This window comes from Chrysemys picta, chromosome 2 (assembly GCF_011386835.1).
Source record: "Chrysemys picta bellii isolate R12L10 chromosome 2, ASM1138683v2, whole genome shotgun sequence".
NCBI classification, from domain to species: Eukaryota; Metazoa; Chordata; order Testudines; family Emydidae; genus Chrysemys; species Chrysemys picta.
The window spans coordinates 21,916,613-22,123,324 of NC_088792.1; the positions used below are offsets into that span (position 1 = coordinate 21,916,613).

At 40.7% G+C, this 206,712-nt stretch overlaps 1 protein-coding gene across 2 annotated transcripts; it reads left to right on the forward strand.

Annotated features, from left to right (window-relative positions):
* Window positions 1-12,399: 12,399 nt before the first annotated feature.
* On the forward strand, window positions 12,400-191,868 carry UBE3C (ubiquitin protein ligase E3C). 2 transcript variants are annotated; one of them, XM_008162984.4, is made up of 23 exons: window positions 12,400-12,873; window positions 26,242-26,295; window positions 30,291-30,365; window positions 31,131-31,277; window positions 35,954-36,069; window positions 44,027-44,184; window positions 48,119-48,272; window positions 48,759-48,976; window positions 49,325-49,479; window positions 63,076-63,263; window positions 80,430-80,516; window positions 89,774-89,931; window positions 91,563-91,789; window positions 105,198-105,302; window positions 107,012-107,099; window positions 120,350-120,447; window positions 127,072-127,204; window positions 132,166-132,413; window positions 155,198-155,410; window positions 173,688-173,876; window positions 173,989-174,055; window positions 175,542-175,672; window positions 189,869-191,868. In XM_008162984.4, the coding sequence occupies exons 1-23, from the start codon at window positions 12,808-12,810 to the stop codon at window positions 190,037-190,039; spliced, it is 3,246 nt and encodes a 1,081-aa protein (XP_008161206.1). In that variant the 5' UTR covers window positions 12,400-12,807; the 3' UTR covers window positions 190,040-191,868. The 2 variants fall into 2 exon arrangements, with proteins under 2 accessions (XP_008161206.1, XP_065438827.1); XM_065582755.1 differs by lacking the exon at window positions 35,954-36,069 and having other exon boundaries at window positions 12,430-12,873.
* The last annotated feature ends 14,844 nt before the right edge of the window (window positions 191,869-206,712 follow it).

The following is a 206,712-nucleotide window of genomic DNA, read 5'->3' on the forward strand; positions in this document are numbered from 1 at the left end:
TTTGAATATTTTCGGATAAAATTGTTGGCAGATGTTTAACCACAAACTTGCTTGAGCAATAGTTGACATATATGGTAATGAGCTAAAAGGCATTAATATGTTAACCTATAGGATAAAGGCACCTCAATATTATGAGGGTGAAGAAGTTAGATATGGACATGGGAGGCTGGGCATCTGAATGAATATTCATGATAGTCCCCAGACCCTATACTAGCCCGGCCGCTATATAAGTCGCGGCGAGCTTTCCATCATTGACCCTTCAGCTCTTCATTGTCATCATCTACAACCGACCTTCAGGCACTGGGGTCTGGACCATTGGACTCATTTGGCATGCCAGGGACAGGGCTGGTCCTTTGTCTCTTACCACCAGATCCCCAAAGAAGGATGTGAGTATATAAGTATATGAGCATATGTAAGGAATGATACCCAAAATATCCCCAATACTATATTACTGGTATTTGTTTATGTGGTTTGGAGCTTTCTTGTCTATACTGATTGTGTTAATAAGAGTGGCTAAGGTTTTGCTTTGCCCTCAGTGTGAGTGTCTTTCCCAATAGATATTGAAATTGTTAGTTTTAATTGACTTGTATCTGATTCAGGGACTAGAACCCTATTACCTCCAACTCATTAAATTAGTATTAATTGGTGACCAATACAATTTTAACCATTAAAGAATCAGTCTACACCCCTCTGAAGGTCTCCACTCCTATGCAGACCCCTGCCCTTGTGAACAGTTCAACCAGTAGCAGTGGTGCCAAGTTCTCACTAAACATGGAAGGAAGGGAAAGGAGAACACGTGAGCCAGGAGACATGAAACAGTAAGGAGTTTATTGTTTGGAACTGGCCGTACTGTTTGCACTGTCCATGAACTTGTTTTTGTTAAAGGTTTTGGTGTTGGATTATTACTGGTGTTTTGGTGTGTTAATGACAGCTAGCCTGCTATGCAATTATTTAATGTTGTGTTTTTCTAATGTATCAGCAAAAAACAAGGTTTTTATTTTATTAAGAAATTTTATTGCCGTCACTGCATCACATCATATGATGTATATTTCAAATAATAAAGGTAAACACATGATAAGGAACAACTGGGAAGTTGTATGCAAACACTATTTCTCAATACATTACTCTACATGAAGCTATACTGTAAATCCACAATACTCACCACTTCACAAGCGGTCATGTCATTCATAACTACAATGCATTGCAATCAATCCCCTGCCCCCGGTTCATAAGTGGTCATGTCATTCATAACTACAATGCATAGCAATCAATTCCTCTCCCCATTTCATAAGTGGTCATGTCATTCAGAACTACAGTGCATGGTAATCCACTTCCCTGCTCCCAAGTTCCATTTCATTGCATGATGTGATAATACCTCATTTACGGTAAAAGATTGTAAAAGCACATTCATAAACATACTATGTTCCCTCTTCCATTGGCCCATGCAAGTCTATAATGTGGGAGCACAGAGTATCCCTGATTGGGTTGCTTAGGTGCATTCTGCCCCAGCTGTGGTAGGTGCACTTTATAGTTGATTGTACAAGTTCCACAATCCATTACTGTCATAACTCCATTTAGGGGCAAATGGCTCACCTTTGACTTCTCAAAGATTATGAAGAGCACAGCAAGCCACAGTAATGTACCCAGCACCGGTAACATAGGCATCCAAACGTATCTGTAAACAGTGCCAGAGGGATTTCAGTCTGCCAAACACTAACACACAATCAACCACCATTTTGAACCTGCAGAGAGTGTAATTGAATCTTCTTTTGCGAGGCCTTCTGAGATCAGGATATGGTTGCAAAAGTGAAGGCAAAAGAAGGTATGTTGGGCCATTAACTTCATTGACGACAATGTCATTTGGTAGGAATAGTGTCCCAGCCAGCCACCCCATGAATGTAGAATCCTGATTGTCATGAAACCCTAGCATCATGAACTTTTCCAGTGCACCGCAGCTCGTGACCATAAATCAGCCTCTGTGGTCCACCAGGGCCTACATAATAATGAACTAGTACCCTCTGCAGTTTATGTACTCACATGCTCCTTACAGAGGACAAACTCTGGGCACATGAGTCCCATCAATGGCCCCAGCACAGTTTGGAAACCCCATTCTCTCAGCAATCACTTAAGGGATATTGTTTATGCCCACCACCTTTTGGAAAATCACATGCCTGATATACTCCAAAAACTCCACGACCACTTTACCCATGGTTGACTTTCCAACACTGAACTGGTTAGCAGTGGACCTGTAGCAGCCTGGGGTAGCCAGCTTCCAGTTAGTAATAGCAACCTGTTTCTGGACCGATGTGGCTACCCTCGTATGTCTTGTGATGGTGAAGGATGGGGTAGGCTACTCACAAAACTCTAGAAATTCAGCTTTCCTAGTGTAAAAGTTCTGGACCCACTGCTGGTCATCCCAGGTCTATATGATGATGTGATCCTACCAGTCTGAATTTGTGGCCCTGCTCCAGAAGCTCCTTTCTATGCAGGGGGCATCAGAGGCTATGCTGAAAGTTGTAAGCAGCATCAGCCAATTCCATTTTTCCACGTCTGTAACGTAGAATCATAGAACTGGAAGGGACCTCAAGAGTGCATCATCTAGTGCAGTCCCCTGCACTCATGGCAGGACTAACTATCTAGACCATTCCTGACAGGTGTTTGTCTAACCTGCTCTTAAAAATCTCCAGTGATGGAGATTCCACAACCTCCCTAGGCAATTTATTCCAGTGCTTAACCACCCTGAGAGTTAGGAAGTTTTTCCTAATGTCCAACCTAAGCCACTCTTGCTGCAAATTAAACCCATTGCTTCTTGTCCTATCGTGAGAGGTTAAGAAAAAAAAATTTCTTCCTCCTCCTTGTAACAACCTTTTACATGTTGAAGACTGTTATCATGTCCCCTCTCAGTCTTCTCTTTTCCAGACTAAACTGCTCTTCTCTGGACTCTCTCCAGGCTCCATGCATGTATAGATATCTAAGATGTTAAGCTGATTCCCCCGCTGTTTTCCCTCTTGTTGCTTCTATGATCTTATTGCTATTTTCCACTCCTCCCTCCAGTTCTTGACTTAGGCAAACAGGGGACGTTGGTGGGGACCTGAACACTGTACTGTCCAAGGTGGCCAGCAGCCAGTCTCCTCCCTGAAGAGCAGCCGGCTCTCCTTCCTCCTCAGGTGCCACTGTAATCTTCTCTGGCTGGCTTGTATCCTCCATCCCAGATGTATGCATTTTTGTGTGTATGCATTATGATAATGATGATAATTATATGACTACAATACATACTATTTTTCTACATGACCTCTACCAAGCGGCGCAATTGAAGGGAAAATCCTGCTGAGTCCCTGTGGCCCAGGTTTGGTGCATCCCTAGTTGCTTTGTGGGGATGGCGCACGTGCACTCCACTCAGCACATAGGACCTGTGAGGAGACGGAGCATCCTCAATGCAGGTGAACTGTTCAGAGAATTTAAGCTGCCAAATTCTAACAAACTTCTACTGAGCGCATATAAACAGAGATTATTCAGGGGTTTATGACTTGGTCAAATTTGGGTGGATTTTCAGAGGGATGGCAAAAATCACATCTCTAGCACCCTGACAAAGTTCTAGGTCTTGATCCAAAGCATAGAGATTCTACTGCTTCTCAATGATTTTTTTTAACATAGGCAAAACAGTGTATTTTCCCCAGATCTCATTCTTGGACATTCTTGGATTCCCAGATCTCATTCTCTGAACCATTTAGCTGAAACTTTCAGAAAAAAATTCAGCTGGAGGCAAACATTTGATCTGGAAAACTTCAGCCTGAACGATTAAAGGTTGGCAAAGTTATAAGCAACTGAAAACAGGGTCTTATAATGTAGGCTCGAGCAGCCTTAACTTCAGGCAACAAAAAAATATGAATAACTGTATTTATGTTTTTTCACTAGTAACTGTGATTATTTTTCAGCACTGATAGTGAAAATAGACTAGTAAATTTCACTTTCATTATACTCACTATCACTTTCTAGCTTTGATGCATTGTACAATACAAGGGACTATTTAAGTCCAAAGGACAATGGTATTCATTAAATTGTTTTTAATTCTGTGAAAACATTTCTACTGATTTTGTCAAAACCTTGTTTTTATAGAACCTACCTTTTAAGTGTACAATACATTGGTCTGATAGTATCCCTCTTATTTTTTGCAACAACATGTATTAGAATAGTTAGGCAGTTCTTTATATCTGTTATAGAGATATCTTCCCATCCTTAGTACAGAAAAATATTGTGGATTTGACAAAGTATTTCTCTGCTCTGAATCAGTTGTATTGTGCTTTAAAAATGTAATGTGCTATAAAGGTATTCATCATCATCATCATGTTCCTATTACGCCTCTGGTATTTAGGGCAGTGACAAGGCTCCTCCACTCCTGTCTGTTTCTGGCAAGTCTTTCAATGGTTCCCCAGCTGTGCCCCAGGTTTTTCAGCTCAGCTTCCACAGCTCTTCGCCATGTTGTTTTCGGGAGGCTTCATTTTCACTTGCCTTCAGGTGTCCATCTTATTGCTACTCTGTTGATGGAATCAGTTTCCATCCAAAGCAAATGACCGATCCATCTCCAACGCCTCCTGGAAATGATGGTGCTCAGTTCCTCTTGGCTGCACTGTGTCAATAGATCTTGGTTTGAGATTGTTCTGGGCCAAAAGATACAGAGGATTTTTCTGAGGCAGGTTGTATGGAATGAAGACAGTTTGGACATGTCGTACTTTCTCATTCCCCAGCATTCTGCACTATAAAGTAGTGTTGAAAGTACACAGCTCTGATAAATCTTAAGTTTTGGTTTGGTGTTGTATTTTAATGATTTCCAGACTGTATTTAAGCTTCTGAAGGTGTTCTTGGCTTTATTGATTTCGTTTCGGATGTCCTGGCTTGTTCCACCGTCCTGGCTGCCCAAGCATGTGAACATTTCTACATTGGTGAGAACATAATCCTCTATCCATGCTGGTGATGGTGAAGCAATATTAAAGGTCATGATATCTGTCTTATTGCATTTGATTTTCAGTCCAATTTCCTGGCTGAATGTGTTGAGTCGTGTTGTTTTTTCTTGTATTTGTTGTTGGGTATGTGAGAGGAGAGCGACATCATCTGCGAAGTCCAGGTCTTCAAGGGATGAGAAGAGTGTCCATTTAATGCTCTTGGCATGTCTTCTGTTGTACACCGCATTACCCAGTCGATGGCAATGTTGAAGAGGATTGCAGATCAGACACACCCCGTCGTACTCCTGTTTTGACTTCAAAACTGAGCTCACTGTGATCAACACTGCATGTAAAGTTGAAATAGAAGCTTTTGATTACTTTGATTATACGGAAAGGAATTCCATATGCCCACACAATGCACCAGAGGCTGGTCCTGTGAATGCTATCAAAAGCTATATAAAAGTGTTAGGTATTATTAAATATTACTATTGTTTTATTTTATTCTCATAATTGGCTGTAATATCAGAAAATTCCTAGGGAACACTTAAGATTGACCTCAACCTGTGTCTGAATTCTATCACGTGACCATGATAAAGGATCACAGAAAGAATCCTGTTTTCCCTTCCTTGCTAGCTGTCCTACCCTCTTTCAGGGCCCAGTCTTAGGGCTGATGCTGACCTCAGTTTCAGAGGTGTAAATCTGGAGAAACTCCACTCATTTCAGTGCAGTTACTGTAATTTTAAACAAGTACAACTGAGAACAGACTCTAACCCTTACTCTTTAAAACTGCTGTGAAGACTGTTACTCTTGGATTTTAGACAATTATAAACCCCACTGAAAAGTGGGACTTCAAATGTACTGTTCCAGTTGGTTGACTAGTGTGTAAATCTCTGGGGTCACACATATGGTGGTACTCCCAAATCTCCTGACCATTGAAGAAAGCAGCAAGACTATGACTTTTGTAGCAGTAGCTGAACAGCCTGTCTTGCTTGACTCTCTCGTCTCTAGACTCTGAACACTGGCTTTTCCCTGCTCCTACAGCAATTGATCCAACAATAGGAATACAGGTGTGGGACAAGTAGCTCCACTCCTGTTTCAAGCCAGTAAGGATTGGTATTGTTTTATGTGCCCTTGGCTTCAACCTTGAGCACCGATCCCTTATTCATTTGTTAAAGGACTGATATTTTAGGCCTTAACAATATTTTGACACTGTTTTCATCCCAAATTGGGACAAAAAGTCAAACTGTCATATATTTTTTGGGGATGAAAAGTTCTGAAAACAATTGATTTTGGAATGCCAAGAAGCAGTATTTTGACATTTTTGATTTACACAAAATATTAATTGGAACGGATATATTTAGTTTTGAATTGGCATTTCAACTTAAAATGACATTTTAAAGTGAAACGTTTCTGTTCAAATCTACATTTTTAAATGAAATGTTTCCGTTCAAATGGACAGGAAACAAAACTTTTCAATCTTAAATATCACCTTGGGGGAAAAAAATAAAAATTAACATTTTCCTGTGGAAAATGTCAATGTTGATAAAACCACATTTTCATATAAAAAATTTTATTGGAAAGTTTTTGCCTAACTTCATAAGCAATCATGTAAGAATAAATAACAATAGCGTAAAGACAGATGTAATGGATGTCACTGTGCTGTAGTGAAAAATTCTAAGGGTAAAATTTCTGATTGTTTTTTACTAATGTAAAGAATTCTAGACTGACAATTTAAAGAAAAGCTTGACATCAAAGACAGAAGTGCTCCCCTTTTAGCACAATGTATCTGAGTTACAACATTTATTGCTGAAAAGAGATATTGGTGTTCTTAGGAACAAAGAAATCACAAGCAGTAACATCTTTTCTAAAGAGTAAGAATAAGTTCATGAAGGACAGGTTGGCTTCTATTCATGAAACCAGACCTGTAAGCAACCCTTTATAGTCCCAGTTCCTGCAAAATGATGGGAGAAGATGAAGGGGTTGTTGTGTGGCTTGGAAAGAGAGAAAAGGCTCAAAGAATGTACAAAAAGAAAGAAGATCAGAGAGTTAAGGAACAACTATATGATGTGGACAGGTTTCAGAGGGGTAGCCGTGCCTGTCACCATGCGAGGCACTGAATTTAACTATATTATGTGTTATACAGAAGACAAGGAGCTGAAATATGATATAGAAGGCAAGGGGAAGCCAGTGAATTCATATTAGTGATACTCAAAGGGGACTAGCTAGCAGATGTATATTCCTGAACTCTTACGTTTATGTGTAAAATACGAGCCATTCTTTGTCTTCCAGATTAACTGTAAAGTTGAGTTTTCTGACTTTTGTGCATTTAAATTCTCAGATATAACATCAACATATTTTTGTGCATCTTTTCTGTTTTTTTTGTAAAGAAACTAAACAGAGAAACCTCATGTATGCTTAGCTAGTTTCAATAAGTGCAATTTATTCAATATATGGAGTTACAGGCAGACAAATATTTATTATGTTAGTTTCCTTCATTTTATAAAAACACATCTAAAGTGGCCTCTAGGGCATGTGCAAAAATCATTAATATTTGCAAACATACATTCATCAACTGGACTCGTCAATTAATAATAATGGGAAATATCTCAAACTACCTCTTCAGGAATAACCTGGGCCAAAAGATGAGCCTTGTATTATCATGATGTGTCAGTGAACAAAGTTGGGCTTTGTCAAAAGCGTACCTCTCAAAGACATGCTACACATAAAGCCCTGTGTAGGGCCTGATCCAAATCTCATTAGAATCAATGAACTGACTCCAATTGCCTTTAGTGGGCTTTGGGTCAGGCTCTTAAGCTTTGTATGTGGAACTAAAGTGGTTTGCTTTGGTTGAAATTCACCAGAAATTAAATTTCTTCAAACATCCAAAGGCTTGCACTACCAGCCTTCGGTGTTGGTTCACAGGAATAAAGTTGTGCTTCTCAATGTGGGGATACTGCCTCCCTGTAATGTAATGTGATGAATCTGTGACCCAGCATTATGACATGGTATTTCATAAGCTTCCATAATATAGCTGCATCTACAAGCTATGTTTGTAGGATGCAGCATCACCTCCTTGAAATTGTGGCAATCCCCAAAAACACAGGGCTAGTGGTCAACCTTATCAAGCTCTAGTTTCCCTCAAGGACTAAGCCCATGACAAGTCTGAAGTTTTAAAATTCAAACTCTTGAGTCACCCAAATCCAAAAAAATCCCACACTTAGAGACATTTGAATGACATTTTACTAAACTGTTCCAACATTTATCCCCGAATGTCACCTTCTCATGTGGAGTCCCAATTTTGTCTGTTGTGATGGAGGGTTGTGATGTTTGGGGACTACATTCTATGGAAAAGTTTACTAAAATGTCATTCAAATGTTTCTAAGGTGAGGAATTAGACTATTAATATTTATACAACATCTTGCAGGTACTAAGTCAATGTAAATGCTTTATATTATGATTATTGTTGACTCATTTCCTGGGTATAATATGTGTCTGAAACAATATACTTAAAAACTCAAAAAGGGAACAACAAGCACATGAAATAATAGGACAAACAAGCCACATGCTCAGCTTCACAATTCAATCATGCTGCTTTTTCATTGATGCCCTTTCCACAATCCTCTGTGGATTGTCTATTTAGGTCTTAATCTGCATTGAGTCTGATTGTACAGACCCTCTTCTGTCCTAAGGTGTCTGGTGAAGTCAGTGGGATTCCATACATCCACAGGAGTCTGTGCTAGATGATCTAATGCAGGATCCAGACCTTAAACCGTAAACTCTTTGAAGCAGCAGCAATCTTCAAATTGCTTTCCAATGCTTTTTGTGCTGCAGAATATAAACAGATTTATAATAATAATAATAATTAGTAGGGCTGTCAAGTGATTAAAATATTAATTGTGATTAATTACGCAATTAAAAAAAATAATTGTGATTAATCGCACTTTAAAAAAATAATAGAATACCATTTATTTAAATATTTTGGATGTTTTCTACATTTTCAAATATATTCAATTACAACACATAATACAAAGTGTACAGTTTTCAGAGTGGTAGCCATGTTAGTCTGTATCAGCAAAAAGAACGAGGAGTACTTGTGGCACCTTAGAGACTCACACATTTATTTGGGCATAAGCTTTTGTGGGCTAAACCCACTTCATCAGATGCATGGAGTGGAAAATACAGTAGGAAGATATATATATATACAGAGAACATGAAAAGATGGGGGTTGCCATATCAACTCTAATGAAACAAATCAGTTAAAGTGGGCTATTATCAGCAGGAGGAAAACAAACTTTTGTAGTGATAATCAGGATGGCCCATTTCAAACAGTTGACAAGAAGGTGTGAGTAACAGTAGGGGGAAAAATTAGCATGGGGAAATAGCTTTTAGTTTGTGTAATGACCCATCCACTCCCAGTCTTTATTCAGGCCTAATTTGATGGTGTCCACATTGCAAATTAATTCCATCTCTGCAGTTTCTCATTGGAGTCTGTTTTTGAAGTTTTTTTGTTGAAGAATTGCCACTTTTAGGTCTGTAATTGAGTGTCCAGGGAGGTTGAAGTGTTCTTCGACTAGTTTTTGAATGTTATAATTCTTGACGTCTGATTTGTGTCCATTTATTCTTTTGCGTAGAGATTGTCCAGTTTGGCCAATGTACATGGCAGACGGGCATTGCTAGCAGATGATGGCATATATCACATTGGTAGATGTGCAGGTGAACGAGCCCCTGATGGTGTGGCTGATGTGATTAGGTCCTATGATGGTGTCCCTTGAATAGATATGTGGACAGAAGTTGGCAACAGGGTTTGTTGCAAGGATAGGTTCCTGGGTTAGTGTTTTTGTTGTGTGGTTGCTGGTGAGTATTTACTTCAGGTTGGGGGGCTGTCTGTAAGTGAGGACTGGCCTATCTTCCAAGGTCTGTGAGAGTGAGGGATCGTCCTTCAGGATAGGTTGTAGATGCTTGATTATGTGCTTGGGAGGTTTTAGTTGGGGGCTGAAGGTGACGACTAGTGGCATTCTTTATATTTATATTTATTACAAGTGTCTGCACTGTAAAAAGACAAAAGAAATAGTATTTTTCAATTCACCTAATACAAGCACTGTAATGCAATCTCTTTATCATGAAAGTTGAACTTACAAATATAGAATTATGTACAAAAATACTGCATTCAAAAATAAAATAATGTAAAATTTTAGAGCTTGCAGGTCCACTCAGTCCTACTTCTTGTTCAGCCAATCGCTCAAACAAGTTTGTTTACATTTGCAGGAGATAATGCTGCCAGCTTCTTGTTTACAATGTCACCTGAAAGTGAGAACAGGTGTTCTCATGGCACTGTTGTAGCCAGCATCGCAAGATATTTATGTGCCAGAAGCACATTTTTCAACCACCATTCCAGGGGACATACATCCATGTTGATGACGGGTTCTGCTCGAAAACCATCCAAAGCAGTGCGGACCGATGCATGTTCCTTTTCATTATCTGAGTCAGATGCCACAAACAGAAGGTTAATTTTCTTTTTTGGTGGTTTGGGTTCTGTAGTTTCCGCATCAGAATGTTGTTCTTTTAAGATTTCTGAAAGCATGCTCCCTACCTTGTCCCTCTCAGATTTTGGAAGGCACTTCAGATTCTTAAATCTTGGGTTGAGTGCTCCAACTATCTTTAGAAATCTCACATTGGTACCTTCTTTGCGTTTTGTGAAATTTTCAGTGAAAGTGTTCTTAAAATGAACAAAATGTGCTGGGTCATCATCCAAGACTGCTATAACATGTGGTTTGAGCATTGGCCTGCTAAATCCAGGGTTGTGAGTTCAATCCTTGAGGAAGGGATTTGGGGATTTAGTTGGGGATTGGTCCTGCTTTGAGCAGGGGATTGGACTAGATGACCTCCTGAGGTCCCTTCCAACGCTGATATTCTATGATTCTATAACATGAAATATATACAGAATGTGGGTCAAACAGACCAGGGGACATACAATTCTCCCCCAAGGAGTTCAATCACAAATTTAATTAACACATTATTTGTTTAATGAGTGTCATCAGCATGGAAGCATGTCCTCTCAAATGGTGGCCGAAGCATGAAGCGGCATATGAATGTTTAGCATCTCTGGCATGTAAATACCTTGCATTGCTGGCTGCAAAAATGCCATGCAAATACCTGTTCTCACTTTCTGGTGATAATGCTGCCCTCTTCTTATTTACAATATCTCCTGTAAATGTAAACAAACTTGTTTGTCTTAGCAATTGGCTGAACAAGAAGTAGGACTGAGTGGACTTGTAGCCTGTAAAATTTTAGTTTTGTTTTTGAGTGCAGCTATGTAACAAAATATTTTGTACATCTGTAAGTTGCACTTTCAGGACAAAGAGATTGCACTACAGTACTTGTATGAGGTGAATTGAAAAAATACTATTTCTTCTGTTTATCATTTTTACAGTGCAAATATTTGTAATCAAAATATACACTTTGATTTCAATTACAACACAGAATTGCAATTGGTAGTCTCTTGTTTAACTGTGCGATTAAAACTGCGATTAATTTTTTTGAATTAATCGCGTGTTAACTGTGATTAATTGACAGCCCTAAGAATTAGACAATGTGACTTTGCGAAGTTCAGATCAAATCTGTGCTTTGGCCTGTTATGGTGATAGGTCAGAGCTGAATTTGGATCTGGAGCTGAACTTCCCCACTACAGTTCAGAGGGGTCTGGATTCAGTGTTCTGGTTTGGGGTAGACTTCCGTTATATACATATAACTCACATTTATCTGTCAAGGGAAAAGCATCTAAATCCTTCAGCTAGTGGGAGCTTTGGATATAAATATTTTTCCTAGACACATTCTATGTTGGGCGAAACCACCGCATTTTGGAGGAACCGAAACGTGGCTAACAGGGGTTCAGATCAGGGGCACTTGGATGCAACATTTAGGTTCAGATAAGAAGGGTTTGGCTAAGCTGACATTCAGGGTAGCGACGGGGGGGTCTGGGCACGGTGACACTGGGGTGCTGGATGAGGTGCCCTGTGTTCGGATAACAGGGATTCTGATTCAGGCCCGGGATAGCTGGAAAACTGAGACGTGCCCGGGGGTTCGGCCAACTGCCCCTGGGGACAGTCAGGGCCAGGACCTGCCCGTGCGGAGGGCGGTGGGGGGGGTGGCGACCTGTCGCTGTCGCGCTGCTGAGGGGCTCTGCGGAGATGGCTTTGAGGGCACGGAGGGCCCTGACTGAGGCAGCGAGGAGCCGGCCCAGGCTCCTTCTATTTGGTCAGGACCCACGGCCCAGCCCTCCTCGGCCATGCCTGTGCCCGGGCTGTGAGAACGGCCGGCAGGCGGGCTGCCGCGGGGCTGCGCCACTGGCGAGGGGCAGCGCGGACCCGAGTCCTGCCCGCGGCTGGGCCGGGCTCTGACACCGACGAGTTCCAACGGGAGGCCGGGCGCGCGCTGGAGGCAGGCAGCGCGCGTTCCTGCCGGCTGCGGCGGGGCCGCGCGCCGACTGGCTGGCCGGCGGGAGCGCGCAGAGGGAGCTGGGCGGCGGCCATTTTCTCTCCGGAGCCGGCTGAGCCCTAGTGCAAGTGAAGCAGCCGAGCCAGCCCCCCTCCCCCGCACGGAGCAGTAGCTGGTGGTCAGAGAGGAGGGGGCTTGGGGAGGCGGGGGAGCGAGTGGGGGTTGTGTGGGAGGGGGAGCAGCCCCTCCTGGCTGGGGGCAGCCCGGCGGCAGCAGTGGGAGGGAGGCAGCGAAGGTGGCACGGGGGTGGCTGGGTTTGTGCCTCCCCTGGACGGGCAGCGGCTGCCCCTTCCCCAGCCCCGGTCATTGCCCCGGTGCAGCGTCAGCCTGGGAGGCAGCAAGGACGCCGCTCTAGATGGGATAAGCTGTAAACATGTTCAGCTTTGAAGGGGATTTCAAAACCAGGCCCAAGGTGTCTCTTGGAGGAGCAAGTAGGAAGGTAAGAAACGCGGTGGGTCTGTCTGAATTATTGATCGTGTCTGATTTTCCTAGCCTGCCTGTTTTGCCTTTTGCACCCAGCTGCTGGGCCTTCCAAATGGGAGCAGGTGTGACTAAGGGGCAGAAGAAGAAATAGCTCTCCACCCCCATGGATGATGTCTTTGCTCACTTGTTTTGATTTGTTTGTGCTTTAAATCAGGCCACGCACCCCTCAAAGCTCCAGGTGCATTCAAAAGTGAGAGAAATTAGTCCTCCTTGACTCCCCCCCCCTCCAAGTGATCTGATTTGTTGTGGGAACCATGCTTGGAGCAGTTAGTTTCTGGGGCTCTTTGAGTGAAGGGAGATAGTTGGGAACCTCTGTCGTTTCTTTTAAAGTCTTCTTTGAAACACACAACAAAAATCACGCGTCACTGGGATGGGGGAGGGATATACTTGTAGAACTTAAAATTAATGCAAATTCATGGGGCCTCCATCCCAAATGGCTCAGGGTTGTCAGGGCACAGCTTTACCCCTTCCTCGCCGAATTTGCATTCAAACGGCAAACTGAAATCAATGTGTCATGTGGAAAGTTTTTACTCACGAAAGCTTATGCCCAAATAAATCTGTTAGTCTTTAAGGTGCCACCAGACTCCTTGTTGTTTTTGTAGATACAGACTAACACGGCTACCCCCGATACATGTGGAAAGTGAGTAGCAGTCAGTAGGTGCTGTTGCTGTACTAGACTACTGTATCCCACCCACCCCCAGTTTATTGCTTAAAAGGAAGTGAAATGGTTTGGTTAGGGTTAGCTGATTGGGAAGGGTTATAAATAATTTAATTTTGTGAGCCACAGGGTACCCTCAGATCTATAGAGCAAATTCCAAAACAAAGTTTTTGAAGCAATCTGATTGAAAAGGTGTGCCTCCCTTTGGGTCATCAGTTAGATTTGGGTTGCGCTTGTCATGATCGCTGTCATGGGGGGGAGCTGTTTGAGCTCTGATGTAGTGTATTTGTTTTATTGTTCAGTAACATAAATGAAAATATAGATTTGGGGCTGTGCATTATAATCATGTTTCTTGTTGTTCTGGGACTTTTTAGGTTAGGTAGTAAACTTAGAAGTCTGGGCTAATAGAAAATTGTGTTACCCGATATTAAATTCACAGTGAACTTTGCTATCACAGTATTATCTGCTACATATTTTCATAAAGAGAATGTACATCAGAACTGTATTAAGTGTGTGTAACTATTCATCTGAATTATGGAGGAACTATCTTCCTCTGACACTTCTGATGACTAAAAGCCATTTATGGTCATTAGAGCACATACATGGCATTACATTTTTGTATGCCAAAAGTAGAATAAATCTTAATAGTTAAAAGTGGCAATTGGCAGAGCATGCCCTGCTCTTCAGGAATGTATTTTAGGTATTTTACATCCTTTGGCATCAAGTTATGATCGCTAATAGTATCACTTACATAATACGTTTCCTCTTCCAGAAAGGACAAAAAGTATCATAATATCTTCTGATACTATTATTAATTTCTCTAGTTTGTGCAAATTGCAGTTGGATTCCCAATCATGGTGGGAATAATATTTTATAATATGGAATAATATTTTGTAATATGGAATACAGTTTACTAATGTATTCTGAATTAGCACACACAAAAGTTAAATTCCTATAAGGGTAAAGTTGCAAGGGTAAATTTTCAGAAGTAAGGAAATGTGAAAGCCGAAATTGAGTATACAACTCTGTCCCATACAATTTACTTCTGCAATCTGATCTAGATGGGTGGGCCCCGTTGACTTCAGTAGCTGTGCCCTGATGCATGCATCTGCCCACCTAGATCTATTTAGTGTTTGTGTTATCAGTGGGACTACTTACTTGAGTAAAGTTACTCATGGTTTTTAGTATTAATATGGGCACCATAGGAAGCTCTAATATAGATATGTGTTTTGAAGAAAGTACTTACAGCATTTGGTGAAGGTAATAATAGAACTTTATTTGTCATGTCACATGAAAAATACAGATTATCACAATTTCTGCATAACAGGACATGCTATAGTAGACATATTAGTGTGGCAAATATTTGTATAGAGTTAAGGAATTGTGCATCTCACTATTTTTGCTGATACCACATGATAGACTTTTGTGGGGAATTTCCCCATACTAATGGGTTACAAAATCCAAAACCTGTTTCTTGTGTCAACTTTTTCTGAAAGTTTCAACTGTTCTTTGGCATAAACTCTCCTTTCCTCAAGTTGTTTGTACCTTTTTAAAAAAGATACAGTTCAAACCTCTAATCCTGCAAAAGAATCCACCCAGGCAGATCCTGGTACCAGTGCAGAGCTCCATTGAAGTCCAGCCAAGTCCTGTATGGGGCATGGTTCTGCCTAAATTGATACAATTTCAGGATTAGGGTTCAAGTAAATGGTACTGTTTAAGTGTGTAGATAGACTGTCTGCTTCTAAAATTAAGGCCTTGTCTGCTCTAGGAATGTTTTGCTGGTATGGTTATACTGGTATAGCTAAACTGGCAAAACACTTCTAGTGTGGGTTCATAAACTATACTGGCATAAATATAGATATACTGGAGTAAATGTTTCCCACACTAGGCATTATATTGGCATAACTATGTCAATAAAAAAAATCTCTCTCCCTGGCTAACATCTATACTGGTACAACTTTTAACTGTAGACCAGGCTTAAGGGACATTTTAATAGGTCAAGTATCAGAGGGGTAGCCGTGTTAGTCTGAATCTGTAAAAAGTAACAGAAGGTCCTGTGGCACCTTTAAGACTAACAGAAGTATTGGGAGCATAAGCTTTCGTGGGTAAGAACCTCACTTCTTCAGATGCAGGACCCTCTGTTACTTTTTAATAGGTCAATTTATTTGGAAAGGACACTTAGGTATTTGGGCCTAAAAGCTGATTCTTCCTGATAATAGGCCCACACTGTGCTGTACAATGGCAGGTCTTTCTTAAAGGGACACTAAGTTAAAAATCATATTTTAAAAGAAGATTTATTTACTGGGGTTACTAACAGCTTTCTTGACCCAAGATGCTGAATGTAATGTAATTTATCACTATAGTTGTGTAGAGTTGGCTTGGGCACTGAAAATAGACTAGTTCAGTTTTGCTGTAGATCATTTTACTTTTTGGTTCATTTGCATTAATATAATCTGGAATGTAATTTTTTAAGGGAAATGTTTAAATCCAGCTAAAGTCTTTTAACTGACCTAAAAAATCTTTAATTTTTGTTTTAGGTTTCATTAAACCTCTTGATTGCTAGAAAAAAAATTGTTCCTAATATTACAGTACCTGAGAGAGTTCCTTTGAAGATTTCAATTGTAATATTTTTGTAATTTTTTAAATGTTTCATAGTAAATAAACCTGTGCATGCATGGTATCTTCTATCAAAGGGCCTGCAAACACCACTGGTAGTGTTTACTTCCATGCTTAGTCCCATTTACTTCAGTAGGACTAGTCATACTAGTTGTGTATTTGTTTGCAGGATCAGCTATTATCCATGCGGATTTATTTAGAATTAGATGACCAGTTGGTTTATTTTCATTTTTTGTAGTGTCTTCCTACAAAGCGCACTGGTACCCTGGCTTTTGAGACCCTTTGAATATCACTGTTAGTTTCAGTTTTCATTTAACTATTACAATAAGTTTCTAGGCCTCTTCATTTGAAAGGTAGTCTTCAAACTGAAAATTGATTGTCAGGGTTGAGAGTTGAAGAAAAATCCTCATAACATTATGAGTTACTTGTGGATAACCTTCTCCACTTACTCCAGAGCTTGTTTTTGAGGTCTAAAAGGCTTGCAGCTACAGAACCTCTGATTTGGGGGAGAAAGAGTTGGTTTGGGAAGTGATGGGCCAAAGAATCACTTTGCTGACCTGCTGCAAAAATCTTTAGGCTGTCCTTGATTTCAATTAAAAACTGCTTTAAATACTTCGGATTAATTAAGGTCAGACCTACAGTACTGGCCAATTGTCAAGGTTGGTCAACTTTTACCCTCAACAGAAACTTGGGTCCTAAACCTGCAACTGCATCCATGTTGTCCCTGTATGGAATCCCATTGAAGGTAAGGGACTTTGCATGGGAGTAGGGATCTGCCTATGAGAGCTCTTTGCAGGGTAATGACATTTTGTAATACTTGGCAGGACAAACTGTTAAAAGGGACACTGTCAATACAAGCTTATCCCAAAATGTAGAATTTGTAAAACAGACTTTTATAAAACTTAAGCCCATTAAATATTATCATAATTTAAAAAACAACAAATAATCCAACACCTGTTTTAAAATAAATATTCCCCTGCAGTGTTTGTAACTCAGATATTTCAGTACCACAAAACTGAAAGTGAAACTGACTTCATTGATATTTTATTTATTAAATTGATGCTTGGAGAAATGAGAAAAGTTAACAAAGCTTAAATAGTGTCAAGTAAATTTGACTTTTAAAATTCTTTCAATTTCAATAATCTGAGGTTTTTAATAATGAACTAAGAAATTTGTTCACATAATATTGGTATGACTTTTTACATTGACAACATCACTTTAAGAATGAGGATTCTTGTATTTTTTTAATAGGAGGTACACTGTTAGGATCTAGAGAAGGTCCTTAGCTTGCATAATATAGTCTGCACGTGGAATGACTCACTAGGAAATAAACAGAAATTGGTGAGCTAAACAGTAGGATTTAGGGCCCCAGTACTGCAATGTGATCTGAACAGGCACAGGGATCTGCTGGTATAGATTTTATTGTGGGATCTGGATTTACAATTATATATATCTGTAAGAATTATAGAATTGTGGGATCTGTTTGAATGAAAAAAAAAAAGTGATATGTGACACAACTGGTTTATTGATTGAAAACTTTTCATCCTTTCAGAAAGGAAGTCAATCTATTTTTTTCTTTAGAAATGCATTTTACAAGAAAGAAAATGTTTTATATTGCAGTTATAACTGTGCGCCAGATCACTATTAAATGACCAGATCCTAGGGCTTTAGATTATGTGATTAAAATGTGTGTTATGGGTGTTGGTACCCTGGGAAAGGATTACACTGCTTTATTATATCTGCAAATGGTACAGCATTGGCAGACCCTTATGCAAAGGTGGAGTCCAGACTCCAACTGGTATAAGGTTCTGCCCATACCAATACTTCTGAAATATTGAGGCCTAAGTTTTGCAGCAGACTACACTGTTTCCACTGTATAGATTTGGAGTTCAGAGGTAATGCTGTTTAAGTATTCTTATCTCACCAGGGAAACCTTAGAAACAATTTATTAATACATATATTTTCTGGGGGGTTTCTTCCTTCTACTTCATGGGGAATTTTCCTCATCCTTAAATTGAAGCTACAAATTATGAAGTGATAGTTAAGGTTGCAGAAGATATTTCATTCTAACCTGTTATTCTCAATCCTTTGGTACTTTTTCAAAATTTGGGCTGAAATTTCTAATCTTAAAGATGAACTTTTTTTCTGTAAGTTTCAGAAAAATTGGACAAGACACTTAGTTATCAGGCTGTGGAAAACATACATCTTTCCAGTTTTGATATAATAAATCAAATAACATGCTGCTAAAAACTATAACCTGTTGTTTACTTATAATACAGTAGAGCCTGAGGCTCCAGTCAGGTCAGGGCCCCATTGCTATACAGACATATAGTAAAGACAGTCCCAGCCCCAAAGAGTTTACAAACTTAAGTTCAGATTGGTAAACAGGTCCATGTGGATCGATCATCATGTCCTTGTGGAGTCTCAGTGAAGTCAGTGGAGCTTTACAAGACATCAAAGTTGTATGGGTTGATGAACTTGTAGGAAAGTTACTTGCATAAACGAAGGATTGAGGTTTAAGTTTGTAAGCAACTGGGAAATACATATTACTCTCTGAAGAGTTGGTAATAGTGCTAATATCCTAGGGTAAAATCCTGGCCTCACTGAAGTCAATGACAAAACCCCCACTGACTTTAGTAGGACCAGGATCTCATTCCTGATAGACCATCTCTTTGACCTTTTTAGATCCATGAACCCATAAAGTTAAGTCTTCGGATTGGTGAAATCATTTTTTACATTACAGTGGAGCATATTTTCTACAGTACAGAGGAGCAAAATGAGGAGAAGGAAACATTTCTAATTTTGAATTTTCTTGTTTATTGTGTATTGGTGTTTCTGATGGCCACTCAATAACATACTTACTTCTGTTTTCTAAAGCACATATTATCAATTGGTATCTTATTGGGTGGATTTGATTTAAATCAAATTGATATAAATCATGATTTAAATCACTAGTCAGGAAGACTCGATTTAATCGTGGATTTCTATATAAAAGTGCATTCTGGAATATGCTGCTCAAACAGTTTCACTTTTGTTTCTACTGCCTGTCTCTCCCTTCTCACATTTATCTCCAGACTTCTTCTCCTTGTCCAGATCTATTCCGCCCTCACCAATCTTGTATTCATTGAACTTTTTGAAACTTTGCACTTTTAGAGAGAGGCAAGGGATTGACTGTGCACAAATTTGCAGAGGGACAGTAGGGTTGAGGTCTGTTATTTCTCACCTCTATATATTATTTATTTAAAAACATTTTTGCTGTTAACAAGCATGTTATCTCTGGAGACACAAATCCACAGTTTGAGAACTGCAAAACTAAGCATCTCTGATGGTAACTTCTACACTGAGCACTTAGACCCATTGGGTAGATAGAAAGATTAACCTAAATAATCTATACAGAAGCCCCTGGAACTCCATAAGATTGAGTCCATAATCAATGAACTATTGGAACTCATTTACAAATTTTTTCTTAAACATTACATGAATATATTATCTCGTACTATAGAATTAGAATTTATAATCCCTATTCCATGCTGAGATATCTTTGAGCTATAATGTTAATATAATTAAAACTATCTTATCTTTAGATAGGTTTTTTCTCAAAAAGCATTTTATAAAAAAATCCAATTTAAATAAAAAAAATCTGATTTTTTTTTATTTTATTTTTTTAAAAATCATTGATTTTTATCCACCCTGGTATCTTACTTAATACACCAATGAAACTGCAAGCTTTCTCTTGGTGTATAATGCAATGCAGCCAGTTTTTTTAAATTATCAGCTTGCCATTTCTAGGTTTTAAAATGTAATTGGTGAACCTTGTGAAGGCCTTACACTCAACTTCATGGCTGTATGTAATGCAATAACTTTTGAATGCCACATCTAATCAATTCCAAAATTTTAGGGAATGTTCTCAGCACCAGCGGACAGAACCTTATTGATTTTAGGGAAAATTGAAACTGAAGGAGGAAAAATGGAGGACAGATGGCGCCCCTGCCATCTGAGTAGCACAGCCACATCTTTAGGCACCTCTGCAATTGTCTATAGATCAAACTGGTTGATGGCACCAGTAATGCTTCCCAGCATAACAACCCCCCCCCATTTCATCTCGGCTTATCCTCCCAGTAGAGTTTAACATGTCGACACCCTGAATGTCTTATCTCCCAGACAGAAAGAAGAAGAATGACAGTAGAATCTGTGGGGATTTAGGGCATGCACACAACTCCTAGCTGGGGGGCGACTGGGGGACCCTGGTATAGGAAGGGGGGGGATAGGGGCATACAGACCTTCTAGCATGGGTGAAAGTATGATTGGGGGGCAGACAGAGCCTTGGGCTTGGGGAGGAATAGGGGCGCACAGAACTTCTGTCCCAGGAGACTGGAGGGACTTGCAGGGAGTTTTTGAAACGGAGGGGGAAGGGACAGTGGCAGACAGAGTTTTGAGGGAGTGGTGGTTGTGTACATGTAAGCGGGGGGGGGGGGGGGGGGGGGGAATGGTCCCGCCATTGTGGGGAAATTCCCTGGCTTCTGCACTGCTCCGGTGAAGTGGACTAGCGATAGGATCTGAGTTCTCGCTCCCACTTCCTTTACCCAGAGGCCTCCCTGCCCTTGAGGACTCCCCTTCCACTCTCCTGTCTGGCAGAGTCCTCGTAAACCCCGACAAGGCTGGACCCAGGATTCCTGGGGGTCTCGACCCCCAACCCTGCTGTGGTCACCCAGAACAGGGGCTAGGGTGTCCCCACTTCGGGGTACTCTCTTTGCACTGGGCACCTCCCTGACCCACAGATCATTTCATACAATTTAAAGCAAATACAAGTTGTTTAACAATTAATTTAAAAAAAGAATAAGGAAAAATGGGAAAAGTTAAAGGAAAACACATCACCCTGCTCTGTGGCAGGGAACATCACAACCAGTGTCTCTGGAACGTCAGGGCAGTTCACAGTCTGTTCCTTGTAGGTCCCAGCCTCCTTCTCAGGCCCTGGCTGTGCTGCAGAGACACTGCGGGTTGGACACTTGCTCTGGCGGTGGCCACACGCTCTCAGGCTCTAGGTGGCAGGACCCTTTTTCCCAGCGTTGCCCCCGCCCTGACAGGGTTACGATCGCCCTCCAAGTCTGGCCTGCAGAGCCTCTTGGCTGAGGTGTCTCCCTGCGCTGGGCCTGCTGCCCAGGGTCCCCCTCCCCTCCCCAGCTGCTCCCCGCACCCAGCTCCGGACTGCTCCAGCCCCAGCTCCAGCTCCACACTGCCTCAGCACGGCTGCTGCTGCTGCTCTGCCTTCAGCTCCCTGGGCTACTTCTCTGGCCTCTCTGGCTCTGGTTGCTACAGCTCTGCTCTGCAGGCTGCTTCTGTGACTCTGCTCCCAGCTCTGACCTGCTTCCTGGCTGCTTGTCTGGCCCCTCTGGCTCCGCTTGCTGCAGCTCTGCTCTCTCTGGGCTGTGCTCTGGCTTTGGGGCTGCAGCTCTGCTTCCAGCAACTTAGCTCAGGCCCCTGCTCTCTCCTTAGCTCGGCCCCACTCTGTCTGACTCAGGCCATTCCAGTTCACACGGAGGACGGGACCCCCCTCGCCTCCTGACTCCCTGATTAGCCTGCCCGCCCTGTCAATCAGGCTGATCTGGAGCATTGGCCTCTCCCCATTGTTCCCTGGGACTGTTAGTCTCAGGCTCCTGATTTCCCATCGACCCTTCCCCTTTTAGTGCTGGGAGCTAGCCAACCAAAACACCCCCACTGAACGTTAGTAAGGGGGCAACAGTCCTCTTACATATAGTAAGCATGGCCTACAGAAGCTACAAACTATGTTATCCCCTGGTATTTTAAATGTTACTTTAAAAAAGTGTCTCTTCCGCTGTCATCACTGATTTTCTTGCCATGAGCCTTTCTTTTTATAATATGCTCTGTGTCCTCTGCCTGCTTCCTTCACTTCTCTGTTTCTCTGCTCTCTCCTTCAACTTTCTTGCCTGTGTCATTGTCTTCATCTGCTCTTCTGTTTTGTCTGTCCCATTTTGTCTTTGCATATCTATTTTTTGTCGTCTTGCTTCTGTCTGTCCTTGTGCATTGTCTACCTTTCTTCTGCTTAGCTCTGCTCCGCTTATCTGCTTCCTGTGCTTGATAAGTGAAATGTACAGGATTCCAGATGTCTGAAGCTACTGTCTACTTTCACTTCAAAATGTGGGACTCTTTCATGCTGTACTTACCTGCCTCTAGGACTGCATCATATCAGGTTTTTGATTTTTCTTGGCTGGTACAACAGCCACTTGTGTGGTCATAAAGGGCTTCTGAAACTCAACTTTCCCAGGCTCAGTATACTACATCTGGGGAGCCTGCAAAAATGGCTACTGGCAACCTTTGCTGCAGGGGAGAGTGGCCTCAGCTCTGATTCTCCATTGGAAGAAAGAATGGGTGGAACAGAGATTATTATTTATTAAGTGCTGACATTGTGCTCCATGCTGCATGAAACACACAGACACAGTCCATGCCTTAAGTGTGAAGAAGAACTGCCAGCTGGCCTGTCTCTCCACTTACCTTTTTTAGGGTGCAGTGGTAAATCCGTCTCTCTGCATAACTTCCCTCAGTAACGATATGCAGTGTATGATAAATATGTAAGGACAGTCCCTCTAAAGATAGCAGTGCAAATCAGTGACATGCAGGAGAGGACAGGAATGCTGTTTTCCAGATTTTGTTTTTCATTCAATTGTTGCAATGATGGAGATTTAAACTACACATATTTGATCTGCATATTTGATAATGGTGAAGGGTTCAAGGGTTTCTTTTATTCATAAGTCACAGAGATCTTTAAGGTTGCCAGCCTCTTTTTCTGGCTTCCTTACACTCTTCTCTCCCCAGGTTTATTCTTCCTCTTTCCTCCACTGCATCTGCACCTCTCCTTGTCTTCTTGCTTGGGCCACACCCAGCCTAAAGACTCTTTGATTTAGACCTGTTGGAGAAAAACTTCCACACCCCTAAGGGGCCAAGGCAGGAACTGCTGCTACACGCTCCCTGCATCTGTGCCCTCCAAATGTGGAGCAAACATGAGAATGCAATTGAGAAGTGGCTGGCTGACTGTCCAGCAAGGAAGTGAGGTGGAGCAGCAGCATCTGATAGATGCTCAGAAACAGCAGCAATGAGGCAGAAAAGCAGGGAGGTAGCATGAGAGGGAGATGATTTTGGAGCCCACTGCAGAGTTAAAACCTAGGTGACTGTCCATTGTGCCAGTAGCTCAGGCCAGTGCTGTATGCCAGGGGAGGGAGTTAAAAACATCATCTAATATCTATCAGCAAACTAGTTGACACCCTAGATGAAAGAAGCCAAATATGACTCAGCACTAGTAATGAGACTGCAGAAATCCACAGTTATATTAGTTTCTGACTGACTGATTCTGTTGACTACTGTGATAGATTTTGTAACTGCTATTGGAACTTCCTCTACTCTGTTCTTCCCCCGGTGTGCTAATTCTAAATGCAAAAGCAAAGAAATATAACTAGATAGATAAAGATGCACTTGAAATACGAATAATTACTGAGATTTTCCCAAAAAATTGTTAGTCATAGAGCATGCATGTTAGAATTGGAGTAGCTGACTTACCAGGTCTTTGTTTACTGCTTCTTTATGGAATCACATTTTTAAAAATGTCTTAAGTGATGAGTCTTCCACCACTTGCCTTGGGGGGTTATTTCACAGCTAAACAGATCTCACAGTGAAAAAGGTTTTTCTGATTTTCATTATAAATGTACCCTTTAATCTTAGTTTTAACTCCATTATACTGATGTTTAAAACTCAAATAATTGGAGATTTATTGTCTCCCTTCCCCTTTGGTCATTGGTTAGCCAGGCTGTACGCATCTAATTGTTCTGTTTGTTCTCTGAAAGTTAGTTCGTCCATGATATCTAGTTTATACTCTCAAAATTAAAGAATATTTGAATACTGTAACTTTAAGTATTTATACAATATTGGATCAAGAGCATTAATTTTATTTTTTATTTTTGTAAGTATATTAGTTTAGACAAGTGTTCACTCAAGTGTGAGGAAATGGACTATTAACATGGCAGTCCATTAATCATTAGTTTACTGAAACTGAAAGGGCCATAAAGGGAGGAGTGGGGGGAAGCAGACTAAGGAGAATATGGTTTTGGACCTCCACTCCCTCTTGCCATTTTTTCCTGTCCGTGTATCTCTTTTCAACCCATTTTTCATGTACTGTGGCTGTGTCTTTCCCATTTCCCTCTCTTCATCCCTCACCCACTCACATTCATCTTTAGCCAGGTATGTCTTCCTTTTTCTGTTTGTCCTGTTTTTCCCTCCAGCCCTGAAATATGAGAAATTACAAGTGTACATGTTTCAGAGCAGGACCGTTTGCTTATTGGTTCTGTCTGCAGAGTGAAACAGATGGACAGGTAGGTGGTGTCACTGGGATTGAGTTTCTGTGCAGGAGTTTGATACTAAGAATGTTTCATCAAGCGCCAAAGCTAGTAGTCCACTGGATATCAATTGCTAGAAAAGAGGTAACCTGTAAGGGTATATCCTGAACACTCAAGTTATCAGTTAATTCATACTTGGTTCATGCTATCAAAATTACCCTTTTATATACTTAATTCATGACTTATTATTAATTTCAGGGTTTTTTTACATGATGTAATCAGAAACTTTTACTGTGCCAGTGTGAGAGGCCTCCTTTCCAGTTGAATGGCTTTTTTTTTTAAATCTATCTAAGATCTTTTTATTATCTTTTTTTATTGTGTTTAAAATATGTGGAAACAGTTCTCTTTGGAGACCAGTGACTGTAATGGTGTCTTTGGAAAATAAAACACTGTCTTTAGAGGAATAGGTGGTCAGACTGGCAGAGACCCTGAGGGTATTTTGCCTTCCTCTGCAGTGTGGGGCCTGGGTCACTTGCTGGTTTGAACTAGAGTAAATGGTGGAATCTCTCTAACTTGAAGTTTTAAAATCAGGATTTGAGGACCTCTGTAACTCAGCCAGAGGTTATGGGCCTATTACAGGATTGAGTGGGTGAGGTTTTGTGGCCTGCGATGTGCAGGAAGTCAGACCAGATAATCCTGATGGTCGTTTCTGGCTTTGAAGTCTGAGTCTAGAGCAGGGGAGGGCAAACTACGGCCCGTGGGCTGGATACAGTCCGTCAGGGCTTTCAATCCGGCCCACGGGATTTCTAGCCCCGTGGCGCAGCGAGGCTAAGGCAGGCTCCCTGCCTGTACTGACCCCGCACTGCTCCCAGAAGTGCCAGCACCATGTCCCTGCATTCCCTGGGGGAGGGAGGGTGCAGAGGGCTCCGTGCGCTGCCCTTGCCTGCAGGCACCATCGCCCGCAGCTCCCATTGGCTGAGAACAGGGAACTGCGGCTTTCAACTCCCATTGTCTGCCATGGGAGTTGAGTGCTCTGCACATCATAGGTTCAGATAGTTAAGTCTTTTGAACCAGTAATAGATACATCTATACTGTGGGGGGAAAAAGTGATTTTTTTTATATAAGAATGTCAAAATATTCTTCTTGAAGACAATATGTTAAGACCATTTGTTGACATCTCACACCATGTTTTGTGGGGATAGAGGAAGCCTAATGATTTTGTGATTAAGGCAGAAAGGACTGGGACTCGGGTCTCCTGGTTTTGCCACAGACCTTGGAAAAGTCACTTGTTCCCAAACAAGTACTAAGCATATGCATAACATGCTTAAAGTTACACACCTTTTTAAGTGCTTTGCAGGACTGGGTAATTAATCTTTCTCTCTTTGCCTCAGGATTCCATCCGTAAAATAGGGATAGTATTTCCCTAACTTACAGGGAGGTGTTCCGAATATAAATTTGTTAATGTTTGTGAACCTTCAGATGGATGGTGATGGGGGCCATATAAATGGGTAGGCAGAAGTAGATAGTTAATATCAAATGTAATTGCATCAGATCTGGGCCCATAACGGTGAAAATGCTAATAGGTCACTTTTCTTGAACATGGAATATATTCTGTACTGTGAACCATTTAAAAGTATGTATTGCTTTATACAAATACCTGAACTTTTGAGTGAAAACACTACAGCGATTTTTTTTTTGTCCCCTCTAGGAAGAAAAGGCTTCTCTTCTGCATCGTACCCAGGAAGAAAGGCGAAAACGAGAGGTAAAATAGAGATAGTATCATGGAAAACAGCTTCCATGTTCGCTGTAATTTTGTTCAGCTTGATGATAGTTACACTTTGAAATCTTGTACTTCAGTAGAGTTTTACTTGAAATTATTCTATAGGTTTTTTTTCCCAGTTTGTGAACTTTCTATGTACATTTTGTTCTTCCATATATCAGAATCAACAGAAGCATTTAAACTTTTCCCCCCAGATTTCCCTGATATGAATATTCTTCTATAAGAACTACTTAAAAAAAAAAAAAAAAAGAGGATGTAGTGTCTGATGCAATGCCCATGGAAATCAATGGGAGTTTTGCCAATGACTTCAATGAGCATTGAATCAGGCCCTTAATGGAAAAAGGAATTTATATGGCTAGGAATTTTCTCCTTATGCCTCCCTCATCCCCGATGCTTCCGGACTGGGACTCAGGAGACCTAGGTTCTATACCAGACTCTGCCACTGGCCTCTTCCCTTTCTCTGCCACTGTGCCTCAGTTTCCCCATCTGTTAAAAGAGAATGATGCTGACCTCCTTTGTAAAGTACTTTGAAATCTACTGATGAAAAATGCTCTGTAAGGACTAGGGATGATGATGATGATGATGATGATGCTTGAGCCTGCAATTAAATCATTATCCTGTGTTGGTGACATTAGTCTGCAGCCATAATTAATTACTCCAAAATCACCTATGAAAAGAATGTAAAGGGAACAGTGAAAATACCATTTTCCAAACATAGTTGTCTTTAATGAACAAACTTGGCAATAAAATGATACCAAGTAAGTGGAAAATGAAAGGATTCATTTTTGTTTGATCTTCCCCCTATTTTAAAAGGGGGTGAAAATACCCCTTTAAGTTTAGATAATTGGTCTCAGACAACAATGTGTACCTGAATAGTTTTCATGCTGATAAAGAACATAAACAAGAACATTTACATAAACAAGAACATTTGACTCATAAACCTGTGCTTTGTTTTTTTTGAGAGACTGCTAACAAGTTCTATTGTAATTCACTATTTTTTATATTAGCTACTGGGTTTTGAGATCTAAAAGGATCTGATTTTTAAGTTGGATATACAATTATGTACTGAATTTACACATGCAATTTGATATCTTGTATCTTAAATTACTACTCACATTTATGATCTGCCAATCCTTACCAACATGCAAAAGTACTATTATGTGTTTCAGAAATTTTTTGCTGAGTGACAAGTGGCTAACACACTCATTCAGCTGCTAATACTTGCACCAGAAACAAAGTACCGTGTATGGGTATATTATAGGCATATACTTTGTGTATGTATTGCACAAATGTGTGTATAATGTGTATATCCACTAGGGCTGCCGATTAATGGCAGTTAACTCACACGATTAACTCAAAAAAATTAATTATGATTAATCGCACTGTTAAACAATAGAATGCCAATTGAAAATTATTAAATATTCGTGGATGTTTTTCTACATTTTCAAATATATTCCCACAGCTCCCATTGGCTGGGAACGGCGAACTGCAGCCACTGGGAGCTGCGGGCTGCGGTGCAAATGTAAACAAACAGTCTGGTGGCTCTCCAACAGATTACCCGGACGGGATCCAAGTAGCCCACCACTGCTCTAAAGTTTTACATTGTTTTATTTTTTAATTCAGATTTTTTTTGTACATAATTCTGTATTTGAATGTTCAACTTTCATGATAAAGAGATTGCATTACAGTACTTGTATGAGGTGAATTAAAAAAACAGTTCTTTTGTTTTTTACAGTACAAATATTTTAATCAAAAATAAATATAAAGCAAGCAGTGTACACTTTCTATTTTGTGTTGTAATTGAAATCAATACATTTTCAAATGTAGAAAACATCCAAAATATTTAAATAAATGGTATTGTATTATTGTTTAACAGTGTGATTAATCGCATGATTAATTGTGATTAATTTTGTTAATCGCTTGACAGCCCTAATCTCCACATATATTAGTTTTACAGTATGAAAGAAAAGTCCCTTTTTAGAAGTTTTTTTTATAAAGAATGAGTCCTTTGAGAATAAAATCAGTTACAGCTTTGAAAAAATGCATGCAATGAAATCTCAGTTGTGGCCTCAGACTTCAAACACTCGTAATTATGGGTCACTAATTGACAATTATGTATTCAAGGATGAAATCCATACCTGCAGAGAGGGAAAATATATCTGCCTTGCTTCATAATTTCACCGGACAAAAGACATATATATATATATATAGACACACACTAAAAGTTTTAAACAAACAATTTAATACTGGTACACAGTGATGATGATTGTGAAGCTTGGTTGAAGTGGAGGAGTCAGAGGGTGGGATATTTCCCAGGGAATGCCTTATTGCTAAATGAACTAGCAATTGACTGAGCCCTCAAGGGTTAACTCTCACACTCTACAAGGCAGCAGGAAAGGTGGGAGGGCAGACAGAGACACATACCCTGTGTGTGAGAGAAAAAATGCGCATTTCTCCTTTAAGTAGCTGACCCCAGGCTTAAGTACACTGCCTTGTTAATTAAATCAGCTTGCTGAGACTGCAGCTACTGCCTAGAAGCTCTCTCCATTGTGTGTCCCCCCTGCTCTATGGAAGATGGGGTAAGCAGGGTGCAGGGGGAGGGAGAGACACCCTGACAGCCCCCCTAGTCCCCTTTCCCCCCCCCCGTACAGCAAGCAGGAGTCTCTGGGAGCAGCTCCAAGTCAGAGGGCAGGAGCAGCACATGGCAGTGGGGGAAGAGACAGCTGCTGCACAGGAACTTAGGGGAGGGGGGAGCTGATGAGCGGCTACTGGTCCACCCTTGTTCCAACCACCCACCAGCTAGCTGCAACGGGCTGCTCTTCCTGCGAGCAGTGGACAAAACAGGCAACGTTAGAAGGGAGCATTTCACAACTTTAAACGAGCATGTTCCCTAGTTGATCAGCAACTTAACATCTTTCAGAGTAGCAGCCGTGCATCGAAACAATGTTAACCGGGATGACTTTAAGTGAGGAGTTCCTGTACTGAAGTCAGGCTTACAGGCCTGTAATTGCCGGGATCACGTCTGGAGCTCTTTTAAAAAATTGGTGTCACATTAGCTATCCTCTAGTTATCTGGTACAGAAGCTGATTTAAATGATGGGTTACAGACTACAGTTAGTAGTTCTTCAATTTCACATTTGAGTTCCTTCAGAACTCTTGGGTCAATACCATCTGGTCCTGGTGACTTATTGCTGTTTAATTTATCAATTTGTTCCAAAACCTCCTCTAATGATACCTCAATTTGGGACAGTTCCTCAGATCTGTCACCTAAAATGAATGGTTCAGGTTTGGGAATCTCCCTCACATCCTCAGCTGTGAAGACCGATGCAAAGAATTTATTTCATTTCTCTGTGGTTGGCCTTATTGTCCAAGGTGCTAACAGAGCACTCAAGATCTTCCAGTGGTCCCACTGGTTGTTTAGCAGGCTTCCTGCTTCTGCTGTACTTAAACAAAAATTTGCTATTACTTTTTGAGTCTTTGGCTAGCTGTTCCTCAAATTCTTTTTTGGCCTTCCTAATTGTATTTTTACACTTTATTTGCCAGTAAACAGTATTATCAGATTTGAATCAGTCATTGAAAAGTGTGGTCTTCACACTATGTTTAATGAGATGTGAAAACTCCTGTTCTGTTCTTGAAATCATGACATTTTTTCATATAATTCTTATTGATTATTAAAAATTGCTTATCCTGCTATAAATTTACATTACCTTTACAAACAAAAGGAACCTCTTCCTGGACAGGACTAAATTATGTATATATGTTTGTCACTGATGTTTAAGTCACAGGCACCTTTCTCTTATTTTGATAAAGGTATATTTAATTTTCATAAATATGCAAACATACAGAAAAAGCAAATTGGATAGAGTATACAAAAAAAAACAAAAATCTTTTAATACAAATATATATGATAAAATTATAGAAACAAGATTCGGTTCTGCATCTTGTATTTTTGACTGCCTTTTTTCTTTCATTTTATAGGAAGAAAGACGAAGGCTGAAAAATGCAATAATCATCCAGTCCTTTGTACGGGGGTACAGGGCCAGAAAGTACCAAGTAGGTATTTTTCTCATCAATTGAGAGAGATAAAATTGTGATAAAATAAATATGTAAAACAAATTAATTTAAACTGGGGTTTCTTAATACTATAGTCCTAGCCATTTCTGTTGAGAAACTTTGATATTGCTAACTTCCTTTGGTAAGCATGGTGCAAACCCATATAAGAATAGTGAAAAGCAAGAGTTTTTTATTCTCAGTTTGGCTTTATTTTTAAAGGGCATTGTTGAGCATTGACTTCAATGGGAATATTCATGTTTTCAAAGTTAAGCACATGCATAAGGGCATTGCTGGACCATGTTCTTGCCGATCCCATTTACATGAAGAGAAGCTGAGGTTGCTTAGCACCTCTGACAATTGGGCCAAATCTGTTTCAGGTGATTGAAATGGCATTTCTAGTGTGTGATACACAAACATGATTCTTCGTATAATTTAGGTGATAGGTTGATTTGGAAGGGGCTTCTTTAAGACAGCACTGGGTCAGTTATTCTGCAAAAGGGTTGTTTATGTTTATGAACTGGCTAACAGAGTGGGCTGGCTCAAAACAAGTTTATTAAATAGTATTATTTCTTAAGCTGGGTCTTCAGGATTATGCTGGTGAGGGGATTTGTATAACTTGGACTCTTAACAAATATGTAAGATCAGAATACTACCTTCACTTTACCTGTCAGTTAAGATAGAAACTCAAAACAATAGCTTAAAATCCTGCATTTATATTTTAATGTGTTGTCAGAACATAATTTTAATTTATTTTTAACTTTTAAGTACTCCATCCAAAGAAGTGAATTTGATCGCTGTGCTAATCTGGCACAATCTGGAGGAACTGTCTCCATTACCAGTGGAGCTAATCTGACCCTTTTAGTACGTCAACTTCTGTTTTTTTATAGACAGAAAGAGGATTCTAAGCGTTTGGTGAGTGCTGGTACATATTTTACTCTACTGTAGTTAGTTTTATTTCTTGCATGTTTTTTAGTCACTTTATTACTGCAGAACAGGCTTAGTTATCCTTTTGATCCATTTGTTAGAAATGTTGCAGTTCTGTAGCCCTCTTTTTTTAATCCAGTTTCAAAGAGAGCCAGAGTTGGTGGATTTTGGTGGCTAGCTTTCTTCTTTGCACTTCCTATTGAACCCCAATTCAGATGTAATAGCACAAATCCACTTTTCATGTATATAATTACATATTAAAAATCAGTGGAAAGTTTGAGAAACCGTTGTGAATAGCAGCATAAACAATATACATAACTCATAAGAAAAAAAAATTACTCTCAAAATAAACCATCACTGTTTGAAAATATTGTAGCTGTTAGCATTGTTGTTTTTTTTTTTTTTTTTCTTCAGTTTTCTGTAGCTTCTTCTCTTTCCACAAGCTTTATGTGAAGTCGTTGAGTTTTCTGCAGTGACTGATAGGGATAGCTTGTCTCTGCAGAGGTCTAAATCCTGAAAGGAAGAAAGATTTAAATATAAAAGTAGATGAATATGAAACTATTGTGACAGTTTGAAAATTTAAAATATGTGAAGAATATGCTTTTTCCTTGTTGGAAGTCTAAAGCTTTTTCAGTTTCAACTTGTAAAGATCGGATGAACATTTCTCACATCTTAAAACTTTTCAAATGAGGAACCTCCTTCTTTCTCAGTGAAGAATATGCTACTACGTCTTAGTCTGTGTTTTGTAAAGTGCCTTGTGCATTTAGTGTGCCTGCATATGTACAAGATAATATATTAAAATGGTTCATTTATATAACAGTCTATATCGCATGTTACAAAACATAGACTAAGACAAGACATGGCTGCTTAGTCTGTTAGCCCAGCTCTGAGAATTTTAAAGGACTAATATAGATATTATTTTTATGCAACATTGAAAAGCAAGCTTCCCTTGCTACCAAGGAGTTAATCATGCTTTTCCCAGAGCACATTCTGCTGGCATTGATGATGCAGGTGCATATAATGAAGTAAGCGAAAGGTGGTTGTTTGCATGTGCTCCATTAAAACATAGGGTTTGAAAAATTCCCAGTTTTATCAAAGGAGAAAATCGATAGGAAAAGAGGTGTAATAGTCATGCAGATTGGGCAGTTGGGGGGGGGGGGTTAAAAACTAGCTGACGCTGTAATTGTACAAATTTACACAACTCTTCTGAGAGCCAAAATGTTCAGTAACAGGACCTTTTAACCAGTTCATACATTCTAGATTACAATATATTCCCTTTTATCTTGCATCACCCTACACACTGCTTTGTTTATATTCTTAGCTAAGAGGGATAGCCATTCCTGTTTTCCCAGTGGTTCACTAGTTATCCAATGTCTAACCTAATTGCATATGATGAAAGTGGTTAGCCCCAGGTCCAACAGGCAGCTGTCGCATTTCCTCAGCAATTTCTTTAACCCTGTCATTTCTAAATTAGTAAGTCCTAGTGTAGAGTTCATGACTGAATATTTGCCTAAAAGCTGACCACCTTAAAACTATACCTGAAAATCATTGCTTTTTCTACAGTCCTAGCTCACATGCTTTATCACCTTCTGCCTATGTTTTTCCCTACATTTATTACCTGAAAATTTTGCCTGTATAGGGGATCAGATAATACTTATTTTAAAAACTTGCTGCTAGACTATTTTTGATGTTAATAAGTGGTATTTCCACAAAATTTGTCAGTGTGTTCAAGGCATTCTCTTCTTATCCCAACAAATCGCTTAAGCAGACATAATATCATTCATACCTCTTTCCTGTTGCAGCAGTCTCACTGCCATCTCATTCTATTCTACAGCTGTAGAACCTGAACTGTGAACCACATTTACTAATATATATAAATAATTAAAAATAGTCTATTTTAGGGAACTGGTAATTAACCCTGACCTTTTCAGATGACATCAAGGTGTTTCCTAGATTCAGAGAGGTTTAAGGCTAGAGGGATCATTAGATCATATAGTCTAACTTCCTGTATATCACAGGCCCTTAAATTTCACTCAGGTACCCTGTATTGAGCCCAATAATTCATGTTTGGCTAAAGCATGTCTTCTAGAAAGACATCCAGTCTTGATTTGAAGATATCAAAAGATGGAGAATCCACTACTTCCTTTGTTAGTTTGTGCCATTGGTTAATTCCCCTCACTGTTAAAAATCTCTGCCTTATTTCTCATTTGACTTTGTCTAGCCTCAGTTTTCAGCCACTGGTTCTTGTTATGCCTTTTTTGCTCAAATAAAGAGCCCTTTATTACCCAGTATTTTCTCCCTGTGAGGGTACTAATGCAGTGTAATCAAGTCTTGGAGATATTTCCCATTGAAAGAATAACCTAATTACATTAACTTCAGAGGAAATGAGTAATTAATAAAGACATCAAAGAAAATGCCTAAAACATTAAAAGAATCATAAAACTTTATCAGTAAATCCAGGCCAAGGAAAGAAAACAAGAAGAGAATTTCTAATTGTTGAGCACACTATTTGCCCTTGATATGTACTCTTTTGTAGTCAGTTTTTTTGGAGGGGGGGCATATTATGATGTTTCACACAAAATACTTTACATTTGAGGAGTTAGGGAAGAATAGTAAAATATTTTAGGCATATTTTTAAATGTTCTGTTAAATATTTGAAAAAAATTAAGCATTTTTAAATACTATACTTAAGATACTAGAGCAGTAAAGTGCTATAAACATGCATAACCAACGTAGGAGTGTGGAACAAAATTCCCCCCTCTCCCCCAAACTAGGAATTGGGATTGCCACATATGAGGTTCATAAAATAAACTTTTAAATGTAGTTTATCTCATTGTAGATACTGGGTCAAATTAAGGCAACTTGGGGCATACCAAGCAAACAGCAATAAGGGCCCTGCCATTGTCCTGTCTCTACTTGGAGTGGTGATGGCAGGGCATCTCCCTCCCCTCTGAGAGGTGGGGTAGCATTATGGCGTCCTCTTCTCCTCCTCCTCTCCCAGCAGCAGGAGTGGCAGCAGGGTTGGTGGGGGGGGAAGTACCTATCTCAGCAGTTGAGAGGTGTCTGCTTGGATGGATGAGTCAGATTTGCTGCTGTCACAGATCCTAGCAAGCGCCTCTCATGGCTGATCACTAGGACTGCAGAGTAGCGTATTATTACGGAGCAGTGGCCAGGCCAAATTTGAGTGAGTGGCATTGTGACGTGCACCATGTCACAACATTAGGAGTGGGGAGCCAGGCCCAGCCTTGTGCAACAGGAAGCACTGCTGCTGTTTGAGTTCAGGGCGGGCTCACTCGTCAGCCCTGTATGAAAATTCGTGTCATACACGTACTTTTGTCAGTTGCATAATATGCTTGAAAAGGTGTCACATGTACATCAGTTAGTTCTGCCACTGCATTTGGGTCCAGGAAGGCAGGCAGGGAGTCCGCAGACTCACAAGGTGTTGCATGCTTAGTTGCTTCTCCGTCATGGACTGGAGAAAATGGCCCATGAGCACAACAGCTTCAATTCTTTTTAGAACCTTCAGTAATCTGTGTCAGGTGACACTCTTGCCAGGTTCCCCATTTTGAGCACAAAACCCTGCCAGGTGACTTTGTTGTCAAGGTGACTTGCCTCCTGCTAATCCAGTTCTTCAGGGCAGGGACCAGTCTTTTGTCTAGAATGTATAGATTTCCACTGTATGAATGTATAGATTGGGTACTTAGAATCAGCTACTCTCTGTATGTTTGTTTTTTCCACCAACCTTTGGAATCTCAACCCACCATGGAGAAACAGACCATAGAGAAGTCAAAAGGCTGCACGTTCAGAGTGGAGTTTGCAGACATATAGGGATCATAATCTCACACAGAATTCATAAATTGTACAGACATATTCCCAAATTGTCACAGCTGCGCTTTTCTCACAGAGTCAGTCTTCTGCAGCCATGGTGGCGGGACCTCCTTGAGTAGTGGGTCTCGGATGTATAGGGAAGCTTATAGAGTTATTGCTTCAGGCTGTCTGCAGACTCAGGCAGACACCACTAATTATAATCAATTCTCATATTCAAGCTTTTCTTTGCAACATGAGGGCTAGAAACTACTTTTTAAATGAAAGAGTAGCAGCCGTGTTAGTCTGTATCCGCAAAAAGAACAGGAGTACTTGTGGCACCTTAGAGACTAACAAATTTATTTGAGCATAAGCTTTCGTGGGCTACAGCCCAGTTCATGAAGTCATGTAGCCCACGAAAGCTTATGCTCAAATAAATTTGTTAGTCTCTAAGGTGCCACAAGTACTTCTGTTCTTTTTAAATGAAAGTTACCTTTTGACATGACTCCAGTAGCTGGAGACCCAGGCTTGGGTTTATTGTGCCAGTGGCTTAATCGAATCCTGATTAGAGAAATTTGTTATTGATTAATGACTTGTCACATTCTCATTAGATAATTCACAGTGCTAAACTACATCTCATTTTATAACTTACTGTAAAATGGTATGCCAAATGTAAAATGGTAGGCCAAAATATGATATACTCACTCATACCTTTCTCCATGAATTGGCTTTAATGGGACTTATGGTAGAGTAAGGTGCTTTTTCAAAATGAATGGGGAAATCATGAGCGGCCCATAATGAATAACAGCATTCATTTTTACAGAGTTTTTGATCAAATCTGTGCGTTTTGCTTTTCCCAGATATGGATGTGTCAGAACTTAATTAAACAAAGTTCTCAGTTCGTTAAGCAGCTGGATGGTCCTGACAGACTTACTTGCTTATTCCAAATAAAAAGACTGTTGGGCCTATGTTGCAGGTAAATCTTTTTCTTTCTCCAACTAATATCTAAATGATGTTCAGAAAACATGTATTTATATCACAAGATAAAATATAGGAATTAAATGTGATTCTGTTTGTTTAGTAGAGAAGGTTTTTCATTTTTTTTTTTAAATTCATGTTAGATATACAGGCTCCAATAAAGGAAAAACTTTCCTATTCAGGACAGTAATTACACATGTGCTTATTTTCCATTGACTTCAAAATTAAGCATGTGCTTGAGGGCTGTCCACAATAGTGATGGATTTAAGCATGTGCTGAAGTATTTTCCTAAATTGGGGCCATTAGCAATAATTTCCAAATCAGAACATTTCCTCAGAACTAATGACTGTTTGGGAAGAGCTGTATGAATCCTACCAGTATCCCCACTTGGTCACGAAATGCCTTATACTAACATGTTTATTGCTGTTTTATGGCTAATATGGTTGTTTAAAATACTGTTTGCTCCCACTTTTATTTTGAATTTGGGGCACGACCTGCATGCATGTCATTGAGTTCAGCAATGTGATAATTGCAGATAGTGATGCTGAGAGTGCCTTCATAGGGCCACAGGAAGCAAAGTCTACTGGGACAGAGATAAGTAGCTGACCTGGATCTGGTAGAAGTAGCCCACTCTCTTCTTTGGAACCAAAAAGGTTATTCTTCACATTGATGTGATAACGGTAGCCAGCTCCCTTCTCCAGAGCTAAAAGGTCTTGTGAAGAGGATACTGTTTCCTGTTACCTTGGAGTGCAGAGCCAACAGTGGAACTAGACATGTAGATGTGTTTTGTCCTGTGGTCTCAATTCAGTTAATATTAAGGGCATTTCTAGACAATGAATGCCTAGTGCATTTGGATTTGATTAATTTTTCCATTCTTCTGATAACTGTATACATACCATATACATAGTGGATTATGACATCAAAACTCTGTAAACGAAAATACAAGGTATATTGGAACCCGGTTGTAGTTAAGACCTTTTCATTTCATGATATCACTGCACTAGAAGTGAAGTTTCACTGTAATTGGAATTGCAATTTACAGTTTTAAAATTTGAAATAATTTGGGATATTCTTTCTACTTTAGAAATTAAGTTTCACTATATCAGAGTTCACTGTATATTTTACTCTATAAAATATTTGTATTAAAGACAGCTAAAATGTTGTTGCAATATGGAACCAAAAAGGTTTTTGATACTAATGTATATTTTCAGATAACATCTATATTTACATATCAGATGTTTCAGTTCTATCAATTTTCATGGATTCAATATTTGTGTATATTTCTCGTACTTCTTAATGTGTCCCTTTATAATGTAAAGTCTACCATGGAAATAGAATTTAAAGTATACGTTGTACTTCAGATTAGAAAGTAATGGGCTTATTTAAAACTGTTTATTTCCGTGTGAGAAAATTGCTCAGTGTAAATAGTTATGTATCAGTTTCTAATATTGACTCAGTAGGAAGGTTAGCTTAAACAAAAACAAAACCAGAAAATAAATTCATGTGACTTGATGCACCAAGATATTTAATTATAAAGAAAAAATAAAAGCTGATGTTGTCTGCATACATTTTCCCACTGTATTTCATAGAACAGGGGTGGGCAAACTTTGGCCCGAGGACCACATCTGGGAATAGAAATTGTATGGCGGGCCATGAATACTCACAAAATTGGGGTTGGGGTGTGGGAGGGGCTGAGGGCTCTGGTTGGAGGTGTGGGATCCAGGGTGTGGCCAGAAATGAGGAGTTCAGGGTGTGGGAGGGGGTTCCAGGCTGGCAGGGAGGTCGGGTGAGGTGAGGGCTCCAGCTGGGGTGCGGGCTCTGGGATGGGGCTGGGGATGAGGAGTTTAGGGTGTAGGAGGGTGCTCCAGTCTGGGACCGAGGGGTTTGGAGGGTGGGAGGGGGATCAGGGCTAGGGCAGAGAGTTGGGGCACAGGGGGAGGCTCAGGGATGCGGGCTCCAGACGGCAATTACCTCAAGCGGCTCCCAGAAGCAGCGGCATGTCCCTTCTCTGGCTCCTACGTGGAGGCGCAGCCAGGTGGCTCTGCGCGCTGTCTTGTCCACAGGCACCGCCCCTGCAGCTCCCATTGGCCACGGTTCAGAGCAGACCCCACTGGCCGCCCCTATGCATAGGAGCCAGAGAAGGGACATATTTGCTGGGATGATTTAGTTGGGGATTGGTCCTGCTTTAACCAGGGGGGTTGACTAGATGATCTCCTGAGGTCCCTTCCAACCCTGATATTCTATGACATACTGCTGCTTCTGGGAGCCACGTGGAGTGGCCCCCCCACCCTGCTTCCTGGCTGGAGTGCCAGAGAAGGGCCATGCTACTGCTTCTGGGACCCGCGTGAAGTGGCCCCTGACCCTGCTTCCCGGCTGGAGCGCCGGAGCTGGGCAAGCCCCAGTCTCCATTCCCCAGGCATCTCGAGGGCCGGATTAAAATGGCTGGTGGGCCGTATCCAGTCTGCGGGCTGTAGTTTGCCCACCCAGGCATAGAATTGTAGGACTGGAAGGGACCTCAAGAGATCTTCTAGTCCAGTCCCTGCACTCAAAGCAGGACCAAGTATTATCTAGACCATTCCCTGACAGTTGTTTGTCTAACCTGTTCTTAAAAGCCTCCAATGACTGAGATTCCACAACATCCCTAGATAATTTGTTCCAGTGCCTAACTACTCTTAGACATTAGGAAAAACTTCCTAACTGTAACCTTAATCTCCTTGTGGAAATTTAAGCCCATTACTTCCCCTCCTTAGCCACTAAGAACAGGACAACAATTTATCACCCTCTTCTTTATAACAACTTTTTACATACTTGAAGACTGTTATGTTCCCCCTCAGTTTTCTCTTCTCCAGAAAAAACAAACCCAATTTTTTCAGTCTTCCCTCATAGGTCATGTTTTCTAGACCTGTAATCCATTTTTGTTGCTCTCCTCTGAACTTTCTCCAATTTTGTTCACATCTTTCCTGAAATGTGGTGCCCAGCACTGGACACAATACTCCAGTTGAGGCCTAATCAGCACAGAGTAGAGCGGCAGAATTACTTTACAACATTCCTGCTAATACATCCCAGAATGATGTTAGCTTTTTTGAAACAGTGTTAAATTGTTAATTTTAGTTGGTGATCCACTACAACCCCCAGATCCCTTTCCACAGTACTCCTTTGTAGGCAGTCATTTCTCGTTTTGTATATGTGCAACTGATTGTTCCTTCCTAAGTGGAGTACTTTGCATTTGTCCTTATTGAATTTCATCCTATTTACTTCAGACCATTTCTCCAGTTTGTTCAGATCATTTTGAATTTTAATCCTATCCTCCAAAGTACTTACAACCCCTCCTACCTTGGTATTGTCCGTAAACTTCATAAGTGTATCCTCTATGCCATAATCTAAGGGCTGGTCCACACTAACCCCCCAGTTCGAACTAAGATATGCAACTTCAGCTACGTGAATAACGTAGCTGAAGTCGAAGTACCTTAGTTCGAACTACAAGGTACTTACCGCAGGTCCACACGTGGCAGGCAGGCTCCCCTGTTGACTCCGTGTACTCCTCTCGCGGAGCAGGAGTACCGGCGTCGACGGCGAGCACTTCTGGGATCGATTTATCGCGTCTAGACAAGACGCGATAAATCGATCCCAGAAGAGCGATTGCTTACCGCCGACGCCGGAGGTAAGTATAGACGTACCCTAAGTCATTGATCAAGATTTTGAACAGAACTGGACCTAGAACTGATCCCTGTGGGACCTCACTTGATATGCCCTACCCGGTTTGACTGTGAACCATTGATAACACTGGTCTACAATTTTTGAGAAGTCGTCTGCTTCAGAGATAAAATATGCTATTTATTATGTATTTTGTGTGCTGAATTCAAATATGACAATTAAAACAACTGAGTGGCTACTGTTTTTAAGATATTTAAGTTTTTACATTTTATGTCTATGTATATTGTGTAGATAGTAGAGTTTTAATCATAAATTGTAAACCTAGGTCTTTTCATGTGTTTATGGTTGCTTTACATGATAATATTTCACCTGTCCTGTTTATGTAACACTTTAAAAATCAGCAAAAGGGTTATATAAATAAAATTTATTTGAAACAAAAGGCAAAAAACTATTACGTACATAGTTTAGTCCTATTCAGTGTCTACTCGGCACTTCTTGGCTTGTCTCTTGTATTCATTAAATGGAGCTTCTCTTGTCACTGTCCAGCAATAGTCTGCAAGCATTCATGGGCTCCATTTGCCCTGATAGCGTTTCTCCATTGTTGCAATGTCCTGGTGAAATCGCTCGTCGCTCACTGCTCCGCAGTTCGGTGGAAATTAATCTAGATGAGAGTGCAAAAAATGTATCTTTAGTGACATGTTGCAACCAAGGCTTTTGTATGCCTTGAGGAGGTTTTCTACCAACAACCTGTAGTTGTCTGCCTCGTTGTTTCCGAGAAAATTTATTGCCACTAACTGGAAGGCTTTCCATGCCGTCTTTTCCTTGCCACGCAGTGCATGGTCAAATGCATCATCTCGAAGAAGTTCACGAATCTGAGGACCAACAAAGACATCTTCCTTTATCTTAGCTTCACTTAACCTTGGAAATTTTCCATGGAGGTTCTTGAAAGCTGCTTGTGTTTTGTCAATGGCCTTGACAGAGTTCTTCATCAGACCCAGCTTGATGTGTAAGCGTGGTAACAAAATCTTCCTTGATTCAACAAGTGGTGGATGCTGTACACTTTTCCTCCAAGGCTCCAATGACTGTTGGAGTAGCCAAACTTTCTTGATGTAGTGGAAATCTCTTGCACGACTATCCCATTCGCAGAGAAAACAGCAGACCTTTGTGTATCCAGTCTGCAGACCAAGCAAGAGAGCAACAACCTTCAAATCGCCACAAAGCTGCCACTGATGTTGGGCATAGTTTATGCACCTCAAAAGTTGTTTCATGTTGTCATAGGTTTCCTTCATATGGATGCATGACCAACTGGAATTGATGGCAAAACATTGCCATTATGCAGTAAAACAGCTTTAAGACTCGTCTTCGATGAATCAATGAACAGTCTCCACTCATCTGGATCATAAACGATGTTGAGGGCTGCCATCACACCATGGATGTTGTTGCAGGCTACAAGATCACCTTCCATGAAGAAGAATGAGACAAGATCCTTTTGACGGTCACAGAACATGGAAACCCTAACATCACCTGCCAGGAGATTCCACTGCCATAATCTGGAACCCAACAGCTCTGCCTTACTCTTGGGTAGTTCCAAATCCCTGACAAGGTCATTCAGTTCACCTTGTGTTATGAGGTGTGGTTCAGAGGAGGAGGATGGGAGAAAATGTGGGTCCTGTGACATTGATGGTTCAGGACCAGAAGTTTCATCCTCTTCCTCTTCCTCGTCTGACTCAAGCGAGAATGATTCTGTTGCATCAGGAACCGGCAGTCCTTCTCCGTGGGGTACTGGACGTATGGCTGATGGAATGTTTGGATAATGCACAGTCCACTTTTTCTTCTTTGACACACCTTTCCCAACTGGAGGCACCATGCAGAAGTAACAATTGCTGGTATGATCTGTTGGTTCTCTCCAAATCATTGGCACTGCAAAAGGCATAGATTTCCTTTTCCTGTTCAACCACTGGCGAAGATTTGTTGCACAAGTGTTGCAGCATATGTGTGGGGCCCACCTCTTGTCCTGATCTCCAATTTTGCAGCCAAAATAAAAGTGATAGGCTTTCTTAACCATAGTGGCTATACTGCACTTTTGTGATGCAAAAGTCACTTCACCACAAACATAGCAGAAGTTATCTGCACTGTTCACACAAGTACGAGGCATCTCTGCTCACTTTGGCTAAACAGAAATGTGTCCCTTTGCAAAATCAAACGCTGACAAATAAGAGAGCACGACACTGTATGATTTCTAGAGCTGATATAGGGCAATTTGTTCAGCAGAGTGATGTAAGCTTCGTTACGATTGCATCATCCATGACTTCTAGGAATAACATGATGCAATTCATATCATGTATGACGCAACAGCAGCTTCAGATTGCATCATTCATTGTTTTGCCTAAAAAGCAAGTACTGTCCAAACCCAGTCATAGATTTATTCATAGAGCCAGTCAAAGATGTATTTTAGTCATTTCTGGTTGAAATTGAGATCCCTTCCCTTTATAACTCACTTATCCTCCGCCATTCCCAAGTCAAGGGTCGTATATACTGACCCAATAGCATATTTAGAAAACTAGAGCCAATCAACAATTTTAAGCATCATTTTCGTTCTCAGTGACCCAGAATTAATAATGTTTCACTACATTTATTTCAGAAGCATTTTGGCTGTAGAGCAGTGTAACTACTCTCTGGGAAAGGTTTTCCAACCAGTTATGCATCATTGGTATAGTAGTTCCATCTAGGTTGCATTTCCCCAGTTTGTTTATGGGAAGGTGATGGGAGACAGTATCAAAAGTCAGATCTACTGCTCCCCCCCCCCCCCCCCCATCCATAAGGCTTGTTACCCTGTCAGAGCTTTTAGGTTGGTTTGAGATGTTTTGTTCTTGATTCAAAGTGACAGTCAATTAAAATCATCCTTTTTTTTTTTCTGGACATTTTTTTAACTAGTGTGTTTACAAATGACACCTAAAATTACTATAAATTAAAGAGATTAGTGGAAATGTTTTTCTCTGATTTTTAGTTTATTTACTTTGTGCATTTCTCAGTATTTTGTGTATTCTTAGTGTCATTGATTCTTTGTATAGCCTATCATTTTCTCTCTGTTTGAATTGGCTTTTTACATCGCAAAAGAGGGATAGGAAAAGTAGAATTATAAAAATTAGCAGGGGACCTCTGGAGCAGGGATAGTAACAGAAATTACTTTTAATGCCTTTTTAATGGCTAGATTTCAAGTTGGCAGTGGCCCTATAAATTGTTGATTTTTTTCACTATAATATAGGTGTGTGTATATAATATAATAATCTATATAATACAAACTAGATTATATGGACCATAGGCTTCATTATTGTTCTGCGGAGTGAAACTCCATTTTTCCCATGGTAGAACTCAAAAGCTGATCCAACCCAGGTTTCTAAGGCTCTATTTCCTTCATTTTGGGGCTGTCCTTTTAACCTTTCCCTTCCTAATTTTCCTTGCCCGTATGCACCCCCACCCCATCATGGTGCCATATATTTATTCTCCACCATTTTTGTAGTTGCAGGTATTTGATGAATAGTTTAGCAAAGAAGTATAGAGACTAGAATGTCTGGCACTTTGTTCTGTAGCTGCGGACAGAGCTTTTGTCCGACATCTGACTGTCTTCAGCTGCCTCTTCAGAATCCCACACAGCTTAGTCCTGGCAGACCTGGCTTCATTTTCTGTGTTCATGTCATAACTGTTGGCAAATAGATACTCTGGACTTCTCTTCTGAGGAGTCTCATAATGATTGTGTCTGTCTAGTGAATGCAGCAGGCCACTAAACTTTGCAAGTCATTGAGGCCAAGAATTTAGCAAAGAGGAACTGGATGTTTGTATGGAAAAGAAAAATATCGAGATTTGTTATAGTTAATACTGAAAAAAAGACTTCAGGAAAGAATAGAAAACCTTATGCTTCAGGGTTTAAACCAAGCTGTATTTGGAATTAGAATTACATGTTTGTGTGGGACAAGTTTATCCTACATCTTCTTGTTGCAGGGTTTCTTGTGCCTTCCCCTGAAGCATCTGGTGCTGTCCACTGCCAAAGACAGGATATTAAACTAGATGGACCAGGAGTTTGATCTGGTTTGGCAATTCCGATGTTCCAGAGTTGTTGAAGCACTTGTCTTGTAAAGATAGTTGAAGTTCTGAGAATGTTTAGAATCCATTATGAATAAGATTATTTTTAAGGAAGATGTGAAAATTTTTGTAGTTCAATTTTTAAAAAGTATGTATGAATCTTAACTTAAATGGGAAAAACCTCTCATGTTAATTAATTGTGAATTTTATTTTATTTACAGGTTACTGCAAAACTGCAACGATGACAGTCTGAATGTTGCACTTCCTATGAGAATGCTTGAGGTATTTTCATCTGAGAATACGTATTTACCTGTTTTACAAGATGCCAACTATGTGGCATCAGTATTTGAACAAATTTTGCACTACATGGTTCAAAAAGGTCAGTAGCAGGAATATTAGAAGTTGTGGTAAAAACACAAACTTTAAACAAATGTGTAACTGCTGAAGGCCATGTTACTGAAACACATTGTATTTTGACAACAGACATTATGGTTAACATTAAGTAGTGCAGACACTGACCCATAGTTTTAATGAACATGTTTGTGAACAAAAAGTTACAGCTCAGTACTTGATTTCTTTGGAATCGTGTTTCTAAACTGTATATTTTACTAGGTTGCTAGTGCAATGTGTTTTACTATATGCTAATATTATATAGTGAATATGCTTCATTCCTCTAACTGCTGTTTTACATATGCGCAAATAACCTCCCCCCAAAACCCAAACTGCAGTTCTACTCTGAAAAATGACTTTGTAAAAATGTTACCTTATTGTGCAACAGATAATCTCCCTTTATCTGCTAAATGGTGTTAAAGTGTTTGTTAATTTTTAACCCTGTTAGCACCATAGCACCAGCACAGCAAAGAGATAGTGAGCTAGGTTCTGTTTCCTTTGTTCCATCATCAATAGAGCTGTTTGCTAAGTTCCAGGCAGTTACACCTGTGCAAACCTGTTGAAAGCAAACGGATTGCATAGGTGTCACTGAGGGTGTAATTTGGCTTGTGGAACTTTTATTACTTGTGGGATGTGCAAGAAGGAAAGAATGCAGTTTGGCTTTCTGATCCTGGGTTGAGTTTGCCAGATTCATATCAAAGGGAAAGGAAAAACTTTTTCTTCCTACTGATCATATTTGACCTGACAGCCATTTATAGGAAAAAACCACAGAACTCCAGGATGTCATTTCTACAGTCACTTCTTGGAATAGATCCATATTTTAAAGGTTTAAAACATACATAGTGGACTAAATCCTGCTCTTATTCTGGTACTGTTGATTTAGATGGAACTGCTACAGTCAGAAATTACTTTTTACCAGAGCATAATACAGTGTGAGTGAGATTGCAATACGTTAATTGGCTTGCCTAGAAGCTATTACAAATTTTCATAGTATGCTATTAAGAACACCATAATTTGTATCTTTGTTTAGCTCTTGTATAAAGTATTTTGGAAGGTGTCACCTCCATATAGTGGTGTTAGCTTGTTGTTACTACATAACATCCAGTTTTCAAAATTGATGTATGGGAATTTAAGTCTGGATAGGTTAAAAATCTAAGTCCATAAAATCTAGCTGTCTGTCTGATCATGGTACAAAAAGCAAAAATAGTAAGACTGCATGATAACTGCAGTTGTGCTGTCCTTTTAATCATACATGATACCCAAGTAATTGTACAAAACACTTTTGTGATCTTTGTTTATATCATTTTAAACTGTGTTTTGCACACAGTCCATCTAGCCTGTGCTTCTGAAAACTATTACCTTAGCTCCTGCATCCCCTGTACTTTCCATTTGTTATTTCCACCTCTTGTTACATCTTATCATATGGCCCCTACCCCAAAGAGCTTAACAGTTATTTATGATATGTTGTCCTAGCACAAAGGGCCTCTGATTTTTCATTGAAACCTCTAGGCACTACTGTAATACAAAATTGTTAATAATAACTCGAGTGAGCTAAGGCAAGTGGGATTTGGTCCAGGGGACACAAGAGCTGCTTAATGAAAAGAAATTGCACCATAAAAAGGGGAACAAAACAGTTTTCAGGGTTTGGCAAGTGATAAACAATATATTCACATTTAAAAATGAAGTTCAAAGGGTTGAAAACACACGGAAATCATTTTTAAATATTTATTTTTAATTATTCATAGCGTCTGGAAAGGCCTGTAAAGGACACGGTGGTTATCTGTGAATGTGCTTATGTATTGAAATGCATGTGTGTATTGATTTAAATACTGGCTTTGGAGTAGAGTACAAATGAAACTTTTTATGCATTGTTCCTCTGGAGGAGAGGTAGGTAAAGTATATCAGCCTTTTAGGCCTTGTCTTCACTAGGAAAAAGATGTATTTTTAACTCATGTTAACGCATATTAGCTAATGTGTTAAAATCCTAATATAGACTAGGCAAGTTGTAGTTCTTCAAGTTCTTGTCCATATATATTCTTCTGTTGGTGTGCATATGCCTTGTGCACTTGAGTTTGGATTCCTTTGGCCAACAGTCTTCCTTGGGGCCATGCCTGTGCCCTGACTGTCCTTGTGCCGCTCGCCTGAGAGGAAAAAGGACAGGGGACCCTCCATTCCTTTGCCAATATGAAATCCATGAGTTATGGGACTTCATAATAACAGGGAAAGATGGTAGATCATGGAATATATATATGGACAACATATTTCTAAGAGCAACAGTAACTGTAAGATAAAGTAACCATTAATTTTAACATGTAAGTTGGTAAGGGTAAAATTTAGAGGGCCCTAGGTTTTACCTCACTCAAGTCATAGATGTTAGAGCTGCAGCTGCCTTGTCAGTACTAGAATCTCAATACGTGTTAATATGCATTAGCTACTGTGTTTAAAAATGCACCTTTTTCCTAGTGTACACATGGCCTTATAGTAAGAAAAAGTGTGTATGGCAATATAAAGGATTGTAACTTATAAAAATAAGAAACTGATTTCTGGAACTTCCAAACTCAAATAATTTTTACTGCTGAAATTGCCCCTTCATTAGCCCTAGTATTAATAAATTGTAGGTATGTATGAAATCTAGATAACCTAGGGGCCATTTATCAAACTAAGGCAATTTAGAAGTAGTAATATCAATTTAACTGAAATGTCAGCTGCAGGGCAAGTTCAGTGCACATCCATATTTACAAGTGTACACTTGAGAAGAAGTGCTTCATTTGAGAAATACAATTAAAAGACACACTATTTTAACCATACCCTCTTACTTAAAGTTGAACAAATGTTTTATAGTCTCCAGCGAGTGAGCTTCAAATATACATTTCCAGTTTTGACAACAGTGAATGTTCTTTTCAGGAAATGGGTGCAACAAAGGATTCTTCATAAGAGTACTATGTTTACTGCACTTCACTTTCAGCTATTATGATGTGATGCTGTGCTGGCAGAGCAAGTTTAAACTCTCTCAGGTGTGGTTTTAAGAGGCAGTGCAAAGGATGGAAAAGTTAGTTCAACTTTTCAATGCCTTAGAAACCTTCCAAATATGCTTTTGTGATGTCTCTTGTTGTCATGGACTGATTTTCACTGACTAGAGCAGGTAATTTGAATAGGATGGTTTTTATTATTGATGATAAAAGCATATGAGAACTGTAATATCTTTAGAAAATGTTTGAATCTACGTGAGTTTCCAGATGCTCTACACTTCTAAGTTCATTAAGCAAGAAGGTGAATTAAGGATAGGATGGAATCATGAAATAGTCTTTGCATCTTATTGACATGGATGCTGTTCAGGTTACCTCCCATCCACATCTTTGTGGCATAGTCAATGGAACATCATGTTGTTATGCAAGAAATCCACAATTTAGGAACAATTTTCAATCCAGACTGGTGGAAGTCAGAAGTGTTTGTAGAATTGTGACACTCCTCCAACAGCAGGTATGTGTGTAGGATGTCATATGATACTCTGGAAGGCTTTGGATCTAGTGGGAGCCATTGATGGTGTCCAAAAGGCCAAAAAAACCAGAAATGTGACAGGCAGATGAGTTCAGAGAAATAGGAGATTTAGTATACTGTGTCTAGGTGGCAACTGCTTTAAAGAACCAGTTCAGCGGGAGCAGGTTGTTTTTGAAAGTCAGGCTAATTCTGTGTACATTTATTTGTCTCTGCAATTTATAAAATAAACTGCATTTCCAAACAACTGGTGATGACCTGGCCATTTTCTTTTATGAGTATAGCTTTTTGCTGCATTTTTACAGTTTATCTCTTAATTGTTTAAATCAGACTTTAAGCTATGAATTGTAAAGAGCTCCTAATTATAAATTGCAGTTTTCTTTACAACTCAAGAGATAAATGGTTGCATATATTTTTATTTGTTTCAGGATTCTACAGGTCGCTTTATTTGTTAATTAATAACAAGCTTCCATCGAGTATTGAATATTCTGATGTCTCTCGAGTTCCTATTGCAAAAATACTGCTAGAGAATGTTCTGAAACCATTGCACTTTACATATAGCTCCTGTCCAGAGGGTGCAAGGTAAACAAAGGAGATCTTTCAATATTTGTATATCAACTCATTATTATCTGAGATACATAGGGTACATGCAGTTTTTAGTTAAGATTTTATATGTGCTGTTGAGTGCATAGTATTACAGAAAAAAGTTTTATGTGATAGTGCAATAATGTACTGAAGTAGGTTTTCTGAAATTCTTTACAGCACTTATTCAGTTAAATATAATTTTTCATAATCTTGGAATAGTCTCAGACTAGTTTTATGTGGGTGCATTAGGCGTTAAAGAAAAATACAAATAGAATAATATTGAGAAGGGCTGATTAATTTTTGAGTAATCTGACAAGCTTAGTATAGTGGCATAGAATTAAGGAATGAAGCTATACATAGTTTCCTTGATGGATAAAATAATGTGTTCAGACTCGCAAGTTGATGATCAATCACTTCATGGATGTGCTGGTGAAAAATTATGTTTACATTTTCTGTAAAGAACCTTTTTTCTCCCCCTTTCAGGCAACAGATTTTTGCTGCCTTCACAGAGGAGTTTCTGGCAGCACCTTTTACAGATCAGATATTCCATTTCATCATTCCAGCGCTTGCAGATGTGCAAACACTTTTCCCTTATGAACTCTTCCTGAATGCACTATTAACAGAAAGCAGGCGTTCAAGAAAAAGTGATAGAGCTCCATGGCTGTTTTACTTTGTTTTAACAGTTGGTGAAACATATTTGGGTATGAAAAATATATAATCTATTCAGTTAAAATTAATTTTTGTGTATTGTATAATATAGGTCTTTGAATTGGCATGTTACATATCACTATAGTATATTTTAGTATATTTCATGGTCTGAAAAAGAAATCAAAAGTGATAGACAGTTTAAAATATGAAGATCATTAGATGTATTCTTCTTACAGCCCACTCCAAGATTCATATAATTCTTTGCAATATAGGGCATACTTTAATTGTAAGCTTTTGGGCATGTTGTTTATTGATATGGGATTCCTGTTGAACACAGTTCTATTCAGCGATAGTACAGTATGATCTGCTTACTTTCTTTTATTTCTGTTTATTTGCTGTAGGATCCCTGTCAGAGGAAGGGCTACTTGTGTACTTAAGGGTACTCCAAACATTTCTTTCTCAGTTACCTGTGTCTGCTACTGGTGCAAATTGTCAAGATGCAGCCAGTGATTCTGAAGATGAGGATGAAGAAATTAGTAAGATGATGACCATACCTGTAAGCGTTAGAGTTACTCTGAATAAAACCTTCTTATAGCAACACCATAGTTAAAATTGAGGAAGGCACTTTCATTGTATTCCCCTCATTTCATTTACCGCTGATGCAGTGAAACATGCATCAGTGGTAAAGAGACTGCTTATTTTGGTTGTTAGAACCAAATAATACAAATTTTACTGTATTGTTTTTAAAAAAATATATTCCTTGTTTATTTAATGTGAAGTGCACAAAAACATTGAAGAGGAATTTTTTATTTAGGACCTTCGTGGTCAGTTGGGACCAGATTTTTAAAGGTATTTAGGTGCCTGGAGATAATAAAGGTTCCGTAGTGTCCTTTAATATGATGCTAATTCAAATAGTATTACATTAAAGCATACTAGGAAACCTTTTGTGTGCACCAGCAGGGTCTACACAGATTAATCAATGTGTAACAAGTTAGTGTGCTTTAGAAATCATACCCCCGTAGTGCACATTGCTGTTCTGTATAGACAAGCCGTAAGTATAAACTTTTCATTCCCAGGTGTACTGTAGTTTGCTTACAATGCACTTTATGTGGCTAGGCAAATTAGTTGTTTGGTAGCACGTTATGCAGTTGGCTGCATAATGCAGTGTGATTTACAGTGGAAAAGAATGGAACTCGGAGGGAGGCATAGACCTTGATCATTGTAAAGAAAGGTGACTCTGATTAGTAAGTGTTTGTTACGTACAAGCATTTCTGTATTGCATATATCTATCTATCTATCTATAGATAGATAGATATACATATATATATATATATGCACATACATACAAATGGAACTCTGAATGTAAATTTCTGAGGTAGACAGTTTTTAGTCATTATTTTTTTTAATGGAATCCTAAATATAATTCTGTATTTGTACAGCGCATAGTACAGTGAGGTCCTAGTCCATGACTGGGGCTGCTAGGCACTACAAAAATACAAATAATAACCAAGAATTCTTAAAAGTACAGGAGCCGCAACACAATCCTAAAACACAAATTTATATTAACAAAATTTGTTGCTACATAAAACATTATCTGATTAAAGGCTTCCTTTATTTTTAATCTCTTTCTTAGAGGAGAAAGGATGGGAGGTGAATGTTGGATTCTACAGAGAAATATTTATAGAAACTGCTTATGAAAGGGTCTCAAAATAGCTTTCTACATTAAACTTTGCTAAGATCAAGACACTTTTTTTTAAACTCAATATATTTTCAGATTTTGCCATTTTCAAGCAAAATAAAATTATTGAAAAAAGTAACCTGTTAAAATTAATATAGGCAGGAAGACAATATAAGAATGATTTACTTTGATAGAAAAAGAATGACAGTTTACTTTCCTAGTTTAATTTTGTATTTTAAAGGGGACTTTATAGGGCTTGTATCTGATAACACTGAGTTGTCAAGGAACACAGCCATCAAATCTTGCCACTTGAAAATATTATATTCTCCCCTTGGACAAATTATATATTCTTCTTTGAGTGCTTGCTCATGTCGATTCCATTTTAGGTGTGTGCGCGCCCACGTGCACAGTTGTCAGAGTTTTCTGCCTTAGCGGTATCCGTAGGGCTGACTGTGGTGCCCCCCTGGAGTGGCGCTCCCATGCAGTGGTATATCAGGCACCGCCGGCCCTGTGCCCTCTGTTTCTTATTACCATCTGTGACGGTTGGTTGGAGCGCTTTGTTTTGTTTCACAAGAGCAGCAGCAGTTATCCATTGACTGGTTTAGTTGTTGTTGTTCATAGTTTCATAGATAGTTGATAGTGTTAGGTACTCAATAGAGTCCCAGTTGGAACTTTGCCCCAAGTGGGACATGTCCCGCTCCCCCGGTTTCAAGCTGTGTATGTCATGCAGCAGGCCGATGCCAATCAGCGATCCGCATGATAACGCTCTTAAGCATCTGGGAGAAGGCCATAGAAAAGACAGGTGCCGCATCTGTAAGAACTTTCGCCTGAGGACCCTGAAGGAGTGGGAAATCTGCTTGAGGACATTATTGTTGGAGGCTGCTCTTCGCCCAGTGTTGGAATCCTCCACTGTGGCACCTACACCCAGCACTTCGGCCTTGGCACTCAGCGTATTGCCGGCACCGGGCTTGGCCTGTGCCGAAGAAGAGGCTGAAGAAAAGAAGCCCCTTGGCACCAAAGGGGAGAGAGGCCTCGGTTAAAGGACCTGTGTCAGGCCATGCGCCCGCAATGGGGCTTCATGGGGGTATCGTGGAGGTTGGACCCACCAGGCATGCACCCCCCACCCCAGGCAGTGGCAGGGGTTCCCAGCCAGTGATGGGGCCTTCGGTGCCTGAAGCGGTCCCAGCGGCTAAGGAGCAAGGCCGACTGGCTCCGGAGTTGCACGCCAGGTGACCAATACGGCTCCGCTTGCGGCACCGAAGGGGAAAGCCACTGGGGTGCTGCAGCATAGACTGGAGAAATACCGCAGGTCACCGGATCGCAGGCGCAATTCCCTATCACTGCACCCTTAGGACCCGGCAACGCAGTCTAGCTTACTGGCCAGACAACCTAGATCTCCATCGAGATCCCCTCCTACTAGGTGAGGGACTCCAGACTTGTGGCACCACTCCCCGTACTGCCAGTACTGACGACCGTCTGGCCATAGGTCGCCTACACGCTGAACACCCTCTCGCAGAAGGTTTCATCATCCTTGGTCTCTGTCCTGGAGGGCTTGTTCGGGATCTCGGCGTCTTTCCCGTTCATCCTGGTACCGTTCCTCTGGCCGGCAGTTCATCCTGGTCCCCTGTCAATCGCCTACCAGGGTCAGTAGGCAGACCCAGGCCTCAATGGCCCTGCTGTGGTCACCAGAGGGATAGTGATCAAGGTCAGACCACGATTTTAGCCCGTCACCGAGATGAGGCAGCTCTCCTCCAATGTGGGAGACCGACGCAGCAGGAGCCGTGGCCCCCCCATTGACCATACTGGAATCCGTGGAGGGTGCTGGTGTTGCCGGTCCAGTACTCCCAGCCCTCCCCTGGCTCCATCGGACAAACCAGCTGAGGTACTGCTGGTGCTGCAGTCGGAACACGGCACTGAAGCAGAAGCAGAGCCTGCGCACCATACCCCGACACCGAGGGAGCCCTACCCCGACAAGGGAGTGAATGACACCATCCCTCAGGCGATACAATCGTAACTCGTCGTCCCTGGATGAGGCAGTGGCCAGACCCTCCCAAACCAGCAGTGCCCTGGACGATTTTAAAGAGCACCAGGCCCTCCTTAAACAGGTGGCTGAAAATTTTGGCCTACAGATTGAGGAGGCCACTACACCGGCAAAAATTGCATTGTCTGCCCACCCAGGGATGCTCAATATAGCCAAATTGGTGTGGCAAGCCCCCTCATCTATTCTGCTGACAGAATAAAGAAAGCGGAAAAGAAATACTATGTCCCTGCAAAGGGCTTCGAGTATCTGTATACTCGTCCCCCGCGGCATTATTAGTCTTGTCTGCAGTGAACGAAAGGGACAAGCAGGGCTACCCCAGCGGAACGCTGAAAAATAAGGAGGCCAAAAGACGACTTATACGGCAGGAAAGTTTATTTGACGGCCAGCTTACAGTTTTGGGCCTCGAATCACTAGGCCCTGCTGGGACCTTATAAATGGGACCTGTGGGACTTCCTGAATAAGTTCATGGAGGGCCTCCCACAGGAACATGTCCAAGAGTTGGCTGCGTTAGTGAGCAAAGGCACGGCGGTGGCCCGGGGAGTCCTTCACATGTGGGACATGATGGACTCAGCTGCCAGGGTGGTCGCATCGGCAGTGGCCATGAGACGCAGCTCCTGGTTGCAGGCTTATGGGCTGTCCCAAGAGATGCAGACCACAATCCAGGACCTGCCATTCAAGGGTTCAGGGCTCTCTTCTGAGCTAACTGACTCTAGGCTCCATGGGCTCAATGACTCATGAGCCACCCTCCGATCCCTGGGCTTGCACACCCCTCAGCAGTCCAGGAAGCCATTCTGTGCTCTGCCACCTCATCCGATGCAGTCTAGGTCTTGGGGGGTTCCCAGGTCTGGCTCCTATAGAAGAAAGGAGATGGACAAAGGGCCTAAGAGATGCTACCCGTCCTCTTCCCACCCAGCTGCCCAACCTGACCCTTCCAGAAGTCAGGGAGGCCAGAAGCAGTCATTTTAAGGGTGAGCTCGAGGACGGCTCCCCAGCCAATGTACTGGATCCAACCCTCCCTTTCGTCAATCGCCTCCACCCCTTCCGGTTGGCCTGGTCCCGCGTCACCTTGGAACGCTGGGTACTAGGTACAGTTTCTTTGGGCTACCCCCTGCAGTTTATAGCTGACAACCCCTCCAACCCTCCTTCCCCGTCCCTCTTCAGGGACCCTTCTCAACTCCTGCTATCCATACCTCGACGACTGGTTGATAAGGGGCTGGTCTCTGGCTCAGCTGTGGAGACATCTCAACCTCATATGTTCCACCTGTTGCGATCCAGGGTTGATCATAAACGAGAAAAAGTCAACCTTAACACCAGTACAACACATAGAATTAATTGGAATGGTCCTCGACTCCACTCGGGCCAGGGCCTTCCTCCCTGAGACTTGGTTCCAGGCCATGGCGGATCTCATCACGGGCCTGTGGGCCCACCCACTCACCACCGCCCACACGTGCCTGAGGCTGTTGGGCCCCATAGTAGCATGTACTTATGTGGTCGGTTTGCACAACTCTGCTTCAGACCTCTTCAGGAGTGGCTGACATTGGTCTATATTCCCAACTGGCACAGCATGGACTGGGTGGTCTGGATCCCGGACAGCATACTGTCATCCCTCATCTGATGGCAGGATCCCGTTTGCGGCCCCAGTCTCCTTGGTGACCCTTGGCTCTGACTCCTCGGACCTGGGCTGGGGAGCCCACCTGGGCGCTCTCAATACTCAAGGTCGTTGGTCCAATCGCTATCGTTCCCTGCATATCAATATCAATGGTTCAACTAGCCTGCCAAGCCTTTCTACCTCATGTACAAAACAGGGTGATCCAGGTCCTGACTGACAACATGCCTACAGTCTTCTATGTCAACAGGCAGGGTGGAGCCAGGTCATAGAATCATAGAAGATTAGGGTTGGAAGAGACTTCAGGAGGTCATCTAATCCAACTCCCTGCTCAAAGCAGGACCAACACCAACTAAATCATCCCAGCCAGGGCTTTGTCAAGCCAGGCCTTAAAAACCTCTAAGGATGGAGATTCCACCATCTCTGTAGGTAACCCATTCCAGTGCTTCACCACCCTCCTAGTGAAATAGTGTTTCCTGATATCCAACCTAGACCTCCCCCACTGCAACTTAAGACCATTACTCCTTGTTCTGTCATCTGCCACCACGGAAAACAGCCGAGCTCCATCCTCTTTGGAACGAACCCCCTTCACGTAGTTGAAGGCTGCTATCAAATCCCCCCCCCCCAGTCTTCTCTTCTGCAGCCTAAATAAGCCCAGTTCCCTCAGCCTCTCCTTATAAGTCATGTGCCCCAGCCCCCTGATCATGTTGGTTGCCCTCCGTTGGACTCTCTCCAATTTGTCCACATCATTTCCATAGTGGGGGGCCCAAAACTGGATGCAGTACTCCAGATGCAGCCTCACCAGTGCTGAATAGAGGGGAATAGTCACTTCCCTCGATCTGCTGGCAATGTTCCTACTAATGCAGCCCAATATGCCATTAGCCTTCTTGGCAACAAGGGCACACTGCTGACTCATATCCAGCTTCTCATCCACTGTAATCCCCAGGTTCTTTTCTGCAGAATTGCTGCTTAGCCAGTCGGTCCCCAGCCTGTAGCACTGCATGGGATTCTTCCTTCTAAGTGCAGGACTCTGCACTTAGGGTGACCAGATATAAAGTGTGAAAAATCGGGACGGGGGTGGGGGGTAATAGGTGCCTATATATGAAAAATTCCCAAATATCGGGACTGTCCCTATCAAATCGGGACATCTGGTCACCCTATCTGCACTTGTCCTTGTTGAACCTCATCAGATTTCTTTTGGCCCAGTCCTCCAATTTGTCTAGGACACTCTGGACCCTATCTCTACCCTCCAGCGTATCTACCTCTCCCCCCAGATTAGTGTCATCTGCAAACTTGCTGAGGGTGCAATCTATCCCATCATCCAGATCATTAATAAAGATGTTGAACAAAACTGGCCCCAGGACTGACTCCATGGGCACACTGCTTGATACTAGCTGCCAACTAGACATCTTCCCTCTGCCAGGAAGCTCTCCGGCTCTGGGATTTCTGTCTGCAGCACGACATCCATCCTGTAGCTGCTCACCTTCCAGGGATCAAGAACGCTTTGGGAGATCGCCTCATCTGGACGTTCTCGTCTCTCCATGAGTGGTCCCTTCATCCGAAGGTGGTCAGTTCCATCTTCCGCAAGTGGGGAACTCCCCTGGTGGACCTGTTTGCGTCCTGGCAGAACAGGAAATGCCATGTCTTCTGCTTGATTGGGGGCATGGACAGAGGAGCCCTGTCAGATGACTTTCTGCTCCTGTGGTTGGGGGTGCTGATGTATGCCTTCCCTCCGGTGCTGTTGCTACCCAGGATCCTCACCAAGATTAAACAGGACAGGGCAAAGGTCATCCTCATAGCGCTGGCATGGCTGCGCTAACACTGGTTCAGCACTCAGTGGTGACCCTGTTCCAGCTAGTGCTCAGGTTGAACCTGTTGTCCCAGGAACCATGGCAGTCTTCTGCACCCCAACCTGAGGGTGTTACATCTGATGGCTTGGCTGCTGCATGGCTAAACACGCAGGAGCAGCAGTGCTTGGCTGAGCTTCAGCGCGTTCTGTTGGGAAGAAGGAAGCCCTCCGTCAGAGCAACCTACCTGGCCAAGTGGAAATGGTTCACCTGTTGGATTGCAGACAAGGGTGTTCATCCTGAGTGGGTTTCGTTGCAGCTTATTCTGGACTACCTTCTGCACCTCAAGCTCCAGGGCTTGTCCCTCTCATCGATCAAGGGCCATCTAGCGGCCATCTCAGCCTTCCACCCGCTGTTCGAAGGCAGGTTGGTTTTTGCTCAGGATATCACAGCTAGATTCCTTAAGGGCCTGGCGTGCCTCTACCTGCATGTCAGGGACCCCATCCCTCCATGGGACTTGAATCTGGTACTGTCACAGCTTGCGGGTCCTCTCTTCGAGCTGCTGGCTTCGAGCTGCTCCCTCCGTCTCCTCTCCTGGAAGGTCGCATGTTTGGTTGTGGTGAGGTCAGCCTGCTGGGTTTCTGAGATTCGGGCGCTCACCTCAGAGCCGCCAAATGCTGTCTTCTACAAGGATAAGGTCCTGAATTTTCTTCCCAAGGGTAGTCTCTCTGTTTCATTCAAGCCAGGACATTTACCTACTGGTCTTTCTGAAGCCGCATAGGTTGGAGGAGGAGCGCAGGCTACATGTCCTGGACGTCAGAAGGGCTCTGGCCTTCTACATTGACAGGACCAAGCCGTTCCGTAAGTCGACGCAATTATTCGTTGTTGTGGCCGACAGAAGGAAAGGTCGCCCTGTACCCACTCAAATAATTTCTTCTTGGATCACTGCCTGCATTCGCTTCTGCTATGACCAAGTGAAGGTGCCACCCCAGGCGATTGTCACCACCCAATCTACTAGGGCGCAGGCCTCTTCGGCAGCCTTTCTGGCCCATGTACCTATACAGGACATCTGTAGAACGACCACCTGGTCATCTGTCCACACTTTTATGTCCCACTATGCACTGACCCAGCAGACCTGGGATGATGCTGGCTTTGGTAGGGCAGTACTGCAAGCCGCTAAGATGTGAATTCTGAGCCCACCTCCGTGGGCACTGTTTGTGAGTCACCTAAAATGAAATTGACATGAGCAAGCACTTGAAGAAGAAAAAATGGTTACCTATATTTTCGTATCTCTTGTTCTTTGAGTTGTATTGCTCATGTCCATTTCATTTCCCGCCCTCCTACCCCTCTGTTGGAGTTGCTGGCAAGAAGGAACTGAGAGGGCACAGGGCCGGTGGCACCTGATATACTGCTGCATAGGAGCGCCACTCTAGATGGCGCCACAGCTGGCCCTATGGATACCGCTAAGGCAGAAATCTCTGACAACTGAGCACGTGGCCGCACACACACCTAAAATGGAATGGATGTGAGCAGTAACATCTCGAAGAACAACAGTTACGAAAAGGTAGGTAACTGTTTTTTCTGCCACAAATGTCTACCGCACGTATTTAAATAGGGTTATCAAGCGATTAAAAACATTAATCGTGATTAATTGTACAATTAATCACGCCATTAAACAATAATAAAATACCATTTAGTTAAATATTTTTGGATGTTTTCTACATTTTCAAATATATTAATTTCTTTTACAACACAATAAAAAGTGTACAGAGCTCACTTTATATTTATTTATTACAAATATTTGCACTGTAAAAACAAAAAAATAGTATTTTTCAGTTCACCTACTACAAGTTTTGTAATGCAATCTCTTTATCATGAAAGTTGAACTTACAAATGTAGAATTATGTACAAAAATAACTGCATTCAAAAACCAAACTTTAGAGCCTACAAGTCTACTGAGTCCTACTACTTGTTCAGCCAATCGTTCAGACAAACAAGTTTGGTTACATTTGCAGGAGATAATCTGCCCTTTCCTTGTTTACAATGTCACCTGAAAATGAGAACAGGTGTTCGCATGTCACTGTTTGTAGCCAGTGTTGCAAGATATATCTATATGTGCCAGATGTGCTAAAGATTATAGTCCCTTTATGCTTCAACCACCATTCCAGAGGACATGCATCCATGGTGATGATGTGTTCTGCTCAATAACAATCCAAAGCAGTGTGGACCGACACATGTTCATTTTTATCATCTGAGTCAGATGCCACCAGCAGAAGGTTGATTTTCTTTTTTGGGTGGTTCGGGTTCTGTAGTTTCTGCATTGCTGTGTTCCTCTTTTAAGACTTCTGAAAGCATGCTTCACACCTTGTCCTTCTCAGATTTTGGAAGGCACTTTAGATTCCTAAACCTTGGGTCGAGTGCTGCAGCTATCTTTTTAGAAATCTCACATCGGTACCTTCTTTGTGTTTTGTCAAATCTGCTGTGAAAGTTCTCTTACAACGAACAACGTGCTCGTTCATCATCCGAGACTGCTATAACATGAAATATATGGCAGAATGTGGGTAAAACAGAGCAGGAGACATACCATTTTCCCCCCAAAAGCGACAAAGAGTTCTGTGGCATCTTATAGACTAACAGACGTATTGGAACATAAGCTTTCGTAGGTGAATACCCACTTTGTCAGACGCATGTCTGTAAGGTGCCACAGAACTCTTTGTCGCTTTTTACAGATCCAGACTAACACGGCTACCCCTCCTTACTATTCTCCCCCAAGGAGTTCAGTCACAAATTTAAATAATGCATTGTTTTTTTTAAAGAGCGTCATTAACATGGAAGCATGTCCTCTGGAATGGTGGCCAAAGCATGAAGGGGCATACGAACGTTTAGCATATCTGGTATGTAAATACCTTGCAATACTGGCTACAAAAGTGCCATGCAAACGCCTGCTCTCAGTTTCTGGTGACATAAATAGGAAGCGGGCAGCATTATCTCCCGTAAAAGTAAGCAAACTTGTTTGTCTTAGCGATTGGCTGAACAAGAAGTAGGACTGAGAGGGGTTAGAAGGTTCTAAAGTTTTGCATTGTTTTGTTTTTGAATCCAGTTACAAAAACTACAAAAAATGTAATAAAAAATCTACATATGTAAGTTGCACGTTCATGATAAAGAGACTGCATTACAGTACTGGTATGAGGTGAAAAAAATATTTAATAAATTTCAATTGGTATTCTGTTTAACCGTGCGATTAAAACTGCGATTAATCGTGATTAATTCTTTTATCGCAATTAATATTTTTGTTAATCATGTGAGTTAACTGCGATTAGTCGACAGCCCTAATTTATTATATTATATGAATATTGCTATGAGCTATCAACATTTTAAAGTATACGCTGCTCCTCCCTCCAATTGATTTTCCCCCTAATTTTAATCCATTATTTTCCGGGGAAGTTGTGCTTGTGTGAAGACAAAATAGCTTTTTGAGGTTTCACTAGATTTAAATAACTTCACAATAATTATGGCCATCTTTGTTGTTTAAAATAAATCATTACACAGTTATAACTTTGAAATTGATAATTTTTGTAGGACAAGAATACATGAAGAAACTTGACACACTGAGAGAAGTGGAGACAGTTTACTCTTGGGGACAAATCCTGCCCCCTACTCGTGGCTGTGGACAGCTCTCTGAGAACTAGTGTAGTTTCATTGTGTGGAGTTTGATACAGGATTTGTGGATCCTGTGCAATAGAGACACATTCCACTTGTGTGCCAAAGAGTCCAGCCATGTGTGACTCTTTGCAGGCCTGTATCCCTTTGCAGCAGAGAGATGGGTGCAGGGTCACATACCTGTTTACTGCACTGCCATACACCATTCCACTTATCTTCATTTTTCTTTGTGGTTCACAACTCAGTTAATCTAGTTGTCATTCACAATTTTGTTGTAATGCTTTTCCTCCAACCTCCTCTTCATCCCACCCAATCCAGGTTGTCACCAGATCGTGGTGGTACTTCTTGTTCAATATCGCCGCGGTCAGTCTCAGCCTATAATCATCTCTTGCCTTGACTGCTTCAGTCTTCTTCCTTCACATGATTTACCCCCTTGCTCCTTTTCAGTCTGTCCACAACACACGTGAAAAAAATCTTCCTCTCCAGGTGTTATGACTTTGTCACTTTTTTTCCCCTCAGTCTCTGCACAGGCTCTCTAGCTCCTCTGCCAGATCAGAGTTCTTGTCCTCCCTTAAGAGGTCTTCTTAACTCTACCCTTGCGTGTATTTGCACTCTCACAGCTTCCTTTCTTCCCTCCCCTGCATACTGTGCTAGCTCTATTTTTTCTCCTCTTATTAGCCTTTTCCATGCCCCTTCAATGCTACTTTGCTTTGCCTGAAACAGACTTTTTTTCTCCTGGCCAGCCATAGGTCTCCTTTACATTCCTCCTCAGTATTCATTTCTGTTGGCTAGCATTCTGCTGCTAACCGTCAGTTGTGCTCTGGTTTCTAGTCCTTCACCTTATCATAAATAAAAGTAATAATAATTAACACAACGTAACTCCTATTATCACATCCTAAAGTTCCTGTGAGTGCGGCATGCAGAATAAAAACAATATGCATCCTATGCACTGTGCTTCCCAGCTTTCTTTGTTTTGTCAGTCTGCTAATCATCATCCCTTGCTAATGTTGAATTGACTCATTTTGTTATCTGTATTATTAGATTGCAAATTCCTCATATTATTTCACATTGCAAAGCACCTTGCACACCTATTGCTCTATATCAGGGGATTGCAAGGTTATTACATGGGGGGTTGGGAGCTGTCAGCCTCCACCCTAACCCCTGCTTTGCATCCAACATTTATAATGGTATTAAATATATTAAAAAGTGCTTTTAATTTATAAGGTCACACTCAGAGGTTTGCTATGTGAAAGAGGTCACCAGTACAAAAGTTTGAGAACTACTGCTCTATATAGTTAATAAATGATAGTCAATAGAGATTGCAGTGTAAACAGCACCTTTCTCTATAATGTTAAGAGAACCTATCAAGAAAATAAATCTTCAAGATTTATATTAATATTCACTATCTGATGCTCAAATCAAGAAGTTATTCACTAGTAAAAGTTGGAGTAATATGACCAAGAGCCTCAGACTCAAACTCGTTTGATGTTATCCTTTCTGCTTTCTCTTGAAAGACAATTAGCACTCAGAACACGCAGACAGTTGAGATCTGTTCTTATACAATATGTGAAATTTCACAGGGTGTGGGTTTGGTACAAGTAGCTTAATCACCAGCTTTTTTTTCTCTGCTGGGTTGTGAGAACTGAGTAAGGATTTTGTTGTTGTTATTGTTCTCTTTCCTGCAGTATTTTTGTTTCTGTCATTTCCTGTAGTAACTGGAATACTTTCTTTAATGCCATGTTCCAGTAATATGGCAAAGTATTGAAATTAGTACCTTGGCTTCCATCTCTCCAAACTCAGATATTATTCTAACTGTCTATTTATATGATATGTCATGCTGACTATGAATACAAACCGGTCTTGAGAACAACCTCTCAGCAAAGGCTGCTTGTCAGATTTTTGTCAGTTTTGCATATGTACACTATGACTTTTTTTTTTTTTTAACATGCAATGTGTTAGCATCACCCAAGAACCTTCTTCTAAGAAGCTGTAAATAAACTATTTTATGGGTGAATAATAAAGTAATATATGTCCCCAGAATCTTGTTTTTCTTTGTGCAAAACTATGCAAAATAAGACTTCAGAATCTTTATTTAAAAAAATCGTTAAAGATAAGTTTATAGTAGCTTTGAAAGCACCCTAAAGAAATGAAGCTGACCTAGAAAGTCAATATATTATATATATTTTGCTAGGGAGCTAAAGTTGCACTAACCTTTGAATCATTTATATACCATTCCTTAGTAGGTTTACCATTGCTGTTATCAGCTGTTGTAGAATGAGTAGTGAGTGTATATAATCAAAACCCAAATGAAATGCCTTTTAAGAAAATCTTTAGTAGCCATTTTGTTAATGTTTAATAAATTCTCTATTTAAATATTTTTTATCAAAATAAAAAAAGCGATTAGGCTATAGACTATTTGCATGTCAAATGTACTGTCAGTCAGTGTCTTTAAATGAATCAAGTGCATTTAAAAACATAAAAATAAACTGGTCATCTTGTCAATTAAAAAAAAAAAATATAATGTTGGTTTGGGTTTACACACTGTGTGCCAACTTACTGCATAGAGTACATTTTCATGACTTAACAATTTTTAGGTTTTGATAATGTAAATGCTGGCAGGTCTTTAACTAAATGCTCCATGGAAATTTGTGGTACCTGAATGCTGATTTGGTAAAAATGGAATCTAAAGGTCTGTTCAGAGACAATTTACAATAATTGATAAATACTCCACTGTACCTGACTTAAAACAGAGTAGGCAAAACTTGCCCTGAGGAGACTTTACTGCTTAATAGCACTCTGCCACATCTCCCTTTCTCCCCCTGCCCTCGCCGGAGCACTCTACGTGTGTGTGTGTGTGTGTGTGTGTGTGTGTGTGTATATATATATATGCACATGCATTAGGTATCCAGATACATTTGAGCAAGCCCTGATTGATGTATGCACCTGGCTAGAGAGGCAATGGAAGATTTGAGTGCTCCCATCCATGGGCTAAATCATCATAGCTCAGTGATATTTGTGGAGCTGTAATATTTGACACCAGATAAGGATCTGGCAATATGCATGGACATGGAAAGTAGGCATATGCAGGTCTGCTCCAAAGCCCATTGAAGTCAAAGGTGGTCTTTCTAGTGCCTTCAGCAGGCGTTGGATCTGGTGCATATTGTACTGACACAAGTACCTGCCTGCCTTGGGGGTTTAAACCACCGCCAAAATCTTTTGCTGTAGCCTGTGAAATGATTTTTAATACATTTATTTTGTGGGAGAGTGAATTGTGTTGTTTATAGTAAAATTCTGAAGTTTTTGTTTAAAGAAACTGTAGGCTCCATAGTGTTAAAAGCTTAGAAGTCTTCAAAACAGATTGTTTTTTGGTATATTTACAGGGTGATGGGAGAATATCAGTACAGTATATAACTGAGGAGTGTCTAAAGAAACTGGATACAAAACAGCAGACAAACACTCTACTGAATATGGTCTGGAGAGATTCAGCTAGTGAAGAAGTCTTCACGCTGATGGCATCAATCTGCCACACACTAATGGTGCAACACCGAATGATGGTGCCAAAAGTCAGGCAAGTACCAGTAATATAAATCTATAACTGTAGTAGGCCTAAAACTAGTTTGGCTCTGGGTTGTAGTGTCATGCATGCCTGTAATGAGGTTCTTCTGCTTGTCTGTCGACTTTTAGTGTTGTGCTCAATCATGATATTGAAATGTATAAGAATCCTGCTTTTCGTGCACTTTAGGGAGAAAACTTCTTTTGTACTGCGCCTGTTGTGTGCTTTCTGCTCATTCTGGAAAGGACCACTGCATACATAAGTTTGTTAATGTGTTATTGTTAATGCGTTGCCCAGTGAAGTTAGTATTTCACCTGTTCAGTCGTAGGTGTCTGAAATGGATAGAGTACCCATGATCAGGTGTGTGTGTGTGTTGGAGGGGTGTGTGGATTGAAATTTTAAATGTAGGTGAAAATTTGGACTTATTAATTTTGTAGTGTCCCTTTAAAAAGATTGAAAAATACAGGTGGCTATGATGATACTTAGTTTCCTGTATTCAAAATAAAGATCCTGATTATATTTTTATCAGATTATTTAATTTAAATGACACATCAGTAATAAATATTAAATAGGACTGTCAAGCGATTAAAAAAGTTAATCACAATTAATCGCGCAATTAATAGCACTGTTAAACAATAATAGAATACCATTTATTTATATTATTTTTGGATGTTTTCTACATTTTCAAATATATTGATTTCAATTACAAGACAATACAAAGTGTACAGTGCTCACTTTATATTTATTTTTGATTATAAGTATTTGCAGTATAAAAAAACAAAAGAAATAGTATTTTTCAGTTCACCTACTACAAGTACTATAGTGCAGTCTCTTTATCATGAAAGTTGAACTTACAAATGTAGAATTATTCACAAAAAAAACTGCATTCAAAAATAAAACAATGTAAAATTTTAGAGCCTTTAAGTCCACTCAGTCCTACTTCTTGTTCAGCCAACCGCTCAGACAAACAAGTTTGGTTACAATTTGCAGGAGATAATGCTGCCAGCTTCCTGTTTGCAATGTCACCTGAAAGTGAGAACAGGCATTCACATGGCACTGTTGTAGCCAGCGCCGCAAGATATTTATGTGCCAGATGCGCTAAAGATTCATATGTCCCTTCATACTGCAACCACCATTCCAGAGGACGTGCATCTATGCTGATGATGGGTTCTGCTCGATAACGCTCCAAAGAAGAGCGGACCGACGCATGTTCAATTTAATCATCTGAGTCAGATGCCACCAGCAGAAGGTTGATTTTCTTTTTTGGTGGATCAGGTTCTGTAGTTTACATATATGAGTGTTGCTCTTTTAAGTCTTCTGAAAGCATGCTCCACACCTCGTCCCTCTCAGATTTTGGATGGCACTTCAGATTCTTAAACCTTGGGTCGAGTGCTGTAGCTATTTTTAGAAATCTCAGATTGGTACCTTCTTTGCATTTTGTCAAATCTGCTGTGAAAGTGTTCTTAAAACAAACGTGCTGAGTCATCATCTGAGACTGCTATGTCATGAAATATATCGCAGAATGCATGTAAAACAGAACAGGAGAGATACAATTCTCCCGCCAAGGAGTTCAGTCAGAAATATAATTAACGTATTAGTTTTTTTAACGAGCATCATCAGCATGTCCTCTGGAATGGTGGCCGAAGAATGAAGGAGCATATGAATGTTTAGCATACCGGACACATAAATACCTTGCAACTCTGGCTACAAAAGTCCCCTGCGAATGCTTGTTCTCAAAAATAAATATAAAGTGAGCACTGTACACTTTGTATTCTGTGTTGTAATTGAAATCAATATGTTTGAAAATGTAGAAAACATCCAAAAATATTTAATACATTTCAATTGGTATTCTGTTGTTTAACAGTGCAAATAATTGCGATTCATTTTTTTTTAGTTAATTGTGTGAATTAATTGATAGCCCTAATATTAAACTATTCTGGAGTAAATAGTTTTGTTTAAAAACGTATACAGTAACTGGTAGTAAAATGAAAAGCTCTTAGTATTTTTGGTATGTAGTAAACCTAATCAATTCAAACTGCATTGTAAACAAAGATACACCAAACTAATTAGGTTCTATCTTAGCCCACTGGTGTTTATAGCTGTTAGAGGAAGTAAGATGTCAGTGAAACTGTGATTGCTCGATTAGGGTAATTAGCTCTTTGTAGACTAATTGCATTAGGACAGGATGTGAGATCTGAAGATCATAGCAGCAGCTGAATTAGTACGCTTGTTTTATTGTTACAGCTAGTCCATTGCCTTGGATAATTATTACTGGATTTAAATGCATCACTGCTCTGGCTTGAGGTTTACTGGTAAACTGTGTGGAAAAGGTGCTTAATGAATAAAGAAGTCTTACATAGCCTTAATTGTATGAGTAAGGCATCTGTTTCCTCTGAGGAACCATAGTTAGAAGTTTGTAATTATTTGTGGTAATGTGTTAGGTGTTATGCATTAATATATATGTCACAGGTTATGTAAGATGGTTCAACAACTTAGAAATATGCAAACCTGTGTTAAATCAGTTAGAGCAACAAACAGTTGTTCCACATTGTAATTATTTTGGAATAGTTACTGAAAAGATGAGTTTGTCTTCTACAGAATTAAATATTAGAAACATTGATTTTTCTGTTTTCTCAGGTTATTTATTAGAATGGTAGGTATATTTTAAAGGAATATTGTCAGTTAAACAACTAGCTGTGAAAGACTAACTTCTTATCTGTTTATAATATCTTTCATTATTAAAACTTGGTTGAAGTTGAAAATCAGAGGTTCTGATGCTGGACCCATTGAAGTTAATGATAAAGCTCACTTTGTCTTCAGTAGGTATGGGATCAGGACCTATATTACTTTTCTCCATTTATAATGTTAGTTTACTTTTACATAATCCTCAATATTGAAACTAGGTTAATCAGTGTAAATGTTGAGCCTGTTGCACTTTAGGTTTCTCATGTACTATCACAATTCTGCTGTATTTCCAAGAGCATCAGACAAGCCAAACAATAAAAACTGTCATTGATATTTTTCTCAAACATTTTCATAACATTCTTTTCATTATGTTTTAAAGCTGTCAGTTCTATAAACACTAACATATGTATTCAGCTTTAAGCATGAGTAGGCCCATTGGCTTCAATGCAGTTATTCAGAGAATTAAAGTTAAGCTCACCCATAGAGGTATTTTCAGGATTGAATCCTATATTTTTATATCTCCAGAAGATAAATACAACCTTGGTGTGCTTTTTTTTATTACAATTTTAAATGTTGTCTATAGGTTATGATCCAAAGATCACTAAAGTCAGTTCTTCCATTTATGTTTAATGGGTTTTGGATCAAACCTGTGCTATCTGGCTACTATTACAAATATTTGTGTGTGTATATTGTAAGGAGATTTTGCCTATTGTTTTGAAGTATTGCATTTTGTATATTTTTCACAAGTAGTTAAAAACTTACAGGTCATTTTGTTTCAACTTACATACTATTGCTTTTTTATAGCCTATGGAGAAAAATGCTCTTCCTTGTTTCAGCTTGTGTGTTACAAGTTCAGGAGTGCTGATAACTGTAGCTTTTAAGTCCAGTTACAGATTTAGTTCCCATCAAACTTTAAACTGTAAACAAAGATCACAATATTATAAAAGTGATTGTATGGCAGATTTAATGTTGCTGTTAAAGCTACTCCAAAGTTTGTCTTTTTGAGTCTGGTTTACTTAAAATACCAATTATTTTGAGTAAATATTTACATAATAAATGATGCGTTATTTGCAGAAGCCATGTTAAAATGGGAACGTTGTAGGTAAACAAGAAAAATGTATTCAAAATAACCTTTCATTCACAATGCATTAGATGTTCTAGGGAAAAAATTACCATTAAATTTGAAGTCTTATTGGTAAAATTAATCTGGGATCAGCATGAAAATTTTATATACTGAACAAGAGAACTCTCAAATATAAAAGTAAATCATGTCAATTAAGACAACTAGTAATGCAGGGCATTGCAAGGTGAGACAGTAAATGAAAATAATTAAATACCTTTTAAAACTGAAAATATTGTTAGAACAAAAATTTAGCAGAAGATTAACTCAGATGAGCAGTAGGGAAAGAATGAATGTCTTAAGACTGGGTTTTTAAAAAAAGCTTTCTAAAAATGTACGGTTTATTTCTTTTATAACTTACAATGTGTACATACTACATAACTCACTGGAAAGGTAGTTCCTTTGCTTTCTATGGATCTTCAGTGCAGCAGGAGAGATGCATTGATTGCAAAGTATTCTAGAAAATTAAGGATTGTCATGCTGGATCAGACCATGGTTAAATCTAGTCAGATATTCTGTCCAACTGTGGCCCATACCAGGTACCTCAGGGGAAAGATACAAGAATCTGTGTACTAGATAGCTATGCCTGTTGGGGATGTTTCTTCCTAACCTCAAAGAGTCAGTGGTTGTCTTCTGCCCTGAACCATGAGGGTATATGTCACTATTTTTTATTCAGTCTTAACATAACTTTAGATATTCTCATTATCCACTCATTCTTTGACTCTTGCTAAACTCTTGATCTCATTGATACTTTGCTACCATGAGTTCAATTTAATTGTTACATGTTAAAAAATATTTCCTGTTATAAGTTTTACATTTTGGCTTGTCAGAATCACTGATTATTCCCTTTGTTCTGTAGCATGAGAGATGTTAAATAGGAATTTATCCATGTCCCTTTTATTCCTCTCTTCTTTAGACAATCCTAAACTTTTCAATCTCTTCTTATGCAGAAGCCTTCCCATGTATCATTATCTAATCATCTTAATAATTTTAATTGCCTATTTCTGGGCCCCATTTATTTCTGCTTGGTCTCTTTTTAAGATGAGCATGATCAGAACGTCACTTCACTTCACTTCACATTGCAGCAACTCAGAAGTAAAATATGACTTACTGCTTTCATTCTCCTTAATCAGATACATATATGAGCGAGAACTAAAGCTTTTGAAGGTTAAGAAGTCACTTATACTTTACCCAATATACATTACCTTTATGGTAGTTGCTTTTGTATAGTACATCTATTTAGGTGCCAATTAATTTATTTTTTCTATTTTACCTAGTATTAGAAGCTGGTAAAATGTACTTAAATACAACATAACTTAATCTAAAGTAATTAATTAGTATGTTAATATTTTCATATATGATGCATTAACATAGGTGCTTTTTCAGGTGCATTACAGAATCATATAGTTTAACAGGTCCTTCTGAAGAATTTACTATCTAAATTGGACAGATGTGAACAAGCCTAATTAAAGGAAGAAGCATAAATGTTGGAAGACATGGTCATAGTCAATCAATGTTGGGAAACCAAATGAGATTCAGGGTGAAATCCTGACTCTATCAGAGTCAGAGAGAGGTATGCCATTGAGTTCAATGGGACCAGGATTTCATCTGTTGAGTGTAAAGTTTATATGTAACTTGATAATTTCCTTTATTGGATATTATAAAAAGACCTGACAAGATAACTGAGTCATAGCACACACCTGTAACTGCTGATCTAGGAGGGATTTTGAAGGCTCTTTGTTGGAAATGCTATATGTTCAATGACTTATTTAGGCCATTTATGTAGGTACTTTACTTTTAAACATCTGAATAGTGTCACTGATTTCAAAAGTAGTCTGGGGTGGGGGCTACACAATATGCTTAAAATTAAGCACTTGTGTAATATTTTCAGGATCCGGGCCTTATTGATTAGCAGCCTTCTGGTTAGTTTGTGTAGGGCAATTGCTAATTTCACTAAAACTCCTTCATAATGACAATACATTACTACTGTTTGACTTTCAAAACACTGCTAATCTTCTCACATGGGCAGATGATGAGTTGGAAAACTGACATTGTGGTGTAATGTTAGCAGTCTGCTTTCACATGTAAAGGGAAGTTATTTAGTATTTCCACATGGCTACTTTTGTATTTCTTTCTGGGAGCTTTCTCATTTTAACAGGCACATTTTGGATTTGTTTCTTGTATTTGCTCTTATGTTTTTTCTAAGAGCTAGCACTACAACATTTAATTTTTTTAAAACCTTTTTACCTTATCAGCGTTATGCAATCTTGTTGTGATATATGTTCAGAAAAAAAGATAGAAACACAAAGCAGCTTTCATTTGCAGTTTTATGCCAGAGGAGTTGTATGGCTCATTTAATGGTAGTCACATATGCTATTTTCTACCTGTGACACCTGGCAGTTCGAAGGAAGTGTCAAAATACACTGCTCCTGCAATAGTGACCTTTACTAGACTGTATGAGCTTGTCTCATTCTATTGTATTCTCTTCATTAACTTAAATGGTCTCAGTGGGAAACTGTGCTCAATTTATGACCTAGACTGAAAATCTTGCCTTTAACTAATTAACTTATAGTGGTGCTTCAGCTAAATAAAGCTTAATGGGTCATTTAATCTATCCGATTGTGCAGAAGGAATTTGACACTTTTTTTAAAACCAAGGGTGCCCAAAAATACCTTTTTAACAAATACATATAAATCATGTGCCCTTTGTGAACAATTAGACACCCGCAGAGAGAAACTGCAGGGTTCGCTGTAAATGGTCATTATGTACTTAGATATAGCAGTAGAGATAATTTGATTTAACATGTTGAAAAGAGATATAACAAAAGTCATTGCACTAAATTTAACTCGTAAGTGCTAAATTATGAGAACATTAGTTGTACCTAAGGTTGAGTTGGTTGATTTTTTGCACTTAAAGTAGGGAGTCAACCTCTTTATTATATGGAAAATACAGCATCTCCTCCCAAAAATTACAGCACTCACTTTGAATATAAAATGAATTTTCTGAAAGTATACCAATGAATCTGTAAGTCAGTCTGTTAATTATCCCTTTTAGAAAAAAAATTAATAGATTTAGCACACCTTCCCTGTCTCTCCCCCCCTCACCTCCGCGCCTCCCCCCTTTCCCCCCGCACACACATGCACAATAATCTCAGCAATGGAACGGATAACAGAGAGAGGGATTTTGAAGAATAGATCAGGAGGCAGGGGAAGACTTGGGTGTAAACCCCTGGTTGCTTTGCACTGTTACAGAGTGGCATAAATCAGCCAGAGGGTACCAGTGAATCTGACCATAAAAGTTAAAATAAAAGATTTAATATTGTTGTATTATACTATTAGAATTAGTGGTAATCTCTTCGAGTTTATTGTTTTAGTGTTCATGTACATTTTTAATTTAAAAAAAATGATGGGGGCAGAGTTAAGGTTGTTTAAATTCCCTAACTGTTCATTTTCATATCTGAACTACTTGGATTTCTTTTAAGTTTACCTGTAACTCTGAATTTACTGGATTTGTAGTGCTTGGTTTGGAGGATAATTACAACATCGCTGTAATGTATTTTACCCAAATGATATTTATTTTCAACCTTAACTCAATTGTGATGTAGTTTTGTCTAGGAATAGTGACTTTAAGATTATATTAAACACAGACTGTTGTTCTAAACAAGAACAACTAGAGTGTGTTTTGTGTCTCTTTAGCTCTTAAATTTTTCCATGACCGATAATGTATGCCAGGAAAGACCAGAAGAATTTAAAAGAACAGCTATTTTTCCAAACCTTTACAAAGAACAGAATTCTTGTAAAGCCTCATTTGCATTATTTGTTTACATTAACTAAAATTATTAGTTTGAGAGCAAGTTTCAGCACTAGATTACATACGTTTTATGGTGGCTCCTTTGATTACAATGGATGACACTTCACTGGAGTCACACAAATGTAAAACTGTTGTAACATGGTGAATTAAGCCTGGCACTTCGTTTTAATTCCTTGTTTATTGGGCTAACGGCTGTTTTGTGGTAATGGCTAAGAATCCAAAGCATAGAATATCAACATTTTACAAGTGCGGGACATAGCTGTAAAACATAATGAGTGATACAGTAAAATCTTCAGTCCTATCTATGCTAAGTATAAGATATAAGGGATGGATTTCAGAGGTTCTCATCATCTGCAGTTCTCTGGTGACCAGTTGGAACTGTGGTTGCTTATCACTTTAGAATTCAGGCCATAATATTTAGCAGTTGTTCCAGTTGAACCTCTGAACCACTTGGGTGAAGTTTTCAGAGTTCTGAAAGATGGATAAAACTGAGGCTACTGTTGTTATTCTAAGCTCTTAAAGTTTTCCTATTTTTTAGAAATACTACTGAACATTGCCAGAACAAATGAAAAAGTGAATTACATTATGATAGGAGGTCCAGTATCCATGATATTTGTTCATTTCAACTAAAACTAGTATATAATTTCTTGGGATGATTGTAAAATTAACAGGTTTTTACTTGGATGTCCTGAGAGACGTAAAGGCACTCTGCCAAATAGCTTTTCTTTTTGAAGCTGAGGCCAAGAACTGAAGGTCATTGCACAAATTCCTCTACTTAGAAACCAAGGCATTCAAATTAATGTCATTTTAGATATTTCAATGTTAAAAGAGAAAATACCTGTTCTTTATTTAAATAATTTAATAAGCCTCTAGTAATTAATAATGCATAATTTCCACCCAAATATCAGAATAATAGGAATCTGGAAGAAAGTAAAATTGAGTCTCAGGTGAATAAAAATAGATGATTTAAAAAAATTAAAAATCTGATTTTAAAAAAAAATTAGATGTTTAAAATTTAAATATATATTTTTAATACATATGTTTAAAATTAAATTTGAGATTGACAACCTATGTTAAAACTAGGGTTAATCATGATTAATCATGCTGTTAATAATAGAATACCATTTATTTAAATATTTTTGGATGTTTTCTACATTTTCAAATATATAGATTTCAGTTACAACACAGAATACAAAGTGCAAATATTTGCACTGTAAAATTGCTTGCGCAGTGAGTGGTGGAGGTAACCACTCCCACGATAGAACAGTCTCGAACACTCTCGCGAGCGAGCTAGGAAGTTTTAAAAAGTTCCATCACTTTCTATATCGTTCTTCGGCCTCCCCACCGACCAAAATGGCACTCCTACACATCGAAAGGCAAAAAAAAAAAATATTTGCATTTCATGGTATGAAATTTGAAACCATTGCAGTTATATACTTTTATTTATAGTTGTTTTTTTATTATTATTGTACTTTTATACCTTTATTCTTGTCTACTTATATTCATAATCAAAAACGAGAAGATTGTTAATACTTTATTGTAGTTAAATAATATAGGCCTGTAATTGGACAGTCTGGGAACCGATGCTGTACTGGGACATCAGCCACAAGGAGGCGTCAGGAATTAGTTGGTGTTGAAAAAGCAGAAAAGCTTATTTTCCTATTCCAATCTATGAATAAAAGAAGAGATGGGAAAGAATCAGAACTATTAATTCTAAAAACTTGAAGGACATGGGGCCAGATTTCAAATATATTTAAGCACCTAAAGAGGCAGACAGGTCCCTAGTAGAATTTTTCAGAAGCACCTAAGCAGATTTGGCTCCTAACTCCCGTTCATTTCAATGGAACGTAGATACCTAAGCTGCTTAGACGCTTTTGAAAATCCCACTAGGCACCTCTCTGCATCTTTAGGTACCGAAATAGCTGTGAAAAGCTGGCCCCTGGTGACCAAAAACAAGGTGTCAATTTATTAACTACAGATAATACTTCCTTTGTTTAATAAATCAGTTAATTTTAAATGTAAAACTTGTTTAGATTAATTTATGTTCCCTTATGTATCTAGTGCAGGTAAGGTAGTTTTATTTAATTAACAAATAGCCATATTAAAATAGCAGTATTGTACATTTTTATTGAATTCCAGTGTCCACATAAATGCATCTTCATACAAATCATGAGTACAAAACTATCATGTAGTAAATAAAAAATGTCATTCACCAGTTTCTAACATAACAAAAAAAATATGTAAAAAGTATGTTAAGCTATGTGATTCTTAAATCAAAAAGAAGTACCAAATTGAATAGTTATATTTAAATATAGCATAATAAACTTCAACAAGGCAGACTTTAGCAAACTCAATCCCATGGGAAACAAGTCTAACAGAAAAAAAGTTCAGGAGAGTTGGTAATTTTTTTAGAGAGACATTATTAAGGCCACAAGAGCAAAGTGTCTAAGTGCATAGGAAAGATGGGTAAGAGGGAAGGTAGATAAAAGACAACCCTGGCTTAACCAGGACATATTCCATGACCTGAAACTCAGAAAAGAGTCATACAAAAAGTGGAAATTAGGTCAAATTATGAAGGATAAATATGAAAAAACAACACTAGCATGTAGGAACAAAATTTAGAAAGGCTAAGACCAGATTAAACTAGTTAGGGACATAAGGGATACAAGAAAACATTTTACAAATACGCTAGACAAAAGAGGAAGACCAAGGACAGGGTAGGCCCTTTACTCAGTGAGGTGGGAGAGACAATATAAGAAAACACAGTAATGGCTGAAATGTTAAATGCCTTTTTTTCCCTTCCAGTTTTCACCAAAACTTTTTTAGCAGTGATTGGATGACTAACATAGTGAACATCAGTGTAAATGGGATAGCATCTGCAGATAAAATAGGAAAAGAACAAGTTAAGAATTACTTAGGTAAGATGTCCTCAAGTCAGCCAGGCCTGATGAAATACATCCTAGAATAGTTAAGGAACTGGCTGAAGAGATTTCTGATCCGCTAGTGATTATCTTTGAGAAATCATGGATGATGGGAGAGATCCCAGAAAACTGGCAAAGGGCAATATAGTACCTATCTATAAAAATGAGAATAAGAACAACCCAGGGAATTATAGGCTAGCTAGCTTATATTTGGTACTCAGAAAGATAATAGAGCAAATAATCAATCAGTTTGTAAGTCCCTAGAAGAAAATATGGCAATAAATAATAGTCAACATGAATTTGTCAAGAACAAATAATGTCAAACCAACTTAATATCCTTTGAGAGGATAACAAGCCTTGTGGCTGCGGGAAGCAATAGATGTGATATATCTCGACTTTAGAAAGGCTTTTGATAGTGTCTCCCGTGACGTTTCATCAACAAACTAGAGAACTGTAACATAGATGAATCTACTGTAGGGTTGGATACACAACTGGTTGGAAAAGCATACTCAAAAAGTAGTTATCCATGGTTCACAATTAAGCTGGAGGAGCATATCGAGTGGGGTCCAAAGGGATCATTCCTGTGACCTATTCTATTCAGTGTTTTCATAAATGATTTGGATAATGGCAGAGAGACTACACTTATAAAGTTTGCAGATGCTCCCAAGCTGGGATGGGTTACAAGTGCTTTGGAGGACAGGATTAGAATTCAAAATGATCTTGACAAACTGGACAAATGGTCTGAAGTAAATAAGATGAAATTCAATAAGGAGAAAGGCAAAGCAGTACACTTAAGAAGGAATGATCAATTGCACAAATACAAAAAAGAAATGACTGCCTAGCAAAGGAGTACTACAGAAAAGGATCTGGGGATTACAGTGGATCACAATTTAAATATGAGTCAACAAAGTAGTACTGTTGCAAAAAAAAGAGAACTTCATTCTGGGATGTATTAGCAGGAATGTTATAAGCAAGACAAGACAAGTAATTCTTCCACTCTACTCAGCACTTATAAGGTCTCAATGGGAGTATTTTGTCCAGTTCTGGGCACCAAGTTTCAGGAAAGATGTGGACAAATTGGAGAAGGTCCAGAGGAGAGCAACAAAAATGATTAAAGGTCTAGAAAACAAGACCTATGAGAAGATTGAAAAAATTGGGTTTGTTTCTTCTGGAGAAGAGAAGACTGCGGAGGGGCATAACAGTCTTCAAGTATGTAAAAGGTGGTTATAAAGAGGAGGATGATAAATTGTTGTCCTATCCTCATTTGCTAACGAGAAGTATTAATGGGCTTAAATTGCAGCAAGGGAGATTTAGGTTAGACATTAGGAAAAATTTCTTAACTGTAAGAGTAGTTAGGCATTGGAACAAATTACCTTGGGATGTTGTGGAATCTCAGTCATTGGAGGATTTTAAGAATAGATTAGACCAGCGGTTCTCAAACTGTGGGTTGGGACCCCTAAGTGGGTCAGGATCCCATTTTTAGGGGTTGCCAGGGCTGGCTTAGATTTGCTGGGGCCCATGGCTGAAAGCTGAAGCCCGAGCCCCACCACCCGAGGCCAAAGCCTGAGGGTTTCAGCCCTCTGTATTGGGACTCTGGTTATAGGCCCCCTGCCTGGGTCTGAAGCCCTTAGGCTTCAGCTTAGCCACCGCCTCCCGGGGAGGTCAGGGGGGCTCGGGCGGGCTCAGGCTTTGGTCCCTGCTCCTGGGTCGTGTAGTAATTTTTATTGTCAGAAGGGGGTTGCAGTGCAATGAAGTTTGAGAACCCCTGGGTTAGACAAACACCTGTGAGGAAATAGTCTAGATAATACTTAGTCCTGCCCCAATGCAGGGGACTGGACTAAATGAGCTATTGAAGTCCCTTCCAGTCTTACATTTCTATGATTCTATGTTTGATTGCAGATCAGCATGTTTAATGGTTATACCAACCAACGAGACTGAATCTATGAAAGTAACTACAAAGTACAAATGCAAAACAAGATTTAAAAATTAACTATTTAAATCAAGGTTTCCTGCTTGCTGATTTAACTCATGATCAAAATCTGTATTTGAACACAAGGGGCTCCTTGCATTCCTCCATCCCCCACCAAGCTCCTTGTGTTCCACCTTCCCATTTTATTTCAGGGACTCCCTGCAACCCCCTTCTTTTAGTTTTTTGTATTTTCACCAAAATCAATAGGATTTTGCTCATTGATGCCTAAAACATTCCCTGAAATTTTGGGATTGATCAGATATGGCATTTCACAGTTCTCATAGTACAGGTAGACAGAAATGCCATTGAGGTTGAGTCAACATTGCAGACATTGCATTAACTGGGGCTCTTACCTGGGTTTTAACCATAACCCCCCTTACTGTCCACACAGAAAATTCTCACACCTGGATTTGGAGGTGCTTTAAATCAGGCTAGCTGGCTATGGATGGCGGTGGGTGGGTTAGAACCTGCACTCCATTTTAACTGGGACTCGACCCTGCCCATTTTTCAATAAGGATGCAGGCAAAATCAGTCAAGTACAGTAAAAGCTTTTTAATCTGGAATGTTGGGGCCGGTAAGTGAAAAATTCTGTTTTACTAAGAAGAAGAGAGTTCGGGTGTGGGGCTGGGGGTTGGAGCACAAGGAGGGGTTTCGGGGTGCTGGATCCAGGGGGCGCTCACCTTGGGGGCTTCCTGCAAGCGGTAGACCTGTCCATGCTGTTCCCAGGCGGTGGCATGGCTAGGTGGCTCTGTGCACTGCCCCCCTCTCTGCCCTGCCCTGAGCACTCACTCCACAGCTCCAATTAGCTGGGAACTGATGCCAATGGGAGCTACAGGGGCAGCACACAGAGCTGCATAGCTGTGCCTCCACCTAGGAACAGCAGGGACAGGTCATTGTTTGCGGGGAGCCGCCCAAGGTGAGCGCCCCCCAGATCTGGCGCCCCAAATCCCCTCCCGTACCCAAAATCTCTCCCAGACTCTGTGCCATACATACCCTCCTGCACTCTGAACCCCTTGTGGCCTTTCCTCCGTCTAGGAACAGCCAGGGACATGTCGCCAGGTAGAGAGCCTGCCGGCCCCGCGGATCTAGACTATAACTGGACTTTCTCTGAAGTTTAGGAATGCCGGTTTATAGATCATTTCCAGATCTACCGATGCAATACAATGATGTAACCAGGCGCCACAATGCAGGACTTCTACAACTCAAGGCTTGATATTTGGATGGGTTTTGAATGTGGAGTACTCATGTTAGGTAGTGGTCCACTCCATCCTCAGACAAGACAGGAAGGATTCTATCAGGAGATGCTATTTGGCCAAATAGAAATGTTTCTCCTCTGGGTCACAACAGCACCAGTTTTCTCCAGAGTCTACTGGGATTCCTGTTGTTCTAGATTACCTACTCACTCTTAAGAACTTGGGCGCCTCTGTCAGTTCTTTACAGGTCCACCTCACAGCAATCCGTGCCTTTCATCCTCCAGTTGAGGATCATATCATCAGTACCTATGCAACGATAAGTAGATTCCTGAAGGGATTTATTGGAACTTCCCCACCAGTGTTGAGACCAACATTACAATGGGACCTCACTCTCATCCTTTCAGGTCTCAACAGACTTCCTTTCAAACTAATAGTCACCTGTTCTTTGTCCCATTTCTTGATGACAGTTGCCTTCTGAGTCACCATCACATCAGCCAAAAGGGTGAGCAAGCTGGGAGCACTTACAGCAGATCAGTCAAATACCATTTTTCATAATAAGGTCTCTTTGCCTCCAACCAATATTCATCCCTAAAGTAATTTCGAATCAAACCATCCACTTACCGGTATCTTTTCTAAAACCGTATTGTTCTGATGAAGAAAGAAGACTTAACGTAAGAATGGTCATACTGGGTCAGACCAAAGGTCCATCTTGCCCAGTATCGTGTCTTCTGACAGTGGTCAATGCCAGGTGCCCCAGAAGGAAAGAACAGGTAATCAAATGATCCATTCCCTGTGGCTCATTCCCAGCTTCTGGCAAACAGAGGCTAGGAACACCATTCCTGTCCATCCTGGCTAATAGCCATTAATGGACCTATCCTCCATGAATTTACCTCGTTCTTTTTTGAACTCTGTTATAGTCTTGACCTTCACATCCTCTGGCAGAGTTTCACAGGTGGACTGTGCGTTGTGTGAAGAAATACTTCCTTTGGTTTGTTTTAAACTTGCTGCTATTAATTTCATTTGGTGACCCCTAGTTCTTGTGTTATGAAAAGGAGTAAATAACACTTCCTTCTTTAGTTTCTCCACACCAGTCATGATTTTATAGACCTCTCTCATATCCCTCCTTAGTCCTCTATTTTCCAAGCTGAAAAGTCCCAGTCTTATTAGTCTCTCCTTATATGGCAGCTATTCCATGCCCCTAATCATTTTTGTTTCCCTTTTCTGAACCTTTTCCAATTCCAATATATCTTTTTTTTGAGATTGGGTGATGACATCTGCACTCAGTATTCAAGATGTGGGCATACCATGGATTTATATAGAGGCAATATGATGTTTTCTGTCTTCTTATCTATCCCTTTCTTAATGATTCCCAACATTCTGTTCACTTTTTTGCCTGCCGCTGCACATTGAGTGACTATTTTCAGAGAACTATTCACAATGATTCCAAGCTCTCTTTCTTGAGTGGTAACAGCTAATTTAGACCCCATCATTTTATATGTATAGTTGGGATTATGTTTTCCAACATTACTTTGCATTTATCAACATTGAATTTCATCTGTCGTTTTTTGTTGCCCAGTCACCCAGTTTTGTGAGATCCTTTTGTAGCTCTTCGCAGTCTGCCTGGGACTTAACTATCTTGAGTAGTTTTGTATCATCTGAAAATTTTGCCACCTCACTGTTTACCCTCTTTTCCAGATCATTTATGAATATGGCTGATCCCAGTACAGACCCATGGGTGACACCACTATTTACCTCTCTCCATTCTGAAAACTGACCATTTATTCCTACCTTTTTGTTTCCTATCTTTTAACCAGTTTCCAGTCCATGAGAGGACCTTCCCTCCTATCCCATGACAGCTTACTTTGCTTAAGAGTCTTTGGTGAGGAAACTTGTCAAAGGCTTTCTGAAAATCTAAGTACACTATATCCACTGGATCCCCCTTGTCCACATGCTTGTTGACCCCCTCAAAGAATTCTAGCAGATTGGCATGGCATGATTTACAAACAACCATGTTGACTGTTCCCCAACAAATTGCTCCCTATAGATGTCTCTACAGAGAATGAATGCAATTAGAAAGATACCTAGACAAGTGGTTTTCAATCTTTTTTTCATTTGTGGACCCCTAAAAAATTTTGAATGGCGGTACAGACCCATTTGGAAATATTTGACATAGTCTGTGTACCCCCGGGATCCGCAGACCACTGGTTGTAAACTACTGACTTAGACTATTTGTTGTCCTGGCAGAGCAATCAATGGGTCATCCACTATCTGCACAGACTCTTTCTAAGTGGATGTCGGGCTGCATCATTCTTCTCTACCACCTAGCACGTATCTTTCCTCCTCTCTCCCTCCCTCCCTCCCCCCCCCCCCCCCCCCCCCGATGGAGGTGAAAGCCCATTCCACCAGAGTGTAAGCAATCTCTGCGGAATCTCTGCAAGATGAACCCTACTAGATATATGTAGGGAGACTACCAGGATTTCCATCCATACCTTTACAAAACATCGTGAATTGGTGCAGACTTCTTTTACAGATACGGCTGTGGGAGCGGTAGTATTACAGACTTCCATACCATCTGCATCCTCGCACCCCCTCCTGATTGACTGCTGCTAACTAATCTCCCACATGTAGAATTCACATAGGGATTATCACTTGAAGAAGAAATGGCGATTATTTACCTGTGGCTGGAGATTCTTTGAAGAATGATACATTTAATCTGTTAAAGTGCACGCCAGGTTTTAAATACATGTGTAAAATACTTGAGGGCCATTTTCTGCCTTCAAATGGGTATGTGTGTACACTGGGGGATGCAACTCCTGTTAAACTAAAAGGAAAATACCTATATATCTGAGAACAAACATTGTCCCTTGGATTTAATTGTTATGCTAGATTCTAAAAAAGGAATGTATTTGATATCATAACTTGTACCCGAACACACATAGAAATAAGTGTATTAGATTTTTTAAACTAATAATTATTTTTGTGGAGATTAGCTATTCATAAGACATTTTAATCTATTTTCAGATAAAAATGTTGTACTTTAAAACTATCTATATCAATTTGCTTTGCTAATTAAAATAAATTAAGCCACACAGAGTGACCTGTCAGTTTCCCACCTCAGCATTATAATGTTACTCATAAAATAACTCAGAGGTTTGAAGCATGTAAGGTTTGTTTAATGTGTGCCTCATTCCTTTGTACAAATTTGGGCCTCAGTACTGCAGTGCGATGCAGGTTTTAATGCAGGGTCTGCCTGTGCACTTCTCATTGCAGAATTGCTGGATTTTACCTTATGGCATTATTACTCCCTTTCTTTAACAGTTCAAAATCTTTTTAATGTTTATATATATTAAAGCTACCTTAATTTATATTTTTGTACATCAGTTTGGGGAATGCTTGATTTGAAAGGCATGATAGAAATATTGTGGTTTTCTTGCGTGACAACCTTCATTTGCTTCAGTAATATATTTGTTTTTTCTCTTTTAGGCTTCTTTACAGTTTAGCATTTAATGCCAGGTTCCTGAGGCATCTTTGGTATCTAATCTCTTCAATGACTACACGAATGATTACAGGGTATGTATTATATCATTTCTATAATTGAACTCTTTTCATAATATAGCATGTCCTTATGAAAAGGAAAAGTGAATTAGTGGTACAGTGGACAAATATGATGGTAGGAAAAACCAACCAAAAAACAAACAAAACCCTAAACTTCAATTGACTTCAGTGGGAGTTTGACTTAGTCTTTATTTAGAATAAAAATGGCTTTATTATTTTAAAAATATTGATGATGACATTTGAAGTTTTCTAATTATTATGCCAGTTCCCGTGAGCAAACATTGAAAGTACTTTCTGAACAAATTGAAGCAGGAATCTAAGAAGAGCTCTGCCCCATATGTAGGTTCTTCTCAACCTGAAGAATGTCAGACTAGTCTAGAGGCCAGATACGCAGGATAGAGATAGTGAACAGTGGAGGTGAGGAAGACAGTATGTCCCTGGATCCACATCCTAACTCCCTTTGTAGATGTACTCCTGTGGCTGTAGGTAAAATGGCAGATGGCTCATAAGCAGCCTTCCTGCTCTTCCCCCACAATGTTCCTTGATGCCACCAGATTTTAGGAGCACTTTGTATGTGTGCAGGGTGTTAACACTGGTTATATTTAAAAAGTTGTTTAAACACCCATAACAGTGTTATAAGTTTATGTTCTAATTTTGTGCAATAGAATATTTTTCATAATGGCAATGCAAGTATTCTAAAAGAAACAATTTTAAATAAATTGGAAAAATATAACTGCACTGTTGCACTTCAGGGTTTACATTATTATGTATGATAACTGAAGAGGAGTCTAAGCCAAACAGAATGCAGCAAATCTGTGCAGTTATTAATGCATAAGTGTGTAATTTGTGCCCTAGTTACATAATTCTCTGTTAAGGGGCATCTGGCTTGTTTTTCAAAACTGCTACAGTATTTATAATCCCATAATCTGGTTGACAGCTATTTTCCAGAGTGCAGAGACTTGTAGCATCATTGCACAAATGTTTATCAGTACCTGTACTTTCTTCTTGTAGTGATTGCACGTGTGCATTCTGCTTTTTGCATGCACAGGTGCTGGAAATTTTTTCCCTCAGTAGTACCCATCAGGATGGCTCAAGTGTCCTCTTCTGCCACGTGCTGCTTGTGCTGGTATAAAGGGCCAACTGACCCCAAGTTCCCTCAGTTCCGTCTTACTGTCCATGGTGGCCTCTGGATCTGCTCTTCTTGCATTTACAAATTCTGTCAGTGAACTGTGTTCTCTTGTACTGTAAACAGTTAGTGTGATTAAGATTATTAGTATTTTAGTTAGATTTTTTTTTAAACCATCTCAGGGCATTGGTCGACTCCCAATGCTGAAGGATGTCTCTGTCACCGGCTTCAAGCCCTGCATTTTCTGCAGTAAGGCTATGCCTGTCAGTGACCCACACTTTAGTTGCTTGAAGTGCCTTGGGGAAGCTCATATTGGAGAGCATTGCCAAATTTACAGGGACTTTAAGCCTCTCGCAAAGAAAGATCGTGGAGCTAGGGTAAAGTTTAGATTCAGGGAGGTGGCCTTGAGACCTCCTTCTGAGCCAGGTAGGTCAGACTTGGTGCCAAGTGCCTTGACATTGGTAAGGAGTGCACCTCCTACCATACCTGAGTCCCAACACTGCTCACCATCCCCAGTACCTAAGAGGAGGCAAAAGAAGCAGAGTGCTGAAATGGGGAGATCCCTGGCACCGAAGTCTGCTAGGAATGGGGATAAGAGTAGTGTGTGGTCTAAGCCCAAGCACTTATTTGCTTCGGTTCCTCAAAAGATGGCAGTGTTTACTAGGGTGCCTAGGCGTGTTCTGTCAAGGCCAGAGCTACATCTGTGGCACTGAACCGTACTGACCATGCCGCAGGCATTTGCTGCTGCCAGGGACCTTCTGACCCTGTCGGTGCCAGTACAAGAGATGACGCTACTGGTGCCGGTGGACAAGGGAGAACCGGCAGGTTTGCTACAATGCTGGGTACCGTGCCAGCTTCATGTACTCCGATGGTGCGCGCTTTGGTACAATCCAAGGGGAAACCCGTGGTGCTTGCTTCTTTTGTGGGCTTCTCCAACTTGGTACAGGTCACCGACACCGTCTGGAACTGCATCTCCATGGTCAGTGGAAGGAGACACATCTTCTGAATTGGAGGTTGGGTCCTACATTTCCCATCCTCGGAGCAACTCCTCCTTAAGACCTTTCCACCCTTCCAATGGATCCTGTCACAGGAGTACTGTGTAGTGGTTTGCCAGGAGGTCTCTGGGGGCCCAAGCCTGTCCAGTGGCCTCTTTGGAATCTGTGGGGCTTTTCCCCAGTTTCCTGATCGTATTCCAGGCACTCCTATTTGGTAACCTCGGAAAGGTATGTGGCACCTACCCACCAGACATCACCTGTTCTTGACTCTGATACCGAGCCTGGGACCAGACTTCAAGTGCCAGCTCAACAGGACCCTGCAGATCAAAAAAAGGAGGAAGAGCATCTGCAGCCAGTACTTGCCTCCTTTTCCTCCTCCCCTGATGAGGCAATCTCAGGGTGGGGAAAGGGGGGGAGAGGGCATGTCACCTCCCCCAGATGACTATAAGGGCACCAGGAATTGTTATAGGGTTGCCTTAAGTCTGGGCATACAGGTGGAGGAAGTAAAAGAACTCTCTCACCACCTGGTTGATATTTTAGCCATTGCAGGTGCTTCCAGAGTGGCCCTGCCTCTCAATGACACCATTATGGACCCAGTTAAGGGACTGTGGCAGATATCTGCATCTCTTCCCCCAACTTGAAAGACAGCCGAGCACAATACCCACCCAGCATTATGAGTTTCTTTACTTGCATCCCCTCCTGGGGTCCCTGGTGATATCTGCTGCCAATGAGAGAGAAAGGCAGAGAAATCAGGGTGCAGCCCCAAAATCAAAAGACTGAAAATAGTTAGACTTGATTGGAAGGAAAGTTCATTCTACTGAAGTGTTGCAGCTCGAGATTGCATACCGCTATGCACTTTTGGGCAGATACGACTTTAATGTATGGGACTCCATACTGAAATTTAAAGACATTCTGCTCCCAGAAGAGGCTAGGCAGGAGTTCTTCTCACTAATGGATGAGGGAAAATAGGTGGCGAGGACCGCAGTGCAACTGGATTCAGCTGATTTGGCCGCCAGGTCCATGGTTTTTGCAGTGGCCATGCGTAGGAGCTCCTGGTTGCAGTTCTCTGGGCTCCCGCAGGTGGTCTAATGGACTGTGTTGGACCTACCTTTTGAAGGATCCTCACTCTTTTCAGAGCAGACTGACGCTAAGCTCCATGGGTTAAAGTACTTGAGGGAGACGTTAAAGTCCCTTGGGTTGTACACCTCAACCCCTTCCAGGAAATGCTTTGGGCCTTGGCAACCCTTTCCATACTTTGCTTCAGCTGTCCAACAGGATCTGCAGAGAAGGAAGAGTAGAGGTTATAATTGTAGACTACCACCTCCTTCTACCGCTGCTTCAGTGCCTGCTCCACCTAAACATCTAGTGCATTATAAGCAGGTATTTTGATGAGACCCTCAAGGATGCTAGACCCCATTTTTCCTTTGTTTGCAAACGGCCTTTCCCATTTCCTCAGTACTTGGTCCTGTACCACCACAGACCATTGGTGTGGAAGTGGCGTAGAAATGGGATACATTGAGTGCCGTAGAAGTGGGATACACCCTCCAATTTATTTCTACCCCTCCTTTCCACCCTCCCTTTTCGTTCCTTTTCAGGAACTCCTCTCACAAAGAACTTATGGTCCAAGAGGTTCAATCTCTTCTTCAGATGGGAAAAGGTTCTGCAGAATTTAAGAGGGAAGGGTTTCTACTCCCGTTATTTCCTAATCCCGAAAGCCAAATGTAGCCTATAGCTAGCTTTAGCATTTATTTTATTCAGCACTAATGCAAGTGAACTACAGGCCTGTATCCTGTAAGACATTGCTTCAGCAGTTAGCATAAGGCTTGAGGCTGTGAACTTTGGCACAGATAAATGGTCACCCCTAAGTTTTGGGGAACTGGCAGTAGAGTATTTAAGTGGTAGTTTGTCCATAATGACTCCAGACAATCACAGGAACATGAGCTAACCCCAGCTCTTGGGTATTTTAGGAACATATGCAGATGTGTGATCACAAGTCTATCCTTTGCTTAGTGCAGAAGATAGAGTTTATAGGGGCTGTGTTGGACTCTACTCTGGGAGTGCTCCTCCCAGAGTCAAGGTTCCATTATATTCAATCTTTTGTGACAAACCTCAAGATTCATCCAATCACAACAGCCTGAAACTATATGAGACTCCTAGGGCATGTGGCCTCGTGCACATATGTAGTACAACATGCAAGGCTGCACCTCAGACCTCCTTCAGATGTGGCTGGCCTCAGTGTACTTGCCAGGCTGTCTGCATCTAGACACTGTACTCATGGTACCTTTGCAGGTTCTAAATTTGCTGAATTGGTGGTTGAAACCTCTGTGTTTGTGCAGGCATTCCTTCCTCTGCCCTCAACTGTCACTGACTCTAGTCTCAGACACGTTGACGCTAGGATGGGGAGCTCAGCTGAAGCCCCTCTGAACTCAGGGTCTTTGGTCCTTGATGAAGCTCACTCTTCATATCCGTGTCAGAGAGCTCAGGGTGATTTGTCTTGCCTGTCAGGCTTTTCCTACCTCATATTGGGGGATAACCTGTTTGTCCTTATGGACAACATGTTTTGTAGGCTGGGAGGAGCTTGGTCATTCCTCCGGTGTCAGGAAGCAGTTCACCTATGGGAATTTAGCAGAGCCCATTCAATCAACCTCAAGGCCTCTTACCTTCCAGTGGTGCCGAACAAGCTAACAAATCACCTGAGCAGATCCTTCTCCAGTCACCCCGGGTGGTTTCTTTGCCTGGATATAGCCAGATGCATTTTTCAGCAGTGGGGGACTCCCCAAATAGACTTATTTGCAAAAAAAAATACAACAGAAAATGTCACCAGTACAAGGCCACTGTCTGGGTTCTATCACTGATGTCTTTCTGCTACCCTGTACAGGAAAGCTTTATTATGCTTTTCCCACAATCTCACCACTACATAGAGTGCTAATAAAGGTTAAGCGGGACCACTCCTGCGTTGTATTAATATTCCCAGCATGACATGCCAACACTGGTTCTCTACTCTACTGGACTTCTCAGTGGCAATTCCAACTCTGTTGCACCTAGATTTGATCTTTCAGGACCATGATGGGCTGCTCCACCTGAACCCGTGAACCCTTCATTTAATGGCCTGGAAGTTCCATGGTTAAATTCCAAAGGGTAGGCTTGCTCGGAGCAAGTTCACCAGATCTTACTAGGTAGCAGACAGGCGTCCACCAGGGCCACTTACCTGTCAAAATGGAAGCAGTTCTCTATCTGGACTTGTCAAACTGGAGTCTCACCGATGCATTCATCCATCCAATAAATTCTCTACTATTTGCTGCATCTGAAACAGCAAAGCTTAAGTGATTTCCTCTGTCATGGTTCACCTGGCAGCAATATCAGCTTTCCGCCCTCACATGCATAACTGTCCTGTTTTTTCTAATAAATGACAATTAAATTCCTTGAAGGTCTGAAAAGATTGTACCGTCAACTTAGGGAGCCCATTTCCCCTTGGGACTTGAATTTAGTTTTGTTTAAACTTATGGGACCACCATTTGAGCCTCTAACAACATTCTCCTTATTACACCTTTCTTGGAAGGTGGTCTTCCTAATTGCTATCATCTCTGCTAAAAGGGTCTCCAAACTGCATGCCCTCACATCCGAACCATCATACACAGACTTCTTTCAAGATAAGGTGTACTTATGCCCTTATCTGAGGTTTCTCTCTAAGGTAATTTCAGATGTTCATGTCAGTCAATCAGTTTACTTACCTGTATTTTACCCCAAACCACACACAAATAGGGACAAGCAATGGCTACACACATTGGATGTTAGATGAACAGTGGCATTCTACATAGACTGGACCAAACTATTTCAGCAGTCCACCTAAGTGTTCATGGTCATAGCATACAGAATTAAAGGTTTTCCAATTTATTATCCAAGAGAATTTCATCTTGGATAGCTTCTTGTATCCCACGTGTGTTATGATCTGGCAGGCAACTCACCTCCAGAGAAGCTGACTGCCTACTCCACAAGATCACAAGCATCCTCAATGGCATTCCTAAGGCAGATCCCTATCCTGGACATTTGCAAAGCAGCAGCCTAGTCAACAGTGCACACTTTCTCCTCCTATTGTGCCATCACTCAGTATTCAAGAGATGATGCCAAGTTCGGTCGAGCTGTACTGCAGTGTGTGTGTACATGAACTCCGATCCAAGAGTAGAATGTACATGTGCAAAACTCAAAAGAAAAAAATGGACTGACCTTTCATAACTGTTGTTCTTCAAGATGTGTTGCACATTCCATTCCATGACCTGCCCTCCTGCCCCTCTATATCATAGTTTCCAGAAAGAAGGAATTGAGGGGACTCAGAGGGTATGTCTGCACTGGAAACTTCAAAGCACTGCCGTGGGAATGCTCCCGTGGCAGCGCTTTGAAGTGTGAGTGTGGTCGAGCGCTGGGAGAGAGCTCTCCCTGCACTCCTGGTAATCCACCTCCACGAGCCTGTCTACATTAGTGCTTTAAAGCACTCAGACTTGCTTTGCTCAGGGGGGTGATTTTTCACACCCCCGAGCCAGCAAGTTAGAGCGCTATAAAATGTAAGTGTAGACAAGCCCAGAGTCATCTGGGCCCCATATACTGATGCCAGCAGCATGCAGCAGCAAAAGGTGTTTGATCCTCCCCATTGGGTACTGCTGAGGGGAAAATTTCTGGTAACTATGGGTGGGGCGCACACACACCAAGAGTGGAATAGACATGTGCAACACATCTCAAAGAACAACAGTTATGAAAGGTTAGTAACCATTTTTTAAAAATTAAAATTACTACTCAGACTGGCTTTAAAATGTTCCTTCTCTGATTTTACTCACTCTCTCTAGCTACAGCAGAAAAAAATCCTAAATTTCACATAAAGGAAATTAAAGAAAGCAAAGAGAATAAGGCTTTTAAACATTTGTGAGGGAGTGTTTTACTCTTTCCCCCCCAGTCCAAAAATACCGTTCTTCCTATCCTTCTATCTCACTCCCTAAATCATTCCTTAAAGATCTGTTGGGCTTTTGTTCCCAGAATAACTGTCTTATGTTTGTGTCTACATTGAGTTTCTAGTCCTGCATCTCAATTCCTCTGTGAAACAAAATGTAAATCAAATATATTGCAGTTATTTTAGGGACCAGAGCCTTGGGGAGCTGTCAGTATGGAAGGGCAGAAGGGAGAAGAAAATGATGACAGAGAGAAGGAGAATGAGAACTGTGTGAAAGGCAGGAACCAGACGTGTTAAACTTAAAAATTTTTTTTTGCCTTTCAGCAGTTTGACTTGCTTGGTTTCTTTATTTCATTTAATTTAATATTTGAATAGCTAGTTACATTTCTTCTTGATAAATTTAAGTTGCTTTCTGTTTTAGAAGTAAAGTGATAATCATATTCTGGGCTAATAAAATTTGGCCTTTGACCTCAGAGGTTATTTGCTAGAAACACATTTGTCTTTGGGCTCTGAGTTTCTTCAGCCTAAGGTGCAGTGATTGTTTTGTAAGCAAGAAGCACCCTCAAGTTATTTAAATGACATGTAGAGATGCCAAATGGCACTTTCTCTTAGACCTCAATATGCATCCATGTGTATTTGATAATTACACAGTTATAGTCCTTGTTGCAACTTTTTGCTTAAAAATTAAATATGAAAATATGTTTTCTAAGCATGTAATTGCTTTATTTCAGTTTGTATCAGTTTCCAATTGCAGTGTAGTACTTGTATTCAAAATATTTCATTATTCTGAGCTACCAGTCCTTTCTCCAGTGTCATCCTGCATGCTGATGTATCTTCTATGCCTATTCTTAAGATGCATTTAATTACCATAAAACATAAGGGGACTCTTCATATAGGGTCGTAGTAGTTAGAGGTGGAAAAAGACCTTTTAGACTATCAGGTTTATCTTATGGATGAAGGATGGTCTTGTGGCTAAGGCCCAAGACTGGGGTGTAAAAGATCTGAGTTCTGTTCCCAGCTCTGACAGTCTTTTTGTGCGGTAACGTGCAAGTCACTTCATCTCTTTTTGCCTCTGTTCTCCAGTTCTAAACCAGAAATAAGACACGATTCTAAAATAGAGATAACACAGAGGTGTGGTAATTGTATTTGTTAAGCACTCAGATACAAAACAGTGACAACCTATAAATAATCATTCCATCTTGCTTAAGCAGGATATAGTTCCCAACAGAGGGCATATAAGATGTTAAACTAAGACTATGCTTTATTAGCTCGTGTACCTCATCCAGTGCACTAAATGCCCCACTACCAATTTTGTGGGTGAATCACTATGCTCTCGAATGAACTCACGCAAAATGATTTAAAAAACAAAACAAAAACACCATATTACTTGTGGGCAAACTCTTCACAAAATTATCATTCCATATCTGACCTCTCAGTCCTCGTCCTCAAAAGAAGCCTTCACAACACCTGCAAAAGGTAAGCCTGGAATCTTAAGTTCATAACCTTGTCAGACAATAAAAATCATGGACTCAGTCAAGACACTGGATTTATGGCTCATTACAACAGTCTGTTAACCACTATCCCTCTTTTGTTTTAGAACTACAGAGGTGTTAACTGCCCACTTCACCTTGAATAGTCCCTGACATGTTAACTCCTTATGCTAAACAATCTTTTCCACCATGTATATAGAGGCCAGGTCTACACTACAAACCCACATTGGTATAACTATGTCTCTCCCTGAATGATGCAGTTAGACCAACCTAACACCTAGTGTAGACAGCATTATGTCGACAGAAGTACTTCTCCCATTGACGTAGCTATTGCCTCTTGCTGAGGTGGATTTAAAGATGCCAACAGGAGAAGCTCTCCCGTTGGCGTAGTAGTGTCTTCACTGAAGCGCTACAACGGCTGTGACGCTGCAACGTTTTAAGTGTAGACCTGCCCTTAGCTGTGACACTGAGTACCTTTCCCATACCTGAAGAAGAGATCTTTGTAAGCTCAAAAGCTTGTCTTTGTCACCAACAGAAGTTGGTCCAATAAAAGATATTACTTCACCATCCTTGTCTTATGAGTATCCTGGGACCAACATTGCTAGAACATTGCAAATTTTATAGTACTAGTCAATAATATTTTGACTATGTTGATGAAGCTTAAAGCATTTTTTAAAAGGAAACATTTAATTGATTTTGTATTTTGATTTTTATATTTTAAGGTCTATGGTCCCACTGCTTCAAGTAATATCACGGGGATCGCCAATGTCTTTAGAAGATTCCAGTCGGATCATTCCACTCTTTTACCTTTTTAGTTCTTTGTTTAGTCATTCACTTATTTCTATACATGATAATGAATTCTTTGGTGACCCTATAGAAGGTAAGAGCTTCAAGCATTCTCTAGGATCTAATCTGACAGAACTTACTCTCTTGAAATTCCTGTTGATTTCAGTAGGAGTTTTACATGAGTTACTCCTGGGGGAATTCTGCGCTACTACACATGTGCATGTTTTTAATTTTTTGAGCAGAAAAAAGCTTCTGCTAAAATGTTGCTGCAGTTCCATCTTTTGCCCACCAGAGGGTACAGTTGTGCAAGAACAGCAGCAGCTCCCATCAGAAAATAACTCCTGCAATTATGCCTTTTTCCCACCAGAGGGCTCTGTGGCGATAGAACACAGCAGCAGCTCCCAGCCAGCTAGGGTAGAGAAAAAGCCTGCCTTCTTTGCAGTGCCTGTCAGGTGACAGGCTATGGGGAGACAGACAGCGTGGGACTGCTGGGGGAGGGGTCAGACAGGGGCTCATAAGGGCTCCTGGGGAAGGACAGACTGGGGCAGGGCTGAATGGGAGAGCAGGCACAGGGCCACAGCGGGTAGGGAGGTTCAGGGCCACATGGTGATGGGGGAAGGGTGCAGAGCTACATATAGCGACAGGGTGGCTGAGTGGGGGCACAAAGGCACAGGTGGAGGGGGTATAGACACACAGGACAGGGGAGAGGCTGGGTGGGGGCACAGACACAAATGGGGAGGGGGGAGAGGGTACAGATCCACAGGAGGTACAGGGCCACATTGGGATAGGGGGAGTGGGTGTCTGAGTGGGGGTGGAGGGACATGTGGACGGGGGGTTCAAGGACACATGGGGGTGCAGGAACACACGGGGACAGGGGCAAATGTGCCTGACCTGAATGGGAGAGGCTAGGGGTTAGCCAGCATCTGCATGGGGGAAGTTCCCTAACAATCCCTACCCACCTCTGAAAAAAACCTGTTCCATGCTTTTCTCACCCATACCCGCAACCCTCCAAGTTCACACCCAGGCTCCTTCCCAGCAACTTACTTCTCTCTCCCTCAGCTTCTCCGTTACCCCTGACTCTCCCAAGCCTTTGCACTACTTTTGAGGGGTGCGGGAAATATGGTTTTGTAGTTTAAGTGAATTATTACTCAGAGTTCTGTACTATGTACAGATTCCTAGTAAGGAATCTATTTATCAAAAAACATTTCCTGAAACTTTTTTGTTGTCTGTATTGTTACAGACATACTTGCCGACAGTTATTTTGAAATAAAATAACCAAAAATTATTGAAACTGGTGTGATTATATTGTGTTATTTTGATAAATAAAATATGCAGAATTTTGCAGCATTTGAAAAATATTGTGTGCAGAATTTTTAAGTTTTTTGGTGCAGAATTCTTCCAGGAGTAAAGTAAGGACCATGAAGATTGGGTCTGCAGGCTGTTAGCTGAACATTAAGTATATAGTACAAAAATTAAGTGCGCATGTTAATATCCATTTCATTGTAATTTTAAGCCAGTACTATTGTAATAATAAAATGACTGATAGATTCATTAATTTTTGCCAACTTATGTTTTGTAGCTTTTGTTTCCTTTGTGCGTCTCCTTTCTCTATTGTGTGACTGTTGTTTTTGCACAACAGAGTAAAAGAATAATTATATAAATATAGAAAAAATTGATTAGAAATGTTATTTTAGAAATGTAACCTTGTAGTTTTTGTAATTGTAGGTCAAAGACAATCATCAATGATGCCTTTTACACTAGAAGAGCTGGTAATATTATCACACTGCCTTCGAGATGCATGTTTAGGAATCATCAAGTTGGCTTACCCAGAAACAAAGCCAGAAGTTCGTGAGGAATATATTGCAGCATTTAGAAGTGTTGGAGTTACAACAAATACAGAAATGCAGCAATGTATACAAACAGAACAAAAACGATGGATTCAACTGTTTAAGGTACAGGATGTCATTTTTCAGTTACAGATTAAACAAGACTTTTAGACCTTCTTCTACTGACATTTACCATAACAATATTTGACTGCAGTTTGTTTCACAATTATACTTCTAAAGATAACCTCTGAGATAGGAAATGTGGAATTTGGAAATAACATTTGCTTTAATGTGAATTCTGCATTTAAGACTATACAGAATAACAATGTCATTTTGGTGACTGTAAATTAAATAATTGTAGCTTTTTTTTTTAGATGACTTGAGTTTGTTTCATATTTTAATTGACTTATGCAGGAGTTGGTATAGAATATGAGTATTAATTGAGGCCTGATATGGCCTCAGCAAGATGTGACTAATTTTAAGCATGTGAGAAGTTCCATTAACATCAGTGGATCTGCTCACATGTTTAATGTTAAGAGTTAGGAAGGAACAATAAGAACATAAGAACGACCATACTGGGTCAGACCAAAGGTCCATCCAGCCCAATACATTGTATACCGACAGTGGCCAATGCCAGGTGCCCCAGAGGGAGTGAACCTAACAGGTAATGATCAAGTGATTGCTCTCCTGCCATCCATCTCCACCCTCAGTTTGCACACATACAAAATGGGAAATGACTGCCTAGGAAGGAGTACTGTGGAAAGGGATCTAGGGGTCATAGTGGATCATAAGCTAAATATGAGTCAAGAATGTAATGTTGCAAAAAAGCACACATCATTCTGGGATATATTAACAGGAGTGTTGTAAGCAAGACAAAAGAAGTAATTCTTCTGCTCTACTCTGTGCTGATTAGGCTTCAGCTAGAATTTGCACACACATAAAATGGGAAATGACTGCATGAGGGAAGATAGAAAAAATTGGGTTTGTTTAGACTGGAGAAGAGAAGACTGAGAGGGGACATAACAATTTTCAAGTACATAAAAGGTTGTTACAAGGAAGAGGGAGAAAAATTGTTCTCCAGAGCCACTGTGGATAGGACAAGAAGCGATGATCTTAAATTGCAGCAAGAGCAGTTTAGGTTAGACATTAGGAAAAACTTTGCGACTGTCAGGGTGGTTGAGCACTGGAATAAACTGCCTAGGGAGGTTATGGAATCTCCATCATTGGAGATTTTTAAGAGCACGTTAGACACACACCTGTCAGGAAATGGTCTAGATAATAATTAGTCCAGCTATGAATGCAGGGGACTGGAATAGAAGACCTCTCGAGGTCCCTTCCAGTTCTATGCCTCTATGAGTAAGTGCCTTGCTGACCTGCAGGCTCGTGAGATTGATATTCACTGCTGTTACACCAATTTCACAACTGCATCGAGACTAGTGGTGGAAAACTGCTGTAATGCAGTGGTGAATCAGTCCAATGCAGTATACTTAAAGTACGTCTGTACTGCAATAAAAAACCCGTAGCACAGAATCTCAGAGCCCAGGTCAATTTACTGGGGTTTGTGGGGCTCATGCTACGCGGCTAAAAATGATAATGTAGGTATTCACACTTGGATTGGACCCTCCCGATGGGGAGGGTCTCAGAGCCCAGGCTCCATCCTGAGCCTGAATGTCTTCACTACAGTTTTTAGCCGCAGAGCCCCAATTCCCACAAGCCCAAGTCAGTAGACCTGAGCCATCTGCGGCTGTGCTGCAGGTGTTTTATTGCACGATAGACATACCCAAAATGTATGTTATTCTTAAATAACTACCAATATGTTCCTACCCAGTTTTACCCAGGGAAACCGAAGGTATGAATTAAGGAAAGCTGAGAATGTTGGCAGGAAAAAACCTAAGAATATAACTGTTGCGGGGGGGACGGGGGAAGCGTACTTGACTTGCCATGAAATTTCTGCAGCAAACACATCTAGTCAGCTAAAATTGCTCATTAAAGGAGTGGGAGCAGAAGAAATGCATTTTCCAAATTGAATGCTAGATTTACAGTCCGTTTAATACTGGTGACCTCTCGCACACTAATGTTCAGTTCGAGTCATCAGCTGTCCCTTCAGGTCTTTTATCACTGCTTTTGTCAAGCTATCTATTTAATTGAAAGAAGTTAATTGAATGAAAATGATCAACTAAGCTTGTATTAATATTGCTAATGGAACTTTCTTCTTGGCCATGTTTGGAGAAAGATGTCATGCTAGACTTTAGGAAAGGCCCATTAATGCTTGCACTTAACCTGATGGGCTAATTAAGGAATGCTTATTCATTCTACAAGTCTATGATAGCCTCTATCCAGCCCATTCTGCCTGATTTTACAACACATTTCACTTATGAGCATGAGCATTATGAGCATTAGTAGCAGTGAGAGTAACTGATAATGTTTTGATAGCATTGAATACAGTCCTAATGCATCACTGAATTTGTAACTTGTGCAGATTGATCTAATATATGTTTGCACAATTTAATTTAATTACTTGTCTTTAAATTACCAAATAAGCTTTCAATTTAAAGATCACAAATTGAGACGCCAGTATTTCTATTTTACTGGGAATGACAGCATGTTTTATGTATGTGGTTTATATCATGTCTTTCTCTATTTGTGCCTTTTAGTTTATCCTATTTTATCATTCTCCTTCACTTGCGGTTATGATAAAATTGTCTTAACATTTTGTTTTCTTTCAAGCAACTATTGAATTCGTGTCTTCTGATACAAGATGATAGTTGTGTATACAGTACACAAAAAATTACTCTTTTCTAGACAGCTACTAGACTACAGAAAAATTATCTGAACTTATTTACTTTTCAGTTTACCCATACTATTCTCAGTAGTTTGTGTTTTGTCTATTAAGCCAATTATAAATGTAAATCTTAAAGATATCTTAGTGTCTAGTTCTGATCAGAAATGTGGTTAATAACAAAACAGCACTTGTTGACTTTTCAAACACATAACTAATTTATTGATAAAATTTAACAGTCAAGGCTGAAATTCACCTTGTTTTGGCAAGATTTCAATGTAAGTCACTAGGTCTTTTCCAAAGGAGACCATCCAGACTTGACACTTGCTTTGCACTGATTTACAGTAAAGAAAAGTGAGCAGTACGTTTCTCAAAAAAAAAAAAAAAAAAAAGGTAAAATACTTTGCTGAAGTTAGAAATTGGAATAGCTTATCAAATAATAGACTGTTGCGTAGATGAGTGTAAATACATCTTAAAATACTCAAGGAACTGACTGAGGAGATATCTGAGCCATTAGTAATTATCTTCAGAAAGTAGTGGAAGACAGGAGAGATTCCAGACCGTTGGAAAAGGGCAAATAGAGTACCAATCCATAAAAAGGGAAATAAGGACAACCCTGGGAATTAGACCACTCAGCTTAACTTCAGTACGCAGAAAGATAATGGAGCAAATAATTAAGCAATCAATTTGCAAACACCTAGAAGATAAGGTGATAAGTAACAGTCAGCATGGATTTGTCAAGAATAAATCCTGTCAAACCAACCTAATAGCTTTATTTGACAAGGTAACAAGCCTTGTGGATAGGGGGGAAGCGGTAGATGTGGTGTATCTTGACTTTAGTAAGGCTTTTGATACTGTCTTGCAGGACCTTCTAATAAAAAAACTACAAAATACAACCTAGATGGAGCTATTATCCTGTGGGTTCATAACTGGTTGGAAAACTGTTCCAACCAGTTATTAACCCACAGGATAATAGCTCAGTGTAATCATCAGTGGTTCACAGTCAAGCTGGAAGGACATATCAGGAGGGGGGGGGCGTCCCTCAGGGATCAGTTCTGGGTCAAGTTCTGTTCAATATCTTCATCAATTATGTAGATAATGGCACAGAGTACACTAATAAAGTTTGTGGATAATACCAAAATGGGAGGGGCTGCAAGTGCTTTGGAGAATAGGATAAAAATTCAAAATGAGACCATTTCTCCAGTTTGTCCAGATCAAGTAAATAGAATGAAATTCAACAAGTACAAATGCAAAAGGAACAATCATTTCCACACATAAATGGGAAATGAGTGGGAAGGAGTACTGCAGAAAGGAATCTGGGGGTCATAGTGGATCACAAGCTAAATATGAGTCAACAGTGTAACACTGTTGCCAAAAAGCAAACCTCATTCTGGGATGTATTAGGAGGAGTGTTGTAAACAACATATGAGAAATAATTCTTCCACTTTACTCTGTGCTGCTTAGGCCTCAACTGGAGTATTGTGTCCAGTCTGGGCACCAAATTTCAGGAAAGATGTGAGCGAATTGGAGAGAGTCCAGAGAGGAATGATGATGATTAAAGGTCTAGAAAACATGACCTGTGAGGGAAGATAGAAAAAATTGGGTTTGTTTAGTCTGGAGAAGAGACGACTGAGGGGGGACATAAGTTTTCAAGCAAGGGCAATTTAGGTTAAGTATTAGGAAAACTTGCTAACTGTCAGGGTAGATAAGCCCTGGAATAAATTACCTAGGGGGGTTGTGGAATCTCCATCATTGAAGATTTTTAAGAGCAGGTTAGACAAACACCTGTCAGGGATGGTCTAGATCAGTGGTTCTCAACCAGGCGTACGTGCATCCCTGCGTGTACGAAGAGATCTTCCAGGGGGTACATTAACTCATCTAGATATTTGTCTAGTTTTACAACAGGCTACATAAAAAGCACTAGCGAAGTCAGAACAAACTAAAATTTCTTACGACTACTCTATATACTATACACTGAAATGAAAGTGTATAGTGTGTGTGTGTGTGTGTGTGTGTGTGTATATATATATATATATATATATATATATATATATATATATATATATATATATATATATATATATATATATATTCCAATTGATATATTTTATAATTATATGGCAAAAATGAGAAAGGAAGCAATTTTTCGGTAATGTGTTGTGACACTTGTGTTTTTATGTCTGATTTTATAAAGCAAAGTTTTATAAAGCAAGTTTTTAAGTAAGGTGAAACTTGGGGGTACGCAAGACAAATCAAAGTCCTGAAAGGGTACATAGTCCGGAAAGGTTGAGAGCCACTGCTCTAGATAATACTTAGTTCCGCCTTCAGTGGAGGAGACTGGACTAGAAGACATCTCAAGGTCCCTTCCAGTCCTATAATTCTATGATTCTGTGATTATTGAGAAAATATTTATTTCCTTTTCCTTTCATTTTTCTGAACTCTATAAAAATGGGGAAAGATTACTGGTTTCTAATGCCATAGCTACATAGCTAAGAAAATAGGGTATAGTCTTCTCTATGAGCTATGCTCTGGATTTCTCTTACTTGTTTTGCATGTATTCCACGCTCCACCTCCATTAATGTTTATGGAAAGAACATGTATGCAATATTTAATACTGACATACACTTAAGTCCTGATTCTGTGAATGCAGATGTGCTTAACGATAAGTATGTGAGTAGTTTCAATTTAAATGAATGGGATTATTCACAGTAAAGTTAAGCATGAGCATAACTGGGGCATGAGAAGTGACACAATTTGACATATGGAACCATCTGACCTCTTTCCTTTCAGTAGAATACCTCTCTTCTTATGATACAAATATTGAAATAGAAATATCTGTCAAAATATGATTTGATGCATTTAGAATTCTAAGCCTTTCTGTGGAATCAATAACAGGAGTTTTTCAAACACTTAAGTAGTTGATTATATTGTACTAAGTTCTGAGTTGATCATTCTAAAACAGTAGAGTCAAAAACTAGGTTTCCTGAAGTTTAACTTACACTGATGCTTGCGTCTGGTACATTATTAGAAGGAAACTCCCATTTGTATGTAGTTTTTTAAAAATATAAACAAATTTAAAGGACTCATTTTTGTTTATTGTGCTTTTCATTTTTAAGAACCCAATACATTTTGTTGGGGTAACTCCAGTCCCAGCTAATTTAATGTAGTCTTCTTTTAAACTATTTTTAATTTTCTTTAACAACACATCCTTTTAATTCACATGGAAAAAATTTTTCTAGATTTTGTATCTGGGGGAAAAAGAACAGGAGTACTTGTGGCACCTTAGAGACTAACAAATTTATTAGAGCATAAGCTTTCGTGGACTACAGCCCACTTCTTCGGATGAATATAGAGTGGAATAAATATTGAGGAGATATATATACACACATAAAGAGAACATAAACAGGTGGGAGTTGTCTTACCAACTCTGAGAGGCCAATTAAGTAAGAGAAAAAAAACTTTGGAAGTGATAATCAAGATAGCCCAGTACAGACAGTTTGATAAGAAGTGTGAGAATACTTACAAGGGGAGAGTGGGGGGCAGCTAATGGAATCTCAAAACTTTAATGGCTCATCTAGGCTGCATTGAATTTTACAAGGGCAAGGTGACGAAAGAATTCCTGTGTAATCAAACAATTCTCCTAATAGCGTTTTCTTTCAGTCTTATTCCAACTTGCGGGACCTTCCTTTACAAACTGGATATTAAAAGGTCCTTTGTTTAGTGAGCTCTGGTCAAGTGAAAAATTCTCTAAGTTATATCTGTTCTTATCAGTTTAATATCTAGTGACAAATCTCTTTGGAAGGTCCATTAAGTTCTTTGTTGCTTTTGACACCTGCCCATTAAGACTGTGTTTAAGCAAGAAATACCTTGAAAGCACTGTCTGTGCATTTCTTCTACTTGTTTTTCAAGTGCTATAATTTTAAGTGGCAAAGTGGATTCCTACTTGTGGTAGCTTTGGTAACTTGCTTTAGGCTAGTTCTCCTGTAAAAATATAATACATCCTTCCATTTGTTTATTAAATATATTTGGGTAGGGTTACTGTCGGGGACTTTTTAACCCAGACGGCAAGGTTCGTTGTCTGACCGCAGAGTGAGAGACAGGCAACACCAGCAAGGTCCAATACAAGCTCTTTATTGAAGAGTGCACACAACAATAGAGAGCGGCCCGTCTCCAGAGAGAACCAGCCACGATTACAACACCTAGTGAGATTATATAGACAGTTCCATCGCGTCATAGTTAAGCAACTTAAAACCCCCAAAACCCCCTTTACTAGTTAAAAGCTTCTAATATTCATGCATATCTATGTTCTTTGACAGTACAAACAGTTCATGATTCCTCAGCAGCTTCTTATCAGCTTTTTCGTCATGCACTAGAAAGTAGGGAGTTAAGAACAGAAACAGGGAGTGAAGACTGCAAGTCTCCATATGTCCAAACAAACTGTTCCTAGTACATTTGGTACAAGAATACGGTCCCCCCCTTTATCTCATTCTTTGAAGCCCAAGCAAGCATGTCCTCATGTTTCACAGAGAGACAGGAATGGCCCAGCAACTACAGTTAGCCTAACTTTGGCTAAGATGGCCAAACAACCTGTTCTATACTCCATTTTCCTTGGACCTAACAGTCCCCCCTTTGTCCCTGGAGTACCTCGAAGGGACTCCTGGGACAACTAACTACTGTGAGTGGTAAACTTGGGAGTTTGTTACCTTTGGACAGAACACACCTTGGCGCCCATCCAACGTCCAACTTTTATCATAACATACAAGACCAGTAAGCCGCATATAATTACAACGGCGCTTCGGAGTACATTATGGAGCCAACCACTTATATTTGGAATCCAATTGAACAGGTTACTTCACTAGGATTCAATTCGCTTCCCTCCGTGGTCCTTTGCTACCTCCATAAGGTGGTTTGCTCTTTTCTAAGTGGCATTATAAACATCTGGAACATACACACAGCATTTTTGTCCAATTAATGCACATGTTTCTCTCTGAGAGGCCAGTAAAATATTTAGAGCCAAGTGGTTTTGGAGAACCACCTGCCTTAGTTTTTTTTGTGCTGTTGCCAAGTCCACCAGGGCATTGGCGTTAGTCTAATTTCTCAGATGTCTCGGTGAATTACCCAATCCCACATGCATTCTCCCCATGGACTCGGCAGGATTCGGTATGTGGGAGCCCACACCTCCCTAACCGGTCCATATGCTTGGAAGGAGCATTGAGAATGTCCGCACTTTCACCAGGAAGTCTCCAAGTATTTTTTTATGGCCACAGATCAGATGGTACTCCTGATGTGTCTGTAAGGGCAGTGGGCCAAGCCTGAACATGCTAGATCCCACTGCAATGCCTTCCCAGCCTCAGTGATATTCAATACCATCTCTGTCAGCAACTTCTGGGTCGTAGAACTAAGGACGGAGATAACATGTAACTCACCAATTCTAGCCTGTACCTGGGTTAGCTGTGCTCCACAAATAAGGCTTGTGGCCTTCTTTAGTTGCCCTAATTTCTTATTATGTTTTTGGTTCTTAAAAATATTTTAAACTGCTGCTGTACTATTGGCCTTATCCCATAGGGATCCGGTCAAGTCTCTCTTCTTTTTAGAGGAAATAACCTAAGCCCTCTGTTGTGCTAATCTAATACAGCCCTTTTTGCATTTAAAATCCAATTAGGGAGGGCAATACATGCTGAAGGACTTATTCAAAACACAGGGCACAGCCTGTAGAATAAACCCTAAAATTCAATCAAAACCACATTCTCAAGCATGGGTCCCACAAGTTTCTTCCTGCCAGTGTATAATTCTTTGTTTCTTCACCAGGGTCAGTTTTTAATGTTTTTTTTTTTGTAGTCAGGAATTCCTGGACTTTGGTGGTTTCAATGGAGCGAGTGTTTTTTTTTCTTTTTTTTTGAAACAGTGTGGTTCAGCATCATACAGGGGAGAGGTTACTAGCACATCACTCTGTAATGGGTTTTGCTTCTTTTAGGAAAAAATCCAAAGGCACAGTAGGTCTGTCAGTGGACAAGGGAGAGGTTACTAGCACTTCACCTTGTCTTTTTTTTTTTTCTTTTCCCTGCTGTCCAGAAGGCACAGCAGAGTTAGAAGGAGGAATAGGCTGATCATCAGTCGGAGAGTCCTCCCGACGTGAGGGGTCTTTTTGCAGTGAGAAGCATGAGTCCAGGTAGGCAGTCCTTGGCACTTTACAGCAGAGTTGGTGGTTAACAGGACTTGGAAAGGGCCTTTCTAGCATGGAGTCAAAGCAGTCTTTCATTAATGGACTTTACGTAGACTCAGTCTCCTGGTTTCAATGAATGGCAGGACTGCTACCGTCTTTAGGTAGTGCTTCTTTACCTGTGAAAAAACCTAACACATTTTATTAGTGCCTGGCAGTGTTTTGCAGATTTTACAGCTGCTTGGGCACATTCAGGCCCCCCTTTTCTTGGCTGTCAGCCAAGTCTTAGCTGTGGGCAGTGCCCTTGGATGGGCCAGCATCTTATCTTTGGACTGAGCTTGCTAGCTATTTTTTTTTTTAACAGTTAACTCGTTCTGTTCCGTTCTTTTTTTCTTTTTTTTTTTTCTTTCTTGGCTTCTTTTAACCTACAAAGGAAACTTCCACTCTTTACTCATACACTTTTTCTTAACAATGAACACATACACATTGCCATTATACAGTACATTAGTCTTATTATTCAATGTATGCCATATACACCCTTCCAGTAAAATAACTTTATTACAGAGCTTTGGAGCAACAAACCAGGACAAGCACACCCACCTTTGAGGAGTCCACTCGGTACAACCTCTTGTGTCCAATAGCTTTCCTCCCTCCCCAGCCCTCTGGCTAGAAATCTGAGGTAGCCAGAAGGATTCCATGGGCAATATGGGGAATGGGTTAACTTTCCATGTCTTTGCTTCCAAAGACTGTTGATATGCAAATTTTAACAACATTTTTTTTTTAATTAAAAGATTTGACCAATGAAGCCTTTTTTTTTTACTTAAGCAAATGTATTAGACTTAGTATATTACATTTTTTTTGATTTATTTAAACACTTTGTATTCTAAGTTGAATAAAACAAGTATCTGCTTTTTATTTCAACCCATTTATTTAATTTTGAACTAGACTGTCTTATGAAAATATTAAACACAACAATTCTGGCCACAAGACAAACACCACAAGACAGGCCAAAGAACACAAAAATAATTTCTATTGTACCAGTAAATGCATGGTACATCGAATGCTGTTCAGCTGGCATCCGTTTTCTCTAATGATCTGAAAGACAAAAGAACAGAGGTCTACCCCTTCTGGGTAGTCAGTCATTGCTTAAAATATTTCCTTTATATACACACATACTCTTGTTGATTTTAGACAAAACAGAGGAATTACCCCATATTTCCTTGTATTTGTTTTATAGGCAGCCCAGGTTTCAGTGGCTTCTACCTTATTAATAAAATAATTTGCATTAATACAGATGCTTTCTGGCTTGCTTCCAGATTCAAAGCTATCCACAGCTTAAAGATTCTTACTTTAAAAAAGGACACAATTAACTTTTTCAGACTTTTGATTGCCTTTTACTTGTAACTCTTGCTTTTAAACACACAGTGATCTGAAAAAGACAACACAACTTATATTGGCAGGTTTGCATTTCTTTTACCTCTGCTACAATATACACTGCACATGTTCTGGGGAAAATGCACATCCTCTCCACAATTCAATTTCCACAACGCTAGCCACATCAATTTCTACTCAAGGTGTAACCGTTTCTTTTATGCTTACAAAATCTCCATGCACCCACAGCAAAGTGTCAGCTCGACCACACAGAGCCAGGGGCACTGTCCTTCTTTCTCTTTACCAGATCTTTTATCTGCTATTTTGTTACCCAAAAACAAATTTAAATCTTATATTTTTCTGGCTTTGACTACCCTGCTGCAGCCACAACTTTTGGTCTTTATTTAAAATATTTTAAATCTTGTAGCATTAAGTCACTTTAAGGATTAAATGCTAAATACCTTAAACAACACTAGTTTCCTGTGCCTGGCAAAAGTATTCTCGGTTTTGCAACTTTAAACAATACCAATTCATCTTAAACTTATAAAATACAGATTGTACACAGCAGGAGTGTTCTTCAGCAAATTAGACTAACGTATTCATAGTCGAATAATTCCACTTAAATAACTTCTTGCCTGGATTACTTACAGAAATTCTTACTAAGTTTCACTGCTTAATTCTCTCTAGCAACTATAGAGTTAACTTCTCGCTCTTGGGAGGGCTGTTCTTTTACACCTTGGGGTCTCCTGTGTCGTCTCTTTCAGAGATTCTAGTCCAGGCCGGCTGCCTGGGGCTTCTTCAGCGTCCCCAAACCACACCAGCTCCAGGGTCTCAAAGGCAGACTGTTGGATCTCACTGGACAGTTAAGCTTTGCAAATGTAATCTCAGCACTGTAACTTGTACTGCCTTTGGTTTGCCTCTGTCTATATTTTTTCACAGCCAGCTGGGGCCGAAAGCAGTTTTTCTTTTGGTTTATAGTTATACCATACAAATAAATAATCCATTTCTCCCGGTCTAAGATCAACCAGGATATTCCTGAGGGAATCCACCCTGTCAACAGAAAAGGTTCTGCACCTTGGCCAGTCTTTAGTCGGGGACAAATGGGTAGTAAAGGAAGGCCATTGAATTTGGCATAAGTTTCTCATTTAGATTTAGTCAAACCGGTTGTTCCAGAGATTTCCTTCCAATTTCTAAGTACCAGAGACAACGGGGCGTCCCCCGGGCACTTGCTGCCAAACTGTCCCATTTAGCCTGTAGGGACTCTAACCCTACTCTGGGGACTCTAACCCCTTTCCCGGGGACTCTAACCCCTTTCCCGGGGACTCTAACCCCTTTATGGCGATCGCTTACCTTATTCAGGGACTCGAACCCCAAAGACCTGACCTCCCCAGGGACTCGAACCCCGAAGACCTGGATCCTACTCAACGGGTAGGTGGACATTGCTGGGTTTCTACGGGCTTCAGCTGGTTCACAGAACTCGCCTTATCGCCGATGCAGGGATCAGGTTACCGGGCAAGGCTCCTCGAAGCCAGAGGATGCGCGCTGCGTTGCTTCGGAGTCTGATCCCGCACCGGAGAGTCAGACGAGTCCCGGCGGAGTCGCCAAATTTGTCGGGGACTTTTTAACCCAGACGGCAAGGTTCGTTGTCTGACCGCAGAGTGAGAGACAGGCAACACCAGCAAGGTCCAATACAAGCTCTTTATTGAAGAGTGCACACAACAATAGAGAGCGGCCCGTCTCCAGAGAGAACCAGCCACGATTACAACAACTAGTGAGATTATATAGACAGTTCCATCGCGTCATAGTTAAGCAACTTAAAACCCCCAAACCCCCCTTTACTAGTTAAAAGCTTCTAATATTCATGCATATCTATGTTCTTTGACAGTACAAACAGTTCATGATTCCTCAGCAGCTTCTTATCAGCTTTTTCGTCATGCACTAGAAAGTAGGGAGTTAAGAACAGAAACAGGGAGTGAAGACTGCAAGTCTCCATATGTCCAAACAAACTGTTCCTAGTACATTTGGTACAAGAATACGGTCCCCCCCTTTATCTCATTCTTTGAAGCCCAAGCAGGCATGTCCTCATGTTTCACAGAGAGACAGGAATGGCCCAGCAACTACAGTTAGCCTAACTTTGGCTAAGATGGCCAAACAACCTGTTCTATACTCCATTTTCCTTGGACCTAACATTACTAAGTCATTTCAAATATTTGTACCTAGATTTGGGAGCAGGAGGGTTGTGATCAGGGGTGATATTTGTGGGTGAAAAAGGTATTGTAAAGGTACTGTTTGATTTGATATTTCTGAGTGGTTATTTTCTGGTTTTGGGGGGCTGCTGATGTGTCCTTTGTATTTTTTAAATTGTCAGAGGTGCCTAGTGCCCAGGATAAGTGTTTTCCCCAGCTTCCTCATTTTGTTATATAAATATATAAAAATGTCAGATTTTTGGGTTTACCTGTACTCTCATCCTCTTGGACCATCTGATATTGAAATGGCCTTACCGCTTTCTTGCTTAATTTTTGTCAAATATGTATGAATATATAAAATAATATTTTGGTGAGAAGATTGGAGTTATACAATTTCAAGACTAAATATAATTGATTTTATTTTTTTATATTAGGTCAGTATCTGGTATCTGTGAAAAATGTGTTTGGTGCTGGGGAGAGAAGAAGAAGTGGGGAATGTTCTTAAAAAACACTTTTTCTAATCTAAAATTGGAGCTGGCAGCCTGAGATGTATACTCAGTCTTAGGATATGGGACTGAGGTGATATGATATGCTTAATATAAAAATGTTTAAAAATCTTACACAAGGCTCAGGTACCTTGATAAGCACAGTATAAATACTTAGCATTAGGTCTTATTTTTAATAAATGATCTTACAGAAGGAAATTATTTTGTGCTGATGTGATTACTTTTAGCTTTCCTGACTTAGCATATAACTTTTTTATACGTTAGAGATACTCCTGTGATCTGCAGAAGGGGAAGCACTTTTCAGTAAACTAATTCTGGTGGTGATTTATGGCCAGATTTCAATTGCTTAATCCCGTCTTCTAAAGTATTTAGCAATGCTAATAATGTAGTGTTATTTAAGAGGGAAAATAACTTAACCTGACACACTATTACATGATTTCTTTAGATATTTGCTTTGAAGAATTGCCTTTCCTTTGCATGGCTTCATTTAGTGAACTAGTTTATATTTAATGGAACTGTTTCTGTCATCTAGGTCATCACTAATTTAGTGAAAATGTTGAAATCTAGAGACACAAGGAGAAATTTCTGTCCACCAAATCACTGGCTGTCAGAACAAGAAAACATTAAAGCAGATAAGGTAACAATAATGTTTCTTCACACAACATTTTAGATATTTAGCTTGAGTTTCCCCTTCTAGCCTGTATTTTATGAAATATATTTAAACTCCCAAATACAGGGAATCAGGTTTTCTTGGGAAAAAGAAATGACCTGCAGTGTATGCACTAGTAACAGCTAGTGCAAGACTAAATTATATGATGTTTTAATACATAGTCAGATATTTGCTGTGAGGTATGAGAAATACTTGAGTGTGGCATCGATATTGCACAGGAATTAACTTAGTTTAAAATCTAGACATATGTTGCTGTTCTCTGAAACATCTCTAGTTAGTCTTGCAACTAATCAGAAGAGGTTACATGTAGTCATATTATTAATTTGTAAAGTGGAACCTACTTACAGTGATCCTGGATGTAGTAATGTTCTATTTATAGTGAAAGGAGAATGCAAGTCCCAAATTGTCTCGATACATTACAGTGGGCAAATTACAATTTGGGTTATAGCGAGCCTCTTCTCACTATACGGAATATACATTATGGCAAGTATTACTTCATTGAAAGAAGATTTCTCTGAATTGTAGTGGAAGCAGTCAAGCTTTGCTTTTGAAATAAAAATGTTTATGCTTGATCTCACCCTAGAAGAGAACATAAGAACAGCCATACTGGGTCAGACTAAAGGTCCATTTAGCCCAGTATCCTGTCTTCCAACAGTGGACAATGTCACGTGCCCCAGAGGGAACGAACAGAACAGGCAATCATCAAGTGATCCATCCCCTGTTGCCCATTCCCAGCTTCTGGTAAACAGAGGCTAGGGACACCATCCCTGCCCATCCTGGCTAATAGCCATTGATGGACCTATTCTCCATGAACTTATCTTGTTCTTTTTTGAACCCTGTTATAGTGTTGCTCTGTACAACATCCTCTGGCAAGGAGTTCCACAGGTTCACTGTTCATTGTGTGGGGGAAAAAGAGACTTTATTTCCTTTAAAGTTTGAGCAAAATCATGTCTGTTGTCTCTGTTCTGTGTGTGTGTGTGTGTGTGTTAGAGATGGAATACTAATATGCCTGTGAGAAAATTTGCACAAGCATAACTGGAACAGTTGAAGGTTTGGATCTAAGAAACAAGCCAACTTTGAAGTAAACTGGTCTAGCAGTTTTAACTGTATAGCTCTTAGCAGCTGGTAGTATTGCTTGTGCACAATAAAAAAAATCTGTTTATTTTATGTGATCTACACACTTGAGACTTCCCAAAGTTTGAGATAATCTAAATTTCTGGTATGGTCCAGTTCTTCATGCTTGTTAAGATCTTGTGCCTGGATCTCTCTCAGAAATGCTGAAAGGAATGAGTTTTCATTTGACACTTAAAAAAACAAACTATATCTGAAGAATGTGTGTTAAGTACTGTAACTTACTTTATGTAATATACAGTAATCGGTAGTGTGAATTATACTGTATATTGTATTTCACCAGTGTTTTACGACCATATTTTACATCATAACCACAAGGAGGCAGAGTTAAGGCTTACCTTTCACCCTGTCACATCCTGATTTTCGAGTTCTTGATTTCTCTATCTTAACATTGCATTCACTCTAGTTTTAGTTGAATATTATTTTAATAACAATTTAGATTTTCAAACACAACTGTTTGGACTCATCAGCGTACTATTTAAAGCATGTATTTAGTTACATCTTTAATAGGAAATGCTTAACTACAAGGTTTATTAACTTATTAGGTTACACAGCTTTATGTGCCATCAGCCAGACATGTTTGGAGAGTCAGAAGAATGGGAAGAATAGGACCACTGCAGTCTACTTTGGATGGTAAGATACTGTGTCCACATCACTTTTGCCTTAGGAAGTAGAGCAATCTCACTTTGTCTCTCATAGATGGTGGTTACACTAAGGAAATATAGGTTTTTAAAATTCAGTTGAATAGTTCATGCTAACCATAGTGGTTCCTAATAGCAATGTAGTGTTTACGTTGTAATTTGCTCTCAGTTCCCTCACTTATTTAAAATGTGACTGACTGTGATGTAGAGTTAGACTAGTTTTATATTTTTTTAAATGCATAGAATTTTAACTTTTCTTCCTGAATGGAAGAAGAAGCTTCCCTTAAGCTTTCTGCTGCCATTCCTACTTATATCAATGATGATAAGGTGAAGAAATGATTAGGCTTGGTGTGTGTATACATAATCTATATATCAAAATATAAAATCAGACTATTGTATAATACATAAAAGCATCTCATTGTACTCTTATGTTCTATGATGGGAAATTCGTGTTTTAAAAAGCTACCTATTAATATATAAATATAACAGATGAGCTTTATTTGCCATAATACACCTCTACCCCGATATAACGCTGTCCTCGGGAGCCAAAAAATCTTACCATGTTATAGGTGAAACCACGTTATATCGAACTTGCTTTGATCTGCCAGAGCACACAGCCCCGCCCCCCTGGAGCGCTGCTTTACCGCGTTATATCCGAATTTGTGTTATATCGGGTCGCGTTATATTGGGGTAGAGGTGTATGTAAATATGAGGGAGAAACTTCACTGCATAATCAGCTGCTTTTCAAACCTTTGTATCTTCACTCCACTTCTTTTAGGATTTTATCCTGCTGCACTCAGGCAAAATGTTCACTAGGTCAATAATTTTGCTTAAGTGAAGATTTGAGAAAGTAATGGAGGATAGGGTCCTTAAACTTGAGGGAAGTTGGGAAGATAGGGCAGGAGAGGAGGACAGAGGAGATGCAGGGGAGGTGAAGAATGGCTGTTAGCTTCTGCCCTCTGCATCAGTCTCTTCACTTCAGCCTAACAGCACAGAAGAGAGAATATACAGAGTAAAAACTGTGGAAAGCACTCTGATGATACCATGAGTGTCCAATAGTTCCTGCTGAGGCTGCTGCTTGTGTCTGCTCCTGCCAGCTTGAATGTCTCAGACCCTTGGGATTTCTTACTTCCCCGAGTTCACATAGCTAGGGAAAGTGGGGGAAAAGGCAGCATAATACGTAATGCCCTCAGAGGGAATAAGAATCACATCTCTGCAGTTCTGGGTTTGGGAAGTTCTGTCGGAGGGAGTTATGATCTCAGCTTAACACTGGAATACAGACTGTCATTTCTGTCGAGTTGTCTGCCTCAAGAGTCATCCATGTTGTACAGGAGGTGCCAGATATGCCTCCAGGTGTTAACCTGGGTCCTGAGAAAGGAGGGGGGCACTTCCAACCCCTCGAGGGTCCCCCACCCCCAAGGAAACTCATGTAAATCCAACAGAAGGACTGTTTGAAGTGCTTCAGAGTGAGTAAACCTTTGAAGCAGAAGCTCAAGTTGGCCAAGATATCAAGTGCCAGGGCTCAGTGTTAGCCCTGCCTGAGTTGGCACAAACTCAGTTTTTCCCATGCCTTCGGCAAGCCCAGCAGGCTGCTTCACATAGAGACTACATCACCACTGAAGCCTAGGTATGCTGCTCTAGACATTTGGGTCACCAGTGCTTCCTGTTGGTGATATTGAGCTCTGGCTCATTGGACAAGGCAGAGCTTCCATGTGAGAGACCAAGGGAGGAGGTTCCAAAACAACCTCGCCTCATGCACCCCTTTCAAAGTTTCTAACTTCATATACCTCCGTATTGAGACCTTGAGATATTCCCCTCCTGAATTCATGCACTCGAAGGAGAGGAAGACTCCAGCATCAGGATATATTTGGCAATCGGCCCAGATTGCTCCTGGCCCTCTGTGGGTATGTCTACACTGTAATATAAGCCCAGGGTTAGTGGGATTCAAGTCAGCTTATCCCTGGGTTAGAGAACACAGGGCTTGAGCATCTACACTGATTGTTAACCCTAGATTAGGAATTTTCTAACTCAGGCTTGAACCTGGGGCTCTGGCATCCATACTGCAGCACACAGACCCTAGTCAAAGCAACCATATCCCAGACTCCTTAGCCCCCACCAAAATGTGGCCACCCTCTAGCCCTTTGTGGTGCACTGTAGGAAAATGTTACTCTCCATCCTGCACATTACAGGAAGTTTGAACAGCTCATCAACACAGCCTGCTGAGCAATCATTTTGATTAGTGCGTTTCCAGCTACTGGAGCCAGCAACATGAAGGAGGCACCTTCTGAAGAACTTCTGTTGCTTGTGTTTTCACTCCTGTGTCAGAAAATAGGCAGACATTCTGTAAGAAACAGGTGGACATTTTGGCAGCATTTTCTGACCCACCAAAGGCACCTGCCACAGTTTATGATGGAGGTGGAGGAGTACCCAGGAATGGCAGACTTGAATAGGCTGATTCTGCTCATTAACGCTTGGTTATAGCTGCTGATACCCCCTATGTCGACAGGTGCTTCTGGATCAGAGCCCACAAGCACAGACTGGTGGGATCATGGTCATGCAGACCTCGGATGACCAGCAGTGAGTCAGAACTTTCACATAGACAGCTATGTTTCTTGAGCTTTATGAGCAGCTAACCCCAACTCTCCAGCATAAAGACACATGCATGAGGCCACCCTTCCTGGGCCAGAAGCAGGTTGCTGTAGCCGTCTGGAAGCTGGCTACCCCACGCTGCTATAGGTCCATTGCCAACCAGTTTGGTGTTGGAAAGTCAACTGTGGGTAAAGTGGTGGCGGAGGTTTCTAAGGCAATCAGTCACATGTTTGACCCAAAGTGGAGGGCATAAAATATTCCTGAAGTAATTGCTGGCTTTCAGAGAATGGGGTTTCCAAACTGTGTTGTGTTGCCTGATTCTTTAAGTGGTTACTGATTCTATTAATATTTTCCAGTTAATACTAACTTAAAAAGCTGGGGTTGATGAGGTCTAGTCCCTGAATCAGACACAACAGAATTCAGGTTATCAAGTTCAGTATCTGGTTGGGAACCCTGAAGTGCACAGAGATGCCACTCACACTGAGGGCAAAGCTTTAAGCAGTTTTATTAGAACAATATAGAGAGAGACAAATGCTCCAAAACACACACAAATATAGCAGTAATATAATGTTAAAGGTAATCTCTTGTACCATTCTTCGCATCTACTCACACCCTTTCTTGGGGATCTGGTGGTAAAAGACAAGTGGTATCTACCCTGTCATGCCAAATGATGGTCCAGATTCTCCCCCTTACATGATGGTCTGGCCTATTATAGGGCCTGACAGTTGCCATGGATATTCATACAAATGCCCAGCCTCCTTTGTCCATATCTAACTTCCTCACCCTAGTAATGTTGCTGTGTCTTCGTTCTGTAGGTTCATATATTAATTATTTCAACTTATACAAGTCAATTTGTTGCCATGGCAAGTTCATGGTTAAGCATCTGCTAGTGTTTCTATAGTAAAATATCCAAGCCTAGTATCAGTTCAGTGTTCCTGCGGTTACCATATATCATTTTGTGCAAATTATCCCTTAAGCACAATGTTCCTAGGTCCCCAGAATTCAGGGCCACTGTTGAGCCACTAAATTATGCTACGGCTCATAGGCCTCAAAGCCTTATGCAAATTGCTTAATCTAATAGGATAGGCCCGTAGGTTTCTTGTATTTCTGCTAAATAAAATACAAAGCTAGCTCTATGGACTATAGCTGGGACTCAAGGAGCACATGAGTACATAAATTGCAAAGGATACTGCTACATTAATATGAAGATCCTTGTGGACCACAGAGGGTGATTTATGAACACCTTTGTGGGTTGCACTGGGAAAGTTCATGTTGCCAGGGTATTTTGCTGCTCAGGAGTCTAAATTCATGGACAGGCTGGGACACTATTCCCACCAAATGACATTGTCACAAACGGAGTTACTGTCCCCATCATTATTCTGGGGAGCTGCATATCTGCTTTGGCTTTGGCTTGTGAAACCACACTGATTTCAGAGGCCCTTGGCAAAAGGTGGTTTAATTACACTCTCAGCAGGTGCAGAATTGTTGTTGAAAATGCTTTTGGCAGATTGAAATCCCATTTGAAATGTTTACAGACCCATTTGGATTTCAGTGTTGTCAGTACTGCCCACATTACTATGCTCTTTGCAATCTTTGTGAAGCCAGAAGTGCACCATTTCCCCCCAAATGGAATCTATGACAGTGAGGGGCCGCTGAATTGCTACCCTCGATGCAGTTGGATGCATTCAGGCAACAGAAGTCAGGGATGCTTTGTGCTCCCACATTATGGACTTGCATGGCCCAATGGAAGAGAAGGAATAGTACCTTTATGAACATGCATGCTTGTTTGTGGCAGTGGTATGGAGACTCATTGATTGTGGGGAGGAGTGTGAAATTTTAGTGCCATGCAATGTACTAATGAATGACATGACCACTTATGAAATGGGAGGAGGGGAATTATTCACAGTATTACAGAATGATGTAAGAAAGTGATTGAAATCTGAATTGCTATAGATAACTGTATTGAGGGATAGTATTGTCATGCTAATTCCTAATTCATGATAATCTGTTTACCTTTATTATTTTGATTACATGATGTGAAGCAGTGATAGCAATAAACTTTCTTGATGAAATAAACTTTATTTATAAACGTGTATTAGAAAAGTACAACCGTCACCCATTTCCAGGGAGGCCAGCTGCCATTACCACACCAAAACATCAGTAACAACAGAATCTTACAGGAAAAAAATCAATAAAAACAAAGTACATGAACAAGTGTGAACAGTGAAACCACGTATGAGACGCATACCCCCTACTGTGGCATGTCCTCTGGCCACCCATTCTCCTTTCCCTTCTTTCCCCCTTTGCTGTGCATGTGGAACTGTGGGAGGGAGATGGAGACATCCACAATGGAAGGGGGTCAATATGGAGGGCTGCATGGGCAAGGTTGCCCTGCCCAGCCACTCATGGGGCCTGATTGCCTGGGCCACCCAGCCATTGAGGCTTCCGAGCTGCTTCTGGACCATAGCAAGGTAGCACACCGGGACTTAGATTGTGGTGTGGCTGATGCAGCAGGAGCTGCTGCTCTCACGGTCATTAGTGATATGAGCTTTTTCTGCTGAGCTCAATCCTATCTTAGCTACCATTCCTGTTCCAGGATCTGTGAAGCAGGTGCTTGATCCCATGCTAAAACTCTGTCCTCAAGCTGTGCAGCCAGTCTGAGCCTTGCCTCTCGGCAGGCCTTTCCTCTAACCACAAATCTCTGTCTTTGGTATGGCACCTGCTTGTTGGCCCTCTCTAGCACTTCAACCATAAGTTCATCACGAAATGTTCCTCCTTCTTTGAGTCATTGCACATGTCCATTCCTATGTAGGTATGTGCACGCCCCAAGCACAGTTGCTGGAAAATTTTCCTTCAGTGGTGTCCGTTGGCTTGGCTCTGGTGCCTTCTGGTGCGGCATGATCATAGCACTGGTATAAAGGGGTCAGCCGACCCCACATCCCCTCAGTTCCTTCTTACTGCTTGTGACTGTTGCCGGAACTTCCTCTTGTTCTTGCAAGTCCTCTGTGGACTGTATTGCCGTTCGTATATATTTTTCAGATTATTCATGTTTCCTCTGCTCCCAGTACTGAGCCAAGTCTCTTGCAACAAGGCTATGCCCCTGAGTGACCCGCACTCCAGTTGCCTGAAGTATTTGGGTGAAGCTCACAGTCGGTGCCATTGACTCTGGCCCTGACGCAGGCACTGGCAATTCCAGTCCTGGATGATGTCAGTACTTGGAGGGTCATTGTGATGGCAGCATTATTGCAATGCCATCCACACCAGAGGCTTTCACTGCAGCCAGGGACCTTTTCTTACTATTGGTGCCGCCCTCATCAGCAGTACAAGGGTTGGTGCCAGCGGACAGAAGGGAGCATGTGGCTGGCCATCAGTTACAGTTCAGTTCCAAAACCCATGCTGCTATCTAAAGGGAAGCCGGCCATGATGGCCCTGTCCTGGTCCTACTCTCCTTGGCACCTATCACCAGTACCAGTGGGATTCACTCCGGTGTGGTCGCAGGGCAGAGATTCCTCGTCATTGGAGTTGGAGGTGGAATCGTACTCCTCCTGTGCCAGAAGTCAACCTCAGCATATCTCCTGTCGGCCCTACCCAGTGGTGGATGCAAGCCACGCGATGCCTTTGAGTACTTGGCTCCCTGGCCACTGGCTGGTGCCTATGCAATGACCATTTTGGAACTCGTGGGCAGTTTTCCCTCCATGCAGAGACCCCAGTCAAGGCATTCCTTACGTGATGACAGTCCCTTATCCAGACTCTGGTACAGAGGCTGGTGCCAAGTACCAGGAGCTGGTACCGCGGGACCCATCCAGTGCAGAAGGTGAGGAGGAGTGCCTTCAGCCGATGTTGTCCCCCTCCCTTCCACACACACCCACCTGCCCATCAAGAGGCAATTTGGCTGTAGGAATTTTCCATAGCTCATTCAATTCACCTCAAGGCCTCCTTCCTGCCAAGAGCGCAGAATGGGCTGGCGGATTGCCTCAGCAGGTCTTTCTCCGATCACCACAAGTGGTCCCTTGAACCGGATCTAGTGAAGAACATTTTCCAGAAGTGGGGGACTCCCCAAGTAGACCCATTCGTGACCCAGTACAACAGGAAGTGTCATCAGCTCTGCTTCCTGCAGGGCCACAGCCTGGGATTGCTTACAGATGTCTTCCTACTTCTGTGGAAGGGTCACCTATACTCTGCATTCCCTCCTATTCCGCTCATACACAAGGTTCTGCAACAGATCAAATAATATTGAGTGCAGGTCATTCTGATAGCCTTGGCATGGCCCTCCCCCAGAATTGGTTCGTCACCCTGCTCGACCTCTCTGTGGTGACCCCCAGACCCCTTTGCACCCAGACCTAATCTCTCTGGACCACAGTCATCTGCTCCACCCAAACCTTGGCTTCCTCCACCTGATGGCCTGGAATCTCCATGGCTGAATCTGGGAGAGCCGGCCTGTTTGAAGCAAGCTTGACAGATCCTGTTAGGTAATAGGAAACCCTCTAACAGGGCCACTTACCTCACTAAGTGGAAGTGGTTCGCCCGCTGGGATGACCAGATGGAGGTCTTGCCGACAAGGTCATCGCTGCAGCTCATTCTGGACTACGTACTACACCTGAAACAGCGGAGTTTGGTTATCTTGTTGTTCAAGGTTCACCTGGCAGTGATACCAGCTTTTTCCCCTCAGGTTGATAACCGGTTCATGTTCTCTCACAAGATGTCCGTGTTTCTTTAAGGGCCACCAAGTATGAGAGCCCGTCCCTCCTTGGGATCTCAATCTGGTCTTATCAAAGCTTATGGGCTCACCATTAAAGCTGCTAGTATCATGTTCCTTGTTATACCTCTCCTGGAAAGTGGCCTTCTTAGTGGCCATCATTTCTGTTAGGAGGGTTTCAGAGATCCGTGCCCTCGCTTCGAAACTGCCATATATGGTTTTCTTTAAAGATAAGATGCAGTTGCATCCTCACCCCACATTTCTCCCAAAAGTGGTCTTCTTGCCAGTTTTCTACCCTTAGCTGCATGCAAACAGGAAAGAGCAGAAGCTTCACTCATTGGCTGTTAGATGTGCACTAGCATTCTACATAGAAAGGAACAAACCATTCCGGAAGTCCACCCAGCTATTTGTAGTGGTAGCAGGCAGGATGAAAGGAATTCCCATGTCTGCTCAGAGAATTTCCTCATGGATCATATCATGTATCCACACATGTTATGAACTAGGATAGGTGGGAGTGGAACACCCACTAACTGTTCACTCCACAAGCGCACAGGCGTTCTCAGCAGCATTTCTGGCAGAGGTTCCTATTCAGGACATTTGCAAAGCTGTAGTGCATACATTCTCTTTTCATTATGCCATCACCCAGCAGGCCAGGGATAATGTCAGATTTGGTTGAGCTGTGTTGCGGTCAGCAGGTCTGTGAACTCTGAGCCCACCACCTATTCAACTACTTGGGAGTCACTTATATTGGAATGGACATGTGCAATCACTCAAAGAAGAAAAAACGGTTACTAACCTTTAACTGTTGTTCTTTGAGACGTTGCACATGTCCATTCCAAAAACTGTCCTCCTACCCCGCCTATTGGAGTTGGCCGGAAAAAAGGAACTGAGGGGGCCTGGGGTCGGCCGGCCCCTTTAAACTGGCACTATGAGCTCATGGCACCAGAGAGCTCCAGAGCCGAAGCAATGGATACCATTGAGGGGAAAATTTCTGGCAACTGTGCTTGTGGCACGCACAAACCTACATTGGAATGCACATGTACAACACATCTTGAAGAACAACAGTTACAGAAGGTTAGTAACCAGTGTTTTTTTGTTTTTTGAACAGTATACAAATGTGGAGGTACTGCAGCCTGTAAAGGTCAAGGGGCCTGGAACAGGACAAGAAACAGAGGGTTGTTATCTCAAATAGCTCACTTGCAGGAGCACAGGAAAAATCCTTGTGGAATTTCAAGGACATAAACTGAACTTCAGTATATTGTGAGAAGGATGCTTCAGACCACAGAAGCTCCCTGGACGCAGCTTGGTTAATGGCAGCAAAAGAATTTCAGGCACGATGATAAGTTAAAAATGCAAAGCTGCTTTTTTGATTTTAGAAAATTGAAAAACTACTTGGATTAGGGAGGGAATGCTGCCATCAGTGGCTGTGCTACAAAAGCTTTTTCTATCATTTCAGGCCTTTTGCATTTTGGAGGACATAAGTTACTGTGGTGCCCAACTGGCAAAGGGAGATGTTACTCCAAACTGCTAGTGCGAAACTTGCAGTTTATGTAACAGAAGTGTTCAAATGTATAGTGACTGAACAGCACATCTGTGAGTGGAGTGGGCTGGTCAGCTACTGAGGTGGCCTTGGAAAATGCACCATTCCGCAAAATGTGACTACCTATCTGGAGTTCCTGCTACAGGAGAAGTTTGCAGCCATCAGTACCCAGGATTGGCTCAGAATTCATGAGGGAATCAACAGGATGCTGTGTTAGCTTCCACGCGGCTTAGCCTGCTGTGACTGCATGCAGACAGGCAGAACTCCACAGCCTTCCTCCATCCTGCCACCTCAGCACATTTCTGGACAAAATTTCAAACCACAGTTGTATTTGGGACAAATGATTTTTGTCCCTATGGACTGCATGGACTACCTCTAATTGAAATGGACTAGATTTGGAAATGGAACGCATTTCCACGCTCCCCCACCCCCATACAGTTCATTGTTTCAAGGCAGCTTGTTAGACTGCTGAACGTTTACAGAGTGACATACTTATACCCATGGCAATGTAAAGTAATTTTTAAGAAACAGGAATAACCTTAGCAAAAATCTGTGTCTTTCCAGTAAAAGTTCACTTTAAAGGTGTTTACTGTTTGCATTTCCTGGTCGCCATTTTGAACTTCATGTGGGAGGGAGGTGGGGGGGACGCCAAGGTACCAGTATAAAATCTGCCATTAGCAGATACATGCTGCTAGCTGGGGCTTCTCATAACTTATTGGTTCATAGAGCAGAAATCCCTCCCATTACTGTAGTAATAAACATTAAAATGGAGTCAGAAACTTATCGGGCTCAGGGGTGACTTCTGTCCATTCTGAGTCTGTTGCAGGCTCAGCAGCAGGTTGTTCCTCAAGGGTTGCATCAAACTGCTCCTCCAAGTGTGGACCCAGAATGTGCTGCTGCTGCTCATGTTCCAAAGCCTGCTCTGGGACCAGTTTCAGCAACACAGTGACTTCATAGTCCCCAATTGGTGCCTGCTGCTTGCTCCCATCAGTCTCCATGTTGGATTTAGAGGCCAGCAGGGTACCATCCCAGTCATCATGCACCACGGTTGGCTCTGTGCTTGGTGCAGTGTCCAGTACCAGGTCAAACGCCTCATTAAATGGGCATGGTTTTAGCAAGTTGCCTGAGGTGCAGTTCTGGTCCCTGGTTTTCTGGTAATTGTTCTAGAGCTGCTTAATCTGCTCCCTGCACTAGGCAGCTGCCAGTTTTTTTATGTGCTAGTATGCGTGGTCATTCCTGGTACTCTTTCTAAAGTCCACAGCTTTGCTGGCTTTGCACCAGAGATTTACCAAAATCAGGCTGTGTTCCCATGACCACTTTGCAAAAGGCTTGTTATGGTCGGTCTCCATTACAAACACAGAAGGCTCTCTGATGTGTGTTTGCAGCTTGGTAATCAGAAGACAATGGAAGTGTTAAGTGCTGACTCACTGAGCTGCAGCAGTACACCAAGGAGGGTGGTTGTTTGTTTTCAGTAGAGTAGATTCAAGATGCTTGGGATAGAGAGGACAAAAAAAGGTGGCCTATGGGATTTTGGGATGCTTTTTGGAAGACTCCCAGGACCTGAGTCCTGAGGGGCTCTTGTCTACACTGCAAAACAATAATGCTGAAACCCTGGGTCAAGGCTTGACCCGGGCTCAGGCCCTGCAGCCCTACAGGGTCCTGGGACCCTGGGTTAGTGTTATGTGTGTGTAGACGGAAGGAGTAAGTCTGACATTAAAGCCCACAGTATTGCATTAGAAGCATTGCTCTCATTCTCCGCCAGAAGGTAGTGGTGCTTTCGGCACAGTTGGAGCGCTTTTTGTGCCAAAGCAAGCACTGTGTCCTGGGAGTCAACTCTCAGTACAGGAAGCTCAGGTCTGTAAACTGGCACATCCTGTTACAGAAGCTCCACCTTGGTCTGAGTCAGTGTTTTTCCAAAGCACTTGTGACCAGAAGCATCAATACTGCTTTCAGCAAAAACAGAGTTTCAAGACACAATTATCCTTTTGCATCTTAACTCCACTAAATAACTATAGAAAATACAAAATGCAAAACTTAGGCCAAACTCTGATAGAAATGACCAAGACAATATTGTACCATGAGTCGTCGTTGTTAGCTTTATACAATGTTTGCTATGCCATTGGTAACTTTGCTTGTGACCCTCCATCCACCACCACGTCCATCCATATTGCCTAGAGAATTTATAGCTGCTTGTATGGGACAGACTGAATATCAGGGTGATGTGGACTACCCCTCCCCTTTGCAAGTGACCTGTCAAGGTCCAGGATAAGGCACGTGTGTGAGGAAACTCATGCTGCAGTTGCCTGTGCTGTCCTCCTCCTTTAGCTAGATAAAGTGCTTCAGCCTCCAGGGTTGTCAGTCTGGCACCCTTCATGACCACAAAATTCACTGACAAGAAGAAAGGTGTGATCAACGTGATTGTGTGAAAACAAGCATATAACAATATACGTATGATCTGTTTAATCCCACTTGACTCCATATGGGATAAAGTCAATTAATTTGAAAGTACTGCTGAATCACATATGGTAGTGTTTATTTGTGCTTTTTCATTTACTTAAATGGCAGACTCTTGAGTTATAAATGCACTGTGTATTGATGACTCCATCCAATATTTCTTTTTAAAGATGGAAACCTTGATGGAGAAATGCAGATAAAATTGACTAATTGACCAGAATAATTGAACTGTCGAAGTTGGATAGTGGTTTACCTTTGCTGTACATGCACTTTCTGTTTAAAATGCTTTTAACCCTTAGCTTAAGAGGCAGCATACATTGACTTTAATTAAAAATGTTTACTAAGAAACTAAGTAACCTCAAGGAAGCACTTTGTCAAAAATTCCAGGGGCTTGCAATGCTTAGATTTGCCAAAAGTGAATATTCATCAAGTATACTAATATGTGGGGTCATGTCACACTAAATCAGTACCTAAAATAACTCTACTTAAAAATGATTTGGGAAATTTAAAATACAGCACCCTTTGATAATGATCATTGATGTGGTGCCTAGCTGCAGAAGGGCAGCCAGGCATCACCACCCCATAAACAGATGCCAAAGGCAGGATTGCAAATGCCAGTGTAATCTCCTTGGCCCCATTAGTTACATGTACTATTTACTTCAGCTTTTTTTTTTTCCCCTACCTTGTCTGCAGACAGCCTGGCCTTGCCTCTGAGGCAGCTTTTTTTCTGGCTCTGATGATAAGCAAGAAAGTGAAAATGTCTGGGGCTTTATTATCTGGTATTCGGTCTGTAGCTAGATGAATCTCCATCGACACAATCAAGGAGGTTAATAAAGCCTATAGCATCTTGTGCTGGTTTCATGTCTTGCACTTGAATTCGTTTGCTGTAATATGAGGCATGTGCCTAGCTGACTTAATTTTCTTGCTATTAAATTAGGTTAAGATGATATACTTCAAGTATCCAAAACCCAAATGGGAACTATTTCTTAAATACCTCCTTATGGGATACACCTAGAAAGTTCCAAAAGAGTTGCATCATGGTTTGAGACTATCTTGGAGTGGAAGCCTTTTCCTTTAACTCCTTATGCTCTTTGGCTATTTTCTCCTTGCTGTTCACTCAAGCAGCTAATGTAGCTTTTTGATGTTCCCTTCACCTTTCCATGGGGACTGAAATTTAATTTGATCACAGGACAAATGTCTTTTTTTTGCACTTCCCAAGCCTATCGAAATAAATCAGTTGACTTAATTGCGTTTTGGCTGAGGCACTAGAGTGTCATGCCAAAATTGGTGTGCTGGTAGGGTGACCAGACGTCGTGTGCCCCGCGTCCTGACCGATCTTGTCCCGATATCCGCCGGCAGCGCTTTTTTTTTTTTTTTTTTTTGCCCTCAGTCCCCACCCCCACCCCTCCAATGTGTCTCGATTTTTTCTTTCCCCCATCTGGTCACCCTATGTGCTGGACAAAAACAGATTCTATGGTTGAAAGCGAAGTACACCAAATTACTGTGGGAAATGGAGCCCTTTGGTCAGTGTGATAGGGCCTTTGGCTGCAGCCTTAATGCAAATAATAATTACAACCTTCCCTTAATTAGCTGATAAGTTTCTAATATTTAAAATTTTATTTTTCTGTTGTATTAAACAACATTTAGAAAAGCAGAAAATAACATGATTTTTCTAAAGGAGATTAAAAAGCACAATAGCATATCATTTCTATATACATCTTGTCTGCAGTAAGTTTTAATTGCTCGATTTTCACTTTACCAGTAGAAACTGCAATATTTTAGGAAGGTAAGGCTCATAAGAAGCCAACTTACAGTTGGCTACTTCGCTTCCACTAAATCAATTGTCTTCATGTATGTCGTTTTTTGATTAAATGCAAATTACGAATTTATTTTTACAAGGTAAACACTATTAGAAAAGCAGCTTTTTACCAAAATTGATAAACTCTTTGTTCATATTTTTAAGTGGGTTTGGAGCCAGCACCTCTTTCTGTGTCTGAAGAACGACAACTTGCAATTCTGACGGAGCTACCTTTTGTAGTTCCTTTTGAGGAAAGAGTAAAGGTATTTAATTTTTTTAATTTTTGTGTATTTTGAGGATTTTACAGTAAATGTAATACAGTGAGTTCAACTATGTGGGGAATCAGGCCTCAGATCATCCCATCCCTCTATCCAGTGGAGAATCAGGCCACGCTGCTCCTGTTTGTCCCCAATATTTGCATGGCCACTACAATGCAGAAGATGCTGGGCAAGATTTACTGTTATGTCTTTCGATTTATTTTCCCTTTTTACAATGTTTTAGAATAGTTTTTCCTTACTTAGAAGGACAGACTATGCTAACCTCACTTGAGAAATGGTAACGCTGTATAATAAGCAAGCATAGGCCCAGATTCTGCAATTGGATCTATGTGGGTGGAGCTCTGCACCAATACTAAACCCCATTGCAGTTAGTGGAGCTCCAAGTAGATGCACAGTGCATGTACCTGGATCTTATTGCAGGATCCAAGATTCTCATATACAGTGTACTCATTAACCCAGTACAATATGAGTGAGAGTCATTTTGTGGAAATAATGCCCAGAAGTTAAGTTTCTGCATTCAATGGTAGTTGGACTTAAAGGAACACTTAATTACTGTATAGGCAAAATGTGACTTTCAATTCCATATATTGTTTATAATTGTTTATAATTTGATTATGAATGCATTCTGGATCTTAAGTGTATAATTTTGAGGGCCATGTTTTTTCAAATCCCACAAGATTTTTTTTTAATGCTACCATTGTGATGGTACCCCTAGAAACAATTTCTGAGCTGCTTCTGTTGGCTCTACAGCATCAGTTAATTAACAGACTATTCCCAGAATTGTGTTGGAATCATTGTGTACCAGCGCCATCAAGGAAATGAAAAATAGTTTCATGGGGGAAATAAATCAACGTTTACTGAAAGGACAGTGATAAATTTGGTAGAAAAAGAATGTGTATTTTTAGGCTTGTATCAGAGATTGGAAACAGTAGAGAATAAAAATTTATTTAAAACATATTCATATAGTATGGCAATATGATAATGCAAGTTCTGATAGGTATTTTTTTCAAACCATTCAACATCCTATTCTGATTAGATCACTTGAGATTATTGTTCATTGGCTTTCAGTATACATTCTGTACAGCTAGGACTTGAGTAACCCAGTCTGTTTGTTTGTGCATTTCCACTTACAGGATTAGCTCCTTTAGTGTTGAGCTGTGGAACTGTGTAACAAAGCCATGCCTCCTAAGGGTGCCAGAATGCTCTCACATTATGATGATCAGCTCTGTCCATATAAGGGAGTATTATCCCTACCCCCATGACCACTCCAGTTTCTTCTCTGCCACTGCTAAAAGCTAAATGGAACTACTCCTTGTGTCTGTGAGCTAATTAGCCTAATCTATCTTCTATAATTAGTTAGTTATTACACATGGTATAGTTAAGAGTAGTTGACCCTACTTGCCTTCATTTATCCTGCGGTTATGTTGGGTCCAAAAGTTGTGCATCTTGCTCAGCAATCTTTCTAGAGACAGATGCACATGTTGGGTGCCTAGTGTTCCTGAAAGGCTCACCGAGTGTGCCAGTGCCCAATTTGCCATGCCTTTACTCCTTGGTTGAGGAAGGGATAGCTCAGTGATTTGAGCATTGGCCTGCTAAACCTGGGGTTGTGAGTTCAGTCCTTAAGGGGGACATTTAGGGATCTGGGGCAAAATCAGTACTTGGTTCTGCTAGTGAAGGCAAGGGACTGGACTCGATGACCTTTCAAGGTCCCTTCCAGTTCTATGAGATACGTATATCTCCAGATATTATTATTATTGACAGACAGCTAAGACTGCTGGCTCACTAGGCTTCTTTGAGCCGTTAGCCAGACCATCCTAGTGCTCCCTCAGGAGTTTCAAGGTGTGCCTGTTTGCTGAGGCCTACTGTAAAGGGACCTTTGTGCAGCCCTCTTTGTTGGGGCTGAGGCAAACACTTACTGGAACTGACCCTCTGGCCCAGCACTATCCAGGACTGCAGGCTCTTGTCAAAACAGACTGCTCCATCACCTCAGTCTGCGATGACACTAAAGACTCCCTCACTGCCCTTGGAGTTGGCAAAGTTTGACATCACGAGAGAGAGTCACGCTTACAGATACCTTAGTGCCCCTGTTTTGGGGAAGAGAAAGGAAAAGAGGAAGTATTCTGATCTGCAGAAGGGGTCCAAGGAGGAGAACAAGGGAGGAAGCATTGTTTTCATTCTCCTCTGATTCATATAATTTTTGGAGACGCTTTACCAGTCTCAACACTGCCTCTAATACACACTCCTCCTCAGCTTGACGCCTCAATGCTGAGTGACTTAGACACCTCACTGGCATGCATGTCTCTAGCACCATTGACTTTCCTCTCTCATGGCTGAGGTTTGTTTATCAAAGCTTTTGGCTACACCTCTGCATTTTGACTCTGCACTTCAATATTCATTGCCATTATTGATCCAGAACATCATTCAGGAGCATGGGATTCCCTTGGAATTGAATATGCTAACTTCTCCAATTTGCTCCAGAAAGCCCAGCTGACTTCCCTCTCCAAAAACTCCATATGTTTGAAAGATCTTATGAAGGGACCTCTTCAATTATTAATGTGGCCCCACATTCAGGAGCCAGTGAAAGTTTTGCTCAATGCTGCCAAAACTAGCATGGCGCTAACTTCAGCACTAATGAGAATGTAGACACCAATGCCCCTTCCGGCACTGAAGCAGCTCAATCACGGCTTGAGAGTTTTCCTGACAGCTGACTCACCTCAGGCACCGCTACCTTCAAGAACACACTCATGTTTCATTTGGCACAGATACGACCAGCACTTATTGCCTCCTCAAGAAGATTGACAATGGGGAGGAGATGCCCAGAGGAAATGGAGCAATTTCCCATAGAGGAATTGAAGATGTACTATATTACTTGAAGATGAAATGGAGACTTTGTCCATCTCCCCTCCTGATGACCAGATATTATTTCAGGCGTTGATGGGGAGAATGGCTAATATCCTTCAGTTACAGAATGGAATTTCAGACAGTCTGATCCCCTTTTCAGCATCATGCAAGCACAGAAAAAAGACATTTGCTTTTCCTATTCTCCTGGGTTTACTCAATCCAGCAAAGGACGTTTGGCCTTATCCTCTGTCTTCACCATCAACACTAGATAGTGTCTCATCACACATCCAGTGCATGGCCATCCAAAATCTTGACAGATGAAAGAAGATGTGACAAAGCTGGTCTGTCGATGCTTAGCAGTGGTATGGGAAAAGAGCCCAATGCACAGGCGGCAAAGCTTCCCATGTGACTACAGGTCCAAACACCAGATGGAAGTTGAAGCATACTCTGCTTCCTGGCTCACCGGAGGGCCTCAGCCTGGGCTCTCTGATGGTTCGTTGAAGTGACTGCACCAGTCTTAACACAGCTTCTCCAAACAGAAAAATTATTGGCAGGATTTTCCCAATTGTCAGTGGGAATGCTGAATTTCTTGAGGACTTGCTTGACCTTATCGCTATATCAGAGGTTTGACCTTCCTCTGCATTGCAGGCAGTTCTTAGGTTGACCATAAAGCACAGCTTTCAGCAGATGATCTTGAGGCATGCACTCCACGTGTCCTAACTAGCAAAGCCTGTGAACGTTCAGCATAGACTGTAGTCCAGTTCTCTCAAGGGTCTTGTTATCGGTAATCCATCGGTACCATGTAACTCTAAGGATTTTTCTGAAACAGCGGAAGTGGAAACTGTTCAGTCTCCACTCCTGCTTGGAGTAGGTAAGCCTGTTTTCACAGACATAAAAGAGGGTACTAAGGACACAAGCCTGATAAACAGACACATTTGTATTCAGGTTAGCAACTTATTGTTCCAAATACATGACGTTAAGTTTGCCAAAGGTAACAGAAGCTTTGCTGATTCTATGTCAAGTTCCCTATCAAGTTAGGTGAGCTGGGAAGAATTGAGAATGGGAAGAATTGAGCCAAGATAGCAGAAGTGATCCACATTATTGACATAGATTTTAGGTGTAATGTTGGTACCTTGTGACATGACAACTGTTTTTTTTTTTATACTGATTACTGTGCCAAATGTGGTGCATGCATCAGAAAACGTTTTCACCATGGCCTGCAGTTCATCAGGTGAATTAGAGATGAATGCAGTGTCACCTGAGAGAGGCAGATCCTGAATAGTAAGCTGGATGACATGCTTTCTGCTCTGGAATTGTCTGATGTTAACCAAGCTGTCTTCCATCCTTGATTCAACTAGTACGCCAGGTGGATCATTTCCAAAGATGTACTTAAGAAGAATAGAGAAGAAAATGCCAAAGCCATTGGACGCTAAGACACAGCCTTGCTTCATACCAGTATTAATAGTAAACTTGGATGATCCAATGTACACAGTCTGAAAAGGAAGCTGATCTTGTTCCTGCAGGTGCTTCAACAACTTCATTGATGGTAGAGCAGAGAAAATTCACTCCTCCATCCCCTACTGTTACAGTCACCACAGATGCCTGCATTCTGGGTTGTGATGCATGTGGCCACTGGAACACCTGGGAATCCAGATTCTACATCAATGTATTGAAGAACCGGTCTGTAAGATGGGTTCTAAAGGCCTTGTGGCTGTCCATACATCGCATAGTCCAGGTGCTCACAGACAATACCGTGGCCATGTAGTGGATCAACAAATGGTGAGCACATTCTCAACTTCATCTATGGAGGCAAGGAAGCTATGGCTCTGATGTATTCATCATCACATTCACCCACTAGCAGCACACCTAGCAGAAGAGGAATGTAATATGCAGATGCACTCAGCATGAACTCTTATAACAAACACAAATGGTCCCTAAACTGGTCAGGAGTGTCTTCACTCTTACTCAGGTGGGGTCAACCTCTAATCAAAGTATTCATGTCTAGTCAGAATGCCAAATGGCATCTGTTCTGCACCAGGACTTAAAGTGAGAAGAAATCTTTATTGGATGCATTCCTTCTGTATTGAAGCAGTCATCTATGTCTTCCATCCCATTCCCGTGATACCCAGAATCATAAGGAAATCAGAGAGGACAGAACCAGTATCCTACTGATAGCACTAATGTGGCTTAGGCAACATTGATACACAGATCTTCTCCAGCTAATCAGAGAATCATCCGTTCATCTTCCTCTGCGCCCACCACCTCCTCTCTAAACAATAAAGGAGGATTTTTCACCAGAAGAGCCAAAGATAGTGAACACACAAGATCCATGGAAGTTATTAGTGTTCAAGCACTACTGTTAGTCATGAAAGAACTAAAATGGAACATGGTTTATGTGTTGGGTGAAAAGTAGTGGGTTAACCCCATCATGCGAAGGAGCCCCAGCAGTTTGAGTATCTCTTATATTTCAAATCACAAGGTTTAGCAATAGTTTCCATGAAGGTTTATTAAGCTGCTGTTTCTGCCTCTTACTGTTTTGTTAGACAAGTCTTTATTCTTTCATCCCACAGTCTCCAGGTTTCTTAAGAGATGGTTAATGCCTTTCCTAGCACACAAGGACCTTTCTGGCCAGGGATTTGACAAGGGTTTTAACTGTTGGTAGTTCTACTCTGTGAGCCCCTGTCTCAAGCTTCCATAGGTACCTGTCTATCAAAGCTGCATTTTTAATCGATATTACTTCTGCTAGGAGGGTTAACAAGCTCAGTGGCTTGCTGGCCTTTCTAACATTTACAGTAGTACATAAAGACAGTCATTTTGAGATCTCACCCAGCTTTATGCTGAAGGTGGTATCAACTTCCATCTGTTGCAGTATGTCTCCCTCCCTGTTTCCTTCTCCAGAAACCATGCTTACCCAGGGAGTCCAGTGTACATTGCTTAGATATGAAAAGGGCCCTGTGCTATGATCTGGACCGGACTAAGCCCTTAAAATACTCTAACATTGATTGTTGCCATAGGGAGAGGTGTAAGGCAGAACCATTTAGTAAACAATCCACCCCCCAACACCCCCCGGATTAAGAGGTGTATTGAGTATTCTTATACTTTAGCCAGAAAACCAGTACCACTTGTCTTAAAAACACACTCCATTAGGGCTATGGCGGACTCTCTAGCTTGTTTGAGACAGGTTCCTATTGTAGAGATTTGCCAAGCAGCAACACTGAGTTCTGGTCACATTTTCACTAAGTGTTATGAATTGGACTTGGCAAAGTAGTGCTACAGTCTATTTTTGCCTCTAAGTCCTTGCCTACCATCCTCTGTTGGGGGCACTGCTTGCTAATCTCCTATAAGTGAGGCAGCACAGAGGTCCTTGAACAAGGAAGGGTTACTTACTAGTAACTCTTGTTTTTTGAGAGTTGCCTCTGTACATTCAGAATACTCATCACATTCCCCCTCTGCCTTGAAGTTCTTTGTATGTCAGAATTTTGCCGGCTAGGCAGAAGCAACTGAGATGGTCAGGGTGTGCGGGGTGCACTCCATTAGGCAGATGGAATTCATTATGTTGTCTTAGCTCAAGAGTGCTCTCCCCCCCCCAAGCGGGTATGGCTTTGTTATGCAGTTCCATAAATGGCCACTAGAGGCACAAATCTCATACATGTGAATGCACAGATACAACTGTCGCAGAACAATAGTAACTAATAAGGTAACCCCTCTTTACTGAAAATGCAGATTTCAGTATGATTATTTGATTTCTTTTTCTATTCTTTTTACCAGATCTTTCAAAGACTGATCTATGCAGATAAACAGGAAGTTCAAGGAGATGGTCCATTTCTGGATGGAATTAATGTCACTATCCGAAGAAATTATATTTATGAAGATGCTTATGACAAACTTTCCCCTGAAAATGGTATGTTTGCATTGAAGTTCTACAGTATACTAAAAATAACATTGATTGAGTGTATAAATCTCACCATATAATTATATATTTGCCTTTACTCGGCTGGAAGGTTTAAAAAAAAAAAAAAAAGAAGCAGCAGTATCCCGAACTCTGAGATCCCTGGCACCTACAAGTGAGAGAGACGCAAAACTGAAGTGCTTCACAGCCCCATAATGTTTTAAACTCCACTAAATTTGAAGTAATCTTGGGCGGGGAGATCTGCCTTGCTAGATTTAAACTTTTATAACTTCAAAGCTACTAAATTAATCATCTTAAACACTGACTTTGGTAGATCTTTTTCATGCTTAAAAGGAAAGGAAAATGTACTGTATTTTATTGATTCTTTTCCGTCGGTTGCCTTAATATAGTCCTAATATTACTCTTTCTTGTAACTAGATAATTATAGTTGCTTCAGGGAAAATGTGGTACTGAAGGTTGGGTCTGTGGTGTATCCATGATAGCCTCTGTTTTAAGAAGAGGTACACAATATGGCAACATACGACAAGCACTCCTATATTATCTGATGTGTGATCCAATTGTTGATTATATTTGCTGTAGGAACAAAAGGTGAATTAACTTGTATATTTTTTGTGTGCATTTATTAACCGTTGGTGTGGTGGTGGTGGTTAAAAATGGATAAGTCACAGAACTGGTAGTTGAGACCTGAATTCTGTCCATGGCTGTCATATACTCAAGATGCATGTGCCCTTCGGCAAGTCACATAACTTCAGTGTGCCTTTGCAAAAATGGAGATACTAGAGTTCTGGGAGTATATGGTTAAAAAATTATTGAACTTTACAAACAGGAAAAGAAAGGAAGCAAAATATGAATTTTTCAAATGTTTTTTTTATTCAAAATTGTATTTTTTTTCAGCAAATAAATCTTGGGCCTGGGCTACACTAGCGGGGGGGATCGAACTAAGATACGCAACTTCAGCCACGCTATTCACGTAGCTGAAGTCGAAGTATCTTAGTTCAATTTACCTGGCCGTCCTCACGGCGGCGAGTCGACTGCCGCGGCTCCCCCGTCGACTCCGCTTACTCCTCCTGCCGAGGTAGAGTACAGGCGTCGAATCGCGGATAGATTTATTGTGTCCAGACGAGACGCGATAAATTGATCCCCGAATACTTGATCTGTAAATTGTTCAGACAGGCTGTTATGAATGTTCATAGTTCACACTGGGTTGATTATTACATAAGTCACAATTTTTTTTCTGACTAGGTAGCTTATGTAACTAATCAACATAGCATGAATTGTGAATTTTTACAAACATTTACAAACATAATTTAAAATTTGCTTTCAGCACGTGCTTGTTTATTCAAGCTTCAAGTGAGCTTTTTGCAAGTATTCACTCTGTTAAAGCTTCAGTTCTCATATGGTCACAGAATGCAAACAGGAAGGTTCAAGAACAGAGTCAAATCAAACTTTATTTTTGAATCTGAACTAATATTTACAGACTTTTTTCCCCACTCTTTGCTCCGCTCTATTACTTTATGCTCTTTTTTTAAAAGTGTTTTGAGTTCTGTGGATAAAAGGGCTAAGTAAGTCTACATATTATTGTTGCTTTCCCTTCCATACATGTATAACCTCTTTTCATTTTAAAGGTCATTGTGTATGTGTCAAACAAGACTAAAAGCCATTTACACTAAAGGGGTTCTAGTAATGGTATGAAGTTTTTCACTTCTAATTTACAAGCTCAGATTACTACATCAGAAGTGACCAAATGCTGTTACTGATGATGGCTGTTTGACCTATATGAAATGACTCAGTGGTCTTCATCCATTTCCAGATGGACAAGAGTCTCTATCCCCAAACTATCGTCACATGTATTATCAACTAACACACTTGTTGGTAATCTCGTTGAAGACACAGAATGAGCATGGAGTTTGAACTATCCTTTGACCCTTAGAGATGACCCCTCCATGCCAGATATAGATACATTCCAAACACAGAATAATTGTTTACATGCTGCTTATAGACTATTTTCCACATCCCACCTCACATTCCCTTCCCCCTTCTCTCTCTCTCTTTATATATATATACACACACACACATATTTAAATACTGTTCAGTTTCAGTCCAAACCCTGTACATGTGGAATCTGGTTTAATCAACAGCAGCTATAGTGGGTGATAAACATACATTATTTATTTATTTATTTCATTGTTTATTTTTGAGTCAGTATAGTTGTATGGAATAGTTCTAGTTAGATCCGGGGTGGTTCAGATACAGTGAGTAGTATAGAAAAGAAGAAATTCCTAGAAACTGTAACAGGGATAGTTTCAGGATCATAGACTGAATTGATTAAAATGGACCTGGAAGATTGAGTGAACATAGATGAGGTCTTAGAAGTGATCAATAGGAAAAGAGATCACAAAAGAGCAATGGGCATTGATTTTTGGAAAAAGGCAGCCGGTTTTTCCATATGCACTCAAGTAAAAGAGAATCATTATAAACTAATGCTTCAGTGGTACCTTACTCAGTCTAGATCATTTTAAAAAATAGGAGTGGAGTGGAATGGAATTGAGATTTTGGAGACAAAGACCCCTTTATATGTATTAGTAGGACTGCCTCAAGATCATGAGTGGCAAAGTCATGAATTATGCAGGCCACATCAAACAAGTGTTGATAAAATCCTTACCCCATACCACACCTACATGTATACTGTAGATGTCATCACATATATTGTGGAAAAACTATTTTAGAATTGTTTCAGTTTCTAAAAATTTTACTGGGACCACCTTTTTCCTCCACCTGTAAGCCAGATACATACTTACTGTCAGTCCAACTGTATAGGACTCACAGGAAGAGAGAAATTATAACTAATAATTTAAAAAAGCTCTGACTCAAAACATTTGCATATATAAAATGTAATACTTAATATCTTAATGAACTTCCTGACAAGTAATGTATGTCACTGAACCTGAGAAGTTCCTCTTCTCAGTGGTATAACGCTCCCTTTTCTATTGCTGAATAATCATAAGGTATTGGACTTTACAGCTGTCATTGGTACCGAGCTGAACCTTGCCGATTCTGTGTCTCAGGCCAGTATGATTTTTGTGGAAGAGGGCATTCTGTAGTGGGAGAAAGCAGAAAACATTTTTCTGACTAGTGGATTTTTTTTAAAGTAGCTGAGTGAAGTTGCTCAGAGAATAGGAATATTAGCAGTGGTTCTGGTGAGATGGACTATTGGGCAGAATGCATGTAAAGCTGGCATTTATTACAAGATACTTCAATTTAATCCCATGAATTTTACCTACAAATATGATGTGCTATATACAGTACGTATTGCAATGGAATAAAGTTTATCAGCATTTGTTTGGTATTGGTCACATTGATCAACAACAGAGTGACAGGAGTTGGCCCAAACAAATACTGATAAAAAAGTTTATATCCTCCTTCCCACTTGATTGTGCTTCATATATACGCTATATGTTTCATAGAAAAATGTTGTCTGAAATCTTCTAGAGGGGAAAAAATAAATGGGTACTATATTTTGTACCCTCCCTTGTAAAGCCCGGCTCCCTAAATACCCTGAGCCCAACTTTCCACAGTTCTGAGGGACAGAGGAATTACAGCTAATGAAATGTAAGAAATCCCTGTGACAATTATCTAGTTAATCCTGTACTTTTAAGGTCTATAATCTAGACAGGCCTAGGAGCAAGTGTTATGTATCCTGTTAGAACTCTACCTGGTGAAATGGAATAAATCTCCTGTTTCCAGCCATTATATGTTATGAAATGTCAAACCTTATACCTGTGTTGGTCCTGGACTGAATAATGCCCATCCTCTGCTTTGGGCAGGAATAATTTTGGAGGAAAGAAAACTTTCAGGCAGACTTTTAAAAAAGAAAAGAAAAAAAATGTAGGTGTTTGCAATCAGCTTTCAAGTGTGAAGACTTCACTGGGGCTGTATATGGGTGCAGCAATCTATCCACCTGCAACAAATAGCAGGATCAGGAACTTAATTTGAAGAGTACAGATAAGGAGGTTTGAACGGGCATGATCAGTGAGTATTGCCCTCATACCACACCTGTTAGGTGTATATGTGTGTGTACAGTATGTGATATTTTTTCATGTCCTTTGTCAACTGGACTTGGTCCTATAAATCATTTCCCTGAGATGACTGCTGATATTCCTAATCTCTGATCAGCTTTCAAACAGCAGCCTTCCATTTTATTTAAAAAAAAAAAAAAGACAGAAAATGTTTTCTTCTTTGCCTCCCTAATGAGGAATTTCCACACCTCATCCCTGAAATTACAGTGAGATCTAAGGTGCAGGATGGATAATATTCAGTCCTGGACTAGTGACAGATTTAAGATCCAGTATTTCGTGAACCAGAACATGCATCTGGACTAAAAATGTTTTATCTAGTGGAGGAGCTGGATAACCCTCTTTTCTAGTGAGATACATAGCGTTTGTTTCTAAACCTGCTAAATTGGAAGATATTGGGTCTTAAACTCCCAACATTATTATGTAAAGAGTAGCTATTTCAAAAAATTCATGGAGGTTGCTATAATTTCTCTCTGCCTTTGAGGCTGGTATAGTTGAACTTACTACGCGAAGAGAGACTCGGTTTACAGGTGGAGAGACAGCCGAAATGGTGCCACTGTTACACTCCATAAAACCCGTGTACAATAGTTTTTCTGTAAAATAAGTTTTATAAACAGCATATGTGTCCAGGTGGTTTGGTATGAAGTCTTTGTAGCATTCATTTGGGATGAGCTGTATTATTTACAAGTTACTGCTCTGCTTTTGAGTAATGCAACCATCTCAAACTCAAGCCAATAATAGATTTCTGCAACAGCACATTACACTGTTCTATATATCTGTACTGATATCTAAATGTAGTGTGCTTGTGTTTTTTTTCCCTGAAACAAACTTTGTATAGGTTCTTGTATGTGACTTTTCTTCTCAACTTTTTTCCCCCAGAACCTGATCTGAAAAAGCGAATTCGTGTTCATTTACTTAACGCACATGGCCTGGATGAAGCTGGTATTGATGGTGGTGGAATTTTTAGAGAATTTCTGAATGAACTGCTTAAATCAGGATTTAACCCTAACCAGGGATTTTTTAAGACCACTAATGAAGGACTTCTTTATCCCAACCCTGCTGCACAGATGCTCGTTGGAGATTCTTATGCCAGACACTATTACTTCCTAGGAAGGATGCTTGGAAAGGTGAAAACTTTTTTTAAAAAAATTATTGTTGTACAAGTCATAACATTAGGAGTAAAAAGATCATTTACAGTGGAAGCTTTTTAAAAAAGTAAATTTAAGAAAGGAGGAATAAGTTGGGGAAGTTTAATGTTTTTCTTTGTCAGTTTGGAGAGAAGGGAATATTTTTATTTACTGGTAATGTAAATAATATTGCCACTTTATTTACTCACTGGCTGTATAGCTATATTATTGATGCACCTGCATAATTCTCATTAGTGTTAATGGTTGTTACACAGTTGAAGTGAGCAGAGAATTAGCGGTATTAAATCCCAGTCCAGCAAAGCTTTGAATTACATATATTTAGCTTTAACCATGAGGTTAGTCTCATTGAAGCCAATGGAAGTACTCACATGCACAAGTCATCGTGCATTAGGGTTTTAGAAACTATTCTCAAGAGTTTGGCTGCAAATATTTTTTCATCATGCCGGTTATGTGAAATGAATATTTGCAGGAATTAACAGGTTTTTGGTTATACAAGGCACATTGCTAAATTTCAGAACTGTTGCTCTGATTATTTCTAACCAATGTGACCTAATGATACCATATAGAAAAGGTGCATAATGTAATACTGAGTTAAGTTCTCATTCTCAGTTTCTTTTCCTACTCATTACTGGATTCTAACATGGGCATCATCTTTGACTTGGACCTCTCTCTAGGTCCTCACATCAGACTAAATCTTACAGACACTTTCTGCATAAAATCTCTTAAGATACCACCTCCCTATCAGTCCAAGCTAAAACCCTCATTCAGGCTCTCCTCATCTCATATCTCAATTACTGCAACATCATTTTCTCCCTGACAAATGGAATCCTGTCCCACTCATATCCACTCAGAATGCTGTTGGAACCAGGCTTTTTTGCCGCCCCAAGCATGGCAATCAGGCCGCCTTCAGCGCCGTGCCTGCGGAAGGTCCGCCGGTCCTGAGGATTTGGCGGCATGCCTGTGGGAGGTCTGCCGGTCCCGCGCCTTCAGCTTACCCGCCTCCAAATTGCCACCGAAGCCGCGGGACCGGCGGACCTCCCGCAGGCATGCTGCCAAAGGCAGCCTAACTGCTGCCCTCGGAGCGAACAGCAGGCCGCCCCCCCGCGGCTTGCCGCCCCAGGCACGCACTTGCTGCGCTGGTGCCTGGAGCTGCCGCTGGTTGGAATGATCTTCACTTAAAGGCCCTTAGCAACCTGTCCCCACCCTGAAATACCATTTCTCATTTGCTGTTGAGATGTTGACACCTGCCTCCGATTGGCTGATGATGCCAGTCTTCATTTTCCACTTGTTAAATTTTCAAGCAAGCACCTTTGTGGTTTTTCCTATGCTGCTTCTTTCTTGGGGGGAGCTCACTGTAAACAATGACAAAGCTACCTTAGTCTCCTCCTTTAAATCCCTTCTCTAAACTCTCTTTTTCTGTTATGCCTTTAAAAAACTTGACAACAATTAGGCTGCTGGTGTTCTGAGACCACTGACTATCATGCTGACCAATTTTGTCCCATTGTTTCCTTGTGCTCCCCCATCTGTCCGTATCCATTTATTTTATCTTGTCTTACATTGTAAGCTTTTGGGGGCAGGGACTGTCCTTATGTTCTTGGTTTGTACAGCTCTGAGCACACTGGGATCCTGGTCCCTGACTGGGGGTTCAGTACTACCAATAATAAATAATGTGTTAGATTTTGGTGCCACGTACTATAGAGGAAATAATATTTGAATTCTCTGTCTTTTGGCCCACACTTTAAGTAACTGAAGTAGATAGATACCCAATTGCGTGTGTAGGTATTGACTCTGTTGATAGTTCACAGGGTGGGGAGGAAAGGAAATGTTTCCTTTACAATAGATTGGGAAATGTAGAGAGCCGTTTTTCAGGAATTTAGCTGTACATTTTACACTGGCAGTAGTATTCCATAGTTAATTCTCAACACACAGCTCTGAAAAACCTTTCTTCACTTTTACTTTTAAAAGGGGAACTTTTTGGGTGACAGAGTTTTGGTTGTAATGAGGATGTTCATGAAGAATTTTAGCATAGAAGGGAGCTGATAAAGAGTTTTTTATTTATATAGTACTTTCACGATGTTTGAGTTTATCATTTAATATGCACCTGTAAAAAGAACAGGAGTACTTGTGGCACCTTAGAGACTAACAAATTTATTTGAGCATAAGCTTTCGTGGGCTACAGCCCACTTCTTCGGATGCATCTTTTCATGAAGTTGATGGATTTCGATGCATCCGAAGAAGTGGGCTGTAGCCCACAAAAGCTTATGCTCAAATAAATTTGTTAGTCTCTAAGGTGCCACAAGTACTCCTGTTCTTTTTACAGGTGCATATTAAATGCATATTAAATTCTTTAAAGCCAGGGACTTCTAACCAGTAATTTTGAGCATTTGTATTTCAACCATAAACATAGCAATGATTGTTATTGTTTTAATTGATAAAAACGGTAGGTAAATTTTCAAAGGCATGTAGTATCCCATTTTCAAAATTAATTTTGGCACTGGTGTGAAACTCCCATAGACTTTCAATGAGATTAAGGCTCTGAAATCTCAGATTTTGAAAATTTTACTCTCCATATTTAAGTTTAAAGGAAAACTTTTGTCTTGGATTCTGTATTTTTAGTCCTTCTCTACTTCATGAGATTATCCAGATGCTGGAAAAATGTGTGCACAGGAGTGAGTGTGCACAAAACCACAGGTATACAAGGGGTGGTGAGTTGAGCCCCCACTTGCAATGTATGTGAGCAGAGTAGGGAAGTTACACCACAGCCAGGTCAATTGGTCCAAAATTTAGGACTGAAAAAACGAAGTTTTATACCGGTGATTATCTCACAGAAATGTGGGGGGGGGGTTTTTTTGTTTTGTTTTTTAAGTTCTGTAGAAGCAGGTTTGTTGGAAGAAAAAAAAATCAGTGCACGAGAATAATAAAAAAAAGATTATGTGGACTAAACACTGCTTAGAAAAATGTAAAAATTCTGTGAAAAGTAAACGTTTGGAACAATGTTTCACTTTTAATAAACTACGTCATTAATGCAAGTAAGAACATTTTTTTTTAAATTTGTTTTTAACCTGACACACTGCCCTCTTAAAAATAGCAAAAGAATGGAATTCTGGTCTAAAAATTAATTTGGGCAACCCTCCACCTTTAGATCTATCCAAATGATCACTACATGAAGACTTGTGAAACAGGGAAAAATCCGAATCAGCCACTTACATTAAAGCAATGTATCCATTTTGAAGGACATGCTATAATTAGGAGTGGGACAAAGCCAAACCTCACATCCAAATAGCCCTGAACTATGGAAAATGTTGTAGGTCTGACCTGCCTATAGATTCACGACTTCGTTCTCTCGCTGGTCTGCAGGGCCCAGCAGCTATAAATCTGTTGGGGGCTGGGGTGGGGGTGGGGATCACAATTGTTTAAAAACTGCCTGCAGAGTCTTCTCTTTTGAGGGCTCAGAAGGTGCCTCTCAGAGCTCCAAAAGAAGTTGGAGTTGATCTGGGAGCAGACAGTGCTGGGAGATGCTTATATTTATTGGAACTATTTTTCCACAACTGATTGCAATATTGGACCCTTAATTTTATTTATTATCAGTTCAACAGCACTTCTGTGATTGCATCTTAAATATTAATATAAGGGCATGAGAAGTCACAAAGAAAAAGTGATGCTGTCCATTGTTTAGAAAGAGCTCTCTCAGAACAAACGTTTTGTTTTTGCCCTTTGAAATCAGAGAATATATCATTTAACATTTTGAAGGCATAGATTATTGTTGTATTTGCAGTATGTTTGTATAAGGTATGAAGTGACAGTGTTATTTAATAATTAGCTCTATCCAGGTGCAGAGACACCTTTTTACTGGCATGTTTAGAGAACTGATTCATTAAACAGAAAGATAAGGCACGGCCTTACTATTCAGTAACTGCCAGTATTGTGGTCTAAGTTAGACATTATTGAATAGTCATTCATCCGTTTCCAGAAATGCTTCATTTTATGCATTTGCACAGAATTATTTAAAAGCAGTAGTACATTATTAAAAGCTTTTTTGTAAATAAAATAGGAATACTGCAAAGGAAGCAGTCAGGCATCCACAGCAATTTCTTATTTGCATAAACCAAAAGACAGAGTGTTGCCACTGAAAACTCTCACTTAAAAAGTTTCAGTGTTATCAGAAAACAAATACATTAAAATTTAATAATTTACATAAATTCTATGTATCGCAGTAACCATTCAGTGCTATCAGCCAAATGCGTTTGACTTTCAGTAATGTGTAGATTCATAACCAGATTTACTTTTTTCTGTTTCCTGTCCAGAGGTTTTTTAATAACTTAATATGTATCCGTAATGCTATTTGATTCATTAATAAAATTAGCTAAGGATTAATAAAATGTCTTCTAAATCTTATATTTTCAGGCTCTTTAAATCTAGATGATAATTACAAAATTGCTACCAAAAAGCTGTTAATTATTTAGGTTGCAAAGTCAAGCAGTTGAAAGTTTTGGAAATGTAAGATTTACAGTTGCCCATGCAAATTTATTTCTGACCCTTTGTGCATTTAATCTGTACACTGAATGAGTCAGGGCAGCGGTCCTGTGGAAAATAATAGTTGTCAATCATAAGTAATTGCCTAGTTTTTTAAAAAATAATTCTTCTGTGTACAACTGCAAAAACTGTGCATTATTAGCAGGGTTTGAATCTTGACCCTTTAGCACTGCAGCACAGATTTCTACCACTTGAGCTACAGGACTAACTACATTAGCTGGCAGTAGGAGAAGGCTATTATCTCTCAGGGTTATGGACTGCTGGTGATATGGACTATTCAAGGGTAAGGGGGAACCTGCTCAGCCCAGTTCTCTCTTGGTCTTCCTCTCTGGGAGGTGAGAAGCTCCTGTTTCTTGTGGTGCCTCCAGAGCTGTGAATGGGATGCTGTTATCATGTGCTCTGGGGATAGGAGGGAAGAGGGAGGGGAAGTATATGGCTTGCTTTAGCTTCCTTTCCCTCCCCTTCCACAACTGCTGTTCTGCCAGCTCCTAGATTTCCCAGTGCAGTTTCTGCTACTTTGGCAGCAGTGTGGCTCTTTAGAATGTTAGAGTTCAGTTGTTTTGTTAGGCTGCCAACATTTTCCTGAGGAACACAAGTAAGAGAAGGAAAATTGTGATTTCTAACAGTTTCTAATCAGCTAAATGTGAATAGAATTTCATGGGACAGTGAAAAGGCACTTCTGTGGTCGAAGAACTTTCTATCTGTTGCAAACATGGAAGTGTTAAAGCTTCAGAAAGGTTACAATTTTTTTTATAATGGAAAGTGTTAGGCAACCTAAATATACACCCCGTATAAAAATACTTAGCACTTGTGTAGTGCTGTGAAAACATAAATCAATCTTACAACATCCTTATAACTGTAACTGCCCCCATTTTACAGAAGTGGAATTTGAGGCAGAAAAGTGAAGTGGTTCACAGTCAGTGCCCAAAGAAGGATTAGAAATCAGAATCGTCAGGGATAAATAGTCAAAATATATAATTTGGAACCTTGACATTATACATTAGATTATAAAAGGTGGTTTTTTTGACAGTTTTAGTTATATTCTTATGCAGAATCAGCGGCTAGTTTAGAGATGTGTCTGAAAGATTGTTGAACAGAAATGAACTTGTTAGTCCTCTCATGTTTGGAACTAGAACTTTTATGGTTTCTTACTACCTCCATTTTGGAGCAGGCCTGATAGTTCTGAAAATATGACTGTTTTGTCGTGTCATGACTTCTAATGTCTTTGACAGGATTTTTGATTGCTTCAGACACTACTATTCCATTACACTTAGACTCAACTGGTTCCCAAGACCGAATGAGCTATCTCCTCTATTTGTGCTCTTTGACTCTAGACCATTGATGAGGAGTAGTGAGCCATGGATCGGTGTTCCTGATTCATTTGTATGATCTATCAATGTGAAGCTTCTTTGCAGAAGTCAATCAAAAGTCCTCTAAAGACACTGAAGATTTGTGAAAAAGAAATTGGAGTTTGCTTTGTCATGGTGTTTCCTGTTTCTTAGAAAGGTGGCAGGACACAGAATGAAGGGTTTGTTCTTTGCTTGCTTTGAATTATGAAAGCCCATCCACTTGGGAACCAATTTACTGGTCAAGTAGCATTTTGGAGACATGTTAGGTAGAGAGGCAAAGATGTTTAACTTTTTAAAAATTGGTAGTAGTATTTTGATGATAGTATGCAGGGACATTGTTAATAATCTGTGCTAAAGATCAATCACAGCAATTAATATTAACATAGGACTGAAATAATTGATTTATGGCCTTGTGCGCATTATATTGATGCATATTAAAGAAAGTATTTTCTAAATTGCCTAGATTGCACAACATATATATATGTTTGTGCAATATTTTAATATATGTGGTGATCTGATTATGGTGGACTATGTGCAGTGAGATCTAAGAGTGTTATATTAAGCTTAGGTATTTGACAAATTAGGTTTTAAAGCTGTATCTTTCAGTAAGATTAGATAACTACTGAATGAAAAGGTATTGGATCAAATTCTAAATGGCTTATTATGACTAAATCAAATTGAAATAGGGAACAATTTAATTATTGATTCTAATGAAATTTAATGGGTTACATTTCTGAAATATGAAGAGTTTGCGTTGTGATTTTAATTGACAAATCTAATGGGATAAATAGTGCACAAGGCTTCATATACAGTGTGCAGAATTCCTGTATGTATAGCTAATCCAAAACTTGAAATATTGTAGACTAGTTCATTTTGTTATTGTGCAAGATATCCAGAGGTCCAATTTTAATCTTATTGGCCTTTACACTATTCCTTTAAAGATGAACTAAAATCCTTTTTAATTGTCTTAGAGACTGATATAAAGCCCATTGAAATCAAGCAGAACCTTTCCATTGGCTACGGTGCATATTGGGTTAAACTCCTAAATCATGAACAGAATACATGTGAAAGCTTTGAGTATGAGAGTTTTAAACAACACACACATACATACATCCCTGCACTAAAAAGATGAATAGGTAAAACAAAGAAAGAGTAGGAAAAGACTATAGAGATAGCAGTTAAACTTATTCATTTTAATAACTAAAATCATGGTGCCTCAACCACCACACTTGGGCCTAGTCCACACATAAAAGTTAGGTTGACATAGCTATGGAGCTCAGAGGCCGTGAAAAATTCACTCCCCTGAGTGGTGTAGTTATGCTGATTTAACTCCTGGTGTAGACATAACTAAGTTGATAGAAGAATGCTTCCATTGACCTAGCTACCATCACTTGGGGAAGTGGAGTTCCTATAGCGATGGAAAAACCCCTTCCTTTGCTGTAGAAAGTGTCTAAGTTATGGCACACTAGCTGTGCTGCTGTAGCACCCATAGTGTTAGACGTTATCGTGGTAGTCTCCTTCTGCCTAGTTTCTCTAACTGTCAAGAATTTTTTCCTAATTTGTAGGCTATACTTTTTTCCCTTTAGTTTTGTCCATATAGGAAAGATCTATTCTGGTTTGGCTTAAATCAGTCAACTGTATTATTCATTTGTAGTGCAAGCTCCATTGACAAGCATTAATTCCCAAAAAGGTGGGTGTGGAATTAGTATGCTAACAAACAAATAGATTGTTTGTACAAAGTCATTATTTAAATCATTTCAAAAGTTCTATTTCCAAACAACAAAATGGAATCAAGGAGTCAAATATTGCTTAAACTCACGGTACTTTTGTGTTTGGTCAAAAATGACACAAACCTTCCTTACAATGACTTTAAAAGGAGAAGTAAGCAGTTTAAAAGATTGTTCAAAAAAGAAAAATCTCTCTTTTTAGCAGATTTAGCATTTTTTCCCTAAGTTTCCTGATCTGTTTAAAAGGGTCAAAATAGTAAATCCCCAAAATAAGAGTTTACCACTGAAAGTTGCATGTTCCATTAATTATGACATAATAATATGCAACTCTGAGATATTTTAAAGGAGCTGCTCAGCCAATTTTTGAATATTTACATACATCGGTATGAATTTATTTTCTAACACGGTTATTCAACCTGACAATTCCTTTGTGTGCTGGTTTACTTAACCAATTATCTTTTGATTACAAAGTACTCAACTTAGTACCAACATTGTAAATATATGTCCAGCACTAAAAGGCTACTAAGATGTGGTATTTTAACACTAAATCTTTAGGCGAGAAAAGAGTATATTGATTGATTGTGATATTTATTGGGTCATAATGTATTTAAATTTTCTTTAATGCTTATGTTAGTGATTGTTTACCGATAAAGTGCACAAAGGTCTCTGCAAGCAGCTCTACATGGAAAGAATTACCTCATGTCAGTGGTCACTTATCAATTAAAAGTTCCATTAGCTGATGATTCTGTTTCTGGTTTGTGTACTGATTGCATTTTATTGCCTCTAAATCAAGCTCCTGGACAAGAAATAAATAAACAGTTAAAGTATGTGGTAATGGCACCCTGATCTTTTTTCACAGTTGGAAACACCTAGGTCCATTTAAGTTAAGTTCAGAATATTTACTGAAATGAATTCATTGTATTTGAATTCTTATTAAAAATGACTGGTTTACTGATATTAATAAATGTTGATTTATCTTGATAAAGTGTGTCTAGAGGTTAGGGAAATAATAGATAACTGGACTATTTTTAAAAGATTGTAATTCAGATGATAAAAGTAAAACTTTGTTTCTAATTTACTTCCACATTCTCATTTTACTTCCCATCAAATTATGTTTAAACTTGAAGCAAGAAAATTCTGTAAAACAGATCACTGGAATTTCAGTTAGGAACACTAACAGTGTAGTAGTTTAGTAACTATCAGTTCATCCAGGGTTTTTCCAAATGTGCAGAATTTGTATGCATAACAAGAAAAGCAAATGATATAGCAGTCTAGGAGTAAAACATCAATCAAATATTGACCTCAACTTCTAAGGCCCCACCCACCTGACACTGCACCCTGGGATATTCCTTCCAGAGTCGAGATTGACACATGATCAGAAACAAGGATTGTGTGTGATCCCTCTAAGAACTCTTCCCAACACACTTTACCAATCAGAATAGGTTTCAGCCCCGTAGGATCTCCCCAAGAGTGGGTATAACCAATAAGGGCAAGTTCAGGGGCATGGAGACCTGTCCAGAAGAGGGATGTATGACCCCTCTAAGAACACCTCCCACAGCCCTCTGCCAATTGACATGAGTGTTTCACCCCCTTAAGCTCTCCTGGAAGGGAAACGTACCAGTCAGAAATAAGTATAGCACGAGAGTCTAGGCCAGAATGCTCAAACTGTGGAGCTCAGCATTTGCCCAGTCGGCAGCACCACCCCCTGAAGCCCCATCACTGTGTGGAAGAAGCCATCTTGTTTCAAGAGCGTGTTTTTCAGAAATCGTGGAAACGCTGAGGGGAAACATGGCCTCCTTCATTACCCCCATGAGAATTATGGAATTTGTTTTAGTTCCAAGGCTGCTCAGTCACCTGCAGAGAAAGCACTAGTCCAGCTGTTGATGGATATGTTGGAACCTGACCCCGAGACCCAAGCGCTTGTGAGGCAGACTGACGAGCATGATGGCCACCGAGCATTTACCCCCATGGAGGAAGGCAACCGTGGCTGATCAGAGTCAAACAAGGTGACTGTTGAAGACGTTGCTCAGGTACATAACTATAAAAAGGATGGGGTTTAATGAGTAGGAACCGATCTGGGGTTGCATAAATCTAAAAAACAGCAGACTTGCAGCTGTTTCTTTTCTGAAAATCTCTTGACAGCTCGACAAGGCCTTTGAGTACCCACATATCGGTAGCCCTGTGTGGGTAAATCTGTCATGCATCAGCTGTTTTTGCTCATGCATGAGACAGATCTCAAGAGCAGACCTTGGATAAGAACAAAACGGAAGAATGAAGCAGCTCAGACCCCTGTATAGGCAGGTGTCTTAGTGTCCATTTTTCAGTCTGCTGTAAAATGGTGTGTTAAATCAGCCGATGAATAAAATTTGTTTAAATTTGTCATTGTGACCATGTCACATTCACACCAGTTTATTACATTATATTATCAGTTCTGTCAATATCTTTTCCTTCAGTAACTGTCTGACAATGAAGTACTCGCCATAACCTTTGGAATTGTGCCCTATGAATGAGTAGTCCTGGAGCTTTTTCTGAAAAAAAGTCTTAAAAAAGGCAGAAAGACACTTGCTGCCCCTAAACTCCCAGGATTTTTCTGGCTTCAGGGACGTAGCAAAAATATACCTGGGCACATGCAACCCTGTCCCTTGCATGCATTCAAAATTGTAAAAAAAATATACTTTTTTGATAATTCAGGCTTTCTAATATCAGAGGGGTAGCTGTGTTAGTCTGAATCTGTAAAAAGCAACAGAGGGTCCTGTGGCACCTTTGAGACTAACAGAAGTATTGGGAGCATAAGCTTTCGTGGGTAAGAACCTCACTTCTTCAGATGCAAGAACACTTCTTGCATCTGAAGAAGTGAGGTTCTTACCCACGAAAGCTTATGCTCTCAATACTTCTGTTAGTCTCAAAGGTGCCACAGGACCCTCTGTTGCTTTTTACAGGCTTTCTAAGTTTATCCATAAAATACAGGTGACTGTTTACAACCCTGGAGGTGATACCTTGACTCTGATTACAGCACCTCGCTTTGCATTTGTGCCCGAATGCAACATAAGACTGACCCTTATCACATAAAGTTTTAGACAGACCTACAACTTGTTTTTTTTCATGCAGAGTCTGCGTCTTTCTGAACGCTCTTTGTACCTGCAATATAGTCTACAGCTAGGGCATCCTAGTTGAATGCCCATACTGTCTGCACACATTGTGCTTAAACAGAGACAGCACAGATACCTGCAAATGTTGGTGACTGTACTGCCTGTGGCAGAACTCTCAATAATTTCTCACGTCAAATGACTTTTTTACCTCCAGAACTCCATAATAATGCTTATTGTACAGCAGGCTTAAAAAAGTCTCGGGATACACTGTGTCCCACTTTTAAAAACAAAACCCCACCCCCCTTCCTCCACATAAAGCACACCGGTATGTTGACTTGTAAATGCTGTTCAAACAGTGCTAGATCGCTGAGCATAATCTTTTGATCTGACCACCCCAGTTTCTCATGGAGCTTTCTTGACCCATGTAACAGTTTTGCATCTGTAGGTTTACTGTTGGACATGACCGGGAAGAGGCTATGTACAACAAACAGATTAGTACTGGTGTAAGTCAAGTCTACTAAATGCAGTTTCTTTTTATGGATGATTAGATTATTGAGGATAGAATTTAAATACGGCCACCCCCATCCATGTGTGATGTTGTGTTTTTTACAATTGTCACAATGATGCATATGGTCCCATGAACAAGTATCACCCTATTACTCTTTAGCAGTTTAGCAGCCTGATTTAAGAAATCTTCAGCACCCAGGTCATTCCTAGTTCTTCTTACTGAAAACAAAGAATTGTTTACATTACAGCTGTCTAAACATAATTGAACAAAATCATCTGGGGCTAGCCTACCATTAATGTTTTCAAGAACTAACTGTATTCCCCTGTGTATGATTTCAACAACCTGCTGGCTTGAATTTTTACATTCAAGATTGACAAAATGAAATTCCTCAGAATACATCTAATTCCTAAATCTACATAGTACCCGTTGCCAGCTTCTTACTCCATATACACATCTGTTTGGGGGTCTGCACCTACATTTTCAGAGTGTTTGGAGGTTTCTCAACAGAACTATCAGGTGTGTCTTCTACATCAGACACTATGTGAGAGTCAACCTCCAAGTCTGCTTTACAAAATCCATTTCAGGCTGTAAAACAAACACCCACACACAGGTTTTGGTTTCTTTCTATCACTAGTGGTTCTCCAATACATAGACATTTTTAATACAAGCATGTTTTCCCCAGGCACCCAAAAACAAAGTTTGCAACAAAATCCCTTTTTAAAAAACCCACCCCTATCTCCTGCATATGCCCTAAATCACAAACAACAATTTAATCATTAAAACCATACTTTTGAAAGACCCATTTTAAAAACATATTTAAAAGCCAGTTACAGAAATTTACTTCCCGCCACAGGGAAAAGCGATGCTAGCTAGCGCATGGTTATTTCCCCCCCCAAAGTGTATTTGGGTCTGTGGGTTAAAAAACAAGCAAAATTTTAGTTAGTATTATTCCCCAAAAGCACCAAACTCATGTACAACCTGTTGAATACCACTTAAAAACAGTATTAAGCACAACCATAGTTAAAATGGGATTGTACTTTGCTCTGGTGAAATACAGCTTGAAGTTGCTCTTTCCATACTAAACAGATCACACTGCAATAAAGACATGTACATAGGAAGGACAGCATGTACAAAGAGTAAGATTATATAATAAATATTTTCAGAGTTAAAACAAGCAACGTCTTGCCGTCCAGCAGCAGCCATTCTGGTTTCTGTTATAAAAGACAGTCTCCAAAAAAGCTCAGGATTTTATACCAACCTAACTCTTTGTTTCAAACAAACTTCAGTGTCTGTAATTAGGACATGCTTTGATCACTACAGATCTTAATAAATAGATACATGAGGAGTTTATGCACCCCTCTCTAAACATTCCCTTTTTTGATCTATGGGTGAAAATTTTAATTGTCTTATTAAATTCTCTTAATGGTTTTGTCTAATTTTTAGTTACAATATATTTTTCTGTTTCAATCAAAAACCAAACACTATAGGTATATCGTACAGAATTAAACAGTAGATCACCATACACAACAATCCTTAGTGTTACTGTACCCTCTCCTGACTGGGGGCCTTGTAGATCTCAATGCATGTCTTAATTTTTTTCATTTTAAACACGTTTCTTTTGTGCTTGAAGTTCTGGTTGGTTTTAAATAAAAATGGATGTAGCACAACCATAGTAAACATCCTACAAATACTCATAGCTTTGAAATGTTTGATTGTTCTTACAGCATATTCTTGTTCTATAAATATAATGCAGGTTTGTGAATCCTGGCAGAATATTATTTTTTGGGTTAAACCATTGTTTATTTTTGAAAATACAGTATTTTTAAACTTGAAATGACTTTGAGATACTAGAAGGACTGACCCATCATAATCTACAAACTCCTGAGCTTTTATTTAATTTAATATTAACAGCGCTTACCTCCCCCACTTACTGTGGGTGAATACCCATCAAACCTAATTATTGATAATTTTTCCAACCTCAGCAGGGCCTAATATGCATAACATGGAACGTTAAGGAAACATGGGTGTGTGATTACGTCTGAAGTCAGTAGTTCCACACAACCCCATTTTTTCAATAGGTCATAGTTAAACCATTGTAGTTCGATGGTATTGAGTCAACTCTGTTGTACTCAAATACATGTCTCAAATATCTGTTTTATACAGAATATAGGATATTTTTTGCTTTAAACTTGTTTCCCTCCCTCACCCCCACCCCCCCGATTCTACTACACGCATTTCAGCTTTTTGCTATAAATAGGTTTCTTCTATTAAAGACACAATAGCTGGGTTTTCACAAACTATTTATATTTAAAAGACACACAACCCTTGAAAACAAACTGAGATGTCCCATCAAAACTTTCATCTTATTTAAGGGTCATGCAGTCCTTGTAACAGAAACACAGATACTCACAAAGCCCTTTTCAATAGATATTTTTATTTACAGATACCAAGTTTTATAATATTTTATATCGTCCCCTCACTATTTTCTAACTTAATCCTTTTAGATTGTTTACAGTTAGTCTTTTTCCTAATCAATGCTCTGTAACTTTTTGTGTGGATCAAGCAGTCAATATAATGCACTAAGTGGGTATCCGGTTTAGTAATTTTGTTTAAAATACTGTTAGAATCTCAAGCGCTGTGCACAGCATTTACCAAGGTCACCCCTGGTGCTAAATTTTCTTGGGTTAAGCACAGGCATTGCATAACCTATGGTGTTTAATAAGCTTTACAAACACAGGTCAGCACACAGGGTGTGGAGCATGCTGTTTCTATTCTCTGAAGTCCAATTCATACAGTTATGATGCCGCTGGTCTGGTGCAGCTATAACACAGCCCTCACAGTCTTCAAAAAGCTTCTCCCTAAGACAGTGATCAAGGACAGCATAAACAGAAATGCTTACAGTAGACTGCTTGGCTTGTTTACACTCTCAGCATGACACTGGCTGTTAGTGCCATGGCAAGGGCCTTCCTTAAATCCATCCTCTTCCTCACACTTTGTGTCATCTTCAGCAAAACCAAGTGGGATCTGATTCACCTTTGCTCTCTGATGCAGCATCTCCAGGTCTTTTAGAAAGGTTGTCATTGAGCTGTCGAGACTTTCAGAAAAGAAACAGCTGTAAGTCCGCTATTTTTTGTATTTATGTAACCCTAGGTCAGTTCCTACTCCACTACACCCCATCCTTGACTGCTACTTTCTATAGTCTATTTACTTGAGCAACATCTTCACCGTTCATCATCTTCAATCAGCCATGGTTGCCTTCCTCCATGGCTCGGTGGCCATCATGCTAGTCAGTCTGCCTCACGAGTGCTTGAGTCTCAGGGTCAGGTTCTGAGGTATCTGTCAATGGCTGGGCCAAAGGACTCCCCTTGACAGCTCCCTGCTCCTCAGAACTGTTGCTGATGTAGTGCTTTCTCCACAGACAACTGAGTGCGCTCAGAGCTAAAATGAATTCTGTAATTCTCATGGGGGTAATGAAAGAGGCCATGTTTTCCCCTCAGTGTTTCCACGATGTCTGAAAAATATGCTCTTGAAACAAAATGGCTTATTCCACACAGCGATGGGGATTCAGGGGTGGTATTGCCAACCAGCCAACTGTTGAGCTCCGGAGATTGAGGGTTCTGCCTAGATCCTCATTCTATGCCTATTCCGATTTATACATGTTTCCCTTCCAGGAGGGCATAAAGGAGTAAAACCTATGCCTATTGGAAGAAGGTGGTTGGAGGTGTTCTTAGAGGTGTCACAGGCCCCTCTTTTGAATGGATTTCCCTGTCCCTGAACTTGCCCTGATTGGTCAAACCCACTCTCGAGGAGGTCGTACAAAGCAGAAATCCACTCCAATTGATAGAGGGTGGTAGGAGGAGTTCTTAGAGGGGTCACATAATACCTCTTGTTTTTAGTCATATGTTAATCTCAACCCTGGAAGTAATTACCCAGAGAGAGGAACTTATGGTGACAGGTGGAGGGGGCCTTAGAGGTAAGTGGTGGAGTCAACTTTTGATTGACTTGTATTCCTAGCCTACTTTTAGCTATCAATTGTAGTGTAATTTAGAATGATGTTTGCCTGTCCTCATTATAACACCCCTGATAGTGAGTAGATGTGAAGTGCTGTGTATTGTTTTGGTGATTAAAAATGGCTCTCCACTGTTCTTGTAATACAAATATTCTTTGGTGTGAATCGTCATTTATGAATCAAAATGATTCAAGATCATTATAGCAGAAATTCTCAAATAGTTTAATTAGAAATGTATTCTATGATATACAATTAAGAACCACATCCCTAGATTTTTAAGATATTAATCAGTCAGTCACTAGTACATTCTCTGCTTATCACAAACTTCTAATCAATTTCAGATTTTTACATTGACTGCAGCAAATTTGACAAGCAAGCTTTCCACAACCGAAACACTCAGTTACCCAAAATGGCGGGAGCTTTTATGAACTTGTACTTGCTGACCTTCAACATTTCCAGCAGGCAAGAAATCAAAGATAATACCAATTTACAAATGACTTTGCTTTATCTGAAAACTTTACTCCTCTGAAGAGCTGAGGATTTTAGTAGTGCTGTGGTATGTTGTGGTGGTTTTGTGATGTTAATAAATAACTAGCAAGAGTTAGTTTGAGACCACCAATCTCATCTTATTTTATATCCTTTGAAAATCATATTTCAACTTAGAATTCCAGAAGTAAAATATTAGCATATTGAAGCAAAATGAACCTTTTGCATACTCAGCACTTTTGAAAATTGGGCCACTTGTTTAGGTGCCTAAACATGAATTTAAGACCTAACTTTAGGCACCAGTACTATAAAGTCTTAGCCTTATGTTTTATGAAGCAGAAGAGCTATGCAGTAGTGGCCAAATAAAAGTACAGCAATATTTAAAAGAAAAATATTTTATATAGCAGATTTTCCATTTGTAGAATGACTTGAGTGGGTCTTTCTATACTGCAATAATATAATGCATTGCATTCATTGAAATACAGACTGAGGGGCAATGGGTTACAGCAACCAAATAGTAACACACGGCTGATATTCTTGTTTTATAATTTATTTTTCCATAATTGTGTTGAAAGCAATATGTTAATCTACTTTTTCTCACTTTCAAAAATTTTATTATGCTCATGTCTACAAGAAACGATTTCGTGCTTCAAAATGAGAAAATACTAGTTTTGAAAAAAGGTAAAATGAGTAAGGAGAGGGCAGTAAGTCACGATAAAGAAAAAACACTTCTTGAATTATTTTCTATGCAGTCAGTCTTCACATTTAACTTTTGTTTAACCAGGCCACAAAGAATTAGGCTATTTTAAAGAGGAATTTGTGAACAGGATGAAATATAACTAGAATATAAATAATATAAGGTAGGAGAAAGTACTAATGATTCTCTATTTTTCTTTAATTTTTATTAGTGGTCCTATACAGCTTTGAAAATGAATTTCACTATAAAAGTACTAAGTATTATTTAATAACTGTTTACAAATGACTGAACTAGAGAAGGTTACTCTCTGGATGCCTGGGGTCTTGAAGGCTGATGAAGGAAATAACTTAGTTTTAAAAGACCAGTCTTTTCCTTTGTGACCCTTCAAGACCACACTCACTTTCTAGGTTTTTTACTTTATCATTTCAGTGCTTTTTTAAAAGTGGTGTTAGGTTATAATAAAGGGTTAATGGAGAGTAATCATAAATCATTTTTCCTCATACAGAAGGTATTGGGAATCATAAGTGAGAACTTATTTGGGCCCCAATCCTGCAAAAAAAAATTCACTGGAGGAGACCCTTTCCTGAAGTCCCATCACACTCAGTGTGGATGCATGGGTACATGCATGTATCTGCTTTGCAGGGTTGGATCCTTAATCAGCATGCTCTAACATTCATGTAAGCTCTGTTATTCCAAGCTACCAAATCCTTTATACATTCTGTATTAACTTGTTGCACACTGAAATGACTAGACCAACTCAAAGCGTGACCAATATTAGAACACAATACAAGAATTTCCTTTTTGGAAGAGCTTTTCCATCATATCTGTCTTTCTGCCTCTGACCATAATACACAAATCTAATGTGCCTGTGTAGTGCATAAGTAGTAGGGATAATGGACAATATACATAGCCTTAGGATCTGTGGAATGTGCTCAGTATTGTGCTGAATATAGAAAAGGTGCAGTCCCTGCCCTGAGAATTGTTCTGATGATACATGATAAAAACAGCATTCTCAACACATTAGTTTTTCTTCTGCTGTCTCCATGACATTGTTATCTCCTGCCCATCCACAAATGTCCCTCAGAATTTCAACTCTCAACTTTTCCACTTTGGGTGTCACTCATAAAGTAATAAATTCATCACCTGAGTTTCTAAAATGCCCTGGACTGACCACAGCAATGTCTCAGCACATTACAGTAGGAAGATGCAACATCAGGACATTGTGCTACAACTGCCAAGAGACACTTTCAGCTTTGATAACCCTGGAAAATGTCGTTTGTTCATTTTAGCCTCTTAAAACTTTTTAAACATCAGAAAAAAATGGGTATAAAAATATTCTAAAAGTTTTGTGTGTCCCTATCTTACTCTGCTCATTTCTGTCTTCAGTATCATAAGCAATAATATGTTTAAAACCTTTTTTTAGAACCTGAGTATTATGATATATCATGTGGCTTAGGCAAACAAGTTTCTACCTATGTTGGTATGCTATAAAAGGTCTAGAAGTCAAACAGATTGTCCCCTCTGCTTATCTCATATTGTAACCAGTTGCACTTCAGTCTGGCTATATATTTGTTCTGAATATATTCAGGTAACTTTTTATTTATATTTGTAAATGTAACTATTTAATATTATAAAGGGAGAAAAGATGGTCTTGAGTTTAAGACCCAGGACTATTTCACTCCACCACAGACTTTTGTGACTTGTGGCAAGTTGCTTAAATTCTCTGTGCCTCATTTTTCCATTGCTATGGAAAATAGATAACAGATAATGCCTTCTTCAGGTGGGTGTTGAGAGGATAAATTCACTAATATTTGTAAAACTACATCCTTAAATGAAAAGCATAATAGAAATGTAAATTTTTATTACTACTTTTATGGTATTTCAATAGAAGTGTGTTACATCCTAAAATGAACATAACTACACAGTTCCTATAGAATTGCTACAATATGCAATATTGTATAAAGCTGTGGTATTTGATCTCTGTGATGCAGTATGGCAACCATTATAATGACCCCAGCAAGAGTATCCAAAAATAGAGGTACACAAGATGAGGGAGAATACTGTATCCATTTAAAGCAGTAAATGAGAAAGAATGTAATCAGCCTAATGAAATTTATCCAAGACACTAGGTACAACAAACAAAAGCTTTTCCCTACAACCAGAAAATTCAGAAAAAGTGATATTCTAACAAAAAGTCATTAAAATTACAGGACAGGTACAAAATCTGTTCTGGTTTTTCATGAGATGATATTGGTATATATCTCAGAGCTATGGTATTTATTGTTTTATATAACATCTGCTTGAATGTATTTGTTACACATTTAAGATATTTGATACCTTCTATCAGAGGGGTAGCCGTGTTAGTCTGAATCTGTAAAAACCAACAGAGGGTCCTGTGTCACCTTTAAGACTAACAGAAGTATTAGTCTTAAAGGTACCACAGGACTCTCTGTTGCTTGATACCTTCTGTGTTTGAAAAAAATACCTTATCCTCTTCTACATTAAAAAAACACTTTGTATGTGTATATGTAGAATGACCATTTCTTTCTATGGTGTGTTGTTTTTTGACAACCAGGAAAGTGTTGACTTGGGCCTTTATCCTGCAATGTCTCCATGCAGGTGGATTCAGTGGGGCTTTGGATGAGTGCAAGGGTCTGCCTGCAGGGATCTGGTTGCAGGATTGAGCACTAGGATTCAAAATTTGAGGAATGATAAATGAGTGGCCTGAGCTGAGTTTTACTGGCAGTCTTCCCAATCCAAGAAAGGACCTGCTTCCACTTCTGCTCTTTTTGAAATCAGTGGGGGCAAGACTGGGCCTGATCCTGGGAGGCACTATTTAGCTTTCATTGTCTTTGAAGATGTTTGCCATCTAGTAAAACCAGGCCCATAAGCTATTCATTCTCAGGTTTTAGGCTAGATTTGCTTCTTACATGAGTTTCTGTTTGGGTTATTTCCTTTCTGTAATTATGTGCAGCTCCTAGGTCTACAAGATAATGACAGATTTGCCAATGCAAGGGAGTAAATTAAAAGGCAAATTAACATAGGAAAGTAGGGCACATGACCTCCCAAGCACTAGTGTCATCCTCCAATGGATTCTAAAAGAGCCAACCATTAAGGGCTAAAGGAAGCTTGGCTGAATGAAGGACTAGAGTTCTTGTAATAGTAGCGAGGGAGTTTGTTTGTAATTGGATCAGCCATTATGGCTCCTTGGTCTCAGGCACCAGGGTATGGACAGGAGACATCAGAATTGTGGTCAAAGAGAAGGAGTTAGAACAGATCCCATCTCAAGTGTAAGCTAATTTTTTCCTTCAGGCATTTGCTGCTCTTAATCTGTGGTTGAAAGATAAAGGTTCACAATCTAGGCAGATTCCTGCAGAGTAGGGCATATGTCCACTTCAGTGCAATGTTGGCTTTGTTATACTATACTTCACCTCTTTGAAAGGACTGAAGCTGATCGTGACTTAAGTTATCAAAGAGAAAACTTTATTAGGACATTCAATATCAAAACTTAGCTTTTACACTAATTAGAATATTAACTGTTTATTTTACCTTGTTTACAAATGTACTTTACTTTTTATGTTTAGAATCACTTGGCTAACATAAGCAGCAATTAAAGTTATCACCTACCTGCACAATCAAGGTGGCTTAAAAATGTTTTATATAGTTTTTAGATTGTTATAAATGTTCAGTTTGGAACTACCTGAAGATTGATAGTGATGCATTTGAAAAGCATTATTTTTTTTATTGATTCTTAATGTAGTAAATTACTAAAGTTATTTGGCAGCAAACAGAAATGGCCTGTGATGTTGTTCACATTTATTCTCCTGATAGCATCACGATTTGCATTAATTGCATCGCTAGTGCACTCACTTATATTAAAAGGCTTCTACTATAATTAATCCTTTTTATTTCAGATCATTTGGGCACAATTTCTGGCAATAAACACTCATAAAAGACAGACACTTGAAAAATAACATACAAGTTTCTTCCATATACCTATTGCTATTTTTTCTTGACATAGAGTTATTGATAGGCTTCTAGGAGCAAGTGTTGCAAGTGGCTAAGAATTAAGACCAATATGAAAAATGCTAAGTGGATTATTTTGCATAAAAAATAGACAGTTTTTGAATTTGTGTAATTAACCTGTGTTTAGAAAATACCTTGATTTATGCCTACATTTGTATTTCAGTTGCATATATTATGGAAATTTAATTTATAATCCATTTAGCTGATGTGATCATGGTTTTTAGTGCTATCATTTATTAGTCCTTGTATATAAAATGCTTTAAAGGTTTAAACCTGCCTTGTGTAAAAAAAAAAAAAAAAAAAAAAAAAAATTATACCTCTGCATTTACATTTTATGAGTCATAGATGGGATTCCATTTTAAATTCAGGTAGCTTTGATATATTTAAGGAATTACAATGGTTTTATTGTTACTAATGCTGGAATGGCAAACAGTGACCTTATACATTGCAAATTAATGATTTACACTTTTAGTTTACTTTTAAAGTCAGCTACACAAATGCGGGGTTCGACTTCCACACCTTGAATAAATCATATAGTTATATGTATAATACATCCTTTGGCTTTGAACTCATTATTCATGCATTCTTAATGGTAAGTCTAACAAGACAACCAAAAAATGTTCCTTCAAAAGGTTAAGCAATTGTGAGTTTTTTCTTTAACACCTTTGTTAGGCTATCACTGGGTGATTAGTGCTCTTCATTGTTTTCCTTGCTTACATATTATTTCCTTTTCTAAATACTACTGCAATCTCAGGGGAATTGAGTAACACATAAATTGCTAAACTTTCAAACAGCAGAAAGGGAAACTGTCAGTAATAGCCTCCTTATGCCCCTTTCCCGTTCTCTCTCCATTGGTGTGGTGTGAAATACTGAGGTCATGATTGTTGAATTGTGGTCTAGAGAAAAATGCTAATGTGGCTAATGAACAGTAGAAGGAGGTCTGAATGTAAGATGCACATTTTTATCTATTTTTATGTTAAAAGTGTATAACATTTGGATGCTTTCTCTTCCTCCACACATTTCCCCTTCTCCCTCTTTTTGAGGATGGCTATCATTGGATATTTTCTCTGACCGACAGGTTGGTATATGGGAGGAATATGCATGGACTTTACATAGAGTACACCTCTACCTCGATATAATGCATATAATACCTCCTCGGGAGCCAAAAAATCTTACCGCATTATAGGTGAAACTGCGTTATATTGAACTTGCTTTGATCCACCAGAGTGCTCAGCCCTTCTCCACCCGAGCACTGCTTTACCGCGTTATATCCGAATTCGTGTTATATCGGGTCGCATTATATCAAGGTAGCAGTGTATAATCACATTTCAAAGTTTGACTCAGTAAAAAATGGATTAGTGGGGTTCCATGTAGGCTTCACAATTTCTAGATCAAATACTTTCAGTTTACAGGGTATAAAAATAAAAATCCATGAATGATGTTGGGAACTGAAAATCAAGGTGGATTCTTTCATACTCTCACATCAACAATAATCAATGTTTAGCCAGGCTAACTTATGCCTTTGATTGCCCCTATGCCCCACCAGTGACTTCAGTTTGGTATATTGCACAGGTATAGCTGATAGGCATTGTAATTGGAAATTTGCAAATCATGTTGACAATGCACAATAAGGAATAGAATCCAGCCATTTCTCTTTCTTAGCTTTGTTATTTCTTCCAGTTAAACAGGAGTAAAAAGTAGTAACTTATTTTGTTCACCAAAGTGTGCAACATTGACTCTGAGTACAGAAAGAATGAAGATCTGCTATTTATTAGTAAGAAGAGGCAATTTTTACATAGTTATTTTTCAGAGTAGAATCGCACTCACCTTTTACCTTTGAAATGGCGGGCAAATTAGAGGTAAGAATGGAAACTCTGGAATCTGCTTCACAGTAGCTGTATGGGTTGACTAATGGCATAGAACAGACATCTTTCATCTGATTTGAAGACATTCTGGAGGAGGTGGTATTGGCACTGATAACCCTTGTTTTTCTTGTAAATGAATGATGGTGTCTAACAGGTTCCCAGCAACTGTTATAGTCATAGTGTCGATATATGTTAGAGTGTGAAAATGCCATGGCTTTTGCAACGGGCAGATAACTTATTTGTAAAGTTTTAAAGCATGATATTTCAATAGCAGGATGGTTAAAATTTCAGATTACAGTTGCACATGTAAATGGATACAGTACATGGATATTTTTACACCAAGAGGTTCTACTCAGACATTACATTAAGGGAAAGTTACAGAAATGTAAGAAACAGATGATAGATATTAAAAATAACTTTCGTAGTACCCATAATGAATGCTAATGTAGTTTTCTTAATTGTTTTTATTCTTAGGCACTGTATGAAAATATGCTGGTAGAGCTGCCATTTGCTAGTTTTTTCCTCTCAAAGTTGCTGGGGACAAGTGCTGATGTGGACATTCATCATCTGGCTTCATTAGATCCAGAAATGTACAAAAATTTGCTTTTTCTCAAGAGCTACGAAGGGGATGTAGAAGAACTTGGGCTAAACTTTACTGTGGTGAATAATGACCTTGGGGAGGCACAGGTAAGTGTGGCATTTTTTCCCCTTCCCAGCTTGACAAGTTAATCATTAATTTCCCTACTACATTCGTATTTGGATGTAAAAGTGATAAGGCACATGTGTAACAAGTGCTGTTTGTGCAACTTTAAGTAAAGAGGCACAGTGATTCTGACTATTTCAATATTTGGAGTAAATAATAACTGATCCTGTACTTATCAAAAACACAAAAAAGACTCATTTGTGTCAGCATTGCTTATTTGTTGATAAAAAGTCTGATAGTTCTAGTAGTAAATTGCCCCAAATATCCTAGTCAATTTCTTGAACAAAGTATTTTATAATAGTAGGAATACTTCCTAATACGCTGTGTATATTTTTCCTCACTGAGTATCTCCAATGCTGCATCTTCTGCTGTTCTGATCTTCCCCAAATAGTAAGTGTTGGAAACTGACCTGATTTTTGTCAATTTCACTGCTGCCCACAAGGTTCTGAACAGCAAAGCTATGAACAGCAGCAGAATCACAAGAGCAGTCTATCTGCATGCTTCTCATGCAGATTTTTCAATTAACACTCCAATATCAGGATATCCTTTAGTTCTCAAGCTTAAGCAAAGGAGTGATTGCTCTTCTTTGTCAAGTGCTTTGAGATCTACCCATGAAAAGCGCTATATAAGATAGATGTAAAAAGCAACAGAGGGTCCTGTGGCACCTTTGAGACTAACAGAAGTACTGGGAGCTTGGTGTTCACACCTCAACTGCTAGCAGAGCACCTACCCTCCCTGATTGAACTAACCTCATTATCTCCACACTGATATATACCTGCCTCTGGAGATTTCCATTACTTGCATCTGAAGAAGTGAGGTTCTTACCCACGAAAGCTTATGCTCCCAGTACTTCTGTTAGTCTCAAAGGTGCCACAGGACCCTCTGTTGCTTTTTACAGATTCAGACTAACACGGCTACCCCTCTGATATATAAGATAGATGGTATTTTTACATCTCCCGCATTACTTATAATCGCTCCAAAATAGCAGTCTTCACAGTTTTGTAATATATAGCAGCATCCTCTTTCAGGGCCTGATGTTAGCTTGTACCTCTTCTATAAGAAAGGAGGCCAAACAGATAACTTGGGACCCTTCTTCACACTTAGATGTAGTAAGCCTCATAGTTTTTCACTAAATAGTGACCAGGTAGATCGCTGGGTCCTCTTCATTTCTCAGCTCAGACAGGGAAAGCCTGAGTTTAGTGGCAGCCTGGCTAATGAAACGGTTAATGAGCCTCTGCAGCAGCCACTCTGGGAATTTGTAACTCTTGGTTCCAGTGCTCCTTCTTGCAGCAAGTCTGGGTTCTGGTACTTTTGGCGTACTGCTTAATCTTGCTGCTGTTGTTTCTACTGTTCCATCATCCATTTCTCTTCCTTTTGCAGGATCTTAGAACCTGACACCCTGTTACATTCTTAAAGTAATATCTTCAAATTTGGGGATCATAAATCACATTGAAAGGTGGCCAATTTTCTAACAGAAATAATAGTTCATGTAAAATGTAATCCATTAACATTTATTTCTGGATTACACATCAATATGCTGAGATTTGTGAGTTATGCATGTCTGTATAACAACATTCAAAATTGAAAGCAGTGATCCAATATACTGTTGTATGGGAAATCATTTTCTCAATTGTATCCATCTACAAATGTTCATGTCAAGTGTTTTGCAGTTGCCTTAGAACTGTCCAGTCAGTGGACTTAGTTTTATCACTTATTGATACTTGGTTGCTAAGGTCACCAGATATGCAAAGTGGTTGCCTCTACTTATAAACATGAGTGTTTGTGATAATAAGCTGCTATTTGTTTTGTTTTAAGTATTAGTCCAATAGCATGAATTACTCCTTTCAGAGCATTTAAAAATTGAGGGTTTAATAATACAACAAAAACCAATTCAACCCCCAATTCAAAAAGTTATTTCATGGAAGGATTCCAGTCTCTGATCTATTATAACACATCTGGTCCATCTGTACTCAGAAAGTCAGCCAAACATCCAGTGGAGAACGTAGAGCAACAAGCAGCTGGAGAGATTAAAAACAAAAAGCTGCCAGAAGGAGCATTGAGGAAGATTCTTCTTGATGGAGATGCTGCCAGCTCTAACTATTAATACAAAAAAATTGTACCAAGTGCATTCTTGTCAAGCAGTTTGAATTCAAATTCTCTACCAAGGGGGTGCAGTTAATAGTAACAAGGGTTTTGATTGTTAATTGTAGAATATCTTTAAAAGAAAGGTTGAACATAAAATGCACTTCTGAGTAACTAACTGAAATTCTGTCAGGTTGTTTAAAATTGAGTGTTCTTGTTTATACTTGGATAAAGAACATTTTAGCCTTGAAGAATGAGACCCCCTGGATTTTAGTGTAATTGCTGCAGGACTAATTGATTTTTTAATTATCTTCTGCATTTGAGTCTTGAGGTTTTTTCTAGTTTTACTTTAGTATGCTAATAAACCTCATATAGACAAATACATTCTGTCCTGTGTTTGATCACCAGAGCTTGCTTAAGCATTGAGTACTAATTAACTGTATTAAGGTAAGGCTAATTCACTTTGTCTGGAAAAGAGCTGAGTATTTAATTTATACTATATGTCGAGTGTACATTATCTCTAGTTTTCAGCTAAACAACCACTTTAGTTCCTAATGAATTAGTGCCTAATAAATGCACCATAAATCTACCATTGTAAATAGCTGTCTTCATAACAGTGCCCACCCAGCAGCTGTGGCACAGACATTATCTACAGTGAAAGTCACTTTCAGTAAGGATTCTATCAGCAAGAGAGGTTGGAATTCTATTACCAACATATTAGGTCCAGTCCAACAAGGTGTTAAATGCTCTCAGTTCTCATGGACTTTCAGTCAACTTGAGGTTGCACTCATTAGGATTTCTAGTTAGGAGAAGGAACACTGTACCAGGCCATTTGAAATAGCAGTAGCTCCTGATAAAGAGCTAGCTCCTGCAGTGACACTGGCCTGGTTTTTCACTGGGGGCTCAAGTGCACAAAATGGCAGCCAGTAAAAAAAGTCTCACGGGAAAAGGCTCCTCCCAAATAGCTGTGTATATTGACTCTAATTCTTTCTGTACTTTAACTCCTGGTTTGGCAGCTAAGAAACTAAAAACTCTTGTAAAATGCTCAGAACATAAGGATGAGACTAAGTTCAAACAGTCTTTTAAAAAAAAAAAATAGGAAAACTCTTTCCTCTTCCTCAGAGTCCTCTTTGTCCAATGAGGAAAGTGAACTCCGTCATTTGTTTTGCTAAGAGTTTGAGTCTTCCAGCTAAAGGAGACTTTTTCCCCTTTTAGACCACACACAGGGTAGAAGGTATGATAGATATGACAATATCTTGGACAAACCTTATTGAATTAAGTTTTGTAGGAGTTCATTGTATTAGAAATGCAAATGTTTATGTACTGTGGATGGTGTATGTATTTCCACAGGAGGGGAGACCACAGCCTTCCAGGAACTAAGCTCAGTATGGGGTGGTTAGGCAGCACCTCCAGAGAGCTGGCAGCGTCTGGAGGGAGGCTTGCATCTACTTGTTCAGACTGGGTTCTTCAGGGACCAACAGACAAAGGGAGAATGTTTGATTAAATAGCCTGAGTTAACTGACTCACGTCTTTTTTTCTGATCCAGCAGAGAAACAGCACCTCTGGTCCAAGGGGGGGTCCCAGTCCTTAGGGAAGAGTTGGAGGGTCTTTGGCCCACTGAGATCATACAAGATTTGGTGGCTAGTTTTGAATAAAAACTGTTATGAACTGGTGATCACAGGAATACCCCCTGTGTGGGGTTTGAAGGACTAATCACCAACCAGAGCCCTAGTTGGAGGTGATCTCTGGAAGCTTTGTTAATGTGTGTAGGTTCTTTGGTTGTTCGAATGTTTTCTTTGTAATGCTTTTACCTTAAGAACAAAAGTGCTTGCTTAGAAAGAACTATGTGGTAACTTGTATGTGCTGGGAATTACACTGATTACCATCACTGAGGAGAGAAGCGAAGCAAGCCTGCTTAGGCACTCAACTTTTGGGGAATAATACAGTGTAGGAATGGAACTCTTCAACCTGGAAATATCCCAGTCCCAAGGGAGAGACAGACATGTATTCACCCAAGAGAGGTGATGGCTGAGGAGCCTGCTGGACCATCAAGGGGGAATCAGGTGCTCTGAGCTGTGACAGAAGATTCTCTGAGGAAGAATTTTGAGGCCTCAGAAGTTGCTATGAAAGCTTCTGTCGCCACAGAAAAGGAACAAATTAGTGCATCAGAGTCGCTTCTTCTCGTCAATGGTCAGCTGCCTCTGGTTCAGGAGTCTGGTTTTGGGCTGGCAGTGTGGGGCATGGGCATGGTGGCAGTGCAGCCCCTCCTTTCTCCTTCAACACTCATGCAGCTGGTTATCAATCCAGATACATATGTCAGTGTACATTTCCAAGCCCATGGGAGGCTCCATGTGGGCTAATTTGTCCTTGGCTTCCTCACTCAGCTCAATTCAGAACTGGTATAGTAGGACTGCCTCACTCGATTCCATGTCTGCCAGTGGAAATGCGCTGCATAGGATCATAGTCAAGCCCTGACCCTGTCAGAGCTTCCAAGGATGGCTTTGGCCATGTGCGTAGGATGGAGATCACTGAAGATGGTGGAGAAGGCCTGGAGGAAGGATCCCCAACACTGTCAACATCGCATCATCTGGCTCCAGCAGGGGAGAGAACCAGTCCAAGACTTCTCCTGTCAGCAGGCTGATTACCTTGTTAGCCTGGTCGGGGGGTTAGGTCCAGGGTTCGGAGCATAAAGACAGGTGACTCTGCCAGCATTCCATTTTTGCCAACTACAAGTTTCATACCTAGTTCCATCCTGCACTGATGACACCCTCCCAAAACCCTCCAGCTACTGATATGGTCCAATGACTTCACCACATTCAGAAGCAGCTGAAGGGTCAACTCAACAAAACGAAGGAAGTCTATAAGAAGCATGTGGACTGTCAGAAAAAGAAAAGCACAACTGGACAAAAGGTGTTCTATCCTCCAACCACTCCATATGGGCAGGCTGTCTCACAAGGTGGATCACCAATATCATGGGCCATATCAGATCTGCTAGTGGATTAACCATGTAGCCTTTAAACTTCAGCTACCTAAGTCCCTTAAAATACATCCTGTTTTTCACATCTCGCTCCTGAAACTGCACACAGAGAACCTGTTATCTGGTCATGTATAGCCACCACCTCTGCCTCTTAAGGTCCTGGGTCATGAAGAGTATGTTGTCAATGCCATTCCGGGCTCCAAACTCAGATAAGGCAAGTTGTGGTACTTGGTGGACTGGGAGGAATACAGTCCTGAAGAGTGTTTGCCAGTCACATTCATGCCCCATAACTGTTGGAGGTCTTTCACAGGACCCATCCTGATAAGCCTGATCAGGCAACATTTGAGGGCGGGCAGTGGTATGAGGCTCTGTAGGGCTAGAACCTGGATGAGCTGGTCACTGAGTGCTGCATCCACACCACCACCCAATGGCTCTGACAGAGCACTGTTTTTATAAGACTGTGAGCCTTATGGGATCAAGCGCCATTGGATGTCCTGTCCATGGAGGTCCTGACTGGCAGAGCCTACTCTGTTCCTTGATTGGCCCAGGCACACTATTCAAGGCCTATGGGAAACACCTGTAGTCTGTCTGTGCAACTAGGTGGCTTGCTGCTGCACACAGACCTTGCTGCACACTCCTGATATCTTGCCTTGCTCCTGATTTCTGGCCCCAGCCCTGCTCCTGATACATAGCCTTACTTCTGTTTCATGGTTCCCTGCTCCAGTCCTGACACCTCTCCCTGACTCTGGTCTATTAACCCTACTATGGTTGACTCCCTTGACACTGAACTGATGCAGCTCATCAACTTTGACTTCAGCCTGACTCTATAGCATCACACTAGTACAGACTGGTGCTTCCGGCTTTGACCCTCTAGACTGAACTCAGACCATGTTCCCTTTAGCCCAAGTATTTTAGCATGCTAGCTTGACGAGAGCTACCCACCACTGAGAAGCACACTCCCAGCTGCAGGATAGACATACCCTCAGAGAGTGCTCTTTCATAGCTCTCTGGTAAGATTGGAACTGAGGTAGAAAGATCCACCTTAGGTTACCTGACCCCCTGCAAATCCAACAATGCTAACTTAAGATGACCACTTCCTCCCCTCACGACGACGTGTAGAGGGGACATTTACCTTTCTTAAAATATGTATATCCCCTCTCTGCCCCCAGAATGCCCCAAACACCCTTTCTTCCACCATCTCTGGTGGAGGGGCCAGATTTACACCAGCAGAAAGTTCCTCTGCGCAGGGGGACTTCTCCACCAGCTGCCTCCAGTTGCTTTAAGGCCTTTTTGCACCACAAATTGTCCTCAGAGAACTCGGAGAGTCTTGCTCTTGGATTTATGCACCAGAAGTCAGAGCTTTTTTTCCTTTCTGGCACTTGGAAGAAAGGCTTACTAACTTACAGTACGCAGAACAATATGAAATACAGGATCTCAGAAAGAAACCTATCAAACAAGGAACAAAGTCTCATCCAAATAAATAAAATTCATTGTTTGACCTATGGCCTCCCAGCAGGTAAGTGTTCAGAAGCTTTATGTGAAAAGCACATAAAAAGCCAGACGTTATCATTTGAGCACTTTAAGAAACACGGAGGGAAGGGGTTGTTTCAGGCAGGATGGTATCTCAGTTTTAATTGAAACTGTAGTTGACATCCCAAAGGCCTGATCTGGAATATAGAACCACATGAGGAAACTTCAGTTTAATAACCGTAGCATCCTGTTTTTAGTCCTGCCATTGGACTATTTTTATGATTTTCACTGAGCCTTCATAATTGTATTTTAAAGTAAAATCTCTTGATTATTTCAGTGCCATTCCTTAACATGTCTGGAAATCTCTTTGCAGTGGGCATACCATATTGTTATTGAATTGAATTATGCTCACTTGAGCAATTCTGTTGCCAGTTCCAGACATGAGGAAATAATTCAGAGGTCTACACCGATGGACTTAAAAAAAATTTGGGGGGCAAATCTAAAATAATTATTCACACCTTCAAAGTGTCTAGCTTCATAAAACAAATGAAAGTTTCGAATTTTGTTTTTGCTTTACCTGTAGGAATATTAATGTGAATTAAGCAAGCTGTTGTTTTTTCCCTGAACATGTTTTCTCTCTAAAAAACACATTACATGGGGTATTGAACTTTTATCGAGATAAATGTCTGAGATCAATTATCAGTTGATAGTTTTAAACTGGTGGCTTTGTTCTTTTTTTATTCCACCTAGATTTTTTGTTATCGTTTTAAAGAAGCACACAGTTTCAATACATGAAATAGAGTTCTTTTAACCTACTGAACCCACATTGTATATTATGCCTATTATCCACAGAGTAATGATTTTCTTCAGACCAATTTCTTTTGAAGTTTAAATGTATTGTTTTGGTAAAGAACCTTTTAAAGTACTTAGGAAGATTTTTGCAAGTTTTTTAACTTTGACATATTCAAAATGAAAATTAAAGCTGTTTCTGTAAGTGTGCCCTTTTTGAGATGCTTTCCACTGAGACTTCATACATAAGTACCCACACTGTTATCTTGCACCATCTAGTGGCAAAAGTTGAACAGACAGAAAAGGCAACAACATAGCCTGTCTTAAAGATCTATCAGCCTATCATGTCATTGCTAATGGAGGGTGTCTGATATACACCCAGGCGAGTAGTATAGCTTTCAAAGTTGAGTGGCAGGTCTACAGTAGTCCCATTTGAAATTCTAACGAAATAAAGGATGGGTTAAAACTAAACTACACCTATATCCACGAAAACTTTTTTGTCAGCCCAAACTTTGCCCCTTGTGCAAAATATCTTTGGGTCTTCCTGGCATCGTGTGCCTTGTATGTCTGTCAAATCAGTCCTACCAGTCACAGAGTAAGACCCCACTGTTTGAGTACAGATAATAAAATTGATCCCTTGTTGGTTGGAACACTAGGAACATGTAGTTAGCAAAATCTCCAAGGATCTTTTTTCAAGCAAATGTCTTTACTTTTGTCTGTGGTATCACAGTTGTTTGCCATGGAAATGTTACTGTGTCAGAAGCAAGATTATTTATTGCAGTTAAAGAAGAAATAGGAGCCAGGGAACTGATTAGGAAACCAGGATTCTGTTTTTTTTTTTACATTTATTTATTTAGATTTTTAAAATACATCTATAGGTGCCCATGCAGCATGCTCGGCACCTAGCTCATAGACTGAAAATTACAGTGTAAATCTAGATAAAGGGCTGTCCATAACTATATCCACTTCAAACTACATGGCCCTGAACAGAGAAGGGGAAAAGTTGGGCTTTTCAGCATGCCGGGATGGTTAACAAATCCAGGCTCTGGTGCACCAAGTGCAGGAGTGAGTTCCAAATTCAAGGAATCTTCACAGAGGATGCCCTGCCGATTGCTATTCAGGGAGCTCTAGCACAAGTGTTTTGATTGATCTCAACTATCTTGTAGTAAAGATTAGGGAAGAGGAGAGCTAATAGAAAAAGTGATACACAAATGGAATAGTAGCTAAAGATTTGTTTACGTACAGAATTTGAAAAAGTCATGAGACATCTATTGGTCTTTATTAAAACAAACAAAGCACCTTTGCAAGATGGGTGCAAACAAACACACATTTAATATGGCCAAATGCAATGTAAGCTATACTTTCAAGATTAGGAATTGTATTCTATAAAGCAGTGACTCTGAGAAGGACTCTGAAACCTAGCGAGGGGAGTGGGTCTCAGAGCTCAGGCCCCAGCCCAAGCAGGAATGGTTACACTGCTATTTTTAGTTCCATAGCACGAGCCTGAGTCAGTTGGCCCAGGCTCTGAGAGTTGTTTTCTTGCAGGGTAGATATACCCTAAAAGAGCTCAATCTACTTAGTTTATTAGACAGAAGGTTGAGACGTGACTTGATAACAGTCTGTAGGTTCCCACATAGAGAGACAGTATCTAATGAGGGCCCTCTTTAGATTAGCAGATGAAGATATAATCAAATGGCTTGTAGCTGAATTCAACAAAATTAAAATTGGAAATAAGACACCCATTGTTAACAGTGAGGGTAATTAACCTTGGCACAGATTACCAAAGTATGTGGTAAATACTTCATCAATATGTGAAGTCTTTAAATCAAGATTGTCTCTTTCTAAAAACTATGTTCTAATTCAACTACAAATGTATTGGGCTAGATGCTGGAATAACTGGATTGAATTCTGTGGCATATGTTGTTCGGGAGGTCAGACTATCAGACCATAATGATCCCTTCTGGCCTTAAAAATCTATGAATCAATAAAAATAATGCTGCTAAAGCTATACAGATTATCATATTAGCACTCTTCATTGTGTGTAGTACTAGAACATCTTATAGCATGAGATAGTATATTACATAAAGAAGCCATTTTTATTAACTCTTTGGACCTGTGTGTCCAAAGCTGTGACCACTAGCACCAGTTCAAAATGCAGTGGAGGGTAGTGTCTGGAAAATATTTGTGTACCAGAAGGGAATTTACCTATCAAATCAAACACTTTTAAAATGGTTAGGGAATGTTTACACTGCAAGTGAAGGTTCAATTATAGCACAGGTAGGCATACTTATATTAGCTTTAATCTAGCTAGCACAGGTAACAATAATACTGTACATCATGGGGTAGAACAGGCTAAAAACCATGGTACAAGTCTCGTGTGGGGACACTGGATATGTACTCTTGTTGCTAGCCTGTGCTGAAACCCATGCCACTAAGCCTTCACTGTTGTTACCTGTGTTAACTAAATTAAAGCATAGGTGTGTCTACCACTGCTGCAATCATACCTTTACTTGTAGCATAGACATAACCTTAGGCTACATCTTCTCTTAGAAGCGTAGATGGGGGGAGGGAGGTTCCCAGCTCACATTTATGTATCCACACTAGCTCTGCTTGAGCTAGAGTTCTAAAAATAGCAGGGTAGCTATGGTAGCATGGGCAGCAGCTTGGGCTAGCTACCCTAAGTACGTTCCTACATGGACCCTCAGGTATGTACTCGGCAGCTAGCCTGAGCCACTGCCCATGTTACTGCAGCTACACTGCTATTTTTAGCATGCTAACTTGAGCAGAGCTAGCGCAGGTATGTCTGTGTGAGTTGGGAATTGCACCTTCCAGCTCCAAGTGTAGATCTAGTCTTAGGGTAGGTATGTCTACACTGGAACTGCAGGTATAACTTCATGCTCAGGTAGTCATAGAATCGTAGGACTGGAAGGGACCTCGAGAGGTCATCTAGTCCAGCCCCTGCATATCCAGACTAGCTCTGATTGACTTAGCATGCTAAAAATAACAGTGTGGTTGAGTCTGCACAGGCAGCAGGACAGACTAGCCACCCGAATACATGCTTATAATCTCATATGAGATTATAAACGAGGTGGCTAGCCTGTCCTGCTGCCTGTGCCACCACAGCTACATTGCTATTTTTAGCGCACTCGATCAGAGCTAGTGTGTGTATGTGTATCCAAGCTGGAAATTACATCAGCCCCAATGTAGGAATAACCTTAGAGTCAGATAGTTTCTAAAAGCATCCCCAACCCTAACAATCACCACTGTTTGGTTGCTCGTTCAGCAAAATTATTCTCCTTTCGTGAAGGATAAAATTAAAAGATTAATGGCCTTACTTCAATCCTGCTGTATTTGGAATATTTCCGCATCCATACTGGAACCCATTTTATATCTTACTGATAATATAGTATATCCATTTGCAAATCAATAGTTTTGCATGCCAAAGTAGTTTGATAAGCTTATTTATTTGTAGGATTTTTTAGTACAGTAACAAAACCTTCAAGTACTGTCCCTGTGGGTTCTCCACTTCAGGTGTCGGTGCATCCTAGCACTGTTGATTGGAGATTTTCGGTAGCAGTATCTGGTCGGGCGTGTGCATACGCAGTAGCAGTCTCGCAGCACCGCTGTTACCTCATCGAGCACGCGAATGCCCCCGACCCCTTCAGTTCCTTCTCAACTGTCCTCAGCTTGAGACGGAGTCCATTAGCGGTGTCACTGTAAACCTTCCAATAAGATTAGATTAAGTTAGCTTAGTTTTTACCCTTGTTTATTAACAATCTGTTACTTACTTAGTATAGTTAGAGTTAATTAAATCTAGTTAGATAGCGATTAAAAAACAAACTTTCATTTCCCGTCCCCCAATTTTCACCGGGGGCGTCTCAAATATGCCTGGCTCCCCAGGCTTTAAAAAATGCACTTCATGTAAGGACACGATGCCAATCTCCAATTGTCACTCCCTTTGTGTCCGATACTTAAGTGAGTCGCACATACCGCAGAAGTGCGCTCACTGTAACAATCTTAAAGCTAGAGCAAGGAGAGATAGGGATCTTTGCCTTAAACTTATTCTAATGGAGAAAGCCTTCACTCCAACATCAGACCCCGGACAAACTGCGACAAGGGACTCCCCGGACGCATCCTCCATGGACAGACTAAATGCCAACACCTCTATAAAATCGAGGAAAAGGGCCATGTCTCCACCGAGCCGAGAACAGTTATAAAAGAAACGGTCTCTGGTGAGATCTTTGCCCGCGGTGCCGACCTCCTCCAGAGTAAGCACTTTTGACGCACTGGGCTGCTCCAGGACCTCTGCTTGCAGGATAAAAGAGTTGAGTAGCAGGCACAAAGCAGCATCCTGCTCCATGGCACCAACTACCCCTGCAAAGGGCACAGTACCACAACCTTAACCACCTGTGATGGCGTCCCCTCTGGCACTGAGCTCATTGGCACCAACTGCAAAACCTCCGAGACCTGCATCCGCAGCACCTAAGAAGGCTACACACACAAAGTCTGCATCAGTTTCGTTTCCACCTAAAGAGGTGGCACAGAAGGATACAGCATTGTATACGTCGGCACCGATTCCCCTTATGCACTCATCAAACATGCAAGTGTCCTCTGCACCCGGATCTCCACTGCTTGGCATTGCCTGCTCTCTGGTACTGATGGCATCTGAATTTCCTATTGTTCAACCTTTTTTTCGAGGAGGATGATACACAGGAGGCAGTTTTCTCTTCTGGACACTCCTCCCCAGCAGGCACTGAACCTCATTATAGACCATGGGAACAGAATACCAGGGATCTGCTCCCATGGCTCGTAACCCATGGATGTGCCTTCCCATGCCATTTCACATTCAATTGCTGCAATGGGACCCATGGGCAGCCTACAGGTCTCAATTCCACAGACCACCTACTTCTCAGAGGAAACCCATATGCTCTGCAACAACATCAGTACCCAAACCTTCTGACGTAACAGAGGAGAGGGAAGAAGACCACAGAACAAGAGACATCCCCAGCTCACAACTCCTCTTCTTCCCCTGATGAAGCAATTATGCTCCCGCCTCCGAGTACTACAGATGACTTAAAGCACTTTCAGAGCTATTCCGACAGGTGGCACAGAGTCAGAACATTCCTCTTGAGGAGATACCAGGGACACAACACCAACTCCTCAAGATCTTACACATTTCTTCCATGACGAAAATAGCATTGCCCATAAACGACGCTTTGATGGAACCTGCAGAAACGGTGTAACAAACACGTGTCACCCCCCCCCCCAACCAATAAGCATACGGACAGGAAATATCATGTGGCAAATAGAGGTATGGATTTCCTCTTCGCACACATACAACCTAACACCTTAGTAGTGGAGGCAGTTAACCAATGGGGCAAACAATCTCAATTCAAATCCACGCCCCTAGACAAGGACTGGACGAGATTCAACCTCTTGGAGCACAAAGAGGTTTAATCTTCATAGACTCTTCCATTTCACACGGCCAATTACACAGAGTTACTTGCCAGCTACGACCACGACAATTATACCAAATTGAATGATTTCGTCCAGGATATTCCAGAGGGGAAAAAAGGAACACTTCCGAGCCATCGTCAACAAGGGCCAACTTATTGCTAGAACAGAGCTGCAGGCATCCCTTGACGTGGCAGACACAACAGCATTCACGACAGTGACAGCCACAGTTACATGCAGGGCATCATGGTTACACTCATTGGGAATCCCAAGGGAACTTTAGAACAAGGTAGAAGACCTTCCCTTCGATAGGGAAAAGCTCTTCTCCGCTAAGACGGATGAGGTCCTCCACTCCATGAAGGACTGTAGAGCGACACTGTGGACCCTCGGGATCTACATGCTCCCTAACAGGCTTTACAACTGTAACAGGGACAACACATCGCAGTGCCAATAGAGACCATATGACAATCAGAGACAAAGGCACAGACCATAGAAACATCGCCCTAACCAATCTCAGGCCGCGACGTCCCAAGTGCCACCAAACAAGATGCAATTTTGAAACGTTGGTCAAGGGTCTGACTGACTTTCCCCGACCACCAGCGTCATCGGCTTTGACCATTTTACCAAACGTAAGCCTCTATCACCATGGACCATTGGGTTTTAGAGATCATTCGAACGAGTTATACCATCCCCTTTACCTCCGTCCCACCTACCCACCTCCCTTCCCCGTCCCTCTTCAGGGACCCTTTTCACTAGCATCTATTGAGACAAGAAGTACATCATCTACAATTAGGGGCCATGGAACAAGTTCCACAACGCAGAGGGAAGAGATTTTATTCCCATTACTTCCTGACTCAAAAGAAAAATGGGGGTGGAGACCCATACTAGATCTCAGAAAACTCAACAAATTTGTCCGTACCCACAGATTCAAAATGGTCACACTGAACTTGATCATTCCTGTGCTGGAAGAAGGGGACTGGTTCTCAGCCCTTGACCTACAAGATGCGTATTTCCACATTACCATCCATCCCCCTCACAGATGATTCCTACGATTCACAGTGGGACAAAACCTCTGCCATTCAGACTGTCAAAGGCTCCACAAGTCTTTACCAAAATCCTAGCGGTGGTAGATGCTCATTTGCGAGACAGGGAATATTGATATTCCCATACTTAGACGATTGCCTGCTAAAAGGCACCACACTGACAGATGCATTATGAATTACCGTATACACTCGTTCATTAGCCCATTCGTTTATAAGCCGACCCCCCACCCCCAAATGGATAGGTAAAAATAGCAAAAACTGTCTGATCCTTTCATAACCCCTATATTTCAGGGGTTGGAAAACTTTGGCTCTTGGCCCATCAGGGTAAGCCGCTGGCGGGTCGGAACGTTTTGTTTACTTGGAGTGTCTGCAGGCATGGAGCCCCTCCAGGTAAACAAAACAACAATGTATTAGATATTCAATTCAATGATTTCATAAAGTTTAAACTCATCAAATTTTGGTGTAGACCCGTTTATAAGCCGATCCCCGCTTTTTGATGCGTCACTTTTTTATCAAAAATTCGGTTTATGAACGAGTATATACGGTACTTGACAAACCATCCCTCCCTGGGGCTACAAATCAACTAAAAGAAATCTCCCTTAACTCCTGTACAACAAGTAGACTTCATAGGAGCGCACCTGGACTCAGTGGAGGCCAAAGCATCAATACCGATGCTCCGATTCATAGCAATGACCTCCCTCATATCGGTGGTCTCAGGCAGCCCATGGGTGTCTGCATGCACCCGCCTACAACTTTTAGGACATAAGGCAGTTACCACTTGCGTTGTAAAACACGCCAGGCTACGCATGTGCTGCCTTGAAGGATGGCTGAGCTCAGTATATATCCCACAAAAGCACAGCCTAAACAAAAGACTCACACCGACCCCCGAGGTTCTACATTCACTACGATGGTGGACAAACCCAATAAATGTTTGCTTAGGCATCCCGTTTCAGCAGGATCCGCCATCCATACAATTCACAACAGATACCTCACTGATCAGATGGAGAGCTCACCTAAACAAGTATACCATCCAAGGCACGTGGTCCCCCATGGAAACACATTTACAGATAAATCTGCTCGAATTACGCGCGGTCTGCAACGCATGCCTACATTTTCTCCCTCTTATACAAGACAAAACGATAAGGTTCCTGACGGACAACATTTTTATACGTTCTATATAAACCACCAGGATGAAGCACATTCCCACTCCTTATGCACAGAGGCCTTAAAACTATGGAACTGGTGCATAAAACACATCACTATTACAGCAGCATACCTCCCGGGTTGGCTGAACATAATGGTGGACACATTAAGCAGACAGTTTTTCCAAGAGCACGAATGGGAACTGAACGACGAAAAAACATCATATTTTTCACAGGTGGGGATCCCCATATATAGACCTGTTTGTGACGCCAGCAAACAAGAAATGCCCAAAGTTTTGCTTGTGAGCATGATCCCTAGGGGACGCTTCAAATGGAACACTTCTTTTCTATATGCATTCCCACCGATACCGCTAATCTCCAGAGCAATACACAAAATATGAACCGACAGGGCCAAAATAATACTCATAGTACTGACATGGCCCAGATAGACTTGGTTTCCTTACCTGACACGCATGGCGAGCTGTACATCATTCCCTCTCCCTTGCCTATGGAATCTTCTCTCGGAGGAGGACAGTCAAGTCCTCTATCTGGACCCGGCAAAACTTCACCTGAAGGCGTGGCTCCTTTATGGCTCCACCATGAAGAACTAACCTGTTCAGAACAAATAAAACAAGTGTTGTTAAACAACAGGAAACACAACATGCGTACTGCTTCCCTCCAAAAATGGAAAAGAGTCTTCCTATGGTGCCAGAACATACAAATATCTGCAAGCCAGGCACCACTTCCACTAATCCTGGAATATTTATTATCCTTAAAGAACTCAGGGCTTGTTATGAGCTCGCTTAGAGTTCATCTCACTGCCATCATGGCCTTCCATCAACAGGTAGATGGCACCTCAGTGTTCACTCACCCGATTACTAAGCCATTTCTAATGGGCATGCAGAACACGTACCCAGACATCCGAGAACCCACGCCAGCATGGGACTTAAATCTCGTTCTCAAAAGTCGAATTATTAGCCACATGCTCATTACTTCACTTATCTATGAAAGTGGCATTCCCGGTTGCCAGTACATCAGCACGAAGAGTCAAAAAGATAGGGGCTCTCATGGCTCACCCCCCATACACAATATTCTTCAAGAATAAAGTAACACTTAAAACACATCCTAAGTTTATGCCCAAAGTATCGTCTTCGTTCCACCTCAACCAACCAATTCACTTAGCTACATTTCATCCAAAACCACATACTAACGCTCAAGAGACAGTCCTGTACACATTAGATGTTCGCTGTGCCTTGGCCTTTTATCTGGACAGAACAAAGCCCTCCCAAAAATCTGTTAGACTTTTTGTGTTGACATCAGAACGATCAAAGGGCTCTGCCATATCTATGCAAAGTTTATCTAAATGAATATCCAACTATATATGTGCTATTCACTACACAACACAGAAGTCCTGGGCATCAGAGCCCACTCGACAAGAGCTTTATCTACCTCCATAGCATTCCTCCACAATGTGCCCATTCTAAACATCTGCAGGGCAGCCACCTGCGCCTCCGAACACACATTCACGAACCACTACGCAATTACTCTCGGTTCAAGCTCAGACACAAGACTAGGCCTCACTGTACTAGCCTCAGCAACGAACTCAACTACGAAGTCCCTTCTGTCCTCATGAAAGCACTGCTCTACATTCACCTGAAGTGGAGCACCCACAGGGACAGCACTCAAAGAAGAAGAGATTACTCACCTTGTGCAGTAACTGAGGTTCTTCGAGATGTGTCCCCTTGTCCACTACTCACCCTTCTCCCCTCTACTTCATAGTACAAGCTAAACACTCCATGGTAGAGAAGGAACTGAAGGGGTTGGGGCGTGCGCGTGCTAGATGAGGCACCAGTAGTGCCACAAGACTGCTACTGCGCACCCCCAACCAGACACTGCTACCAAAAATCTCCGATCAACGGTGCCAGGACGCACTTCACACCACAAGGGGAAACCTCTCGAAGAACCTCAGTTACCGCACAAGGTGAGTAACCTTCTCTTTTCAATATGATTAAAAATTATGGGCCTGTTTTTTCAGAGATGCGGAGCATCCACAACTCCCATTCACTTAGGTTGGAATTGTGGATGCTCAGCATCTCTGAAAAATCAGGCCCATAATTTTTCATCACTTCACAATTTTGATATAAGCCTGATGTAGAGAAATGTTGAGCACCCACAACTCCCATTCACTTAGGTTAGAGTTGTGGGTGCTCAACATCTCTCTAAATCAGACCTATATCAAAATCGTTACTTTTGGCCAGCAGGAATTGGGATTTCCTTATTGTAATGTGATGTTGCAGAATGCACTAGTACCAGTGTTCTCTTTACCAAACAGTTAAGCTAGAACAGCACAGTCCAGCCAAACTGAGCCTTTTTAACTGCTTCCTGAGGGGAACTCTGAGATTCATACACTTGTGCAAGCTACTCCTGTTCCCAGGGATAAATATCCATGGTGAAAGCCTCGCCCCACTGAAGTCAATGGCAAAGCTCCCATGAACTTTAACAGGCTCAGGATTTTGCCACCAGTCTCTAGCTCAATGGTTCTCAAACCGTGAGTCGGGACCCCAAAGTGGGTCGCGACCCCATTTTAATGGGATCACCAGGATTGGCTTAGATTTGCTGGGGCCCAGGGACGAAGCTGAAGCCCGAGCCCCACCACCTGAGGCCAAAGCCTGAGGGTTTCAGCCCTGTGTATTGGGACTCAGGTTACAGGCCTCCTGCCTGGGGTTGAAGCCCTTGGGCTTCAGCTTTGCCTCCTTCCCTTCCTCCCCCCTTGGGGTAGTGGGGCTCTGGCAGGCTCAGGCTTTGGTCTTGAGGGTCATTTTTATTGTCAGAGGCGTGTCGCGGTGCAATGAAGTTTGAGAACCACTGCTCTAGCTGATTCATAATACTCTATTTAGTATTTTACACCTACATTCTTCCTAGAAGTGGATTTTCTGACACCTCCCAGCCCCAATTACTTTATGGTAATTAGGCACAGGTGTATGTATGTATGTATGTATACCCAGTTTTACACAAGTACAACTGGAGGTCAGGGGCTGAAAAATCAGGTCTTGTGATACCTCAAATCTTATACCATAATTTGTACTCCTATATATATATCAGTATGTAGTAATACAGCCTCATGATATTCTTTTCTCCAATTTCAATGATTTTATAATATGTTGGTTATTTTCAAGTATGTAAGTCATGTCCTTGAGTTTTCTGTGGCTCATTTTTGGAAGCATAAGTTTTCCATTTACGTGCAATATATAGAATTAGTGTTTTTACCAGGATTATGAACAAATACATATTTTTATGTTTACAGGTGGTTGAACTGAAGCCAGGTGGAAAGGATATTCCTGTCACCAGTGCAAACAGAATAGCCTACATCCATCTTGTAGCAGACTACAGACTAAACAAACAGATTAGACAACATTGCCTTGCATTTCGACAGGGTCTTGCCAATGTTGTTAACCTCGAATGTCTTAGGATGTTTGATCAGCAAGAAATACAGGTACTTCTGTTTAGCTATGTTGGAGAAGTGTTTGCTTAATAATGATTTCAAAACTGAAAAAATTGTTCAATTTCTACTTCAAATCTAATCATCTAATTTTCACCACATGCAGGTTTTGATTTCTGGTGCCCAGGTTCCCATTAGTCTGGATGACCTTAAATCCTTCACAAACTATTCAGGCAAGTATATCACAACTACACAAATGAGCTATCATGGCTGATTCACAAATAAAGAATTAAAAAAAAAAATTCTCTACGTTTTCATCCTAAAGCATCATCTTAGAAGAGGAGCTAGAGCCCAATCTTGCCCTTTTGATGTCAGTGGCAAGGCTCTCAAAATGAGAGGCCTTTGGATTCCCTGAATTTAAGAGGGTTGGAAAAAATAAGATCAGATTTATCAAATGTGGGTAACTAGAGTTACACAGATATACCCATGTTTAGGTACCTAGGTATAAATAAGTGAGCACTGCAGTTTTCTTTGACTTCAATAGGAGTTGGGAGGCTCAACAGCTCTGACAATAAGGACCCAAGTGACTTTAGATTTCTGTTTCAACCAACGCGTTCAGATACTTACCGTTGAAGGAGTCAAGAAGGGATAATTCTTCCGCCCTTAATCTGCGAGCTACCCATTGAAAACACTAGTTCTCAGTGAAAGGCTTTGCTCAGGGTTGCAGAATTGGACGATACATAAATGTCAATGCACATTTTAAAAACTGATTTTGTCTGTATTGTATTCACCCTTTCCTGGGTATATTGATTTATAGGAAATATACAGTCATACTCACCCATTCCCATTACTCTTTCTGTCCTACCTCTTTATAATAATTATTGCATAATCAGTTGTGAAAATGACTAAACAAATTTGGTTCAAACCCATTTATCATGCTCATTTGTCTCATACCCATCTCAGAAAAGATGTCTTGAATTAATATTTTAAGTCTGCTAAAAGTATTTTATTTCTGAGTAATTCTTTGAATCTCCATTTTAATCATAAAGAAATGCTTTCCTCAGTATTCTGCACAGCGAAGTTTTCTTGCATATTATGATTTTGCCCAAGTCCAGGAATGTATTTTGTGCAGTGAAATGTTCTTCCATTATAAAAAGACAAATTAAATCACACATTGCATGGCAATTCTGTGCATTGTCAATTCATTAGTACCAAAGTATAATCAATCTTTTTTCTTTCTACCAATGAATATTCAATTATAGCCGTATAAAAGCATATTATGATTGTAGAAATGGCTACCTTTGAATATCCTAGCTATTGCTGTCAGTAGGCTTTCAATATTATCATTTTTCATTTTTTTTCCAATTATTTTTACTTTCCTTTAAAAGAATTGTTACTAGTAGTGTTACTGCAAAGGGAGCCAGATTTTTTTTTTTAAATGAGATTCATCCTGGAAAAGTGCAATTAATAGGACTGGAAGAAAATGATGCAAAACACAGATACTAAGGGAGGGAGAAGTTTGTGAAACTAATGTCCAAAGAGGCCTGCAGGTGATAGTGAACAGCAAATCAGATGAATTGGCATGATGCTTTTAATTTCTTTCAACCTGACTAGAACTGATAGGATAGTCTCTTAAATGATATATTAAAAATAGTTTGTCTACTTGCGTATTGTATAAAACTGATTTTTCTTTTAAAATGTTTTAAAATTGTATTATAGGTGGATACACTGCAGACCATCCTGTAATTAAAATATTTTGGAGAGTTGTGGAAAGCTTCACTGATGAAGAGAAACGCAAACTACTCAAGTTTGTTACAAGCTGTTCTCGACCTCCTCTGTTGGGTTTTAAGGTACACACCTTGCTGAATTTTGATTAAAATTAATTACATGGCTTTGATTAGAGTGCTTGTCCAGACTACTAGTAGTATCCAATTATCACAGAAACAAACTGGCTGGTTTAAAATATGGACATTTATATCTTTAGGAATTAAGAAAACGCAAGAAAAAAGTCTGTTTATAACCACAATTGCTACTTAAACATTTGCAAATGTGCATAATGAGTATAGTTAATCATATAGCTTACAAATATTTTTGTGAAACATTATTTCAGATTCATGCATTCTGACTGGAGAGTTCCTTTAGGTGGGTAGTGGGACTTTGCAAGAAGTACACATCATTAAAATGTTTGTACTTTGCTGTGAAGGATGCTTGCTGCACTACTTTTACTGCATCTCATCTCGATTAATAGTGTACATAAAGCAGCATTGCCATCAGTTTCAGGGAACAGATTGATTTTAGCTTGAATGTGTTCAGAAATAGACAGAAGAGGATTTAGGATATATCAATATCCACTAAAACCCATCAGCATTTGAATCCAGGAACATATTTCTCATGTTTCCTTTTGAATATCATTTATCTGCTTATACTTCATTACCCATCATCCAAATATTGTGCTAACAAGTAGCTTTTCTTAGACTGCTATTTGCAATAGAGTCTGAATGTGGAGAAAATGTTTATCTGCCACTTGTAAATATTAGTGATGGGTCTGTGCAGATCTCAATCTTAAAATGTCTTCAGGGATGTTCAGACCAGTGGTTTTGGTTTGCTCTGTTGTAATAGAAGCAATTCTGACCTAAATCTGGCTTTGGATTCCAATTCCTCTAGAAGTTTGGGAATGTTCAGTGCTTGTCTTTAGTGAATATATTGTAAAGAATAGACGGTTGAATGTCAACGCAGTAGTACAGTAATAGTAAATATGTTGTCAAGCACTATAGTACTGTTCTGTCTAACAAATTAATACAAATCTGTGCCTATCTGGAATGTATAGACAGTCATCAGTGCAGACAATCACTTTCAAATAACACTTTGATATATTGCTCTCTTTCGCTCTTATCTTAGATGTATTGCTGAATTAACTTACTCTTAGGCTATACAATTAATAACATTTCACATTATAAGGCAATTTGAGGTTATCTTTAACTAGCAATGGAGTGGTAAGTCATTTTTCATGTTTACTGGATAAATATAGGCATATGTACTAACGGCAGATGAATGCAAGTTCTGTGTCAAGTATTGCAGTTCTTATCACTATTAGATTACAAAACATCTGTACTTATTTCTATTTAGGGTTGTGAGTGAGATAATTTTCTCGCTAAATAAATATTTCTAGAGCAGTTTTTAACATTATTTTAAATAAGAATATTATGCAGTTCAGATGAGTGCAACAGCATGGAGATGAGGAAAATATATTTGGAGTTCTGCACACTTTCACCATACATGATATATTAAAATTAGATCTAAAAAACCTATGGTAAAAGAACTGTATGGTTTCAAAGTCAAGCACTAAGAAGTTAGGAAGTGCCAGAATTGAGGTTGCCTGTGCAACTTTAATTCAGTCCTCTTGTGTGTATGCATTATGATACGGGCTTTTATTACATGATCACATACTATTTCTTCCCCAGGGCTTCTGCCCCACTCAGTGAATGAGTAATTATTTAATATTTCTTTTGATCACCATTCAGTGTGTGGCTCCAGGCACTCCATACAAGCCCCATCTTAGAAATGTCCACAAGGAAGTGAATAATTCTAATGAATATAGAATTATTCATTTCCTCGTGGACATTTTTTCTGTGATGCTCTCACTGTAGTATCTGAGTGCTTCACAAATATTAATACATTTATTCTCCCAACACTTCTGTGAGATTTGATGGTGCTGTTGGTTTCCCCATTTTGCAGCTGGGGAACTGAGACACTAAGAGAGAGAGGCCAAAATTTTCCATTAATTTTGAGAGTTTTGTCACAGAGTGATACTAGCCCTTTAAGAGGGAGCAGGGCCAGTGCACCTGTGACTGGCCACCTGACCCCAGCTGAGCTGTAAAAGAGGGCACCTAGGTATAGAGAGGGCGGGCCTGGGTGAGTCAAGCTGTGAGCCAGTCAGGAAAGGGGCAGAGAGAGTGGAAAAGGGGCCCTCACTGCCTGCTCTCTGGGACTAGGGAACCTGGAGCAGCAGGATTGCCAGAGTTCCCTGAAGGGGAAGCAGAAGGAACCTGAGAACTAAAAGGGTGAAAACCTCTGAGAGCTGTAGCCTGGGGTAAGTTGAGGAACTGTATGTTAGTTGATTTGACATTGTTTGGACAGTAAAACTGCATAAAAGGGACTGTGGTCATGGCAGTGAGCCCTTAAGCTGGGGAGAAGCCCTTGTTACAGTGCTCAACTTGGGACACCTAGCACTTGATTTTTTCAAACAACTTCACATTTTTATAGCACTTTGTGTGTTCAAAGCACAGCTCCAGTCAATTTTTAGTTGCAGCTGTAAGTACTCAGCACTTCTGCAGATCTGGCACCAGGTGTTTCACATTGGAAACCTGAGGAACTCACAATTAGTGACCAACTGTGAAAAGTTTGTTTTAAGGGACTTGTCCAGGTAAGGAATCTACTTCTCTAGGGTAGCATTCAATTTCTTTAATCATGAAATCATGAGGATTTCCTTAATCCTATAATCGGTTGCCTCATTCACTATACAACCCTGCGCACTGAATGAGGCCAGGATCCTGTGGAAAACTTATGTGATCATGTAATTAAAGAAAAACAACGAGGAGTCCTCGTTGTTTTTGCTGATACAGACTAACACAGCTACCACTCTGAAACCTGTAATTAAAGAAGAACAGGAGTACTTGTGGCACCTTCGAGACTAACAAATTTATTAGAGCATAAGCTATGCTCTAATAAATTTGTTAGTCTCGAAGGTGCCACAAGTACTCCTGTTCTTCTTTTTGCGGATACAGACTAACACGGCTGCTACTCTGAAACCTGTAATTAAAGACCGTATCATGATGCACAAAGGGTTAAATTAAGGTTGAACAAGCAGCCTTAATTCTGGGATTTCCTAACTTTTGTGTGTTTGGCTTTGCAACCTAACATGGGTTTTTTTTATGTTATTTCCTAATTTTAAAACATCGGGAAAAAACACATTCCATATGTAGAGTCATAGTGACTCCTAACTTGGGTCATCAGCAGTGTTCAGATGCTTCGATCCACAGCATATACCTCTTACACTTGAAGTAATCAAGTTAACTGATAACAGTAGTAAGTTGTCATCTGCTATGTGGATCCAGTCACTAGAGGCAGAGGTGGGAGACACTTTGCCAATGGGTTTCACAGCTTTTTGCTGACAGCAGAATAATGTGAAAACTGAGGACCGCTGTTTTCAGTTCCATATTCTGCAGGGAAGTGTTCTCAAATGGCTATATAGACCCTTCATCTGTCCCTCACTGCTTCTATCAACCCATCCCCACTTCAGCTCGTCCACCTCTTTCCTTATCCAACATCTACTTGCTCTGCTTCCCCTGACCTCTCTGCATGGGTGTGTGACTGCGTTCTCCTCCTCACTTGCCTGAGTGCCAGTAGCAGGGGAGCATTGAGAGTGCAGGAGAGTCTCCCTGTTCCCAATTCCAGAGCCAGATGTGGCTAGAACAAGGGTGGGCAAACTGTTTGGCTTGAGGTCCACATCGGGGTTCCGAAACTGTATGGAGGGCCGGGTAGGGAAAGCTGTGCCTCCCCAAACAGCCTGGCCCCCGCCCCCTCCCACTTCCCACCCCCTGACTGCCCCCCCCGAACCCTAACCCATCCAACCCCCCCCCCCCCGGCTCCTTGTCCCGACCGCCCCCTCCCGGGACCCCCAGTCCCTAACTGCCCCCCCGGGACCCTAACCCCTATCCACCCCCCCTACTCCCTGTCCCCTGACTGCCCCAACCCCTATCCACATCCCTGCCCCCTGACAGGCCCCCGGGACTCCCATGCCTATTCAACTGTCCCCTGACTGCCCCCCGGGACTCCCTGCCCCCTTACCATGCTGCTCAGAGCACCAGTACTGGCAGCTGCGCCACCCGGCCGGAGCCAGCCACGCCACTACGCAGTCTAGAGCACCGGAGCAATCCGGCGGTTCTCGTAGCCACATTGCCCGGTAGGAGCTTGCAGCCCCGCCACCCAGAGCGCTGGCAACATGGCGAGCTGAGGCTGCGGGGGAGGAGGGACAGCAGGGGAGGGGCCAGGGGCTAGCCTCCCCGGCCGGGAGCTCAAGGACCAGGCAGGACGGTCCGGCCCGGGGGCCGTAGTTTGCCCACCTCTGGGCTAGAAGGAGCAATTGCAGGAAAAGTTTTGCTCAGTCCTGGGCTGTAGCATGCTCAGTGCAGACGGTATCTTGAAAGAATTGATCTGCCAAACTTAAGTCTCTACTGAACATGTGAAAACTGATTTTTCAGAGGCTTGTAACTGCCCAGATTCTGGCATATTTTCATGGAGAAAGCAAAAAGCACATCACTGATACCAGGGCAACTACTCTGCTAAATGTTAAGGGCTTTCTCTAAGGCATGGTGATACTAGAACACCTTAACAAAATGGTTGTAAGAATTTTTTAACAACATAATTTTCCCTGGCCTCGTTCTCAGCAATGGCTGAACCATTGTGGCTGAAACGCTCCAAAACGTTCAGCCTGAGATAGATACAGTCTGCCTGTGGAACTCCTTGCCAGAAGATGTTGTGAAGGCCAAGACTATAACAGGGTTCAAAAAAGAACTAGATACATTCATGGAAGATAGGTCCAACAATGGCTATTAGCCAGGATGGGCAGGGATGCTGTCCCTAGCCTGTTTGCCAGAAGCTGGGAATGGGCAACAGGGGATGGATCACTTGATGATTACCTGCTCTGTTCATTCCCTCTGGGGCACCTGGCATTGGCCATTGTCGGAACACAGGATACTGGGCTAGATGGACCTTTGTTCTGACCCAGTATGGCCGTTCTTATGTTATACACAGCATGTAAAATTTCTGCCAAACTAACCATTTATGCTAAATTATAAGTAACCGAAGCAGGGTCGTATAGTGGGAAATGTTGGGCAACTGTAAGGAGAAGCAGCATTACTAGCTGCACTTACAAAATGTTTATTTTACTTTATTTTTACCCATACATGTGGCATATACTACACAGTATGTGATAATTACAATGTGTGATCATTTGAAACTCATATCATGCGTGGTCTTGGGCTGTCCCCCTCATCTGTTGTATTCAGATCTGGGCTCAAGCACACCAGGAGGATAGCAAGGTATCCAGTGAGACTCCTCATATATGGTCAGTTATTTGAAAAGCCCTCAAACACTGCTGTCAATACCCCCAATTGTATGCACCTATGGATGGGAAATTAGTTGCTACATTATTCTAGTCTCAAGACCACTCCAGATGGTGCCAGTGAAAGCAGAGATTAGACTCACAGGAGATGAGACCTAAGGTGTAGAGGACAGGACACAATTAAAACTGGCCATACACCAAAGGAAGAAACATAATAAGAGAGAGAGAGAAATGCACCAAATTGCCACTTGCCTTTCTAATAAAGGGGAGGGAGGGAGACCAGTCAGCAAAAGCGGGAGGTACAGAATGGCCAAGCACTGAAGCAGCCTATGAGATCTAAGAAAAGATGTGAATCCAAAGAGGTCAGTGCTCAAGGAGAGGCTTTAGAACCCATGTGTGACTGGGTCACGTGCGAAAGGCAGGAGAGCAGCTCGGGGGCTGTGCTGTGCCAGAGGAGAATGGGCGGGCTAGAATAGCTATGTCAAGGGCATCATGATCAAACACATCAGCAAGGAGTTGGAGTTAATTATAGAACTGAACTACAAGCCACGCCCCACACAGCTACTCTGGCAGTAGGAAGTACAGCAAAAAATATTGCTTTTTTTATGTGGGCAGCACTGAGCACCAGCCAGTTCCAGCACTTGAGGGGTGCATGGATTGGCTAGCAGTAGCCCCCTACCAAGTAGGGTATGCCATTGGCATCATGGGGCTCACCAGCCACCCAAGAGAAGTTGGGCTGCTCATAACTGTGCCCCAGCAATCTAGTGCTAGCTGCTAAGGCCCTTATAGGTGCCCTCAAGTTGTAAATGAATACCGGAAAAGGGAATAGGCAATGTCTATTGGCATGAGTGTTCATATAGTGGTAGCCTATGATTAATGTTTGTACAGTGCTCTCAAGATGAAAAGCACTATGTACTGTAAGTGCTAAGTATTATTAGCAGTCAAATAAGTCAAATGAGTATGAGAGTTTGTTATAAAAAAAAAAAGCTTGCAATATGTTGAGGGTTGAAATTAATGCAAAATATCCTCAGTAATTAATTGTTCTATAGTTGTATTAAAATAGATATTAAATTTTGCTATTAAGAACACAATCATTAGCGCTCAGACTCTAAAATCTTGTACGTACTGCATTGTGGAACCTTCACCTTTGCTATAGTTCATATTTATTTAAGAGAAGGGATCGTTTCAGAGTTCATAGCTTATAAATAGCACAGTCTGGGTTTACAGCATTTAAAAATTATTAGAACTCTTAGTGCCAGATTATCGGACTCAGAGTAACATTTGCTAAAGCTAATTAAAGTTTAATAAGTTTAATAAATGTGATTGTTACAGACAAAAAAATCATTAAAGTGCGGTTGAAAATTGTTAAGTTCCAATCAGGTCACATAATAAATTGATGATACTTCTTACTTCCAAACTGTTGCAGCTTCCCGTTGTAGAGTATTTAATTATGCAACAAATGGTGCCCTTGGCGTGACATTTCAATATAGAACTTCATTTTTTACATTTTTAAAGCTTAAAGTAGGAAAATTCAATTAGCATTTTGAAAAGAACCCTAAAATTGCAGCATTTTAGCTGTGAAACACATTTTAAGGCTTCCATTTAAACAATAATTTAACTTAAAATCTCATTGACCTCCTGCTTTAGGGTGGCTTTTTTACAGTTTCTAAAACCAGATGATCTATTTTAGCTCAGCCAAGCATTTGTTGAAATTAATATTCCCTTGCCAATGAAAGCAGAGCATTAGGTGTAACAAATAAATGTCCTCTGCATCCCCATTTGTCTTGGTGAGATAAACTTGATTTCTTAAAGAAATTAGAAAACTATACATGAAATAAAACCTCAGATACTTGCTCAGCATATCAGAAGACCAACCCAAATTTGGCTAGTTTCTACCTTATTAGACTCCTTATTGGTTTTATTTGTAGGTACATAAGAACTACATGATTCTGTGGTATATTATTGGTACTCTGCATCTTAAAAAGCACAGAAGTGTATAGTCTTTAAAATAAAATATTATGCGTCTTGTCTGGAAAATATAATGTCTCATTAATAGACAATTTTAGGTCCCAGTCCTGCAAAAATGTACATATGTGCTTAATTTTACATATGCACATACTGCCATTGACCTTATTAGGACAACTCATGTTTATGTGCATTCAGTTAAGTACATGCAAAAAGATCAGGACCTTAGACTGCAAAGTCTTTGGGTCCAGGACTGCCTTTAATGTGTGTCTTGGAGAGCATTAGACACACTGTCAGAATTTAGCAAAGAAAATAATATTTACATGCCCTGACTTGTAATGTGCAGTAGGAATATTAAGTTGTTTGGTAATGTGCTTGGTATGTGCTTTCTGGCCATATTTATTTTACCTATTCTAACTGTACTAAAAAATAACGTGAGGACCAAGGAGGAGGCGGTTGATCATTGTTTTTTGTATGAAATTCAGGTTGTAGTCCGAGACAGATGGTCACGTGATAATATATCATTTAACCAATCTTTATTTGTGGCATGGCTACTCCTTAATCCAGCCTTGGCTTGATACGATGTGGGTAACATATTAATGTGAATGTAGGGAGAATTGAATTTGAAAGAAAAAGTTTATTTTAGATGTATATACAAATTCTAACTTGTAAGACATGATTAACTAAACTCTATAGAAAATCCATTTGACTGGTAGCAAGGGAAGAAGGGACTTTTATTTTTGTTAGAGATCTTCATCTATATAAGGGTATCAAGGAAAAACATGAAGCAATAAGGAAAATAACAAAAAAGTGTAATTCAAAGAAGAAATCTTGTACTTCATGCAATGCAAAGTGGGCTGAACAGGCCCAAGGACCCAGCCCATTATACGTGCCCCCACTACTGCTGGTGGTCTTTAGCTTCCAATCAGAGCTGAGTAAATAATGGATTTTTTGGTTCAGGAAGTGGGCAAGGAGAGAGGCAGGCAAACTGAAAATACAAAAAGATTCCTGTTCAGTTTGGACCAAATCCTTTTCCCCAAAAAGTTTTTGTTGAAACAAAAACTTAAAACAGTTTCATTTTGAAATGATTTGAAACAGGGATTGGACTTCTTTTGAGTTTTCATTTCGAATCGGTGGTTTCAGATGTTTTTCATCTTTTATTGGTGTGTGTGGTTTTTTTGTTTTGTTTTTTAAATGGCCAAAGATCCATTTAAAATACCATTTCAAATTGAAAAGTTTAAACAAAACATTTCAAAATAGTCTAAATGAAACTTTTCAATTCTTTCAAAAACTTTTTTTTGTTTGTTTGTTGTTGAGGTCATCTGAAACCCTTTGCCGAAATCTACTTGAATAGATTTTAGGACCCAAGAAATGCTTTTATCTATGGAAAACTATTAGTTAAAAAAAAATATTTAAAAAAATTGCTCAGCTCTGCTCCCAATGCTTAACACTGGTGCATTTTCAGTAAGTATATGAGTGTTATGACATTCCAGTGCCCAGTTCCAAGTCTACAAATTCTAGTGATGGGGAAATGACAGGAATTGTGCATGCTTGGAAGACTTTGTAAGGTGAGCCTATACTTAATTGTACCTAAGATTTCTGCAAATAATTTCTTAGTTGCAAATAAATCAAAGACCTCTTTCTGCATGCTACTATATTTTAAATTTTCCTGTTTCACTGTTTCTGTGGAACCAGATATTTGCAGAATACAGCACGTGAACGATAACCTAGCTAGCTATTCACCTTAAGACCTTATGTTTTCTACAATATGGCCATGAATTTTTTTTTGCCATACCTATTTGGGCATGCTTTTAGGGCAACCAAGGGAACATAAAAACAGCCATACTGGGTCATATCAGTGGTCCCAGTAGCCTGTCTCTGATAGTGGCCAGTGTCCTATGCATCTGAGGGAATGAACAGAACTGGGCAATTTCAAGGGATCTATCCTCTGTCGTCCCGTCTCAGCTTCTGGCAGCTGGAGTTTGAGAGACAGCTGGAGCATGGGGTTGCGTCTCTGACTGTCTTGGCTAGTAGCCATTAATGGACCTTTCCTCCATGAACGTATCTAATTCTTTTTTGAACCCAGTTCTACTTTTGGCCTTCACAACATTCCATGGCAACGATTTTCACAGGTTGACTATGTGTTGTATGAAGAAGTACTTCATTTTGTTTGTTTTAAATCTGCCTATTAATTTCATTGGGTGACCCCTGATTCTTGTGTTATGTGAAGGGATAAATAACACTTCCTTATTCGCTTTCTCCATACCATTCATGTTTTACAGACCTCTGTCATATCCCTCACCTCCAGTCGTCTCTTTTTTTAAGCTGAATATTCCCGTCTTTTTAATCTCTCCTCATATTGAAGCTGTTCTATACCCCTTCTCTGCATCTTTTCCTGTTCTTATATATCTTTTTTGAGACGAGGTGACCAGAACTCCACGCAGTATTCAAGGTGTGTGTGTACCAGGGATTTATAAAGTGGCATTATGATAGTTACTATCTGATTACCGATCCCTTTCTTAACATTCCTGACATTCTGTTAGCTTTTCTGAGTGCCACTGCACATTTAGCAGATGTTTTTAGAGAACTGTCCACAGTGTCTCCAAGATTTCTTCCTTGAGTGGTTAAATTAACAGTTAATTTAGACCCCATCATTTTGTATGTATAGTTGGGATTATTTTTCCAGTGTGCATTACTTTGCTTTAATCAATATTGAATTTCATCTCTCATGTAGTCGCCCAGGTTAGTGAGATCAGTCAGCTTTGGACTTAACCGTCCTGAGTAAATTTGTACCATCTGCAAATTGTCACCTCACTGTTCATCCCCTTTTCTGGATCATTTATGAATAGGTTGAACAGCACAGGTCCCAGTACAGATCTTGGGGGAACCCTGCTTTTTACCTCTCTTCATTGTGAAAACTGACCATTTGTTCCTACCCTTTCTTTCCTATCTTTTAACCACTTGTCCATGAGAAGACCTTTCTTTTTATCCCATGACTGCTTAGTTTGCTTAAGAGCCCTTGGTGAGAGACCTTCTCAAAGGGTTTCTGAAAGTCCAAGCATGCTATATCAACTGGATCACCCTTGTCCACATACTTCTTGACTCCTTCAGAGAATTATAATAGATTGGTGAGGCATGATTTCACTATACAAAAGCCATGTTGACTCTTCCCAACATATCATGTTTATCTATGTATCTGATAATTTTGTTCTTTACTATAGTTTCAACCAATTTGCCTGGTAGGTTTACCTGCCTGTAATTGCCAGGATCACCTCTGGAGTCTTTTTGAACAATAGACCTTGCATTAACTATCTGCCAGTCATCTGGTACAGAGGCTGATTTAAGTGATAAGTTACATACCACAGTTAGTAGTTCTGCAATTTCATATTGGAGTTCCTTCAGAACTCTTGGGTGAGTACCATCTGGTCCTGGTGACTTATTACTGTTTAATTTATCAGTTTATTCCAAAACCTCTGCTAGTGATACAGTAACTCCTCATTTAACGTCATCCCAGTTAACGTCGTTTTGTTGTTACGTCGCTGATCTATTAGAGAACATGCTCGTTTAAAGTTGTGCAATGCTCCCTTATAACTTTGTTTGGCAGCCACCTGCTTTGTCCTCTGCTTGCAGGAAGAGCAGACCGTTGGAGCTCGCTGGTGGGGGCTTGGAACCAGGGTGGGCCAGCAGCCCCCCATCAGCTCACTTAGTTTCCTGTGCGACAGCCGCCCAGCAGGCTAACAATTGCCGGGCAGTTCAGATGTCCTTCCCCTCACTGCCGTGTGCTGCTCCTGCCCTCTGCATTGGAGCTGCTCCCGGGAGCCTCCTGCTTGCTGTGCAGGGGTTGGGGGAGGAAGAGGAGTGCTGATGTCAGGGTGTCCCCCTCCCCCCACTCCTGTACCCCATCTCCACAGAGAAGAGGGGGACATGACAGGGCTCAGGACGGAGGGAGCTTGCTGGTAGCAGCTGCTGTCTCAACTTGCTTATCTACTTTAAAAAGCAGTGTAATTAGAGTGGGGTCAGCGTACTTAAAGGGCCAATATGTGTGTCTGTCTCTCTCTCTCACACAAACGGTGTGTGTGGCGCGCGCTCTCTCTCTCTCTCTCTCTCTCTCTCTCTCACTCACACACACACACACACACTCTCACACACACACACACATCATCACTGTTCAGTTTCCGCAGGGAGTGTTTGCAGCCACTGTCATGTGTCTATTGTGTCTCCTCACTCCATTTGTGCTGTCTTGTAGAGCGTGAGGCTACATCAGTGGCTCTCAAACTTCTTTACTGGTGACCCCTGTCACATAGCAAGCCTCTGAGTGCGACCCACCCCCCCTTATAAATTAAAAACACTTTTTAATATATTTAACACCATTATAAATGCTGGAGCAAAGCGGGGTTTGGGGTGGAGGTTGACAGCTCGTGACCCACCCACCCCCCGTAAGAACCTCGTGACCCCCTGAGGGGTCCCAACCCCCAGTTTGAGAACCCCTGGGCTACATTAACAACAATGTATTACCCTTGAGGTCTCAGCCGAGTGCTAGTTCATCATTTAACAACAAGGCATTCCCTGAGAAATATCCCACCGTCTTCCACCCTCTAACTTCACCACCTCAGCCAAGCTTCACAATCATCATTGCTGTGTACAGTATTAAATTGTTTGCTTAAAACTTATACTGTGTGTGTGTGTGTATATATATATGTGTGTGTGTGTGTGTGTATATATATATCAATGTCTTTTGTCTGGCAAAAAAAAATTCCCTAGAACCTAACTCCCCCCTATTTACATTAATTCTTATGGGGAAATTGGATTCGCTTAACATCATTACACTTAAAGTATCATTTTTCAGGAACATAACTACAAGGTTAAGCGAGGAGTTACTGTACCTCAATGTAGGCCAGTTCCTCAGATTTGTCACCTACAAAATATGGTTCTGGTGTGAGAATCTCCTCCATATCCTTTAGAGCAGGGGTGGCCAACCTGAGCCTGAGAAGGAGCCAGATTTTACCAATGTACATTGCCGAAGAGCCACAGTAATATGTCAGCAGTCCCCCATCAGCCCCCCAGCGCCTCCCACCCACCGGCAGCCCCTCCGATCAGCACCTCCCCTTCCCTCCCCGCACCTCCTGATCAGCTGTTTCGTGGCGTGCAGGAGGCTCTGGCGGGGAGGGGAAGGAGTGAGGGCACTGCAGGCTCAGGGGAGGGGGCAGGAAGGGGTGGAGTGGGGGCAGGGCCTGTGGCAGAGCCAGGGGCTGAGCAGTGAGCACCCCCTGACCCATTGGAAAGTTGGCACCTGTAGCTCCAGTCCCGAAGTTGGTGCCTATACAAGGAGCCGCATATTAACTTCTGAAGAGCCGCATGTGGCTCCGGAGCCACAGGTTGGCCACTCCTGCTCTAGAGTGAAGACCAGTTCAAAGAATTCAGTTAGCTTCTTCGCAAGAGCCTTGTCTTCCTTGAGTGTTCCTTTAGCACCTCGATCATCTAGTGGCCCCACTGACTGTTTGGCAGGCTTCCTGCTTCTGATGTAATTAAAAAAAAAATAATAAAAAATAGTTGCTGTTAGTTTTTGTGTCCTTAGCATTTGCTTTTCAAATTCTTTTTTGGCCTGTCTAATTATACTTTTACTTGCGAGAGTTTATTTCTGTTTTCCTCACTAGGATTTGACTACCAGTTTTTAAAGGATGCGTTTTTGCCCCTAACCTCCTCTTTAACTCTGTTGTTTAGCCATGATGGCATTTTTAAGTATTATTTGGGGGTTACATTTAATGTAAACATCTGTTATGGTGTTTTAAACAAGTTTCCGTGTAGCTTACAGGTATTTCACTTTTGTGACTGTTCCTTTTAATTTCCATTTAACTAACTTCCTCATTTTTGTGTAGTTCCCCTTTTAGAAGTTAAATGCTACTATGGTGGGTTTCTTTGGCATTTTCCCCCCTACACGTGTGTTAAATTTAATTACATTATGGTCATTATTATGAGCGGTTCAGTGATATTCATCTCTTGGACCAGATCCTGTGCACCACTTAGGACTAAATCAAGAATTGCCTCCCCCCTTGTGGGTTCCAGGACTAGCTGCTCCAAGAAGTAGTCATTTAATGAGTCTGAAAATTTTATTTCTACATCCTTTCCTGACGTGACATTGTACCCAGTAAATATGAGGATAATTGAAATCCCCCATTATTATTGCGTTTTCTGCCTTTATAGCCTCTCTAATCTCCCTGAGCATTTCACAGTCACCAGTACTAGCCTGCTCAGGTGGTCGATAGAATATTCTTACTGCTATACTCTTATTGTTCAAATATGGAATTTCTATCCATACAGATTCCATGGTACAGTTTTATTTATTAAAGATTTTTACTTTATTTGACTCTACTTTCTTTCACCTACAGGGCTTCTCTCCCCACAAATGCAACCTATTCTGTCATCCCTATATATTTTATACCCTTACCATATCTCATTGACTATTCTCATTCCACCAAGTTTTTGTGATCCCTAGTATATCAATATCTTTATTTAATGCCAAACACTCTAGTTCACCCACCTTCGTATTTAGACTTCTAATATTTGTATATAAGAACTTATACATGTTGTCAATATTCAGTTGCTTGCCTTCATGTTATATTTAAATAGGACTTTTTTTACATTTGACTGACCTCACAGCTCCTACCTGTACTTTATCAACTTCATTCCAACCCTCTTTATTAGGATATAGAGTTCCCCCTTTAATAAATTCATCCCTAATGGATGTCACTGCCTAAACCTTGTGCTCCTCCGTATCTGTTGGCTTTCCCCCAGCCCTTTGTTTAAAAAATCCTCTGACCTTTTTAAACCTTTGCAAATGCCATTGAAACAGACTTAAATTCTAATTGCTCCTTGCCTAGAAGTTTATGTGGATTGTCATGGAATTATTTTTTAGCCTGTGTGTATCTATCTTAATTTTTTCCTATTTTTGTATTTTCAGGAGTTATATCCTGCATTTTGCATTCACAATGGAGGATCTGACCTAGACAGGCTACCCACTGCCAGTACCTGCATGAACTTGCTGAAGCTTCCTGAGTTTTATGATGAAAACCTTATGCGGAGCAAACTTCTTTACGCCATTGAATGTGCTGCTGGATTTGAGCTGAGCTGAGCTGAACTGAGGTTTAAACAGAAGCTCTGCAGAGGAACTAACCAGTGCCTATTCCATAAGCAGCACCCATACACAAGCAGATGAAGGGAACTCAGTCTAGGTTTCTGCAGCTCTCATTTCTTATCAGATACCCTCAAATAGGTTTCATTTTTAAATACATGATTTGTTAGTTAAGTGTCATTAAACTTACATTGGCACTGCTTTATTCTGACTCAAAATAATGAATGCTGTGTGCAGTGTGGTTGGGGTTTGTGTTTATGCCAAGCAAGAGCACATTTAACGAACAGTGACATCTCAGTGAAATTAACCAAAGATGAAGCTTTGGCTTTGTGCTGTTCAAATATAAATAATTCTACAAGATGGCAATAAAGTTGTGTGTAGTGCAGCATGTTGGGATAAGAGAGGTCTTAACATCCTGTTCTAAATCTTCAGAGGGAAGTAGATGTTTGCAGATATCCCAGAACTGAGAGATTGAAAACGCTTGTTACTGATAACCCCACATCTTTTCTCATGTGGTAGAATTGTTTACAAAACTTAGTTGTTGCAATTAAAACAGAATGGATTTGTTTTAAACTACCATCTCTTGAGATGGCAGGCACTGAGATATAACATTGATATTTTATTTGTGCTTTCTGAAATATCTTCAAGAAATTGGATTTGCATGATTATTTTTAAGTTCTACGTTTGGCCGTGTCATGATCAGCTGGACATTGTCGTAAACAGATATGACTATCCATGCTTTTCTCTGTTCTGTTTCTGTCTCTCCTTTGTGCCTGTAAAGATTTTTTTTTAATGTATCAAACTCCTATGGCATACACAGTACATACAGTAGTCATGACTTTGGAAAAAATATACTTGTAACAACTATTAAAAGTATTTCAACCAAAGCATCAGGCTTTATCTTTTATATCTGAAGCCTGCAGTGTTCACATTCCTTCTCCCTATCAGTTCTCTTCATCTTAAATACCATGTATGTGCTGTAGAAACTTATCTTAATTCATTATTTTTGTGACGAAGCAGCTTTTGCATCCATCTGGCTCTTAGCAGTTCTGCTCAGACAAGTAGGTGGGAACATGTTGCTTAACATAATTTGATTGCCAAGGGAAAAATTGGATTCATATGAAAGGAATCAGTTCTCTAATAATAGGTACATCACTGAGTCAAGATTTGTGTTCACATTTAATTTGCATTCAATTAAAAAAAATAATTACAAGTCAAACTATAAGATGCGTAAATGTGCATCCTTTCTGGTTTTTAATAACTAATAACAAATCAGAATTTACAGACAGTATGCTATTACTATTTCGCTGTCACTGGAAGCTCTGTTGGGTTTCGTATTTAATAAGCAGTAACCAGCAATATACTTTTAAATGTGGAGAAACTGAGTGGTTTTAAGGTGTTTACTAGTATCAGTATAAAATGTATAATTTCCTAATTTGGGTAATAAATGAAGTGTTAAAATACTATTTGTAGTCTTGATGTACAGAAATAAAATAATTGTTTTCTTTTTGGTTTTGCTTTAGGCTGTTTTATTTGTTAAATGTTACAAACCCAACATATTCTTTACCTAAAAATTGGTTTCTTGTATATTTTTCTACATAAATTATGGAACAGAAGACTGAAAAGAGGTCAGTGATAGTATTACTGCCCCTCTTAAAAGCAAAACCTGAGCATTTCCTTTAGATAACATTATTTATTTTCCAACCCATTACTTAAAATATTTTGAAAATATTTTTCAATTGAATTCATTTGCTACAATTTGATAGTGTCATGTTTGTATGTTGTAAAATGCAAATTAATTTTTTTCTATTAAATATTCACATTTCCAAGATTGTGTTGGAGTCATGCCACATAACAATGGTTGGTAATATGTACATTTTGTTACTTTATAAAGAGACCTAACACACACCCATTCCTAGACATAGACACAAGTACTGGTGGAACAGAGACTGGGGTAGGCATGAGATTACAGGAAGAGGAACAGTATACTTTATAGACGTGACTATATGAATATAAATATAAAAATATTGTTGCAGGAGAATGTGATTACAAGCTTTGTAGACCATTAAAAATATTCCACATAATCAGTTTCTTCTGTAGATTTGGTATTTAATCCTCAATCATTTTGTTTTTTATACTTTTCTATGCATGAAGGGGGAAATCCTGAACCTGCTCCAAACTTTCCTTAGGGTTAAAATTTGCTTAAATGGGAGCAAAATTTGGTCCTTGCTCCCATTTATCTCAATGGGAATTTCACCATTGATTTCAGTTGGATCAAAATTTGACCAGCGTCTGTATGTAAAAAGGGAGAATACATCCACATTCCTGTTAGGGGTATCCCATGTAACTCTTCTGTCAGTTGGAGTCGGCAGCAACAAGGGCCAGGTTCAATATCTAGGGGTTCCTTTTCAACAATACAACACAGAACCAGCTCAAACCCCTACCCAGTAACCTGGGGAAATTACACATCACCCCCTAGACGCCTCTGAGATGCAATACTACCCCACTCGCAAGCAGAGTCCGAGGGTAGAAAAGAAACTTTGAATAAAAGGAGGGAAGTAACCTGGCATTAATTTGGGAAGATGCCACAAGCAGGATTCATAAACATAAAACCATAAGCAAACAACCCACCGCAGAGTATGTTGAGCAGTGTCCTTTTGCCTCAGGTTCTTAAGTCCAGCAACCAAAGGCTCCTTTTTCATGCCCCTCCCTCCACCGCATCCCACTCACAGTTGTCCTTGGTCAGTGAAGACCCAGAGTTCAGAGGTGCATCTGCATGAGCTCTCAGGGGGGGGCATCTTGGTTGCCCCGCTGTCTGGGCACTTGCTCTGGCATCAGCTGCCCTGCTGGCCACTCGCCTCCACGCTCCACATTCTCAGGGATGTCGTAAGATCCCACCACTTAACAGCTCTCAGAGTAATTGTAGCACTGTGATTTCAGCTGTTAGTGGGGAAGCCTCACTGCTAGTGCAGACTGGGCAGTCTCTTGCATCACAGACACTGTCCCAAAGGAGGCCTAATGCTTAGGCTGGGTTATCCATGATTTCAGCTCTATTGGTGTGCAACAAGACTCTCAACTGAGTCTTAATCAGCTCTGTTATTACACAAGGGAGAGAGGAAGAGTCAAATAGGGCAAACACCACCAGTTACAAGTACTTGTCCCCACCCTCTCTCAACTCCCCTGGGCTTTGGCATCCATGTCCCCTGCCTACCAATTTAGTTGAGGGTGAGTCCCTCAATCAGGGTATGCCAAGCACAGTTCAGATGCCCTTGATTCACACAACAAAGATACCAACCCGTTAGTACCTTTGACCCAACACCAGCCAAAAGTGATCATTTGGGCAAAACAGCCCCAACATGCTGAGCACCTCGGCAGGGTGGGCGTGCCCATGCAAACAAGGTCAGCTCCTTCCTCAGCTCATCATTAGATGTCAGGGGAGAGCTCATTCAGACCCTGCTTACACCCATCATTAAAATAAAATTAGTTTACTGGTGCTGTTGGCAGTGGTCTGGACAATTTTTCAGCATCTCTTAAAGCAAATCTAATAACTTCCTAATCTGAACCACAAAAGGGTTTGGAATTCACAGTGAGCATTTGGGGAAGTACAATGAGCTAATGCTGAACTTCCATCTGTTTAAACCAAAAACTATTTGTAAAATGTTAGTGGGCAGCTGTGATCTTTTCCTACAGGGTGAAAAATGACACAACACTCAGACAAAACAGGAACATTGTTTTTCTTGGGTCATTTCTGGGAGAAGTGAAATAATGTTTGTTCTGTATTTACTTATAATTATACAAAATAAATGTAGGTGTATACCTAAATCTGTGTGAATAATAGCCCTGATGTAAAAGCTTGTGTTAATATTTTTCTGTTTTCTATGACAATTTGCCTCTAATTGAAGGAGAGGAAGAAATGAATATGATGTGTAGACAGAGCAGGATATCTATATTTTGATTTACCGTAGATTTTGAGAATAAAGTAATTTTGACTTTTCTTGAAAGTTTTCAGCAACATTCTCTTTTGTTTTTGGAGTAAATCTGGTCACATGAAATTTTTCAAGCTAAGGTTATATGAGACTAAAACAGAGCTTCATAATGTGGAAGTTAGTTGTACCCTATAATGAGGTAGAGGCTGCTACAGCTCCATGATTCTCTGAGCCTGTGACAAAATTGCACACATCTAGCATAAAGCCTGTAACCTTATTCTCAAGTTCAAAACTTCCCAAGTACACCATCAGCCAAACTGCCTTGTAGGCTTCGTTTTGTTTGCTTATCTTTGAAAAAAACAGCCTAAACATCAATGATCCCCTTTTCAAACAGCTTATCCTACACCATTGGGAAGAACAAAACCCTCCTTCAGTGAATGGAAGCATGAGAGAGAGAGAGAGCGCTCATTGTAGAGAATGTTACCCTTTGAAGAAGCAAGCACAGGAATGAATTCTCACAGAACTTCAAGAAGTTCTATTTTAGCTCTTAAGAAGATATGCCTTTGGAGTGTACATTTTCCTGCCCGTTTCTTTTCCTTCATGCTCTTCTCTTAACTTAGAACCCACTGCTTCACAATATTAATAGGTTCCATGTGGTATGCTAGTTAGAGAATGGTTTTCAAGACCTCGTCAAATTTGTTTTGGTTTTTTTATCCTGCAGAGGCCATCGCCTGCCAGCAAAAATGTAGCTAGCTGCAAGAGTTTTCAAGACTTGATCTTGAGCCGTTTCAGAACTTAGCTGAAATTAGTGTGTGTCAGGGACATAGAGCCATGAACCCACAAACTCTTATATGCATGCTTAACACTCCGCTAGCTGAGTAGCCCCATTAAAGCCAGTGAGACTACTCCCATGCGTAGTGATAAGTATGTGTGTATTCGCAGTATCTGTAATCTCATGACAGAGCCAGCATAAGCTTGAATTTTAAGGTTTCGGAGTAGCAGCCGTGTTAGTCTGTATCCACAAAAAGAACAGGAGTACTTGTGGCACCTTAGAGACTAACAAATTTATTAGAGCATAAGCTTTTGTGGGCTACAGCCCACTTCTTCGGATGCATAGAATGGAACATATATTGAGGAGATATATATACACACATACAGAGAGCATGAACAGGTGGGAGTTGTCTTACCAACTCTGAGAGGCCAATTAAGTAAGAGGAAAAAAAACTTTTGAAGTGATAATCAAGATAGCCCAAAACAGACAGTTTGATAAGAAGTGTGAGAATACTTACAAGGGGAGATAGTTTCAATGTTTGTAATGGCTCAGCCATTCCCAGTCTCTATTTAAGCCTAAATTGATTGTATCTATTTTGCATATCAATTCAAGCTCAGCAGTTTCTCATTGGAGTCTGTTTTTGAAGCTTTTTTGTTGCAAAATTGCCACCCGCAGGTCTGTCATTGAATGAGCAGATAGGTTGAAGTGTTCTCCTACTGGTTTTTGAATGTTCTGATTCCTGATGTCAGATTTGTGTCCATTAATTCTTTTGCGTAGAGACTGTCTAGTTTGGCCAATGTACATGGCAGAGGGGCATTGCTGGCACATGATGGCATATATCACATTGGTAGATGTACAGGTGAACGAGCCCCTGATGGCATGGCTGATGTGATTAAGTCCTATGATGATGTCCCTTGAATAGATATGTGGGCAGAGTTGGCATCGGGCTTTGTTGCAAGGGTAGGTTCCTGGGTCAGTGTTTTTGTTCAGTGATGTGTGGTTGCTGGTAAGTATTTGCTTCAGGTTGGGGGGTTGTCTGTAAGCGAGGACAGGTCTGTCTCCCAAGATCTGTGAGAGCGAGGGGATCATCTTTCAGGATAGGTTGTAGATCTTTGATGATGCACTGGAGAGGTTTTAGTTGGGGGCTGAAGGTGACAGCTAGTGGTGTTCTTACTTAATTGGCCTCTCAGAATTGGTAAGACAACTCCCACCATTTCATGCTCTCTGTATGTGTATATATATCTCCTCAATATATGTTCCATTCTATGCATCCGAAGAAGTGGGCTGTAGCCCACGAAAGCTTATGCTCAAATAAATTTGTTACGCTTGAATTTTAAGCCAGGGCTTCCCTGTGGCTCTTCGATCACTGCTTCCTGGATTATTGTATGAACCACTGGGGCAGAGATGGGGAGTGTTGTATTTAAACTATCATGTGATGTTGGAAGTTTAGATTTCCTATTAAGTCAAATTCAATCCTGGTGTGAATTCTGTGACTCAACTGTCCCTTGTAGCTGGTGTCAGGACTGCCCGTTATAACATCTGGGGGTAAAAAAAAGAGAGAGCTGTTTTAGAGGAAATATTTAGGTGAGCCATTGAACAAATTGTAACAACATTACAGGGTCATATGGGAACTTGATCACTGGCCACATTGTGGAAGTAGTAAGGGCAGTTGAAGACATTCAGAGGATTAGCTAAAAAAAATTTAAAGCAATTATTTTTTCAGTTTCAAAACTTCCTGCCCTATGCAGGGCCAACGAGGGTGGGGGGGTGGGGGAACCGGTACAAATTATCAGGGCCCAGCGATCCAGAAGGGGGCCCGGGGCCCGGCTTCCCTGGCTCTCCCCTCCCCCCCTCCCATCAGCCCTGTTTAGCCAGTCCGCCCTTGCTGGGGGGCCCGAAAAAATTCTGGGCCCAGCTTCCCCGCCCGTCTCATTGGCCCTGTTTAGCCAGTCCCCCCTTGCTGGGGGGCCCAAAATTTTTTTTTCACCAGGGCCCGAACCCGCTCTCAGCAGCCCTGACCCTATGGGGGTGTTCGGTTGCTATAAAATGTGCTTATGATTTTTTTCCTTATTTTTGCCATGATTCAATAGCTGTTTCCATTTTTATCAGAACTAATCGGTATCCCTTGGTGCCATTCCCCCAATTGCTTAAGACAAAATTATCTCTCATTATCTCAGTGAAATGTCACCTGCAACACTAGTAACTTCCCTGTCAGAGTCACACATTACTTATGGAAATCTCTTCAAACAATAAATCTGCTGTCTCTGCGGCATAGAGGGAAAAAGTAGATAATTTGCATAAGAATACGAGGAGGCATTTCACTGGCTGGCATCCATTCCACCCATCTGAATGAGGCCTTCTGTTATTTATTTAGCAGGACATAAAGAATTCACTGAAACTTAAACTATTTGGGCCTTCACAGATGTTTTGCACAAATGCTTTAACTAAACTGAATGTGTATCATATTTGATCTTGGCTCCTATGCAGATTATACATGGAAACTTGAAAAAGCAGTATTCCTAGCATAGTAGGGCCCCAATATTTGATTGGGGATTTTTAGGACTATAATAAAAACAAACCATCCTCATGAATTATGGGGCTGTGATGGAAAACAAAATGGTGTAAATACCCTGCACAGCACAGTTTCAGCTACTGGCGAGGCTCGAGCCTCAAATCATAGAATCATAGAATATCAGGGTTGGAAGGGGCCTCAGGAGGTCATCTAGTCCAACCCCCTGCTCAAAGCAGGACCAATTCCCACCGAAATCATCCCAGCCAGGGCTTTGTCAAGCCGGGCCTTAAAAACCTCCAAGGAAGGAGATTCCACCACCTCCCTAGGTAATGCATTCCAGTGCAAATCCTTTTCCCTACATTGTATTATGGCAGACATCTGTGGAACAGGAAACCTGTTTATTTTGGGTCTCTTAATCCTTGTACCTTTAAGGATAACTACAGTGATCACCTTTTCTTGTTCATGCAAAACTGTATACTTAAAAAAAAAAAAAAAATCTCTCCGAAATTTTCTAAAAACTTTTTAGAATTACCTGCATCTCTTTTAGTATCTCCTGTGTGATTGTGAATGGTGCTGGTATTTCACAGAGACGTGCCATTTTGTTGTTGTTTCCTAGGATAGTATATGGACAAATGACTGGAGGAGAATTGTGTGGGTTTCTAGGATGGGATTTTTTTGTAATATCCATACAGGGCAGAGATCCAGTACTTTTAGTACTTTCAGTTAAACTGCAGTGAAACACGAATATCCTGCCCATTTAAAGGAAAAGTGAAGAGCAGGACAGGAACCAATGGGAGCCCAGTCATGAATTGAGAGCACCGCTGTGCTACTGAAACTCCACTCTTAACTAGACCAGCTCCTTCCAATAGAGACTACTATTCTTTCCGACCTGTCACAGGTCAGGTAACCTAACCACCAATTCCATAAAGGTGTCCAAAAACAAATAACTGAACATAAGAACAGCCATACTGGGTCTAAATTTTTTTCCCCTAAATTAATGGAGAGATCCTGTCTCCTAGAACTGGAAGGGACCTTGAAAGGTCATCGAGTCCAGCCCCCTGCCTTCACTAGCAGGACCAAGTACTGATTTTGCCCCAAATCCCTAAGTAGCCCCCTCAAGGATTGAATTCACAACCCTGGGTCAGACCAAAGGTCCATCTAGCCCAGTATCCTGTCTTCCAACAGTGGCCAATGCCAGGTGCCCCAGAGGGAGTGAACAGAACAGGTAATCATCTAGTGATCCATCCCCTGTTGCCCATTCCCAGCTTCTGGCAAACGGAGGCTAGGGACACCATCCCTGCTCATCCTCGCTAATAGCCATTGATGGACCTATCCTCCATGAACTTATCTAGTTCCTTTTTGAATTGTGTTATAGTCTTGGCCTTCACAACATCCTCTGGCAAGGAGTTCCACAGGTTGACTGTGTTGTGTGAAAAAATGCTTCCATTTGTTTGTTTTAAACCTGCTGCTTACTAATTTAATTTGGTGACTCCTAGTTCTTGTGTTATGAGGAGTAAATAACACTTCCTTATTTACTTTCTCCACACCAGTCATGATTTTATAGACCTCTATCATATCCCCCCCCCCCCCAGTCGTCTCTTTTCCAATCTGAAAAGTCCCAGTCTTATAATCACTCTTCATATGGAAGCCATTCCATACCCCTAATAATTTTTTATTGCCCTTTTTTGAACCTTTTCCAATTCCAATATACCTTTTTTGAGATGGGGGTGACCACATCTGCACACAGTATTCAAGATGTGGGTGTACCATGGATTTATATAGAGGCAATATGATATTTTATGTCTTCTTATCTCTCCCTTTCTTAATGATTCCCAACATTCTGTTTGCTTTTTTGACTGCCACTGCACATTGAGTGGATGTTTGCAGAGAACTATCCACAATGACTCCAAGATCTCTTTCTTGAGTGGTAACAGCTAATTTAGACCCCATCATTTTATATGTATAGTTGGGATTATGTTTTCTAATGTGCATTACTTTGCATTCATCAACATTGAAGTTCATCTGCCATTTTGTTGCCCAGTCACCCAGTTTTATGAGATCCTTTTGTACCTCTTTGCAGTCTGCTTGGGATTTAACTATCTTGAGTAGTTTTGTATCATCTGCAAATTTCACCACCTCACTGTTTACCCCTTTTTCCAGATCATTTATGAATATGTTGAACAGGACTGTCCCAGAACAGATCCCTGGGGGACACCACTATTTACCGCTCTCCATTCTGAAAACTGACATTATTCCTACCATTTGTTTCCTATTTTTTAACCAATTAATCCATGAGAGGACCTTCCACCTTATCCCATACCAGCTTACTTTGCTTAAGAGTCTTTGGTGAGGGATCTTGTCAAAGGCTTTCTGTGTGATATAAATACACTATATCCACTGGATCCCCCTTGTCCACATGCTTGTTGACCCCCCTCAAAGAATTCTAGTAGATTGGTGAGGCATGATTTCCCTTTACAAAAACCTTGTTGACTCTTCCCCAACAAATTATGTCCATCTATGTGTCTGACAATTTTGTTCTTTACTGAAACCAAAAATGTTCTAAAAATACAGGGCTAGTTCCTCAGTTGCTCTAACTGGACATCATTGGTGGAGCTCTGTCCATTTACACAAGCTGAGGATCTGACCCTCTGAGTGAGAACAAATGTGAGACTAAGGGATAACCATGGTGATTTGACTAATCTCTTACCAGAGGAGAATCCTGGTCATTTTCAAGCCTTGCTAGGGCTCAGGATTGATGAAGGAGGCAAAGTGCTGCAGAGACAGTTTGTAAATACTTCATGTAATACTACCAATTGATCAAAAACTATACAGAATTAATTAATATCTGGTGTGGGCCTATGGATAAGAAAGCAAATCATAGATCAAGTTAATGAAAGTGGAATGTTCAGCATAATTGCTGATGAAGCTCTGCATGCAACTAATAGGGAACCGCTGCCAGATCTGTGGATTAATCCACAGCAGCTATTCTCAAACTGGTCCACAGATGAGGTATGATCAGTGGAGTCCCTGCTGGTACTCCATGGAAAACTCCCAGGGCACACGGAGTTGGCTGTTCTTGCTTGAGTTGCATCAACAAACATCCATTCAATCTAGGCTCTTAGGCCCAGACCCTCCAAGGTATTTAAATTCCTAACTTCCATTGATTTCACTATGCATTGTTGTAGCAATGGAAATTAGGAGCCCAAATACCTTTGAGGATCTGGGCCTGAATTACAAAGAGGAGTCCGGATGTACGTAAATGCAGCTGGATTCAAGAGACGTGGCTGGGCAGCACGTATTAATAGAATTCTGATGAAAAATTGTAGAGACGCTCAGGAGACTAGCATGAAAGCTGCTTATGTCTTTTCCTTTTTGTGCTTTAAATATTTCTGTTACGAGTCTGTTTGGATTCTGAACTGTTCAGTGTACCACCAATATTTCAGACCTAATTGTTTCTGATAAGCTATCAACAAGAAGTTAATGGTAGTGTTTAATTAAATGATACTTTCCAGAACTGCTTTGCTGGTTGTACTATATTTAACTTTAAGAACAGTCTTTGATGCATCTCCTAGCCTTTTGCTAATTCCAAAAATAACTGCTATCTGTAAATAGAAAAACTAGCTGCATTAAGCAGCATGCAAGAAAGGCCATAATCATTACTATGTCAGGAGTACTATATTAATATGTCTCTAATGTAGCCTTTTCCCAACATTTCTTCAATTCTGTTGGGTTTATCCATATCTGACCTTCATATATCATAAAAATTAATCCAGAAAGCTGGGGACTATGTGAGTGGCTTATACCTCATGGAATGATGCCACATTATTTTCATGATATAGCAACACCCGTCATTTTAAGTGCTGACATCAGGTGAAAAAGTTAAAGACCCGAGTACCAAAATGTTTTATCCTACAGTAATAGGGATTTATTTCTTATGACTAAAGGCTATTTTCACCTGATGCATGGAGGAGTAACTTCTCTCAAAAGGATGCTCCTTTGTTGTGACTGTCATAGGTACCAGCTGAGTACCCCCACCCCAGCCCTCACTAGACTGCTGTTAAAGAACCCAGCCACTGGGTCCCCAAGTGTTTTAAGAGTCCACAGCTTTAATGGAGCCCAGCGACTGCCTCAGTCTTGGGGTCCTTAGGCGCACAGCCAGGATGCAGATCCTCTGTCTGGCACCCCCTCCTCAGAGTTGGAACTCACCCTTCCCTTTGGAGTCCTTGGGGACCATCTGTGTTCAGGGAAGGAAGCAGTGCTCCCCGGCCTCTCACCGTCTCAACTGCCAGTGGCACCTACCTGCTGGCTTGCTTCTCCCGTCTCTTGAGCTGAAGAAAAACGGCCCCTAAAAAGAGCAGCTCCTGCTCTTTTATAACTTTCAGTATCCTCTGTCAGCAGACTAGAGACCCCTGCCAGCTGATTTCGTGCCCCTGAAAGTTCTCCTGGTTGGGAGTCCGTTTACTGTTTAGAGCTATTCCCTTTTAGTGGGACCTATGGTGACCAGACAGCAAATGTGAAAAATTGGGACAGGGGGTGGGGGATAATAGGAGCCTATATAAGAAAAAGACCCAAAAATCGGGACTGTCCCGATAAACTCAGGACATCTAGTCACCCTAGTGGGACAGCACTTTGTCAACAACCATCTTTTGTTATTCTTTTGCCACCAGCCTTTGGAATTTTGGTCCAAAATGGAGGCAAATAGTTAGCCGAGAAGACAGAGGCATATTTGGCTGATAATATTCTTTGGGGGTGCTAAGCCCAGCCCCCACTCCTGAAGCAGTGGCTCCTGTCCCAGGGGGCTGGATCAGGTGCCCTATTCCGACCAGCTAACTCTCACCCATCTCAGATTTGAAGAAGGCAATGACCGTATCATTTATGCATGTCCACACACAGATGATGAGCCCCTCCCCAGCCCCAACAATCCCTCTTCCTGGATTGTTGGCTGTGGGGCTTTGCCTGGTGAGCTTGATGCATCAAGTACTTTCCTGTTCTATCCTACCAGGCTTACTAATCCCCAAAGTGAGCCATCCCAAAAGTCTACGGTTCTCCCATCTGCCAACAAGCCTGAGAGAGTCTCCCCATCCCAGACATCTGGACCAACAGCTGGACCCATGGAGCACTTCAATGCAACTGCCTGTGGTGACTTGGAAGACTCCAAAACGCACAGACACTAGTGACAAACAGAAGCCTAGAATGCCTACAGTGGGTTGGGCATCCATTTGAAGGGGATTGTCCCCTCCAGCACAAGTGCTAGGCAAGGAGAAACTGCGTGCTCCAGTTTCAAGAGCCTCTCTAGTTTCTGAATATCAATGGCTCCCTCTTCGCCACTGCATCAAACACAAACTTCATGATTTTTGCCTATAAATCTTTCCATAGCTTAGCCCTGCCTCACATATCACCTCTTATATGGTGTTAAACTGCTGATGCCAGCCTCTTCTCTGCCAAGTATGCCAGTCTTCCCGTTAGGGCAATTTTCCCTGCAGTGTTTTTGTGCTTTTTTTGCCCATGCTGCCCTCTGTGGTTGGGGGCAGCTACTTGTACAAATCTGTGAAGCCATACTTCGTACTCTTTCAAATGCTTCTCTGCTGTGATGCTTGCAATGGTTAGGCAGAAGGGTGTGCTGCTACTGCTTCTTATTAAGTTAACCAGGATTGTTTCACAGTTTCCCTTCCCCAACTCCTTCCCTGTTTAGTTGTTTTATCCACTTGGCATTGCATCATACCTAGAGAATTGAGGGTTTGGGGGCAGGGATTGTCTTGCTATTATGTGTGTGTACAGTGCCTAGCCCCAATCTCCTCTCAGGGTCTCTAGGTGCTATTGTCACACTGTGATGCTGGCAGACCAGGGGCCACTCAAGTCATGGTCCCCATGTCTCAGCTGGACACTGACAGATCCATAGCTGGAATCTATTTGGGTCCCTGGTGGGTTAATATTGATAAAATAGGTAATAGAATTATAAGAAAGTGTTTGGACTCTATTGAATGCTTGTGATTTGCTGCATTAATCTTGCTTGTAATATCTGTGTTCCGTATTGTAATGCAGGATTTGAGTGGATGTATTGTGAGCCTCTGTGACCGCATGAATCACTATACAGGAGCAGGATGTTAATTAGTGTGAAGAGTTGCTTTTCTACAGAAATTGTTATGCCTCTTCTAAAAGAGGAGACCCATTGATACCTGATGAGCTAGGTTTGGATCTTACAACTGGAAACTCCTTACATCTGGATTGAGACACCATCAACAAAAAGACTAAAGACTCTTATTGTACTTCTGCTTTCATCCTCATGAAGATGACTCATGCAAGTGGACTCCACCCATCAGCTGAGTTTGCAGCTCAGAGCACGTGGCAGGAGGGGGATTTAAAACCCCAAACAAAAGGAACTAGGCATTTCTATGCTGCTTGGACTCAGGGTGGGAGGGGCAGGGGAAGTGATTCTAGGCATAAGCAAGAGATCCCCAGCTGCATAGTCTGGGTTTGCCCTAAAGGTCAAGTAGAGCCTGCTGACTATAGAAGTCTATATTACCTTTTGAAACCTAAGACTGTAACTCATTCATGTGTCTACTTGCTTGCTTTAATCTTGTAAATAACTCTCTATTTAATAAATCTTCATATAATTTATTACAGGATTGGATACGAGCATTGTCTTTAGTGTGAGTCTTTAAAAAGTACAATTGACATGGGGTAAGTGACTGGTCCTTTGGGATCAGGAGTTACCTGAATATTGCTGAGATTCTTGGTGTAAGGGGCCATTGATTACAGAGATACACTTACGTGTGTAGTAGTAGGATTTTATGTTTGTATTTTATATAATTTAGAAGGATAAAGAATAATAATGTAGCATGTATTAAATGTATTGATGTATGATTTGACCATATCCTGCCAGCCACCCTTTTGGAATAGCAGAAAGGAATGGTCTAATGTGCCATTGGTAGAAATACATCAGCCAGAATCTGTGTCTGAGCTGATTTCAAGACAGTAACAGACCTTTCAAGGTCACCACTTTGTTGTAGGTTTTGCATTTTAAAATAAGTAAAAGAATGCAATGATTGCTTTTCTTTTGCATTGCAACTTGATGTTCCTGTTCAAAATGTTCTGTGTAAATTAGTTCTGTTCTGTGTGTGAATGAGGAATGTGTGTGTTAAGAGATAAGTGTGAAGGCCATCACCAAACCAGATGTTCTAGGGAGGAACCGAAGACAGACGCAAGGGCGCCAGGAGGCTGCAACACGCCCCTATTGAAATGTCAGAGAAGGGCAGATTGACAACTCAAAAGATGAGACAGGAAGCTATCAATGGGGACAAGATAGCTGTGATCAAAACCAGCATGGGATAATTCCCTGAGTGACTTGATGAAAGAACAAGATAAAGGATGAGAAGGACAATTTAAGAAAACGAGCACTCTTCAAACAACAATTGATTACAGGATGACGGTGAAAAACTCATTGTTCCCAATGAAGGAAAAATCACTGTATAAATAGGGTGCCTTGCCATGAAACTTTGGGTTCATCCTGCCAAGACTTCCCTGGAGCATCGTGTCGCGACCGACAGAACCCGGCTCCTACCTACCCATGATCAACCTAGCTGGCCACTAGATTGATCTGGACTCTGGACTGCTAACTATAACATCGACTGGTGGGAGAGAGAGAGAGAGAGTGTGTGTGTGTGTGATTGAATGTATATGCTAATTGTTGTATCTTCAATAAACGAAGCTTATTGCCTTTTCCCCTGAAAAAGATCCTGTGTGCTTCTAAGCATAACTCGTGGGCGGCAGGAAAGATCAGAGTACCCAAGGAAACTGTCTGTGTCACTGGGTTAAGGCTGCTAAAGTGCCTGAGGAGTTTGCACTTGGTGCAGTTGGTTAGTGAAAGTTTAGAGTTCACAACCAATTAGAGTTTGTGCCCTGATTTTTAACAGTCTGCCCTGAGGTTGACATTCACGCTCTTGTATCACTGTCGGGAGGATTACAAATATAAATAAACATTAATATTTAATTATAAAGAAAAGGGGACAAGGAGAGATCTTAGGGTTCCTAACTCAGTTCAGACACCCTTAATTTACAGGAGGCTTTTCTACATTTTTCAACATCAAGGAGTGTCATTCCTAAGAAAAAAATTGATTCAAACTAGGAAAAAGACTCTGCGTTGGAAAACTCTGTCTCAGCACATTGAGAGATTGCTGATTCTGCATATGCCACACTGTAAATGCTAAATTACTTAAAGCTGGAGCAAAACAGAGGAAAATTCTCTTTTCTATAGGTCTTTCTACACTGCTTCTCACCATAAGCAACATGACTAACATTGGTCATATGGCATTTGTTCGCTCATCCTCTCCCCAGAAGGAGAAGAGTGTGCAGTGGTTTTATTATAGTACAGTTTGATTTTTATTGTTATTAAATAAATATACCTGTTCAGGGTGACAATCAGAATTTTCCTAAAGAGGGAGCCTAGTGAGAGGACCCATTTTCAGTAGGGCGCCTGTCCCAGAGTGAAGATGTGGGGCACAGCTTGGCTTGCTGTACGATTTGCAGAGGGCAGAGCCAGCCACAGGCAGGTCTGCAGGCACAGAAGGAAGTGCTGGGATATGCTGAGCCTGAGTCCCCCATGCCAGGGCAGGTTGCAGTGTGGAAAGCACAAGGGAAGGTATCGTGCAGCCCCAGGGGCCCTCAAGCACCCCCACTCTTCATGGAAAGTCCTGGTATCTGGGCTGTAGCCCCATACCTGCTGCTACTCACCCCAGGGCAGGGAGCTCAGGGAGCTGGGGACTCCCCTCCCAGCCTACAGCACTGGGAGTCTGGCAGAGGGTCCCCACTGGGCAGGGATGTGAATGCCCCAGCCTGTTATCTCCTGTGCAGGCAGTGGAATCTGGCCACAGGGCTGCCCTGTGTTGCTGTCTCAGGCATGACCAGGAGGGGAGGTGCTGACTGCTGGGTCTCTGCACAGAGCCAGACTAGAGCAATGTAATATACCCAGGGCATGAAACCTTAAGTATTTAGGGAAACTCCAACTAGTACATAACCTGATGCTCCCCTGTGCTGTTGCTACATGTTTGTTAGAGAAGGCAAATCAAAGAAATGCGCTTTGTGCTTGAAGCAGAAAGTGGTGAGGTTTGTGATGGCCCTTAGTTCTTGGGGGAGCTCATGCCAAGTCTCAGACCAACCCCAGAGAAAGTTCTGTCTCCTGCACAGACCTGCTTTACTCTTATTGTTGAGAGTTCGATTGTGCCAGAGGAACAAACTTGTCAACCATGTTCTTTGTTCCGGAGCATCAGGTATCCTAGACCCAGGCCATGGAGCCCTTTGAAGATAAGGACTGAGACCCTGAGCTTGATCTAAAATTCTATAAAAAGCCATTGGAGAGAATGGAGGACAAGAGTGATGTGCTCATGGTAGCCTGTGTTGCTGAGAAGAGGCACTGTACTAGTTGGGTTTCCGAAGTGCTTAAGATTTCATGTCCTGGTATATTACA

Coding starts and splice junctions, on each gene's coding strand:
- UBE3C (XM_008162984.4), top strand. CDS start 12,808: ATGTTCAGCTTTGAAGGGGATTTCAAAACCAGGCCCAAGGTGTCTCTT. Junction 26,296..30,290: donor AAGAAAGGCGAAAACGAGAG/GTAAAATAGAGA, acceptor TTCATTTTATAG/GAAGAAAGACGAAGGCTGAA. Junction 120,448..127,071: donor CTTTTGAGGAAAGAGTAAAG/GTATTTAATTTT, acceptor TCTTTTTACCAG/ATCTTTCAAAGACTGATCTA.